This window comes from Lissotriton vulgaris, chromosome 9, assembly GCF_964263255.1.
Source record: "Lissotriton vulgaris chromosome 9, aLisVul1.2, whole genome shotgun sequence".
Lineage (NCBI taxonomy): Eukaryota > Metazoa > Chordata > Amphibia > Caudata > Salamandridae > Lissotriton > Lissotriton vulgaris.
Window position 1 is genome coordinate 1,199,056,461 of NC_141697.1, and position 288,358 is coordinate 1,199,344,818.

The following is a 288,358-nucleotide window of genomic DNA, read 5'->3' on the forward strand; positions in this document are numbered from 1 at the left end:
CACTCTCTGGCAGTGCATCTGAGAGTAAAAGCAACAGCAAGAGTTATTCAGATGCATGCAGACACGCCATAATGACTCTTGCATAAATGGAGCAATGGGTACATGGGTATATTCTTTACTCTTAGTTGAGTTGCGCCATTGTCGTGGAGTGCCGTTGTACAGCAGATACCTGGGCCGTGATGAAGTTAACTGGACATACCGACAACCACACATTTCTAAAACATGGCACGGATGACCTTAAGTTCCCCAAACTCTTGGAGGCATCCTTGTGGCTTGTGCAACATTACATTCAGAGGTGCCTCTTTTACAAACCCATTGCGCCGCCGGTGCGTCACTTTTTTAGACACACAGGCCGTGCAGTGTGCTGGCCCATATTTACAAGGCTACGTAAAGTCTCCGTGCGTGACTTTTCATGGCCTGGTAAATATGAGCCCCATTCATGCATTACTCTGCGTCAAAGGGGCGTTCCATGGGTGTTGCTGTGGGTGTTCCCAAACAACATCCTTGAACGTGACACATTCCCAGATTTACAATATTTGGAAAGCTGGGAATGCATCAGAATTCCACGCATCCCCAGGGGAGGCGTAGGACTGGTGCACCGAGGAGAAATACCTTTATTTCTTCTCATTTTTTCCTCTTTCTATGCATTCTGCATTCCACATAGAAAGAGAGAAATTGAAACAATTATTGTTTTTGTGCAGAAAGCACACAAACAATCATCCACGCAATGCAAGCACACTTGCAAAATGACGCAAAGGTGCCTTTCCTGGCGCACGGCAGCCTATTGTGCACAAGCACAGGGGAAAGCACACGGTTGCATCGTATTGTTGTTAATACGACACATTTGTGTGCTTTGAAAATTAAACAGCTCGGCACAGCAAAATGGCCTGTGGTCCCGCCTGCATCATTTTTTGTAAATGAGGCCCAGAAGTGTTTTGAGGCCAAGGATTTGCTACTGGTAAAGCATGACTCACTCTTCCTACGTCTGGGACCCAATGAAGGAAAATTGTGGCAATTTTACTATGTGTTAGATCATCCAAATAAAATAAGCATGACGTAGTAAGGGAGTAGCAATCAGGCATTAAAACTGTTTATTCATCTAAGTCAAGAGACCCTAACAGCATAGCTTGTCTCACTCACTGTGTGCGAGCCAGATGGTTTTCAGTTTGCTGGAGATTTGTCTAGTGAAATCAAAAGGCACAGTTTTACATAATTTTGGCAGCTGAGAGAATCAGTCTCCCTATGAAGTGTCTTTACCTTATCCTTTCACTAATATTTCGAAGAAGCACAACTAAATGTGCACCTTGCTCATAATGGAAGGCAAGGAATCCCAACCAATGCTGGACAAATTATAGATGGCGGGCGTTTTAACCAATCATTTGCATAGTTAGTATGTCCTGCCTATGACACTGGGGAGCAGAGTTATTGGCTTTGCCAGGGCTAGTTTGCTTTTACCATTCAAAGAGCATCGCCCAATCATAGACATATATGCATGCTCCACCATGAGCACTCATGTTTCTATGGTGTTTGTTTTGAAGTATACCAAAAACATTCTAAGCAGCTGCTTGAACGTACTCAGGCATGCATGGCAGCCATATTGGAATGGTTTTTGTGATGAAGTTTAACAGAAATCAGGGACAGATGGTCTTTTGAGCCTTAGCAAACACGCGCATGCTGGGGCAGCTATATGTGATTTTTTTTTCTAATGTATCACCATGCAAAGATGGGTGCCCACCACACCTCACTGGGTAAAAGCAGACACTGAGGACTCCACAAATAAAGAGCGGAAGGCAGGAAGGAGGGAAAGCAAAAGCTCTAATGTCAGTGGGGAGAGTGAGATGAGAGACAGAGGTAAAATAGTCCCTCTTGCACTGCAGGCAACTCTGGAGGCGGTGGAAGTACACACTAAAACATCTGATAAAAAGAGATGAGCTAGCCAATCACCTGTGGGGTTGATCTAAGATGCAACTGATAATGTATTAAGCCAATGGTTGGAAGACGAAGAACACAAACAGCCAATAATTTGAAGAGGGCTGATCCAAAGGTCACTCTAAGCATGAAAGGTCAATCTAAGCACGTGAAAGCAATAGATTCTGAAGTTTTATTGACAATGACTACTAAAGGTGATTCTAGATAAGACCTATATTTGGCGGGTGGTTCTTCCAGCTGTGTGAAGCGGCAAAAAAGAAACCTTTGGCACACAAAAGCAGAGACAATTCTAAAACATTTGCACTGACACTAAATCTTTCTCGTGGGGAGGCTTCTGTCAATATGGAAAGAGCTGCTGAGGGTGAAAAACTATGTGGTGGTAATTCTATGAAGTCCCATAATGTGAGAGTGGAAAACTGTCTGGAAAATAACCTGGTGAAACTGGGTCCATGCAAGTATTACCCATTCCATGCAGTAGCATAGGAAGGGGGGTGCGGTAGGGTGCTGGTTGCACCGGGTGTCATCACTGAGGGGGGTGAAAAAATGGAAAAAATATGTTTTTAAAATAAAAAATTACACTTTCAACTGTAAGTATCTTATTTTTCCTACTTTCTTTAATAATTTCAATGTGGGGGGTGACAAGAAATTTTCAGCACGGGTGGAAAAGAAATTTTCCGCACCGGGTACCACCTGACCTTGCTTCGCCACTGACTCCATGCAGAAAAGTCTTAATGACTAGAACTTGGTATGGAAATCTGCCCACCATCTGAGATTTCTGCCCTGTTATCGCTACACCACCTTCTGGTATACTGGTAATGAGGGCCCCTTTTGTCTGCTAACTAATAACATCCCAGCTCCTAAAGACATGTAATACAGAGGCCAACTTAGTGCCAATATTGGCAACACTCCCCAATTCTGGTACAGCAAAATACTTAAATAAACCACACAACACCTTGTTTGTGGAGAAAATTGCTGCAGGCTTATTTGCAAAACAAATATGCCAACTTGGTGGGTTATCTTACGGGCGATTCAAGGGCAGGCAAGCTCCCCCACGCCGCCTGCCCGCTGATGAGTCAAATTACACCGTGGCCGTCGCCAATCAATGGTTCCCAATTTTTTTGGGAGGGGCTACCCCTCCCAGCGTTGAACCGCCAGTCCACACCCATACTCACGCCCCCAAAGGAGGCGGAGCATTCCAGGCAGCCCCCGGTTGCTCAGGTCCACACCCATCCATAGGACTAACAGGGCTCTATCGCTCTTCCAGGGGACAATGCCAGGACATCCCTGGGTACACTTGGCTTTGCACCCTTATTGTGCACCTGCATAGAGTACTCTTCTGTACCTTACAGCCTCTGGATCGCCCTGTAACTCCTCCTGCAACACAAAACAATATGTTAGAGTATTCGCCCCATCCCTTGCCCGTCTGCAGGGTAAGCGGTAGGGCGGGAAACGGCGAGACGGGCAGCAGACAAAGAGGCCGCACCGTGGGTGGGGTGAAGTATATATACTTCATGCCCTCTCCCACCCCTGTCGGAAGTGATGCGGCCCCTCTGGCCCTTCTGGCAACTAGAAGGGGGACCCGCTATCAGCTGCGTCGTGTGTCCTCATGTGGCACTAAGGCGGCCGCCCTCTTAGTACGGTCCCCTTTGTGGACCATGGGCAGCCTGCATTATGAGTGGCCCATTCATTCCAGTGCGCCCAGTACCAGCAATTACCAAGCCCACTGGGTTTGTGTGTGTAGTGGGAACTCAGCTGGTGAGCGGAAGTTCGCCTGAAGATTGAACCTGAAGGAATACCATGGAAAACAATGCCAGAAACGTCAGGGTAAATCCCCAAAATGTATCATCTCAGCATTTGCCCAGCCTACCAGTTGACAGTAAGGGGTCATTATGAGGGGTTGGACCACATATGATAACCAGGGCCACTGGAATTGTGTGATACTGCAGCACTGCGATTTCAGCATAGTTATGATGTGTTGCATTTGCCACATATTCCATCAGCTACAGCATAATCAGCAGATTTTAACACAATAAAATGGTTTCTAGCTCATACGGAGCAAAAGTTACTAAAAATGTCGGCAATTATGTCCCAGACTATGGTTGGTTTACAAAAAGCGGTGTCAAAATTCTCTGAATTTATGAGATCTAGAGGCCTCCGTGTGAACGTTTCTAAAATGTTCACCATGTCTTGTGGAATTAAGAACCGAAGGACACCCTGCCCAATCTTCCTCGATGGCAAAAAGATAGAACTCACTGAAACATTTTGCCATCTAGGCATAAGCTTCGAAAGAAGGAGCTCATTGAAACCAGCAGTAACAGCCAGGGGCCTCGCGTTCACTAGAGCTACTGGTGCCCTGGTAAACTTTGCTAAATGTTAGGTGGAAGACCAGTAAAAGAACTTCTCCCCTTTTTTAAGGCCAAATGTATTTCCACCGGGAAATATGGGGCTGGCCTCTGGGGGACCGAGTCGGTAGAATCTATTCAACATGTCGAAAATCGATTTCTGCGCTATCTACTGGCCACCCCAAAGAGTACAGCAACATATGTCGCTCACACGGAAGTGGGACTGTCATATGTTACAGATATCATTAAATCCTCTCCAGTCCTGCTTTGTTACAATGTGTGGGCCAATACAGAAACCACCTTAAATAGAGAGATATTAAAGGACTGCCTGGCAACAGATGTAGCCGGCAACATCAAATGGTGTAGCTACGTCAGAGACCTGCTGAAAGAAATTGGGCACCCTGAATTCTTTTTCAAACCTGATAGTATGATGAACATGTCTAGAACTGCCCTTAAAAAACTTCTCATGCAACATCTAGAGAGTAAAAGATGGCGGGCGGAAAAACACAAGAGGACAGTCATGGATCACAACATGATTACAGTTACCGAAGGGGTACAGCTGTACCTGCTGATTGAACAGCCCCCCTTTAACCGTATGCTCCTGACTCGTTTCCGGCTAGATACATTCTTCAGGTTAACAACCTTCCCACAGTGCAATGACTGGTCCAAGGAAAAAAGAACGTGCCCCTGTGACGACATTTCTTATCAGTCCAACATCCATTGTATCTTCTTTTGCACTTTTTACTCCTATCCCAGAAAAAACCTGTTGAAACCTTTACTTCTATCATGGGGCCTGCGAACTTGTAGAGGGTTATATGATAAATTAAAATCTCTAGAAAATGAGAGAACCATTGGAACTGTAACTTCTTTCCTAAAGGCAATTGTAAGGCATAGAAATTCGATGTAAATTTAACATGTTCTTCACCATGCCTAGCCCATGGTAACTGTAAAAATCAAAAATCAAAATGAATTCTCAAACAGAGTCCCGGTTTTATATTATGAAATCTTTGTTTTAATGTGTTTAACAACCAGTGATTCCTTTTTATTATCTACTGTAAGTCTAGTAACTCAACATGTATAGTACTTACAGTTTTTTAATGTGTATTTTTATCTGTTTGCTTTTATGAATTTGTTTTTACAATTCGAATAAAGCCTTTTGAAGTACAAAAAATGTCAAAACATGTGTTAATGCACAGTGGAAGGCTATTTGCAAAGTTGACCGGTCATCTTTCAGTTACTTATTGCTGTATTTGTTTGTCAACCTGGAACTAATGAGGTGACATTTTGTTCAGACAGCATTACCATGATTAAAAATGACAAAATAATTATGACTCCTGATCTGCGCCTTCCTCGTCACAGTCCTTGCATATTGATGAAGCGCCTCGCTCCCGTCAGACATCCATCCATTCACTCATACTAGTTCAATTCATCATCAGAGGATGGAGGCGCATCGAGGGATGCTTTTCCCACCTACAGGCAGCGCTGAATTCACAGGGCCTCATTTATGAGTTTTTTCCATAGGGCAGCGCAGCCGGCCTTCCTGCTGCACTTCCCTACGGCAAAAGAAAAGGGCAGGAATGCGCCGCATCTATAAGATACGGCGCATTCCTGTCCTTTTCACTTGCACCGGCGCACAATGGGCTGCCGTGCACCAACGCAGGCACCTTTGCACCAATGGTGCAAGGGTGCCTGCGTTGCAGGGATGATTACTTTTGTACAGGAAGGGTAACCTTTCTGTACAAAAATAATCACAAGAGGCTTTTCCTCTAGAAAAAGGAAAAATGAGGAGAAATAAATACACTTCTCCCCGTTGCGCCTCCCTTACGCCTCCCCTGAGAGGCGTAAGCTTTTGGCACTGACTCAGATTTACGATTTCTCGTAAATCTGGGGCAGTGTCAAAAGCCCATGGATGTTCCTGGGAACGCCCCCAGCAACACCCATTGAATGCCCCTTTAAGGCAGAACACTGCGTTAAAGGGACTGATATTTACCAGGCAGCGTTAAGCCAAAAAAAGTGTCTCAGTGCTGCCTGATACATATCACGCAGGCGTCTGCGCCACGGAACGTCACAAAAAGTGACGTTCCAATGGCGCAAAGGGCCTCGTAAATGAGGCCCACGCAGTTTACAGATTTGCAACAGCAAAAATAATGATATGATGTTTTTTAAGTATTTGCTACTTCGACATGGCCAGTGGAATTAATTGGCCGCCAAGATAATATTTCTGTGGGTGGAAACGGAGCAGTGTGGGGAGCGGCAGCCATGGAAACCAGCACGGTGGTGACAGAGCTCCCGGTCACCTCCTGTGCCAAGTCACACATTCCCAGCAAAGGGTGCACATCTGAGAAGAGGAACCGCGCCAGGTTGTGGCGAGTTAGAGTCTTTTTTTTCTTTCTGATCCGTGCCCCCTCGAGGGGCGCGAGCCAGCCGGGGCGCGCGCTCATCCGTCAGCCGCCGTGGCCGCGCGCCTCCACCAGGCGGCCTCATTATTTACACGCTGTGCCATTGTTTCAGCAACACGTCCCTTTCCCTGTCCCGTATATTTTCATATTAAGTAGACATTTGCTTTTGAAGGATGGGAATGTGTTAGCATGCATTTGCGACAGATATTTATTATGTGTGAAATGTTAGGCCTCCCCGAGGTGCTGTGCGAGAGTTACCGAGCAGCGTGGGGGGTTGTGTCCAGCCAAGCAATGTTTTAAATCAGAAGCCGAGGTCTTTTTTTTTCTTCTTGCAACTGGAGAAATGGATGCATTTCAACTGGCTTTTTCCCACAGCTAAGTAAAACGCTCATGACTGTGAGCGAAGCTAACGGCTGGATTACATATCGGTAAATCTACATTTGCCTGTGTCCTGTGATGCTGTTCCAATGTACTGAATGCAGTTGCTTAACATGCCCTCTGAATACAGGCCTCTTTCACAATCTTTGATGGGAGACACCAAAATCTATAGTCCTGACTTCATAGGAGAAATATTAGGGGCCTCATTTATGAGACTCCTTGCGCCTCCAGAACTTCACTTTTTGTGACGTTCCGTGGCGCAGACGCCTGCGTGATATTTATCAGGCAGCACCAAACAACCTTTTTTGCCTTAACGCTGCCTGATAAATATCAGTCCTTTTAACGCAGTGTTCTGCGTTTAAAGGGGCGTGCAATGGGTGTTGCTGGGGGCGTTCCCAGCGACATCCATGGGCTTTTGACCCTGCCCCAGATTTACAAGAAATCATAAATCTGAGGCAGTGTCAAAAGCTTTTGCCCCCCAATGGATGCGTAAGAGAGGCGCAACGAGGAGAAATATCTTTATTTGTATATGTGGTGAATGCTGCAGCTCACATAGAAAGAGGAAAAAGCCTCATGTATTTATTTTTGTACAGAAAAGTTTCCCTTCCTGTACAAAAATAATCATCCCCGCAATGCAGGCACCCTTGCATTGTATTGTATTGTATGTTGGATTTATATAGCGCTTATCACCCAGGGGTCTCTAAGCGCTTGCCTTGGGAACCCGTCCTGGTTTTTCCCTGTGAGATAGCCCCTACAGGGCATCCCCAAGGTGAAAGCCAGGCATCCCGCCGCGGAGGGCCGTTGTGGAGATTAAGCAAGCTTAATGCCCAGAGTTGCAGAGTGTGAACCCATGATTAGGTCAGGCACCGAAGCGAGAATTATCAAGTCCGTGGACATTCGAGCTCAAGACCCTGCCGCGTCGGGAATTGAACCCTGGTCCCGGGTCTGACCTCTGCTTCAGGGTCTGCCTGCTCTAACCAGTGAGCCACACTTCTCCACCATGGTGCAAAGGTGCCTGTGTTGGCGCACAGCACCCCATTGTGCGCTGGCACAGTGGAAAAGGCCAGGCATGCGCTGTATCTTATAGGTGCGTCAAATTCCTGCCCTTTTCTTTTGCCGTAGGGAAGTGCAGCAGGAAGGCCAGCTGCGCTGCCCTATGGCAAAACCTCATGAATGAGGCCCTATAGGTCTGAAACGGGCTGTCAGATAAGAGAAGCAAGGTCCATTTCTCGGCCCTCTAGTTTTTAGGTCGAGCCTAGCAGCGTGCATGCGGTGCTCTGTGAGGCATGGTGTATTCAGTATATGGGCTTCAAGCCGGCCCATCTCTTGTCATTGGTTGGTCCGGGTGCCTTTCTAAATTACTTACTTTTGAATTGCAAATTGTGCCCCTTTGTCCCTCCTTTTTGTCTGTTGTTCCCTGCCATAGCGACTGGCCCTGTAGCAGGGCTCACTTCGCTTCTGTCTTTTTCAGTTAGTTTTGCGCACTATTTTTTTCTGCTTGCCTACCCTGTAATCTGGAAAGGTTGCAAACGGGAGCAGCTGACCAGTGTTACTGCTTTCCCCTCCCACCCAACATTTCTCCATGTGTTCTCCCCTTCGCACCTTAGCTTTGACTTATGATCTACAGAGACAGGGTCACTCAAGATCGAGTTAAGCAGTCACAAAGTTACAATGTTAGAAATGTGACTTTACTCACTAAGTCCCTTTTGACCAATCTTTTATTTTGAGCTTTAATTATGTTAAACTCACCAGGAGCTCCATTGCTCCATTTCTATAAACAGGACTGTAATCTTTTTCTTTGTCTGGTCACAAATGTGGCAGCTGTGTCTCTGTTTCCAGTGGTAATTCCCCATTCTTAGTCCTCTAGCGAGTGCAGCTAGCCGCTTCTCTGGTCCCAGTGGTAATTCCTCATTCCTAGTCCTTTAAGCAGTGCTGCTAGCAGCTTCCCTAGTCCTGTCTGTAATTTCTTATTCTAAGTCCTCTAGACTATGCTGCTAGCTGCTTCTCTGGTCTCATAGGCAGTTCCTCATTCTTAGTCCTTTGGGCAGTGCTGCAGGTGTGTCTCTGTTCCCAGTGGTAATTTCTCATTCTTAGTCATCTTTGAAGTGCTGCAGCTGCTTCCCTGGTCCCAGTGGGAATTCCTCATTCTTAGTCCTCTAGACAGTGCTGCAGCTGCTTCTCTGATCCCAGTGGTAATTCCTCATTCTTAGTCCTCCAGGTAGTGCTGCTAGCTGCTTCTCTGGTCCCATTGTTAATTCGTAATTCTTTCTAAGTCCTATAGGCAGTGATGATAAGCTGCTACTCTTTTCCCATTGATAATTCCTTACTCTAAATCTTTCAGGCTGTGCTGCTAGCTGCTGCTCTGGTCCTGTCGTTACTTCCTCCTTCTAAGGGTCTGATTAAGGGTCTGGCGGTCCAAGAACCGCCAGACTTGTGGGGGTGCGGCGGTCCAGCCACTGCCGCACCAGTGGTCTGACGACCGTATTACAACTTTGGCGGTCAGACCACCATTGCACCACCTTAAAAATCAGGGAAACGCATTCCCTGGCAGTCAGTGGCTCACAATACGCTAGTGGTGCCGCTGCAACACTGCCATGCATATTATGAGTTTTAGGACCACCAGCGGTATCATGGATGTTGTTCCTCCATGAAACTGCTGGTGGTCATGTAGGGCCCTCCTCATGCCCTGTATATGGGGGCGAATGCAGGGGAGCACATGTTGTGCCCCTCTGTGTGCATGTATCCGCAGGTCCAGCGCAGCATGGATGCCACCGTCCAGGCCATGCTGGAACGCGCTGTGGCAGTCCTGTGGTGGTGCCTTTCTAAGGCATACACAGGTGACTTTGAAAGGCACTCCCTTAGGACCTCCACGCCACCATTGGTCTGCCAGCCCACGAAAAACTCATAATGTGGTTGGCGGGTGGTGGGCCTGTTTGGCAGTTCTGGAGTGGGGCGGTGGCGTGGCGGCCCATTCAGGATTGCCAAACTCATAAACGGTCCCTTAGTCTTCCAAACAGTTGTTTGCCCAGAATCACAGGGTGTCCAGCCCGTGCCAAGATTTGAACCTGGCTCCCCAGCTCCAAAGTTGGCAGCTCTGCCCCTTATGCCACATCCTCTCCCTTTTTAAACACGGATTCCCATTCTCTCAGCAGTGGCAGCCGACGCTGGTTTAGAGTGTTAGGGCGGGTGGAGGCGGAGGTTAGGTGTGGGGGTAGCATGTGGGGGAGTGCAGGATTAATAATTTTAAAAAAAACTTACCAGGTGCTGCTGGCCACCTCGTGCTCCTCAACTCCCACTCTCAACTCCCACTCTCTGGTCCCAGCAGTCCCTGGGCGAGCATCACGGACTTCCCATCCAATCCCCGCATTGCTCTCAAGCATGAGAGCAGTGTGGGGATTGGCCTGAGTGGGCTGGATCAACACTCACTCAGGCACGGGGAGTCTGTGCTGTTTCGCCGGCTGTGCAATACAGCTGAGTTGGAGAAACCTAAGTGCGCCTGTCACTTTTGTCGGCCAAATTGACATGCCCACTTGAAAGTGCACATCTACCATAACTCACCCCTCCCACGGCCCAGCCCGTCCCTCCCTGCAATTACTGGCTTAGTCCGCAGCTGAAAAATATAAAAATATTAAAATATTGTTTTATTTTTCAGCTGCTGACTCTGAGCCAGTGGGGCGATGCTCCTCCGCCATTGTAGAGGAGCCGCACGGTCTCTCAGTGAAATATGCTTTACTGCATCTTGCAACGACAATGCACCCAGAGTTTTTGGCCCATCAGAGCTGCAAAAATCGTCAGGTGTTGTGTTTGCTCTAGTTCTGTTTTATGTGGTGCATGACTTGCATAAATTTAGCCCCGTTTACTAGGTTCCCTCCCTGTGGCTCTGCGTCCAGGGCTTCATCCTCCACACATTTAGAATGAGTCTGTATAGAACTGTGACTCCTTTTACACCAGGTCCTTCAAAACATCTGTTGTAATAGTAATTAAAAGTGGTCTTGTAACACATTTAATAAAAAGGCACTTACTTACTGTGTGGGTACTTGCCGGGTTTACAGAGTCAGAGCACACCATGTAAAGTTAGGATTCAAGGGCAGCAGATGTGGGAGGAAGGGGCGTGTTTACTATAGTAAACATGAAAGAAATACTTAAGAGTGAATGGGAGGGAGAAGTTCCCTCCGAAATGTGACACGGAAGACTAGGATCAGGTGGTATTATGCATATAAGACACTGGTGTAGCATATTTGCCAACACTACCGATTTGGGTGGTGGGCTACCCGCTTTTTCAGCAGCCCTACCCCCTACTGGTTTTAACCCACCATCCTACTTCTTTTCATAAGGCAGCTGTTGGAAATGGCTGCCATCAGACAGTGAAGACATATTAACAGGGCCCTGGGTAGCAAGAGGTCATAAGAAATGAACTGAAATTACATTAAAATTAAACTTTAAGAGTCTCCACTACCTAAGGGTGTCTAGGCGCTAAAGCTCTGGAAGACAGATCACAAATCTAAGCAGAAAACAGGAGATCTAAGTATTGATAAACCAGTTTTTACGAGCTTTGCGGAAAGAGACCAGATCCAATTTTTTCTTAATATCTGAGGGCATCGAGTTCTAAAGCTTAGCAGTCATAAAGCTCCTGCCATCCCAGTTAGATCTTTTAAATCTGAATACTACAAGATTATGTGCGTGTAAAGAGCTGATTGGTCTACTGGGGGTGTAACATTTGAACCGATTTTTAAGATACTTGGGTACCGCATCATGCAGCGCCTTGAAGGCGATGCGGAGGGCCATGAAGTCTATACTCTTTTTAATGGGAGGCCAGTGAAGCTGGGAAAGTCCCTTGGAAATACAATTAAACTTGGGAATTTCCAGGAGTAAGCAGGTAGCCCCATTCTAAAACTTGTAATTTTAGTAAGCATCGTTTCTGGATGTTGGTAAATAAGGCATTATAGTAATCAATTGCAGAAATAATAGTGGTAGAAACTACATTTTTTCTTAAATCAAATGGAATGAAAGGAAGGATTGTCATGAGGGTTTTTAGCATGAAAAAGGATGAAGAAGTGATAGATTTGATATGACCATCAGGCACGGCCCGTGCGGGGCGTTATAATGGGGCGGTGACGTCAGGCAGGGGAGGGTCAGGGTGGGGGGTTGCAAAAGGTGGGATATACCGAAAATAATAAATAAAACGAATTTCATTGCCCACGCTGCATCACATTTGGCGATGCAGCGTGGGCAACGAAATTCGTTTTATAATTTTTTTTCGGTACTTGCCTCTAATGGTCCATATCCCACATTTTACAACCCCCCACCCTGACCCTCCCCTGCCTGACGTCACTGCCCCAGTATAACGCCCGGCACGGGCCGTGCCTGATGACCATTGAAAGAAAGATTGCTATCAACGAGAACACCTAAGTTCCTAGCCTTGGATACAAGGGGGGGGAGGGGACCCTTCAAAATCAAGTGGCCACCATCTGGGAGACCAAAATGATCTATTTCGGTCAAACAGTAGCACTTCGGTCTTACTCAACTTTAGTTTGAGAACATTGCGGGGCATCCGGATCCCAACTTGGAGCATGCAGTCATGGAACCTGGAAGTGGTGTTGTCATAGTATTTAACATGGAATACCACAGTTCAGTCATATCAGTGAGCACACAGAGCGGCTATAAACTACCTTCGTCTGTTAAGTTGCCCACTAAAGAAAACTAGCTTTTTTGATCACTTTTTCTTAATAATAATTGGTTTTCTGAAGACCTTGCCTGTGAATGTGTTGGTGTGTGTAAATGCACCACCTTGCTGAGTTTAAAAGACCTGCAAGAGGCTGGATGCAACTGACCACCTCGGATCAACTAATTGCGCCCCTCCGCCAGCTGCGGGGTGGTGTTTCCCAGACTTGCCAACCTAAAGATATTTTTCACTGTGTGAGTGTATAGGAAGAAAAGTGCATGGACTTAATGAGGGGTGGGGCCTTGGTAAGAGGGGCTTTAAACTCCCTACTCTGAAAGCTACAGCTACCCTTTCCCCATCAGCATTAACAAACTCGTCTGGGGCCACCTCCTGTGTCCTAGGAAAGTTTTATTTGGTGTCAGTTGTGTTGAGAGTTCACACCCGTGCCATGGTTTCCAGATCAATTTTTTTTTCGCTGCAGTGTAACATCAGTAAGACTACCCATAACCATGGTGGACCTTGTACGAAGCTCTCCATTCCCCATCCTGATTTTTCTACAATCCAGTATAGGAACAACATACTTTCTTTTGGTTAAGATGGTTTCCACATCACCATGTGATTGTGTCTCTTCGCCGTGTGGCCAGTGATGAGGCATGGAACTGTGTGTCACCCATTGGTACAGTGTGGTTTGGCAGACCCTAAGAGCCCGATTCACAGAATGAACTTAAGACTTAATCCTAAACTTACTACTATTTTGGTATTCACAGAATGCACTTACTACTTTTGGTATTCACAGAAGTTAGGATTTTGTCCTAAGTTGGTCTTAAGACAAACTTAAGACAGACTTAAGACAAACTTGAGACAGTCTTAGGACAGACTTAAGACAGACTTAAGACAAAATCCTAACTTAAGTCTGTCTTAAGTCTGTCTTAAGTTTGTCTTAAGTCTGTCTTAAGTTTGTCTTAAGACAAACTTAACACAAAATCCTAACATTTGTGAATACCAAAAGTAGTAAGTTCATTCTGTGAATACCAAAAGTAGTAAGTGCATTCTGTGAATACCAAAAGTAGTAAGTGGATTCTGTGAATACCAAAATTGTAGTAAGTTTAGGATTGAGTCTTAAGTTCAATCTGTGAATCTGGCCCTAAAATTGACAAATAATGTGGCCACCTCAGCAAGTCCCTGCAGTGTAGGGGGAGCCCTACAATCCTGCAAGGGGGCCCCATTCAGCCCAAACCCAATTAATATTTGAAAAAATATGGGAGACTCAGGGGACCTTTATCACATTCTGCACGGGGCCCCATCATTTTGCGTTGCGCCACTGGGCCGCCTTATCAGGAGTGCTAAGTCTCCTTTTAGAGTTGGCCCACAAGCAAATTAAGCAGCTCCCCAAATATTCAAAAAGAACTGTGCAGGAGCAGCACAAACACATAGCAGAAAGAAACGGATGAGTGGAGGTAATCCTGTAGAAGGAACCAGAAAGAGGTTGAGTAGGGTCAAAGGGAATGGGGAGGCGAGAGGCCCTTCTTTGCTGAAGAGTTACTTACACCAATGACCAGAAGCCGGACTGAGATCTGGAGTTTGCAGAATTGGCATTACAACTACGAGGCAGACTCAAGACACAGAGAGAAGGACCCCAGAGGGTGTGGGAGGGATAGACACGTCCATGACCATCATTATATTTCAATGCAAAACACAGAAACAAACATTTATTTCATATATGTGCACCAAATATTCCTAACAGTAGGTTTTGACACTGATGCATCCCCCTCGATTTCTTCTCCTTTGTGTAGAGGTATGTTCAACCACGGTTCATTAAACCTTCACTGCCTCTCCACATGCAAATGCAAAATATGTCACAATCGGAAATATGTCAGTGCAAGTGTTTCAGCTCTAAGTACATTCACATATTGCTATTATTATATCATAAGCTTCAATGCATGTGTGCAGTGCTTACGCATCTGGGCTTTAGAAATAATATAGCATGAACAAACAAATATGTGCCCACTGTGGCATGACTCTAACATGTTGACACACTCACTATGAGCTCTCTGGTGCACTGCACATGTTAACACACACTAAGAGTCTGTCCATGTGAACAGCCCACAGGCTAAGACAGAGTAAAAGACCGCAGACAAGGGCGGTGTTGAAAACTGGGAATAACTGCTACTGGGTTTTATACTAATAATTGTCACCTGCAAACTAACATGCTGATTATGCAAACCCTGGCCGCGCAGCAGGCCGGTGGGAGGGGGTGGGAAGACGAGGCTTTGCCTGTCTCCGTGGAACTCTGCTAATAGAAGCCCCTTTCACCTCCAGACGGTGCAATATTGATTCATTACTTCAGCAGACCATAATTGGGCTGAGTATTGACACAGGCTGCAGTGTCTGAAATGTATTCCTGTCATTTCATAGGGCGCAGGATCATACACTCGACCTTTTGTAAGTGTGTGTTTTAGGCAATAATGAACTTGGTGTCCATGTCTTGATGAGACTGGTTTATGTAAGCAGTGGCTTCTGGGATCTCTGCCTTCCATCAGTGGCTGCTGGGATCTCCGCCTTTCATCAGTGACTGCTGGGATCTCTGCCTTCCATCAGTGGCTGCTGGGATCTCCACCTTTCATCAGTGGCTGCTGGGATCTCCGCCTTTCATCAGTGGCTGCTGGAATCTATGCCTTCCATCAATGGCTGATGGGATCTCTGCCTTTCATCAGTGGCAACTGGGATCTCTGCCTTTCATTAGTGGCTGCTGGGATCTTTGCCTTCCTCTGACTTCCAGCAGTGACTGCTAGGATCTTTGCCTTTCATCAGTGGCTGCTGGGATCTCCGCCTTTCATCAGTGGCTGCTGGGATCTATGCCTTTCATCAGTGGCTGCCTGGATCTCTGCCTTTCATCAGTGGCAACTGGGATCTCTGCCTTTCAGCCGTGGCTGCTTGGATCTCCACCTTTCATCAGTGGTGCAAGGGTCCAGGCTAAGGCACCTGATGTAGAGTACACATGGCATCACTTGGCTGTCCAATGAGATTGGGTGCAAAGGCCTAATTAAAAGGGAGTCTGTCAGTCCATGCCGGTGATGCACAGACCCTGATTACGAGTCAGGTGGAGCAGAACTATGGTATGGAATTGTGCCCCATCGGGTCACGAGAGGCCTAGTGATGACGCATCCGGTTCATCACCCCATAGGTCCACCCGATAAATGTGCATAAGGCTTTGGCTGCCACAACAGAGAAATCTTACCCCTGCCCCTCCCCCCATGTCCCACCGCCCCTTTGGTCTGCCTTTTCCTTCCCCTACCCTACAAACTACCCTCCTTCCACCACCACCCTGCAGGGAAACCACTGCCTCCATTTACTAACTGCTCACAGAAGACATATTTTGCACTAAAATGTATTACCAAATGCCTGTTTTTCATTTTTCCCAATTGTACATAATTTTGGTAATATTTCAGAAATGTTACTTATAGCGCAAAATCAAGTTACGCACATTTTGCACATCCCTTTAAAATAGGTATTAGGGGGGGCGTGGCCAAGATGGCGGAGTGAGGGGATGCTTTCTCCCGGAGCTCCCGACCCGGCCCGGGCCCTGAGCCTTTAATATAGCTTGTTCATCGGTGAGAAACCGGGTGGGGAAAGGTGCGGGAACGGTTCGGGCTGCACCAGAGCCGTGCTCTAGCCTCGGAGTGCTCAGGAATCGGCCCGGAACACTGAACAACGCAGAGACCGGACGCGAGGGCGAAATGGCGTCCTGGCTGCGGCTGTCCTGAGCTCCTTCCCTGAAGCACATAGAAGCCGGCGGTGGTACGGCGGAGGGCGCCACACTGAGCACCGTGACGAGACCTGCGACCTGGAAGGGGGACGAGCTGCTGACGGAGACGACGCGCCCCTAGCTGCCGATCCCTATCAAATTGAGGCCGCGGCTTCGGCCTAGCTGATCGGAGACCCGCGAGCCGGAAGGGCGGGGTCGCTGGACGCATAAGCAGCGACGGTTTTGCAGCGCCGAGATGGGAATCGGGACCCTCTTACTGTTGTGAAGGAGTCCGCATCTGGCCGGCTAGTGACTGACTTTGAGACGGGCTGGGTGATGCCCATAGCTGATACCCTCGCTGGAGGGGGAACAATGGCCTACAGGATCACTCAGAGGCGCCATTTTGGCTCTCGGTGATGATGAAGCTCCGGACGGTGTAGAGTTGAGCCTGTGAGACCTACGTCGGGGATGATCGCTTCACCGTAGCTCACTGGGCAGTGACCGAGGAAGAAACGGGCCAGAAAACCCGGTTTGCACGGCTGGGACCGACCTTTTGCCCCTGGTTGTAGCGAAACCGGAAGCGACAGCGCCCAGTCGTTGTAGTCGGCCCTTAGACGAGGAGGGTCCCGGAGAATCGACACGAGGCGGAGTCCTTCTAGCCGGACGAGGCGAGTGGAGTCGCTGCCCCGGAGCCCCGGTGCCCAGCAGACGAGGTGCCAGTTCTTGGCAAGGTGGCCTGGACGACAGAATGACGAGTCAGAAGGGCAATAAACGAGGCGACCGCACGCTCTCCGAGATGCTTGGAAGGTCTCAAACCAGGGGCGACCGGAGCCAACCGTCCCCGAACGCAGCGAGTGGCTCCAATGCTATGGGCGGCAGTGAACCCCCAGTCACTCGGTCCTTTCTGGAGTCGCTTTTTGGGATGCTGAGAGACGACTTCGAGGCGTTGAAGCAAGAGGTGGCCGGGGAGGTCTGCGAGATCCGGAGAGAGGTGGACGGCCTTGGCGAGAGAGTGGTCACGGTGGAAGGCTCTGCTCAGAGGCAGGACGAGGAGATCACGCAACTACAACAGGAGGTGCTGCGTTTGAGGGACCAACAGTTGGACCTCCAGGCCCACAACGAAGACTTGGAGAACCGTTCTAGACGGAATAACATCAGGGTCCGGGGAATACCATCCACGGAAGAGGGGACAGATGTGGCGGAATATCTAAGGGAACTCTTCAGAGATATCTTGGGCGAAGCAGCGGACTTTCCAGTGCGGATTGACAGAGCTCATCGAGTGGGGCCTCGTAGGCGTGCCTCGGGCCCACCGCGGATATCCTTGCGTTTCTCCCTGACTTTCCCCTGAAAGAAAGAATCATGGCGGAGGCCAGGAAAAAACCCACGTTGACGTTTAGAGGACACCCTGTAGCCTTGTATCAAGATCTGTCCGTCATCACCCTCCAGAAAGGGAAAGCGTTTAAAATCGCAACGGACTTCTTGAAACAACATGAAACGCCGTACCCCTGGGGTCACCCTTTCAGGCCTATTTTCCGTTGGAATGGTGTGCTACATCAATTGAGGTCCCTGCAGGACACGTGCGAGGTGTTGGGGATCACCGCGGAAGAGGAGGCCTCCGCCACACCCCGCAGGAGACGCACCTCTGGGGACGGCTGGCACAGGGTTTCGAGACGCAGAACATCAGCGGCATCCCAACGACCGAGTTCACCTACCATCAGGGCTGAAATGGGGAATGCTATTCAAGAAGCTTCCAGAGACACAGTGGTGCATGTTGGAGTCGCACTAACAGCGTAAGACTGCTCCGGGGGGAGAACGACTTTTCATTTCTGTTTTTGCCGGCTTAGTGCCATGATGGGTTGGGGGGGGCAGAGGGGGGAAGGTTGTGGCTGGACGTCCACTACGATAGGTTTCCACAGACTTGTCCGGACAGGACATGGCTGGGACAATTTGTTTGAAGAAGTTGGGGAGTTTTGGGGGCTGGGGGTGGGGAGGGAGGAGAGGGAGTTGGAGGTCCGAACAGGGTACGGGAGGAAGGGGAGTTGGGGAGTTGAAGGAACGGCGGGTCGGGAGTTGGGGAAGGGAGGGGGGAGTGCAATCCGTTCAGTGTTCTTGATCTTTTCACGATGGTCTACTGGGGAGCCACAGGTGGTTGAAGCTCATGGGTTCCCCCCTACACTCAGGACCTACTGCATGTCACATTCTGTCTTGATTCTAGATGGCAACTCTTAAGGTGGTAACCCTTAATGTTAAGGGACTTAACAACCCTGTTAAAAGGAGGGCGATCCTATCCCTGCTAGAGAACACACAGGCGGACATTTGTCTTCTACAGGAGACTCATTTGCTTGCACGAGATTGCCACAGGTTGAGATCCCGCAAATTTCCCACACAGCTTTTTTCTTCGTCTAACACTAAGACAGCGGGGGTGGCGATCCTAGTGTCGAGCACCTTTAGAGGGGAGGTCCTCCACAAGTTTGCGGAACATAAAGGGAGACTATTAGCACACAGATTCAAGTTGGGGGCCTTGACATTTACCATTGGTTCGATTTACTGCCAAAATGAGCGTCAGGATAGCTTTTTTCAATTGGCCTTGGTGGACATAACAGCATCTCCAGACAGGCACATCATCTAGGGTGGGGATTTAAATATGGTGGCGGACTCCACTATAGATAGGTCGGCACAGCGCTCTCCACAGACAGGGGAAATGTCACAAGCAATTAAATCCCAACTTGTGGACCTAGATCTTCATGACCTTTGGCGCCACCTGCATCCTGCAGACCGAGATTACTCCTTTTACTCTCATGCACACAAAACCTACGCGAGGCTGGATCACCTCATAGTTACCGGTCCGGTACGCGATTTAGCTACGGCATCGGAGGTGGGGGTCTTATCATTATCGGATCACGCACCGGTCTCAGGGAGCTTCTCTCTGCCGGTAGACCGGGCCCCCCCGGGGGGTCTGGCGCCTTCGAGACGCTCTGTTACACAGGAAGTCTGTGGTGGAAAGGATTACGGAGGTGATCAGGGACTTCCAGACGCATAATGATAACGCAGATACCTCGGTGGCGACGCAATGGGCCGCTCTTAAAGCAGTGGTCAGAGGGGAATTTATTGCGATCTCCTCAGCGGAGAACAGGGCCCGGAGGCAGAAGCGGGACGAGCTCACCCAAAAGGTGAAGGAATTGGAGGACGTGCACCGCCGTACGGGGGCCCCTAGGATTTGGAAACAGCTGAAAGCGGCGAGAAAGCTCCTGTCGTCCTTAGACATGGACAGAGCTGAGTACGCTGCACTTCGACTGAAACACGCGTATTACACGGGGGGAGACAGGTGTGGTCGCCTATTGGCGAATAAGCCATCGGGTAAAGGAAATTGCGACTGAGACTGGCGGACTGGTCACGGGGGACGAACAGATTGCCGAGGCCTTCCTCCGCTTCTATGCGGATCTGTACGCTGGGGAGGATTTGCGGGATCAGGAGTGGGAGGACTACCTGGACTCGGTCACACTTCCGTCCCTAGAACCGTCGCAGACGGAATATCTCGAAAGGGAGATACGGGTCGAGGAAGTGGTCGCTGCCATTTCCAGGCTTAAACATGGGAAGGCCCCTGGCCCGGACGGCTATACGGCGCTCTTCTATAGGACGTTCAGTGACAAGTTGGCCCCCATACTAACTAAATTGTTTAATTCATTCTCTGAGCCGGGGGCAATCCCTCCGGACCTCCTACAGGCCTCGATCTCGGTTATCCCTAAGCCAGGGAAGGATCGGACTCAATGCGGCTCGTACCGCCCGATCTCCCTCTTGAACGTGAACTTGAAACTGTACACGGGTATCCTGGCGGCCTTCTTGGCTCCCCAGTTGCCGGGCCTGGTGGAACCGGATCAGGCTGGCTTTGTCCCCGGAAGGCAGACGGTGGATAACACCAAGAGAGTGGTGCACGTTCTGGAGAAGGCCTCCCGGATTCCGGGAGAAAGGATGCTCCTTTCGGTGGATGCCGAAAAGGCGTTTGACCGTGTGCACTGGCCTTATCTGGAGCGGGTTATGACGAGAATGGGGATAGGTGAAAAATTTCGGACCCTGGTCTTTAATTGTTACAGGTTCCCGTCGCCGGTGGTGCGGGTGAATGGCTATGGCTCTCGGAGGTTTGGCATAGAGCGTGGTACTAGACAGGGCTGCCCCCTGTCCCCGCTCCTTTTCGCCTTATATATGGAGCCACTCGCTCAGAGGCTCCGACAGAACGCGGACGCTACCGGAGTGAAGATGGGGGGATATGTCCACACAGTCAGCCTCTATGCGGATGATGTGATCTTGACCTTGGAGGAACCGAGACGCGCATTGCCCGCATGTATCGGTGAGTTGGAGGCTTTCTCGCGGGTGGCTGGTTTCAAGATGAACATGGGCAAATCAACAGCACTGGATATCTCCTTGGCTCCTGCAACACGACGAGAGTTGCAGGACCTTTTCCCCATGCATTGGTCAGCTCACCAGGTCCAGTACTTGGGCATACTGTTGGCACCCACGTTGCAGGCCATGGTAACAGCCAATTATACGGCCTTGATTAGGAAGATTAAGGAGGAATTGGGGGGATGGGGCAAAGGGTTGATATCGTGGCTAGGGAAAGTGGCGGCGGTTAAAATGATTGTCCTCCCTCAGATACTGTACCTATTCTGGGCCCTGCCGCTCCATCCACCTAAGGGCTGGTTTCAACAGGCACAATCGATCCTATCCCGTTTTATTTGGCAAGGCCGCATGCCACGGATGAGACGAGTTCTCTCCATGTTGGCACCGGAGTCTGGGGGGCTGGGAATCCCGGACCTGCACAAGTATTTTCAGGCGGCGCAGCTTCGATATCTGGTTGAATGTAGCCGATGGGAGTCGGACAAGCACTGGTTATTTCAAGATCAGGCGGTAGCGGGTCGCCCTTTACAGGAGGTGCCCTTTTTGCGCAGGGCTCATCGCCCTCCGAATCTTTATGCGTCTTTTGTAACAAGGGTCCCGCTGAGGGTGTGGGATGCTACTAGCACGGCGTACGAGCTTACCACATTCCCTTCCCCGTTTACTCCAATTGCGGACAACCCGGACTTTACACTAGGCGTGGGCGGAAAATCCGTTCCGCTCGCGGATTTTGCGGATTTTCGGGAAATCCGCAATCCGCGAGATTTGCGAATTTCCCGCAAAATCCGCAAATCCGCGAGCAGCGGATTTTGCTCGCACTGCTCGCACTGTTCGCGTGAGTTCGCGCCCCGCGAATAAGTGCAAAATTGCAGAAATACGATCTTAGCAAAACTGAAAGTAACTACTTACCAGGTTCAAAAGTTCAGGCTCATCATTAGTAGCCATTTCCTGGAGTGCTTCCTGAGGGGCCCCTCCAGAGTTCAGTTGCCAGTTGAAACTAGTATGTGACCCTGCTCTGAACCTCAGAATAGTTACACATATGCCACAAAGGTCCTGAATTACAGCTAAGGGAGACAAGCAGGAGCCAGGCTGGAAGTTAAAATCCATTAATCAGCCCCTAATTCATTATTGTCAGTTGGGGCAGGGCAGGTGTTGTAACTAATTTTGCAACAATGAAAGCACTTAGCAAGTGCAAAAGATCACTAATCAGGGCGCACTAAGGAAGCAGGTGCCAGCTAAAAAAATATTCTGTGACACATGAATCAGCCCCAAATTAATTCAGGTCACTTGAGGCAGGGAAGGTGTGCTTTGCTTTGCCGAAAATAATGTACACTGGACAACCAGAGGGTGTGGTGATGAAACAGAGGGTGGCATGGGTGGGCCAGAGGGTGGCATGAGTAGTCAGAGAGTGGCAGTGGTGACAGAGAGTGGCAGTGATGAAGAAGAGTGTCCCAAACAGGCTGGACACGTAGAAACAAAGAGTTCGCGAAACTTGCGACCCGACAGGTAAGTTCGCAATTTGCGAAAGTGTACAAAACCCTCGCGAACTGGCAGAAACACGGGCGAACACAAAAAAAAAAAAATCCGCAAATTCGCGGGAATTCGCGGATTTTGCGGATTGCGAATCCGCAAATCCGCAAAATTCGCGAACGCGAGATCCGCAAAATTCGCTCATGCTTGCTTTACACCAGGGGTTGCTCAGGGAGCTTTCGCACACTGGCGGGCCGCTGGATGTAGGGCACTTTTCCACGTGTACGGGCCAGATGGAGTTCTCCCTTTCCAAGCGCTTAAGGAGGAGTATGGTTTGGCAGACAGGATGCGTTACTGGCAGGTGCGACACTGGGCTTTGCAGCCGCAGGTACGCGAGCTGGCAGATAGGAAACTATTGCCGTACGAGAGGTGGCTAGTGACGCGTGCTTCCGATGCTAAGCTCATCACAGATCTGTATAAATTACTGCAGCCCTCCCCCTTACACTTTCATAATCCAGGTAGGGAACGCTGGAACAGAGAGCTGGGTAGAACGTTGAGCCACAAAGAATGGGACCAGATCTCGTATCGCGCACAGCATTCTGCATATCATGTAGGGCTTACTGAAACTTTCACTAAAGTGTCTACATATTGGTACTACACCCCGGAGCGATTGCACGAGATGGACAGGCATATTGATAATACATGCTGGCGAGGATGTGGGCACCCGGGCACATTGACACACATCCTGTGGGAGTGCCCAGTACTGAGCCTTTATTGGAAGGAGGTTAAGATGAGGTTGACGCTCGGTTTGAAATAGAGTTACCCCGCTTCCCAGCATATGTCCTGTTGGGCTTGCCCAACTGGCTGATGTACCCATTGAAATCCCGTAGGGGCAGACAAATTGCTATAGCATTGGGCTCCGCCGTTCAGTATATCCTAATCCATTGGCGGACCACCACTGTTCCATCTATCACGGGCTGGTTGCATAGGCTGTGGCACGTTCTGGGTATGGAAAAACTGTCATTGATGATGGCCGGGGAGGTGGAGCAATTTGGGGAGTTGTGGCAGCCCTTCCACGCATTGTTGGCTACCGAATACAGGGAACTGACCTGTCCGAGGTACTTGAGGATCTTGAGATTGACACCACCGCTAGAGTTCACTGCACAATAATCGTGGGTTGGATAAGGTCTGGGGGTAGTGGGGGGGGCTAAACGCTGTTAGTTTGGCTAAAGACGGGACACAGGACGGGGGTGCTGGGAGGGTGTTGGGGAACGAGAAGGGGGTGGGGGGAGTGGGGGGGAACTGTTTTTCTTTCAAAAGGGAGGGCACAGATACTTTTTTTTCTACCTCAGGGTGTTACTGTATGTAATGTTGATGGGAGAGGAGCCCACATAGCCTATACTGCTCTTGCGGGACATGTAGCATTTACTTGAAGATGGGCTCCCGGGACTGCAGCACACTGCCACTGCTTGAATGTTATTCCTTTTGTTCTGTGTACCCTTTCAATAAAATACTTTAAACATAAAATAGGTATTAGCCAATTTTGTGTTCCATGTCTTTGGCCAAGGAAATTTCTGTTGCATAATCCGCACATATCCTGAGTATATCATGCTCATGTATGCACACACCTATGCATATAGATTGAACAGATATGTTGGTTATATTTATGACAAACATGAGCTGATTGCCCTCTGCGCTAAAATTAAGTCAGGCTCATCAGCCGACCCACTGAAACCTGATCATTTTAGGAAAAAGTTACCAACCATTTCTCCTCTCCTAGGTCAAGTGATCAACAAATCGCTCAGCTTAGCTGTTGTGCCCACAGCATGGAAACTAGCTAGGGTGATACCATTGCTTAAAAAACCCTAATTGGATTTAAAAAAAAACAGAGAACTTCAGGCCAATTTCATTGCTTCCATGGCCTGCCAAGACCACAGAGGCATATATTAACTCCATTCTCTCAGACCACTTGACCGTCAAAAATACTCTATATCCCTCGCGAAATGACTTTCGCCCCGGCCTAGTACTGAGTCGGCACTTTTGGGGGTGACAGATAATCTCTGGACAGCGTTGGGCGCAGGACAGACATCGGCACTACTCCTCTTGGATCTTAGTGCCGCATTCGACACTGTGTCCCTTGCAATCCTGTTACGCCATTTGGAAGAGGCTGGCATTGTTGGCCTTGCTTTGAAGTTGCTAGCGTAATTTCTCTCTGATAGGTCCTATCAGGTGATTGCTCCCCCTTTATCCTTGTCTGCCTTTCCCATCAAGCACGGGGTGCCACAGGGTTCTTCTCTGAGCCCTCTGTTCTTCAACTTGTATGTACAACCTTTGACTGCAATTGCCAAGAGCAGAGGACTGACTGTGGTCTCCTACGCTGATGACACTCAGCTGGTGGTAGCCCTCTCAAGCAACTCTAAGCACAACGCCTCTAAGTTTCATGGCGATCTTGCTGTAGTTGCCGGGTGGATGACAGCTAACTGCCTCCAGCTGAATGTCAGCAAGTCGGAGGTGTTGCTCGTGGGTAGGGATCATGGGTTATGGAAAGAGTATTGGTAGCCCACGAATCTAGGCACCCCCCTTATCCTAAACAGGTTATAAAGAACTTAGGCGTTTGGATGGACACCTCTCTCAGTTTTCAGACCCAAAAGAAGAAGCTGGTGGGCACCTGAATCGGTGTGTTGCGTGGGCTTAAACCTATTTTGGGTTTCTTTGATGCCCCGACCAGACAGACCATCATTCAAACCTTGATTACATCTAGGCTTGATTAGGCGAACTCTGTATCTGGGGGCTAACAAAGTAGAAGTACACAGGCTACAGAGAGTACAGAACGCCACAGCAAGAGCTCTTTTGGGCCTGCGCAGAGTCTGCTCTGTGACTAGCACAATCCGTCACCTTCATTGGCTGCCCGTGGCTCAACGGATTGAGTTCAAGGCTCTCTCTATAGCCTTTAAAATCTTGAAGCTCGCCTCCCCTAACATTTTGACTGATCTGCTCTCCTTTTATGTTCCCTCCTGTCAGCTTCGCTCCATGGGCCAACATTTGCTAGTGGTCCCTCGGGTTAGGAGGACACGTGCCGGAGGCCATTCCTTTCCTGTACAGAGCGGCTATTCTCTGGAACTCACTGCCCCTCCATGTTCGAGGCCTCAGCAACTTTCTCGAATTCAGGAAAGCTATTAAAATGTTTCTCTTTCCCACTGTGTAGGTTGCTCTGGTTCTTCTCTGCGTTGTGATTGCCTATTTGCTGTTAGCGCTGGGATGCCTCTTGGCTGGGGCAGTTGTTGCGCTCTACAAATCTTTTAAATAGAAATAGAAATTGAACAGAAAAATTGGCGTTAACAATGCAGCTAGATACTATTTAATTTCGCACATTTGTCTGCAGACACATTAAAATTGACCATGGTGGGTGCATTAATGAATAATTTGGAAATTATCTTGGCTTCAATCTCAGCTCTAAAAAGGAAACCCTGATCTCCCAATACAGATTCAGTCGCAAAAAGAGTGACGACAGAACCATCAATGGTCTGGCCCTACACTTCTGAAACAACACCAGACTTCAACACAGGAGTCGACCCAGCATAAATATCTGAAAAAGAGTTCTGAAAACCTGCCTCTCCAAGGAGATTCTCACCTCTGATTTGGGTGAACTCGAGACCTAGCCTGTGAGATGGGACCAGACCTCATGCGCCAGACCCCCATAGTCATCCTTGTACCTTGCAGGGGCGGCTCCTCTATTGGAGCAGAGGAGCGTCTCCCCACCTAAATCACTCCCAAAGATGAAAAATAAAATGTTAATTCATTATCATTTTATGTGTCATCCTCCCCTCCTGAACACAGCATCTGTACGGTGGCGGGGCCGCTGCCCAATGAGAGCATAGCCTCTGTCTGGTCTGTGCTTGTCATCATCTTCCTAAAGACCCCCTATGTTCCCATATGGCTACCTAACCCTCCCCTTCAGCTGGCATGCTTCATGCCCTTGCCTATCCCAAATCTGTGCTTGCCATGACTGCCACCAGATGTGGCATGCTGCGACACATCTTTGAGTCCATCATCTCCCCCGCCCTCGGGATCAAAACATTCCCTTCCATTTATGGACAAACAATACCCCCATCCTCGGGACCTACTCTGTACCACTTTCAACAGTGCCTGCCTTAGTCCACATTCCCTTTCACCCATGTCTAATATACATGCAACACCCCCCACCCCTGGGATCTGCATTCTCACCACTCTTAACAACACATACTTTGCCGTCACATTCCTTTCCTTCCATGGAAACCACATAAGCGATAACCCCACCCCCTGTGTTCGGCACTCAGACTTCAACAGTACCTGCTAGGTTGTCACATTTGTCCCACCTATTCACAGCAGTTTTGCCATCACACTGACAAATAAATATATCAACTGCATTACATGCCATGTATTGCATGACAATAATTCGTGAGAGCAGAGCTTGAAAATATGCAGTTGTCGCACAAGGAATACATGTCTAAAACAAAAGTCTAAAATCCTCAACTTTCAATGATTAAAGCAGGGATACATCTTGAGAATCCATGGTAGAAGTAATCATACAGAATGAAGCTATATCACACACCCTAATAGCCCAATGGGTGTTTCACACAACAGAGAAACAAAAATATTGGCGATGAAATTATCCCCACAAATATCGAGAACACAAATATATACTTTATGTACTTTATATGTAAAGTCAAAAATATCATGAACACATTGGGGTCGATTCCGATTCGGGAAAAAAAACGTCCGTACAATTTGTATCCGGAGCCCTCTCCGTACGAATCGTACCCGTCCGTCCGAGTCGCGAATTACGATCCGTATTCCGTCAATCTGTCCGAATCGTCGCGATCCGTACGTATTGCAAGGCTAAAACCGTGAACCGTATGACTCGTACACATACCGTACGACTCGTACACATACCGTACGACTCGTACACATGCCGTACGACCCGACGAGTACGATCCAGACCGGGGTATGAGGACGCGATTCGTACGATCCACGTCAGGTAAGGGCGAGACGTACGGAAAAGCACACAAATACATACACACCGTACGGTCCGTACACCCCATGGTCGCAGGGGTACGCACCGTACCCCTGAGATCATGGGGTGTACGAGTCATACCCCCAGTGTACGATCGGTGTACGAGCTGTACCCCCATTGTACGATCGGTGTACGAGCCGTACCCCCATTGTACGATCGGTGTACGAGCCGTACCCCCATTGTACATGGGGTACGGCTCATACACCGATCGTACAATGGGGGTACGGCTCGTACACCGATCGTACAATGGGGGTGCGGGTCGTACACCCCATGATTGCAGGGGTACGGTGCGTACCCCTGCGATCATGGCGTGTACGCACCATACCCTGGGGGACCGTTCCGTACCTGTTTCGGCGCGAACTCTGCTTTTACGGCTGTTTTCAGCTCCCGTAGAAAAAGGGTTGTACGGTGGATACCCGACACGTATCGTACTTGCTGGGTCGTAAAAACCAGCCGAGAACCGTACAGATGTCGCGTACAGCAGGTTCCGAGGGAGAATCGTACAGAGATTAGAGTCGTACGGTGTCTTGTATGACTCGTACGGAGTATGGCTCCTGGTACGAATCGTACTTCGTCGTACGTACGGGGGACGTTGCAGGGTACGATTCGTATGGGAAATATGCTCCGAACGGCTATTCGGAGCGGTTTTTCCTGAATCGGAATCGACCCCAATGTAGAAGACCACAATATTGTCTAAAAGGGATAACTGTAAACTATGTTAACTATTAAACACTTTATTGACTTTAAAAAATATATTAACTTTAACAAATAGTACTACTTTACAAATCTTATAATATCAAAAATAAATAATTAGCATGAATTAAAAAGATGTACTTTTTAAAATAATTGCAAAAAATATTGAACAAATTACAAATTATATTATCTAAACATATATAATGAATACACTACTAAAATAATTTTAATATCAAGCACTAGATATTAAAAATATACACATAGCTAAATCAAATATTAAATTAACAAAACAATTATAAAAACAATACAAAATCATCAATTACATTAAACTACATTTTAGAATTACAGTAAAAAACAACTAAAAAAACAATTAAACAATTAGACTTGGAGAGGTAAAATTCACTACTCACACGCCAAACTGATCAAAGGCAAGGAAAGTGGTAGAGTTTGAAGGAGTCAGATTTACTATTCCCACTCCAACGTAAGCAAAAGTGGGGAGAGAGGTGTATTTTGGAGTGGTCAGGTTTACTATTTCCACTCCAATCTGAGCAACAATAGAAAAAAAGTTGGCCTTTGGAGAGGTCAAATATACAATTCCCACTCCTGTTTTTTTTAAACAATTTTTTTTAACTATAGGCCTAAAAATGCAAAATAGATTTACATTTATTGAATGAAATATACCTCAAACACAATTTCATGTAAAGAAAATATAGATTGTATATTACAAATAAAAAAGGTTTAAAATAATATTTAAAACGTTTTAAAAGAAAATACTCACACCCTTACTACTCTAAAACAAACTATTATAATAAATAAAAAATAAATAATATTTTAAAAATTGAAAATTATTATTAAATTAATTATTGAGCAAGCATCAAAATTACAAAAAATTATTAAATATAAAATTAACACAATTTTATAAATAAATAAACCAATCAACTGATTAACAATTAATTAAATATCAACAAATAATTGAAATATCCATTAACCAAGCAATACATTTACATAATTAATAATAAAACATTTAAACTACATAAAAAGAATTATGAATTAAAAACAAAAATTTTAATTGTGTTTAAAAATCCCCACCCTAACATCCTACAAATGGAAAAGCCCACTATTAAATTGCCATTTTTCAATACATTTCATATAAAACATACACATGATACTGAAACAAATAAAACTCAAATGTTATTAGAATACTAATAAATGACAATACTAAAAATCCTAATATTTCTCAAACAAATTAATAAAATATTTAATGCAACTATATTTAATAATACAAAATGATATACACCTATTTAAAACATATATATTAAATGATTCAAAAGATGATAATCTTTGATAACATTTTGGTGATGCACCATATTTTTATTACAGGATTTTGTCTAACGATGTTAAGCTTAGGCTGTGTATAGCAAGTTTGTTATGGGCCGTTCCTCCATTAAGGCAGAGGAGCGTGGCCCAACTAATCAAATTGCCCCCAGAGATGAAAAATAAAATGGTAATAAAGTTCATTTATTAACATTTTAATTTTCATAATTCCGCCCCGAGCATCATCACGGTGAGTTTTGGGCGGGGCTTTCTAGTTTCTGCTGCTGCCAGTCAGGCAGCAGCAGAAAGCAGTGATGGGCAGAGCACTTGTCTCTTATTTTATCTACTTTTATTTTCCTCCCACCTGCCCTACCAGCTTCCATGCATGCCAGCCGCCACTGTGTTCATAGGCAGCCTCTTTGACTCCCCCTCGAAAAATCTGAACTCATGTCGCTGTGAGACGAGATGTCAGTGTTTCTCCAACTATTGCCATACAAATGGCCTTTTACTTTTTGCAGAGAGTGCTGACTACTGGTAGGAAAACGACACACACTCTAGTCACATCCCAATGTGGCTGCAACCTGCAAACCATAAACTCAACATTGGGCAGTCAAAACTGTGGGTGTTAGAGAGTCAGAAAGAGAGACACATCCTCACCACCGAAGACAATTGCATCTACAGAATTTGCTTTTGTTTGATCTCCCATCACTTGGACTCTGGTAGGTAGAACCTCTTTGGCAACTTTGTTGCTATCATTGTCTTTCGTCCTCAAAGGTGCTCATCCATTTCACTGGGCTCACACTGAAAATAAACTAGACAATCTCTGCAGGCCTGATTAACAATGGCTTCTCTGGAGCAGTTTTGATTAAAAGTCTTGGAGTAAGACAAGCTTGAACACAACATTTATCAGACCTGGAAATTCAGGAATAAATCAAATCTAAATCAGTAGTAAGACAGAATTAATCAAAGAAAGCATTTGTGCACCTGCCAGCAAATCACCAACATTTACATAAGTAAACAAGGGAAACATGGTAAAGTACATCAACAGTTGTGTTCAGGGTTGACGCACTGCCAGTAATAACAGCATGGTGTGGGTATGACAAGCACATACAGGCATGCCATGCTATACATCACAAAGGACGAATCAATAACACTCCAGTGCTTAATTTGTAAAAAAATAAAATAAAATAAAAAGTCTTTCTCAGGAGGCTACTGATGCTTGCACCGCTCACTGCCCCTGCCATCACGGCCAATTGCCAGCACCAGTGATATCCACTAACCATCATATCACCCAAAGCTGTAAAAATGTGAAATTGTTATTGTTGATGTGCTGATTTAAAAAATAATCAAAGAGTGTCACCATGTGGTAGACTAAAAAAGTATCAGTGTTAGGAAATAGATGCAGGTGCTGAGTGCCAAAAAGAACTGGCACAAATTAAGCACTGCCAATAACAAGAAAATACAAGAGGAAAAGAAACCAACCCTGGGAGTTTAAATCCCAAGACTGTTTACTCGCATCTCTACAGGACAGTGAAAACATGCACTTGGAATGTGTGCATCTTACCCATGTAATTTCCTGTGATCACTCTCTCGAGCTGGGGGGCAGAGGTAGTACAGACAACCCTCCACTTTGCCACCCAACCAACTCTAGCCCCTGACACAAACTCAGATCTCATCCTACATCCAGAACCTGCACAGCTGGGGTGAAGAGAGCAGTTAACCCACTCATCTATTAACCCTCTCATTCCTGACACAGCACCAAACCGCTGAGATACCTTCCAATTCACCACTTGTCACATAGCACCTAGTCTGTCTTGCCTGTTTAGCCAGAAGCACTTCATTCTGTGGCGTTTAGATTTGGTTTTAACGTTGTGCATAAGGTTGAAAATTCCCAGTGTGCAATGTGCTGTTGGCTAAGTACTTCCAGCTAGTTTAGAGGTTAACACACGAAATACAACTGCTCAGCATTTGTTCTAGTTTCATCAAATGAACATAATCTTGGGAATTATAGAGCCAAAGATGGTGTAGTACATTGTCTACTAAACTCTTGGCTTGCCTGCCTCATTTAGAAATGGGCAAAACCTACGTTTGCTGTAGTCAGAGCCCCTTTTAATACGGTAAATCTTAAATCTGACCCTACTTAGTAGCTGGTCCATTAATGATAGGAACAAAGAAAATTGAACTTCTAATGACTCATTAAAAATGCAATCTGGAAGGAAGATTGGGGAACAGATTTGGGGATTAGTTACAAATTATTTGGAGATGTAAGGGGAGATTTGAGGGGATTGTTTATAAGTTTTTGCTGGATCTCATTGAGGCTGCCCTTATGAAATGTAAATCTAACAGCTGTTTTTTTTCTTTTTCTTGTGTTTCTTCATTTTTTTATATTATTCTTGTAATTGTATGTGTCAAAATGACATGATCTGAATTTTTATCTGCTCGACAAAATGTCTCCTTTTTTTTCTTTGTTGTTGTACCAACCGACTCATGTGTTTCTGCATAAATAAAAAAAAAATGCAATCTGGAGCCATTGGACAGCCTGAAACAATTACAGTTGTACTGCTCCCTAATCCCTCACACAGGGGCACCAACCTTTATTTGCAGCCTGACTGACTCAACTCTCTTGTTCACTGCCTTAGTGTAGATAAAGTCTCAAATGTAAAACACTTGCACACAACTGCCAGTTGCCTCTACAATGTCATGTGTGACACCTGAGCCTGCTTAGCCAATGAGTGCAAAGTTAATCACAAAATCCAAAGTGCCTGAAGATGTCACACATGACATGACCCAACACAGAAGTATTGGCAGTGTGTGAATATAGACAGCGCCACTTGAACCTTGGCATATTTAATTAGCACCTAAATGTCTTTGCAATTTTAGCAGAAGTCTTGGTTGAGTAACAGGGTGTCAAATGTGTCTGTTTGAAAGAATTGTACCAATAAAAGCATCAGGCACATGTTATCAAGCCACGCATAGGGAACTATTCACAAAGGCATTTTGGGGCCCCTAAAATCGCACCCATTAACCCCTTCACTGCGGCGGCTATTCCACCGCAGTGCTAAGGGGGCGGGGCGGAAGAGCGGCGGGCGCATGCTGGTGACGGAACCGCTCCGTCGCCAGCGTCGGTTGCGCTGTGCTTATGACGGAGCGGTTCCGTCAAGGCTCCGCCCGCTCAATAGAACGCTCAGCGCAGGCGCGGAATTCGCTCCGCGCATGAGCGGCGGGCGGGCCATGACGGAACCGCTCCGTCATCAGCACAGCACCACGCAGCTGATGACGGAGCGGTTCTGTCATCAGCAGGGAAGAGGTTAATACTCTTTTTCTGTACTCGTACACACCTGCGTGAACTGGCCCCAAAACATCTAAAAGGGGAATAAACAGCGGCGGCTCCCCCACTATGGCAGAAGACCGTCACCACCTCCATCAGCCTCAAAATTTAAAAAATGAAATAATAATAAAAGTGTTTATTATTCTTTTATTTTTCTTATGATAGCCAAGGCTAGGGGGCCGAGCCGTCATGGAAGGGGAGTGTTGGGCAGGGCACGGTTGTCAGTGCGCATGATGGTATGGCCGGCCTGAGACGATTGGCCAAACCTTCATGCGCACTGAAGCTGTCTCCAACCAGAGTTATGTTGGAGACAGCAAGCACCAACTACCAGTCTGCCTGGGAGCGCAAACCATCAGCGCTCAGGCCAATCCCAACACTGCTTTTAGCAGCATGAAAGCAGCGTCTGGATTGGTTACAAGGGATTCTGGGAGTCTGTGCTGGTGAGGGCGGGGCAGAAGAGCGTAGATGCGGCAATGCAACAGGTACGTTTTTTTTGTGGGTGTCTCCTTTGATTGTCATCTGCACCCCCCCCTCTCCCCCCTCTACCCTCTTCCCCCCCACCCCCGGCCTCAGTGCTCCACCGGGAGCCGAGTCGCTACTGGGAATAAAATGGGACTATTCCAGGAATATTCACATACAATTAGGACAAATGTGAAGATCTTTCCCCACTTTGCCATTTCACTTACAGGAAGTTGGACTTTTTGTGTCAGATTCACAAAGTCCTGCAACAGTAAGTAAAAGAGTATTTCTGTGGTGCTGCATCCACTGCTCATAAATGCTTCTGTGAATCCGCCCCATGGGGTTTGAAACCAATTTGGAATGTAGTTTTGAAATTCTCCAGATCATCTGTCCCTCAGTAGGAGCCAGCAGATGAAAACAGCAATTTGTCACGTAGTTATGTGATTTGGCCTTCAGAAAATCATTAAAGCCATAATCATTATTATAATGAAGAGCTGGAAAACATCCTGCTTTCCACTACATTTTTTTCTGAAGTCTGGTGTTGGGAATATGATATTATGTATTAAAATGCGACAATAATAATTGTGAAAAAACAACTGGTATGTTTTTCAAAATTAGAAGTGCCTCTTCATTTATTGGTGAGTTTAGGCATTGGATTCTATGGCTATATGGATGGGTGGATGCGAGAATATGTTACCAAGGGCCCGATGTAGGTAATTCCAATTTACCACTTCTTAAATACCGAATCATACCGATTCAGTATTTAAGAAGTGGTAAATTAGAGGGGGGGAAATGTAGGTAAATCAGAATCGGTAAATACCGAATTGGTAAGATTCGGTATTTACCGATTCTGTAAAAACCGAATCAATATCCCCCCTTGATTTCTATGGGCCTTGAAGCCCATAGGAATCAATGTGGAATACCGAATCGGTATTTTACTGATTCAGTAAATTCCGATTGTTGCAAGGGTGCAGGGGGTGTCACTTTGACACCCTCTGGCACCCCAATTCTAGACTTGGGTGCCATGTGGCACACAGACATGCCCTAAGGGCATGTCTGTGTGTCACATAGCACAGATGTGCATGCACAGATGTGCATGCACACCTGTATTTGGTATTTTACCACCCAATAGGATTGGGTGGTAAAATACCGATTCGGTAAGGCCTGTGGGACTCAGAAGAGTCCTACCTACATCTCAAAGTTACCGAATCGGTAAAAATACTGATTCGGTATTTTACCGATTCGATAAATTTACCGAATCGGTAAAATATGGCCCCTACATCAGGAATGACTTTTTACCCGTCGGTAACGGCTGAAATAGCCTGTTACCGGTCAGTAAATGGACACCTACATCGGGCCCCAGGTGCGTGGATGTGTGAAAGCATGGATGGATGAATGAATGGGCACTTGTATGAATGCATGGATGTGTGAATGAGTATGGTAGAAGGGGCGGAGCAGCAATCATAAAGCAGATGCCCAGAGCACCTTGCCCTCAGCCATTAATACACATACTCATCATTGTAGCCAGTCACCCCTCAATGCAGTCATTTACTTATCACACTTGCATGTCACACCTTCATCCATCCAGCCATGCACTCACCCATGTAGCCATTCAGCGATCCATTCATTTATTCACTCACCTATTCAACCAGCAGTGCCCTAATTAGAGCTTGCATTTATTCATGTATCAATGCATCCAATCTTTCATTCAGTTACTCATCCATTTATTCATTCACCTTCTGACTCATTTTCTCAATCATACAATAAAAAATCTGCACCAATCCAAAAACAAATTTAAGGATCCACTAAAAATTACTTTCTTCCAAAAATAAAAGCATGATATTTTGACCTAGATTCTCGTAGCTGTCAGATAGCACAGCACAGTACCCAAAGGGGCTGCGTTGCATTGCGTGACAAGGAGAGAGCAGGAGGGCAACATATTCACAGAGGTAAAGCACTCCTCTCCCCTCTCCATAGCGCCGGTGCTGATTTCAGCTGCAAATGCACCAGGCACACACTTAGCCCCATAGCCCTTGGGTGTGTGCCTGAGTCTACCATAGGTTTTGTATTGGTAGGGTAACGTTCCAGTATAAAATACTATATATCGACACACTTCAAAGCTTTTCCTACTTTGTATGTGTGCTGCACAATGCAGCGTGCATGCAAAGTTGGAAAAGCAAGGAGAAATGGCAACATTCTCCTTTTAATGCCTACTTTCGAGCGGCGTTCATTTTTGGAGCTAAACCGTTTCTGCCAATATTAGTAGGCAGGGTATCACGTCAAAAAGCATGGGTGGTTGCATGGCAATGCATATGTACCGACGTGCCACCCATGACGCAAAGTAATACAAAGCAGTGTTTCTCACCGCTTGGTGTTACTTTTCCATCCAAACCAAGGCAAATTAGCATTGGCTTGGTAAACAAATACCACTAACCCGATGCTAAACCTTTGAGAATCTGGCCCACAGTCTTGCTAGGCGTGTGGCGTTTTGGTGCACGGTCAGAGCATGACTCGAAAGACTGCTCTTGGTTTCCCATAAGCACAATAGGTGTCGGAGAAGCTGCTGGATAGTGTCATTGCTATGACTAAGGGCATTATTATGAGTTTGGCAAAGCAGGAGCGGGACTGCCCCGCTCCTGCTCAGCCAAATCTGTGTAGGAGCCACCTACCAGATCAGGAGTTTTCTCCTGGTCTGTTGGACAGTTCTTTTGCATTCCCAGGGCTGGGCCTATGAAATAGGAACCATAATAGCAAAGCCAAAGGCAGTACTTGCAAGGCATGGACATCTACAGTCCATAGGTAATTTGTGTGTTAATCGGGCCCCTAGTTTCGAAGAGCCTGCTTGTGAGGGCGGTCCTTGGGCTAATTATAAATAATTAAGAAAAGAGGAGTATCACCAGAAAGGACCATGGAAGGTTCTAAATGGGATGTCAAAAAAAGGGCATTCTCCTTTTGTTTAGAAACCCCTCACTCACCAACCTGGTTGGTGACATGCTTCATCATTGGGGTCCACCCAGATGGCCGAGTGCCATCCGGGTGTGCTGCGACACCTGACTACAGTGGAGCTGGTATTATTGTGTGAAGTGCAAAAAAAGGGTGTTAAAAATTGTCCTGGTATAACTTGTGGAAATTTTTGTAATCATAACCTACTGGACAATAATAAAAACAGGGTGTAGATACTGGTAGGTTATAATGACCAGTGGTATCTATGTGTGTGTTTAATATAAAAAAGAAGATCGGTCTACATGTTTCAACCTGTGTTGGTATTCCCAGGTTTTCGTCAGGACCAGGTAGGAAAATGGGTGGTGTACACACTGACGTGTACCCTGCCCTACATTCCTTATACCTGACTGCAAAATTGTGCAGCAGGCAGCCTCAGAACCTAATTAGGTGAGGAAAAATAGAGAAACCTGTGAAAGGAAAATGAAAACAATCACAAACAGATGGTATACATGCCTGTAACGTAGTGTAGGTTCTCATAGTTCTGCATGCTACATGCGAATCCCATTTGTAATTAGAACGTAGTAAAATAATGTGCCAGGGACGTGGAGTATGAGCATGAATGACTGCTTGTACCTTGTGCATTAGCTGGCCATATAACAATAAGGGTCCGGCTTGACTTGTGACAAAGGGGCATTTGTATGAAAATCCCTGTTTGCGGTTCTCAAATAGTGATTTTTTAAGAATCGCTATTTGAGAATTGCAAAAAGGGATGTATGTAAAAAAATCGCAATTTCTTAGCGATTTCTTAGTTTTCCTTAATTGCGATTAGCAAATTGCAAAATTGCAATTAAGGAATACTTTCCCATTCATGTCTATGGGCCAGGAGGCCCATAGGGATGAATGTGAAGTCATTCTCAATTTGTTATTCGCAATTTGAAAATCGCAAATTGAGAATAATTTCAAGGGTGCAAGGGTGTCATAAGGACACCCTGATGCACCCCTGAAATGAACATGTGTGCGCATATGGCGGGGTATGTATGTGCGTCATATGGCACCTTCACAAATGCCAAGAAGTGCTTTTGTGAAAGAAATTGCAAATTACCACCAACTTGAAGTTGGCGGTAATTTGCGATTTCTTAAGGAGAAATCGCAAAAATTGAATGCTTGTTGCATAGCATTTAAGGAATCGCAATTTGTGATTCCTTAAATGCTTACGCAAAATTAAGGAATCGCAAATTTTTCGATTCCTTAATTTTGTGATGCGATTTCCCTACTACATACCGTTTTGCAGATTTTTACTCGCAAACGCTGCTTTTTTGCGAATCGCAGCATTTGCGAGTAAAAATTCAGTTGATACATCTGCCCCAAAGTGCCTTAAATGTGACCTGCTTGTAGACTGGAAGCCAATGAAGGGAGTTTAGATGAGAATTTATCCTTCTGTGCAACCAAGGTTAAGAATCAAGCAGTCACCCATATTATGGATGTGTTGGAGCTGACCAATCACATACATAGAAAGGCCAAAATCCCGTTATCACAACAGTCCAAACCTCGAGGTAATTAAGACCAAGACCAGGGATGTAGGAGAAAAAAAATAAAAAGTAAGTAAGTTCAGAGATGGAAAATCATGCAATTTGCTTGAGCATAATTACGTAAAATGTCGGCAAAAGTATGTGAAATTATGCATAAATATAGGATTTTCTATAGGGGGTATTTTTAAATAAAGTACAGTGAACAACTATCACTTGCATCCTGTTGTTTGTGTGCTTTTGCTGTAAATATTTACTGCAAATGGCATGTTTCACAGTAATTTTTTACCATGAATGGCGAAGTATCGTGATGGTGTAATTCTGGGAATTTCGCCTAAAAAGAGTAAAATTCCGGAACTTGTGCAAATTATGCCAAGTAATTTATATTTCACCCAGGCCTAGTCTGAAATGACAACTGCTGGTCGAAGATTGCTCCTGGATGATGAGCATGGGTGACCAGGGTGCGTGCTGCCCCCATTCAAGTTGGCATCAAGGCTTAAATACAAGTGGAACACTTCCCAAAGAAGGTGACCTCAGTTTTGTTTGTAGAAGTTCAGCTTCAATGGGTTATTTCCCATTTAGGAGTGAATGTCTTTAAGGCACTGCTTAAGACATCCACAGAGGATGTGGATACCAGATTCTGTGCCAGGTGCGGGTCACTCATGCACAAACGAAGCCTACCACGCGACTCCTAAACAGGTGCACTAGTAGGGCCCTGTAGAGGTTTAACAGTGTAGGGCTTAATGAATTGAATCTATGAATACCATAATAAGGACATGGGTCAAATTATTAAGCGGGGAGAGCCACCATTTAGAATAGAAGCAACTTGAGCAACGGCATTGACTTCCACTTCCACCTCTCTGCGAGAAGGGAGGTGTTAAAGCCCACAAAGAGGTGAAGGAGAACCAGCTCACCTGGTACCAACTTGGTGTAGAAGACTGATGAGGTCTAGAGCTGGAGGAAGAGAATCAGTTTCAATAGTGAACTAAGGGTAGTTTGTGCTGCATTCAGAGAAAAGAGAGCTGAGAGAGTCAGCGATAATCAGAAAGCATTTAAGGGACCAGAAGCATCTTTTTCCAGTGTGGGAGACAGGATGACTTGTTTCCATGGCAGAGGAACACGACCAAACCTGATAGAGGAATTGCAAATATGCATTAGGATAGGTGAAACATTTTTTTTTCTTTTTAAAAGACCTTTATTGTACCTTTAACCTTATAAACAGCGTCTGGCCTACAACCCCTTGGGCCGGCCGCAACTTATTCATCTGTACTCCGTAATATCAGGATAACACAGCCCAGGAGCCGACATCCCGGGGGCACGGCGGTGGTTTATATCAATGCAGGTACACATTTCACAATAGGAGTATAACTCTGCATGGGTCCTTTTTTTTATTTTTTAAATTGAACTTATTAGCATTGCATCAGACACAAAAGACGACAAAAACAACAATATATGCAGTATTCTGAATATTCGTAGTGCAAGTACAGTTGAGTCCCCATCGATATATCATTTATATAGTAGTGGCTAAGTTTCGGGAGGGCTTAAAAACCAACCATGTAGTACACGATCACGGGACTGGGACTCTTAGTCTGAGAGGTCCTCGTCCGAGTCAATCTGAGGCGGGTCACAGATATCTCCTCTAAACCTATTCCACGTCCCCCATATCTGCCCCCATTTCCTGGGGCACCCTCGATGAACAAACACCGCCTTTTCGGCAACCATCGTTACATCCATGTCTCTACACCACTCCCTCAGCGTAGGCGATGCCTCAGCGCCCCATAGTCTAGCAATGTTTCGCTTTGCAACCATCATCCCCAGCATGGCCCAATCCTGCTGTCGAAGAGTCAAATCCGTTGCCTCCCACACATTTAACAGGCAACGCCGGGGATCAGGCAGCAGGGAGACGTTCATGGCCTGGGAGATGGTACGCATCACAGCAGCCCAGAACATAGCCACTCGACCACAGTCCCAAATGGTGTGATAGAATGTTCCTCTCTCTCCGCACTCACGGATACAGTACGAATGTGAGGCCCTTCCTATCGTATGCAGGACTATTCTGGTGTAGTACGTGCGGTGCAATATTTTCAACTGCACCAGTTTAAGCCTGGAGGGGATCGCTGTTTCCTGCGGCGAGGAGATTGCCTCCTGCCACTCTGAGTCCTCAAAGTCGCCCACGTCCCTCGCCCAGTTCAACCGCAACTGAACCAACCTGTCTGGGAGATTGTTGACCAGCTTTCGATATGTGAAAGATGTTGCTCGACGGGGCATGTGTTCTGTCAGTAACCTGTCCCCAAGAGGAGTGGATTCTGGCAAGACTGACTCTGCAGGGATGGCTGTCTGCAGTGCATGACGGATTTGTATGTACCTGTAGTGTTCAGACTGTGTCATCTCATATTTGGTTTGTAGAAATGCAAAGTCCACTACCTTGCGCTTTTTCCAAAGGTCTCCCACAACCGATATTCCTATGTTGTCCCAAGCCTTGAATCCCTTACTGTTGCGAAGGAAACCTAGTCTGTATGAATCCCACAATGGCTTCATTTGCGTGATTGTATTAGCGCACTGAAGGTGTCTGTGTGCCTTGTACCAGAGTTGAATCGTGTGTCGTGTCGGTCCCACTAGGTTAGTCGGAACACTTCAGCTATATAAGTTTCTCAACAAACCTCTGGACTGCAAGCATTGCCTATCTGTCGCGTAAGCAGGATCAGTCTGTGGGGCATGCAACCAATAGTTGATTTGTTTGAGGTGGGCCGCCCAGTAGTACAGTTCAATATTAGGGAGCGCTATGCCTCCATCATACCAATCCTTCATCAGTTTGCATTGTGCAATCCGTGCCGGGTTACCGTCCCACAGCAAGGCCGAGACCGCAGATGAGATCGCTGTGAAGTAGGAGGGCAGGACCGGGAACGGCGTGTTTTTGAGAATGTAGAGGAAGCGGGGAAGCGTCATCATTTTAAACAACGCAGCTTTGCCCAGGAGAGTGAGAGGGAGGGAGCGCCATACCTTTACATCCCGTTTAAATCAGTCTAGGGGGGGTTTCAAATTTAAGGTGTAGAATTCGTCCGGGTCTGACGAAGCGTAAATACCCGAATATTTAAACGCCGCGTCCGTATAGCTAAAGGGGCAGCTCGCCGGGAGCAATGGCGGGTGGCCTGCAAGAACAAAGAGTACCGATTTAGTCCAATTAATTCTATATCCCGACACTCTCCCAAATTTTTCACAAACTTTAAGAAGCTCAAGAATCGATTTTTTGGGGGAGGTGAGATAAAGAAGGATGTCATCCGCGTAGAGAGATATACGATCTTCCCACGTCGGTGACGACCGGATACCTTTAATAGATGGTTCTCATCGGATCCAGATCGCTAACGGCTCAAGGACCAAAGTAAACAGGAGGGGGGAGAGCGGGCAGCCCTGCCTGGTTCCTCGACCAAGCGGGAAGTCCCTAGATATGTGGCCATTTGCCACTACCTGGGCCAGGGGTCTGGTGTATAATAGACGAACCCAGGCGCAGAATTTGGGGCCGAAGCCCATGTGTTGAAGCACAGCAAACAAGTAGTGTCAAATGCCATAGTGGTGTCAAGGGAGAGGAGGACCGCAGGTTCTTTTATGCAGTCTCGACAGGCCAAAACTGCTTGTAAACGTCGCAGGTTGTGTGAGTGTATTGTGGGATGGCATAAAGCCAGATTGATCTGGGTGCACCAAGGTAGTAAGATGCGGGACCAGTCGCTGTGCAAGTAATTTGGCGAGAATCTTCGGTTCGGCATTTATTAAAGAGATAGGGCGGTAAGAGGCGCAAGCCTCCGCCGCCTTCCCGGGTTTACAAATTGGAATGATCGTGGCTAGGCGCTGATCTCTAGGAAGTTCTCCCGCCTCCATTTTAATGAGATGGGGAGCCGTGATTTGGACCGTGTTCTTGTACAGCTCCACTGGAAACCCGTTGGGGCCCAGTGCCTTACCCGATGCTAAGGCATAGGTTGCCTCTTGTATTTCTTCTACTGTGATGTCTGCCTCAAGCAGAAGCTCTACCTCCGGTGAGAGGCCGGGAATGGTCAGGTCTTTGATATAATCAAATGCCTCCTCAATCGAGTATTGCGCCTGGGGGGTGTTTAGTGTTTCAAAGTGGTCTGCAAGTAGGTCTACTATAGCCCCAGGATCCGAGGTCACATGTCCAGATGGCGACGACAGCTGTGCTATGACTCTACCCGCTTTCTCTTTCTTGTCCAGCCATGCCAGCATCTTTCCGGCCTTATCCCCCAGCTCATAAACCCTATGTCGAGTGGCCTGAATCGTATTTTGCACCATTTCCTTCTGATATGCCATCCACTCGGTGCGCCGTAGCCGGACAGCCTGGGCCGCTCCAAGGGACGGGTGAGTCTCCTGCTCCCGAATTGCAGTTTGAAGTGCCTCCTCTAAAGTGTTAAGTGCCTGCCGCTGCGTTCGCTTGTGGTCAGCAACGGAGGATATGGCCTATCCGCGTAAGACCGTTTTGTAAGCCTCCCACAAGATGGTGTGTGAGTCTACCGATCCAGCATTCTCCTGAAAATATTTTTTAGTGGTACTATTCAAAATTTTCATGATAGGGGCGACCTGCAGGAAGCTCGCGTGGATAGGGAAAATGCGTCCGCGATGTGTGCGGTGGTTCGTGTAAGTAAGTCGCCGTGGAGAGTAATCTGATATTCCCCTGGGACGGATCTCCACTTCCTCAATGCTCTGCAGCCCATCGCCAGACACCAAGATGTAGTCTATCCAGGAGAGACAGTCATGGGTAGCTGAATAATAAGTGTATTGTCTATAATGTGGGTGTTGGTATCTCCAACAGTCTGTGAGTCCCAAGGCGTCGAGTAGCCCGAGTAGTCGCCCGGCCCCCCGCCCCGCCGTCGCATGTGGGTGTCTACCAAGTTCCCAATCAGCAATGTCATTGAAGTCGCCCCCTATCACCAACGTTGCGGTCGGCAGAGTCAGAAGGAAGGCCATGAGGGCAGTGTGTGTTGTAGCATGTAGGCCTGGCGGGACATATACGGACACAAAATTAAAAAGCTGGCCCTCCCACTGCACCGTTGCAGCCGCAAAACATCCCTGATTATCTATACGTGTCTGTTGCACCACCATCTGGAAGTTCTTCCTTATCAGTATTCCTGTCCCTCTCGAACCCGATGAAAAATCTGCATGTGCAGTGAACTTGTACCCCCATCTATCCATTGCCTTTGAGGCCAAGCCCACTAGATGAGTTTCTTGCAGTAAAATTATGGCCGGGTTACAGCGCTTTAGGTATTGCAGCACTAGTCCACACTTCACCCTGTCCCCCAAACCCTGAGCATTCCACGTTAGAACTGTCAGGCCGACTGGCGGGTTATATGATTCTCAGGTGTATCCGCTACTGGTACAGCCATCTGTCAGTGTGTGCGATATCGCGCTATCAATGGGGGATAAGTCCTGTAATGCATCTACTTTAAAGAAACACGTCGTCTTCATCATCATACAAAATGAAAAGAAAACAGTGAAAAACAACCCAAACACCCTCCCACCCTGTGTCCCACCCGCCCTCCCTGCCTCCCTGCTAGACGAGCTTTCAACTCCCCGCCACCCCAACTCAGCAGAGCGCTCTATCCCTCCCACAATACTTGCTTGTCGGGGGAAGAGCTCAGCCAGGTACCAGCCCCTTAATGCCCCCAGTCTCGACCCAGGTCAGAGTCTCCAACAGCAGAGGCCCGAGTTTGCACCGGATCACTGCCGTAAAAGGAGCAGCAATATAGAAACAGGGCTCATTCCTCTTCAAGGTGCGAAGTTTGGTGCATATCGGGGTCTCCAGAGCTAGATCCCCCGGTTGCACCTTCAGCGTCCCGGTGTCGGTGCGGTTTCGGTCTAAGATCTGATCTGTCCACAGTGCGCCATCCTTCAAACCAGTCATGTGCAGCCTCAGGGGTATCGAAAAACCAAGTCTTCTCATCAGCCACCACCCAAAGTCTTGCCGGAAAGAGCATTGAATAGGGCAGTTCCTGCGCCCTAAGTAATTTCTTGACCTCCAAAAAACTTCGCCTTTTCCTGGAAACAGTCGCTGTGTAGTCCGGGAAGAACGAGACCATAGAGTTCAAGACCCGGATAGGAGAGGCATTTCTTGCTGCTTGTAAAATGCCATCTCGGTCCCGAAAGTTAAACAACCTAGCGAGGACCGGTCTCGGGGGCGCACCCGGTTTAGGTTTGCCATCGGGAACCCTGTGTGCACGCTCCACTGAGAAAAAGTTCGATAGTCCCTTAGGTTGTAGTTTGGTGGTAATGAGCTCCTCAACATACAGGTCCAAAGCTCTTATGCCTTCCGATTCTGGAATACCAATAATCCGGACATTATTTCGCTTCCCCCGCCCTTCCGGCTCATCGAGCTTTTCAGCCAGCGCCTTATTCTCCTTTTCAAGCTGGGCGACCGAGGTCTGCAATTCAGAGGTGTCCATCACGAGAGACTTGGCAACTATCTCCACTTCTTTGACCCTGTCCGCCATTTTGTGGAGATCAGCACGCAGCAAAGATACATCCGTAGAGATAGTGCCCACCGTTGCTTGAACGTTGGCAAGGGCCTTCATCACGTCTTCAAGAGTGACCTTTTTTGGCCGTTCGTTGTCTGCAGGTTTAGTTTGGGAGTGACCGGGAGTTGATCCTTTCTCGTATGCGAATTTATCCAGCTTTGCCTGTGTGGCGGTATGTCGCGGTCCCCTGCCAGCCATGGCGACTTATGCCCGTTGTGCACAGTCTTATGAAAGAATGGGGCAGTGGAGGCGCCAATAAATTGTCAGTCCGCGATGAAAGCGGCAGTAATGTTGTATGGCGCACAACCCCTCAGTTTCAGCCGGAACCGCAGAACCCCGTTCAGCAGTTAACGATGTTGAGTCTCCAGGCGAGCACTTATCCTTGCTGAGGGAACTTCCGCCCACTCGAGTCAGCGGGTAGGGAGTGCCGTCTTCGGACTTCCGGTTCGCTGGCGTCAGCCGGATCTCAAATTTAGTCCCCGGATTCAGTTTTCCAGGTAGGCCGCAGTTCGTCAGCAGTTCACTCGGGTCGATCTAAACCTCCAATTTTCACGAAAGTCACACCAGGCGATACTGCCGATAATCCGATCTTAAGGGCCGTCGTCGGAGCAGCATATTTATCAGGATAAGTGTGCAGATTTATCGAAAAGGGCGGCTGGGTCCCCGGAGCTCACAGGCTAAGCGGCCATCTTGATCGGCCGGTAGCCATGCCCCTCGTGTAACATTTTTTTAGATATCTTTAGAAATCCTGACGGGCACCAGGAATGAACCAGATATAATAGTGGCTATCCGGCAATGGTAGAAAAAAGTTAAGCGGATGAAATGATGACAATGAAACTTCCAGATTAAGTACAATTTAGGAATTGCAATAAAATCCTGACTTCCAATGGATGCAGGATGGAAAGTAGTGTAGATGGCTTACATTTTAGAAGAAAAGAGGCCACACAAAGAGCAGGGAAGTTAAAAGAAGACTAGGAGTGGGCGGAATTTGCCTAGTCGCGCTATGCAAAGCTCTGCGAAACGGTAAAAAATCTCCGCAAACACGCAGAAATTCTGCATTTTGAAAGCACAAAAAATTCCACGAAGTCGCAGATCACGGAATTTTTGGCACGCGAAATTACCCAAATTCTGCAAATTCCCCGAGTGGAACGGAATGTACCGCCCAGGCCTAAAGAAGACATCCACCCATAAGATTACTATTGGATCATGATTCTCATACAAATATACATATTTCCAATGGAATTGGGGTCTGTGGAGGCACAAATGTGGTCCTGATCTTCTCTTTGAGTGTTGCAGAGCCAGAAATGGAGCATTACTAAACTGGTACTTGTAAAGCAAACAATGTAAGGCTTCCTATCGTGGAATAGAATCAAAGAAATTGCAGGGAATCGCTCTAAAATCAAAAGGCAGGATTTGCCAAAGTCTCATACAACGCAGCCAAAAGTTCCTGCGCTATCTTGCATGACAGGAATGAGCAGGAAGGCGCTGTATCTACAGAGATATGGGACTATCCCACTTTCTCCCTGGTGCTGGCGCATTCAGGCTGTCTAGCGCCACACACACCTTTGCACCATAGTTCAAAGGTGTCTGGGTGAGTCTAGCTTAGGTTTTATACTTTAAGGATACATTTCCAGTAAAAATATTATGCTTACACTATCTTTCAAACTTTTTCCACTTTGAATTTGTGCTGTACATTGCAGCACACATCCAAAGCGGGAAACATTAGGAGAAATGAAAGCATTTCTCCATTTTAAGTCCTGCTTCAAAGTGGAGTTAGTTTTTGCTGCAAAACTCTATGTACTATTGTTAGAAGGCAGGGTTTGCACAAAAAAAACATTGCTGGTTGCATGGGAACTCCAACATACCACCCATGGAACACCATCTTGACAGAGAGTTAAGCAAAATAGCATTCTGCTCTGCTTTGCATTCCATTCAAACAACTTTCCAGAGAAAAACACGTTTTGAGCTGAAATGTTAATCCATGAAAAACATTTTGCACAGTTTTAAGTCACTTTGGTGATGCAAACCAACACAAAAGAGCTGATTGTAAATCTGGCCCTGTGGGGCCGATTCACAGAACTAATCTGAGACAAAATCCTAAACGTGCTACATATGGCATTCACAGAAGGCATTTAGTAGTAGTAAAGTTAGTATTTTGTCTTAAGTTAGTATTTGTCTGAAGTTAGTATTTTGTCTTAAGTTAGTATTTTGTCTTAAATTAGGATTTTGTCTTAAATTAGTATTTTGTCTTAAATTAGGATTTTGGTTTAAATTAGGATTTTGTCTTAAAACCAAAATTTAAGACAAAATCCTAATTTAGGACAAAATCCTAATTTAAGACAAAATCCTAATTTAAGACAAAATACTAATTTGAGACGAAATCATAACTTAAGACAAAATACTAATTTAAGACAAAATATGAACTTTACTACTACTACATGCCTTCTGTGAATACAAAAAGTAGTAAGTTTAGGATTTTGTCTCAGATTAGTTCTGTGAATCTGCCCCATAGTTATTACTTCCTGCTGGTCTCCTTATTGTTACATTTATCTACAGGTTGGAGATATAGCTGGCGGAATCTCAGTGGCTGACAACAGTGCTAGTGTTATATCAGCTGAGTTGACTGATTGTAGCTGCAGTAGCCTAGGCCTACCAGCTATGTTCTGGTGCATTGGAAGTGTCCTCCAGCCATTCATTCCATTCCTAAAATTGATGGATAACAAACTTTTTTTCTCGAGTTTAATAAGCTTCAAGTTCAATACTTCATTTGATGAGCCACGTTAAAACCTTTCCCATACATAAATATTTCTAAAACTCTTCAAATGGCAAAGAGGTGGGCTTTTCCTACAGCACACCATGGGGCAGATCTACAAGAAAGTGCCGGAGCGCTGCACCACAAGCCCTTTGGCTGCGCCACGCTGCAGCACTTTCAGAGGCTAGGAATGCAACATATCTACAATGATATGACGCATTCCTGTGCTCACCCCTGCGCTGGTGCAGAAACAGGTGCCAAGTGCCGGCGCAGGTACCCTTGCACCAAGGCGCAAGGATGCCTGCGCCATGGGAAGATTGTTTTTGTGCAGTAAGGGGCACCTTCCTGCACAAAAACAATCACTACAGGCAGTTTCCTCTTTCAATTCGTGCTGTAGAATGCAGCACGCATTGAAAGAGGAAATAACGAGGGGAAATGAAAACATTTCTCCTTGTTGCCCCTGGTGGTGTAGCAAACTGACGCATTTTCAGGTTTACAATTTCTCGTAAATCTGGAAATGCGTCTGGTTCCATGGGTGTTGCGTGGTAACACCCACAGCAACACCCATGGTGCTGCGTGTAAAGGGGCCATATTTACAAGGACAGGAAAAGCCACACAATATGGGGCAGGGAAATGCGCTGCCAGTGCGTCACAAAAAGTGGCGTACTGGCAGCACAAGGGGCTTGTAAATCTGCCCCAAAGTATCCAAGGTTACAGCCTTGCTGCGAAAGATTGAAGACATCTTTTCTGTTTAATAATTTTATATTTCAACAGAACAAGTCTGATAAATGTCCCTTTGCCAGGACATAGACTTGTCAAAGAAATCAAATCCTCATGGCGGCCTCACACATAGCCAAGATGTACGTATACGTCACAATCTCGTTCTATTTACCCATCTCACCAAGGGCTCTGGAGACAAATGAGAATACACCCTCAATTCTTGGACTCCATGATCTACATCAGATGCCCTATTAAATGACTTCACGAGCGTAAACCTCTCCTTTAAATTCATTTTTTAGGCACCACATAAAGAACGGATCGCGTCAAGATTGATTCCTAGTCAAACCCCCTTCAAGTTTCCTTATGAAAATTTGGGCCTGTAGGGATTGGGGGCAAACATCTTTTTGGGAAGTTTCTTCTTCTCTCACTCTCCCCATCCAACATCAAAACTCTCTATGTAAGTCTGTGCCTTGCTGGTTTCACATTCTAATTATGATATTTTGCATACATATGTTATCAGCATCAATTCTCAAACTTCACAAAAAAAAGTACAAGCAGCCTGCACCCTGGAACCAGAGGGCCCAATTCACAGAACTAACAAGACAAAATCCTAAACTTACTACTTTTGGTATTCACAGAAGTTAGGATTTTGTCGTAAGTTTGTCTTAAGACAGACTTAAGACAAAATCCTAACTTAACTCTGTCTTAAGTCTGTCTTAAGACAAACTTAAGACAAAATCCTAACTTCTGTGAATACCAAAAGTAGTAAGTTTAGGATTTAGTCTTAAGTTAGTTCTGAGAATCGGGCCCATAGGCCCTATGCCCAGTTCGAATCTTTAAGGTACTACATGCATCTTGTGACTTTCGACAATATCCTACTTTTATTTTGTAATCTTTCAACTGCCTGGGCAGGAGATGCGCAAGAACCCTGCTTTCAACACAGTCTAGTTTGTGCTTTTGCACATGCGTGCACTTGACAGGTATTTAGCCCCATTGCAGTAGGACTGACTATCACTCCTGTACTTGGTGTGACACGTCTGAACAGATATTGGCATGCCCCATTCACTTTTCCTTTCTGCTGTCCATGGTACTGAGACTGATACAGTTTCGATGATTTTTCAAGTCACCGTGCAACTGCCCTCTCCAAAAACTGAAAAATGCCATGCTGATTGCAAGTGATTACAGTTGTCATCTGCTTAGAATAAGAGCCTGTGATCCTTTCATGAGAGTCGGAGTATAATAAAAAATACAAATTAAATTGCATAAACCTCGAGCATCTTGCAAAAATATTATACCCATGATTAAGATCAGGTTTGTATAGCAGAGCAAGATTTGTTTCTGTTTTGCACGCCCCTATTAATTAAAAGGGGGAAGTCGTGTCCTGTTTCTTGTACCCAACATGACTCAGTTTTATATTTTCTTGCATACTCATTCCTCTACCAGGGCTTCACACGGCTTGAAGACAGGGCCAGATAGGAGAATATTGTAGCAGCATCACAGGACTTCCTGGGTGCACTGAAAGTCAAGGCATGGGCGAAACTTAAGTCACGCTGGTGTAACTCACATCATTTTAGAAATTTCGAGGCATAGTATCAAGAACGGCAGGAAACTGCCACTAAAGCAGCGATAATGGGCTTGATAATATGCCCTTATGAATTCCCATAGAAGCCCAGGATAACACCAGAACCCAGTTTCCTGCCGCTAAAGCCGCGATAATTTTATCGCCGTTCTTGATAATATGCCCCTTCGTGTTCTGCTTTTTACGTGAAACACCTTAAAATGCTCCACTAACCCACTTTACGTAAATTCACACCCTTCACAGAAAAAATTACCACAAACATGCAATTGGCGATAAAAAATGTACAACAAACACACAGGAACAAAAGAATGTGAGCAGCTGCTGTTTGTGGTGCTTTTGTTTAATTGTCCTTGTGCAAAAGAAGTGACAGCAGAACACATTTTGTGTCAAAATAAAGAGTGAAATGACAGATTGGCATTTTGAATAAATATGGGCAATTTCACGTAACTAATTTCCCTTACTTGTGCGGAAGCATATTAGGCAAATTTTGTACACCCTTGATATTGTCTTACCGCTGGTCACTTGTTTAAAAATCACAATGCAAACACCCAGCCGGATGCCACTGCTGTTTGTTCTCTTGCTCTACTCCCATATTCGAATCCTTAATAAACACAGTCCTCTTCTCCCCAACTCTCTGCTGACTCCCACTCACCACCTCCCACACCATCAATACCATTGTAATTACCATCACCACCTTTGCAATACCACCATCATTACTTCCACTGCCACCACCACCACCATTGCCACCAATACAATTACAACCACCAGCATTAAAAACACCACCAAAGGGCAGACAGATTTAGGTGACTGCTCTCAATCTGCGATAAATGGATTACATCCTGACATCCATCGCTGAATAAAGGGCTTGATGGTGAGTATGGGACGTTTGACAAAACTCAGGAGCTACATTTCCCAGTGACCTCCCCTTCAGGGATCAGAGTGCACAAGCACATTGATGCCTCAGGAAACACATAATTTACCACCAGGTACTATGAGTTAAAAACTTACTGAGGCTTCACCCTTACTCACTAGAAAGAGGAGACAAAGAGACAGTCTGGATTGTAGGGTCTCATACAAAATATGATGGAGCTGGGCCCCAGCTGTGAGGTACGGTTGCATTGCATAGGTGCTTGTCTTTGAGAGAACGGTGATGGCTAAGAGAACTAATGGAGTATTATGACTATAACATGAAACAAGAAGCAAGGAAGAAGAAGCCCTAAATGTCCCTCAAAGGCCTTCATCATCTGGTTGCTCTGCTGGCAAGAGGCTGCAGCAGTCCTGAGGAGACTGTGGAGTAGCACCAGACTAGAGAGCAAGTCAGCTTCTGGTAAAAGAAAGATTAAAACTGTTTTGCTGAAGAGATTGAGTTAGTGTCACGTCAAGTTATTCGGCCACTGAAAGCCATAAAAGCAAACATTTGGTAAGAGATACAGTGAATTAAAGATCCCACATGTACAATTAACACCTTCGGGGCTGATGACAAGCTGGGCTCGTCATCGCGTAGCATCCTCGCACGCTGATGCCGAGCCCAGCTCGTCATGTAAAGTGCACTTCATAAAATCTCAGCGTGCGAGCAGAATAACGCTAGCACGCATGAGGTTAAAAATCCAGGTAAATAGGCTAAAACCAACAGTACAAACAAGTAAAATAAAAAAACTCAATATTTAACACCAGCCCTAAATGTTGTAATAAAAATAAAATACAACGGGTTAAGTGCAAGACTAATACAACAATAACTCTGTAGATAGACTAGGGATTTGGCATAAAGGGGGACAGAGTGGAACATATAGTTCCCAGTACACAGTTAACAGATACAGCCTGGCTACTGCAGACAACCTATATCTTGTAGACCCTGTTCAAAAACTTGTGACCCTAAAACAAACCATGGGAGAAGAAAGCCTTTGAAGATATAGTAAAGCAGGGCCTTACTTGAGCAAATTGACCATTTCTGAGCAGCGGAATTATAAACTATTTTCACAAGGGGTCATAAAAATCACAGAAAAAGATAAAATGAAGAGGATCCTGCTCAGAAAAATTGTCACAAGGGCTGGGCTTTAGTGCACCAGTTTTCATATAGCTTTTGGGAAAGGCTAATAACCAGGGTACAAGATTCAATCGGAATCTGGTTAACACAAAGCGTTGGTATATATTAATGACAAGCAACAAGTACAGCTGTACCTGTGGGTTCAGACTCAGTTTAACAAACCTTCTCACAGTGGGCTTAGCTAGCTCATTACCTACCCTAAGCCTCTGCCTTTTGGCCAAAAACTGTTGTTTAATGTCTCTAATGGCTACCGGGCCTAAGGGGTTAGGATTAACCCGTTTAGTGCGTCGAACATTCCGCCCCAGTGCGGACGTTCGATCGCGCTAACGGGATTCGGACGTCCAACGGTCGTGCGCAGCACCAGCGAGGTAGTGCACGCGACGACCGTTGGACGTTCGCAGCACGGAAGGGATACAAGTGAGGGCAGCCTTACCATTTCATTTACTCCATAGTATACTTTATCCAGGGGATATGTAATGCCCCCTCGTGTGCAATGCAGTCCGTGATGACAAGTTGATTTAAAGTGGGGGTGGGACAAGCCTAGATTCTCAGCCAGCGCAACAGCGGGGCAACAGCAATAAGATCTGAGGTATACCCCACGCCCAGTTCCTCGTGTAGAATGTACGCCGGAATGGTGGGGGGGACTACAAGAAGTTTGCATGAATTTATTTTCTGCCCCCTGGATGTCCCTCACATCTTTGTTACCCCAAACATCAGAGCCATACGTGGCCAAAGAGTGCATTTTTCTCTGTACACCTTAAGCAGGGTGGGGACGGGCTTAGACTCCAGCCTTTTTGCAAACTACAAAATGGCCCCTGGTGCTCTAGCCAGGACATTCTTTTTGTGTATTCTTACGCAGACCAAGTCCTTCGATCATCGAACAGCACCCCCAAATACTGAAAGGTTGACACTTCTGTTAGTGTTTCTAGTACTACTTTACAAGTCTGCGTTGCCTGTCCCCAATCTGTGCTTAGATATCCATGCTTCAGTGGAGGAGGTCAGTGAGAGTTGCAAGGACCACAGCGGATGAGCCCAGTGATGTGAACTGGGCCTACAGCAGATGTACCAAAGTGTTTGCTGAACTTGTGGCCACTCTGTCTAGAGTAGCACAGTTGGGAAACATGATCTAAAATGCGACCTGAGGGATTACAAGTGGCTGAGCCTAATTCAAGCATTTCTTCCATCACCTTGTTGTTTTTGCAGTAGATGCTCTAAGTGCGACAGGTATGCCCAGACGTGCGTCCCGTGTGTCCGTGTGCTCACAGTGCCATTGGACTGAAGCTAAACTTTACTGAAAAGACCTACATAGGTTAAGTCTACGTGGGTCGACTGGGGTTGCTTTTGGTCCCATCCATAGGGGCCACCTGACCTGGCAGTTTGGGCTGGACTGTTCCGATTGGAGGAGGACCAAGACTGATTTCAATACATCAGGTCTTTGTCGAGAGTGGTACAATAAGTGAAAAATGATGGTCTGGAATGAGGCCACACGTGATTGCCAATGGCAGAGAATAATTCAAGCATTTCTATACTTTGCTGTGTTTGTGCTCTCATTCAAGAGCAGTTTTGTGACTACACAAACAACTTTGTATGAAGTGGGTGAAGTCTATTGACAGCTTGCTAATTCTAAGCAGGTCGGCGCCGCTCAGATATATATGAAAATGCATCCTGTAGCACACGGTAGCAAAAATTTTTATTTATGTGACACAGCATTATTTTTTTTCACTGCAATCTATCATATTTATTGTGGCTCTTAAGTGATTTTGCAGTGCTGTTTGTAGTGTTGTGTGAGTAATCACGAGATATGCATCACATATCTTGAAATCAAACGTTGTAATACAGGTAGTAGTAGTAGTAATAGTAGTACGTATAGTAGCTTTAATGCTTCTCTATGGCAGCCCCTTACCCAATGAGAAATAAATAAATCCGTATTTGTAAAGCGCAAACTACTCACCCTTACGGGTCTCAAGGTGCTGCGGCCCATTGTGGAAATTAAGTGAGCTGTTGCCCAGAGTCACATGGTGCTGCGCTGAGCTGCCACCGGAGCCTTGGATCACACCGTGAACCCTGTGCTCCAAAGTCAGCTGCCCAGGCCGTTGCACCACACCTCTCCACTTGTGGCCTTCTTTCCCATGCACGTGTTGGCCCGCTAGCAACCAGAGAAGACACATTAAGTAGTGGTGTGTGCCACTAGGGTTCGACTGGTTTGTGCGTGTGAGCCACCGTGATATGTGTACCTACACAACCCACAATACCATAAATGATGAGACTAGGCACCGGGGGGCTGGGCACCCTCCTCCAGTGGGTTATGGGGTTGAGTGATGCAGTCCACAGGCAATAAGGGAACAGAATAGATTAGTTAGGTGGTAGGGCTTAAAGGGTGGAGTTTATAGTGTTAAGCATGGTGCAAGCATCTTTTTCCCCTGAATCTTGCATGCCTGGTGGGGTTAGATGTTGGCACTTCTCTCTTGGTGGTTATATGACCTTTTGTGAGTTTTTTTCCTTATTCTTTTGGAATAGAGGATGCACATTTTTCAGATTGTTTTCTCTTTGAAGGGCTTCCTTTGATGTCAGGGGTCTGAGATGTACAAGCTTGCTTGAATGGGTGCTGCAGGACAGTCTACAGAGGTAGGCGGTTGAGCAGCAACTTGAGTGTACAACGAGGAGTGCATCACTACAGAGCAGGCAAATCTAGCTGAGAGAGTGGAGGTTGGAGCAGATATGATGCTGGTTCTGGGAAAGATGCAAAAAGAACAAGTGATGGGCGGATGCTGAACAAGGTCAAACAATCACCCCAAGTGCAGAGATCTGGGCCTAAATTTGCATATGACTCAGTACAAAATGGGGTGGCATTGTGATAAAAAAATGTGGAATGTATGGCCAGATCTATGTACTGGGGATGAGAGTTTGACATGGCTCAGCATTCCGTCCATCATTAGTTCGTTTTTCATTTGTCACCCTAAGTGGGACGGGTATGCCCATACATGGGTCCCGTGCTCACCATGTCACTGGATTCAAGCTATCCAGGCTGAAGCGGGGTGATATCCTGAAACCAGTCCTAGGATGTTTGTTTTCAGTCCAGGGAGGACCTGATATGGCAGTTCGGGTGGCAAAGGTCCCATGGGGAGCAGGGTCAAGACTGATTTGCATAAGGCGGTGCCCAAACTGGGGTGAGGTGGTGAGCAATAAAATGATAGATTTAAGCCCAGATCTCTATACTGGGGGTGAGTGTTTGACATTGTTCGGCATTCCGTCCATCAATTGTTCTTTTTGCACAGTTCTAGACAGGAAGCATAGTCAAGGGTCAAAAAGACCACCACATTTTAAAGGACAGATAGAGGGGTTCAGGCTGGGTATTTTAAACTATATTTGGGCTTTGTGGTAGTGGTGTGGTATGGTTTCCAGTAGGGTTACGGTGGAAATGTTAGGAAAATCTTCATGTATTGAGGGGTGCGATACATTTTTTAAACTATTGTAATTGTTTACTACTAGGTTGACATGGAGCCCTGTCGTAATAAAGTGGTCATTTCTACTAACCTTAAATTGACTGAGGTTATTAGGACTGTCTCGCACAACTCTGGTGGTGATTGGGGTCATGTCCGGCAAGTAGGTGAGTTCGACTGAGCGTTTGCAAACAAAATGAGCTTAGCATGGTCCACCTTTTATCTTTCTTTCTAGTGGGAAGCTTAGAAAATGAAATCAGGACCTTTGCTTCTTCTCTTCGTTTCATGCCTCATATTCATTTTCTCTCTGTTCCCGTCTCACTAGCCTGCTGGGGACCAGGGTTCATGCCTGACTGGTTCATAATGTTGTCTTTCAAGGTACTCTGGCACAGCAGGGAGTGCGGCAGTGAGAAAGGGATGATGACCCGTTTGGATGGGTTAATTGCCATCTCATGGCTGAGCGGCGCCGCATGATGTATAAAACAAAATAAGTGAAGTGGTTTCTCACATAGAAGATTTCAACTTTTTATAAAGACCAGAGAGGTTTTACTTTCTTTTAGCATTCTTATTTGTTTTGCGCACTTAGGCACTTGGAGGCATATTTACTAGAGAAGTTGCGTTGGCCTCCTTGGCGTAACGCCGCGCTCCGGCACTTCTGAAAGGCAGGGCTGCACCACATTTACAAAATTATAGTGTGACCCTGTGTTTCCCCCCTGAGTTGGTGCTAAATTTAGCAGTCTAGCGCTAATGCAGGCACCCTTGCACCATACTGCAATGGTGTCTTCGTTGAGGGGAAGATTGTTTATGTGTAGGAAGGTGTCCCTTCCTGCACAAAACCAATCTTTAAATGCCATTTTAAAACATCCATGTGTGCTGCTTAATGCTGCACACATAGAAGTTGCAAAACGTCATTTTTTTAATTGATTGTTTATGTGCAGGAAGGGACACCTTCTTGCACATAAACAATCAGTGGCCTTTTGCTGTTTCTATGTGTGCTGCACAAAGCATCACACCTGGAAACAGGAACAGCGAGGAGAAATGAACCCTTTCTTCTAGTTGAGCCTGTTTAAGACCAGGTTTTTCTTGTCTTCATTTTGGCAGTGCCCCATATTTACACTGCCCCTTTAACCCGTTCGCTGCTGCCGTCGGCCGTTGGACGTCGAAGAGCTACCTCCCTGGTGCTGCCCATGTCCAATGGCCGACGCGGCCGCACCCGTTTCTTCAAATGTTCAGCACTGGCGCTGAACGTTCGAAGCAGGAAACGGGTTAAATATGGGGCAGCATCAAAATCAATGAGTTTTGCGGTGGAACTCCCACTGTACCTCCCGTTGTGCACACCTTTCAGACTAAGTAAAGCATGAAAGGGACCTTATTTACAAGGCAGCGTTAAAGATACATTAAGTGGCTTAACTCTGCCTTGTAATAAGGTGAAGTATCACACGTTCCTTTGGCGACAGGGGCTTGTAAATATGCCTCTTAGTTTCAGTTAGCTGCACAATCAAACAACATAATGCACAGCGAACAATGAATCAGTGACCATCTAACTCTGGGATCATTTTGCCATCGGAGCCTGAGAAAGAGCTACAGAAAGAGTGAAGGAAAGAAGGAGAGATTGACGATATCTGAAGGAGAGATAAGTGGGACAGAAGTGTGGATAGTGAAGCCCCGAAATATATTTATGACAATTCGAGATTCCACATAGGCGCTAAGTTTATTATTTTTGCATGGGGGTGTAAATTATCATTAGTGCAACAGGAGAAATGCCCAAAAAGTCCACTGGACCACTGTCCCCCAGTTACTGCTGGTTTTACTACCCAACTGAGAGGCCCGTTGAACATTTCCTTGCTTGCATTAGGGCAGGCCTTTTGAATGATGAGATTCTGCGACTGCGCCATTTTTCAGTTAATTATGATTTGCCGCATTTGCCACACAATCCATCACCTGCTTCATAAAATGCAGATTTTAACAAAAAAAATTTTTTTTCTAGCTTAAGCCAATCAACATAATAATTTTGTCCTTCTCTGCTACATAATTCCAGTGACCCGCATTATGGGCAGTAGCAACAGTCCTATGCCCCTGTTTAGCAATTTTATGCATAGTACTTTTAGAATGCATTTTCTGAGGTGAGAAGGATTACTTATGCCATGTGGTTTTATTTACTGCACATCATTGGGTAAAACAATTTATGTGACAGCTATATAGTTATCATTGACCCTATAAGGTCCAGATCCCCAATGCCCCACTTAAACACATAGCGGCATATGTACAAGAAACTGACAAAATTGGTAACATCGCGCTCCGTCAGTTTCACAACGCAGGGATGTGCCGTATTTACAAAACTATGGCTCACCCCAGCGTTTCCCCTAGCGCTAGCGCTAAAGAAGCTGCCTAACGCAAGAGCAAGCACCATGGTGTCATTTTGCAAGGGTGCCTGCGCTGCAGGGGCGATTGTTTATATGCAGGAAAGGACATATTCCTGCACATAAACAATCTTAACACGTGATTTCGTCTCTCCACGTAGAAAGGTTAAAATACATGCAGAAATAAAACATTTCTCTTAGTATCGCCTGTTTAAGACCAGGTATTTCCTGGTCTTATTTTGGGCACTGCCCCGTACCTTGTAAATATCGAGCAGAGTCAAACAGCAATGGGTGTTGCAGCAGAATGCCCACTGCATCACCAATTACCCACCTATTTTACGATAAGTGTAGCGTGAAAGGGGGCCTTATTTACATTCGGTGTTAAGTCACGTTAAGTTGCTTAACACTGCCTTGTAAATAAGGCGAAGGGCTTACCACCAGAATGTTTCAAAAAGGGATGTTCTGGTGGCATTAGCTCCCTGTAAATATGTCCCTTAGCTTCTATACTAGATGAACCCCTTTTAACAGAAACGCCTTTCTTCCTACCAGAGGTGGGGGCAAAGAAGCCCCTCATCTAGGGCCCGATTCACAGAACTAACTTAAGACAAAATCCCAAACTTCCTACTTTTGGTATTCACAGAAGCTAGGATTGTGTCTTAAGTTTGTCTTAAGACAGACTTCAGACAGACTTAAGGCAGATTAAGTCTGTGTTAAATCTGTCTTAAGACAAACTTAAGACAAAATCCTAACTTCTGTGAATACCAAAAGTAGTAAGTTTAGGATTTTGTCTTAAGTTAGTTCTGTGAATCGGGCCCCTAGAGTTTGAGGCCATAAAAAGAATGTCTTCTCTTTCATGAAGAGCCTATAAATTAGAATATTTAATATAACACTATGAAAAGCCTTGATCGTCCTTGGCTACTGAATCTGCGGTAAAAATGCCATAGTGAGGGAACCTCTCATACATCACATTCTGTCAACAGCATGTGGGATGGTTAATGTACTATTTCTAAGACTTGTTTGCCTGCTGGCTGCTTGCATACAAGACTGTCTAGCTAAAGACTTTGGGGGCAGATTTACTAACATTTTGTTAATAGCTGTGCCACTTTTTTGGCACAGCCACGGCGCAAAATATTACCAGGGATTTACAAAGCCACACAAGGTTCAATCTGCGGCACCTTACATGTCTTCGTAAACAAAAAAAAGTAAGGCAGCGCATAGCGCTGCCTTTTTTTTCCTGGCTTCAGGGAGGTAGCGAATGCCCATGCTCCCATGGCTTTTCACGCAATCCCAGATCCACTGAGGTCATTAAACCTCGGGTTGCGCCTAAACGGTGCGCCTCGAAGACCCAGGCTTAATATATTTTCTTTGCGTGATGCATATTCCATCACACATAAAAAAAGAAAAATAACTTTAAGGATTGTTTTTGTGCACGAAGGTACAACTTCTTGCACAAAGCCAATCCTGCTCGTAACGCAGGCACCTTTGCAGCAAGGGCCGAGAGTGCCTGCATTGGCGCTAGGCAGCCTCAAGTGTGCCAGCACCAGGAGGGAGCAAAAGTGCCCCATAGCTTAGTGGATGTGACACATTTCTGTTCTCTCAAATCTGACCCTTTCTGTCTAATATGACGTCATTTGAATGGATTTAATTGAGCGGAAAGGGCTTCAGCTTAAAGACAGTAAACAAGATGACCCAGTTCATTAATAAACCAGAAAATGTTTTGAGACAAAATGACAAAGACTTTCAAGGCAAACAGAATGAAACCGAGCTACAGAGGCCTTAAGACCTCATAATGCAATTTTGTGGTAGGCTCAAGTTGAGGTTTTGGCACAAAAAACGTTTTGTGTGAAGGTTGATCGATGCAGCTCTTTGCTCCATTTTAAGTCGCACAAACACAAAAGAAAAGTAAGTCTGGACCTGAGTATTCATTTTGTAAATGCATCATTAATTGCAAATAGCTATTACATGCAAGTAATAATATTGGATAATAGATATACTCTACTTTCCTTAGTATTACTTATGTATTACTTATGGTATGCAATTAAATCTTTTAAAAGGGTTCATTTCTATTTACAACTATGGGATACATAAAATAATCGAAGGCAGATATGCAGTGTCTTTTACAAAAATAATACATAGATAAACATACCTATTTTAAAATCAGATTACCTTGGGGGTCACTTAGTGAAACAGCAGCCGTACATGGAATCGAGGACGGGCCCACTTGTGGGGTCCATACAGGACTTGATTGTGTGCTTTCCGCACCACACTTCCCATAATGCACAGTCTCATCGGAGCCTCCCATCGGCGGTGGTGTCATGGAAATTGGAGAAGTGTGTCAGCGGGTGCGCACACCGCTTCCGTTAAAGCCCCTGAAGAGAAGCAGATGGAGCTTCGAAACGCGTCGGGCAGATCCATTACGGAGCGGCATCTACAAGCCGATCCCCGTCCTCACCTACACATAAATTAAGCTGCTGCTCATGTGCTACTCAAGAGGTGGACAACCTGGAGCGACAATATATGTATATATATATATATATATATATTTATATATATAGATAGATATACATAGATATAGATATATATAGCTATCAGACCACTTCCAAATCTGATTTTTAAATATCTATGTTTATCTATGCACATATATAATGGCAAGCTTCCATGCTTCCATTGCACATGCATTTTCTGCAATGTTTAGCTGCTCTACGCCTTAAAGTGCTAAACTGCTGGTAGTTCTGCTAACCTCTCCCCAAGGCCTCGTGTCCCCCCTCTATGTTCAAGAGCCAGCAGCTGCATGACTGATACTAACAGATGAAGCTGGAAGCAAGACATGCCATGGCGACCAGAGACGTGTTTCCGGCAGATGCCACGCGAGTCGCGATGCATGCCAGCTGTCAGGTCCATCCCTGCAATCTGCCATCCCCACGTCAGTCAGGTCCATCCAAAGTTTCAAGCCTATTTTAATGGTGGTTTTGTGACTCGCCTGCCAGGGCGATGTCCGCATCCCTCGTGAGTACCTGTGAATGCAGGGGCGCCAGCTGTCAGAGCCCGTTTCGGGAAACCAATATTCGCAGCGAAAACCTGGCAGCAACCAAGCGGAATGTTCTTCGTGATCTGCAGCAGAGCAAGAGCTTTATTGGTCGATTTGAGTACTGCAGAAAAGACCTAGTTGATAATACACTGTATTTATCTATAGAGTGCGCATGCGCAGAGCTTCTTACATAAAAACACAACAGCCAATAGACAAGCAGAATAGACATAATAAGATATCAGCAACTTCACAATAGGAGAAGAAACCAGGAATATCATTTATCAGTCCAGGTCTTGAGAGGTGTCTTGAAACTAGTCTAAAAGGTTTCAAGGTGCAGGGAAAGGAGAAGGAAACTTCTAACACGCAGCAGTAGCAACAGGGCGCATCATGTCTCCATGAAATACTGTTCTGGGTTTAGGTAAAGAAAGACAGGGTTGGTGGATGGAAGGCAGGGACCACCCTGGTGTTTGCCACTTGGAGCATGCTCTCTGTATAATAATCACTGCCTTGAAACACTTCTGCGGATCAGCATACATCAGAAAAGGCACAGAGTCCCCCTACTTTAGCCATTGGCTTACAGTGCTTAAATTGAGCTGTGGTTTCTGGGGCTCAGCACCGGCACTTAATTGTCAGCACCAGCGCTTGGGACAGCCTACCACAAGGTGGTGCTGTCTAGGTAATTTAGAGATGACCACAACAGGCAAATATTAATGCTATATTCATTCAAAATGGCTATTATCTGCCTCCCAAGCCATTCTTATAGCTTTGAGAGCCTGAAATAGTCCTCATTGTCACACTTGTAGGAGTGTTATGGTTAGTAGTTGTGCTTTTACTATCTTTCGCAGCATGGCAGGGGCAATGTGTGGTGCAAGCTGCAGTGACCCCCTGACGGGAGCCCTGGCACTTATTTGTTTACAAACTAAGCATTACCTAAGTGCGAATGATGGCATTCTGCTCTTGCACATTCATAGAATAAGTAGTACCCTTCAGTGTCCAGGGACTACGGGTGCAGTGTGCTTATACATAATATAACATATATATATATGTGTGTTTTGGCTGTCACTTAATGCTTGTTCTTATACTGTGAGTGCTTTCCTTGAAAATAATTAATCACACACAAAATAATCTTGGGCAAAGCCAAAAACTCTGTAGCAAAGAACATAATTTTTGGCTTTGCCAATGCTTATTTACCCGCAAAAGTACAAATCGCATGCAAAAAAAGTATCCAAAATGTTTCACCAGAATAATTTCATCCAGTTCTTGTACTAAAATAAAAATGCCTATTGTATAAAAAAGAATATTGTGATTTTGTTTCCATGTGAACTTTTGTTGCAAGGACAGAGGAAGGAAAGTGCACTGAAGCAAGTCAAACATGATGTGCTCCCGATGGGGGCTGTGCAGACCAGGAGCAGAGCGCGCTCACTGAGCTTTCAGTAGAGGGAGCAGAAATTCAGGGGCTCTCACTTTTAGGTCATCAGTTCACACCCATAGGAGGTGGGTCACACATCATGCGGTGATGCCCAGTCCAGTGCCCTGTGAAGTGCAGTCTGGTTGAGTGAAACACCAAAACAAATTATATGTTCAAGGGGATTCTGCAGTATTGTGAGCTATTAATACATTGCCTCTGCTCTTGTCGGGCGGAGACCGCCATAGTGAGACTTACCACTTCCATTTGCCTTACCCTTATCCTACTCTGCTCCTTGCTTTGCCCCACTTCCGTGATCCCCTCGATCCCACATATCATCATTATATGACAATACGTGTCGCTTCCCAGAGTATATGTTGATGCTTGGGTGACAACTCCTTTCAAACCTCTTTTTTTTTGTTGAAAAGGAAATCTTATTGATATAATATAAAATATCTAAATAAAATACAGAAATACAAAATAAAGTTAATTATAAAATCTGTTAAGGCAATAAGGGGAAGGAAGGGGAAGGAAAAGGGGGAGGGGAGTAAATAACATTCATCTATTTTTAACAAAAGCACTTATATATTTATTAATTTCTAACCAATAGCATAAAGAAAGGAAGATAAAACGGACAAATAAATAGCATTGATATGAATACAGTCATAAACAAATAAAATTAGATCATGGGGGTTTAGTTACTTCTTCAACTCGGGGATTATGAACTTGTGTTGCATTTGCAGATAAATCTAGGAAATGAGTAATGGGTGACCACTAGGCCTGGGTGGTAAATTCTGTTCCGCTCGCGGAATTTGCAGAATTTGGGTAATTTCACATTCCGCGGAGAACGCAGAATTGCCAAAAATTCCACGATCCGGAGCTTCGTGGAATTTTTTGCTTGTTTGCACTTTTCACCCGAGCAAGCAAACAGCGATCGCGAACAGGAAAAAAGCATTGCAAACGGGCAGAACAAGCAATTCCGCATGTTCGCGGAACTCTGCGTGCTCGCGGGGATTTTTTACCATTTCGCGGAGCTTTGCGCAGTGCAACTACGCAAATTCCACCCACCCCTAGTGACCACAGGAAATCTCTTTACATTGCAAGGGAAATGGGATGGACATATGCTCTATCTAGTCTGGGGTTATAACAAACCCCATACCACCAAGCTCTGTAAGAAATAATGGTAGCATCCTTCCATACCTTGGTAATCTGTTGGAACGCAACTGCAAGGAGTAAATCTATAATATGAAAATTGTTTGAGTGCGAAACCCAGTCATAATATACACTACCAAGAAACATATTAAGAAAAGTAAAGGGAATTTGTGTATGAAAATTTTTATTGATTTTGCTTCAAATTTGTTTCCAAAAGGTATGAATATGAGGGCACACATATAACACGTGTTTTAAGTCTGCTGGGGTTGTATTACAAGACCAACAAGCAGAAGAAGTAGTAGGGTTTATTTGTTGTAATGAAACAGGGGTAAGTAAAAGTCTGTTGTAAACATAAACTAAAGTTTGAGTAGTATTAGCAGCTCTAGAAGATTTCCTAATTTTAATCCGAACCCTATTCCAAGTAGGAATAGAAAGGGAAAGTTGAAGGTCAGTTTCCCAGAAAGCTCCACCTCCGTTTTAGCTCGACTGACTGGAAAAAAGGTTAAATGTTTGTATACTTGGGATGTGGATGGAAAGACAAGACTGAAAGAACGGTAGGAGGTGACGATGAAGAAGTAGATGTGAGCGCCAAACGATTGTAAACTGACTGGATCAGTGGGCCCGATTCACAGAACTAACTTAAGACAAAATCCTAAACTTACTACTTTTGGTATTCACAGAAGTTGGGATTTTGTCCTAAGTTTGTCTTAAGACAGACTTAAGTTAGGATTTTGTCTAAGTCTGTCTTAAGTCTGTCTTAAGACAAACTTAAGTCGAAATCCTAACTTCTGTGAATACCAAAAGTAGTAAGTTTAGCATTTTGTCTTAAGTTAGTTCTGTGAATCAGGCCCAGTGAAATTAAGGACATGTACTTAGATGAAAAGAGGCAGATAAAGAAAAACGTGTTTGAGCAACTATGAAAATTATGCATGTATTATCCTGATAAAGTTGAGCCCTCTAACATACCATTCTTTCCCAAAAATAATTTTATTATTGATTTTAAGTTGCTTATTGTACCATAATGAAGAATGCAAAATGTGATCTTTAGGAGAGAGATGATTTATACTTGAAGGTTGGAGGTTTTTGCAAGTGTTATTAATAATAGGAAGAGACAGTGACAAAAGTCGACGCCTAAATGATGAAAATTCTTGGAAGGACAAAGGTTGAAGATTTGTCAATCGTAGTCCATAATGGTAATAATGAATCGTCATCATCATCCTGGAGTAATAAAGAAAAAGAAAGTGTGGTGCTATGAAACCTTTTTAAAGTCATCATGCATGACCTCAGCATATGGTATAAAGGATCCTTAATATGTGAAAGTGAATGTCCGCCACGTTACTAAACTTCTTTGGAGTCTGATTTTTCAGAACAACATAGTTTCTCTTTTACTTTCCCATATTTGAAATGAAATGAAATGAAATGAAAAAGAAACTTAATAAAGCGCACTGCGGCCAAGCGGCTTCCTGGCGCTGGGGACTGGACCTGACTCAATGGAGGAATCCGGGGGGGCTAGCAGGGGAATGCCTGAGAAAAGAGAAATGTTTTGAGGGCTTTACGAAAGTGAGTGAAGGTAGGGATGGAGCGAATGGAGAGAGGGAGACTGTTCCAGAACCGGGGGGCCAAGACCGAGAAACGGGTGCCCCCCGTTCTGGATTTACGGAAGCGGGGAACGCGCAAAAGAGAGAGAGAAGAGGAACGGAGAGTGCGGCTGGGGATGTAAGGAGTTATCATGGAACTGATAAAAAGAGGAGATGAGTGGGTGTGCGCCCGGAAGACCAGACAGGCTAATTTGAAAAAAGATCTAAAGTGCACAGGGAGCCAATGGAGGGACTTAAGTGCTGGGGTGATACGGGAAGATTTAGGGAGACGAAGAATGAGACGGGCGGCCTGATTTTGGATGGCCTGAAGACGTCGGGTTTCATGGGCGGGTATGCCCACGTACAGGCCATTCCCATAATCAAGGCAGGAGGTGATGAGAGCCATGACTATGGATTTGAGGGCGTCCGCTGAGAAATACCGGGAAATCTTCTGAATGAGGCGAAGAGACAGAAAACAAGAGGATACAACGGAGCTGACTTGGGCATGCATGGTCAGATCATGGCTGACCTTGATGCCCAGGGTCCGAACAGAGGGAATCGGAGAGGGAGGGAAACCGAAGGAAGGGGGCTAGTGAGCCGGGGACCAAGGATTTGAAGGACCACCCGTGAGGACAAGCTCCGTTTTGTCCGGATTAAGCTTCAAATGATTGGCGCTCATCTATTCAGAAATAAAAACTAAGGTGGAGCAGAACTTAGGGAGGGAGTCCGAGGGGGAGGAAAGATCAAAAACGAGCTGGAGGTCATCCGCGTAATTATACACAGAGACCCCCAGCTCATGGAGAGAAATGATAAGGGGGTGAATATAAAGGTTAAAAAGAAGAGGGGAGAGGGAAGAGCCTTGGGGAACCCCGCAGGTAACCGGGCGAGGAGGAGCAGAAAAGCCCGAGAGATGGACCGCTTGGGACCTGCCTTGAAGAAAGGACGCAAGCCAAGAGAAGGCTGCGCCCCGAATGCCCGCTGCGCTGACACGGTCAAGAAGGATGGAATGGTCGACCGTGTCAAATGCAGCGGACAGATCGAGGAGAACCAGGGCTTGGGGAAGATTGATGTCAGCTTTCCCCTTAAGTTCGTCCAGGACCGCAATAATCACTGTCTCCGTAGAGTGTCCTGGTCGGAAGCCCGCCTGATGGGGGGGCCAAAAGGTGGTTCACCTCGACATAAGAGGACAGGCAAGAGGTAACATAACTTTTAAGGATCTTACCCAGGTAAGGAAGAAGAGATATGGGCCTGAAATTAGAGGGAAGAGAGGGGTCTAGGCCGGGTTTTTTAAGGATGGGAAAAACTATAGTGGTTTTAAAAGAAGAGGGAACAGAGCCCAGAGCCAAGGAGGCATTGAGAAGGGCAAGAGGAGGGGCAGGACAGCTGGTAAAAAGAGCTTTGAGGATCCGTGCCGGGGCGCAATCCGCCGGAGAACCAGACTTAACTTTTGTGAGCAGATTGAGGAAATGGTCAATGGAAATGGGAGGAAAGTGATCCAGAAGAGAGGAGGGCAAAGGGGGTGGGTAGGGGGCGCCAGATTGCTGCACCATGGGAATGTTGGCCTTTATGTTGGCGATCTTATCAATGAAGTAATCATTGAGTGAGGAGCAGAGGATCTGGGTTATACTGGAGGTAGTGCGGTCAGAAGTGGCGAGGTGACGGACGAGGGAAAAAATTTCTCGGGGTTTATTAGCAGATAGAGCAACTCTCTCGGTAAAGTATTTGGTTTTGGCCATCAGGATCGCTTTTTTGTAATCATTCAGAAGAAGTCTGTATTTAGCACGGAGAGTGGGGCAATAATTTCTTCTCCAATGGCGTTCCGAGCGTCTGAGATCGAGTTTGAGGTCTTTGAGTTCCTTGGTGAACCATTTATGTGCGTCATAAGGGCGGACGGATTTGACCTTCTTAAGCAGGGCAACCTGATCACAGGAAATAGAGAGCCAGGTACTAATGGCTTCTGTCTGTGAGTCTAAGGAAAGATCAATAAGATCAGGCACTGAGGAGGCCAGAGAAGACGAGAGAGAATCCAGGTCCGTTTGGTTCCAGCTACGAGCTAGAACATTTTTGGGTAAAGCTGGTTTGTCGGTCAAAGCCGAAAAAATGGAGAATAGAATAATGGAATGGTCAGACCAAATACAGGGAAGTATGGAAGGGGACGAGACATCGCGGCGCAATGACCAGATTTGGTCCAGGGTGTGACCCTTGACATGGGTGGGGGCCAGGATGAGGGACGAGAAGTTCAGGCACTGAAGGGTGGCAGAGAAGTCTTTGGAAGAAGAATCTTCCCTAGGGTCGCCTGGCCAGTAGTTAAAGTCGCCGAGCAGGATGACCGATGAATTATTGACCGCCAGTGTGGCCAAAAGATCCTGTAAAACAGCTACAAATAAAGGCATGGGTTGAGGGGGGCGGTACATGAGGACAACAGTGAGAGGATCGGGAAGATTTAAAGAACGAGCCACCAGGTAGTCGACATTGGGTATGGGTGGGTAAGCAAGGAGTTGAAATTTTAAGGTGGAACGAATAATCATCGCCACGCCACCACCAGCCTTTCCAGCCGGGCGATCCGCTCGAAGTGCATAATAGGTGTCAGGAAGAATAGCCAGGAGGTCCGGTAGAAAACCAGGTTTCAGTGAGGAAAAGATAATCTGGTGAGTCAGTATTCAAAAGATTAAAAAGTTCCATCTGATGTTTGAGTATTAAGCAGGCAAGCAGCAGCTGCAAGGGGAACTAGTGATGAACAAGTGGCAGGCGGAGAAGCAGGGGAGGGGGAGAGGGAACTGTAGGTGAGGGGAGGTAAACAGGGAGGGTGGGGGGCAAGAATACCAAAGGAATCCAGACGTTGCAACAGAGAGGGGGAAGGAGGGAAAGGGGCCAAGTATGCGGAGAGTTGGGCTGCTGTATATGCCAGAGGACGGGCAGGGTCTGTGGCCCCTGGTCCCGGCCGGGCGCGGCCGGGCGCGGCCGGGCGCGGCCGGGCGCAGACGGGCTTGCCTTAGGCGCGCCTTTGGCGCGCAAACGGCGCGCCTGCTGCGCCCGTCCGCTGCGCGTGCGTTGGAGGCACATGTTTTATAGCGATGTTCAGGGCGTAGCCACGTTCAGGTGGGCGTGGCCTGAGGGGAGGCTCGCTGATGGCGGCGAGTGGGGAGAGCCTGTCCTGCAGCAGCGTTCACCTCGGCTGCGCAGGGGGCAGGGAAACGAGCAAGAACCCCAGATGAAAGTGAGTGAACAGAAGTTAAAAACAAGCAGATAAGCACAATTTTTAAAAAAGGTCGAGATTTGGGTTGGGCTGTGCACATGGGGAAGCCTCAGGAGAGTCTGAATCAGGGCCGAGCTAGTAGTCAGCTCCTATTAAGTAAGAGGGTGGGCCTGGCCTCGTTCAGGTGGGCGTGGCCTGAGGGGAGGCTCGCTGATGGCGGCGAGTGGGGAGAGCCTGTCCTGCAGCAGCGTTCACCTCGGCTGCGCAGGGGGCAGGGAAACGAGCAAGAACCCCACATCTACTTTCTTTTCTTTCTTCCTCTCTACATTGCTTTTCCTATACCTATGCTGTTTCCCTTTTTCCCAAAGCTATGTTTTTTACTTTACCCCTCTCTTTTAATCCTTTTTTTTGTCTCTACCCCTAGGCATACCATCTCTTCTTGACCGATACACCTATTCCTTTGAAGCTTTACTTCTACTTATGATACTACTGCTGTCCCTCGAGAACTGTCTATACCCTAGTTTTCCTACCTATATGTTTGTAGATTCAACCCTGGTCTTCCTCCTCTATCCTTGCCTTTACTCGGTACTGCTATCCTTACTTATAATAAAGTATTTCTAAACGTATTCCGTGTATAGTGCCCCAAGTCCGGCTTATACTCCTTATCCACACCACTAGCCTAAACCTGCCCCTTTTCTACTTACCTGTTGTCTTCTACATTTTCTAGTTTCTATTGTCACCTATTGTTGGGGGAGATTTTTGTTGGGTTTTAAAAAAAATTTAAGCTGAAAAATATTTTAATTTTGCAAAGTTTCAGAATGACGTGCCATCAGACTGGGACCGTCAGGTTGGTATTCTTCATTTTCCAATTGCTCTAAAATGTGCTGTAGATTTCTGAGATATCTGAACTACATTTGTGCTGTAGGAAAACTGAAACATGTTAAAACACTCTAATGCTCTCGGTGTGTTTAGCAGCATTACTGGAAGCGCCATTACAGCTGGTACTCTTTGGAGCCCATGTAACTCTCAGCAAATGAAACCCTCACGCAGCACCTTGAGACCCTTATGGGTGAGTAGCCATGCTATATAAATCCCTGATTGATTGAGCAAATCAACACAAAGGTACACAGCCATAACCATCACTCTGCAGAAAAGTGTCCATTGGCAAATCACCCACTGTGAAGTAGGGAGGTTTAGGTCAACATGAATCAGTACTTCTATAGTCTTATGTAGAGATTCTATACTTGTGTATCTCTTTTACAAGTAAAACAAGTGCAGATTCCTCATGAACAATGTGTATCCGAAGAATTACTTTGCTCACCTGCATTTGCATAGGTGCGTCCTCATGCCCGCAGTGGGGTAATACACAATGATGGAGCCCCCTACAGAATGTGAAGAGGGGCGCTTAGTCTCCCATATCTCACAGATGTTTCTTGGCCCTAGGCTGAATCGGGCCCCACAAAGGCTTGAGGGCCCCAGATCATTGCACCCCTGCACAGCTGGGGCTGCAGGTGACTGCATTACGCCCTGCATGCCTGTGCTTTATGCGGTTAAGACCCAACCTTCTAACATGCTTAACAGAGATACACAGGTTACATCAGTTAGTGCACATTTCATGAAGGTGTTCCAAACTGAGACTATTCAGAATATGGTGAAAAAGTGAAATGCACGTTTTAGATCTATTCTCAAATAGGAAGAACTTGGGAGGAGGAGCCAGGACGGCGGCCAAGATGGCCGCGCGGACGCCCAGCTCCGCCGCTCGCCCTCATCTCCCTATGTTCCCTGCCTGAGATCCTTCACCCCAGCCATGGCTTTGTGCGGGGGAATAGTAGCGGAGCCCGACCGTCCAACTCCGGTCCGCATACTCCCCCGGATGGCTTGGAAACGCCGTCCGGGAGCCTTCGGCCCTCAGTCCGGATAAGCCGGGACCTCGGGCTGCAGTATGGCCGCCCTGCAGTGGATAAACAACGGCCTCCAACGGCCATGATGATCCGGAGCCCCGGAGGTGAAACTGGATCCTCCCTGCCGCAGACATCGATCGCGCTCGCAGCGCCGGACCCACTAATTGTATGCCACAGTTCTTTGTCTGGAGTTTCTAACATCGGGGACGGCACGCTGCGAGGCAGGCTTTCTTGCCGGATTTGACGGTAACCCGACTGTGGTAGGAAGTGCGCGCTGCGGTGGCTGACTGGGGCTCAACTCCTACCCTCGAGGTGTCTCCTGCGACCTGCACGCTCGCTGCTGCATTTTGTCCGCTGCTGCGGCGGCTCCATCCTTTGTGCATTGAGTCCTGAGGTCCCGGTTAACTGACTGGTGTGTAATGGCGCTTACAGTGAGGGATGTTTTGCTGGCTATCGACGACCTCCACACTGCCTTACAAGATTTGGGGGCTACTTTACGTCCTGTGCAACGGATTGTTCCTCCTGTCGCGACGCACCCTGTTGTGGATGAATCCATCAAAGAGAATCTGCCCTCTCCATCCCCGACGACCGCAATGGTCGACTTTCATGTGTATGTGCCGCAGATGGGCAGTTTGAGGAACATTCTACCTATAATGAGGTGCCCACGACCCTCATCGATCTACTACCGGCTCCTTTGTTTCCCGACCATGGGCGCCCTGCCCTACCACCGACTATCCTCATGCCGTGGAGAACTTTCCCTCTGCTATCACTGTGGCTTTTGCTGGGGATTTTTGTGGCCCCAACTGGTACTTTCGGTGCACTGCCTTTCACTGCGCACGGACTGGGTGGCGTACAGACTTTTCTCCGGTCCGGTCAGGGCTGACCGCTGCTTCGATATTTCCTGAGTCTTCTTGTTGCCGAAGCGGAATGTTGTTCGAATTGGAAACTTTACAATGGCTGGGGTGTTATTACAATGTTGCTTACGCTCCCTTTTAGTGGACTTCCGCTTTTTGGGGGTTGGGGGATTGGGGGTGAGTATGGGGCTGGAGCTGGGGCCCTCCTCCGCTTTTTTCCCGCTTGGGGGTCTCTTGGGGCGACAGGCATGCCTAATGGGGGGGGGTGGGCCGTGGCCTTCCGCTGGTATGCAGGGTGGGGGGATGGGTTGTGTTTATGTTTCTTCTTTGTCTCTATGGCCCTCTTTCTCTTTCTTCTCTCTCTTTTTCTTTTCCTAAATACCTTTTCTTCTAATTTGGGGTCGGGGTTTGATGCTAGCGGGGAGTTTATTATATTGTAACTTAGCTTGGCATAGTTGCTTGTTCTATTACCTCGATGATGAGAAACTGCGTCTTTGATATATGCCTTTCTCCTTCATGCTTCCCTCCATGCGCTACGGGGCTGATGATGGCTCTCCTGGTCAGTGATTAGCTTTAACTCTCCTCATTGTTTCGTATAATCGCACTCGACAAAATTATAAAATTAAACCTCTCTTATCCTTTTATCTATGGTACCAGGTTCAGTATGATAATGCACGCTCCTTGATTGCTTCGAAGGCGTACTGTCCTCTTGTTTTCCCTTTATCCTTGTGTCATAGCGGCCGGCCCGGATGGGTTGTAGGCAGACGCTGTGTACTGTGCGTCCTACCAATAAAGGTTTTAAAAAAAAAAAAAAAAAATAGGAAGAACTTCATAAAATAAGCACTGCCAAAAACTGTATTATAGGCATCTGCTCCTGACATGGGGATGGCCGCAAACTAGAGAGTAGTACAACGTTATGTTATGCAGATTTGTATAGTGCACTATCACGCGAGAGGGTATCCTGACACTGCACCGGTGTGAGTCTAGACAAAAGTAGAGCCTAGTGGGACTACTTGAAAAGGCGGGTCTTCGGATTCTTGCAGAATTGAAGAGGTGAGGAGTAGGCTCGTATGTGTAGTGGAAGGTCGTCCATGCTTTATGAGCAATGTAGGAGAAGGCTCAACCGTCGGAGCTGGTTTCCCCTATGTATGGGTACATGTCTGATGAGCAGAGGTGTCTGGATGGTTTGTGAAAGCAGACGCAATTGTTGAGGTACGTTGGGCCAGTGTTAAGTAGTGCCTTGAAACTGTGGGTGAGGAGTTTAGACTATCCTTTTTTCTGTATGTGAAGCTCCTTATGGTGTGCCGTAATGCGAGTGCAGCGTGGGAGGTTGAGAGGGATTGCCACTGAGTTTTTAATGCCTTGCAACATTTGTGTCAGTTTTTTCTTGATTCCGACATAAACGATGTTCCTGTATTTCAGCCTACTTGTGACAAAAACATATGCAAGGGTTTTCCGGGTGCTGATTGGGAGCCATTTAAAAATCTTCCTTAGCACATTCAGGGTATAGAAGCATGAGGCAGTGACGCTCTTCAGTTGGGCAACCAGGTTGAATTTTCTGTCAATGACAATCCAAGTTTCTTGCTATAGGTGGTGGAAGTGGGTGTTGGTCCTAGTGCTTTCTAACAACAAGGTGGAGACCCATGGTGAAGTCCTCTTCCCAAAGTTCATGATTTCAGTCTTGTTGGTGTTCAACCTTATACTGCTGTTCTTCATCGTGTGGGCGATTTCAGTCACAAAGGCATTACACTTGCTTTTTACTGGGTGTCTTTTCCATGAAGAAGAGAATGAGTTGAGTGTCATTGTCGGGAATAAAACCCAGAAACCTGGATTCCTCCGTGAACACAGATGTGTACAACCAAACTTTTGCACATACCACTTTGTACATGATTGGGCCACTGATGTTATTCCTGTTTTGTACACCACACTACCGAAATAAAGAATTACTTATGGATGAAAAACAACAACTTCCGAAATGAGTTAATATACAAATGTGATACATTTTGCCGGACAGGCATAAATGACTTTTTCTTTGTTTTGCTCAAGAGAGTTTTTATTTGGTTTTTGTAATGTGGAAGATACAGAAAAGCAGAAACAATTTCTTTACATAGTTACCCCATATCAGAAAATCAGTATAGTAGAGTACAATGTTGTGTTGTAGATTCAGTTGAATTGCTTCTCTGGGAGGTTTGGATATGTAGGAGGAAGGAGAAAGATAAGATGAGGAGAGAGGAAAATATTTAGGATAGAGAAAGTAGAGAAATAAAGCCTGGCATTCAGTTTTGCTGATCATATGCATATGTCCTCATCCAAGATAGTATGTTTTATAATTTTAACACATTTTTACCATTGTTAGTTAGTCGAACTATGGGGCATATTATCAAGTGCATTATCGCTGCTTTAGCTGGACTTTTTCCCTCTAAAGCGGCGATAATTTTATCGACCTATTAGCAAGCTGTCGCTACCAGCAGTTAGCGACAGCTTTTAGGCAATAGCGACCGGTTTGGGTCCTGCTTTGCATTTCAGCGATATTTATCGCTAATGACATGCAAAGTGGGCGTACCCAACCTGTTAGCGACTGAAAGCAGTCGCTAACATTGCTATCGCCTATTATCAACGCAGGCGAAGCGATGAAAAAATTCACGCTAAGCGCGAATATCGCCAAAACCTAACGCCTGCTCAGACCACTTCTTAACCTGTATATCCAATGGGAGGTGGATATTCAGGTTAAGACCCTATTGGCGATAATGCCTGAATATCGCTGAGTTTCCAGCGATATTCACACATATCGCCAGATATTTTATCGCATTTGAGATAAACGTTGCTAATAGCACGTTATCTCAGCGATAATATCCGTCGATGCGCGTCGATAAAAACAAAAGTTGCTATGCTCATTTAGCGATAAATATCGCTATTTGTTGCTAATATGCCCCCTTAATTTCTAGCCATATATTCATCTTGAAAGACTGAACTTGGTGTAAACTCAAAAGCTGCAATAATTAATGCCCTGCTCACTTACGAGCGGGGAGGATTGACAGTGCCAATACATAAAAGGATCAACCAGTGACCTGGTGATGGAGTGGGGCTCTCATCACCACTTAGGCAAGAGCTCTTTTAGGAAAGCCTAGAGGAGACACACAGGGCTCGATTCACAAAGCTTCTTGACCAGCTTACATGCAATAATAGCCTTTGCTACAAATGCAAAACCAATTTTGAATCCACAAAATGTGGCTTTCCACTCATAAAATAATGTACTCACAAAAAGTTTTCAGGTGAACAGATATTCTCATAGCGACAGAGAGTTTGTGAGGAAGGGACAATTAAGGTCTAATATTAAAAAAGAATTTCTATGTAGCCACAAATGTACATCCTTGTGTTTTCTCAGACTCCTTTCTGGTCCCTTTCCACCCTAGATATGGTCTGAAATGTTCTTCTCACAAGGGCAAGAGTAATCCATAGATTTACCTGCCTTTATTGCAACACTGACATCTACGGTACCACTGCCCAAAAAGGAGGTAAACTTAAATCTTATGGAAGAGGACATTACGCACTGGCTCTCAGAGGCAACTGACTCTCATGCTCCTCTCACAAAATTTACACGTGCACGCACCAGAGATGCACACAAATGGTTTACCTCGGAACTCAAACATCTAAAGTTCGAGGTACGCCAAAAAGAGAGGAAATGGAGAGCAAAATATAAACCTCAAGATAAGGAGGAATATATTATAGCCCGTAGGAAATATGTGAAGCTTATCCTACAAAGCAAAATTAACTACTTCTCTGGAAAAATTTTAAACTCCCAAAATAAAACAAAGGAAACTTTTAACTTTGTAAATGACCTATGTAACAGTGAAAGGACTGCGCTTCCCCTGGCGACCTCACAAGAGCTTTGCGACTCCTTGAATGACTTTTTTATAGAGAAAATCGCCACTATCAAAAAGAACATTCAATGTCTCTCTAATGGGGAACCTATTGAAGATATCTACTTCAATCCAACCACACTAGACACACTCCCCCCCATCGATGAGAAGACCCTGTTTGAACTTCTTTCACGTGTCAAATCAGGCTCGCCTTTTGACAGCTGCCCCCCTCACATTTTAAAGGAAGTGTGTTTAGCAATTCCATCAGCAATTCTTCCCCTTCTGAACAAATCACTCAATCAGGGCAAAGTCCCTGACGGGTTTAAAAACGCCACCTTGATTCCACTATTAAAAAAACCAGGAGCTGATCCCTTAACTTTAGTTAATTATAGACCCATTTCCCTTCTTCCTTTTTTTTCTAAGCTTCTGGAGGCACATGTCTCCAGATGTCTCTCCAATTTCATTGAAAGCTCTGAATACTTGGAACCAAACAAAGCAGGATTCCGGCCATGTCACTCTACGGAAACTGTCATTCTGGCTGTTCAAGACACACTAAGATCTAACGCTGACAAAGGCATCCACCAGGCCCTGGTGCTCCTTGACTTGTCGGCCGCGTTCGACACGGTTGACAATAACATCTTGATCAACCGTGTCCAACAGGCCGGCCTCAGGGGCCCTGCTCGGAATTGGATTGCCTCTTTTATCACAAACCGCACACAATCGGTGCGTTTGGGATCATTTACAGCCCCTAAGATGTCATCGACCTGTGGTGTCCCCCAAGGTTCGTCACTTTCCCCCTTATTATTTAACCTTTACCTCCGCCCACTGATTTATTCCTTAAAAAACTACAACTTAACCCTATTTAATTATGCTGACGATCTTCAGCTGATCATCCCTCTAAACTCCCCAAATTCCGCAACCGAATGCTCAGCCATAATGTCACACATACAAAAGTGGATGACCTATAACTATCTTAAACTGAACCCAGGCAAGACAGAACTGATCTTGCCTGGGGAAAGTGGACTGAGCTGGGGGCAACTATGCTGGCCAACAGACATGGGATCCCCCCCACAAAGACCCAATCGGTAAAAAGCTTGGGGATTACACTCAATGAGGATCTATCCCTCAAAGGACAGGTGGCAACGGTAGTCTCTGCTAGTTTCTACCAACTTAGGAAGATTAGAAAGATTGCCCAACTCTTAACACACTCTGCACTTATTCAAGTGGTGATTGCCCTTGTTCTCTCCCGGTTAGATTTTTCAAACAGTCTCTATTTAGGCCTTCCGGCGGGACTACTAAAACGCCTACAGATTGTCCAAAACCAGGCGGCAAGACTGATTTGGAAACAACCAAAGTGGCAATCAATTAGAGCTGGGTTAGAAAAACTTCACTGGCTGCCAGTGGCCCAGCGGATTGCCTTCAAAGCAGGATGCATCACCTTCAGGGCGCTCCATGACTATGGCCCTAGATTTATCAAGCAATCTATTACCAACTACGCACCTTCGCGCAACCTACGCTCTAAACATCTACTTCTTACAAATGTCTCCTCATTTTAAAAAAAACGCCAAGGCGGCAGCTGCTTTCACCATCTGGCTGCCTCCTTCTGGAATGCTCTCCCCCTTTATATCAGACAGAGCAAGGATCTACTGACGTTCCGAAAATCTTTAAAAACTTGGCTATTCCAACAGGCTTATGCTTAAGAATGGTGTTGTTGTCTTGACTCTATAGCGCCAAGAAACCCAAGGGTGTACGTGCGCTCAACAAATGACTATTAAGATAAGATAAGGTAAAGCCATTTCCAAGTTGGGAAGAGTAGAGCAGGGAACATTTTGTACACATGGTGGGTTATGAAAGTGGATTCTTCAAGGGGAAAAATATTTTCCCAATGGATATATATATATTTTTAAGCACATACCATTGTACAAAGGAAGTGGCATTTCCCCATGCGTAATTGTACATCATGCACCATAAAAAGAAAGCAGAATTCACAAAGATTTCGCAGAAGTAATGTACTCTGGGAATTCTACAACTGTCACCCACATGATTCTGGAAACTTTGTTCAATTCCTGTAAATCGCAAATATAAACCCATGAAAAGACTTAGACAGACCGTTAGATTTATGAATTTAAATTAGAATCTAGCCCAAACACTCTGCCCTGCAGTGGTTGACATTAAGGAGGCTAGAATTTTTTGAAATATTTTCACTGCCTATTGATGTTTCAGGCAGATTGGCTGAATGGTCGTCAAATAGCAAACTCCGAGCAAAAGGGGTTTAATCTTTCCTGTGAGATAAAAGCCAAGCACGAGAATATGCTTGTAGGCATAATAAGATGGTCTCTATCCTTAATGAACCCATCCTCTTGATCTGCAAGAAATGGAAAATGTATGTTTACTAGGGGTGCGCAAAATTTGTGTAATTTACTTTGGTGAAATTTCAGGAAAATTATGAGAGATTATGTATAATTTCGAGAAATGTAAGTCTGTTATTTAGTGCTAAATTTTGGTGCAAAGTTTATTCTTGTGTACATTTTTGACACACGAGCAACAGCTGCTTGCATTATTTGTGATATTCCCAAGTGCACACTGTAAAATTTTACTGTGCACAGTGCGTCATTATGTGACGTGGTGTAATATTGTAATTTCAGGAATTCCACTTAATAAGCATAAAATATCCCCTTTTCGATTGCGGTTTGTGCTGCAGCCATTTTCGGGTCGCAACACAAGCCGCAGTGAAAAAAGCCATGATTCCGACCACCTACACGCAGTCGTATCGTAATTTGTTGGGTGGGAACGCCAACTACTTTTCATTCGGTCCCAATCCCCCTGCGATGCTGCCATCATAATTGGACCCAGAGTGTGGTTTGATTCCACCTAGAGGAATATATGTATCTCATCTCATGCTGTTGGTTGTTTGGTGTCTCATTCCGCCTTCTATGGAGAGTTTGCAATGCAATATATTATAAATAAGCAGGGCCGGACTGGAAATTTCCCGGTGGGCTGCTAGGGTGGGAGCCGATTTTGGGCCCCTGGGGGTCGTCGGCCCTGTAACAAAAACGGGCGAAACTGGCCCTGGCAAACAGCTTGGCCGATCCCAGGGGGGCCGGTCGAGCTCTCTGCCAGGGTCAATTTTGGTTCCCAGTTCGTTCCTGCAAATAAGTCTGCATCCCAAACGTACTGTGAATCATCACACATTACATGTTTTAACCCATAGATGCATTGTATACAGAAATATGGGGCATACCAAGGTAATGCCCCATATTTCTGGGTAATACCAAGGTTTATTTGCGGTAAAAATCGCCGCAGCTCAGCTGTAAATTTTTGTCTCTAACCAAGCAATAGCGATAATTATCGCTAATGCTTGGTAATATGCCCCCATATTTTTTACTTTTTAAAAAGTTACCTGAAGGCTCAAAATGTCTAGAGATGCCAATTATTTGTTCTGTTTTTGGGAAAAACTTTGAAGCAGCTACTACTGGCGGTTCCATCCCTAACTGCTCGCACAACACAAATACATACCAGTGTTATTGCTGCTATTAAATGTGCTCTTTAATTCTTGAGAATGCAGTGGAACACGTGTAGAACTCCTAAACAGGCTCAGATTTCGAGCCATTCATCTACATTTTCATGAGTACCAGATTAGATTATTCCAGCTCTTTATGCAGCATGCAGTTCAGTAATTGTTTATTTCGGAATTAATTCTCCATGACATATCAGATACACATTATATAAATGGATTCAGTCAGATGTTAAAAGAGACAAATGGAATAATACATTGGATACAATATAACAATAATGCTATTTTGTCAAGTGTAACCAGTTTGTTAGTTTAAAACAGTCAACACGTTTGCGGTGGAGGGGGCGGGGAAGGGGGGATTTTGCGTAGACCAGTACCACACAACTTTGCATAATTGTTTGTACACTTTGGAAGCATTCTGAAGGTGCCATCTTTAATGGCGCTGTGCGGTGTCAAACTGCCTCTTCTGCCACTCAGTGCTCTGAGGAATAACTACACATTGTGATTGCCTTTACTATAATTCATACTCTCTACATGGCTTGACTTTCTGAAGTGGTTGATCGCTGGTGCCTAGCTGTCACCGACTGCCCTGAGCAGTAGAGGCAAAGGGCAGCTAAAGGGGTAAATAAATAAAACCACTTACCTTGCGCTCGCCGCATCACATCGCTGAGTCGGCGATGCGGCGAGTGCAAGGTACATGGTTTTATTTATTTATTTATTTCATTTTACCTATCCTGTTGTCTGACGACTACCACCCCCCCCCCCCCCCCCGCCTCACCGCTCTTACCTGTACCGGCCGCTACTGCACAGAGGTTGTGTTTACGAAGCTGTTGATTCCTGTAGATATGGCCTAAGAGGCAGATGATGGCCTTCAGAACACCTTAAATGGTCTTCAAGAAATTGAAATTCTCCAAGGCTGCAGAAACGATCACCAAATACTGTGCAGCACCATTCCTGAACCCTCCTGAAGGTGCACTCTTAAAATGCACCAGCAATTTCATGGGGTCCAAACAAGTCTGATTTTGCTTAGGAACTCGACATGGCGTCCTCTCATGTTTCAAGGTGTATAGTGCATATTTGCTCACCTCTTTCCCTTTCCATTCATTTTCGAATCTTTACTCTCCAGAATAGAATTGCTTCGTTGGGGAAGAGGCACACAGGTCTCATATTCTCATACATGTTTTATCAGCATAACTGATTCCATATATCACAGAGGCAAATGCTCTGTAGCACCATGGAACATCATCAGCATTAAGTGTCCCCCCAGCTCAGAATTAATAAAATAGCATCATTAAATACATCAAAGGACAACAAAACAACATCAGTTTGCCATTTCCTGAAGTTACACACATTTAGTTTCAAATAAAAGCTTTCGTTTATTAAATCCATTAATTTGAGCCCTACATAAAGCTCTAAGAAGTATTAACACATTCTATAGCCACACATTGGCACTTTCTACCTCACATGACCATATCTTACAATCTCACAATCACATGTCAAAGATACCTATTATATGCTTGTTGCAGCCACCAAATGACAGGGCTCCAATCAGAATCCATGGTTGGCCCCTGCATGTCATGGATACCATCATTCCTAGATATTTGACCGTAACATGCTTTGGAGGACCAATGTATGAAAAGACAACGGTAACACTGAGGAAGCTAAAAATATCTACGCATATCCAACCACCCATAAAATGATAAAAGCTTACTAATGCCAAAAATGGCCATAATAAGGTTATTTGTTGAGACAATCCATCCTACTCCATTGCCACCCCATCTCCAATAATTCCCATAGTATGCCAGCGGGAGCACATGATTCCAGGTCTACATGTAATGGCTATAATGTTCAAAGTATTCCACAGGGAGGGTATCTCAGACCAGGAACACCATAAGACCTAAAATATATGCAACATGCCAAGCAGAGACACCTATGACAAGATCATCATAATGAGCACCACACTTACCATATACAATATGCCAACGAAGGTGTGTATACTTGTGTGGCATTTATATGTCATGCTAGTTGCTGTACAGAAATCTGTGTTTCAGCTTGTGTTCTTACAAATTGTGTTCCACGTTCTGGGCGCTGCTTTGCCAGTGTTCGGATTTGCTGTTGGTCAGCCAATCAGAGACACAGGTGAAGCAGGAGGTGTGGTCATGGGCTGCTCCATACCTGCTGCAAGTTAAGACATACCTGGGGCCATATTACAGCTGCAGCGCATTTTCCTGAATTGTGCTAGGGCACCATTTTTTAAAGGTGCGCCCAGCGCAATGCAGCAACATGTACCGCATTGTGGTGAATGTGCTGCCCCCAGGGCAGTGCATTCATGTGAAAAATTGAGCAACTGTTTTAAAGCCACTCCGTGTTTTCACAGTGCAGGCAGCATCCCGCCAGCACTTTTAAAGGGGATTAGAGATCACCTTGCAGGCGGGTGCAGTCAGCGACTACACCCGCCTGCAAGGGAATGTCTGGGGTGTCCATGGGACCCCCCCTCACCCTTTCCGGAAGGCTGGTATCCGGGTGCACACTGACAGTGCAGCATCTTTTAGGTGGCGCTCTGTCAGTGTGCCTCCTGACAGCTTCTTTCCCTCTGCGCCCGCTTGTGTAATACGGCGCGGGTGCAGAGGCAAAGGGATTCCCTCATTCCCCCATTGAAATAAAGAAATGCCCTCTAAAAATAGCGCTATCCCTTTATGTGCACCATTGCTATCGGTATTACAAAAGGGGACGAACAAGTGTCTGCGGCTCCTTCTGTAATACCAAAGTGCCCCTGGTACTTATATGTGTATGCCACAGACGGACACCTTATGCAAGGGCAACCATAATGTCTCGACCGACTATAATATGGCAAAGAGATGCAAAGGCATTATGTACTAGTGCTTACAACACTAAATGAATAAATTAATGAAGGAATGTTTTATAAAGCACTCCATTAGCCTCAAGAGAGTTCTGGTGCTAAGATTCAGAAAACGGATAGATACATAGAAAAGACTATTTATTAAATAGAAAAAAGTTTTAGCTGTTTTCTAAAATGGTTATCACTGTTGATTGTGCCAATCTCATGTGTCAGGGACATCTAATATTTAGAAGCTATTTATTGAAAAAAGCATCTCGCCTTTTTAACTCTGACACACATAAGAGATTGCCAGAGGCCGATGGAAGGCATTTTGCCAGAGAGTGATGAGTGAAAAGATTCTGAAGATGTGTTGGAGCAGTGGTTTTGTAGGCTCTGTGCCAGAGATGGAGAGCATCAAGAATAGATAGCTTTACCACCAGGAGCCAATGCAGAAAACAGAGATGGTTGTAGATCGCCACCCGTGTAGGAAGAGCAAATATAACACATGAAGCCATATTTGAATGAGCTGCAATAAATAGCTTTGTTAACTATGCTGGGATGACAAGTTTTAACAAAATACAATAGTCCAACCTGGAAGGGATAATTGCTTGAATTACCATTTTGTAAGAAGAGAGAAGGTGCACAATTTTTCTGAGCACCCCAAGATGCAAATAAAAGTGGACTTCTTTTTGCAGATTGCAAGTTAGTCAAAAGACCAGGGTGAAGAAAGGCCTTGACTTCTAGTCTGAACCTTTTTTAAAGGGGCAAGGTCAGTAGAAACTGCATTGACTCATTGGCAATGCAGGTGACTATCCAAAGGGATGTATGACGTTACCACGCATACATTTACAACGACCTACCATTACAACTGAACTTTTACAGCGCAAAAACTTTTACAACGCATGTATTTACAACGCATTTTTTTACAACGCAGGTACCTTTACAACGCATACCATTACAACGTAAGTATTGGTAAGTATATATTAATTTTATAATCGTAAATTAATTGTAAAAAATATAATTTAATGTAATTTAATTTAATTTAATTTCATTTAATTAATTTAATTTAATTTAATTTAATTTTAATTTTAATTTATTTTTACCCTGTACCCCTGTACCCCAAAAACCCAAAACTGACCCTCAACCCCAAAAATACCCCTTTACCCAAAAACTAAAAACTGACCCTGAACCCTAAAAATACCCCTTTACCCAAAAACTAAAAACTGACCCTGAACCCCAAAAATACCCCTTTACCCAAAAACTAAAAACTGACCCTGAACCCCAAAAATACCCCTTCACCCAAAAACTAAAAACTGACCCTGAACCCCAAAAATACCCCTTTACCCAAAAACTAAAAACTGACCCTGAACCCCAAAAATACCCCTTTACCCAAAAACTAAAAACTGACCCTGAACCCCAAAAATACCCCTTTACCCAAAAACTAAAAACTGACCCTGAACCCCAAAAATACCCCTTTACCCAAAAACTAAAAACTGACCCTGAACCCCAAAAATACCCCTTTACCCAAAAACTAAAAACTGACCCTGAACCCCAAAAATACCCCTTTACTCAAAAACTAAAAACTGACCCTGAACCCTTAAAATACCCCTTTACCCAAAAACTAAAAACTGACCCTGAATCCCAAAAATACCCCTTTACCCAAAAACTAAAAACTGACCCTGAACCCTAAAAATACCCCTTTACCCAAAACATATAACATTTAAAATCTAATTATATACTTACCAATACTTACGTTGTAATGGTATGCGTTGTAAAGGTACCTGCGTTGTAAAAAAAATGCGTTGTAAATACATGTGTTGTAAAAGTTTTTGCGTTGTAAAAGTTCCGTTGTAATGGTAGGTCGTTGTAAAAGTTCCGTTGTAAAGGTTGTACACCATCCAAAGTGATGTTTGTCTGAAAACTGTACCACTAGTACAGATGAAGTGAGCACAGCTTCGTGGGAAGTAGCTCCAGCAAAAGGCCTTCTGAAGTAGAAACTGGAGAAGGTTGAAGAGAAGTATGTGTCAGATTAGTCAGTGGAATGAGATCTGTACACTATAGTTGTCTGTCCACATCATGGAAGGCATGGGGTGTGGAACTGAGGCATTTAGACGTGATTGAAAACCCCACATCAAGAGTATGACAAGCAATAAGAGTGGATAATATCTGGGGCTCATTAAATCCTAACGGATATCGTGTGTGCAAAAATGAGGCACATTCACTATTAAATGTAAATTATAATCCCCAATAATTGTAAAATTGGCATATCTTTACACAAAGGGAAAAATATGTGGTTCAAGCTGGTTAGTGAATGCTGAAGAGCGGCTGTGAGGGGTGCTAGAGTAAAGAGCCAGCAAATGGTAAGGAAGGGCAAGCATCAATCCTTCATAAAAGGATTTCCACAAAGAAACCCCTTCATGATCATGACGAATAACAATATAGCCTGGCAGGATGACCAGGTTGATATCTGGACCAGATGGCTCAGTTTCCATAGACACGTTTATTAAAAGTAGTTTAAAAAGGAAACATCAAAGTATGCAATAGCACAGCATTAAAAAAAAGAAAAACATTACTGAAAATACAACTAATGGCATATAGGCAAGTAATCATACTAGAAAAGAAAATCCATGGCAAAGATATAAAGGGTAAAGAAAAGGAAAATGCGTTAAAAAATGAATAGACATACAATTAACAAGGTCACATTTGATTCAGAAAAATTAGAAAAAAGTGACAAAAACAGAGAGATCAAGGGGGTTAAGCAACTTCCTGAATACAAGGTGATGGAGCAAAGGATATGTTAGCACTAACATCCAAAAACTGCATAACAGGAGACCATAAAAGTAATCTTTTTTTGTTTCGGAGACATCGGAAATACAAAGATTGTATCAAGTCTTTCATTATGACATACAGAGTACAACCAAGCTAAATACGAGACTTTGGAAGCATCTTTCCAATTTTTTGTTATCTGCTGAAAGGCAGTAGCCACTAATAGGTCAATGATTTGCGTTTGTGTTTTTGGTTTATTACAACTATTGGAGAGACTGCCTGGAAAAATATTTGCAAATGTAAGGGGAATGTTAGGCTCAAAAATAACATTAATTTGGGACCAGACTGATCTCAAAACTGCATAACTTGTGGACATGAAAAAAGTAAGTGTTGAAGATCTGCTTGTGAGAATGAACAAGACCAACACGTACTTTAAGTCTCAGAATGCATTCTATGCAGGGAGGCTGGTGTTAACAACAATCTATTATAAATAAAAAAAGAGAGTTTGTGTGGCACTATCTGCTCTAGAAGACTTTCTAATTTTTGTCCAGATATTATCCCTAACAGATATGGGCCAGTGTATACCTAAATCAGACTCCCAAGAGATTTCATTCTTAGTTTTGGATCTTGTCAAAAGTGGGGATAATAGGCAGGTGTACAGGGTGGAGGCCTTAGGTGATCTTCAAAGGATGGTCGACCAGGAATGATCTAGCAGCCGGGGGGTGGGAGGCAAGGATTGAACATAGGAGTAACAATTTAGTATGGCAGATCATAGGACTAGAAATGTATGTGAAAATAATAGAGGTATTGAAAAATAGAATATGCTTTTGAAAAAGTGAGGAAAGTGTCATCTTCAAATATTTGATGCACCCATACAATGCCTCTATCTCTCTAAGTTCTCCACTAAATCGTTTTTTTCTTGATGCAAATAAAGTTATTATGCCATCCGGTGGAGTTGATAAATGTATTGAAATCGGGTTGGCTCAGCATGAAGAAGTTTATTCAAACTATTGCATGAGTGTTTAATAATAGGCGTATGTAAGTTTTGCGGTTTCTGTGTAAAAGATAAATATTCTTGAATAGAAAATGGGGAAAGGAAGGAGTTCTCTAGATTGATCCAAAGAGGTAGATCAGGAGAAGGGACAGACAACCGCTTGGATAGATGTTTTAGGAAAAAGGCTTTATGATATTTGGGAAGATCAGGGAAATTGACACCTCCTTCAGACTTCGAACGCACCAACTTTAGTTAAGACATTCTAGGTTTTTTATTCAATCAAAGAAAAGAAGCAAGGATGGTATTAATTTTGTGGAACCATTTTGTAGGAATTGGTACTGGAATATTAGAAAGAGATATAGGATAATAGGTGTTAACATCATTTTAATGGTGTCAAGATGTCCTCACCATGAAAGATATAAAGGGTGCCATTTAGTCGTGAGTGAGCTAAGCTTCTCAATACATTTATTGAACTTAAGAGGAATTAATGGTTTAATGAAGGAAGTGAACCATATGCCAAGATATTTTATGTGAAGGGGGCTGCAAGTAAAATTAGAAAGGGAAACATCCTCTTTAAAAGTATTTTTAGATAAGGGCAAGATTTCACATTTGTCATTATTTAACCGGTAGCCTGGAACTAAGGAGTGTGATTGGACTTCATTCAAAAAAGCCGGCATGGAATCTTGGGGGAGGAAGAGGAATAAAAGAACATCATCAACATATGCAGCCAATTTAACCTGTAAAGAATTAGAGGTGTAGCCTGTGATGGATTGATTCTGTATTATTTTAGACAAGAAGGGTTTTAGGTCTAAGTAAAGAGGAAAGGAGATGGGGGGACAGCCTTGCCTCACTCCTCTATTAGGAGTAAAGTAGGGAGAAGTAAGACTGTTAGCAAAAATGGCAGCTTTGGATTCGAGGAGAGAAGAGAAATCAAGGAGATGATTTTTGGGCCAAACCCAAACCATTTTAGTCTCTGAAAGATGAAAGGCCAATATAATCTGTCAAAAGCCATCTCGGCATCCAGGGCAATGGCAGCAAGGGGTTCAGAAACATTTGGCGACTTGGAAATAATGTAAAAAAACAGACGGGTATTGTCATTAATAGATCATCCTTTGACAAAGCCCGTTTGTTCCTCACCTAAGAGATTAGGGAGAAGAGATTCCAACTGAAGAGATAATGATTTTGAGGACATGTTGTAATCTATGTTAACTAGGGAGATGGGTCTGTAGTTTTTACAATAATGTAAATCCTTTCCCTCCTTTGGGTTAAGACAGATCAAGGCTTCCAGAAAAGTACCAGAGGAAATACCGGAAGATAGAAAAGAGGAAATTAAAGTATGCAATTTAGGTATGATTATTTGAGCAAAATGCAAAAAAAAACTCAACAGTAAAACTGTCAGGACCGGGGGCCTTATCTTTCTTAAGGGATTTAAGAGCATTAAGTAAATCAGTCTGAGCCAAATCAGTTTCAAGGAGGCCAAGATGTAGAGACGGGGTGAGCGTTTGTGAATTGAGGAGAGATAAAGGGAAATGCCGTCTTCAGTGGGATTGTACTCAGGAGTATAAAGTTGTTCATAAAATTGAACAAATTCTTGTAAAATATCAGCGTCTTTGTATTTAGAAGTGTTTGTGTCCGATATTATGGATTCAATATGAAGCTTATTTTGTTTGGTCTTTAGATAATTAGCTAATAGTTTACCAGATTTATTTTGTCCACTATAGAATTTAGCACTGGTCTTCAAAAGAAACAGAAAGCAGCATCAGTCGTGACCTTATTATATTGAATCTTGGCATTAATGAGATCAGTTAAGCAATGTTTTGATTTGGAAGTGTAATAAGTATGTTCTAATTTTTTTTATCTTAGAGAGGAGGTCCCTATTTAAAACCTGAGCTGTCTTCCAATTATTAGAAGTGCACCGAATGATAAAGTCAGGATCAGAGGCTTTAAAAGCACCCCAAATTATATAAAAGGGTGTAGTATCATTATTGTTTAAAAGGAAATATTAATTGAAGAAAAAAATAAAAGAAGTATTGAAGTGTGGATCTAAGAGTAAGGAATTGTTAAAGCACCATTTTCTGGGATGATCAGAATGAGACAGTAAGTCTAACGGAATAGAAACAAGGGCATGGTCGGAGATTAGTATGGGGCCTATATCTGCAGATATGAGAGATTGGGAGACACTGTGTGATGTGAAAAAATAATCAATTCTTGATTGGGTCTAATGGGGTGGAGAGTAAAAAGTAAATTCTTGCAAGGACAGATTCCATAATCTCCATGTGTCGGTTAAATGTAAGTGTTTTATAGCGTTTGTGAAAGTTTTATGTGCTTTTGAAGGAGTGAAAGGAACTGTGGGTTTTCGATCTAAAAATGGGTCAAAAACTTGGTTGCAATCCCCAGCAAGAATTACATTGCTAGCAAAATGATGAGAAATCAGTTGATGTAAATGGGACCAAAAAGGAGGGTCACCAGAAGTGGGGCATAAACATTAAAAAGAGAGAGTGAGACGCCATCAATCTCTAACTCAGTATGCAGCCATCTACCTTCATCATCTCTCTCTTGTGAAATAAGGGAAGTCTTCAATGATTTTTGGACTAGAGTAATAACACCATTTCTTTTGCCATCCCCCGGTGAGAAAAAGAGTTCACTAACCCAATTTTTCTTAAGCTTTAAATACTCAGACTCTGTAAGATGATTCTCCTGCAGCAAAACAATTTTAGCATCCAGTTTAGAGAAGTAAGATATTACCCGTTGTCTCTTAATAGGAGAGTTTAAACCTTTAACATTCCATGGTATGATATTTAAAGCCATAAATCAAGGAAACAAAATAAACAGTAAAATGAACCAGCCTTACTGCATATATCATTAAAATACAAATAAGAAGTAGGAAATGTGATGCTGAAAAGAAGAAAAGGAGAAATAAGCAAGAAGGTAAAGAAAAAGAAGTAGTATGAGAGCCAATGAAGGAGACACAAAGGACATACTTACAAATAATCCAAGACACATGTAAGGTGGGGTGAGATAAGGCCAGGGAAGAATGATGAATCCAGACTTCAAGCGGGGAATGGGAAGGAATGAGAACTGAAGAGTAATACAACACATGGGGAAATACATTGAGGGAGCAGAACCTACAAGGAAGAAAATAAGTTAGGGCCCGATACTCAGAACTAACTTAAGACAAAATCCTAAACGTACTTCCATTTTGGTATTCACAGAAGACACTTACTCATTTTGGTATTCACAGAAGTAAGGAGTCCTAACTTTAGGACTCCTAAATGCCTTCTGTGAATACTGAAAGTCTTAAAGTTATGATTTTTCTCAGTTTAGGAGTAGTAAAGTTAGTACTCCTAACTTTAGCACTCCTAAACTGAGAAAAATCCTAACTTTGAGTCTTATTATGGCTGGTGACTTTGAAAAGGCATGGGTGAAAAAGGCCATAATGTGCTACAAGAGAACAAAGCTGTGGTCTCATTGCTAGAAAGTCTCTACGTCGATCAGCAGTGGGCTTTGAGTAATTCTGAGAGAAAAACAAAGTATTGCCTGCCCAAGTAACATGATTAGCTGCTCTGGCCGCTGAGAGAATCTTAAGCAGGTCAGTATGTTCTAGAAAATATAAGATAACCCCCCTCGGCTTCCTCGTGATGGTAGAAGATGGTGCAGAAGCAGGGCCCAGACAATGAGCTCGTCGGATGTTAAGCTGAGTATCCTGTGGCAAATTAAGGACCTTGCGTAAAAACGATTTGAAGAAACTGATGGGGACCCTCTAAACCTTTTGACAGTCCATAATGCGAAGAAAATTCCGCCTGTTTCCGTTTTCCAAGTTTTTTACTCGCTTTTGTAGGGTTATCACTTGAGAATGAAGAGCATCCGTCTTGCTACTGGCAGAAGTTAACGATTCAAGATTGTGCTCCACTGTAGTAACTCGGTCTTCTTAGCTTGACAATCTGTTAAAATCTGCAATTTAGAATTGGTCTCCTCAACAAATGGACGAAGAGCTCTGTTTTCCTTTAGTAGTAAGTCAAAAGAGACCGAAGATGGTTGTGTGGGAGAAGAAGGAGGATCTTTCTTTAAGCGTTTGCTTGGCGTTTTATTCGTACCAGAAGAAGTTGCAATAGTGGATGCCGTGGTGCCCTCAGGCGAAGTATTCGATGAGTCATCCATGGAGGAACAATACAAGCAGGATTTAGAACAAGTTGAAAATGTATGTGTTAGAGGCGATGGAAATGAAGAGACTTTAAGTAATTTGCCCATGCATTTAGAGCAGGAAAGAGTATTTAGCATAAACAGTCCCAAAGACTTATAAGCAACTTAGGTAGTTGAGAATCCACATGCAATGAAAATAGAAGGTGAAGCCACTGTGCAATATTCAAAGTAGCATCCTGTAGGTGCCGCCGTCTGACAACCACATCAATAGGTGCAGTTAATCATATCCAGAGGGTGAGCAATGACTGAGTGTAAATGGCAATGACTTATAAACAAGGTCAGGCGCAGCCAGGACAGAGTCAAAATAGTAGGAAGGTACATGAGGAGAAATATAACCATACCTCAAACTGTATTGAAAAATCTCTGAAACCGCTGAGGTGAAAGGGCAAGAGGCAGCATTCAGGCTTTCTCACACAAAAAATAGACTTTGAGTACTGGGCTCCTCAGAACAGTGCAGCATGCTTCAAAACGCCAGCGAAAGCATATAATTAATGCGGGAATGAAATTCAGTTTTAGAAGAAAGTTCTAATCTTCTAATAAAAGGCCAAAAGAAAAAGATGCAATCCACATCCTGAGGTCAGGCAGTTATTGAAGACAACTGAGGGTCATAGAAAGCTCAAAAAAGAGATTAGCACCTTTAAGTGTCATGCGTGATATAATTTCCTCACGGAGTGCAAAACAAAATGGCGGCCGATTCTGTGAGGAAAGCGCTCCGCTAGTAAAATCGGGAAAAAACGCTGTTACATTTTGATGCTGCAACTCAGGAGCACCTCAATCTGTGCAGCGTCATTTTCGACGATTATTCAGGAGTTTTGGGGTCCGTGCAGGAGGGTAATCACACACCAGGTCCGTTGCCTTCTGCGCTGTCAGAGCCCAGCCACCATATTCCTTGAGCGCCCTGAACCAAGTTGCTCTTTAAGCCAGGATTTGTTTACAAATAGAACACCAATTTCTGACAATTCTAACATATTATATATGTCAAGCTTATGCTGCGCTAACAAGCCTATATTAATAAGTAAGTAATGCAGTGTAGAAGAATGCATAACTAACCAGTGATTAGATGTAATGTCAATTGCATCCAGTGAGATAGCAGGCAGCGGCTCGTGCCAATCACAGCATACCTAAGAGACAGCACTGACCTGAAAGGACAATCAAAGAATGAACAGCTGCTTCCTCAAGAAAGATAATTAGGTATGGACCGGGGTCCCGGCCCTTGGCAGTGATTGGGAGTGGATAGGCGTGGATGGGCTTATAAAACCCCTTACCCCGGGCAACACAGCAGAGGGAGACTCTATGAGTGGGGCCACTCTTCCAGACAGCCTGACGCAAAGCGTTATATGATAACATAGAAGACAAGAGCATGCTTGGGTCCATATGTCCCAAAGTCATTGCAATGTGCATGTCATCATGTTGAGGTTGGATGTTTGTAGTTACAGTGGCTGTGTCCAGAATGCATAAGTTCCTCAAAAAAGCAGGGCCTATATAAAAACATATATCAACCTCCATGCAATATACTTTGGACAATATACTTGAATCACGGAGGTGGAATACGGGGCACTTAAGTATCAATCTGACCTGCAACAGTGATGGGGAGAAAACATTTGTCAGAGTGTGATGTTCCAGGGGTGGGGAGCTGCCAATGAAACCATCTTATTATCTCTGGGTTTACATCTAGGTCAAGTGGGTGGCCGTGAGATACTCTTCTGATGAGAGTAGGTTGTGTGCAAGAGAGCAGGATACAATTTTAGGTCGAGGGTATTTGAGGGTTGTGCCTTCAAAGCATTGAAACATTAGTCAGAGGATCCTGAATGTTTTAAATTGTTGTCTGTGAGCTGCTTTTTCATGTTTCGAAAATCATGTTTTCATGTTTTGAAAATCAGTCTCACGGCCACAGTTTGCAGCTTCTGAAGTCTTGATTTGTAAGATTAGCAGACCGTGGTAAAAAGCTGTGCAATCTTCTGGTTTTGAGTTGTCAAAAGACCCCACCACCATCAGGTGGCAATAGGGGAGGGGTTGATTGGTAGAGTTTTCTTAGTAGTAAGATTTAGTTAAATGGTGTAATTAATACTTCTCCCACTTGGGCTCAAGTTCTGTGTCCAAGTATGTTTGAGATCAAATCATTAAATGGGTGATGGTTGTAGGAGATGATGATGTTCTCATGTAGATTTGTACAACAGGGTTTATGGAGGTTTATCAGAAATGGGAACCTCTGAATACATAAATTATAAAACAAACATCTTGTAAATTTGCTGATAAATATGGTGGAAATGGCTGTGGCAGTAATAGCTTTACCTAAAGCAATTTGCACCTTTTTAGATGATTCTTGATAATGTATGCACTCCAGCTTCAAAGGGCTCATTGTAGCATTATTAGGAAGCGTGTAGTAATACTGGCACACCTCCTAGTAATTTCTGTCAATATTGTAATGTGGCAGGGTGTAATAAATGTCTGATAACCAGATGACTAAACAGTTTGTCTGCTCTGCCCAAGCTAGTGGTCCAATAATGCACCAGTGATTTCCATTTTTGAAGCCTTTCACCCCAATGTCTTTGTGAGATCCTAGTGCTTTGTAACAACCCTTGAATTGGACGCTTGTACCAGATCTGATCTGAATCACATATGGTCCTCCTCATTTAGACATTCTCATCCCAGGTATGCATTTGCAGACCGCTGCAGACCTCTTTGAGTGCATGTATACCTTTGGTTCCATGCCTTGATTGTTAAAACATCTATTTGGTTTTGGGTGAATATACTATGCTGTGTTATGTTATATTGTGTTGTATAATGACAGGCATTTGAAAAGCTCTTTGACTATTATTATTGTTCATAGTACTGGTAAAGTTAAAAATATAACATGTACAAGGAAGGAAAAAAGGATACAGCTGACTGTCAAAAATCATTGGAGAGTTTCTAGCAAAGTGTGGCTTTCAGGTGTTTACAGCCTCAGGAAGTCCTTAAACTATTTAAAAGAGAAAGAAGCAATAGAGACCTAAGAGAAACAATTAAGAGATCAAGAGCTATCAATCACACTGCTTACCACAAGTCGGTTAGCAGGACACGTGTTAAAATGGAGAACTCTCCATGAATAGGCATGAATAAGAACCTGAACTGGGTTTGGACAGCAACACATAATCAATGTAATTAACAACCCAACAGCATAGAGAGTCCAGAGGTGCACCTGCATGCACCTCTAATCAAGTGGTAATTACCGATTCGGTAAAATTGGAAAAAATTCAAAGGTGGCAGGGTGTCACTTTGACACCCTGCTGCACCCCTGATTAGTGCTTGCGTGCACATGTGGCACACATACATGCCCTAAGCGCATGTATGTCTGTCACATGGCACAGGTGTAAATGCACATATTTGCATTTCCATAGGAATTCGTACTTACCACCAACTAATAGTTGGTGGTAAATAAAGAATCCCTACAGCCCAGAAGCACTGTTTACAGTGCTTCCTACATCTCATTTACCGATTCGGTAAATGATGATTCGGTAATTACCGAATTGGTAAATGATGATTCGGAAAATACCGAATTGGTAAATGATGATTCAGTAAATACCGAATTGGTAAATGATGATTCGGTAAATACCGAATTGGTAAATGATGATTCGGTAAATACCGAATCGGTAAAAAAGCCTCCTACATAGGAAAAGTCTATTACCGGTCGGTAACGGACGAATTCGGCCGTTACCAACCGGTAATAGCCTACCTACATCTGGCCCATAGTTCCTTTACAGATAAGGTTTAAAACAAGGTAATGATGGGCGGCTAAGAGAGGTATTTTAATTTGTTAGAAAATCTCTTTTATTCATATTACATTTCTGAATCTAAAATGTCACCTTGTGCTGAAGTTAGTTGTTGCCAGAGTGTTGCAACACTGATGAAATTATGAACACACATTTTCCCTTCTTGCTAAAATATAACTGAATATTTAGTAACTCTGAAAAATCAGTTGAAAAATTTGGCTAGGTGCATAATATATTCGACATATGTTTTTCCAGGACATGTTAACTACTCCTAAAATAGGTGTCTGTAACACGTTCCGCGAGCCTCTCTCTGAGTAGTTGTGGACAGGTTTCACCATTTACACTCACGAACTTCATATTAGAGAAAACAGAGTGGCTGCCTCATCAAAACCATCTTAATTTTTTTTGATTAGGCAATGTACAATTATAACATCCTTGTCTGAATCTAGGGATGTGATTATTAGTTTTAGTCTCACTCCAATAACAGACTTCTTCATCTAAGAGAAGCTGGCACATGATTTAAAAGGACAACTTTTATGCAGCCAAGATGCAATTTAAGATTTGCCAACTTCGGGCATCTTTGTCCAATCATCTCCCCCTCCACCGAAGTTGATTTTACTAACTAGGTATTTCTTGTTCTTTGCTGCAATTTTGGCAGGAACGTCGAGCATGGATTCGTTGGGAGTCTTGTTTTTTGGCAGGAAAGTCGCGGCGCCTATTTAGCAGCGTGTTGAAACTGTGATCTCCAGCCAAGTCAGAGTAGGTAGTGTAGCCAAGTGAACAGCAGGCTAGCCCTTCCTTTAACAAACTATCTCTTGTGAGCCTCAGCTGTTAAAGCTGTTTCTAGGATAGCTGCTCCTGAACTCGCTCATTATGGTTTGTCTTTCAGAGATAGCTTGTAGGGCATCTGGCTGTCTACCACTGACACTAGTCCCTCCTTCCTGTCAGAAAAAGTGACACTTCGGTGGTGTTAGGGGCTTGTAAATATGCCCCTCTGGGGCATATTATCAAGTGAAACATCGCTGCTTTTTCAGCACATAGCGCCAAAAAAGAGGAGATTGATTTATCACCCTATTCGCGTTAACAAGCGTTAGCACGTGTTTCCTTGCGACTTTGCATGACAGCGATCAATATCGCTAATGACATGCAAAGAAGGCATTCCTGATCAAAATAACATGGAAATCATCGCTAACATAGCTTCGCAATATTTACAAGCCGTGCAGCAGACCCGCGAAGCGATAAAAATATCCACGCTAACCACGGTTATCGCAGGAATGTAAGGCTTGCTTTTAAATTGACTTAGGCATACTGATAGTGGGAGGTGGATTGCCAGGTTAGGTCCACAGTCCCCTATCAGCAAGCTTCTCCTTAGCGCTGTGAAATCATCGCTGGATTTCACACGCTATTCCTGATAATCGGCCTCTATCGCTGGAATTACATCGCATGTTAGCAAAAGGTTGATAATCATTATCGCATCTCCTTGATAATATGCCCCTCTGCTTCTTAAGTGTCACCTCTGCACCACAACTCCTTTTCCAGAATGCCCGTACACAATGCAGAGGTGAAATGAAAGCCAGTGCAGCCCCTGTGGTGCTGGTGGCTCACCAACCTATCACGGGGGTCCAGATTCAGGCAAAAGCCGATGAATATCTGTGAGATATGGGAGACTAAGGGGCAGAGCCCTTCTTATTCTTCAGGAGGGGGCCCCCCATCCTTTTGCACTGTACCGCTGGCACAATTCAGTCCCACACATCAACTTGGCAAGGATGCTACGTGCCCTGCTATAGCAAGGAAAATGGCCCCTTTGACTGCGGTTGGGATTGTAAAATACTGAAGTTATCAAGATTCAATGGACCCTGCCAGGTCTGGGATTTAGTGCCATCAAGATTCAATGGACCCCTTCAGGGCTGGACCCTGGTGTCACTGCACCTCCTGCACAAGTGGTAGCTACACCCATGGTCCCAACATCCTTCAGCATTAAACTCCTGCCCTTGTTTGCCTGTTGAGCAAAGGGGCTTGTCGCATTCGTCGCTGTACTTCACAGGAGTTCAGTATCCATCAGGTAAGGCATTTCCAAAAGGCAAGGATAGGCAGACGCCTTATGGTGCCATCTACTGGTAGGGGCAAATAACAGCCAAGAGCCCAAAAAGGATTTTTTTCTATGTAAGGGGAGAACTGCAGAGGCAAAGTAGAGTTTGATATGGAGTGCTGAAATCCACAAAGTGTTCTAGCTTGTCTGGGGCATAACCACAGACGATTGTTCAAATTGTGGAAATCACCCATAGTTTCTATCCTCAACAGACAGTAGCCGTGTTCAGCTTCCCACTTTTCAGACACTGTTGTGAGGCAATGTGTGTCTTTACAGCTCCACTCCTGACGCCCCCCACCTTCACTTTAAATGGCCAAGACCCCAGCAGCCCTAAGCAGATTTCTGACATTTATTTTCCGAGTAATCAAGCCTGGAGCTAGTCTTAAGATGAATAGACGCGAAATAATGGCAACACTTACGTGAGAATGTATTCCTGAGAAGGCTTTCTTTCTTTGTCAGATCCTTTGCGTTTTCTGTTTACATTCACAGAGCAAAACAAGCTCAACAAAGGCGCTGTGCTCTGTTTTTCAAGTGGTCAAAAACTCCAGCACAGGCATTGAATAGGCTCTGATTTTTCCAATGTTGGTTGCCATACAACCTCCACGTCAAACGGTTTTGCAGCTAAACTGAAATAATGGAAAACAATAAACGTAACTAGCATGGTATTAAAAAAAAAATAGTTAGCGACCAAAATCATTAGGTTGTACTTTAAAACTGTTTTGAGTGTTTTGTAAACTACACTATATATGCTGGGCAGCTTCAGGGCACAAGGGTATTCTTACCCTGTGAGTTGTATAAGATTCTCGCCATCATTAGGAGTGGCCCGGCAATTAGTTTAATACTTGTTGTTGAATATCTTTATTCGGTAAAAATTGCTCACCATAAAAGAGTACATTATACACAATAAAAGTACATTTCCCCCGCTAGAACAATGATAAAATATAACAATGTAATTATTATGGACCTTAGCCAAAACATCCTCAACAGTTCATTGTGTTATAATAGGAGAACCCTCAATTACATACAGTCAATCGATTGGTAGCCTAGAGTGCAGCTTCAGTATCCTTGAGCGCGTCAGTCATGCACTGCTCAAATATTTTGCCACCCCGCATATCATGGCAGTGGATGATGAGTCCGTAGAGAGTACACGTAAGGCCAGTCTGTGACACCTCAGCCCCAACTCCTTACATACAGGTTTCAGCCAGATCTTCCGTGCCACTTTGTAAGCGGGGCAGGCAAAAAGTAAGTGGGCCACAGACTCCTTAGGGGCTGCACAACCAGGGCACGAACGCGAAGGCCAACCAGAGTTAGACCACCTCGCGGTGAATTCATGCACCGGGAGGGTCCCGTACCTTAGTTTTAAATATAACGCTCTGTCTAGAGGCTTGGTTATAGGATCAAAAAGGGGTTCCAGCTTTCTAGCCCATTTGAACTCTAAGAACCGTTCAGTGAGTGAACCCCCAGCCCCACCGCATATTGCCTCGCCCTGCACCCAATCCCAGTATAACTTCTTACTCACTAGTTTGGGCGGCGGCATTTGGGTCTCCCACACATCTCTCAATCCCAATTGGAGAACCAGGTGCCTCACATTGTTCAGCCATCCAATCTTGTTGCCAGTATCAAGCAATATTAGGTCATCCAACCCTTCAGCATATTTGGCGAGCTCCTTGGTCCTTCTTAGGCGGACCCAGAAGAGCAGTGGACGCAGCCTCACTAGGTCTTTTAGGGCTCGTCTGCCCAAATCTAGCCGCAAGGGGATCAACGGGGTAGAGGCGGGGAGAGCCACCACCTCCCTCAGAAACGTATTGTCCGCTAAGGATAGTTCCAAAACGTTTTAGAACCCCCAAAGCTCAGAGCCATATAATGCAGCCGGGAGTATCTGGCCCTCATAAATGGCCATGACCGGTGACACAGGTTTACTTGTTGACTCTCGATACTCCCTCAAGGTCACCCCAGTTACTCTTTTGTGACCAAGTAACATTTTAGCCAAGTGGTCCTTCCAATTCATTCGACTATTTATCCGCACCCCTAAATAGTCGAATGAATCGACCATCTCCAGGGGTGTCCCATTGAGCGAGAAATTGTTTTTAAATCTTTTGGAGGGTGAGAAAGCCATCAGCTTGGTTTTCGAGGTGTTGATGGTTAGGCCTCTATCTATGCAGAAGGAGCTAAATCGATTCAGAAGCTTTTGCAATCCTACTGGGGATTTGGAGATCAGTATAGTGTCATCAGCGAAGAGCAGAGTGGGGATTCTTTCCCCCGCCAGGGATGGAGCATCCGACTCTTCCCCTCTCAGATGATCCACCACTCCATTCACAAACAAGGAGAAAAGAGTCGAAGCCATAACACAGCCCTGGCGTACTCCGCTCCTCACGGGGACCCTGTCAGTCAGCTGTCCCTGGGTACCCCATCTGATCCTCGCGTAGTTCCCCTCGTGGAGCCTTACAATTAAACTCAAGAGTCTACCGGGGAAGCCCATCCTTCCTAGAATCTCCCACAATTTAGCCCGAGGGACCAGGTCAAAAGCTGTTTTGAGATCTATGAAGGCCATATAAAGACTGCCCTTTTTGATGGTAACTGTCTTCCAATAGATAACAAAAAAGCGAAAGACCTGGTCCATCATACCCACCTTCCGGCGGAATCCAGCTTGGAGGTGGGAGAGGATGCTTGCCTCCTCCATCCAATCGCCAACCCTTGAGATGATGACCCTGCCAACCACTTTCTGGATTACATCTATCAAACTGATAGGTCTGTAATTGGCAGGGTCATCTCTTGCCCCTTCTTATGCACAGTAACCACCTCAGCCCCCTTCCAGGAATCTGGCACAGGATGGCCCCTTACAATCAAATTCATTATAATGGCAATTAAGTTGGCCCAGGCCATAGGTTCCGCAATCAAGAGGTCCCCTGGGATCCCATCCGGACCGGCCGCCTTCTTTGGGGTCAAGTGTCTAATAGCCACTGCTACTTCTGATGCCGTGAATGGGTGCTCGTCCTCCCCTGAAAGTTCCCCACCCCCACCGCTGGCTACCACGGGGCTAATTGTATCTTCAATTCCGCCATATAAAGCTGAGAAGTGATTAAACCATTGCTGGCTAGTTATATGAGCTGCTAGTGGTTGCGATCTCCCCTGTCTAGCTCTATTGATTAAGTCCCAAAATAGCTTCGGGTTCCCCATGCTCACAGCATCTGTTAAATCCTGCCAATGCTGTTCCTCCCATTCACGTTTAGCCAGCGCTAATACTTTCAAATAATCCTTCCTAGCCGCTCTAACTAGTAAAGGATCCCTTGTGAGAAGGGCATCTGTTAGGTTTTTCCTTTTACCCTTGCACTGGGCAGAATACCAAGGGTTGCTTGAAATGGGGGGTGTGTTGTTCATTCTGCAACTTTTCCCTTTAGAGAGAGAATAGTGACTCACTTGCTCTATTGTGGCTATATAAACTGTATCAAGGGTAATGGGAGGATTCGGGCTACTCCCATTTTCCCCATCCCAAACCTCCAGATCCAAATGCAGGTCCACCACAAGGGATTTGATGGTCCCTATTTGGTCCTCCTTTAGGTTTGCCTTATCCCATTTCAGTCTACGATTATTGTTATATGGGATAATCTCTTTAGTTAACTTCATGGGGGCACTCACCCCCCTATCTTTAAGGTTACCCCACCTAAACTTGCTGCACAAGGGATTATGGTCACTATCCTGAGTAGATACCACCTCCATATCGATTAGGTCAGTCCACATACTAACGTCCATTAAGATGTAATCGATTCTGGACGGCCCTGTAAGCCTATTAAAGGTCATCGCACCTGCCCGGTCGGACATGGTCCTACCATTAAGTGCTCTTAGTTTGTGATCCCTAATAAGGGCATTAATTTGGATTGCCCTTGCAGACCATTTTCAAATGGGGGGTAATGACAAGAGTGGGATGGACCATTTAGAGTCTTCTTCTTCAATACCTAGGGGGTCATCTCCAAGGAGAGGTTCAAACATACAATTGAAATCCCCCCCCCACAATAATTTTAGCTGCAGGAGGACAGTTGACTAATGCTGAATCTAAACTTAGTATAGTTGCTGAAGTAGTATCCCCCGGGGCCCCTCTGGCATACACATTGAATAGTTCAAGCCTATGCCCCTCAATATGACCCCTAGAAGAGAGATGTAGTATATCACTACACTCAGAGTCATGGAGGACCAAATCCCAGTCCAGATCAATTTTTATCCAGACCGTGAGGCCTCCCGCCGGTCTGCCCTTCCCTCTACTTACTGCTGGAGAAAAAAGGTGGTATAACCCGATTTATTTATTGGTAGCAGACTCCAGGTTTCCTGAAACAGACAAACATCGAACTTCTCGATGAATGTGTGCCATTCCGGTATATCCATCTTACTTTTTAACCCCGCTACATTCCAAGATAACAGGTTTATTACCCGACGGCCCTTAGGAACTTTGACATGGACCGCCTTGCTCCCCCCATCAACACCCGCCTTAGTCGTACAGCTATCCACCACACGGATAGAAGGTTTGGAGTGTACAGTACAACCAACAGTATTATCAGTACTCAGAGCTTCCAACGAGGCCCCAGTGGTACTGTTGCTAGACGCATTTTGAACTACAAAGGATCCCTCCTGACTTGTATCTTTACGTCCAGCTAACCGCAGAGCCTCCACACCTAACTGTCCACCTCTCTCCCCCTTAGTCTGTAAACATCAACCGCAGTCTTCCATACCGGAAAGCTGCGAAAACCTATTGCAAGTATCCAGAGGAATGAAGGGCCTCAGATGCTCCATCCTAATATCGTGATTCATTTTGTATCTCTGGGGTACTGTAGTCCAGCCAAAGTGATCAGCGGCCTGGGCAGGGCACTGCCCGTACGGAGGATAGATGTTGCTATGTGGTAAAGGGGGGTGAGATCTAAAACGGTGGAACTTGTTTTGGTGATTGGGGGGAAACGCAACTGACCTAGGATAGAAATATGTTAGAGCCCGAGGGATAATACAATTGTCCCCACTTCCAGTGGGCCAGTTTAGAATGTAGTCTACTGCCCGAGGGTCTCTAAAGTTAACCACCACTAGGTCCCCTTCAATATCTTTGCGTCTACTACCCAGCCAGTTGATCCGCCTGACATGAACTATGTCCCCATCCATATTGTGTGCTATGGGCCTATATGTCCTCAACCATTGTATGATTTTATTTTTTAATTCAGCATATCCCTCCTTCTTGTTCTCTGCTAACGGTGGAACCCCGGTCAAAACTACCACAAAGGGCACTGCTTGTGGGGGAATTTCCACTTGCGGCCCCTTGTTTACTGGACCTCTAGTATATCTACCTTCCCCATGTTCCTCCCGTTTGTTCGTTATGGGGGCCTTCGTCGCTACCCTTTTGGGGTCACCACCCGTTTCTACTACTGGAGTGTTTATATGTTTTGGGGGGAGTGGATTTTGAAAGCCGGGCTCAGCCCTACCATGAGGCTGTGGCTTCTGTTTAGATGGCTGGGATGAAGCAATTGGGGTATTAGCAGCATTATTAATAGGTAGCTTAACTGGAGGTATGGGATGCGCCACCCCGCTCCCCTGGGCTTTGGTTCAGGTGACCATGCTGTTTATAGCAGTCTCCAGGATTGTCAATCTACTTTCAACTTTCTTAATGGTCTCATTAATGGGTAGGAGCAGAGATCTCAGTAAGAATTCCAAATTCCCTATTAATGAAGGGGGAGGTGATGTATTTGATACTACAGCCCCCGCATTATTATCAGAACCTACAGCATTTGTGACCATTTCTGGTGATTTGATCTCTGGCGGTGGTGCCTCGGATGATGGGAATTCTGGCACCTCCACTATTGCCCTCTCATAAGTAGTGGGGGTTTTTGACACTTTACCGAAGTCAGAGTGGGAAATTTTAACTTTGCCTAGCCCCGCCCTTAGTTTCCTCCTTTTTTTACTAGGTGGAGGGCCATGAATCTGGGCTACAACTAATTGCTTAGATTTCATCTTCCTAGGCTTTGCTGTAACAGTAGTACAACAGGGACTAGGAGTAGGAGAAACAATTACAGTATGGTCTGAGGGCAAGCAGGGGGTGGGGGTACAATCGCGCAGAAAAAAAGGGACACCTTCTTGACTAGCAATTTCCCCACTCATATCAAGTGAACCTCCCTCCCGGGCCGTAGTAAGAGGAGCATTGTCAGTGAGGGATCTATTTTTCAAACTCTCGACTGAACGTCGCCGCTCAGCCCTTCGCTCAGCCAAAGATGATTCCTTATCACCATCACACAAGACCTTAGGGAAATAATTGTCCAGAGACCCATTACGTAGTCTTCCTCTTTTCCCAGATGTTCCATCTTCAGACGGCATAGCCATTACACTTGCCTCTAACAGGGACCGCAGATCTACAGACGTTAGAGGATGGGCCCAGCCCAGCCTACACTGGCCTACGAGGGCCTCAGAGGGCCCGCCCTTTGCCCGGGCTTCGCCCCGGCCGCTCCCGCGTGCTCCCGCGCAGCGGGATTCTTAATCTCTTATATGGCAGCCTCTATTTGGGAGAGGGGGCGGGGCGGTGAGGGAGAGCAGCCCAGGTGGAACGGGCGCGGGTTATCCGGGGACTCCTGGGAAAGCGAGTCCCAACCCTTCTGCTCGCAGCCCTTCTGCCCCGGTCACACAAATCAGCAGCTCCAGACGTGGGACACACACCCCCTGGCGATGCGGGACCCGCGGAGCGGGTACCGCGAGTCTTAGTGTAAAGAAGCAATCCGTTTGACAGCAGCCAACAGCAACAGGCTTAGCGAGGGTCCCACGAAGCAATAACGTGCAAGGGATTTTAAGTTGTTCCTGGTGAGGGCGGGGAGGTGAGGGAGAGCTGCCCAGGTGGAACGGGCGCGGGTTATCCGGGGACTCCTGGGAAAGCGAGTCCCAACCCTTCTGCTCGCAGCTTTTCTGCCCCGGTCACACAAACCAGCAGCTCCAGACGTGGGACACACACCCCCTGGCGATGCGGGACCCGCGGAGTGGGTACCGCGAGTCTTAGTGTAAAGAAGCAATCCGTTTGACAGCAGCCAACAGCAACAGGCTTAGCGAGGGTCCCCACCCACTCATGGCATTTGACAAAATCTGACTCCATTGAGATGAAATTTATCGGGTGCGATAAATATCGACAAAGTATGTGCTTTTGGGAAATAACACGTTGATTTTCTTGTTTACTCCACCAAACTCCACATGTTCTTGTAAATCTTTTCTTTATAAGTATCAGCAGGATTGACCAGCCATTATTTGTCGCAAAACCCATGATTGTGAAATGATCAGCAACAACATTTAATACGTATCGCTATTAACCAGGACGCTCGTAGCCAGGGCTGTGTCTTTGGGAACTGCTCAGAGTGGTTCAGGATGGCGTATTCAGGGTTGTGACTTTGGTAACAGCTCAGAGTGGTTCATTATGGCGTAGTCGGGGGTGTGTCTTTGGTAAGTGCTCAGAGTGGCTCAGGATGGCCTAGTCAGGGGTGTGTCTTTGGTAAGTGCTCTGAGAGGTTCAGGATGGCGTAGTCAGGGGTGTGTCTTTGGTAAGTGCTCTGAGAGGTTCAGGATGGCGTAGTCAGGGGTGTGTCTTTGGTCACTGCTCTGAGAGGTTCAGGATGGCGTAGTCAGAGGTGTGTTTTTGGTAATTGCTCAGAGTGGTTCATGATGGCGTAGTCAGGGGTGTGTCTTTGGTCACTGATCTGAGAGGTTCAGGGTGGCGTAGTCAGCGGTGTGCCTTTGGTAAGTACTCAGAGTGGTCCATGATGGCGTAGTCAGCGGTGTGTCTTTGGTCACTGCTCTGAGAGGTTCAGGATGGCATAGTCAGCGGTGTGTCTTTGGTAAGTGCTCTGAGATGTTCAGGATGGCGTAGTCAGGGGTGTGTCTTTGGTCACTGCTCTGAGAGGTGCAGGATGGCGTAGTCAGGGGTGTGTCTTTGGTAGCTGCTCAGAGTGGTTCAGGATGGCGTAGTCAGGGGTGTGTCTTTGGTAGCTGCTCTGAGAGGTTCAGGATGGCGTAGTCAGGGGTGTGTCTTTGGTAAGTGCTCAGAGTGGTTCATGATGGCGTAGTCAGGGTTGTGACTTTGTTAACTGCTCAGAGTGGTTCATGATGGCGTAGTCAGGGGTGCGTCTTTGGTAAGGGCTCAGAGTGGTTCATGATGGTGTAGTCAGGGGTGTGTCTTTGGTCACTGCTCTGAGAGGTTCAGGATGGCGTAGTCAGGGGTGTGTCTTTGGTCACTGCTCTGAGAGGTTCAGGATGGCGTAGTCAGCGGTGTGTCTTTGGTAAGTGCTCAGAGTGGATCATGATGGTGTAGTCAGGGGTGTGTCTTTGGTCACTGCTCTGAGAGGTTCAGGATGGGGTAGTCGGGGGTGTGTCTTTAGTAAGTGCTCAGATTGGTTCATGATGGCGTAGTCAGCGGTGTGTCTTTGGTCACTGCTCTGAGAGGTTCAGGATGGCGTAGTCAGCGGTGTGTCTTAGGTAAGTGCTCAGAGTGGTTCATGATGGCGTAGTCAGGGGTGTGTCTTTGGTCACTGCTCTGAGAGGTTCAGGATGGCGTATTCAGGGGTGTGTCTTTGGTCACTGCTCTGAGAGGTTCAGGATGGCGAAGTCAGGGGTGTGTTATTGGTCACTGCTGTGAGAGGTTCAGGATGGCGTAGTCAGGGGTGTGTCTTTGGTCACTGCTCTGAGAGGTTCAGGATGGCGTAGTCAGCGGTGTTTCTTTGGTAAGTGCTCAGAGTGGTTCATGATGGTGAAGTCAGGGGTGTTTCTTTGGTAAGTGCTCAGAGTGGTTCAGGATGTCGTAGTCAGCAGTGTGTCTTTGGTAGCTGGTCTGAGAGGTTCAGGATGGCGTAGTCAGGGGTGTGTGCGTAGTCAGGGGTGTGACTTTGATAACTCCTCAGAGTGGTTCATGATAGCTTAGTCAGGGGTGTGTCTTTGGTCACTGCTCTGAGACGTTCAGGATGGCGTAGTCAGGGGTGTGTCTTTGCTAAGTGCTCAGAGTAGTTCATGATGGTGTAGTCAGGGGTGTGTCTTTGGTCACTGCTCTGAGAGGTTCAGGATGGCGAAGTCAGTGGTGTGTCTTTGGTAAGTGCTCAGAGTGGTTCATGATGGCGAAGTCAGGGGGGTGTCTTTGGTCACTGCTCTGAGAGGTTCAGGATGGCATAGTCAGGGGTGTGTCTTTGGTAAGTGCTCAGAGTGGTTCATGATGGCGTAGTCAGGGGTGTGTCTTTGGTCACTGCTCTGAGAGGTTCAGGATGGCGAAGTCAGGGGTGTGTCTTTGGTCACTGCTCTGAGAGGTTCAGGATGGCGTAGTCAGGGGTGTGTCTTTGGTAAGTACTCAGAGTGGTTCGTGATAGCGTAGTCAGGGGTGCGTCTTTGGTCACTGATCTGAGAGGTTCAGGATGGCGTAGTCAGGGGTGTGTCTTTGGTAAGTGCTCAGAGTGGTTCATGATATTGTAGTCAGGGGTGTGTCTTTGGTCACTGATCTGAGAGGTTCCGGATGGCGTAGTCAGGGGTGTGTCTTTGGTAAGTGCTCAGAGTGGTTCACGATGGTGTAGTCAGGGGTGTGTCTTTGGTCACTGCTCTGAGAGGTTCAGGAGGGCGTAGTCAGCGGTGTGTCTTTGGTAAGTGCTCAGATTGGTTCATGATGGCGTAGTCAGCGGTGTGTCTTTGGTCACTGCTCTGAGAGGTTCAGGATGGCGTAGTCAGCGGTGTGTCTTTGGTAAGTGCTCAGAGTGGTTCATGATGGCGTAGTCAGGGGTGTGTCTTTGGTCACTGCTCTGAGAGCTTCAGGATGGCGTATTCAGGGGTGTGTCTTTGGTCACTGCTCTGAGAGGTTCAGAATGGCGAAGTCAGGGGTGTGTTATTGGTCACTGTTGTGAGAGGTTCAGGATGGCGTAGTCAGGGGTGTGTCTTTGGTCACTGCTCTGAGAGGTTCAGGATGGCGTAGTCAGCGGTGTTTCTTTGGTAAGTGCTCAGAGTGGTTCATGATGGTGAAGTCAGGGGTGTGTCTTTGGTAAGTGCTCAGAGTGGTTCAGGATGTCGTAGTCAGCAGTGTGTCTTTGGTAGCTGGTCTGAGAGGTTCAGGATGGCGTAGTCAGGGGTGTGTGCGTAGTCAGGGGTGTGACTTTGATAACTCCTCAGAGTGGTTCATGATAGCTTAGTCAGGGGTGTGTCTTTGGTCACTGCTCTGAGAGGTTCAGGATGGCGAAGTCAGCGGTGTGTCTTTGGTAAGTGCTCAGAGTGGTTCATGATGGCGAAGTCAGGGGGGTGTCTTTGGTCACTGCTCTGAGAGGTTCAGGATGGCATAGTCAGGGATGTGTCTTTGGTAAGTGCTCAGAGTGGTTCATGATGGCGTAGTCAGGGGTGTGTCTTTGGTCACTGCTCTGAGAGGTTCAGGATGGCGAAGTCAGGGGTGTGTCTTTGGTCACTGCTCTGAGAGGTTCAGGATGGCGTAGTCAGTGGTGTTTCTTTGGTAGCTGCTCTGAGAGGTTCAGGATGGCGAAGTCAGGGGTGTGTCTTTGGTAAGTACTCAGAGTGGTTCGTGATGGCGTAGTCAGGGGTGTGTCTTTGGTCACTGATCTGAGAGGTTCAGGATGGCGTAGTCAGGGGTGTGTCTTTGGTAAGTGCTCAGAGTGGTTCATGATATCGTAGTCAGGGGTGTGTCTTTGGTCACTGATCTGAGAGGTTCAGGATGGCGTAGTGAGGGGTGTGTCTTTGGTAGCTGCTCTGAGAGGTTCAGGATGGCGTAGTCAGGGGTGTGTGCGTAGTCAGGGTTGTGACTTTGGTAACTGCTCAGAGTGGTTCATGATGGCGTAGTCAGGGGTGTGTCTTTCGTAACTGCTCTGAGAGGTTCAGGAGGGCGTAGTCAGCGGTGTGTCTTTGGTAAGTGCTCAGAGTGGTTCATGATGGCGTAGTCACGGGTGTGTCTTTGGTCACTGCTCTGAGAGGTTCAGGATGGCGCAGTCAGGGGTGTGTCTTTAATAAGTGCTCTGAGAGGTTCAGGATGGCGTAGTCAGGGGTGTGTGCGTAGTCAGTGGTGTGTCTTTGGTCACTGCTCTGAGAGGTTCAGGATGGCTGGACTCAACAAAATGGCTTTTGCAAAGATGCAGGGCCTTATTTATGAGAAGTGTGCATCTCTGCGACAAAGCAGTGATGCAATACTCCTCAGTACGCCCTCCTTGCAACACCATCGATGCATCATATTTACTGTAAGATGCATCATGACACAAGGAATTACATTATTACTGAGGTATCTGTTGGTGCAAAACTGACACATTGCTGGAGTTGTGTCGAAAGCATGACGTAACTCAAGCAATTTTCCTTTCATATGAGGCAAGCCCCGTGTGAAAGGAACTGCATCAGTCTTATTCCTGCCGTGAGCTAGGAGTGAGATATTGATGCAGAAGCGTCCTAGAAGTGGCGTATTGAGATCCTATAGTTTTCAATGCACCACTTCTACGAGGCTTTTTGCGGGGTAATGCACACCCTGCCTACATTATACCTGGCCCAGGTATTATTTGGTGCAGGGGTTTACAAACTGACACATCTGCCTAGGTGCTTCACTTTGTAAATAGGGCGCAACCTGGCACATTTTTACACCACCAGTGAATCACAAAAAATGACACACCGCGGGCACAAAAGTGTTGCAAGGGCTCATAAATAGCCCCTTCAGTTAGTTCCAACACTTTTAGCCTAAGGTGGTTCTCCTCAAACCTTTTCAATAGCAGATAATGCTCCATTGTATTGAAAGAAGCCAACACAGCAGATCGAAAGGTCTGACCGCCATACTCTGTTTCTTGCCTTTAAGGTGTAGCAATATGGGCTACATGAAGTTCAGTTGGTTCCCAATAGTCTGTGAGTCTCAATATATAGGGAGGGGCCATGACTCAAGAGATGCCAAGCCTTGAGTGGGTCATGCTGCCCCTTTCCTAGCTCAATAATGGTAATAAATAGCAATTTACTCTCTGCATTTTATTAGTGATGACATCATACTGCCCCCTGCATTTTGCATAGATATGCCAAGACTCATGATAGGTGATGCCTCAAGTGAGTCATGATGCCCCTCCCTCCGCATTGATAATAAACAGTATATTACATTCTGTACATCTGCATATGTGGTTAATGCCAAGACATTTTTCAAGTTTATTTGTTTTTAAAAAGATAGTTAACCAAAACCAGGAAGCAAGTGGTTAAAACTGTGCAGCAAGGTAAAATCACATTGATGAGGCTTTGTGACATTTAGGAGAACTGTTTGCATATGTTAACTAATTTTACTATGCAGTCTGTGAGGCAGTAAAGAGTGTTTTTCAAATGTCAAGTTCGCTCTACTGTGGTAATAAATTGCAATTTTACCTCTGCACTGGAATAAAAAATATGTGAATTTATGTCCATTAATAAAGTGGCACAAAATAACTGTTGCACTACGTTTATTTTTCATTGTATGTCATCAGTGATGTCAACAATGGCATCATTTGACATGTTATGCATGATGAAGTATGTGAGGTCATAGTCAGTGCACAATAGGACGCAAATTATACTTATTTCACTAAATTATAATTGACGAATTTCAGTGCTTTTAGTTTTTTAAACATCAGTTTTCTCATATCAACACAAAACTGAAATATCACATTAGCCCATTTTTTTTTGCGAATGTCGGTGTTTATGTAACGTTATCTAAGAACTTATCACTACACCTAACTATAAAGTTACTTCAACCTATGTATGTTTTTGTGAAATTCTGTTTTTTTTTATCATATTTAAAGTTGAGAATATGCCTAACCCACTAGAACAACCTGTGGCCAACCTCCTGTTGCACTTGGTTATTGGCCATTGGCTATGTGAAGCAGGGATTTGGACGCAGGGCCTGGTTGCCAACCCCCGTGGTAGCCAGTGTCACTGCTGCTGTAAACAGCACAGCCCTACAGCATGGCCCCTGAGGAGAGATAGATCGGGGCGAGAGGATGCAGTCTAGTCTCTCCGTTGTCCTCTGCGTATCCCACCACTGGAAATCACATTGAACCCACCACGGGCTTGTGAATATAAAGACTGTGCTCTGGAGCCCATCTGTGCCTGCAATTAAATTACTACCAATTAACTGAGGAGCCAGATTTTCTCTTCATGACAAGTCCTTGTCATCGAATGGCATGTTCCATAGACATTGGTTGTTTCCTGCATCTTCCGCGTCTTCCCTTTTATTTTCACCTGATCAAGTAAGAGAGACATTTTTTCCAACAGTAATACATTCCTCAATATTAGGGAAGATGCATGTTTACTGGTAAATAAGAATTTATCTTATAATCCTTCCCTTGGACTCACTCTGGAATTATTTGTGGATCTTTCTCTTGGATCATGAAGGATCTGTTGTACTTGAAGAAAGGAAGAGACAATAGGTATTTTAAGAGACTTTGATGACCTAATACAAATTGACTTTTGAAGTAATTGAACCACAGTTCCCATGCCTTTTTGGACTCATTTGGTACTGATATTCTGTAATTTACTTATTTCATTAAAAAAATGTTTTGCTAAGGAATGAAGTCATTCCACTGCGTGAAGTTCATAAGGTACTTATCACTTAAAAGGTGGAGGTAAGCGAAGAGTGGTGGATTTAGAAAATGTACTAAAGTGTTCATTTCTATTCTTTTAGGCTAAACAGGCACTAAGAGAGATAGGTTTGCTAATGGGGAAAGTAGGAGTTCTGGGAAAGAGCATTGTTGTAATTTGTATTCAGTAGATATTTAAAAAATAGTAGTTAAGAGAAAGTAACAGTGTTCATTTTCTCATTCTATTCCAGACATATAGATGCATGGGAGTTTCCACTACCTACTCATACGCCAGGCTGACACTCAGTGAAGACCCTGATTTGCCATCTGTTTTTTTTCTTAATTTCCCCTTTTCTCCTGGGTACTGTTGTAACTTGGAGATTAATTTAGTCCACTAGTGATCTCAGGACACGAGCAGATGCCATGAAACATATTTTTCCCCCTGGAGCACATGAACTCTAATTGCCATACCAAACGGGAAGACACAAAACTGAATATTCTCTATTTTACAACCTCTTCTTCATCTGGAGATGTCTAGCACATACATTTGAGACCTGAAGAAGTCCCAATAGGACGAAATGCGTTGGCTACTGTGACTACTGTGCAATGGCGTGTTTTTATGAAGTAAATGAATAAAGAGTGATTTGAATACAGTCATCTTCGCTACAGATCTCTCAGATGGTGATGCCTCAAATTTAAATGAATTTGATATTTCTACAAAAAATTTGATTTGCACTATCTTCCAAAGATCAGTACAGTCCTTGAAAGGTACCATTTTGGAAGAAGGATGCAGAGGCAAGATGAGTCTCTGGAGCAATACATTACAGAACTTACGCAAACTTGCTGCCACATGTAATTTTGCTGCATCTTTGGATGAACGTCTCTGGGATCAATTTATGTTAGGCTGTACTATTGACAAAGCTTGTGATAGTTTGTGGCAGAAAGACGATCCTTCTCTCCATGAGGTAATAACCATAGCAAAAACCCATGAACATTCCAAAGCATGCATAGACACCATACGTAAAAGTGACTCTGTTAAAAAGAACAATGGCAAAGCTGTTTTAGTTGTTGGAAAAGATAAAAAATGTAAAACCCAAAATTTCTGACAAAACAGAGATCAAACCGGGGACATCTAAGTCTTTCTCTGGCAAGTGTTTTAGATGTGGCAATCCAGGTCACATGGCTAATTTTAAAGGGTGCCCTGGGTTGAAAGCCTCATGCAGTGTCTGTGGGTGCAAAGGTAATTTCACAAGATGTTGTAGATCAGGGAAAGATCTTAAAAAAGTTAGAGAAACTGATTTGTATGAAAATGATTGTGATTCCGACACTACAAACATTTGTCAGGTCAAAGCTTCTGGTGGTGATGGCCCGATGGAGGTTGTCCTAATTAATGATGCACCGGTAAAAATGTTATTCGACTCAGGGGCTAAGGTGATTTAAATTCCAAAGTCATTTTTTGAACAACACCTAGCAAGAAAAGTCAAACTTTCCAAACCTGACATCAAACCAAGAGGATATAGTTGGGAGATCATTGATTTCTTAGGGTGTTTTTGAGGCACTATTGATCCGGCTCACTTGGCAAAGGGGCATGAAAGGGTCAAGGCAGACCCACACCTACCTTCACTCGCTGCCGGACTGCTGGGTTTCTTACGCTGCTCGTTCCTCCCGCCGCCGTTACACTCCATCCACACGGCCTTAGCGGGGAGGAACTACAGCTCCCAGCAAGCTCTGGGGTAACCAGGAACCACCGCCCACACACTTCCTGCATTTCCGCGCCCGGAGGCACTTAACCAGCGGCAGTTCCCTTGAGGAGTGGGGACTCCGGCTCACTTGGCAAAGGGGCAAGAAAGGGTCAAGGCAGACCCACACCTACCTTCACTCGCTGCCGGGCTGCTGGGTTCCTTATGCTGCTCGTTCCTCCCGCCGCCGTTACACTCCATCCACACGGTCATAGCGGGGAGGAACTACAACTCCCAGAAAGCTCTGGTGTAACCAGGAACCACTACCCACCCACTTCCTGCATTTCCGCGCCCGAAGGCGCTTAACCAGCGGCAGTTCCCTTGAGGAGTGGGGACTCCGGCTCACTTGGCAAAGGGGCAAGAAAGGGGCAAGGCAGACCCACACCTACCTTCACTCGCTGCCGGGCTGCTGGGTTCCTTACGCTGCTCATTCCTCCCGCCGCCGTTACACTCCATCCACACAGCCTTAGCGGGGAGGAACTACAGCTCCCAGCAAGCTCTGGGGTAACCAGGAACCACCGCCCATCCACCCACTTTCTGCATTTCCGCGCCCGGAGGCGCTTAACCAGCGGCAGATTCCTCCGCCCCGTGGCGAAGCCCGGGCAAAGGGTGGGCCCTCTACGGCCCTCAGAGGCCAGAAGAGGACGGGGCGGGCCACCCCACCTGACTCTTCCATAGGAGGAGGTATAGATACGCACTTTACTTACTGACTTGCACTGTACTGCTTATTGCCGCTCTTTGGCGTATTGTATACAAAACATGTCCATCTGGGAGAAGCTCAATGCCCTGTGTGGCACCAAGTATGTCCCGGATGCATCACCCCCCTCCCTATTATGTGCAGTAACTCTGACAATTCAAACAGCACTCCGCGGGACCTACCCTTACCTTTAAATAAAGACAAAACTCAAGCCATTGCACTGCCTCGGGGTCTCAATATTAAAAGGAAGCTTGACGGGGAAAATGTCAATGAGAACCAACCAAAAATTGTGCACCAGCCCTACATCATCCCCCTCTAACCCAATAACATCAATGGCGGATATGGCTGTGGATAAAACCGATGACCCTGTATCGTCCTCCCAACTGACTTTACTGGCTCAGCTCGAGCAACTGTTACTATTGGTCATATCACCTTTGGTAATAAAAATTAATGACCTGGGGACAGGGTGACTAGCATTGAGAAAATAATTAAAAGGAATTTTCCACCAACCAATAAGATGGTAATACCCATTTGCCCTAATCCTCCCATTACCCCCGAAAAGTTCAAGTCAATTACACGTAAGAATGCCCAAACTCAATTACTACCTCTTAATACACCTACCGCACAAGGCCCTAAAGTGGCATTAAAACCCGCGTTAATAAATTACATAGTGGCTAGAGCCGAACCAGAAAGAATGCCACGTATTAACTTACCTCCTGAAGCCGCCCCATATGTGACTGTCCTCTCTGGGGTTCCTGCACTTAGCCAGGGAAAACACGAAACACATCAGGACTTGCTAAATAAGGTTATTTTTTAGCTACAGAACAACAGACCTTTGCCACCTGATCTAGATGGTGGAATCCTGAGCGTCAGAAGGGTGGGGTGGTTAGGTACGCTGCCCAAAGACATCTCTGGGGAACTGGTGTTAATTAAATTTAAGAATAGGAACATCGTCCCCCACTTACGATCTTGCCAGCCCAAAGAAGGAGATGGCCCCATTTGCATTTGGGACTTGCATGACCCGGGCATCCTACACATCCCGTTACTAAGATCAACTGCTAAGAAATACAACTCCTGGGGAAGGGGATCTTGTGCACCTAGCGCCACTAACCTTCTAGCCTCTAATAGATTTGAACCACTGTTTAAAAATTGTATTTTCTGAGAACCAACTACAAAGAGGCCACTCATGAGTACTAGTTTAATTGACACGGTAGTATGCAATTATTAAGAAAACTGCTGACATAGGTTTGCCTGATGTTCTTCCCCTGAACCTTAAGCTATTTTGTGGCACTGTATGCATGACCCTTTTTGTTTTTAGAGTTGTTCTACTTGATAATGAAATGTTTTATATTGATTAGCTGATCCGTCATACTTATTTAATCCTGTTTTAATAATTGACATTAACTTTGTAATGAAATGTTAAGGTATCTATTTATATATTGTTGCTGCTTTTATGATTTTAAACCAAAATCGAATAAAGCTAATCTGAAACTGAAACTGAAACACTATTGATCTTAAGGGGAGAATCATACCTGGTAAAGTGTATGTATCCATGAAAGGGGATTCTCTCATCAGCTGGTTTCATCAACGTGACCTACATGTGATCTTAGATCCTAAAAAGAATCCTTCACTGTGCTTAAAGAAGTTAACTTTGGTGAACCAGGTTGGTGAAGTACAAAAGTCATGGGTAAGATAATTTCCTGAAGTTTTTGAAGCAAAGTTGGGTTGTCTCAAAAATTACTACCATCATATCATTCTTAAGCATAATGCATTACCCAAAGTAGCTAAGGTGAGGAACGTACCCCTTCTGGTGAAGGAAAGCATGAAAGTTGAACTTGACAAGTTGGTGTCCAATGGCATCATACAAGAGGTGGAAGCCACTGAATGACTCTCTCCCATAGTGATGACCCGTAAGGCCAATGGGGAGGCCAGGCTCTGTGTTGACTTGAGGGAGTTAAACAAGGCTGTTGTTGTAGATCACTACCCTCTGCCTAATATCAGTGAAATGTTTTGCTCATTGAATGGTGCCAAACACTTTTCCTCCCTTGATTTGACGTCAGCCTACCATCAGGTCAAATTACACCCTTTGTCTCAAGACCTCACTGCATTTGTAACGCCTTTTGGTACTTTAAAATTTTTGAGAATGCCATTTGGCCTTATTTCTGCTGCCTCTGTTTTTCAGAGAGTCATGGAGCTTATTTTGAAGGGTGTGAAGGGAGTAAGAATTTACCAAGATGACGTGCTAGTTTTGGAACGGATGTAAATGAGCATGATAATAGGTTGAGAGCAGTTTTAAGAAAATTGTGTGATGGTGGCCTCACCCTAAGGGCAGACAAATGTCACTTTGATGTACCAGAAATTGAGTATCTTGGGCATCTTTTGTCACCTAATGGTATTAAACCTAAACCAACCCTGGTTGACACAATTTCCAATTTAAGAACGCCCCAAGATAAGGACGAACTGGTGAAGTTTCTAGGGATGACGGAATTCTATCATATGTTTATTCCTAATTTTGCAGGAATCACTGAACATTTGAGAAACCTGTTAAAAAAGGGGTGTGAGTTTGTCTGGTGCAAAGAATGTGTTGAATAATTTCAGAATCTCAAACGTCTTTTGAATGAAGCTCCTGATTTGAGTAGTTTTGATCCCTGATGCTAGTTCAAAGGGTCTTGGAGCTGTACTTTTACAAAAAGGAGAAGGAGAAGACAAGACCATTTTGTTTTTGTCAAGGCCATTGAGAGATGCAGAATTTAATTATTCGGTCATAGAGAGAGAAGCACTGGCAGTTTATTGGGCCATACGTGAGTTACACAAGTTTTTATGGGGCTGCCAGTTTTCAGTGTTAACTGATCATAAACCGTTGAAGGAAGTCTTTTCTAAGAAAGGTATATTGATTTGGTGTCTCACCGCATTAGAAAATGGGTAGTGGCCTTACAGGAATTTAACTTTTCGGTCAGCTACCTTCCTGGAGCCAGCAACAGGTTGTCGGATTGTTTTTCCAGATTAGGAAATACGAATGAAGATTTGACAACTACTTCTGTTTAGGGTGAGTGTGATTGGTTTGATGGTAATGAACTTGATGGAGAAGTGGATGTCTGTCTTATCAGTGAGGGAATAATTTCAGAGAAAGACTGGAAAGATTCGGTGACTAATGATGTAGTGTTGCAGAAAGTCATTTCAATGGTCTTGGGTCGTTGGTGTGACAAAAAAGATTGCAGCAATGATATTAAAGGATTCTGGCAGGTTAAGGGGGAATTGGCAGTGGTGGATGGCATTCTTTTGAGAGGTAGTAAATTGGTTCCTCCCCAGGAACTTTGTAGGACCTTTCTAGAACGTGCTTATTCCAGTCATATGGAGATTGTAAAAACAAAAGAGAGAATAAGGGAGGCTTATTGGTGGCCGGGCGTTGATGCACATGTTGAAAGAGTGGTTAGAAATTGTATAGAATGTTCTAGCAGTGACAAAGTTTTGAAATGCAGGACTCAGCCTATGGTGAAAAGGGAGCACTCTGAAGGACCATGGTGTGACCTATCCATTGATATTTTAGGCCCAGTTAGAAGGAATTCCTCTGATTGGTATGTTTTAGTATGCATTAATATGCATTCACGTTGGCCGGAGATTAAAATAGTAAACTCGGTGGAATCCAAGGTAGTGATAGAGTTTCTTGATGAGCTATTTGAAAGGGAAGGCTTTCCCTCTTCATTATTGTTAGATAATGGAGTCCAATTTACGTCAAAGAGCTTTGAGGACTTTCTTTCCACAAGAGGTATGAAGCACAAATGGGCAGCCCTCTATCACCCCGAATGCAATGTTTGGTTGAGAGGTTTGTAAAAGTCTTGAAAGAATGTTTGCAGCAAGCTGTTGTGTCAGGGAATAACTGGAACAGGCCATGAGAAAGAAAGAAAGGGAATATAGATTTACACCACATTCTTCAACAGGTATCTCACCGTTTAGACTTTTCAAAGGTAGGGTGCCCAATGTGGAGGTTTATCCTTCATGGGTCTTGGCGAAAAGAACCTTGATTGATGAGAATGTTGGTAGTATTGATGGGTGGAAATAGAAGGAAAGAGATGTTATTGAAAAATGCAAGGTGTGGTTTGATGATCGTCATACTACAAAAGAAACTACTGTGTCTGTGGGTGATTGGATAAAAATAAAATCACCCCGTCTTGATACAGGATGTTCAAAGTTTAGCAAACCATTTAAAGTAATTAAAGTCTTAAATGCTGTCAAGACCAATGATCACAGAATATGGAATATCAATAGAGTGTCTAAGGGCCCGATGTAGGTAAATCGCTTTTTCCGATTTCAAAATACCGAAGCGCACCGAATCGGTATTCTGAAATCGGAAAACGAGATGTAGGAAAAAAAAACCGAAAAAATACCGATTCGTTCGTCATCGGTATTGTGATTCGATACGTACCGAATCGGCATGGACCGATTCGGAATGTACCGAATCGGCTACCACCGAATCGGAAATTGCCGAATCGGCAAATACCGAATCGGCAATTACCGATTCGGAGATCGAAATACACCCCCATGGCTAAAATGCCCATAGGAATGCATTGAACAATCCGAATCGGCAAAAACCGATTCGGTAAAATCCGATTTGGTAAAATCCGAAACAGCCAATGAGGTGGATCCACCCTCCCCCACCCAAGCAGGGAGTGGCTACCCAGGCAGGTGCAGCTCATTAAGAACTTTCTGGAGAGGCAGCCTGAGCTGAACATTCACAGTGAGCAGCAGTGGAAGCAGGAGCCAGAGCACTGTGAGAGAAAGATGGCTAGCAGCAGTGAGAGCCAGAAGGCTGGCCACAAGAGAAAACCCAAATTTAGTACCATGGAGCTGCAGATGTTGGTGGAGGAGGTGGTGAGGGTGCACAGGCAGCTCTTTGGGAGGCTGTCCCTCACTGTACCAGACAACACAAAGAGGAGGCTCTGGAGCGAGATTGCTGAGAAGGTCAACTCAGTTGGTGTTACCCCCAGGACCCTTGATGACCTAAAAAAAATTTGTATGATATCCGCAGCCTGACTAAACGCAAAATGGCAGAGCTGCAGAGGCAAGCTGGACTGACTGGTGGAGGCAGGAACCCGGCACCACCCCTCACTGAGCTGGAGGAACTGGTGTCCAGCACCATCGAGAGGGAGAGTGTGTCTGGAATCGGGAACCTGGATAGCTCAGCCAGAGCTACAGCTAAAGGTAAGAAGCATGCGCATCATGACACACCCTACCAGACACCTCCCCTTTAGACACAATGCACAGCCAAACCCCAGCCCAGTACTGTTACCAACATACAAGAGAAAAGCATCATGGTAAATGTAGTCAGCAGAAGTAGGCAAAATATGGCAGTGCAGAACCACAATATATAAAACAGTGGAACAGATTCAAAGTATATGCAAGGACATGTGCAATGCTTTAATTGTAGTGACTGTAATACATCGTCACTCAATTTACAAATGCTTCTTTATACCTAGGGGCACCATCAGGCGGAGGAGCAGAAGCAACTGAGGCACCAGCACCAGCAACAACTTCCAGTGCGGTGGCAGGGCCAAGCACTAGTCAGGCTGCCCTGGAGGAGGAGGCGGAGGAGGACAACACCATTGGCCAGGGAAATGAGGGAGACCTAGGACTTGACTTCACATTTCTTCACTCCCCACAAATGTCTGGCACACCCCCATTGCTGTTCTCCCCTGAGAACTCACCAACAACGGCCCACCCTGCACCTACCACATCTCCTGCCAGGAGTATGGTTGTGGCTCCACTGAACCCTATCCAGGGAGCAGCGGGTCAGGCCCCAGCCACCACCACAACAACACCAGTGGCACCCCAGCCCACACAGCAGGGCAGCAGCAGTTCCCGGAGGCATACCATTTCCAGCACTGCACTTCCGGCACGGGAGGGCAGCGTCTTTCAGGGGCTGGAGGGCAGCATGGTCAAGATACAGCGCATGCAGGCGAAATCCATCATGGCCTGCCAGCGCCAGCTTCGCCAGCACAACCTGCAAATGGGCGAGATGGTGCAAGGGTTTAAGGCTTTCGTCGACACAAATAAGGAAGTTGCTGCAGGTCTTGGCCGTCTGACCACAGCCATCACACAGCTATGCACCAGACTTGACGAGCATGAGCACTCTCGCCACCGGGATGCCCGCATGCACAACAGATCGATTAGCCGCCTTGCTGCTGCTACCGCGCAACTGTGCCAACGTGGGGCTAATATGGAGGCAAGCTTGACACAGAACACCGCTGAGGTCACCAGGGGCATGGCCCGCATAACAACAGCCATGGAGGCAATGATTATTTCCAACACTGTGGCCAATCCAGCCCTGGACCTGGGGGAGGCTGGGGACAGCAGCAGCCGCAGCAGCCCGGCCAGCGCTGTGTCGGAGCCACGCCGGAGCACCAGGCGCTCTGCTGAAGCTGCTGGACATGCGGAAGGGGGAGAGGCACACCCCAGTGGGGCTGCTAAGCGCAGCAAAAAGTAGGCTTGCCAGGGCGGGTGAGGCAACCTGGACCTTTGACATTGATTTTCTTTACATTAACATTTTCTTTTGTTGCACATCAGTGCAGTAACGGTGTTGCAACATTATTAAAATTTTCTTTTCCTCACAACCATTTACCTGTCTGTGCATCTGTACTCACTCAGAAATAGTTTTCTGTAATCTCCTCACGTCTGTATCTGCCATCACTTGGCGTAGACACCCCAGCAGGTTGTGTTTGTGGCACAGCAACGTCGTCGTCATGGTCCTCGTAGTCAGACAACTCCACCTCAGTGCCCTTCTTCACCGCAAGGTTGTGCAACATTGCACAGACAGCTATGATCTTGCAGCAGGTGATGGGGGTATACTGCCTTGCACCTCCACTCTTGTGCAGGCATCTGAATCTACTTTTCCAGATGCCAAAGGTCCGTTCAACTACATTCCTTGTGCTTTTGTGGGCCCGGTTATACCTCCTTTGGCTGGGTGTGGAGGGGTTGAGGTAGGGGGTGAGTATGAATGAGCGGAGGGCATATGCACTGTCGCCTAGAAGGAAAAGGGGTAACATTACTCACATGCATACATGTATTACACTTAGCTACTTTGTGTTATGGGGGTCTGATGATGTGTCTCACCTAGGAGGTATCCTTCACCAAATTCGCCAGCCATCAGCCGTGCATAGATGCCGCTCTGTTGAAAAATGTAGGAGTCGTGGGTACTCCCTGGGAATTTTGCTACCAGGTCTGTGATGGTGCACTTCGCATTGCAGATCACCTGAACATTGATGGTGTGCGTAGACTTCCGATTGCGGTATATGTATTCTGTGTCAGCTGGGGGGCAAATCGGAATGTGCGTGCCATCTATGCAGCCAATGATTTGGGGAAATTGTGCCATCTGGTAGAAGTCAGCTTTAGTTTGTACCAGTTCTGCGTGGGTTGCAGGGAAAGAGATGTATTGGTCCATCCTGTGTATCATGGCGTCAAGGAATGTGTGGAAGAACCTTGACAGGCTGCTCTGGGTCACCCCTCCTACCGCTGCAACTCCACTTTGATAGCTGCCAGACGCAAGCAGGTGTAGGCTGCATAGCACCTGGACGTGCGCTGGGATGGTGTGTGCCCTTGGGGTGGGGTGGTCCAACAGTGGTTTGAGGTCCCTGATGAGCTCCAGAATGGTGTCTGAGTCCAGCCTGTACCTCTGTAGGATCTCTGCCTCTGTGAGCATGAACAGGGTGATCCGCTGTCTGTAGACCTGTTCCTCTCTTTGCCATTCCCTCTGTCCTTCCTGCTGTAGCCGTAGCCGCCTTGCAATGACATAAAAAGCTGCCATCCTGCAAGTTGCAATGCATTTTGGGTCTATTTTTATGGGTTGGAGTTGGTTACCACCTGATTGTAATCCATGGTAAATACCGATTGAGAAATACCGATTTAGAGCCAAAATCGGTATTTCTGTGCTTCCCTACATCTCCCTATCTGTCCGATTTGGGGATTTTCCGATTCGGTGATTCTACCGATTCGGTAGGTTATCCGAATCGGCTTTTTTCCGATTCGCTGTCTCTACCAAATCGATACATGGACCGAATCGGATTTTTTCCGATTCGGTGTCACTACCGATTCGGTACATGGACCGAATCGGATTTTTTCCGATTCGGTGTCACTACCGATTCGGTACATGAACCGAATCGGTATTTTTATCCGATTCGGTATGTTACCGATTCGTTATATTTCCGATTCGGGGTATTTCCGAATCGGATTATTTTCGATTCGGTAGTCATTCCGATTCGGTATTTGTACCGATTTGGACGTTTTTCTTTGACCTACATCTCGATGGCTGTATACCGATCGGTAAGGGCCCAAAATCGGTATTTTCGGCCGTTACCGATCGGTAACGGCCTACCTACATCGGGCCCTAAGTGTCTTCCTTTGGAGGCGTCGACTTCTGTTTCTTCCTTATGTAATACCTCATCAATGCCTTCGGTGGATGTGCAAGTGAGACCCCATAGGACAATCAGACGTCCTCCAAAGTTGCAGGATTATGTGTAGTTTTTCTTTATACTTTTATTTTGTTCTTTTCAAGTTTTTAGGGTTTTAGTTTGTTTATTAGGGGGAAGATAATGTAATGTCCTACTTTAAAATATCTGAGTATGTGTTGTTCTTTAACTCTGAGTAGAATGTGGAACTTTCAAGTTGCTATGGTTGGCTGAGCATCTAGTCAGTAGACAGTTACCAGTCCTGTGAGTTGGATGGGGTCTCTGATACCTGAATCTTATTAAGGACCTTTTCATCATCACTGCCTCCTGAATCTTCCTTCAAGACTGATCTTACATATTACATGTATTGATTTCATACCACGGACTATGTTTTTAAGAATACTACTGGTGTGAATGGAAGGAAATGTAATTTGATTTTATACTCAATAGATTCGTTGTTACTATTACTGTGAGTGCTGAACTATCAATACCTAATGTTATTTTGTAAGTTGCTTTCAATTTGAAGCAGAGAGGGGTTGTGATTTAGGTTTGGTGCAACACAAAGAAATTCATATAACTACTCCCATTATTTATGTTGCTAAGTGCGTTACTTTATTGCTTCATTCCTTTTGTATATATTTGTCAGATCTCAGGCGGAATAGGACTTTTCATCTCACTCTTACAAGACCTTACACAACCATCTAGATTTCCACTTGTGTTAAATTATGACAACAAGGCCCTTTGCTCAACCCCTGTGGGCACCTGTCATGAGTTTCAACACTGCTATGATTTCTACAGCCTGATTGTGCCCTAGTCAGAACTCTAAGTGTGGAAATGCTCGAATAAATGTATTCAGATATAAAGGACTTAAGTGGTAGTACATATTTCGTATGTTCTGATCTATAGCAGACATTCAACAGAAAGCAGACTAAGATTCAAGTAAGTGATAACTCTTTCAACGTGAACAGACACGAGTATGCAAATGGGAGCCATTGGCAATTGAAATCTTTCAACCTTTACCAACACATATGCACATATGTTAACTGTCAAACGTGAGCACATGTTAACTGACAAACGTGCTGTAGAAGTGAATGAGCCAGCGCATTCATCCCAAACCTATTTAAACCACACCCACCACTTGAGACTTGCTTAGTCTTGTTTGCTCGCGTCACTTACCTGTTTCCAGATTCCTCCTCTGCGGTATCTGTGTACCAGCTTCTCCGCACCTTCTTCCAGATTCCTCATCGGTGTCCTCTGCGGATCGGCTTCTCCTCTGGCGGCATTCTGCTGACCCTTGTTCCGCTTCCGCTGGATTTGTCTCATTGCTCTGTCCTCCTTCCTTTTTACTGCCTGGAGAAAAAAGGAAACAGGCAAAGGCCTGATTAAAAGACAGCAATAGCGCGCATTACCAAGTAAGAAACTGAATCTTCACGACATGTAATTTAATGACGACGGCTCATTAAAAGGATCTCTGTGGACCTAGTAACTTTTGCTAATTTCTGCAATGCGACTTGCAAGAAGCGGTTTGACAAGAGGTTGCACTGCTAAAAAGGAACAATTGAACAATTATTATTTTGATGAACATTCTGATAAGAACTTTTGTTCTCAGTTCTCTCTTTCCGCGAATGTATGAATATTGATTATTATTATGTTGTGTACCAACAAAATTGTTTAGAAAGGCAAACAAAAGGAGTAAAAGTCCCATAAGTTGGATTGTTAATTACGGAAAGGGTTGTGAATTGTTCCACTCATAACCTGATTGCTGATAATAATCACTCTAATCATTTCCTATGTTTTAGGAAAAATAACTAAATCATTTCTTGAATGAATAATATTTTATAAAGCTCAATATATCAAGATTTTGAGACTTTAGGTATTATAAAACGAACTTTAACAAAACATAAGCAATCATTGTATATTTAACTAGCAGCCCGTCCCGACGTTGTTGGGTATGAATTGCTGTCGGCCAGTAGTATATTGTTCTGTAGGATTTTGTTTTGATAGCATTTCTTATCTGTGACAGGCCTGTGAAATGCTCCGATTCACAGTGCACTGCTGATTGACTTAAGAGTGCGCCTTCAGTAGTGTGTGAACTCGAGTTTCCCTACTTTATTTTTCCTTGCAATATTATATAGAGCAAACTCGACAACATGCCATGAGCACAATTTACATTACAGAAGAACACATTCATTTGCGGTAGGCATGGGGAGACAAAGCGATTTGCCTGGAATCACAGGATGTTGAGCTGATGCGGAGATTCGAACGTAGCTCCCCTGCTCTAAAGTTCGCAGTTCTAGAACTTGTGGTCGGAGGTGTGTCTAAAAGTGTATGTCGGTGTTGGCCATCAATGAGAGAGACCTGTGCATTTTTCAAATGGGTGGTGAAAAAATATGAGTATGTTGCTGGAGATGTGGGACGCCGTGCCACCAATGTACTTACCGAGGGAGGGTAAACACCCATTATTCCGCAACTTTCTTTCCGCATACCATCACTCAGCATACTTTCATTACAAAAGTACCATGACTCCGCAATGCCATTATAACGCATGGCATTACATTTTATATGCTTTTACCACGCATACATTTACAACGAAATTCGTTGTAAATGCATGAATGGTAAAAGCATGTTTTTTTTAATGTTTGGATAAGGTAAATATGGGTATAGGGGTATATGTTTTGGGGTATTGAGGTATATGTTTTGGACTGTTTGGGTATTTTAAGGGTGCAGATATAGTCATGGGTTATGGGGTACAGGGGTAGTTTTAGGGTTTAGGGATAGGTATGGGTTTTGGGGTACAGGGGTATTTTTAGGGTTCAGGGCTAAGTTTGGGGTTTGGGGTATAGGGGTATTTTTAGGGTTCAGGGGTAGGTTTGGGTTTTGGGGTACAGGGGTATTTTAAGGGTTCAGGGCTAGGTTCGGGTTTTGGGGTACTGGGGTATTTTTAGGGTTCAGGGCTAGGTTTGGGTTTTGGGGTACAGGGGTATTTTAGGGTTTAGGGGTAGATTTGTGTTTTGGGGTACATGGTTATTTTTAGGGTTCAGGGCTAGGTTTGGGTTTTGGGGTACAGGGGTATTTTTAGGGTTCAGGGGTAGGTTTGGGTTGTGGGGTATAGGGGTATTTTAAGGGTTCAGGGCTAGGTTTGGGTTTTGGGGTACAGGGGTATTTTAGGGTTCAGGGGTAGATTTGGGTTGGGGGAAAGGGGTATTTTTAGGGTTCAGGGCTAGGTGTGGGTTTTGGGGTGCAGGGGTATTTTTAGGGTTCAGGGGTAGGTTTGGGTTTTGAGGTACAGGGGTATTTATAGGGTTCAGGGCTAGGTTTGGGTTTTGGGGTACATGGGTATTTTTAGGGTTCAGGGCTAGGTTTGGGTTATGGGATGCAGGGGTATTTTTAGGGTTTAGGGGTAGATTTGGGTTTGGGGGTACATGGGTATTTTTAGGGTTCAGGGCTAGGTTTGGGTTATGGGGTGCAGGGGTATTTTTAGGGTTTAGGGGTAGGTTTGGGTTTTGAGGTACAGGGGTATTTATAGGGTTCAGGGCTAGGTTTGGGTTTTGGGGTACAGGGGTGTCTTTAGGGTTTAGGGATAGGTTTGGGTTTTGGGGTACATGGTATAGTTATAGGGTTAAGATGGGTTAGTGTTTAAGAGTGTTGGGGTATTTAAAGGAGTAAGGGTGGGTTATGATTATGGGGTGCTGGGGTATTTAAAGGGAGCACAGTGGGATTAGTTTTTAGGGTGTAAAGGGTAATAAAATATAATAATAAATAAATATAATATAAATAATGCAACTTAAAAGAATAAATGTTTTAATTAAATAAAAAAATGTGTATATATATATATATATATATATACATATATGTATATATAAATACACATATATACAAAAATATATTTGATGTTTTAATAATGTACTTTTACAATGTATATGTCTTCACCACACATGCATTTGCGTTATAATGGCATGCGTGATTAAGTCATATGCGTTGTAAAAGTTTTAGAAATTATGTCTTTGCGGAGTAATAGTCCTGCGTTATAAAAATTGCGGAGTGATGGTATGCAGGATGTTGGTTTGCGGAATATCATCACATATTCTCTGGGGGAGGGATAGTCCCTTTCTTGCTATTTCGGTGGAGGCGGGCCTGGTGTCCGGATGTGCGTGGCGCGAGGCCTGTGCGCAACAGAAGTGGAAAATCTCCAGTGTGCGCTTCAGGCGTCACCGGAAGTTAAGGCGAGATTACTTTTCCTGCACAATGGCCCCTGTTGGTGCTCCTTCCGGCCCTTGGGAATAGCGCCATGCTGGACCTCCATACAGTAAAGCAGGTGCATGTCACTGGGAGCGCGGGGCAAGCACACCCGAAGCTGGAATGTACAGAACCTGGGAAGAAAAAACAATGAAATATTGGGCACAACGCTCACTTTTTTTTCTGTAATCCCGTGCCCCGCACACGCCGACGCCCCCAGCACACGCCCACAGCACACGATATGAGACATGGCATGAAGGGCGGAACATACCACACGCCCCCAGCATTTGTCATGACACAGCACACACCCACAGCACAACCCAGACACGCCCACAAGGGACTCCTTTGCTGGCACGGTTCTTTTACCTTTTAAATGTATATGGTGGGCGTCTGCATAGCCTATGTTCTTCTGCTGCAACTGCCCTTTCCAACGCTGTATTGGGTGTTGGGATTGGTGCTGTGGTTCCTGAGATTACCCGCTCAAAGGTTTGGGCTCTCTCTTTATTATATTAGTATATAGATAGGTTGGTGTTTACCTTTTTGTTTATTTACATTTAGAACTAATCAACAAAGTCACATGATCAACCCCTGTTCAAAATGAGACAGAATTCACAGATCGCATCTTCCCAGAGAAGACCTACATATCCCAAAGTCCCAGAGAGACGAGACTTCAGTGCAGTAAGAGGTCCAGTGACATCTTGTCATTTTCTCTGTTTCTCTTTTCTCGTCCCCATTCCCTTTCCCCCCTGGGTTGATATAGTTTGGCCATGTATTCTCTACTGGTGCCTTTCTATTTTACTTCTGAGGAGTTGGGGACTTATCAACACCAAAGTTGAAACCCTGGAGAACAAGTGAGTGGCAGTCATAACAGCACTCATCCACCTTCCCCAGCTGAGCACGGCTTTGGCCATGAAAAGCAGGGAGTGGAGTACATGGCTTGAACTTTGACTAACCCCTGTATCCATTCTCTGCTGGAGCTCACCCCCCCACTAGTGTATGTAGGTTGCTCATTTGTTAGGAAGAATGTGAGTCCTACTTAAGTAATAAGTTCACAACTTTCTGTCTACTGTGAACCAATCATCCCATTGTAGCACTTAAACTCTATCCGATTAGAGAGGCAGAGCCGTCTACTTAGGGGAGGTGGTGAGGGTTAGCACCCCAGTCTGCAGGTATACAACAAAGAACACTCAATAAATCATTGTCTAGTCAATCTTTTATTGATAAAATGTAAAATACTTTTTTATGTACAAACTAATTAATACTACACATTAATTTACAAATATTTACGAGTAATCAGGTGGAAATTCTTACTATGACATTCTCCTAAAAGTCCAAATCATACTGGATCCCTAAGTCTTAAGACCATGATACCCCCTCCATATACTATCCATGGTATAAGGGAGTGTAGTTGTCTAAAGACAAGCTTACTGGCTTAATCAGGGGTTATCACATTCATAAAAGCAGAAACATATCACAACAGACCTATACAACACCATTAAAATTGATAGACATGATACTACCTTATAATGACATTCATAAGAGTTTGTAATTACTCACTGATAAACTGGTGATCATGATGGAGACATTCCCTGACTATCATTAAGACATACATAGCAACCTTGTTAGTTTTGCCATATTTCAAAAAAGCTTTCCAATCAATAAAACACAAGCATGAATCATTCTTTTTTTCACTTTGGTGCAGCACAGACTCAGGACCCACCAATCTCCACAACCCAGCACCTTCCAGAAAAAGGGCAACCTTTAAAAAAACGTAAAGTTGTCTCAAAACACTCCTGTGGTAACTAAGTTTACAAAACCTTTAATGGGTTTCCTGTGGGAACTGCTGCACTCCTGGCTGGCACATAAACATTTAGGAACACATTTGTGGTTTCCCTACCCTCTTTGAGGCAACACAAGCAGATTAGGCACATCTTAAAATGCTCTTAAAAAGTTTATGGGTTGCATTACTTAATGCTATGCATTAATTTACAAATATCTACAAGTAGGAAGGCACCATGAAAGCCCTGAACCTTAAGACAATGATATCCCTCCACATATACTAGGCACAATATAAGGGAGAGTTACAATCAAAAGGCAGGCCTATTGTCTGGGTGTTCACACTATCATAAAAGCTGAAAACTGCCAAAAAAACATTTAAACTTCTAGGATTATATAATCTTATAATGGCATACATAAGCACTTGTAATGACTCACTGTTATACTGGTGATGCTCAATAAAACATTCTGATGATATTAAGAGGTTCAATTCTGCTATTGTCAATAAAGCAATACTTAAAAATATATGAGCATGTGCTAAATGCAGAATTACTATTCTTGCATAATTTAAGTGTAATCTTGCTGAATTCTTAAGTAATTCTGCATGATTATGCTACACTGATTTGTGTGAATTACGCCCACCCCTAATCATATTCTAGTATTTGCACTCTGGAGATTTTTAGCCCCTCTGAATAGTTTATTCGTTCAACTATAAAACTTGCACTATATGAATGAAGAATCTGTATTAGTAAAAATGTATTTGAAATTGAGTTCAAGGGCGAATTTTGTAGTGGGAATTAAAGATGATGTCCCTTGATTGTAAGGGGCAGATTTCATTGGTAATGGAAAATCCTCAGATTTCTGTAAGAAAGTGAATCCTATGCCAAACAATGAGCCTCCTTTAGAGTTTGGCAGAAGGGTTGCTCAGTCACAAATATGATGGATATCCTGCCAGCTTTATTCCAAGAGCATTTTATCCCATAGCACTTTTGATAAGGCGGTCGCAATATCTCTCAATTTTGTGACAGCAAACTCTATATCTATTCCACAAGTGAGCTTTCCTCTGTATTTCGAACTTCCTCCAGAAATCGCATGATGTTTCACTACCAGCTAATAAAACTCCAAATCAGTATCTAAGTTTAAACATTAGTGGGCCTCATTTATGTGATTTTGCCGTAGGGAAGCGCAGCAGGCCTTCCTGCTGCACTGCCCTCGGCAAAAGAAAAGGGCAGAAATATGCCGTATCTATGAGATAAGGCTCATTCCTGTCCTTTTTGCCTGCACCGGTGCACAATAGGCTGCCATGCGTCAAGCAAGGCACCTTTGCACCATGGTGCAAGGGTGCCTGCGTTGAGGGGATGATTGTTTTTGTGCAGGAAGGGAAACCTTCCTGCACAAAAACAATCCCAAGAGATGTTTTCCTTTTTCTATGTTTGCTGCAGAATGTAGCACTCATCGGAAAAGGAAAAATGAGGAGAAATAAACATATTTCTCCTTGCTGTGCCTCCCTTATGCCTTCCCTGGAGAGGCGCAAGATTTTGTCCCTGCCTCAGATTTACGATTTCCCGTAAATCTGGGACAGTGTCAAAATGCTATTGATGTTCCTGGGAACGCCCCCAACAAACCCATCGCACACCCCTTTAAAGCAGGAAACTTCATTAAAGGGGACAATATTTATCAGGCAGCATTTATCCCCAAAAAAGTGGCTTGGTGCTGTCTTGTAAATGTGGAGCAGGCTCTTGTGCCACGAAATGTCACAAAAAGTGATGTTCCAATGGTGCAAGGGGCCTCATAAATGAGGCCCAACTTAGTCTTATTTCACCTGTAAACTTTGACACCGGTCTATTGACCTATTGAACTCAGTATTGAGTAAGGGCACATTTCCCTCTAGAAAAGAAAAGGGAATTCATTTTTTTGCCTTGGAAACAATATTTCCCATATTGCGAAAATGGAAAGGGGCGACCACTCGGTCCCCCCGAACGTATGGCGGAGTGCCTCGATCCCCCCGGGAAGCCATTTTTGGGCGGGAGGCGCGTCTCGGCTGGTATGCCCGAAGCGGCGTAGCCGGGGCGCGCTTTTTCCCGCCCTAGAGTGGGCTGGCCTAGACACCGACGCAGCCAGCCACGCCCTCGGGGCGGGCAGGGGCGGGTTTTCGCCCGCCCTGAAGACGGATAAAAAGAGACGCAAGACCAGAAGACGTCCTCTTGTTCTTGTGCACCGAAGCTGCACCTCCTCGCTACACGTGAGCTCGGGACGGAACGAAGAGCCAATTTTGAGCGTTTTGATCTTTTTCTTTGTCTTTTAGATACTTCCTCGGAGATATGCCCAAGAAAGGCGCAAAGAGAATGACGACCGACCAGATGGTGCGGGCCCTTTGCAAAGAGGTGTCCGACATAAAGAAACGGTTGGCGGAGCGAGACGGGGAGGAGGGTTCGGGCCCTGCGCCGGCTGGAGGGAGACCTAAGAGGCCGAGAAGGGTTCCAGCCGGTGGAGACGTCCCGGTTCCATCTGCCCCGCTCGAGGCGCCGACCCCAGTACCGATGGAGGGGAATCCAATCCCCGTTGTCGTCACCCCGATTTCCAAGGAAGACATGCCCCCCGAGCTGGCAGCACAGCTAGCAGCATGGTTGGGGGATAGTAGTGATGGCGCCACGGCTGCCGAGGCACAGGCGCTGATAAAAGGGCTTCGTGAGAAGAGAGATGCAGCTAAAGTGACTGCGCCGTTGGCGGGAATAGACAAGCCGCAAGCGGCAGATGCTGCGTCCGGTTCAGGTAAGCGGCCATTGCCGATTGCAAGGGACGAGTCAGCACCCTCTCGTAGAGAGAGATTGGGACAACATGTGCCTTTAGCTATAAAGGAAAAGATATGGGCAGGGGAGTACGTGAATATTTTCTCCTTGCTTGTTGATCATTATGAGGTGGAGCATGTAAAAAGTCAGAAGGACCTAATGCATCCGAGTGTTTGGCGCGCAAAAATGGCCGCCTTTAAGGTAAATGAGAATATTGGCAACTGGGGCAATGCGTGGGGTATTTTTACATCGATTTTGGGGGAACGTAGGCCCGAGTTGCTTCCAGAGTTTCCCATTTATCAATCACGAATAATGGGTTACTCGACAGCATATCAAGGTAACCATTGGTTTTGTTATGACAATCTGTTCAGGAAAGAAAAGGAGCATAACAAGAGTTTGACTTGGGATTGTTACGATTCCGTAACATGGGATAAAATGAAAGAATCGGGGATGTTAAGAATGCCATTGGTTGGGAGCACTGTTGTTGATTACTCCCGCCAAAATGGGGGGACGCCCTTTCGACCAAGTACGAGCACCGACGATCAGTCGAGGCCCGCAGGCAATACAGGAAGAAAGGGTTTCTGTTTTAACTTCAACAAAGGGAAATGTACCAGGCCTCCGGGATTGTGTAAATTCAAACATGAGTGTAGTACGTGTGGGTCGTCCCATCCTGAGTCATCGTGCAGAGCCAGAACGGGTGAGAATGGGGGTAAGGGAGGCGCCAAACAGGTCTAATCTAGTCCGAGGGGCGCCTTTACCAACCCCGATTGATACCTTGGCAATGATTCCCTGGCTCAGCGAATACCCGGATCGTACTTCTGCCGGGGTGCTGCGGAACGGTTTTACACATGGTTTCCGCATCCCGGTGGGGGACTTTCAGGGTGTAGGGATGTGCAAGAATCAGCTTTCCGTTTTACAACATACAACTGTAGTGCAAGAGAAAATTCAGAAAGAGGTTAGCCGGGGACGGGTCGCGGGCCCGTTTAGTGTACCCCCGGTGCCGGATTTTGTTTGTTCTCCGTTAGGGGTGGTCCCCAAGAAGGACCCAGGTGAGTTTCGCTTGATCCATAATCTGTCTGCTCCGCATGGTCTTTCGGTGAACGAAGCAATCGATCCAGAAGTTTGTTCGGTGCGATACGCATCGTTTGATGAGGCAGTAGCCATCTTGAATCGCCTGGGGCCCGGGACGTTGATGGCGAAGTCAGATATCGAGTCAGCGTTCCGGTTGCTCCCGGTACACCCAGACGATCAACGTCTTCTGGGATTCGGGTTCCAGGGGTCATTTTACACGGATAGGTGTATGCCAATGGGATGCTCTATATCATGTGCTTATTTTGAGCAATTCAGTACTTTCCTGCAATGGGTGTTCACTAAGAAAACGGGTTTCCGAAATGTAATGCATTACCTTGACGATTTTTTGTTCCTTGGCCCCGCCGGAAATCCCGAATGTGCCCAGGCCTTAGCTGAATTCTGTGTGTTGATGGGTCATTTTGGCGTGCCATTGGCACCAGGTAAAACTATGGGTCCCACGACTTGCCTCGAGTTTTTGGGGATCGAGTTGGACTCAAGGGAGGGGTGTTTCCGTTTACCAGCTAGCAAAGTGTTGAAATTTAGGGCAGCCCTCCAAGTATGTTTAAATGCATCTAAGGTTACACTGCATCAGTTGCAACAATTAGTTGGAAAGTTGAATTTTGCCTTGAGGGTGATCCCGATGGCTCGCCCCTTTTCCCGCTCAATTGCCCAGGCGATGGTTGGCCTAAAAGATGGTCATCATCGCACGAGGTTATCGGCCGAGGTCCGCCAGGACATGCGGATTTGGTTAGCATTTTTGGCGGACTTCAATGGCCGAGTCGTCTGGAACAAGCCAGCAGTGTCCTCCGAAGAGCTTGGGCTATGGACAGATTCAGCAGGAAGCATAGGCTTTGGCGCCATCTTCGGCACAAAATGGTCTGCACAAAAATGGCCCCTATGGTGGCACGAGAAAGGGCTGACGAGTAATATTGCTTTCCTTGAACTATTTCCCATTCTGGTGGCCCTGAGAACCTGGCCTGAAGGGTTCAGAGATCATGCTGTCGTGTTCTGGTCCGACAATATGACCGTGGTAGAATGCATCAATAGTCAGGCAGCCCGTTGTAAATTGATTTTGAGGCTGCTTAAGGAAATTGTCTTACTGTGTATGCAACTGAACGTGATATTCAGAGCAAAACATGTCCCAGGGGTGATGAATCAGGCTGCTGATGCACTGTCTCGTTTTCACATGCAGGCTTTCTCGGGTTTCCTTCCTTCAGCGGACCCAGAGCCGGCACCCTTCCCCGAAGCTCTCTGGTCTCTCGGTGCCCCGAACTTCGTCACCTCGTGGGAGAGAGTCTAGCACCCAGGACAAGGAAGGCATATGAAGGGGCGTTTCAGGCCTATTTAGCCTTTTTGGGGGCAGAGAGAGGGGGTCTTTGGGGTCAGGAAGAGTGGGTAGTACTTTTCCTGATGTCCTTACGTAGGGCTGGGAAATCGGTGGCTACGGCCCAAAGGCATCGTGCCGCCATTTCCTTTGTTGCCAGGGCCCATGGCATCCAGGACCCGACAGCGTCTTTTACAGTACAAAAGGCGCTGCGTGGTTGGCAACGCCTAGAGGGTCGCAGAGTAGACGTAAGACGACCGATAGGTCTAGATAGGTTGTCTCAGTTACTGGCCACACTCCCTAACACATGCTCGTCCCCTTTCGAGACCTGTTTGTTCCGGACTGCATTTACGCTAGCATTTCACGGGGCTATGAGAGTTAGTGAGCTGGTTGCAAGGAACAAACAGGATGTGGCGGGGGGCTTGTGCAGGGAACATGTTCAGATCAGGGGCGATGCGATGGTTGTCTCCTTTCTCAGGTCCAAGACCGACCAAGATGGGAAGGGGGACTGCACGATCATTCGCAGGATCCCCGGGTCATCCATGTGTCCGGTACAGTGCTTAGAAGATTACCTAGCACGAAGGGTGGCATCATGGGGGGGGACATTGTTGAGGCATGCAGACGCCACCCCGCTGACGAGGTTTCAGTTCCAGCGGGTGCTTGCAATGGCCATTGCCGCAGCGGGCTTGGACCCGGGCGAATTTGGGACCCATTCCTTTCGAATAGGGGCTGCCACTGAAGCTACAGCCAGGGGTCTTAATGTAGAACAAGTAAAACGTGTGGGGCGCTGGTCCTCCAATTGTTATAAGAGGTATGTGCGATTGCACATGTTGTGAAGCTGTAATCATGTACTCACGCTTCCTGTCTTTTGTTTGTTTTCAGTTGCGCAAGCCTACGCGGCAGGGCGGACTGTGCAGTCGACCCAACACCAGGCCAGCGGTCGCACATCACCGGCTGAGAGAAAGGAGGTGTGGGTCGTAGGCCACTCATACGTGAGACGGGCCGCAGACGTATTCAAAGCAGGTGACATGATTCACGTACCTGGGGAATACGGGTACAGAGTGTCCTTCTACGGAAGAGGCGGTCTCTGTATTGACCAGTTTCAAGCATTCTTTGAGGGTTTGTTAGAGCGGATGAGGTCACCGCCGTCCATAGTCATAGTGCATCTAGGGGGCAATGATTTGGCCACCACCGGTAGACGACTTCTCCTGGAGGCTATGCTTTCCACGGTAAGTTGGTTAGCAAGGAGAGTTCCGGGGTGTACAATTGCGTGGTCTCATATGATCCCACGAAAAGTGTGGCGGGGGGCTATCTCGATCCCTGCGTTGAATCATTCCGTTAAAAAATTGAATAACAAAGTGAGTAGGTTATTCCGTTCCAAGACATTGCATTCGATCTCGCATAGTTGTATTAATGACGACAGTATGTATTTGGGGGATGGTGTGCATTTGTCGAGGGTTGGGAATGAGTTACTCATAGGAGACTTCTTAGCTTGGTTAAAATCGTTAAATCATGACCTCTAGGTAGGAGTTTTTTGTGGGGGGTCCGGATAGCCGGTCAACTATCCGGACCTGTGGCGGTAAGGTCATGATCGGTGAGCACTAATTGGTAGATCCCTATGAGTGGGCGTCACCCAACACGGATGGGAGCGCTCGGGAGAGGTGGCCATTGGCCCCTCAATGGGGAGGCGGTCCCGTCTAAGGGCGGGTCGCCGGAAGTAAAGGAAAGGCGGTCAAGGCCCCTTCCTTTGTAGGAGGGGTTACAGCCCCCTCCTGGGGAATTTCCCGGGGCCAGTGTCATCTGCGACGGCAGATGCGGTAAGTTGTGTGGGGTGGGGAGAGGTCAACGATACCTTCTAGATACCACACACAAGTGTTCGAACGACCTTTAAATGGCGTCGAGTCTTAAGTGCCCCCGTCAAGTCAAGGGAAATTGTTAGTAGTTGCACTTGAGGTAAGCCTCTGTGCTGTCGCCCCTCCCAAGTGGGAGGGGTAAGTCTGGTTAGGGATCTTGACACCGGTTATGACCTTGCCGTTGGCCCTTAAACGTTAGGATGTACAATTTCAGTGTTCTTAGAGAATGTTTTTTGTAGGATGCTAGTTCGGCTAGGAGAACCTCTGTATTAGAGATTATGTTAAGGTTAGCCAAACATCGTAATGTGATAATGAAATTGTACATAACATGAAAACGTTTAATGTTATAATTTTTTGTTTTAATAAATACGGCCGGGATGGTCACTCCATCCCACATCCAAAAAACTTTAAGAACTGTTTCCGGTTTCCCTCCTTTTGGGGATTGTGTTGAGAGGGGGTGGCGGGTATCTCAGCCATATGGAAAGGGGCGACCACTCGGTCCCCCCGAACGTATGGCGGAGTGCCTCGATCCCCCCGGGAAGCCATTTTTGGGCGGGAGGCGCGTCTCGGCTGGTATGCCCGAAGCGGCGTAGCCGGGGCGCGCTTTTTCCCGCCCTAGAGTGGGCTGGCCTAGACACCGACGCAGCCAGCCACGCCCTCGGGGCGGGCAGGGGCGGGTTTTCGCCCGCCCTGAAGACGGATAAAAAGAGACGCAAGACCAGAAGACGTCCTCTTGTTCTTGTGCACCGAAGCTGCACCTCCTCGCTACACGTGAGCTCGGGACGGAACGAAGAGCCAATTTTGACCCACCCACCAGCCCCTGAGGACAGCAAGTTGTTGTGCAATAAAGTGAATTTATAAGTTTGTTTTTTCCATTTCGTCTACAGGCTGTGACAGTATTAGTTTGTTGTTAATCATAATAAAGTATGGTGAATATCGTCTAGGTTGTTACGATTAAAATGATTTGATGTAGTGTTGCATTTTTAGCATGTTCTTTCGGTCGTAGCGACCAATGTTTTCATAGGTTTGAGTAAGAATTGTCGTATTTATTTTTGGTAGGCGGTAAGGTCATGATCGGTGAGCACTAATTGGTAGATCCCTATGAGTGGGCGTCACCCAACACGGATGGGAGCGCTCGGGAGAGGTGGCCATTGGCCCCTCAATGGGGAGGCGGTCCCGTCTAAGGGCGGGTCGCCGGAAGTAAAGGAAAGGCGGTCAAGGCCCCTTCCTTTGTAGGAGGGGTTACAGCCCCCTCCTGGGGAATTTCCCGGGGCCAGTGTCATCTGCGACGGCAGATGCGGTAAGTTGTGTGGGGTGGGGAGAGGTCAACGATACCTTCTAGATACCACACACAAGTGTTCGAACGACCTTTAAATGGCGTCGAGTCTTAAGTGCCCCCGTCAAGTCAAGGGAAATTGTTAGTAGTTGCACTTGAGGTAAGCCTCTGTGCTGTCGCCCCTCCCAAGTGGGAGGGGTAAGTCTGGTTAGGGATCTTGACACCGGTTATGACCTTGCCGTTGGCCCTTAAACGTTAGGATGTACAATTTCAGTGTTCTTAGAGAATGTTTTTTGTAGGATGCTAGTTCGGCTAGGAGAACCTCTGTATTAGAGATTATGTTAAGGTTAGCCAAACATCGTAATGTGATAATGAAATTGTACATAACATGAAAACGTTTAATGTTATAATTTTTTGTTTTAATAAATACGGCCGGGATGGTCACTCCATCCCACATCCAAAAAACTTTAAGAACTGTTTCCGGTTTCCCTCCTTTTGGGGATTGTGTTGAGAGGGGGTGGCGGGTATCTCAGCCATAAAACGTATCACTTATATGTCAACAACAGAGGTCAATTTTGTATTGACTTGTTTAAGTGCCAATACTCTTTAACCTTCGTCTTAATCAACACATTCAATTGGCTTTTCTTGTTTCTATTATGCTCGAGATTAAAGAAGGCTGTAAATATCTCCTCCTAACCATTGCCTTAGCCCTCACCCTCATCTGGACATTAACATATGCCTAACCATAAACCTTCAAACAAACCATTCCCCTATCCTTAGCTGAACCATAAACCCCATAGTTTTTAAATAATTAGTAAGGAAATCATTTCTTTGATGTTTAATGGATTTTCTTCATTATTACTGTAAACACTAATTCTTCACATTCACTTTTAATAATTTTTTAACAGATTTCTTCAGAATGGTTTCCTTATTTTCATATAATGCCACTCAGATAGTGGGTAATGTTACGGATAATTCACTATATTTCACAGAGGGGGGCTGCATCCTAATTCAGGCACCCTCAAGCAACAAAGATATAAGGGCTCCCTTACTTTATTCTCATGCAATCGCAAACATGCCTGTAAACCATACCAATTATACAGCACACACCTCTAAAATAAACCAATTATAAGGAATGACCATTGAATTGCCAGAGAGTGGCCAATTGAGGTCTACACTGTAATGAGAATATTATTTGTGGGCTTTTACACAGGCAGATGTTGAAACCATCTATGTATCACATAGAATAATGGCTGCACTGCAATGAAATAGCCGAGCATATTTCATTAGCTCCACTGAGGTCATAAACTACAGCACAAAAAGGATTGAGCAGTTTGTGAGTCTGTGCAACACAGATGGTGAAATATACCTTCCTATTTCATTAGTTTGCCCATATATTGTGCTTTTCATTGTCTGAAGTCAAGGTAGTTCATTTCTGAAACGGACAGAAGGAGCACAAATATGAGGATACATGATTTGAGAACTCTGTTTTTGGAACAAGTGTTTGACTTTTCAACATTTGAAATGTATTACATTACCAAATGTGATGCCCTGCATTTAGTTTCTTACCATAGCAATGGATTGCTATTTAAAAGTTATAGTCAATGTAGTGTGGCGAGTGAGATGACAACACTGGATATGTAGGTGCTCTAGTTTTAATAATTTGAAGGTGCTGCATAAATTATAAATGTAATTTATAACTATAACTTTATCATTTCCAATGCTTCTGTAGTTTAAGTTGGGTATGTATAGAAAGAATAAATAAAGTTATCCTAACTATACCTTATCCCTAACCTTTATTTGTTTTCATTGAACGTTCATGGTTTTGATTTTAATAATTTTTGGGGGGGAATCGTAGAATTTACTGTTTTCGAGTGGCATGTCATTAAGTAGTGTGTGGTACAGTAGAGTGGAGGACAGTGTTGTAGAGTTAACTGTCATAGATGTTTATAGAGTGGAGTAGAGTTTAATGGAGCAGAGTGGAATGTGGTACAGTGGAGTGGCGTACAGTTGAATAGAGTACAATAGTGTGGTGTAGAGTGGAGTGATGTATGGTGTAGTAGCGTAGAGTGGAGTGACATAAAAAGCGGAGTGGCATGGCCTATACTCGAGAATCATACAGTGGAGTGGTGTAGACTGGAATTAAATTTAGTTGTGTACAGTTTAGTGATGTAGAGTGGAATGGTATGTAGTGGAGTAGATTAACGGAGAGTGCCATAGAGTGCAGTGTCGTAGAGTGGAATAATGTAGAGTGTAGTAACATAGAGTGTAGTGATATAGTGTGGAACAGCGTACTGCGGAGTGGCATAGAATGTAGTATTGTACAGTGTAATAGAGTACACAGGATTGTCATAGTGATGTGGCATATTGTGCAGTGGTGTATAGTGTAGTGGCTTAGTTGGAGAGCCATACAGCGGAAGAGCGTGCAGTGTATGTGGGCATTGGGACACCCAAAACTATCTAAAAAATTTCATGAATGAATAATAAATGAGTGGGAGGAGTCCCTTGTGATGGGTCCTATGGCTGCAATTGTAGCTTGAAAAATGTCAATAAAAGACTCTCAAATGTGTTGATGTTTTTTTAAAATAACACTTTATCACTTTTTCATGACAATCACTTATATTATACAATGCACCGTGTGAATAATGAAATACCCATGTCATTATAATTATTGGTTATTGTTTCACAAAGACAATACATGTGCTTTTTATATTTTGATATGCTGACCCCTCCGCTAAGCCACTAGACCCACTTTTTACATTTTGGAGTTCTGACCCTTTGACAAAGTCCAGGAAGGAGGTATTTGCACAGCTGTAGGTGATCTGTAGTTACAACAGGTAACTGTGTGTGGCGTGCGACCAGGGGTGAACGCTGTCTGTACCCATCAGGGGTAGCCTTGTATTAGCCTTTGACAAAGTCAGCAGGCCTGCCTCATTTAAAATGACACCCAGGCTCTGAGCTTAATCCGTAACACAGACTCCTGCACCTGAAATTCTATATCTGATTCCAGGAGAATTGAAAGAGCACATCATTCTTTAGTCCCCAGATAATTGCTGTCCTGATGAGACCCTCACATCGTGAGCGGGGTTGAAACATCATTGACTACAACAAAAGGATAGTCTATAGAGTAAAGCTCCAGAACTTTCTGGTCTATCTTCCTCTCATTTAAATACTGAGTGATTGGACATCCTTTCTTAAATATCAATAGCCGTGTTTTTTTAGTTCCAAGTTACCTTATTGCAACATATTCTTAGGTTATGGTTCTCTCACTGGGGCTCTCTTTGACCACTCTCTTCTTTTATTCTTAATTGGTATCACCCTTTACAATTGAAGTGCCATAGTAAGTAATAAATATATGTGTAAATAAACTTTGCATTATGACAAAATAAATCCTTGATTCGGCTGAATCAAGTTGGAAGAAAATAACTGATTTTGGCTACTCTTCCCACTGTCTATCTAATTTTGGACATATTTGCTCTGGATATTTCTCTTTGCTTTGATTTAATCAACACAAACATTTCTTTTGTGAAAATATGTCATTGCAACTGCAAATGAGTTCCATGTGAACACTTGCCTAAAATTAATGCTTGTACACTCAGTTCACATGGATGTATGGGTTGCTCTTGTTTAAAAAAAAAATAAAACTCATGGCTTATGTGCAACTTGAGGGGGGGGGGGCGGTTGGGCACCAGCAGCATTTTTGAAGCAGGGCTTAGCCAATGTCCAACACCATGCTGCACATGGCCAAAGGGTGTGCCTTGCATGGGGTTGGCTGCCCATGTGGCGAGCATATAGATTCAACAATCCAGCCTAATGCTTACTTAATCAGATATATTTAGTCAAGACAATCATGGGATTTTCATGGGCAACCATGTGCCGTATAAAAAGACTTCTCATCTGCTGCACACATGTGCATGCCCCATGCAATTTCTCAATCAATGGGGAGGCGGGTTCTATCCAGTATCGGGATATATCCGATTTAGCCACAACTAATCCAATGACCACCAATTAACAAGGGCCATTGAGTCAGTCTCCCTCTCCTCGATGTCCAAGATGGCATTTTCACAGTTTGGCAATAGGTTGTAACTAAGTCCCGCTAAGAGTGTGGTTTTTTTTGGACCAGTATCAGCTAATGAGAGGGTAGTCCTATATCATATGAAAGAAGCCAGCGCACTCCGTCTGACATACCGGAGAACAATTTTCTTTTTTTCCTGCCCATACCCCATAGCATAGAATTTTTATTGAATCAGTCTAAACGTACCTAATATAGTCAAGCGCCTCTACCCCATTTAAGCAACTTGCCACTCCTCGCCCTCCAATAAACTCATATCTTGTTGCCAGGATCCCATAGATGTGTGAGGAGATTCTGGATATTTACTTATTAGTGTCCTATATATATATATGGGAAATCCCTTTCTTACCCTGTTGTTCCATTATCACCTTGGCTCACGCGGGTTGAACTTGGGTTTATATTCCAGAAGGGGGCTGTGTCCTGTCAGTGCTTGGCGGAGAAATGAAAGAATGGCACTTTATGTAGTTTAAACTCCTTGACGAGTGTTTTAAAGCACTTGATATGACTGCCTTACCAGAAAGAAATCACCCACTTTTGAGATTCCAGTCAAGTCACTGGCTTTAAAGCCATCTAGTTTCGACACCTGGGGTGGCCAGAAGCCTCACCATTGACAAGAGTATCTTTCTTTGAGGAAATTAATATTGTGTTAAACTATAGTGATGTTTTAATATTGTTTCAGTAATATAGTTGTTAAACATGTAATTGTTTAATTATTTTAATGCATTTTTGTTGATATACTAATATGTTACTATTGTTTATAAAAATGTTATTCATTTTTTGAAAAGCATAGTGTGGAATTTTAAGTGATTTTGATTATTTTTTTAAATTATTAATAGTATTTTAAAGTGTTGTAGCAGCTTGTTGGGTTTGTAGGGGCATAGCATGGGAAGTTAGTTAAGTAATAATTGATTACTAATTAATTGTTAATTATTTAATTGATTTTTAATCTTGAAATGTATATAATACTTATTTATTTTACTTACATTTTAGTTGTAGGCTGCTAGGTTTGTAGGGGTCTTGAGTGGAAAGGAAATGGAGTAATACTTAATTATTTAATTGAATTTAAATATGTAAATTATGGAATACTTATTTTTTGTTATATTTTAGGTGCAGGTGGCTAGGGTTGTAGGGTATAGGATGGAAAGTGAATTACTTAAAACATTAATACAAATTATTTATTAACTGATAAATATTTTATTGCATAGCAATTATGTAAAGTGATTATTTTTAGTTTTTCTCCAACATATATGTATATTTTTCATGTTAATTATTCATTTTCATATTTAGAGTTTAGTATTTTTTTCTCCATTCATGGGGTAACTCATATATGTAATGTGTATGAAGTGACATACTTTCCCTACTTAAGACTGCAGTATGAATTGCAAATTCAACCTCTTCGCGGTGCAACACTTTCCCTACGCTGTTTTGATTAAGAATAGTGCATTTCTCCCACCCCAAAATCCAACACTTTCCCTACTGTTGCCCTGTTAGGAGTGAGAATAGTACATTTAAGATCTCTGAAGTGCAACACTTTCCCCTCTGGTGTGTTGTGTGGAGTGGGAATAGTTAATGTAACCCTTCTGAAGTCCAACACTTTCTCTACTGTTGTGATGTATGGAATAGGAAGAGGAAATGTAACCCCTCCGAAATCCAATTCTTTCCCTCCTGTTGCATAGATTGGAGTGGGAATACAAAATGTTTCCCTTCCGATGTCCAACACTTTCCCTACTGTTGCATTGTTTGGAGTGGGAATAGTAAATGTTATCCCTTCGAAATCCCATGCTTTCCTTGCTACTGCGCTTTTGGAGTATGAATAGTAAATTTAACCCCTCCGAAGTCCAAAACTTTCTTGACTAGTGATTAGACCGAAATGAGAATAGTAAATTTAACCACTCTGAAGTCCAATGCTTTCCCTTCTGTTGCAATTAATGGAGTAGGAATAGTATATCTAACCAATCCAAAGTCTAACACTTTCCCTATTATTGTGGTGACCAGAGTAGGAAAAGTAAATCTCACCCCACTTAAGTCCAACACTTTCCATGTGTTGTTGTAGCTGCTTATTGAGTTTGTAGGGGTATAACATGGCAAATTAGTTAAGTAATAAATAATTACCAATGAATTGTTAATTCATTATTTAATTGATTTATAATCTTGAAATGTATTAAATACTTATTTATTTTACTTACATTTTAGGTGTAGGCTGCTAGGGTTGTAGGGGTCTTAAGTGGAAAGAAAATGAAGTAATACTTAAATATTTAATTGAATTTAAATATGTAAATTATGAAATACTTATTTTTCCGTTATATTTTAGGTGCAGGCTGCTTGGGTTGTAGGGTATAGGATGTAAAGTGATTCACTTAAAACATTAATACAAATTATGTATTAACTGACAATTATTTTATTGAATAGCAATTATGCAAAGTGATTGTTTTTAGTTTTTCTCATACATATATGTTTATTTTTCATGTTAATTAATAATTTTTATATTCAGAGTTTAGTATTTTTTTCTCCATTCATGGGGTTACTCATATATGTAATGTGTTTGCGGTGATATACTTCCCCTCCTTTTGACTGCAGTATGAATATTAAAATTAACCTCTTTGCAGTGCAACACTTTCCCTACTGTTACGCTGCTTTGAATAGAAATAGTACATTTCTCCCACCACGAAATCCAACACTTTCCCTACTGTTGCCCTGTTCCGAGTAAGAATAGTAAATTTAAGATCTCTGAAGTGCAACACTTTCCCCACTGGTGTGTTGTTTGGAGTGGGAATAGTTAATGTAACCCTCTGAAGTCCAACACTTTCTTTACTGTTGTGCTGCATGGAATAGGAATAGGAAATGTAACACCTCCTAAATCGAGAATACTAAATTTTATCCCTTCGAAATCTCATGCTTTTCTTGCTATTGCACTTTTGGAGTGGGAATAGTAAATGTAACCCCTCCGAAGTCCAAAAATGTCCTGACTAGTGATTAGACCGAGGTGAGAATAGTAAATTTAACAACTCTGAAGTTCAATGCATTCCCTTCTGTTGCAATTACTGGAGTAGGAATAGTACATGTAACCAATCCAAAGTCTAACACTTTCCCTTTTATTGCGGTGACCAGTAGAAATAGTAAATCTAACCCCACTTATTTCCAACACTTTCGATGTGTTGTAGCGGCTTGTTGGGTTTGTAGGGGTATAGCATGGGAACTTAGTTAAGTAATAGTTAATTACCAATTAATTGTTAATTGATTTTTTATCTTGAAATGTATTAGATACTTATTTATTTTACTTACTTTTTAGTTGTAGGCTGCTAGGTTTGTAGGGGTCTTGAGTGGAAAGGAAATGAAGTAATACTTAATTATTTAAATTAATTGAAACGTACATAATGGAATACTTTTTTTGTTATATTTTTAGTGCAGGCTGCTTGGGTTGTAGGGTCTAGGATGTAAAGGGATTTACTTAAAACATTAATACAAATTATGTATTAACTAATCATTATTTTCTTGCATAGCAATTATGTAAAGGGATTGTTTTTAGTTTTTCTCCTACATATATGTATATTTTTCATGTTAATTAATCATTTTCCTATTAAGAGTTTAATATTTTTTTCTCCATTCATGGGTTTACTTATATATGTAATGTGTTTGAAGTGACCTACTTCCCCTATTTTTCGACTACAGTATGTATAGTAAAATTAATAGTACATTTCTCCCACCCCGAAATCCAACACTTTCCCTACTGTTACCCTAGTAGGAGGAGAATAGTAAATTTAAGATCTCTGAAGTGCAACACTTTCCCCACTGGTGTGTTGTTTGGAGTGGGAATAGTTAATGTAACTCTTCTGATGTCCAACTCTTTCTCTACTGTTGTGCTGCATGGAATAGGAATAGGAAATGTAACCCCTCCTAAATCCAATTCTTTCCTTGCTGTTGCAAAGATTGGAGTGGGAATACAAAATGTTTCCCTTTCGATGTCCAACACTTTCCCTACTGTTGCATTGTTTGGAGAGGGAATAGTAAATTGTATCCCTTTGAAATCCCATGCTTTCCTTGCTATTGAACTTTTGGAGTGGGAATAGTTAATTTAACCCTTCCGAACTCCAACACTTTCCCTACTGGTGATTAGACCGAAGTGAGGCTAGTAAATTTAACCACTCTGATGTCTAATGCTTTCCCTTCTGTTGCAATTACTGGAGTAGGAATAGTACATCTAACCAATCCAAAGTCTAACACTTTCCCTATTATTGCGGTGACCAGAGTAAGAATAGTTAATCTAACTCCTCTTAAGTCCAACACTTTCCATACTGATGCATAGGATGGGAATCGTATATGTAATGTTTTTATACTCCAATAGTTTTCATAATATAAGTAAAATAGATATTATAGCAATAATTGTTTCGTTTTTTTAATTTATACTATTTTGTTTTTATTTTAAATGCATTTTAATGTTTGTAGCTATTTTAGTTTGTGTTTTTTCAGTTTTACATTTCTAATGTTTTATTTATATGATTTCATAGTAATAGACTTAAACATGTTTTAAAAACTGAATACAACAGAAATATAATATTTTTATTAATTATGTTACACTATATATATAAATATAAATATATATATATAAATATATATATATATATATATATATATATATATATATATATATATATATATATATATATATATACATACACACAGACACAAACAACGATATATATCTATGTTTGTTTGTGTACTTATAGAAGTAATATTTTTATATTGTTTTAAATGGTAGGTGAATCTATTCAATTTACATTTACATCATATTAAATGTATATATTAAACTATTTAACATTTACTACTTTAAAACTCTATGTTAGCAAAACTATATTTTTGTATATTTTTAAATGATATTAGTGTCAAAGACATTATTTTCTGATATTTGGTACTCACCAGAATAGGTATAGGAGCACGATATTGTGGTAAACAAAATACCACAATATTGTGTCAGTGATCCATTTTATTACAACCAGTTGTGATGCCCAGTAATAAAGGCAAGTGTCAGGGATTCCCAGCCCACCATAAAGGGGTCCTGTATGCATTTTGTGAGATAAACTCAGGGCTGCACACCAGCCTATAGAAATGTATGTAGTACCACATTGATTTCAGTGAAATTTGAGAAAGTTATAGTATAGGGGAGGTTTTGAAGTATGTACAAGAATTGCTGTATGGCCACCACCTTAAATAGGGCTCCTCGGCCTATGATTGTTAGGGGGATTAATCCCAGGCGGCTACTTCTCTAAGCACATGTAGCAATATTGAGGAGATGTTAAGGATCAACTAGGCATATTATCAAGCGGCAGCAATAATTATCACTGGATGCCCTTATTTTCCACAGCGATAACCTTGCTGATACGACCCTCTGGCCGTATCAGCATAATCGACCCCAATGTAAAGAATAGGTAAGTCAGCATTTTAGCAGACATTAGTTTTTGACGAAAACCACAGTTTTCCCGAGAAACTAACGTCTGCTAAAATGCTTGGGCCTCCTTGTAAATATCGCGATGTGCACATCAGCGATTATTTATAAGCAGTATTGCCCAGTGGCGCCCACTTTGCATCTCATTAGAGATGCAAAGTGAGGCGTCAGAAAAACCGGTGAGAACATGCACTAGTGCATGTTATCACCCACTTGAAAATAGGGCGATAGTTTTATCATTTTAAAAGCCAAAAAAGCGGAGAGAAGGCCCTTGTTGATATGCCCCCAAATTTGGTGTTGTTCTTTGGCCATGTAGATTACCAAATGTTTACAAGGTTCGTCCTTTAGCACGATGGACCATTTAGCGGGGGCATCAAAGTGTGGGCTCGCTATACTCCTTGGGTTCAAACCTCACATTTGCTGGCAGTTGTTCCAAAGCTGCAAAGTCATGAGGTGTTAACGTTTTTCCTAAATGTGCAATTTGGGGAACAAATTCTTTTTTAATACTAATTATTTTTGTGATGAATATATTCATAACCGATTAGTAATATTGCACTTGAAACAATGTTCATTACATGTTTAGAAATGTGTTTATTAATGTAGTTTAGTTGTGCCACATTTTTGCAGAGACACCATTTTATTAATGTGGACCACTGGTGATTGCTCGGGCCCAGATTTCAACCATGCATTTTCACCGGGTGTGCGACTGCAAAATAAAAAATACAGCCATATGCAAATAAGTCTGGTCCTTCTCCAGTAGGACCAATCCGCGAGGCAAAATTCCTTCCGGAATCAAAAGCGATGATCCCAGACTAGCTTCAGGCTTGTGGCTTCTGCAGTGCTTGTGTTCTTTGGTATGAGAAAAAAAAAATGTATCCCAGCACTTAGAGGCTCACGCAGGAGAAACAAAAAAAATGGAAAAAATACTAAGTAACTTCTTTCACTAGTCCCCATTTAAATTCCTGCTATGACATGTTGGAGCAGGTATCTCTTACAATCAGTGTTAACATAAGCATTTCTTTCCTGTGTATGCATCAGCTGGTTGCTTCTTGGAGTTTAATACCCAGAAGCTTGAAACCTAATTTACTTTACCTACCTGGGCCAGGCCAATAATTTTCTAACTTTGTGCAAGTAAATGGAACGAATTTTCACTTCTTCCTATTTCTTTGGCCACTTTGTAACACCCATTTACAGCTTTCATTTGGGTAAGCGACATGCATTTAGATCAATTTAAGAACACCAGGACTGATTGAAAAAGCAGTTTCCAAACCTGAGTTGAATTTATGTGCGCAAAGGAGTAATTCTCATCCAGGGTGGTGAAGGGGAGGGAGCAATCCCAAAATTGGTTGGGACATAGAAGAAGGGATTTTCCACAGCAGAATTGGACGTATGCAAAGTATGTGTACACCATGCATGTTTGGAAGGTGTAAAATGTTTTTGGATGTGAGTACCAGTGGAAACCTGTAACTGTCACAACTTTTCAGGAGTTTTCCTAAAACATGTTATTAACTTCCCAAAAATATAGTTTACTACAAACATAGGAGTAAACTTTCAGGAGTAAATTTACCATTTACACAAGTGGAACTAGATCCGTTAAGTAACACAAAGTGCCACTCCATGGGCAGCTTTATAAGCCCTTTGCAACACTTTTGCATCGTTGTTGTGTCACTTTTGTGATGCAGTAGCGGTGTAAAAAATGCGGCCAATTTACAACGTGATGCATCTAGGGAGAAGAGTTGCATTGTAAAGCCCTCCGTCACATTATAACTGTATCGGGTATAATGTATGCAGGGTGGGCATTCTCACGCAGGAAAGCCTCGTAAAAATGATGCAGGGAAATCTACAAGATTTCACTGCATCACTTCTAGGATGCCACTGCATCAAAACTTCACGCCTGAAGCAGGCATAACGAGTGACGCAGTGTAGTGGGAATAGGCCTCAACAGCCGCGGCCCGTGGAGGGAGTTCGGTGGGGCAGGGAGGCGGTGCGGGGGAGGGGCAGAGTGGGAGGTGGTTTACAACGGAATATGGATAATTGTAGGTAAGTAAACGATTTATTAAATAAAACAAATTTTGCAGCGCACGCTGCATAGCATTTTGCGATGCAGGGTGCGCTACTAAATTCACCTCCCTGCCCCACCGAACTCCCTCCACGGGCCGCGGCTGGGCCTCAAAATGCATTGCTGAAACTGCGTCGTGCTTGCGACACGACTCCAGCAATGCGTGACTTTTGCCGCAACAGATGCATCAAAATGTCGGATGCATGTGTCAACTCTTGCGCCATGGTGGACCGTTTTGTAAATACAGCGCATCGATGGTGGCAAAAGGGTATTGCAGGCTGGCGCAGGGAAACTGAAGTATCTGTACAGATGAGTCAGTTTCTTATAAATCTGCCACCAGTTTTTATTCTTTCCAAATCATGATCATTTTCAGCCTACGTGAGTGAGTCATGCATTTTTACTGACGCAAGTCCGTTGGCGAACAAAAAAAAAAACAGAAGTTTGTGAATTGGCCGCACTGCGCATCGAAAAAGGACATTTTCAGCTGTAGTGTTCCTTTAAAGGAGGATTATCAACCGCCCTCAGCAAAAGTGACAGAGTTTAGCTTCACAAACAGGGCTGGCGATGTTCAGTAAGTAACCTTGTTGCGCAGATGCCTGCTCCTCCGGCGTGTCAATAGCTGACACTCCTGACGGAAGGAGATGAAAGCTGGTCTGCGTGGGACGAAGGCGAGGCTTGGTTTCTGCTGATTGAAAGCTGTCCTTCATACCCCGGCAGCAGAACAAATCTGTGACAGCGATTATAGATGATGGAGCGAGGTTTTATTTCCAAAGTGAATTCTGCCTGACAGGCACGGCGCAGTAAACCGCTGGAGTCGATGAAATTCGTGCCTCCGATGCGAGTCAGCCATCTGGTACTGTTGCTTTTAAAGTTTTAGGCAGACGTTTTCCTACAGTAGAAATGTTTGCCAACATAAATCTTCGGGGTCCATTTGTGGCCAAGTGTGAGAGAGGATTTTTTCAGCTGAAAAGAGAGAGATATATAAATAATTTTTGCAAAATGTGTTTCATTTAAGTAAAAAACGAGCCAGTCTTTAAATTGTCTTACATTCTTAAGTGATTTGCAACAATGTAAAAGAAGAGATGCTGGAGCCACAAATCTGTCCTTTTCCCTGACTATTGGAAATGTAACTATTTGAGCAACGAGATGTGAGCAGTGATATGACCATGAAATGTTGGAAAATGTTTTCCTTATGAGCGAGGACTGGTCATGCTCACACCAGGCACCCAACGTGCTGGGATGGGTGAGTTGGCTAATAAAAGAAGATTACCAGCTCTGGACAGTACTTTCACGCAGGTGGACTATCTATGCATCTACTGGTCAGCGTCTGACTGGGATAGAAAATAGGCCCAGAATAAAAATATAAGTGGCCCCCAATAGTGAATTAGATAGTTAAAAAAGTGGCCTCATGTTTGCAAATTGGGGTAGTTTTGAACTTGTAAAGACAAACTTTAAAAGTTCTCATTCTGTGAAATAACAACAGCCATGGCTTAAACTTTTGCTCAGAAGTTACAAAAGGTCAGGGGGCAAAATACTAAAGCTGTATCATCTTGATTTCACATCATGGCTCTTTAATTGGCCCCCAGTGCTTAATTTGAATTGGTGGTTTCGGTGCTCAGCACTGGCACTTGTCAACACAGGCAATTATGACAGTCTGCCACATGGTGGCGCTGTCTTTCAAATTTAGAGATAAACACAACAACATTTGTTTACTAATTAAATATACATTGAAATGACTAATACCTGCTGCCCAAGCCATTCTTATAGCTTTGGAGGCATGGAATAGTCTGAATTATCATAATTGTAGCAGTTTGATGGTTTGTAGTTGTGTGTTATTGCCTTCTGGGTGGGAATAATATATTGATTGTTTGACAGTTACAAAATATTCTTTGACAGAGTCAATTTTAGTGCAAATAGAAAGACAGCTGTTTTGATCAGTGCACTAGGTAAAGAATGGCAACATATTTTCAAATAACTTAAAATCTTGAAAGTTCAATGAAGCCCAAAAAAAACTGGAGAATAGATCTAAACTGTCAGTAAATGTTGCAATGATTAGACAGAAATGTTATTTTCATTACTCAGGATCCTTTGATGGAACATTTGGGCAGTCACTGATTAACGGTGCTTCAGACAGCCCTTGGGGCACCACGGGTGACAAAGAATAGCTCCTCCCGGGCTCCATCCATCGCCTGACCCGAGGTCTCGGAGCTTGCACACTAGTTCTGGACTTTTGTTCTTGCCCACAAGGCTCAGTTGCAACCTTTCACCCTGAAATGATAGGAGGTTCTCCACTAAATCTCCCAAGCACTGGATACGATGTTGGGTTGTAAGGGTAGTTTCTGGGCGACAGATGCTTCTAGGCAGGAAGTATGTGGAGGAAGAGTTGGGGGAAGTTGTTGATGCAATTGGTTTTTGAGATGTTATCGGTGCCCAGACCCATACCCAAGAAGATCCCAACCATAAATGTCCCACACCATTCATCTCTTTTGCACACAACCTGCATTACCTCTACCAGTCCAATGGTTCATTTTTTCTATACTCTCCTGGAATGTCAATAGAATGTTAGACTGTATCAAAAGGGCAGCCATCCTCCTATATGCTAAAAGGAGGCTCCTTGTGATCTTCATGCTCGAGGGGACTCACTGGGTGGGCACTCACTGCCCTTTCCTGCGCCGATTTGTGTAAGACAGTGTGTTTCACAGAATGATGATGGATTCAGCCCAGATCTGTGACTGGGGGTGAGTGTCTGAAAAGTTTCAGCGCTCCGTCCATCATCTCCTGGTGTTTGCTTTGTTCGCCCTTAGTTGGCAGGGTATGTCCAGACGTGGGTCCCTTGCTCACTTTGCCACTGGATTCAAGTTAGCCTGTCTGAGGAAGGGTGTTACCCAGAAACCGTCCCAGGATGCTTGTTTCCAGTTCAGGGAAGACCTGGCTTGGCAGTTCAGGCAGGACTGTTCCAATGAGGCACAGGGTCAAGACTGATTTGCATATAGCTGGGTCTGAACTGAGGTGGCGAAGTGAACTTAAGAATGATTATGGATTCAACCCGGATCTGTGACTGGGGGTGAATGACTGAAAAGTTTCAGTGCTCCATCCATCATCTCCTTGTGTTTGCTTTCTCCAGAGGTATGACATAGAACCTCCCCCCTGATGTACACTAAAATACAAGTTGACCCTCATGTAAGATTTCTGGGACTTGGGGGGAACCTGGAGAGGTCCCATGATAGTCCTCTTATTGTTTATATCCTGACAGTCTTCCAAATAAGCGTTGGAAAACTGCTGACTTTGATCCAGGGGTTTCTTCCAAGGGTGACTCTAATTACATGTGACTTTAATGCAGTTCCTGATCCCGAACAAGACTCAACTGCAGACTTGCCGACTCACGGGATAAGTGGCTCCAAATCACTGGAGTCCTAGATGATCTCCTTAGGCCTCAGCGAGGTTTGGACGGTGTGGAACCCACGGGCAAAAGAATTCATTCACACGTCCGCAGTGCAAAAACCCCTGGCTCACATTGAATTGGTGCTGCTCCCAACGGCTGAAGTCCTCCTTACCACCGCTATGGTGATTCTCTCGTGAGCTATATCTGATCACTCCCTAGTCCATCTTCATATAGGGAGCCCTTCGGTAACTGAAAGATCAATTTGATGACTTAATCCCTGATTTCTGGCTGATGACCAATATTCAGAGCATCTTGGAGGGAAGGTTACAGTCTAGTTTGAATCAAACTGGGGTTTGGTCTCCTCCGATGGCACACTGGGGGCAGCGCAGACAATCCTAGGGTGGGCTAAATCTTAGATTTGCAACCAAGAACGTTAAATGCTGACAAATGACGGCTCTAGAAACCCAAATCCTACAACTTGAAAAACGATGCACAGTGGGCCATACGCCGTACCCCTCATTCTCTACATTTAGGGGTGGCCAAGTTTTCTCTTCGACAGCTCATATTGAAGGAGGTCCACCAATGTTGATGAGACTCTCTCCACAGGGTATACGAATTCAGAGGCAAATCAAGTAAAATACTTTTTGGGCTCACCACTCAGGAAATGCCCGCTATGGTAGTGCCCACCATCATGGATAAAAGAGCTGAGAAACATTATACAACTGTAGCCATCACTGACGTCTTGGCAAACCATATTGGGTCCTGTGTGCTTCCTTGCCCCCCCGCAAACCCATCTCAATCTGCTCCTGTTTTGTAGATCCTGGTGGATTTCTTCATGCCACAGATTTTCCCCCTCCAACAAGTGGACCTGTGCACCTCCCTGACACTGGAGGCAGTGGGAGAAGACCTGGTTGAGATAGACCCTGGTAAGACCCGAGGCCCAGATGGATTTCCTGTGGATTTTATTATCATAACTATCAAGAACTCCTTGTACCCCGGTAGGTGGACCTCTATTTGGAGGCGGTAGACATGAATTGGATATTTCCCCGTAGTAGTTTTACACAAACCTGGGCACCCTCCAGAATGCTGTGCCTCCGATAGGCCAAACTCAGTAATTAATAACAAAATCCAGATATTTGCAAAAGTCATGACCCGCAGACTTTTCCTAGTCATCGCTGTCCTGATCCACCCAGATCAGTGCAGCTTCATGCCCTGTCGCAGCACGAGGCTGCTACATATGGCACTGGCCTGGCACGCTGAGATCCAAGAATCGCATACCCTCCTGCTTATTGATTTTGAGAAGGCCTTTGATTTGGATGACTGGTTGTTTCTGGACCAAGTTTTGCCTTGCATGGGTTTTATCCAGAGATTCATGTCCTATGTCAAACTGTTATATGCTTCCCCTTCTGCCCAGGTGCAATTCAATGGGACTCTCTAGAATCCCTTCTCCATTCACCGAGGACCTAGACAAGGGTGTTGTTTATCCCCTTTGATATCTGCTCTTGTGATTGCGCCCCTAGCTAGGCTTCTTAGATGTGATGCACAGATACAGGCTGGTACTGATAAGGGGGAGAGGTAGATAGAATAGACCTATATGCAGACTGTGTCCTTATTTATTTGATGAACCGTTGACGACCCGGGCCAGCAAGTGATAAGAATGCTCAGTAATACACAACTGTGCAAAGTTGCTCCTAATCCCACTTACTGTCATGACCACAAGAACTCCTCAGGATATGGGCGATGCTCAATGGGGTCCACCTCCTGACATCCCCAACTCTGACTGAAACATATCCAGAGTATTGAGGCGATCAAGCGAGGGAAAGGGAAGGTGCAGCGTGGGAGTAGGGATAACTGTAACAAAATAAACATAGAATTAATACACATTTGCCATCCTGACTACTGTCATTATTACCTCGCTATTAGTATACTCATACCTAGTATAACTCTCTACTGACTGAAGGGAAGTTCCACTGTAGCAAGATGCCTTCCTTGCGCCTTGGAACAATGTGGACAGGCACATAGAAATTAAGCACATGCACATCAACCCACAGTTATTTTAAGTCTAGGAAAAACCATAAGAAAATACTCATACTCGTGCATACCCTATGTCATGCACTCAATTAGCAGAAAACATTATAGCCCCTTCCACTGGATAAAAAATAGTTTGTGGTTAGAATGTAAAAAACTCTTGAAACACAATCCTGTTGTAATCACAGAAGAAAACTTCACCACCTGATATCCAGCAAGAATATATAGAACAGTAGAATAACAAAAAAGAGCAATCCTCCTGAATACCCAGAGGATTTCCAAAGTCACAGAACCCAAATAGAAAATAGTACCTCACTTCTTGCAGACAGTCATGGAAGTCAGCTCACATGTATCCAGGAGTGAACAAAGGTATTTCCCTGTAGATCCGCAGGCATGGCAAACCTGCTAGGGAACCCTTCGCAACAACCTCTTCCCAAGACTGCGGAGTATCCTGAGAATCGGTGGAAAAATATCCTCTAGCCGCCGCTAGAGAGATGAAGTTCAGCACAGCGAAGATAGCACTTGTCCGCGCTACTTCTCGACAATGTGGGGGTGGAGACATATTCCTCCTGTCGCATCCGCGGGCGGGAGAAAAAGCATCTGAATATCCAAATGCGTAGCTGAGCACACACACCTTCCAGCAGGAGTGAATCAGGCGCCCACTCGCAGGCAAGAAATCTGTGTCTCAGACGTTGACATAGAAACAGAAACGCTTTCAGAAACCGGCTTCCCCGATCCAGCGAGTAGCGAGCAGCCGCTTCGCTACAATACTTCCTGAATCTACACAATCAAGTACGACACATCCTGCGTCGAACGTTGATAAATAGTAAACCGGCTTCCCCGAAGGACGGCCTTCTGGGAAACGTAGTTTTTGCCGATCCTAGGTCAGCGCATACTGTATTAGGACCTGACACTTACAAGGGGTGCGGTAACCACAAATTGGCAGACACAGATCCCAGTCAAATGTCTTAGCTTCTTTTATCTTGGTGTGCATGTCTCAGTAGAATCCACCCTGACTTGGGGCCAGATGTACTAAAATTAGTGTTTGCGATTACCAAATTGTGAATTTTTCCGATTCACTATCTGGTAATCGCAGACAAAAGATATCAATGTTGGTGTTATCACTGGAGTAGCATTGAAGTTATAAGATTCATGTGGGTGGAAACTGGATTCAAGGAAAGGAGAACATGAGGAAAGGTGTATGTTGCCATCTTTGGTCCTCTAATTTTAGGATGGGAGCATGAATTTGTTTTGCACAAAAAAGTCAACCCTAATGAAGAAGACCAAGATTTGGAAGTGGAGTATTCTCACATAGAGAGGATTGTGATGTGGGCGGCTTACATTTTTCAAGATAGAGCCGGCTTACTGAAAAGGTACCTGCACAAAATAAAGTTTCGAGAGGACACAGTACATGTTAGGTACTAAGCATCGGTTTTGGGCTACTGAGTGATGAATCCCATTAAAGCAGCGGAGAGGCTTGCTATTGTTTTTATCACTAATAAACCTTAAGATTATGTGTTGATCTTAGGAGCATGAATAGGAATGTAACTGCAAATAGTTTTCACTTACTAAACATAAATAAAATGCTGCTGTTGAAAGGGCGGGTGGATAATTGTTACAGAAAACAGGGGTCCCTTAAGTTGAATGTATGTTAACTACTTAATATACGCTTAATGTAAATGATTTACAAAGATTTCTTTAAAAATATATTTTTATTATAAACAATCAAGTAATCAAGGCTCTCATTACATTTAGTGACAGAAGTGCTAGGTGCTGACACATGATACATGCTGTGATAATGACTCATTCTAGTGCATAACAGATGGCGTACATCCATAAGGCCAATACATGTACAGTAAATTATTAAGTCTATCTGCTTGCATGGTAGATGATGTTTCAACCCCTACAAATGCCCAGTCTCTATTAAGTGTTTTTTGCTAGGTAAGTCCCATGTCATTGTCAGTCCTATTTATTTTATGCCCGGTGTGCTATATTTTTTCATCTGCCTTCTTCTTTCTGTCTTTCCTTCTCCACTAGGCCATACATGGATCTATAAGGGTTCTGCATCGGTTGAACCTTGAGAGGAATTTACAATAATATTTAAGTTAAAAATATTTATACTCATTTATTAAAACGTGTAATAAATGTTTTTATTTATCCTCACACAATATCTTAGGAAGAGCTCCACCCGAATGTGGAGTCTCTCTATGACAAAGTATAGGTAAAAGTACAAATGTTTAGTTAACTTAAAAAAAAGTACCCCTATATTTATGTTAAATAATATTGTAAAATATAATATAAACATTTAGTAAAACATATTTACTAATTAAATACATTGGCTATTAATCATTTTCAATTGCCCCGGCCTTTTACCTTAGGAAGATCTCCGGTACCCCCAGGTCCCTTATGTCCTGGTCCCATTCATTACAAAGTGGAGATAACCATCTCCTGACAGTAAAAAAGACAAGAGGAATACTGGGACCCTAATACTATCCCTCCCTATGGGAGTACATAAGCAGTACTTACCCGGCATCCCGCCTATTCTTTTTTTCTGTCTGTCAACAGAATGGACTTCACTGTGCTGGTGCTGCTCCTGCTGGGCTGGAGTGGCAGTGCTTCTCTTCTCCCCCCGCCCGGCTGCCTGGCTGTACGGGCGCGGGGTTTCCTTGACTGTCTCCTGGCCTGCCGGGCTTGCTGGGAGTCAGTCCCTGTGGGAGCCGGTGTACTGCGTGCTGTACTTGGCCTCCCAGCCCTTTGTGGCTGGGGCTGGATTTCCCGGTTTCTTCCGGGTCACGGGCTCGTCTTCCCAAGCTTGGCCGGATGAGACATGCCGTGTTTGATGGGCTCCTGCCGGTCTCCTGGTGTGCTGGCGTTTTGAGTCGGGGACATGTTCCTGTTGTTTCTTCTCTTCAGTGCTCCTGGATTCCTTGAAACTGCACGTGTGTTAATTCTTACACTTGCATTTCTCACTCTGTGTTTTGTCCGCAGTGGAATGCAGTTTATCATGGCTGTTTCTTTCCTCCAGAGCTATGATGGCACAGCTCCGCTTAGCCTGCCTCTCTGCTGGTCCCTCCTGCCTCCTCCAGGGAGGTGTTCGAGTTTGCTGTCGGCACATACACACCTCCTTTTGTACATTGCATACAACTGTGCTTTAATCTCATGAAGGAAGGGGTTTACAGGCGTTGCGGGGTACATGTGCTTCTAGTGCTCATGATGTTCTCATTCGCCCCTATGCGAGCTGCTGGAAGTGTTGGCTGCGGGGTTTTTGACTCCCGGGGACTGCTGGGGTGTGCGGCTGCCTATGCTGTGTTTCCCTGGAGGTGTTTTCTGCTCTGGAGCTGCTGCTGTGTACTTGGGCTCCAGGCTGCTGCTCGCGCAGGGAATCTGTGCCTCTGTCTCTCAGCTCCTGCCCATGGCTCCCGCCCTCTTCCACTTTGAGGTGTTCTGTAGCGGACGTTCTGCTAGCCATGTTCGCTCAGTTGGGGGAGTGTTCGGCTGCTGCTCTGGAGGTCCCTGGTTCCATCCTGGGAGTGCTCTGTTCAGGCTGCGGCTTGCCTGGATCTTGGGCAGCTCCACACACTTTTGCTCCGTGGGGTTTCCTTCTCTCTTTTCATGTTATGCTGGCAGTAGGGGCCTTGTTGTCTAGTGGCATCTTTCGTTCTGGTGTGCCCGGGTCATGTCTCATACGCCTCAGTGACTTGGCATGCGGTTGGTGCTCTCCCCGTACGTGCCCTCTGGTGGTGTTCCTTGGGGTTCCTATGCACTTCGACGGGCCCCTGATGGTGTGAGTGGTCAGGCTCTTTTCCCACCTGCCGTGAGGTTTTGCCGTCTGGTGTGCTGGCTTTGGTTCCTTCCGTTGCTCTTTTTTTTCTGCAACGTGGGTTTGCCCTGGATGTGGAGTTCCGTGGCGAGGCAGTGTGCCCCCTTTTCTCTACTGGTGTGGGGGGCTCTGCTGCTCCCTTTGGCGGCTTTGGCTCATAGGGGTGCTGCTAGTCTAGTCCCGGGGCCTCATGCCTGTTGCTTGCGTTCTGCCCTCGGCTGCATGCTTAAGCGTGGGCGGAAAATCCGTTCCGCTCGCGGATTTTGCGGATTTTCGGGAAATCCGCAATCCGCGAGATTTGCGGATTTCCCGCAAAATCCGCAAATTCGCACGCAGCGGATTTTTTTGGCGGCGCGCGGCGTTGGTGATACAATTTTTGCGGCGCGCGGCGTTTATCATCGTTTGCCGAGTTGTTTTTTTCGATAGTTTGCGAGTGCTGCGCCATTTTGGATCTTGCTGTGTGATCCCGCGGGAATTGGCGAGCGCGATTACGTCATCGCGGCTTGCCAGCGATAGTTTGTCAACGCGAGTACGACGAGATCACGTCTCGCGGTACTTCGCAATTGCGAGATTTGAGATGCGGCGCGCGAAAATATAAATTTGCAATTCTGCACAAGAAATCCACCAGCAAGCAGCATAAACCTTCTAGAAATGAAGATTTTTATGTGAATAACTCCTTAGTTTGACATTTGCCTGCACTTTTTTAGCGAGGAGTCCATTTTGGGGAGGGGGGCAGGGGGGTGGGAGGAAGGAAGTGCCCCATAGTCTTCAACTTCCTGTTCCTGTTCAGCAGGCTCCTCCCAGTGCTTTGTCCATCTCCTGGTCACTTTTCATTCGGATGTGGACCTGGAAGGATTACCTTTTGTGGATGCTGCTGGATCTTTGGATTTGAGGCCTTTTTGACTTTCTTTGGATCACTGTTGGATTAGAAATTTTACAAGTAAGTTTGTTTGGGGCATTACAGTTGCTGCAACTAAAATTTTGGGATTTTCGATTTTTGGGCTGTTTTGGGGCCTTTTCCCAGGGGTACTCAGTGGTGGGTGGACTGATTCTTTCTGTGGGTTGTCTTGAACTTAAACATCATGGAGGCCATAGATGAATTGGGATTGTGCTGATTTTTCTGTGTTTTTCGATTTTTTTTTTTTGTAAAATTTTGTGTTTTTCGATTTTTGACCTGTTGTTGGGGCCTTGACCAGGGGTAGTGAGTGGTGCATGGGCCTAGTCTTTCTGTGGGCTGTCTTGAATTTAAACATCATGGAGGCCATGGATGGAATGGGATTGTGCTGATTTTGCAGTGTTTTTCGATTTTTGGGGGTGTTCATGGGGAGGGACATGCCATGTGGCTGGTGGCCATTTTGAGTGCAGCTACAGGCACTGGCCATGTGCTGGCAGGCAAGTGGCCATTTTGAATGCAGGCTTTGTTGTTAGGCCTCCAACCATTTTGCCTACTTTTCAACCTTTATTTATGCCAGGGGTAGTGAGTCTTGCATGGGCCTAGTATTTCTGTGGGTTGTCTTGAATTTAAACATCATGGAGGCCATGGATTGAATGGGATTGTGATGATTTTGCAGTGTTTTTCGATTTTTGGGCCTGTACTTGTGGCCTTTTCACCAGGGGTATTTGAGTCTAGCATGGGCCTAGTCTTTCTGTGGGCTGTCTTGAATTTAAACATCATGGAGAGGCCACGGATGGAATGGGATTGTGCTGATTTTGCAGTGTTTTTCGATTTTTGGGCCTGTACTTGTGGCCTTTTCACCAGGGGTATTTGAGTCTAGCATGGGCCTAGTCTTTCTGTGGGCTGTCTTGAATTTAAACATCATGGAGAGGCCATGGATGGAATGGGATTGTGCTGATTTTGCAGTGTTTTTCGATTTTTGGGCCTGTACTTGTGGCCTTTTCACCAGGGGTATTTGAGTCTAGCATGGGCCTAGTCTTTCTGTGGGCTGTCTTGAATTTAAACATCATGGAGGCCATGGATGGAATGGGATTGTGCTGATTTTGCAGTGTTTTTCGATTTTTGGGCCTGTACTTGTGGCCTTTTCACCAGGGGTATTTGAGTCTAGCATGGGCCTAGTCTTTCTGTGGGCTGTCTTGAATTTAAACATCATGGAGAGGCCATGGATGGAATGGGATTGTGCTGATTTTGCAGTGTTTTTCGATTTTTGGGCCTGTACTTGTGGCCTTTTCACCAGGGGTATTTGAGTCTAGCATGGGCCTAGTCTTTCTGTGGGGTGTCTTGAATTTAAACATCATGGAGGGCATGGATGGAATGGGATTGTGCTGATTTTGCAGTGTTTTTCGATTTTTGGGGGTGTTCATGGGGAGGGACATGCCATGTGGCTGGTGGCCATTTTGAGTGCAGCTACAGGCACTGGCCATGTGCTGGCAGGCAAGTGGCCATTTTGAATGCAGGCTTTGTTGTTAGGCCTCCAACCATTTTGCCTACTTTTCAACCTTTATTTATGCCAGGGGTAGTGAGTCTTGCATGGGCCTAGTATTTCTGTGGGTTGTCTTGAATTTAAACATCATGGAGGCCATGGATTGAATGGGATTGTGATGATTTTGCAGTGTTTTTCGATTTTTGGGCCTGTACTTGTGGCCTTTTCACCAGGGGTATTTGAGTCTAGCATGGGCCTAGTCTTTCTGTGGGCTGTCTTGAATTTAAACATCATGGAGAGGCCACGGATGGAATGGGATTGTGCTGATTTTGCAGTGTTTTTCGATTTTTGGGCCTGTACTTGTGGCCTTTTCACCAGGGGTATTTGAGTCTAGCATGGGCCTAGTCTTTCTGTGGGCTGTCTTGAATTTAAACATCATGGAGAGGCCATGGATGGAATGGGATTGTGCTGATTTTGCAGTGTTTTTCGATTTTTGGGCCTGTACTTGTGGCCTTTTCACCAGGGGTATTTGAGTCTAGCATGGGCCTAGTCTTTCTGTGGGCTGTCTTGAATTTAAACATCATGGAGGCCATGGATGGAATGGGATTGTGCTGATTTTGCAGTGTTTTTCGATTTTTGGGCCTGTACTTGTGGCCTTTTCACCAGGGGTATTTGAGTCTAGCATGGGCCTATTCTTTCTGTGGGCTGTCTTGAATTTAAACATCATGGAGAGGCCATGGATGGAATGGGATTGTGCTGATTTTGCAGTGTTTTTCGATTTTTGGGCCTGTACTTGTGGCCTTTTCACCAGGGGTATTTGAGTCTAGCATGGGCCTAGTCTTTCTGTGGGCTGTCTTGAATTTAAACATCATGGAGGCCATGGATGGAATGGGATTGTGCTGATTTTGCAGTGTTTTTCGATTTTTGGGGGTGTTCATGGGGAGGGACATGCCATGTGGCTGGTGGCCATTTTGAGTGCAGCTACAGGCACTGGCCATGTGCTGGCAGGCAAGTGGCCATTTTGAATGCAGGCTTTGTTGTTAGGCCTCCAATCATTTTGCCTACTTTTCAACCTTTATTTATGCCAGGGGTAGTGAGTCTTGCATGGGCCTAGTATTTCTGTGGTTTGTCTTGAATTTAAACATCATGGAGGCCATGGATTGAATGGGATTGTGATGATTTTGCAGTGTTTTTCGATTTTTGGGCCTGTACTTGTGGCCTTTTCACCAGGGGTATTTGAGTCTAGCATGGGCCTAGTCTTTCTGTGGGCTGTCTTGAATTTAAACATCATGGAGAGGCCACGGATGGAATGGGATTGTGCTGATTTTGCAGTGTTTTTCGATTTTTGGGCCTGTACTTGTGGCCTTTTCACCAGGGGTATTTGAGTCTAGCATGGGCCTAGTCTTTCTGTGGGCTGTCTTGAATTTAAACATCATGGAGAGGCCATGGATGGAATGGGATTGTGCTGATTTTGCAGTGTTTTTCGATTTTTGGGCCTGTACTTGTGGCCTTTTCACCAGGGGTATTTGAGTCTAGCATGGGCCTAGTCTTTCTGTGGGCTGTTTTGAATTTAAACATCATGGAGGCCATGGATGGAATGGGATTGTGCTGATTTTGCAGTGTTTTTCGATTTTTGGGCCTGTACTTGTGGCCTTTTCACCAGGGGTATTTGAGTCTAGCATGGGCCTAGTCTTTCTGTGGGCTGTCTTGAATTTAAACATCATGGAGAGGCCATGGATGGAATGGGATTGTGCTGATTTTGCAGTGTTTTTCGATTTTTGGGCCTGTACTTGTGGCCTTTTCACCAGGGGTATTTGAGTCTAGCATGGGCCTAGTCTTTCTGTGGGCTGTCTTGAATTTAAACATCATGGAGGCCATGGATGGAATGGGATTGTGCTGATTTTGCAGTGTTTTTCGATTTTTGGGGGTGTTCATGGGGAGGGACATGCCATGTGGCTGGTGGCCATTTTGAGTGCAGCTACAGGCACTGGCCATGTGCTGGCAGGCAAGTGGCCATTTTGAATGCAGGCTTTGTTGTTAGGCCTCCAACCATTTTGCCTACTTTTCAACCTTTATTTATGCCAGGGGTAGTGAGTCTTGCATGGGCCTAGTCTTTCTGTGGGTTGTCTTGAATTTAAACATTATGGAGGGCATGGATGGATTGGGATTGTGCTGATTTTGCAGTGTTTTTCGATTTTTTAGTGCTCTATAACTGAACTGATGTTCCTCTGTCTTCCATTTTTTTTAGGTGCACAAGACTCAAGAGAACCACCAGTGCCAGGAAGAAGTCCTGCAGCGGTGTGTGTGTGCAGCATAACGTCACGCGACGTCACGTCTGGCCTCAGACAACTCTACAATTCGTGCAACTGCGGCCTGCTGTCTGACCTGCTCTGAAGAAGATGGCCCCAAAGAAAGTTCTCCGTAGCTCCTCTAGCAAGAAAGTTGCTAGTAAGGAGCAGAAGAAGCAAGTTACCAAGGAGGCTGGTGTGCCACCCGCCACTTTTTTTGGGAGCAAAAAAAAAAGTACGCCTGCAGCAGCAGGATCTGCTGGGGACCAACCTGAGAGCAGCACCCCTGCTCCATTGGGTTCAGTGCCTCCACCACCACGCCAACTTAAGTCAAAGCCCTTGAGTGCTTCAGAGGCAGTCAGTGTACTTCTCCAATCACCATCGACCAGTGATGTTGGCTCATCGCAAGAAAGTAGCAGCAATGTCCCTGAATCAACACAGGTTGTTGTAACTCATCTGACAAGTGTTGAACAACCACAGCCGCAACAACAACACCATGTGCAAGTACACGCCCAAGTACATGTGGAAGGAGAGGCAGCAAAAGGAGATGCGCAAGCAAAGGTGCATGGACGTTCACAAGTGCCCACAATAGTTGTTCCTCCCGAAGTAGGGGCACATTTGGAAATCGACAATGAAGCTGAGGTATCATTGGAAGCCACTCCTCCTGATGATCATTCATTGTCTTCCACATTCCTAGCAAGGAAAAGATCAAGGGGGGTGTCTACATCTTCTTCAAGCCCACCTCGTTCTGGTGCAAGTGATCTGTCTTGGGAACCACAACTGCGGTCTGACAGTGAGGCAGAGGCACACCATGATCTGACACCGTTACCTAAGCGTAAAAGGAAGGTCGTCCAAAAACTCAAACCTATGGAGTGTGATGAGGCTCAACAAGAAGTGACAGATACTGCTGGTGATGAAGCCTCTCACGATGACGACGAGCCAGTCATCACAAAGGTCACTGCAGCCCCACCGGGCATGCAGCAAAGAGACATTTTGACCCTATCCCGAGAAGCTGCTGAGCGTGATGACGATGTCGGCGAGGAGGCAATGGAAATGGAATCATTAGATTTGGAGTTAAGTAGTACACCAAAACCTACCGCTTCCATATTTCTTCGCAAGAAGGTACCCACCTCGTCCTCGACCTCAATTCGTGGTGGTGAAAGTGCAAAACGTACTGAAGTTCGGCAATCCACATCCTCCACTTCATCTGTCATTAGCAGCAGGACCACCACCACCAGTATCGCCGCCTCCTCCGGCCCCCGAAGACATTTCAAGTCTCCAGTTTGGGACTTCTTTAGTGTTTGCCCAAAAAAGGAAAACGTAGCCATTTGTAGCCTTTGTAAGCTTCGATTTAGTCGTGGTAAGCTTGGTTCTAACTATGGTACCGGAGGCCAGAGAGGTCATCTTGAGAGAAGGCACCCTGTCGAATGGTTTCCGCACCTAGAGGCGGTCAAGAAAGCCGGAATTGCACGTAATGAAAACGTTGATTTGTCATCTGCTGATGACGAGGTAGAAGACGATTCAAACACTTCACTTACACCCAGTTCCCATGTCAGCAGCACACCCCATGGGAGCCACACTAAGAGTGTGGGAGAGAGTGAGACATCAATGCGGAAAAGTTCATCAGCGAGCGTAACTGGGTCGAAGAGATCATCATCATCCCGTAAATCATTGGTCCAGGGCAACATTAAAAAGATGTTGTTTACAGAAGCGCAATATGAACGCAACCACCCAATGACCCGTCTGTATAACACTAAGCTGGCTAAAATGCTAGCTCTGGACCTTCTCCCTTTTTCTTTTGTAGAAGGGGTTGGTTTTCTAGAATTAGTGACAGCGCTCTGCCCTAAATGGAAGGTTCCTAGCCGGTTCTATTTTGCCCGAGTTGCGGTTCCAGCACTACATGAAGATGTTCTGAAGGTGATTGGGGCAGCTTTGCAGAAGAGTGCTGTTCACACTATACATCTGACAACAGACATGTGGACCAGTGGCGCAGGCGCTGATTACATGTGCATCACTGCACACTGGGTCTCTTTTTCAGGGGCTAAAGCAAAGCTAAACTCAGGTGTTGACACTAACATTGTTTTTAAAGGTGCTCGGAAACATGCAACACTAGCCATGTTTGGTTTGGAGAAACGTCACACAGCAGAAAACATTTTGGATGTCTTTAACACAAAGGTCCTTAACTGTCTGTCCCCACTAAAACGCAAGGTTGGTTATGTTTCCACAGACAATGGCTCCAATATAGTTAAGGCCATGAGGGACGGTTACTATTTCAGAGTGCCGTGTTTGGCGCACTGTATAAACCTGGTTGTCCAAAAATTCTTGGGTAATAAACGCAGTGCAGCGTACAGTGTATTGGAGAACTGCCGAAAAATATGCAAGCATTTCAGGCATTCTTTTAAGGCCCGCAAGCAGCTGAGGAGCATGCTATATCAAAGTCAAATGCCAGTGAAAGCACTCATCCAGGAGGTGGTAACACGTTGGAACTCAACCTTCTACATGCTTGAGCGTCTGTATGAGCAGTATACGCAACTCGATCAATATTTCTTGAAAGAGGGTATAGAGGAGCTGAGGATGGGTGGGCCGCAATGGAACATAGTTGAAAGCCTAACACGCATGCTTCGTCCTTTTGAGGTCTTCACACGTGCAGTCAGCAAGGAGGACTCTAATTTGGGAAAAGCTATCCCATTGTTGTACATGCTGGAGGACCAACTGAAGGAGGTGTGTTCTGTGTTTCGAAAAGATGACAAAAAGAAAGACTCTTTGCTTCTGGCTGAGAAATTATTAGAGCTCCTACAAGGTGATGAACGTCTTCAAAAGATCCACTCAGAACAGCATTACATTTGTGCTACTATTCTGGATCCACGCTACAAAAAGGCGCTGGCAGGCAGAGCATTCTTTCCTTTTGCTGATGAAGATGTTACAAAGTACAAACGTTGGCTAGCCTTGTCAGCCAAGAAGTTTGAAACAGAACGGCTGGAAATTGAAGGAAATGGCAGTACATCAGCAGGCCATCCCCAGTCAAAACAATCCACTTCTGCACCTGTGGCTGTGGCACAAGTGACCTCTCAGCCGTTAAAGACACCGGCAACCGCATCATCTGCACGAAAGACAGCAGAAACATTGGAGGCTGAAGAGGATTGGCTAGCTCTGCGTGGGTTTGGTTCTCAAAAGGTCAGAGGCACAGCAAGAGCTACGCAAAGTGGAGGAACCTTGGAGGAGGACCTTGAGTCGATGGTGAAGGACTATCTGAATGACTCCACAGAGGTCTATGTTAATTCTGACCCATTGGCGTATTGGCATGGGAAAAAAGAATTGTGGCCACAGCTCACCAACCTGGCTTTAAACTACTTGTCTTGCCCACTCGCAAGTGTGTCTTCTGAACGGGTTTTCAGTGCGGCTGGTGGGATTGTAACTCCCAAACGGAGCCGCCTCTCGCCCAAAAATGTGGAGAGGTTAACAATGATCAAGATGAATCAGCACCTCATACCACCAGATATAAGAGTACGAGAGAGCGTGCCGGATGAAGAGGAGGTGGCCAGCACCATAGATGAGGGAATTTCTACTCTGTCAGGTGGCACTGACCTCACCCGGGCTGAATTCGCAGAGTATGATGACGAAGCCTTATTCTTATTCCTGGACCGTGATTCCGACTTCGAGCCCTGAAAATGAGACAACGAATCAATAACTTTCTTTTTCATCCTTATTCACTTTTATTCCTGTGTGTCTGTCTTTCTTTGTTGTGCACAGTTAATATAATTCAAACTTTAATCAGATAATCACAAAGACAAGCCCATCAGCAGAACTGTCTTCACTTGTTTGCTAATTTATTTGAAGGTGCCGCAGTCTGCATTCCTCAGGTTCACAAGTTCAGAAGAACATGCTCCTCTATCCTCCTCCTCCAGACTCCTATTTCCATCAAAGCAGAGGGCTGGTTTACGCCCAATGAAGAAAGACTCAGCACTTGTGGGGGTGTTGTTCTACCTCTTTGCAGGTGAGTTGACGGGTCTGGGGCCATTGCTGAGAAGCACTAAAAGTGGTTTGTGCCAAATCCGAGGCGGAAATTTTTTTGTGTTTTTGATGACTTGCTTGCCTTTGAGGTGCTCTTAGGGGGGGTTCCGTCTGTTTGTGGGTGAGTTTCGTGGTCTGAGAGCATTGCTGGGACACTCTAATCTTGATTGCATTTGCTTTTCAGGAAATCCGTCGTGCCAACCCCGACTTATGGCCTAGCTACGCAGCGCGTTTGGACCGAAGGCCCAGAAATATTGCAAGTATGAGATTTTGCTTTTGTCCTGTTTGGGGGTGTTATGCTTCTTGGCGGGTGGGTTGCCGGGTCTTGGGGCATTCCTGGGAAGGTCTAATACCGGGTAGAAGTGGTTGGGACAAAATCCAGGCCGATTTTTTTTGGGCTATTTCAGACATTTTGCTCTATGTAGCGTTTTCGGGGGCCTGTTTGGGGGGCTTCCTGGTGTTTGCGGGTGAGTTTCGTGGTCTGGGAGCACTGCTGGGACACTCTAATCTTGATTGCATTTGCTTTTCAGGAAATCCGTCGTGCCAACCCCGACTTATGGCCTAGCTACGCAGCGCGTTTGGACCGAAGGCCCAGAAATATTGCAAGTATGAGAGTTTGCTTTTGGCCTGTTTGGGGGTGTTATACTTCTTGGCGGGTGGGTTGCCGGGTCTTGGGGCATTCCTGGGAAGGTCTAATACCGGGTAGAAGTGGTTGGGACTAAATCCAGGCCGATTTTTTTTTGGGCTATTTCTGACATTTTGCTCTATGTAGCGTTTTCGGGGGCCTGTTTGGGGGGCTTCCTGGTGTTTCTGGGTGAGTTTCGTGGTCTGGGAGCACTGCTGGCTATATCTACTTTACTTTGCAAGAGGTTTGAAGCAAATCCATGGTGGCAGAGGGGACTTAGGGCCTAGCTGCAGAGCGCGCGCGGAGTGATTTGGGAAATTTGTGAAAAATTGACTAAGTCCCCATTTTTGTACTTTTGCTCTTTGGCTGTTTGGGGGTCTTCTACTCGTTTTCTCCTGGGTTGACGGCTCTGGGGCCATTGCTGGGAAGCTCTAATACCGGATAAAAGTGTTTTGGACCAAATCCCAGGCGGAAATTTTTTTGTGTTTTTGATGACTTGCTTGCCTTTGAGGTGCTCTTAGGGGGGGTTCCGTCTGTTTGTGGGTGAGTTTCGTGGTCTGGGAGCATTGCTGGGACACTCTAATCTTGATTGCATTTGCTTTTCAGGAAATCCGTCGTGCCAACCCCGACTTATGGCCCAGCTACGCAGCGCGTTTGGACCGAAGGCCCAGAAATATTGCAAGTATGAGAGTTTGCTTTTGGCCTGTTTGGGGGTGTTATACTTCTTGGCGGGTGGGTTGCCGGGTCTTGGGGCATTCCTGGGAAGGTCTAATACCGGGTAGAAGTGGTTGGGACTAAATCCAGGCCGATTTTTTTTTGGGCTATTTCTGACATTTTGCTCTATGTAGCGTTTTCGGGGGCCTGTTTGGGGGGCTTCCTGGTGTTTCTGGGTGAGTTTCGTGGTCTGGGAGCACTGCTGGGACACTCTAATCTTGATTGCATTTGCTTTTCAGGAAATCCGTCGTGCCAACCCCGACTTATGGCCTAGCTACGCAGCGCGTTTGGACCGAAGGCCCAGAAATATTGCAAGTATGAGATTTTGCTTTTGGCCTGTTTGGGGGTGTTATGCTTCTTGGCGGGTGGGTTGCCGGGTCTTGGGGCATTCCTGGGAAGGTCTAATACCGGGTAGAAGTGGTTGGGACTAAATCCAGACCGATTTTTTTTTGGGCTATTTCTGACATTTTGCTCTATGTAGCGTTTTCGGGGGCCTGTTTGGGGGGCTTCCTGGTGTTTCTGTGTGAGTTTCGTGGTCTGGGAGCACTGCTGGCTATATCTACTTTACTTTGCAAGAGGTTTGAAGCAAATCCATGGTGGCAGAGGGGACTTAGGGCCTAGCTGCAGAGCGCGCGCGGAGTGATTTGGGAAATTTGTGAAAAATTGACTAAGTCCCCATTTTTGTACTTTTGCTCTTTGGCTGTTTGGGGGTCTTCTACTCGTTTTCTCCTGGGTTGACGGCTCTGGGGCCATTGCTGGGAAGCTCTAATACCGGATAAAAGTGTTTTGGACCAAATCCCAGGCGGAAAATTTTTTGTGTTTTTGATGACTTGCTTGCCTTTGAGGTGCTCTTAGGGGGGGTTCCGTCTGTTTGTGGGTGAGTTTCGTGGTCTGGGAGCATTGCTGGGACACTCTAATCTTGATTGCATTTGCTTTTCAGGAAATCCGTCGTGCCAACCCCGACTTATGGCCCAGCTACGCAGCGCGCTTGGACCGAAGGCCCAGAAATATTGCAAGTATGAGAGTTTGCTTTTGGCCTGTTTGGGGGTGTTATACTTCTTGGCGGGTGGGTTGCCGGGTCTTGGGGCATTCCTGGGAAGGTCTAATACCGGGTAGAAGTGGTTGGGACTAAATCCAGGCCGATTTTTTTTTGGGCTATTTCTGACATTTTGCTCTATGTAGCGTTTTCGGGGGCCTGTTTGGGGGGCTTCCTGGTGTTTCTGGGTGAGTTTCGTGGTCTGGGAGCACTGCTGGGACACTCTAATCTTGATTGCATTTGCTTTTCAGGAAATCCGTCGTGCCAACCCCGACTTATGGCCTAGCTACGCAGCGCGTTTGGACCGAAGGCCCAGAAATATTGCAAGTATGAGATTTTGCTTTTGGCCTGTTTGGGGGTGTTATGCTTCTTGGCGGGTGGGTTGCCGGGTCTTGGGGCATTCCTGGGAAGGTCTAATACCGGGTAGAAGTGGTTGGGACAAAATCCGCGCGGAAAAGCCTTTAGTTTTGGCACTTTTTGTAACTTAGGGTTCGTTAGGGTTAGCCCTAGCAGCAGGATTGCATGTGTATCGGGGTGTTCTAGATTTTTCAAACTGAGTTCTGGGGTCTTAGAGCACTCGTGAGAATGTGTAATTTTGGTTGCAAGTCATTTGAAGAAAATCCATGGTGGGAAAGGGGGGATTTGGCATAGTTAAAGAAAGCCTTTGCCACTATTCTTAACTTAGGGTTCGTTAGGGTTAGCAGTATTTCTATTGCATGTGTTTGAGTGGGGGGGATTTCGAGTCTTGGAGCGATGCTGGCTATGGCTACTTTTGCTTGGTTGCTTGCAAGTGGTTTGAATGCAATCCACGGGGGGTAATGGGTAATTAGGGTACTTCGGCCTACTTTTACTTTCAAAGTAAGTTTTGTCTCCAGTTTTCTGCTAGGCCTCGTTTTTTGGGTGGGAGCACTGCTAGGAAGATCTATTTTTGTTCTAAAACACAGTTTACAGTACACCTAGCTTGAGGGGCAAGATCCGCTACATTAATTTGCCCATACTTATTTATCCTTCAAAAGGTGACTCAGAGTACGCACTTTCAAAAACATTGTACTGTCTGTCTACTAGGAAAAACAAATTGTGACTTTTTGCACTCCACAGCCTACATACCTTATATTTATTTATCAGTGGTGTTGTAATATTATATCACTTCCTGTTTTTCGTTGAATAATTACAGGCCGGGTTTCAGTCTCTGCAATGGGGAAAAAAGGATGGAGTCAGGCTTCACAGTAGCGAGCCACAATTCAGCATCAGGCAGGCAGTGGACAGGGTGTCTTCTGGTGACCAACATCGGTGGACGAAGCGTCGGCTGCAATGGAGGAGTGCCGCTAATAGGAGGATTTTTTTTCTGCGGGCAACTTACTTACCACTTCCAACAGGACCACTACAACCACATAGATACAGTATCCCTTGCCTTTTTCTCTGACTGTGACTGCATTTCTTTGCTCTCTCTCGGCTTCTACATTGATCCCTTAACACATCACTTAGTCCACTCCACTATCTGCACCACACATAGTCATTTGTAAGTGCTCCTACGTAATTCGCAAGTCGCAGCACGCCCCAGGCCGTAGAGGACTGGGATGGCCCCAATGATGAAGCATGTCACCAAGGGGCAACCCTGGTGAGTGAGGGGACACCTAGAAAAAAAGCAATTTCTCCTTTTCTATCTACTATACCTTCTGTCAGGTTACGCAGCCCCTAAGCGCCTACCGTACTATGAAACTACATTTCCCATGAGTAGGCGGGAGACTTGCAGACTATTTAGTGAGACTATATGAGAGTACCCTTGTATGTTAGGACATCACTTCACTGATGCCTGTCTTGTCTTCTCTTACAGGTATCCTTTCCCTGCTGACCCTACCTTTACCCATCCCACATTTTTTATTTTAGTTTGTTATTTTTCTCCCTCGCCTAATGCCTCGAACACCCTGTGTTTACACTTCTGGGTGTTGGTGACATTTGGAGGTGGAACCATATTTGCATCGACTGGATCACGGGGAGTAAACGTGACACCTTCCAGACCAACCCCATTGAGTGTTGTTGTGAATGGATTTATAGTGACCAGCAAGGCTCTCGGGTATCTGGCTACAGAGACCTTATGTTGAATATAGTTATCAATAATTCCACACAGGCCCTGTACTGTCGCATTCTTTCTTTCCACAGTTGTCGATGATATATTCTTACTCTGCTTGACAAAGAACCATTGCTAATGTGAAAGAACTTCAACCGAATTAGTAGTTATACTTTACCATTTGTTAGGCTACAATGTGGCACTGCTCTACTGTACTTCTGTCACCTGCTATATTCTCAGTTGTACCGTTGAATTGCTCAGGAGGACAAACCAGATTTCATTTTCTTTTTTTTCATAGGCATGCAACTGCCACTGTGTCACACCACTAGTACCACCGCTATGAGGAAATTTTATCCGACCAAGATTGCCAACGTTATTCGGTGTTTCCCGTGGAGCCAGCCCTGGGCCTAGCCCTACTTTCAAACACAAATTACAGGTAAGATAAGCGTTTGGTGGTTTGGGGGTATAATGGAGTATTAGTACGAGAGACGAGAGACTGAAGGTAGTACTACTAAAGTCCTAGGACTCTTGGATTCACTTCACTTAGTCTGTGAGAGGCACTTAGTGTTGAAAACATTTGGGCATTTACACTTAAAGGAAGAAAATGGAACTAAACTTTCAGGAAAACAGTCAACGTTAAACCCCCACCCACCAGGCAAGCAGTAAAAAACAGGTATGCTCAGATAAAGTTTGAAAAAGTATATTTATATCCCTAACAAAATAATCTCCCGCAAGACCCTCCCTAACCCCAACGATTGTCCTTCAAAAGTCCCCAAAAACCCAACTCCCAATTCCCACCCCCCAAAAGTCTCTAAAAAAGGGGCAAGGGACACTATGGGTGGATGCTGTTAACTTTTTGGGCCAGGGCATCATGCTCCTCGCGGAGCAAGGCGAGCTCCTGCTGAAGGCGGGACACCATCAGGGTAGTGCGGCGCAGGCGTGCCTTCACTGCCTTGCAGGTGCAAGGCCTGTGAGAAGCAGCTGTTGGCCTTGCTGCTCGGCGGTGGCGTTTGCCTTTGGCAGCCCGGCTCAGTCTCGGTGGACCACTGTGCTGGGTGGCAGCCGGTGGGGCCACGGAGGCCGATGCAGACGACGTTGTCGTTGTTGTCGACCGCACACTTTCCTCGTCCTCCAGGGCCACCAGCCGCCGATATTCCGCAACAGTGGCCTCGATTCTCCGTTGCCGGGCCGCTCTAGCCAGCTCCTTCCTCCTTGTTCGTTTGGAAGGAGAACCTATATGAAGAAAGAAAGACATAGTCTGTAACCAATGCTCTTTAAGATTAACTCAATCATTCAGCAGAAATGTGTGCTGCAGTACAACTAGCAACTTGCAAGCGCATTACATAACTATTGAGGCCAGTATCTATCTAACCTCACACTTCTTCATCCTTGCTCTAACATTAGTGGGAGTTTAAGGAACAAATTCTATGAGCACTGTGGACTTCCATTGGAGTCGACTATGAAAGTACACCAGTCTTATTCTTCTTCTTGTCTCTTGTTTTGGAAAATTGGTACGTTATTTTCTGCAAGCCGGCATAATGCCAGCGCGGTAAACTTGCACCCGAGAAAAAGAGACGCACGCCATGAGGAGTGACCTAGACTTGCGTTGCCGTTGCGTTACTGTACCCGTCCAGTACATGCAGGTGGTGAATCTCTTACTTTTCTATTACGGGTGGCACTGAGAATACTCTGTTACAACTCAAGGGCTACTGCTTAATTAATTTAACTTTCACCCTACAGTGGAAATGAGTACTAGAAATGGAAAATTGAAGAAGATAAATAATCTGATTATCTATCACTTCACATGGGATGTTTTTGCTTATATATGGGATGACTTTAGGTGCTTTGCTTTTTATTGAGTGACAGGCAGTGATACATCCACACATGAATGACTGAGTACTACTAAACTTATTAAGAGAGGTAGGGAGTGGCCACCATAATAACCGGATCTATGCAGTGCTTGCAATACAAACTACTGCTACTATTTATGGTAGTATTTGGACAAAATTAAAAGTTCTTTTCCTTGCCTTTCCTACACTGGAACGGACGTGCGGGTGCAGTGTTACATGCTCTTCAAAGTTACACTTAGTTCATCCACTGACCATCTACTCTCTCTAGATCATGGGTACTCACAAACTTTCTCTCAGGGGCTACATTTACAGTGTAGTTTGGGGCCGAGGGCCGCACTGGTGGGGGCGGAGTCAGAGGGGGCGGGGCTAAAGCAAAACGATAACTTGTGACCATGAGGTTGCACACAGGTCCCTGCAGCAGATGCCCTCATCCACTGAGCCACCAGACCCAGCATTTACATACATCTCTCTCCCTCCTGCTGTCCCTCCTGCCCTCCCTCCATCTCTCTCTCCCTCCTGCCCTCCCTCTCCCTCTGTCATCTCACTGTGTGTGTGTCTATCTGTGTCAGCCTTCAGCCCGGGTTGAGACCGCTTCCTCAACGCGCACACACAGACAACAACACCAAAGTACTTAACAGGTCTTTAAAAGACCATTAACATATTATTGAGGCTTTGTTTGTTTTAGCGCCCCTGCTTCTCCACCCTGACAATCACTGCTTGCCCGGCCCCACAGAGCAGAGGCTTTGTTCTATTTCACCTCTTTGTGGCCTTGCATCTCCACTCTGCTCTGTGGGGGCCGGGGGAGCAGTGATTGTCAGAGTGGAGATGCAGGGGCGCTAACAGGTGAAATACAAAAAAGCCTCTGCTCTGTGGGGGCCGGGGGAGCAGTGATTGTCTGCAAGGTCTGCGCACCGCCAAGGAAGGCTTGCCGGGCCACCACCGGCCCGCGGGCCGTACTATGAGTACCCCTGCTCTAGATACACATATGCTATCTAAGAGTCAGATAGTAGCATGATCCAGGTATATGGACACATACAGTTTCTGTGTCACCCACCCAGGCTGTTGTCCTTCCACCCATCATTGCTTCATCATTCACCCAGCCATGCATCTCATATTCTTGCCTTCCCAGCTAGTCTTCAATCTCAATAAGTAAGGAATATATAAGAGCTTACCTCTGGCCGCCACCACCGTCTCAACTCTCACAGCCGCCGCCGCCGCCTCCTCCCCTGATGAATTGCCCTCCGCCTCCGTGTCGAGCACCACCACCACACTGGCCCCGCCACCAGATGTTCCACCTACAAAGTACATTTAAGAATCTTAGAATAAAGCACTCACTAGTCACTAGTATTTGGTCTAGGAATGAAGACATGTGAAAACAATGTAATTTGTGACTGTCTACGTTAAAGTTAAAAAAAATGTCCCTTTTTCCAGGGAAGGTTGTCTTGCTGCACTTTTTGGCACAACTGATGAAGGCTGATTTTTTAACACGCACCATTTTTCTCCACACAGACAGAAGATGGACTTCTAACAACAAGATCAAGTTGAAACCAGGTGAGAGCTCGGCTCGACCACAAGAAATGTCTTCAATTAATCGTCAGCACTAACCACTTTTCCATTATCAGTTAAACGTTTAGTTTTATTATGACTTCATTTTAATAAATGTGTTTACTTTTAATAAAGCTTTTAAATTTAAATACAATCTGTGTTTTTTGGTCCTCCAGACTAGAGTGACTGAGCGAAAGGTTTTGCAATTTTTGCAAGCATGAGTCCAGATAGAACACTTCAAAAGACATTATGGACAATCCCAGAGGACTGCACTAAGTTGATAGAGCTATTGCTGACTAGAATCATGGGAGTTTCGCCAACCGTGCAATCTTAGTTAGCTACACAGACAGACTAATAAGAATAATCTAGTAATACCACAGGGAGTCATAGTAGAGGCAGGATAAGAATTTAGATACAGTCTACAAGAAGAGCAAAGACAATTTTGAAAAAATTCAAATGAGGAACGCTAGGAAAAATAGGTACTAGTCTAAAATGAAAACTTACTGGGGCCAGCAGAGGAGCCCTCGCCTGCCCGATCCTGGCCCTGTTGAACAGCATCCGCCGCCTGCTGCTCCTGTGTCCTCCTCTCGCCCCTGGGGGGAGCTGACGTACAACATGAAAGAAAGAACAGAAAACATGGATGATTGTTGCTTGTCAATGTCAACCAAATCAAACATTTCAAAAGAACAATAACAAAATATTTCCGCGAAATTATATTGATTATGGTTACTTTTTATTTATTTGCGGACCTGTGACTTCGAAAGTCACGTAACTCACTAAACAAAGTACTGAAACGTTCACCTAGGACTGGCAGGCAGCAGTCCGCAGGCAAGACGCAAAGTGACAGACAAACTCCATTGTGATTTCAGTCAGATCAGTGACAACACTAACAGTTGCCTGCTACATTACCAGTCATTTAAATAGTCAAACTATCAATCCACCGCCACTATTTTTCTTATTGTCAGGGTTACAAAGGAAGGGGCAGATTTAAGCCCTTGCGGCTCTTTTGCGCCGTTCTTGCGTGACTTTTGTGACGCAGCAGCTAAACAAAAAAGGGCGCCATGGTGCGGCGTATAATATTATAACAACGTGACGCATTTGGGAGATGCATCCCGTTATAAAGCCCTGCGCCATCAGGGGGCGTTCCGGCGCAAGGGAGGGCATTCCTGCGCTGGAACACATCCTAATAGTGGCTGAGGGAAATCTACAAAATATCAATCAGTCACCTTTAGGACAATGATGCGTCACACAAACCCTGCACCTGCTTGAAGCAGACGTACGGCTTGACCCAGCATTGGGGAGATAGGGTACCCCAGAGCATTGATGGAGCTGCGCCATCGTTGCGACGCAACTCCAGCAGTAAAGCTTCGGTGACGTTTTGGGCCCATGGGGCGCCGCATTGCAAATACGGCGCACCATGTTTGGTGGTGGTAGCGGGCCGCACAATTAATGGCGCATCCCTGCTACTTTGCAGGGATGCGACGGTAATTGCAATTCTGCCCCTTAGGGGCATACTTACTTACGCGTTCTGGCGCATCTCCAGAGATGCGCCAGATCAAATGCGTCACGCAAAACTACCCTTGCGACACGGCAGATGTGCCTCATTTACAATGCGGCGCGCCCTGGCGCAAGGGTAGGCACTTGCGTGACGCATCTCGTCACGTAAGAGCGGCGCATCGCTGGAGTCACGTCGCCAACGCAATGCAACTCCAGTAATGCTCAGGGCCACCCAATACTTTACATGCTGTGTCAGTCCTTTCGCCTGCTTCGAGCAGACATAAGGAATTGAATTGACGTAGCAGCGTCGCAGAAGTGCCTGCGTTAAATCTTGTAGATTTCACGCAGGCAATTTTGCGAGGCGCACAGCCGCTGGACCGCCCACCCTGCGTACTAGGAACGCACCCATTGTGGTGCAGGCCCATGGCTTTATAACGTGACGCATCTCCCTAGATGCGTCATGCTGTAAATGACTTGCAGGGATGCGGCACGTTTACGCCGCTGTTGCGTCACGCAAGGCAACGTAAACGTGGCGCAAGGGGCTTGTAAATGTAATCTGCCCCCTAGTGTCTAGCATTACGCAGTTCTGTTAAGTACACTCATACATAATAGTTACTCAGGCCAATGAGACCACGAAATAGAAAACAAATAAGCATAGTAGCAACCCCACTGAGAAGGAGAGCAGTGCACCTGAAATGCACAGAAGATTTTGAAATATAATTTAACTACAATGTAATCGTCATCAGCGGCATTATTGGCTTGCTCCATGTAAAAAACAAATATTTGCAATACAACAACACAGAGCAGGAGAAAACATCATAGTAGTGAGTGATTAAATGCCAATGGCTACTACTACTCACCAAGCCCGGGGATCTCCAAGCCGAGCTGGTCCAGCAGGTCGCGCTCGCGGTCCAGGAGGTCCGTCCAGCGATGGGTGACCTGGCTGTAGGTGCGCTGGACCCCGTAGAGGTGGGATATGGCCCAGCACACCTTCTCCCACCGCTTCCGGCGCTCCCGCATGTTGTAGCCGCCGGCCGCGATCCTGCCGCCTCCCGCGATGGTCCTGGGCAGGCGGCGCTGGACGAAGTAGACCAGCGCGCCCACTTCCTCCGGGCTGAATATCTCCCGGCGCGTCACCTGCTCCCCCCTCGATCTCATGCCTGCTGTCCTGCCACTGGGTCCAGCACTACTCCCCGCCGCCGCTGCGGCCCTCAAGTGCCTGGGCAGCTTCACGGCGCCTGGCTTGACCATGGTCTGGGCAGGTAAGGTAGGAAGAAGTAGAAAATTAAGAAAGAATAGGATAGGGAAGAAGAAAAGAAAAGAGTTTACAAAAGTAGTTTAAAAGTAAAGAAAAATAGCAGAAAAGACAAAAATATACAGCTAGGAAAAGAGAGGGATAGATAAGAAGCAAAATCGTAAAAAAAAAACTGAAAACAAGCAAAGGATGGGAAAGATATCAAGAGGATTAAACACCATGCCCAGACACAGGAAATGAATGAAAAACAAGATGGCCGGCGCCCGTTTCCGAGCGCGAAAGTCAGTTCGCGCGAGATTTTCCTCGCGATCTCGTGCGAACCTCTAGATTTCCCGCGCGATCTCGTGCGAACCTCTACTCGCAATGCGCTTACTGCGCGAGATTATACATAGCGGGCGGAAACGGAAATACGTCACGCAAACAAAATGGCCGCGCCCGTACTCGACCTTGGGGTAAATTCGCGTGTTGCGCTGCAAGCGGCTCGCGAATACTGCAAAAAAACTCGCGAAACAACAAGCTGCAAAAAAATAAAATGCTCATTCGCACGAATTGGCGGCTTCCGCGGTCGGTTTCGCACGACGCCGCGCCCCGCGAATAGCGCGAAAAAAACCGCAAAACGATTTCAGCAAAAGCAAAAGCAATGAGCAGGTGCAAAAGGTCAACCTCATGATTTGTAACGATTCTTTGTATTGCTTCCTGAGGGGGCCCTCCAGAATTCGGTTGCCTGCTTGCAACTATTGTGTGACCCTGCTCTGACCTTAACTGTATGCCACAAAGGTCCTGATTTACAGCTAAAGGAGCAGACAAGCAGGTGCCAGGCTGGAACTTTAAATTCTTTCAGTGACACATTAATTAGCCCCTAATTCATTATTGTCAGTTGGGGCAGGGCAGGTGTTGTAACTAATTTTGCAACAATGAAAGCACTGAGCAAGTGCAAAAGATCACTAATCAGGGCGCACTAAGGAAGCAGGTGCCAGCTAAAAAAATATTCTGTGACACATTAATCAGCCCCAAATTAATTCAGGTCACTTGAGGCAGGGAAGGTGTGCTTTGCTTTGCCGAAAATAATGTACACTGGACAACCAGAGGGTGTGGTGATGAAACAGAGGGTGGCATGGGTGGGCCAGAGGGTGGCATGAGTAGTCAGAGAGTGGCAGTGGTGACAGAGAGTGGCAGTGATGAAGAAGAGTGTCCCAAACAGGCTGGACATGTAGAAACAACAAGTTCGCAAAACTTGCGACCCGACAGGTAAGTTCGCAAATTGCGAAATTGTAAAAACCCTCGCGAACTGGCAGAAACACGGGCGAACACAAAAAAAAAAAAAATCCGCAAATTCGCGGGAATTCGCGGATTTTGCGGATTGCGAATCCGCAAATCCGCAAAATTCGCGAACGCGAGATCCGCAAAATTCGCCCATGCTTATGCATGCTCTGCGGGTTGGGGTCACCTCTCCCTTCCTTGGATGCGGCCTGTCGGGGTACGCTTCTGGTCCTCCCTGCTCCGGGCTCCTCCTTGGCTCCCTGCCCCCAGGCTGGTGGTGGGTTGGTTTTCCTGCTCGTTTGGCCGTTCTGTTGGCTCCCCTGTGTTCCTGTTGGCCTGCAGGGGTCTGCCCTGCTTTTCTTTGCTGCCCCGTTTTCTTTGCTGCCTCTGTCTGCCGGCCATTGCTTTGGGGCCTTGCCTCTGCTGCGGGCGGCCTGTTTAGTTGTGACCTCTTCTCCGTTTGGATGTGCTGGGTGTTCGCCTCCGCTTCCTGGCTTCTGCGTGGTTGTTCGGGGTTTGTGCAGGGGGGCTCCGGGTTCCTGGCTCTTGTCCTCCCATCCCTGGGCTGCACCTGGCTTACCTTGGGGGTTTTCCTGGTGTTGTGCTGGGTGCTATCTGCGGCGCTCTGCCCCCTCTGCCTGCAGGTCTGGTTTGTGTTTTTGTTTTTTCCAGCTTCTACCCCGTTCTGTGGGTTGGCGTCTCTGTATTCCGGGGTTGCTCCTGCTGCCTCCTGTGTGCAGTTCTGTTCTCCCTTGCTCAGGGCTGGGGTTTATAGGTGTTTGTCCCGGGTTCTTCTGTGTGCTTGGTTGCTCCAGGGGTCTGGCTGGTTGGTGCTCTCTCCGACTGTTTGCCTCATCCTTGCTGGGTGCTTCTGTCATTGGTTGCTCCTGCCCTGGCTCTCACTGTGCTAGCATTGGACTTGCTTCGATGTTCCTGGTCGCCCCTCTTGGTTCTGCTGTTGTTCCTTCTCTCCTCTGGTCTCTGGGGTTCCGTTTGGTCGGGCCTGGTTTGTACCTGGTTGGGGCCACCTGGGGGTGCCTTGTGTGGGCTTCTCCGGTTGGTGTGGTAGGGCGCCTGCTCTGCCTTCCTTCGGCCAGCCACCCTCCCGGGGTGTTCCGGTAGCAGTTCACCTTTGGTACCTGGGTTTCATGCTGCTGCTGTTTGGGCCTGGCTGTCTTTCGCGGCTGCCTTGTCCTTGGCGTGGCTCCTATTTCCCCTCTTAGGTTCTGCGGTTCTCCGGGTTGGGGGTCCATCTGAGCTCTGGGTGCGTTTGCTCCCTGAGGGTTCCTGGTCTCGTGTGCTTCCTGTTGTGGGTGCCTCGCGGGTTGTCTGCTGGGGCTTTCCTGCTCCTGCCTGTTGGTCGCCTTTTTCGGCTCTGCGTCCTTGCCTGTGCTCTCTCTCTGTGTCCTGGCTGGGCGCTCTGCAGTTTGTGGCCGTGTCCTGGTGGGTCCTTCTGGGCCTGCTCCTGGCGGTGCTTCTCTTCCCGGGCCTGGTTTGCCTGTGGTTGGTTTTCTGTTTTTCTGCCTGGTTCTGGGGTTTCCGTTTGATGCTGTGGGCTTTGAGTTTGCCTCTTGCCCTGGTGCTCCTTCTTCGTTGGCTTCCTCCTGGGTTGCGGTTCCCCTGTTTGGGCCTGTGCAGGGTCCTGGTGCTCAGTGCTTCTGGGTTGACGTGTCTCGGGTTGCCTCCTGTTTCTCCGGTTCTGCTGGCCTCCTACTGGTTCGGGGTGGCCTCAGGCTGTGCCTCCTTGGCTGGCTGGCTGTGCTGTCGCTTTCAGACAGCTTTGGGGTGTGTTTTGCTGGGCGTTCCGGGTTCTTTCCTGGTTCTGGTGTCTTGGCTCCCTCTTGTCTTCCCTCGCTTCCCCGGGCTCTGTTCCCGTTGTATGTCTGTTTGGGTACCCCCCCCCCCACCTTCTCTGGTTGGGGTGCAGATCTGTGGTGGTCCTCATGCCTCCATGGGGTCCTCCCTCCTGGCTGCGGGTTGTCTGTGGTTTTGATGCTGCTTGGCCCTCTGCCTTCCCTGCGTCCTCCGGTTTCCACTTTGACGGTTTCCTCTGTTTCTTTTTCCGGCCTTCTGTGTGTTCCAGCAGTGGTGTGCTAGGGGTCTCTGTCCCTCCCTGCCATTTTTGATTTGGCCTGGGCACTGCATGGTCTCCTTACGGAAGTTGGTTGGGCCTGCGGGTCCTCCTGCATCGGCTGGTTGCTTTGCTTTGGCCCTGTCTTCCCGGCTCTGTGGTTCGGCGGGTTTGTGCCTAGTTGTTTCCTGGTTTAGGTGCTTCTGGGGGTTACCGGTTGCCCTGGTCTCCCGTCCCGCCTTGCTTGTCCCTCCCTTTTTGGGGTTGGGTTTTTTGGGGGGTTGTGGCTCGTGGCCCTGTCTCCTCCCTTGCTGGTTTGTTCATTTTTGATTTCCGGTCCTTGTTGGCCTACCCGTTGTTGGTCGGCTGTCAGCTGGTTCGGGTTTGGTTTGCGGCCTCCTTCTATGTGGGGCTTTTGGCCTCCTGGGGTTTCGGGTCTCTGTCTCCTTCCCTGTCCTTTTGGTTTGGTTAAGGTATCGCTCCTGTTTGGCCCCTGTGCTCTTCTTTCGGCTCCTCCCTCTGGGCTGGGTGCTTGGTGATTGTCATTTTTTGGCCATGGGGGTGCTGGTCTTTTCTTTTCTGGTTTCTGGGCCCCCTCAGCGGGGTTTGGTCTGTGTTTGGGTGGCTGCCGGGTCCGGTCTGCCTTCATGGTGGTTCTGGGCTCGGCGGCCTTGTCCGGTAGGTTCCTTTACTGTGTCCTTTGGGTCTTGGTCCGGGTTACCCTGTTTCCGGTTTCTCTGGTTGACGGCCTCCTTGTTGGGGCCCCTGCTGTCCTGTTTTGGGTTACGGGCCGGTTGCTTCCTGCGGTCCCCCTAGGGTTGCTGCTTTTGTTGTGGTTTCCTGGGTGCGCTTGTGGTTTTGGATGCCCGTTTTTCTGCTTTGGTATTCTCCACTTTGTAATGAATGGGACGAGGACATAAGGCAGCTGGGGGTAATGCTCTATTACTTACCGGTAATCTTCATTACTCCGGGTCCCTTTGTCCTCATCCCGTTCATACACCCCTCCCTCCCGCCCGGGCGGCCGGCCTTGCTGTTTGGGCTTGGTTGTACAGGCGGGATGCTGGGTAAGTACTGCTTATGTACTCCCGGTGGGAGGGGCAGTATTAGGGTCCCAGCATTCCTCTTGTCTTTTTTTCTGTCTGGAGATGGTTGTCTCCACTTTGTAATGAATGGGACGAGGACAACGGGACCCAGAGTAATGAAGATTACCGGTAAGTAATCGAGCATTCTCACAGTGGGCTATCTCTATGGTAACATTTATGGAAAAGTAAAACGTTTATTAAAGTAAAAAAACTGCAAACATTATAAAAATAAGTTAAATATTTAATTAAACTCAAATATTAAATAACAATTATTTTCTTGAAGTTTAAACAAAAAACATATATTTCCCCGAAAGTAAAACAATACATTTTATTATGTAGTAATTACTAAAAGTGATGTATAGAATTAATTAAAAGTAATATATTGTATTTGAATTAAAATTACTGTTAGGATATTTTTTTAATTAAAAAATGTTAGTAAAATATTTTAAAATAAAAGAATTAAAGAAAAGAATTTTAAAAAGTAAAAATTCAAGATTGAACTAGTTATCTGTGTAACTATTTAAATAATTTAATTTAACAGTATTTCCTATGGGATTTTATTTTAAGTTCCTACCTATTCTGTAAGAGTGTGTTGCAGTAATAGTGGATGGCCATGTGTGGTGCTGGACCTAATCCAGCACTGCAACAGAGTTATTGACTACTGGTTTGAGTCCACTTTTTAGTTGTATTAACTTTAGAAATGTAATTTGTGAATATTAATGGGCTTGCACTTTTATAGTTGTGTGTACATCCCTAAACCTACCAAACAAGCCCTTCCATTTCCCTAATCACTTCCACTTTAATCATCAGTATTTCCCATTTTCCAACTATGCCTCTTGGTCCCTCCCCCTATTATGCATCTTTACATGTGTGGACTATTCTGCAATTGGAGTAGAGATTTCTGCACACAAAAAGACAGGAGACGTTGAGGCAGAAACACTGCACATAATTTTGTAAATACCATCTTATAGAACATTAGTGCTAACTAGTACTAGTAAAAATACCACAAAATGCAGCTTATGAATAGACCCTAGGTCTGCATCTTCAGAATTATTGTTTCAGGTTAGTCTACAAACCAGCAAAGTATCACAATCCAGTTGATTTATTTTCCTGTTTCCCACATGAAAGCACATTATCAAAGTATTCCTTCAAGACAGAATAAGGGCCATTTGTATCAAGAAAATTCGCATTCGCAAAGGCCGAAATTCGGCCTTTGCGAATGCGAATTTGCTAAATGGTATGTATAACGTAAAATCTAGTGCAAAACAAGGAATCGCAGAATTTGTGATTCCTTATTTTGCAATCACATTTAAGGAATCACAAAGTTTGCGATTCCTTAAATGCAATGTATGAATCAAAAAAAATTTGCAAAATGTCCTTAAGGAATCTCAAATTACCACCAACTTCTAGTTGGTGGTAAGTTACGAATTCCTTGAAAAATGCAAATTTTTGCATTTTTCAAAGTGCCATGTGACGCACATACATGCCCTTAGGGCATGTATGTGCGCAACATGTGCACCCATGCATATTTCAGGGGTGCAACAGAGTGTCCTTTGGACACCCCTGCAGCCTTTAAATTATTGTCAATTGGCGATTAGCAAATTGCAAATCAAATTGAGATTAACTTCCCATTCATTCCTATGGGCCTCCTGATTCCTTGATTGCGATTCGCAATTTGCTAATCGTAATTAAGCAATTTTAAGAAATCGCAAAAAAAATGCGATTTTGTACATACATACCTATTTGCGATTCTCAAATAGCGATTTCCTAAAAATCGCTATTTGAGAATGGCAAATCAGGTTGATGATACATAAGGCCCTAAGTGTGTTTATTATGGGAAAGCCAACATTTTTAGCCAGTAGTCGAAATACATTATGCATACTGCTCAGAAGGACCCAACACTCACTGTAGTTGCTGAACCTATTGAGTGTAAGAAATAAAGATACCCTCAGCATGTCAATAAAATGCATAAACATAGTGATCTCAGGGAACTAAAAGAGGTTTGAGATATGCATTGTGAGCTGACATGGCAATGGAAAGGCTTCTACTCAAGAAGGACATATTTACTCATTCTTAAGATTTTGAGTCAAAGATGGTCAGGAGGAGAACACGGAACATGTAAAAAAGAAAAACAACAGTGACGGTATCTGCACATACATATTTTTATTTTAAGGTTTTAAGTCATACTCAAGTAATGTCACATCATAAATGCAATCTTAATTTGAGATTATATATTGTTTTCATTCATATGGAATTGAGAAGCGTGATTAGTTAGCTGCCCATTCTAATTTAACCCTATGAGACACTGGTTAGTCTAAAGTTATGAAAAGAAAACTAAAGGACTCAGTTCATAGGTGTAGATTTTATTACAGTTAATAAAAAACATAGGGCCCGATTCACAGGACTAACTTAAGACAAAATCCTAAACTTACTACTTTTGGTATTCACAGAAGTTAGGATTTTGTCTTAAGTTTGTCTTAAGACAGACTTAAGACAGACTTAAGACAAAATCCTAACTTAGGTCTGTCTTAAGTCTGTCTTAAGACAAACTTAAGACAAAATCCTAACTTCTCTGAATACCAAAAGTAGTAAGTTTAGGATTTTGTCTTAAGTTAGTTCTGTGAATCGGGCCCAGAATTATTACAATAAAATTGAATGCAGGGATCAACATTCATCGGTGTGCAAAATCCATTCCCCTGGATGCCAAAGGTACAATGTGAACTAAAATAGCATTTTCAACCATCTTTCAATTATAGGCACCCAGAGATGGACCATTAAGATACTGTACCTGTTTTGAGCTCACTCACTAAAATGCTAACAATCTGTGACATCCTTTTAGAACTACATATTTAAAAGTTTAGATGAAACCTACATCAATAAAGTGTCAAATGCCTAAGGTGTATAATACTAAAGTGCTGAGCATTCATACAGTCCTTAAAACCATCTTGATAAATTGATCCATAAAACGAAAGCACTGCAAATCAGCAACAACCTGCTACAAGGAAAATAAATCATAAATAAAACAGGGTACTGATAGACAACTGATTAGTACTCCAGCCACTGTATATTAGTTTCATATCTAGGATGACTTTCCTATAAAACCTATTGTGTTAGTATATGTATAGATGATAAAGCAGTTTAAGGATGAATTGCTAAAATGGTTCGTGCCGACATTGACTTTCATGCATGCGATGAAGGTTGGTGAGTGGCCCGGCGAGTTCTATAATGATTTCAAGGGCTGCTGAGCTAACCCAGCAAAGTCTCCTGTACTGCTGGGTGCAGACTGCTACCAGATAAAAGGCGCTCAATTTTATCCATAGATTTAACAAACCGAACTGTCACCACAGGAAAGTCACCTCTCAAGCAGAAAAGGATTGCTTGTTGGCAAGATTTGATGCCGAATTGCAGAAATAGTGGTTATAACCAGGATCTCCATTCTGATAAAAGGTTGGGGCAAAAACAAAGGAGGTGCAGAAAGGTTTCTTGATGAAGCTTTCTGGACTTTCCGGTTTCCAATGGATACCTTCAAGGTGGAAGGATGAGTTTATGTCCAAGGGATAGAAAAGGGCAAGGGGATGGGACACAAACATGGGTCAAGAAAATCATGAAAGAACTTCTCATGCCACACAGTTGGAGTAAGTGCTTGTAGATGTTTACAACAAGTCAATGTAGGAATTACATACCATTAGTTAACATATGAATGTGGAATGGAAATGGGGTCAGAGATACAAGCAAGAGGCATAGTCTGAAGTACATGTTCCAGAAAGGGGTGGTTATAACATGAATTTGAATTAAATGTTATAATATTTATAAAGCGCAACATTCACCTGGCGGTTTCTTGGCGCTGTGAAGGGAGGGTACCAGAGGAGAAAGAAGACAACCACAAACTCAAGAAAGTGGAAGCATTTTTACAGGGAGAAAGCCTGTTTAAAAAGAAAAGTTTTAAGGTCTTTCCGGAAGGGTAGATAATGCGTGGCAGATCTTAGATGGTCGGGTAGAGAGTTCCAGAAGGTGGGTGCCAAGGTAGAAAAATTGGCCCCTCCCCACTTTTTGCGCTTATAGCGAGGGACCAGCAGGAATGACTGTGACGAAGAGTGCAGCTCTCTGGTGGGGGTGTACTCCCTGATCAAGGAGGAGATGCATTCAGGAATCTTCCTTGTATATGAAGTAAGCTTCTAAATAACTGGTATCAAACTGGATAGCTTCGGCTGTCGCTTCTTCACAGAATTTCCTAACTAGTGACACATTAATAGTAAAATGTCAAGGGAAGAGTATAGCACTCTTACAGATGCAAGTTGACCCTCTAGGGAAATGTGTTGAGGTAACATTAGAGGAATTGTTAGGTATGATTGGGTTATTATCTGATCCCAAAATTGATGATCCTTTATGTTATCAGGCGCGGCCCTGGTTATACCATCTGTCACCGTATGTTCGGGTGGAAGAATTAAATGTGAAATAAATGAAGATTTAGATAGACCAAACTGCAAAACTCTAAAATTAGAGCCGAACTGATGTCTGGAGAGATCAAGAAAACTTGCTTTGGGGTTATACCATCTGTTCTAATAGGAAATGTCACCTTGGTTGATTAGATTACTTTCTTATAAGCAATTAGCTGTTAAACCAAGGAAAAGGGTACATTTTGGGATTGCAGAACTTTCAGATCTATATCATAGGCCCATGCAGATTTCTGATCATGTATCTATTAAAATGCAACTGAGGTTGCTCAGGAATAAAATAAACCTTCCATCCAATGGACAGAGGATAGAGCACTGTTGACTGCACTTCTGTTTTTCTAAGAAACCTGTCAAGAAATATGGGAGCTTTTTTTTGTTTAATTTAATGTCTGCATGGGATTAAATTGTGTGGACACGTACAGGGCCAATTTTAAGTTACGAAAAAAATCTTTGGTAGCAATACATTTCTTGGTTCAGAAGCATAATATGCAACAATTGATGTTATGTCATCAAGAAGCATCAACAAAAACAAAGTGTAGTACATTGATAAAATCGAGTTTAAGACGATTTTGGATTTATTATTGCAAAGAAGTTGGGTACAAACAAATTAAATATGAATATGGTGAGAAAACTGGTATCATAGCGGAGAACTTTTAGGCTGAAAGACCCTGGAATTTGAGTAATCAGGTTAAGAAAGAAATAAGTTAATTCATAGTTCAGAGATGGAACTAAAGGTAACCATCTGAGGAGAATAAAGGCTTCAATACCAATTTAAAAAAACCCTCGACTTTTTGTCCCCCGACCGGGGCAATAGGCCCTGAAGTGGCAGTATTTGAGGCCAAAGTTTTAGAGGAAATTGGGAAAATAGAAAATAACAACAAATCAAGTGGATTCAAAAATATGATGAAAAGTGATTGGGAGGCAATGAGGTCCCTCCAGAGGAATGATAACATCACTATAAAAAGCGCCGACAAAGGCGGAGCCATCGTTATATTAAACACCTGCGATTACGAGGCTGAAGTACGACGTCTACTTAATGTGAGAATTAACTACCAACCTCTCACCAAAGACCCCACTCCAGATCTGATGAAAATGATAACTGACCTTGTGGGGACTGCAAAGGAGAAGAAGTGGATAAGTGCGAAGGAAGCTGAGTTCCTCATTAACACCAATCCCAGGACCCCTGCCTTCTACATCCTACCGAAGATACACAAGCCGGCCCGGCCTCCGCCGGGCCGGCCGATTGTATCTGGAATCCAATCCATCTTGGAGCCATTATCTCAGTTCGCTGACTACTTTCTCCGCGAATCAGTGGTAACCCAGAAATCCTATGTCAAGGACACCATGGACATCTTAAAGGTCCTAGACCAAATGACATTTGATCCTGTTAGCGAATACATTGTGACTATCGACATAGAGTCCTTGTACTCTTGTATCCCTCAGGATGCCGCACTAGTGGCCGCATCTAGAGCATTGGCCACACAGGAATGGTTTTACGATGCCCCCCAAAGCTTTGTGTTACAGTGTGTGGAAATTGCTCTCACAAGAAACTTTTTCTGCTATAAAGACGACCTTTTTCTACAAGAGACGGGAACGTCTATGGGGGCTACAATGGCACCTAGCCTTGCCTGTATCTACGTGGGCCAATTTGAGGAGCACATCATCGAATCTGACATCAATCCCTTCAGAGGCCATATACGCCTCTGGAGGCGATACATTGATGATGTGCTCCTCCTTTGGACAGGGGAAGAGGCAGTCCTGGTCCAATTTTTAAATTGGCTGAACACTCAAGATATGAGCCTTCGCTTTACCTGGAATTATCATCACACAAATGCGGTCTATCTTGATCTGGACATTGAGGCATTTGGAGGGGGCTTTCGAACAAGTGTGCATCAAAAGCCGACCGATAGAAATTCACTACTGTCATACCGGTCATATCATCCAAGAGCACTAAGGGACAATCTTCCTGTAGGACAATTTCTCAGGTACAGGCGAAACTGCTCATCTACTGAACTATATAAGGAACAAGCAGGAGTTCTGAGTTCGAAATTGGAAGCCCGTGACTACCCATGGAGAGTAGTCAAGCAAGCCCAAAAAAGAGCCTTGAATACACCCAGAGCAGCCTTGTTAGAGACACAAGTCAAAGAAAAGTCAGACTGTCTACCTGTGGTCATGACCTATGATCCCATGGCCACAAAGATCCGCCAGTCTATTAGGAAACACTGGTCTCTACTTTCAACAGCGGATTTTAAGATGCCACCACCACGGTTTGCCTTCCGAAGAGCAAGTAACCTGAAAGACAAACTGGTTCACACCAGAAGTGTTGGAAGACCAGAAGCTGAGAACACTACCATCCCTAAAGGACACTTCCCGTGTGGGAGTTGTTCAGTATGCCCCTTGACAAAGAAAACCACCACCGTGACTCTTCAATCTGGAAACACTTGGTCACTGAATCACTTTAGTAACTGCAATACAACCAACGTGGTATATAGACTAAAATGTGAGTGTGGATTGGAATACATCGGACTCACCACACGCAAGATCAAACTCCGCATCCAGGAGCATGTCAGTACAATAAGGATTGGAAAACTGACTACGAAGTTAGTGCAACATTGCCACCGCAATAAACACACTTTTACATGGGTAGTGTTGGAGAGAGTGATGGGCGATGCGCAATCTGTGGAAAGACGCTTAATTACCAAGGACGCTCGCTGGATATATCAAGAGCAAAGTGAACAGAAAGGGCTGAACGAACTACTGGAATGGAACAAGTTGCGTTAAACCACCTGAGGAGCTGTCTTCTAGCGCAGTAGTCTGCTGTCCCCCTGACTCTTGGTACCTCTCCATCTTAAATCAAAAGTAAATCACCTTTATGAATTAACATCTAAAATTATAACATCCACATTTAAGATTGAGATATGTAATACACCTTCCCTGATAAGGCTGGATATTTCCACATTAGTAGAAATGTGATATTCACCACACCTTATCTGACTAGGCTGAACATGCGATATGTCCATATTAGCCAATAACATTTTGCCAGTCTTACTTCGCCCATAGACCTTATTAACATGGCAACCACTCTGAGGACAGTGTGTTAGTTGGCTCTGCAATTACAATTCCTTAATATACTGTAATCTTGTAGAATTCCAACATCTAAATTCTATATTAGTCAAATATAGTGCACGGTTATCTATACCAGCGTACATCGAAAGTGTAGTTATGCGCATTTTTCATTAAAATATTGGCGCATATTAAATAACGTTACACTAGCTTGGCTTCCATATCCTATTCAATTTCAGGCATAAGGGTCCGTTTACACATGGCCGCGTTCTTCTCTCGAAGACCGGCACCCAGTATTAGAGTAACCTGGGACCAATCATAGAACCCGAAAACCGGCAGCCGGGTCCCGTGTCATCTGACACCGCGGACCAATCGTAGTACGCGGAACTCGACCTCAGGAACCAATCAGAGAACCTGAAAACCGGCAGCCAGGTCCCGCGTCATCTGACACCGTGGACCAATCCCAGTGCGCTAAAACTCGACCCCAAAGCCGGTAAATAAGCAGAGGTGCACTCGGTCGGCGTTCGAGGGTTGAGAGGACGCCGACCGCTACTCTGACACCGGTAACCTCTAGCTTAACTAGGTCTAGGCTGTATATACTGCGCAAGGTAGGAGAAGGCTCCAATACTAAAATAATTGAATGCACTGTGATTTTTGCATTTCAGTAACTTTCTCTAACGGGGAGTAAGGACCATGCTCACCTAAAGGGGCTGGATTCCGAATTTTCATGACTTCATGACTGGTATGAGAGGCAAAACTGCATGCAGGGTAATAATGGAATTTATTTATTTACCAATACAGCATGGTGGTTTGATATATAGCTTGGTATGCAGAACACAGAGAGGGATACCAGGTGACCACACTTTTGTTTGTTTATGTTACAGCACCCAAGATTCAGTGTCTCTTGCAGTGGCATTTAAAGTGAATTGCCCTGAAGAAATTGCCTGATAGAAACCAAGGCAATGAAACATGTCGGCTGTAAGTAGAGAGTGAATCGATAGGTAGTATTCACTCTCTCCTTTTTTAGTATATGTGTGTTTACTGTTTGCAACAAAGAAAGGAACGAAAGTAAAGTTTATTGTCCTAGTTGCGCAGTGACTTATATGTTAAATGTTACATGTTGTTAGTTGTGTCACATATAAGTTGTGTCCACTGCACCATCCACTGTCTTTTTATTTTTGGGGTTCGAGACACGCTTTTGTTTTAGCTTGATGGCACCGATGATGAGAACAGGGCCATCCTGGTGAGTACCAACCAGGGGCCCCATTGGTGGTGCGCCCGTGAGGTGCCATCTCGCTTTTCACACATTTTTTGTTTGTGCTGTCCTGTCTGTATAGATCAGAGAGGTTGTTGTTTTAAAGAGGCAGTAGATTGAAACATTTTAGGATTATTTTGAGATTAAAGAGATCCCTTGGATAACGAATTTCGACCATGGATGTTTACAGTCCAGTAAATGAATATTGCCATAAGAACTAGGACTGGTGTTGTTGATAATCTTTCTAGAACACCTTGATAGAGAGAACCACTCTGAAGAAGCTGACAATTATAACTGTCTCACTGCTGTAAGCCCCTAAATTAAATGAGGCAGAGTAGACAACATTAGAAGTCAAATTTCTATGCAAGAGGTTAAGGATGCTTAACAGTACAAAAGGCAGTCACAGAAGCTGGTCCGAATGGACTTCCACTGGAAGTTTATTATCTCCTAATGACTCCAGTATTTCAAAATGAAAGTATAAGTTACATTGCATACATTACCTTAGAAATACAACATAGCACCAACAAATGCAAACTAAAAAGTGGTCAGAAGCCTCATTATCTTTGATCTTAAAACCAGTAAAACACCCAATATACTGTGGGAACTACAGTTTCATTTATTTGCTATATTCAGACCAGAAGATCTTCACAACAAGGCTGTACATGATTACCATAATATGTATTCATGGGTTCAAAAATATTTTTTTTAAGTTAGGCCTCTTAGTGATGTTACTCAAACCTGATTGTTGCAATTGATGTACCAGAAACTCAGGGCTTACCCTTAGCCAAACATAGGGTTAATGCAGCCAAGGCACACCCCCTGCAGCCTCTGTTCAATGACATGGCTGAAGGAATCATGGCTGCATCCAAACAAGACAATCAAATTGCCAAACTGACCAAAGACATAAGGGCCAGTTGTACGACCCATTTTTGCATTCGCAAATGGGTTTGCGACCCATTTGCGCATGCAAAAACCTAACTGGCCATGTGAAAACCCTGTTTAGCGAGTCACAATTTATTTGTGACTCGCTAAATAGGAATTGCGACTCACAATTAGGAAGGGGCGTGCCAAGGGCGTCCCTTCCTAATTGCGATTCGCTACCCTATGTAAGAATGTTTTGCAACCGCAATTGCGGATGCAAAACACTCGCAATTTACCTCCCTTTTCAAGAGGGTGGTAATGCACTCACAAATGGGGAGGGGTCCCCACGAGACACCTTCCCCTTTGCAAATGAATGCAAAAATGTTTTTTAAGGGAAGACAGTGGTCCCAGGGACCACTACCTGCCCTTAAAAAATGAAACTAAAATGTTTCATTTTTCTTTTTTTAAATGCATCCCGTTTTCCTATAAGGAAAACAGGCTGCATTTTCTCAAAAACTGCTTTATTGAAAAGCAGTCCCAGGCATGGAGGCCTGCTGAGCCCAGCAGGCCACAATAGCTGTAAGGGCCAGCCATTCCTGTGGGGTCACAAATTACAAGGGCCTCATTAATATGCATGAGGCAGGCAATTTTCAACCCCATTAGGAATCGCTAACAGTGTCTCTGACACTGTTGTACATTGGCTTTTGCGACTCGCAATCTTTCCGCAATTTGAGAGTCGCAAAAGTCAATGGACGTACATCTGGCCCTAAGTTTCTGAAATGCTTTATTATACCCTGAAAGACCACTGGGATTTTTCCCGTTGTACAACTGGAAAGCCTCCTGCCAAAGTGTTGTTCAGGAGAAAGCTGCACAGCCACATCCCTCAGGAGAAGCTTGCCAGTCCACCTGGTCGTAGACATGTGCAACAGTTGGGTGAGTCTAATGAAACAGTAGGTAGCCAGGAATATATAAGCCAAACCATTCCACCTGTGTCAAGGAGGCATGGCATGCATACCATTACAACGCATACCATTACATAGCATATATGGTAAGCATTGGATAGTGTAGGGCTAAAATTTACTATCCTAACTCCAGGGGGTGCAACAGTTGGGTAAGTGTTGGACAGTGTAGGGGTAAAAATTACTATTCTAACTCCAGGGGGTGCAACAGTAGGGTAAGTGTTGGATAGTGTAAGGGTACTATCCGTTGTAATGGTATGCGTTGTAAAGGTATGCGTTGTAATGACTGCGTTGTAATGACATGCGTTGTAGTGGTATGCGTTGTAGTGTCATGCGTTGTAATGGTTGCGTTGTAATGGCATGTGTTGTAATGGATGTTGTATTGTAAAAGTTTTGTTGTAATGGTAGTGCGTTGTAAAACTTGGGTTGTAAAGGTTGTTTCCCCGCTATACAGTTAAAAGGGTTTGCATAAGGATCATCCCACTTTTGATCACTATTCTTACATCATAACAGATGTAAAAAGGTGCATGACTACAGTCTAAAGGGAGGGTCATATCAGATGAGAAACTATTCCTTCTTCTGTGTCCTGGAGGCTGACCCGTGCATTCTGTCCTTGCAAGAAGATGCGGGAGAGTTCATCCCTGACTCTCCCGCACATGCTGAGGTCACGCCCAAACCCAGATCTGTTGATATTGTCTCCCATGCTGCCGTCTAAACACATTTTTACCCCATGCTCAAAACAGCAAGTTTTATACAACATCAAATCATACCACCTAAAGGGAGGAAGGACGCGGTCACGGACTGAACTCAAGCGGAGATGTACTGCCACCCTTTCTGTTATCCTTTCTGTCACCAACAATGTGCAAACATGATGACACAGGGCTTCAGGTGCACATGTTCCCTCAGAGGGAAGGTTGGACCGGGTCAGTACAGACTGAAGAAGACAGGACCTGATTCCTGGCGCTTCCCTTGCTTGACTCACAATCTGTAAATAATTCAATAAAGATCATGTTTATGCAACCTAGGGGCATATTTACAAGGGCTTTATCTCCGCTTTTTTGGCTTAAAACCCAAAAAAACACAGATAAAACTATCACCCTATTTACAAGAGGGTGCTAACATGCATAATCGCATGTTAGCACCCTTTTTCCCAACGCCTCCTTTTGCATCTGTAATGAGATGCAAAGTGGGCGTCACTGGGCGTACCCCGGATGGACAACCTTGCAAATATCCACATCGCGATACTTACAAGACTGCCCCAGCATTTTAGCACACGTTAGTTTTTGGAGAAAACTGCTGTTTTCTCCAAAAACTAATGTCTGCTAAAATGCAGACTTACCTATCCCTAACATTGGGGTGGATTATGCTGATACGACTGTGGGTCGTATCAGCAAGGTTATCACCGTTTTGCAGGGAACATCGCTGAAAAACCAGCGATGTTCCCTGCAAAACGGCTATAACCTCGCTATCTCTTAATTTTTATCGTCCTGGAGAAACGAGTTGTTAATAACGTGCTACCAGGGCGATAAATTCCAGACATAGCCTGCGATAATAAAATTATCGCTAAGCACGGCCAGAGATAATTATCGCTGGCCGTCGATAATATGCCCCCAAGTTTGTGAGCGCGTCAGTGTTACATGGACTGAACCCACACTGTATAAGGCCTAGTCCAGAGTCTCATGGGGAACCCAATTTGACCAATAACAGGTGTTTCCAGATGAATCAAGACTATACTACCTGTTAGAGTATTTCATCCAGAGACATCAGCTGCTGAAACCTGATAATATGTTTGCGTGAAATGTGAGGGAAACAACTGATGAAATCAGTGCAAAAACATGGATTCCTGCATGATCCTTCCCAAATTCCATATGGCTGAGATACCCGCCACCCCCTCTCAACACAATCCCCAAGGATGGGAAACCGGAAACAGTTCTGAACCTTTGGAAGGCGGGAGGGAGTGACCCTCCCGGCCGTATTTATTAAAATATGAAACAAAATCAAAACATTAAAATAACAGTTTCATATTATGTACAATTTCATTTCCACATTACGATGTTTTGGCTAACCTTAACATATTTCTAATACAAAGGTTCTCCTAGCCGAAACTAACATCCTACAAATACATTTTAACTTGAAATTGTACATCCTAACGTTAAGGGCCAACGGCAAGGTCGTAACCGGTGTCAGATCCCTAAACCAGAATTACCCCCTCACTTGCGAGGGGCGACCGCACAGAGGGCTGTACCTCATGTGCACATACCAATTTCCCTTGACTTGACGGGGGCCCCAATGAACTCGACGCCATTTTATGGTCGTCCGAGGACTCGTGTGAGGTGTCTAGAAGGTAGCGTAAACCCCCCTCCCCACCCCACACAACTTACCACATCTGCCGTCGCAGATGTCCTGGCCCCGGGAAATTCCCAGGAGGGGCCCGTAGCCCCTCCTATCCAGGGAGGGGCCTTGACCCCTTCCCTTTCCTTTCGGCGTCCCATCCTTAGAAGGGACCGCCTCCCCGTTGAGGGGCCAATGGCCACCTCCCCCCGGGCGCTCCCATCCGTAATGGGTGACGCCCCCACCATAGGGATCTTCCAATTACTGCTCACCGATCATGACCTTACCGCCACAGGCCGGATAGTTGACCGGCTATCCGGACCCCCCACAAAAATCCTGCCTAAAGGTCATGCTGTAAACTCTTTAACCAAGCTATGAGGTCTCCTATGAGTAACACATTTCCCACCCGGGACAAATGGACCCCATCCTCCAAATACATACTGTCCCCCTTGATACAACCATGAGGAATAGAATGCAATGCATTTGAACGAAACAATCTACTCAATTTGTTATTGACTTTCTTTACCGAATGATTTATAGCAGACACCGAATTCGCCCCCCGCCACACCTTACGTGGAATCATATGGGACCATGCAATTGTGCACCCTGGCACCCTTCTCGCCAACCAACTTACTGTGGAAAGTATCGCCTCGAGAAGAAGTCGTCAACAAGTGGTCACCAAATCGTTGCCCCCAAGATGGACTATGATTATAGATGGCGGTGACCTTGTCCGCCCTAACAAACCCTCGAAAAAGGATTGAAAATGGTCAATACAGAGCCCGCCCCTTCCGTAGAAGGTCACCCTGTACCCGTATTCCCCAGCCATGTGAATCATGTCACCTGCTTTGAATACGTCCGCGGCACACCTCACGTATGAGTGGCCCACGACCCACACCACTTTTTCCGCAGCCGGTGATGTTTGACCGCTGGTTCCCAGGTGTCGGGTCGACTGCACAGTTCGCCCCGCCTCGTAAGCTTGCGAAACTGTAAACCAAACAAAAACAAGAAGCGTGAGTACTTGATAGCAGCTTCACAACTTGTGCAACCGCACATACCTTTTGTAACAATTCGAGGACCAACGCCCCAATCGTTTCACTTTTTCCACACTCAGACCCCTGGCTGTAGCCTCAGTAGCAGCCCCTATCCGAAAGGAATGGGTCCCAAACTCGCCGGGGTTCAAGCCCGCGGCCGAAATTGCCATTGTAAGCACCCGCTGGAACTGAAACCTCGTCAGTGGGGTGGCATCAGCGCGTCTCAACAAGGTCCCCCCCCATGATGCCGCCCTCTGCGCTAAATATTCCTCTACGCAAACAACAGGGCACATGGGAGATCCGGGAATCCGATGTATGACTACGCAATCCCCAATCGCACCCTGATCGGCCTTGGACCTGACAAACGAGACCATCATCGTCTCCCCCTTAACCTGAATGTGCTCTTGGCACAGTCCCCCCACCGTATCCCGCTTGTTCTTCGCCACCAGTTCGCTTACCCGCATCGCCCCAAGGAATGCTAACGCAAAAGCAGCCCGGAATAACACTGTTTCATACTGGGATGAACATGTCGCAGGGAGTACGGATAATAACAGGGCCAACCTATCCAGACCTATCGGGTGCCTCTCATCTACTCTGCGACCCTCAAGGCGTTGCCACCCACGTAGCGCTTTCTGCACAATGAAAGACGCTGTCGGGTCCTGGATCCCATGAGCCCTTGCCATAAAGGAAATGGCGGCCCGATGCCTCTGGGCCGTAGCTACTGATTTGCCTGCCTGATGTAAAGACAGTAAAAATTTTACAACCAACTCTTCCTGGCCCCAAAGCTCCCCCCTAGCAGCACCCAAAAAGGACCAATAGGAACGAAACGCCCCTTCATATGCCTTCCTTGTCCTGGGTGCTAAACTCTCTCCCACCAGGTTTTGTAGTTCGGGGCACCGAGAGACCAGAGAGCTTCGGGAAAGGGTGCCGCCACCGGGTCCGCTGTGGGCAGAAAACCCCAGAAGGCCTGCATACGGAAACGAGAAAGCGCATCAGCCGCTTGATTCAGTACCCCCGGCACATGTCTTGCCCTAAAGAGCACATTCAATTGCATACACAATAACACAATTTCTTTGAGCAATCTCAGAATCCATTTGCATCGTGCTGCCTGACTATTGATACACTCAACCACGGTCATGTTATCAGACCAGAACACCACAGAGTGATCCCGGAACCCCTCAGGCCATGTTTTCAGGGCCACCAAAATAGGGAAAAGTTCAAGAAAAGCGATGTTACTCGTCAGCCCGCACTCGTGCCACCATGACGGCCATTTTTGAGCCGACCATTGATTACCGAATATGGCGCCAAAACCTATATTCCCCGCCGAATCAGTCCACAGCCCCAGCTCCTCGGAGGATACCACCGGCTTGTTCCAGACAATTCGACCATTGAAATCCGCCAGGAATGCCAACCAAATGCGCATGTCCTGGCGAATCTCTGCCGAGAGCCTCGTGCGGTGGTGTCCCTCTTTGAGACCGACCATGGCTTGTGCAATCGAGCGGGAAAAGGGGCGGGCCATTGGCATTACTCTAAGGGCAAAATTCAACTGACCCACAGTTTGCTGCAATTGATGCAAGTTCACCTTAGTCTCCCGAATACATGTTTCAAGGGAGGCCCTGAATTTCCCCACCTTTTCCTTGGGTAGCCGAAAGCAACCTTCTTCTGAATCGAGCTCTATTCCAAGAAACTCGAGCGAAGTTGATGGCCCCACAGTCTTACCTGGTGCCAATGGCACACCAAACTGACTCATCAGGACACAAAATTCTTTTAAAGCCTGTGCACATTCTGGATCCCCGGCTGGCCCCAGGAACAGAAAATCATCAAGATAATGCATAACATGCTGAAAACCCGTCTTTCTCATGAATACCCATTGCACAAAAACAACTGAATATTTCAAAATAAGCGCAAGATATGGAGCATCCCATTGGCATACATTTATCCATGTAATAGCGACCCTGAAACATAAAACCAAGGAGACGCTGATCGTCTGGGTGTACCGGGAGCAACCGGAACGCTGACTCGATGTCTGATTTTGCCATCAGCGCTCCGGGCCCCAGGCGATTCAACATGGCGACGGCCTCATCGAAAGATGCGTACCGCACCGAACACACTTCCGGGTCTATCGCATCATTCACGGAAAGACCTCGTGGGGCTGACAAATTATGTATTAGTCTAAACTCACCCGGGTCCTTCTTTGGGACCACTCCTAAGGGGGAACAAACAAAGTTAGGAACTGGTGGTATATCGAATGGTCCGGCAACCCGCCCTCGAGTCACCTCTTTCCCAATCTTTACCTGTACCACCGCCGTATTTTGCAGGACCGACAGTTGGTTCTTACATCGTGCCTTACCCTGAAAATTCCCCACTGGAATGCGGAAACCATACGAAAACCCGTCTCGCAACACCCCAGCGGAGACATGATCCGGGTATTCATTGAGCCAAGGAATCATTGCCATGGTATCAACCGGGGTAGGTAAAGGCGCCCCTCGGACTATTTCAGACCTGTTTGGCGCTTCCCCTACCACCGTTATCACCCGTTTTGGCTCTGCACATGGTCTCAGGATGCGAGGACTGTCCACACCCCCCACACTCGTGCCTATACTTGCATGACCCCTGGGGCCTTGTACATTTTCCCCTATTAAAATTTCAACAGATCCCCTTTTTACCTGCGTTGCCACTCGGCTTCGAGTGATGCTCGTTACCTGCCCCCGTCCAAAAGGGCGTCCCAGACGAATGGCGGGAAAACTCACCCCCGCTACCCCCCGACAATGGTGTCTTTAACATGCCTGAATTCTCCATTTTTTGCCAAGAAATGGAGTCGTAACAATCCCAGGTCAAAGCTGGGTCGTGCTCCTTGGCCTTCCGAAAAACATTATCATAGCAAAACCACTGATTGCCCTCATATGATTGAGAATACTCCATGATACGTGTCTGATATATGGGCAACTCAGCCAACAACTCAGGCCTTCGTTCCCCCATAATTGAAGTGAATATGCCAAACGCTCTGCCCCAGGTACCTATGTTCTCATCGACCTTAAAGGCGGCCATCTTTGCCCGCCAAACACTCGGATGCAGAAACTCTTTTTGACCCTTCACATGCTCGATCTCGTAGTGGTCGGTAAGCAAAGAAAACATGTTTACATACTTATCAGCCCAAATCTTTTCCTTGACTTCAATTGGAATATGCTGGGCCACTTTCTCTCTCCGTGAGGGTACAGACCCCTCCCCCGCAATCGGCAGTAGCCGCTTACCTAAATTAGAAGCTGTAGTCACTGCCGAACTCGTGCCCGCTGCGGTTTCACCCACCGGAGCCTGTGGGGGAACAGAAGATGATGCCTTCGCAGCCTCTCTAGATTCTCGCAGTTGCCTCATTACTGCCCTGGCGTCATCTGCAGTGGTGCCCTCACTATCTTTCCCCAACCACGCTGCCAGTTGTGCAGCCAACTCGGGAGGCATATCCCCCTCGTTCACAGGGGTGACTACGACGGGGATCGGTTGCCCCTCCTTCGGAACCGAGATTGGCTCCTCAATCGGTGTATCGGGAACCGGGGCCTCTCCCCCAGATGCCCCCCTCTTGGACCTCTTGCCTCTACCGCTGGGGACTACACCCGGCAATGCTGGCCCGATGATGTGCTTCGGGCCTCCTGCCCCGTTCATTGCCGCCATCTGCTTCTTCATCTCGGCCATATCCTTTACGAGCATGCGGAGCATCTGATCGGTACGACCCGCTTTCCGACCTTCTTGCTCGGCATTCTCCAACGAAGATATCTGAAAGAACAAGGACAAAATTACAACACTCAAAATTGGCTCTTCGTTCCGTCTCGAGCTCACGTGCAGCGGGGAGGTGCAGCTTCAGAGCACAGGAACAAGAGGATGCTTCCTTGGCTTGTTGCTCCTTTTATTCTTCTTCGGGCGGGCGTAAACCCGCCTCCGCCCGCCTCCGGGGGCGTGGCTGGTGGCTTCAGTGTCTAGGACAACCCACTCTAGGGCGGGAAAAAGCGCGCCCCGGCTACGCCGCTTCGGGCATACCAGCCGAGACTCGCCTCCCGCCCAAGATGGCTTCCCGGGGGGATCGGGGTACTCCACCATACGTTCGGGGGGACCGAGTGGTCGCCCCTTTCCATACTGAGGATTTATTTGACCCACTAGAATTACCAATACCCCTGGTGTTGGTAACTTCCAAGATTAAGGACAAAGTCAGGTAGAGCCCAGCCCCCACCTTCACGCCCCACCCCCATAGCCGTCAGTGAGGAGATGAAAAGATGCAGAAAGTGGCATTTGCCACATTTATTGCCAATTTCTACGTCACAGACGACCACATGCATCAACCTATTTAGGAAGTGCAAATGGTGCGAATCAGTAAATTCGGCCGTTTGCGATTCCTAAATAGGTTTTTGGGATGCTTCAAACATTTTTGGAAAAATTGCTATTGCTAGCGAATTCCAAAAATGCGATTGCTTTTAAGGAATCGCAAAATTGCGATTCCTTAAAAGCAATGCATGATTACTTTTAAAATTGCGAATTCGCAATTAGGGGGTGCAAATTATCACGAGGGTGAACCTCGTGGTAATTTGCGAAAATGTATTCAAATGCTCAAAATTGCATTTTAAAACACTGTCATGTTACAGACACACATGTCCTTAGGACATGTGTGTGTGAAACATGCACTTCAAAATACATTTCAGGGGTGCAGTGGGGGGTCCTTTGGACCCCCACCTACACCCATGGAATGCATTAACATTTTACGAATCGCTAATTGAAATTCGCAAAATGTCAATGCCTTCCCATTGATTCCGATGAGCCTTTTGGCCCATAGGAATCAATGGGAATTGCGAAATCGCAAATTAGAATTCGCATAATATTTGCGATTCGGTAAAAATTGCAATTTTTACCGAATCGCAAATATTATGCTATTTAAATCATGCATCCCATTTTGCGATTCCTTATTTGCGATTCCCTAAAAATCGCAAATGAGGAATCGCAAAACCGGACTTTGATGCATGTGGTCGAGAGATCCCACCAGTCCTTATTATGAAGCCCGAGTTTTCATTTAACGTTTTTCTTTGTAAATGGATTTTTATTTAGATATTGATTGGACGGAAACGAACGGCACAACAATACTATTCAAAACCATGCATGCATTCTATCAAACCTCGTCTCCCCCCTCGGAGTAATAAACGAAGGGGTCACATTGTTTGCGGCAGAAAATGCCACGCGCAGAATTTCCCGCGCCCGGATGGCTCTGCCGGCCTCAACTAAACGTCTCTGCCGGGCTCTTGAAGGAGCGCATTGTATGTGTACATTCGGTGCAAAATCTTTATTAAAATCGCATTAAGGGTTTGACTTAATGCGTGCCAAGAGCATTGTAATTCAGAGTGTCTTCTGGATTGTGAGGGATTGTGCTGAATGCAGGGTAGTGCTGTTCAAATGTATTCAAGAGATAATGGCCGAATGTGAAATGGATGGTTATCTGAGTGCTGTTATGATAATTTGTCTTTTTGTGCGAATTCTGTCCTTTGCAGCTCTCAGAGCACTTTGCAAACAATAAAAGGTCATCCTAGGCTGGGGTGGAATGTGTGCGCCGTTCTCTTTATGGAAGAGAGCAGGGGCTGGGGGAAGAGGACAGACCCACACAGGAGGTTCAACAGGTCTGCACTGGTAAAGGTCCTCTGCATCCTAAAATGCATGAAATAACAGCCTTTTGCAGTTTATTTACATCTTTTGAGGATGGAGTGCTGAATATTTCGGTTAACTTAGAATGAATGAATCACGGGGTCAAACTAGTGATTGAGTTAACCTTTTCGAAGTGCATTCATTTATTTGCATAATGAAAACCTTACTTTTCACAGTTCCGACAAAAAGTGCATATGAAGCATCCTAGTAAACAACCAATACCAAAGACAATAGGCCTTGCCTTTTGAGTTTGTTAATGTTTTTTCTCGATGGTGTTAAGCATCTGCAAAATGTAAGATATGGCAGAATGCAAGTCTCCAGTCAAAAATATGATAAATAAAATATGCTCCGGGGAGGCACAAACACAAGAAGAAGAAAGAAAGCCATCTGTTTGGGAAGGAATGGCCCCTGCATGGAGGACTGGCACGTACCACTGCCCTGAGTTCCTCACTGAATATGAAACAGATATACTAGCTTGTGTTGGCCCTGACATAATGCTAATAGGGAGACATCGTTTACCGCACATCCATTTCAAAGTGGTACTATTACATCGTGGTTTTCACTACGCAAGTCGTTACATCGACTTGCACTGGAGGGCGCTGTAGACTAAGGAATAGTGTAAACTACTGTTTCCAACACCTTCCCTACTGTATGTAGACTGGAGTTGGAATAGTAATTACCCTATTCCTAAGTCCAGCGCCCTCCAGCGCAAGTCAATGTAACGACTTGCGCTGTGAAAACCGCGATCTAGCAGACCGCGTTGAAATGGCCCTCGTTGTATCGTCATGCATCCTGCTAATCTAGCGTGTTCACAGAGGCTAGGCCTGCCTTTGGTAAGGTAAGGTCCAGGACCTGTTCAGTGGCCTGGAGGGGAGGACCACGCATGCTGTGATAATGGGTGTTGGACTACCCATGCCCTGGAAGCATGCTACCCATGTTCCTTGAATGCCTAGTATAGCCAGATCTGTTTTCTCTGTGACAGGGAGAGATGAGCATACTGGCTTCTCTTCTGTAAAGCTCTGCTTGTATGTGGAACCCAGAACCTTGCACTGTCATCCTGCGTACATGTCAAATGCATGTATATGCAGTGCATGTGAAACACTAGAATGGTAAGAGGGTTTTCTGTTTTGTATGAATCTGAGTACTTGGACCAGTCAGATCCATTTCGGATGTCCAGGATCACTGAGACCAAGTTACTTGTGACTGAAGAGAACCAACCAGGAGGAAACTGGGCTTGGGTTGCTTGTGTTGTAGTTCAGGGAGGACATGACGTGGGTGTTTGTGCTGGACTATTCCTCCTGGAGCAGGGTCAAGACTCGTTTGCAATTGGCTGGGTCCAAACGGAGGTGCAAGGACTGGGATGGACTGGAATGTCGCCCTGAGTAATTACCAGGCAGTTGCTGAGATTAATTCCAGCATTCCACCCATCACATGTGTTCATTAACCTGGCACAGCTTGGAGGATGAAGACAGCTTCCCCCAGACACTGGAAGTTTGTTGTCTTCATTTTGGTATCTGGAAAGTGAAAACTCAGACACTAAAGTTTGGGAGGATGGAGACAGGGCTATCTTTAGAAATTCATTGCTCGCCTAGTTCTCAAAGAGATGTTCGTTAGGTCTACCTGTGCTCCAACATTTGTATATACAGTCGGAGTGAGGGGTAGGACTACAGCTTCTGTCCAAGTTGAGGACGTTTCTAGGAAGGGCATGTCCATTTGTTCCTGATTACTGCGTGCTTCACAAAAACTTATGACATCCAGATCCACAAATCTCACTTGATTGCGGCCATGTTTTGGATGCTTCTGCTTGGATCCAGCTTTGTGATGCCAGCTGTGAGAGTCATTGCTTTGGCCAAATAATGTAACTGGAGAGCAGCTTATAAATTACATTTGAAAGAGACCTGACCCGAACAAGCCCTGAAACCATAGAAGTAGATTTCACATTGCCTATCAAGAATATGGGTAAAAAACTGGGATCCAAACCATCCTACTTTGTTCCAATCCCAAATTCTTCTTAACCGAGCATGGGATTGCTCCTCAGAATGCTGGAAGAGCTGCTGTGCAACTAGGGCTGGTGTCTGCCTATCAGCCTATCATCCAGTCGCCTGTGGATGAGGAGGCCACTAAAAGTCAAAAACTTCTACAAGAGGAGCTGAGGGTCTGTCTGAAATGCCTAGAGGCGTGCCTGGCTGCTGGGAGAGGGGCGGAGTGTGCTTAGCCATTTTGTATTGACTTGCTGTTTTGGATGTGGGGCCAAGGAGAAGCCCAGCTTGGCCTGGGTGCACGGAGATCCCCCGGGAAAGCTGTCTTTGGCAAAGATCAAAGCTAGGATTGACCCATGTCATAGAGAGTCGCCTCCCTGATCACTCTGTACCGTTCCCGTGTGAACTGCATAACATTATACCAAAACAATTATCCCATGGGCCTGGCAGTTTCTCAAGGGCTTAGGAGACTGGTGCTCTACTACCAATGAAGGGAATGAAAGCATCGGCTCTGCAGAAGCGGGAAGCCTTGCAACACCAGATCGGGTTCATCCTGAGTGAGGCTTCCACCAGCACAGTCCCTGCTGGAGAGGACCAGCTGCAATGAAGGTTGGAGCTGAGACTGCATCTTATTCACAGCCTTTACTGCTACAAGAACTGCCAGGTAACATTCAGGGTTTAGTCTGCACTGGGAGAAGAGTCCAAACATGTGCAGACAAGTCTGCCACACATGCTATAAATGTTTGCCAAAGGGGAAAGTTGGATTGAACTGAATTGAACGTTAGACCTATAGGAGTATTCGCACCTGTGTCTTCTCCTGCCTTAATCTGCAGTGTGTTTGGTTGTAGATATGGAACCTCAACCCTGGTGGGAGGAAGGCAGAAACTGGGGGAATAGTGGGAAAGAAAGTATTTAGCAACTCACTGTTTAACACAAAATAGTTTGCATCCCTGTATGTCCTTTGTGTTGAATTCTGTAGTATTAGTTCTGCTATGTCAAAGTCAAAGTCAAAAAGTTTTATTTGCTTTGGTACTCAGCTGAGGACCACAAATTTAAAACAGTTTACAAAATATATGCATATTCAATACAATTTTAAAAAGGATTTTAAAAATGTATAGAAATTATAGCAAACCCATTCGTCAGTCAGTCGTTTACATAATGCTAGTAAATTATTAACTGTTGTAATATTGCATTTCTGGTATATTGGCTTAAGATATCTTGCGCGTGCTTTAACTACGGTTGCATGAGGACAAACAAATAAAATATGCACAATATCTTGATCACCGCCAAAACAGAGTTTACAGATGGGGGAATCTCCCGGAGACCATTTAGATGTAACAGTGGAGACTGGGAGAATGCCTAGGCGCAACATAGTTATGGACCTTCTTGCTCCATGTGAAAGGGAGAGCCCCAGGTATGGCCGTAATTGCTTATATTCCAACGACTCTATGTAAGTTTTGTACGTGGATAACTTACTACAGTGCATGAGGTCAAGATCATAACTTAGTCTTGGAATAGAGCATTTCAAGAAGAGCTTTAATTGGGGTTTTGTCCATGATGACAGAATATTTTCAGTCAGGTTCGCTATTTTAAATGCTTCAGACATGTTTTTAGAGAAGTTCAGTTGCCGAGAATCTGTTTTAAATATCTCAGTCTTTAACAAAAATCTTAGCGTTCCTTCCTTAGCGTGCAGAATGTTGTACGCCCATCGAATAACGTTTGCCATAGCTGTTGCATATGAGCTTGTCAAAGAAAATTCCAATCTCAGAGCCTGTACAGATGTAGATGTAGAAACCTTTAGTAGTCTTTTCAAGATCTTTCCTTCAGTAATGTCCATAAAGGACCATTGTTTTGTAGGTAAATGTTCAGTTGCATAAGACAGGACCGAGGGTATTTTTACTTTATACACCTTGAGTAGTGAGGAGAAGTGCCTACTTCCTGTGGCAGTATACATTCTAGAGAGTGCCCCGGCATGGATTTCAGATTTTTTCTTCAAATTGTTTATGTGTTTTAAATTTTGTAAGTTCTTAGTGAAGATCCTGCCAAGGTAAGTGTACTCATCTACTTCCTCTACTCTTTTCCCGTCAAGGTTCCAGTGATATTTAGCGCTTTTTTTCCGGCCAGAAAACGCCACTACTTTTGTTTTTGTTAGGTTAGGGATGAAAAAATGATCCTTCGAATAAATATTTAAAGAATCCAGTAAATTTTGGAGACCAAAAGGAGTGAGGTCTAACAGAACTATGTCGTCTGCATAGAGTAGCGCGTGTATGCTCTGAAGGGCAATCTTTGGTGGCAGGCTCGAGCATTTTTGTAAATATGATGGTAGGTCGCTCAGATACAGTGAGAAAAGAATTGGTGCAAGAAGACATCCTTGTTTAAGACCATTCGACGTATTAATTGATTGCGTCAGACCTTTTTCACTTCCCATTTGTACCTGGGACCAGGTATTCGTATGTAATTGGATTATGATTTGCAACAAATTTTCAGAGATCCCCAGTCTTCTCAGTTTTTTCCACAGCGTTGGTCTATCCACGCGATCAAACGCTGTGGAATAATCTATAAAGGCAGCATACACTGATTGTGATTTATTCCCAACGTATTTATCGAGGATAGTCTGAAGTACGGAGATGTTGTCTGTTACCGAGTGATTAGGACGAAAGCCAGCCTGATACTTCGGTATTATTTCATTCGAGAAGCACCAGGCTTTTAATCTGTCCAGTACCTCTGCTGCAAATATTTTACCTGCCGCATCCATTAATGCGATCTGGCGATAATTACTAGCAACATTTCGATTCCCTTTTTTGTATATGGGGATTATTGTACTTCCTTGCCACGATTTAGGAATTCTCCTAGTACAAAAGATAAGGTTAAAAAGTGATGTTAACATCTGACTCCATTCCTTGGGATTAGACTGCAGAACTTTAATCGGTATCAGGTCAGGGCCTGACGCTGAAGTGCTCCTGGCATTTCTGATATGAATTTCAATAGAATGTGCTGTACTTTTTTCTATTAAGTTGCTTTCCAGATAAGTTTCAGCAACATTACTGTCGGTCTCAGTTGGGTTCGCTTTATAAAGATCAGTTAAATAGTCTTTCCACTCTTGGGGTGGTACTGGAATGGCAGATAGTTTCTTTTTACTTCCAGTTATTTTGGCTATCAAAGACCAGTATTTTCTTTGATTGTACTGTTTCGCCGCCTCTTGAATGTCCACCCAATTTTTGTCTTGTTGCATTCTTTTTTTGCTTATTTTCTCCCTTCTGAGTTGATTTTTTAACTTGTTTATCTCTTGCTGTATAACAGGTGAGTAATCTAGAAATTGCCCTCGTATAAGTTTATTTAATTTCCTCCTGTGTATATTCTCATTAGAGTTATTATAGACTTTGTTTTTGCGTGGTTTCTCCCCATTAAGAAGAAGTCTTTTAAGGATTGTCATAATACATTCGAAGTTTATTATTTGATCTTCAGAGTGTATTTTAGTTAGAATGTTATTTTGTAGAATCTTTCCATTTATGTAGTCTAGTGTCCCTGAGTTCCAAAAGATTCGTCTCTGCTTTTTATCAATTTCAATTTTTCCCTTAAGGTACATAATTGGGTTAGACGGAGCTGCTTTTAGTGACCAACCAGTGTTTAGGCATAAGAGCGCATGGTCGCTTTCTTCTGTAAAATTTACTTTCAGGGAATGGAATGTGTCCGATATCTCTATGCTACATATTAGGTAGTCGATGATAGAAGAGGATCCATTTCCCCGCCTTGTGTCAGATGCTGGTCTGTCGCCTTCTACGATACCATTCAGGATTAATCCGTTTATATTTGGGAGTGAAGCTAATAACATTTTCCCTCTTTTATCGGCAACTTTTCCTTTCGGGAATATTGGAATAGGTAAATCAATTAGCTCATCTTCATACATTTTTGCCCATTTGCCAATTTCAGTATTGGAAAGTTTCCCATTCACATCACCCACAATTAAGTACGGAGTATTTGCTCGTTCTTCGATTATTTTGGATATTAGATCTATGGTTTCTATAAAAGATGCATCTTGTGAAGTGCCTGGAGGGTTGTACATATTGAAAAACAAGAAGGCTTTTTTTTGATCAGAAGTATTTGTTTTTGTTATGATCTTGATACATTGAAAGTTGTTAGATTTGGAATCGATTATTTCTTGAGACCATTGATGTTCTTCGCTTAAAAGAATAGCCAAGCCTCCCTTGGCGTGACCTCTGCTAGTTGTTATAGCTGGGATATCGTAAACAAAGTAACCCTTCTGTTTAAATGGATTTATTGCCCATGTTTCCTGGATGGCTAGAATGTCAGGGTTATCTTTCAGCGCTATAGTCATTTTATTGGGTAACTTTCCGGCCATATTCCACGAGGTAATCTTTAAGCTACTGTTAAACAGTGCATTGCAATCGTTGTTCTTGTTTGTTGCTGTTTAAGGCCTCTGATATCCAGGCCCAAGATTCTGTTGTTTTTCTGGCCTCTTTTGCTTCAAGATTTTGGGTCCATACATTTCTTTGACCATTATTTACCTGAATTTTCAGAATATCCTTCCTAGAGCTAATTCGCTCCAGTTCAGCAAGATCAGTGATGTTTGTAGTCCAATTGTTTGTGTGGGTGTTGGTAATAATATTTTGAGGACCAGTTGATTTGAATATGGAGTTCTTAGATGGGAATATTTCGATAACATCGTATCCATATTTATGCAATGTTTCTTTTTCTCTTACAATGATCCTGGGAATAACAGTTGACCAGAAGGCTACTTTCGCGATTTTTTGATTTTCTTTTTCAGGAAATGTGACTAAATCTATTTCTTTACTGGTGATGGATTGTAGTGTGTGAATTTGTTGCAACAGATTGATTACCCTTTCTCGATTTAACGATAAATCATCCGTGGGAAAAAGTTCTTCAAATTGTAGATATTTCGTCAGTGGTTGATCATCACCGTGGGGTTGTAACTTATTAGTTGTGCTTTCTCTATTTGTTTGATCAATGCTATTTCTAAGGGGTACATATTCAGGTGCTTTATGATTCAGATGCTTTGTGGGCACTATGTTTATGATTACATTTTCCTCCTCTACCATAGATTGTTTAGTTGTTACCTTTTCCAGAGATCCCTCCTCATTATTCTGGTCAGTGTTTGCATTTTCAAATCTGATCTTTTTGTTTTTCTTTTTATGGATTCTTCTTAGTGGCCTCCTATTGCTCATTTTTCTTTTTGATCTTTTGTTACTTTCCTTTTGATAGGATTTTTCATTTCCAGTCTCATCTGATACAGATACTAAGGTAGTTATTTCATTCCCTTCAGCGGTATCTTTTATCATTTTGGTATTCTTAATCGAGAAGATCGGAAACTCTTTGGTTGGCAATGAAGGTTCCTCTCTAAACAGTTTCTTCAGAGAGTATATTTGATCCCCGTTGGAATTTTTCTGGGTAGATTTTTGCTCGGTGGTTTGAGTACTGTTATCACATTTGTCTTGAGATTCAGGAGTTGGAGTTTTTGTAGAAAAGAGCAATTCAGAGAGATCTTTTCTTTCCTCTTGAGACTGTATACTTTGTGTTATTTCAATATGTTCTTTTTTCCTCTTTTCTTCTACCAGAAATTTCAGAATGCCAATTTGAACATCCAAGGTTTGATCTGAATTTTCTAAGATGTTACCTAAGAAGGAAAGGACAGATTTGAGTATTTCCTGTAAGGTATGTAAAGATTTTGAGACAGGTGTCGCCATGTTAGTAGAGTTCATGTTATTTGGCAGAAATGTGTCCAATGATATATCCATGTCTGTTTTGTGACCAAGTATTTGATGATGAGATTCAATTTGCAGATCGACTGAGTTAAGTAATATCTCAGAAATGTTTTCTGTCGGTTTGTTACCGTTTGGGTTAAGATCCTCGGTGTCAGAAGAGTGATTTATTTGTTTCACCGGTGTGATGGTAGTTAATTTTGGAGAGTCAAATATGGATGTTGATGTTTGAGACTCCTGTGTTGAACAGGATGGTTGAGGTTTAAGTTGGGAACCTTGATCACTTGAGATTGAGGTAGTGTAAGCGTCCGTAGTAGGCAGTTCAGATGCCTCTTGAGGTGGATTTTTTCCCAACATTATAGACGGTTCACGATCAGGTAGACAGGATTCGTTTTTGGGAGTAGCTAAGAAGTAATTACTAATGGCTGGCGTGCCAGTTAACCGGCCCCGTTTTACTGCTTTTATGGAACTTTGTCTTACTGCTTCCTCTGTACCCATTCTCTTTATGAAAATGGTACGCGATCTTAGTTTTTTATATGCCATATATAATTGTCACTGTAAATAAAGAATATTATGGAAAGTTACCGTGTTATTATCAGATGTTTTGTTTATCGGCGTCAGTGGGCAGCGACAAGTACTTTGCTCAGAAGAAGAAGCTTTTCCACGTTTTCGCAGATTTCTCTTTTAATCCGTATATTGTTTTCACAGCGGTGAATAAGTAGATGAAAGAGGGGTGGCCCGTCCCGTCCTTGTGCGACCTTGGACGGCCTTAGACGGCCCGCCCTTTGCCCGGGCTTCGCCCGGCGCCCTCCCGCGCAGCGGGGCTCTGTAGTTGATAATATGCTATCAAGGAAGGAAGAGGAGGAGCCTGCAGGGAGAGCGTCCCAGCTGCTGATGATTGGGAGTTGTGGGGGCTCCTGGGACTTTGAGTCCTGCGCCCACAACACGCTCGCAGCCCTGCAGGTCTCAATGCCCAAGTTCTTGATCCAGGTGGTAGCGCTCTATTCCAGGCGATAGCGCTATTGCAGAGTGCCCTCTGGCGACGCGGGACCCGCGCAGCGGGTACCGCTAGCTGTAATCACGAAGGTGAAGGCAAAGTCTCAGAGCCACAGTGCAGAGTCAGCGATTGAACGCAGCAACAGAGTGAGAGGAACAGAAATCCACTGACACAGGTGAGAGGGCGGATTTTACCGCGTTTGGTCAGCCAGAGGAGGAGCCTGCAGGGAGAGCGTCCCAGCTGCTGATGATTGGGAGTTGTGGGGGCTCCTGGGACTTTGAGTCCTGCGCCCACAACACGCTCACAGCCCTGCAGGTCTCGATGCCCAAGTTCTTGATCCAGGTGGTAGCGCTCTATTCCAGGCGATAGCGCTATTGCAGAGTGCCCTCTGGCGACGCGGGACCCGCGCAGCGGGTACCGCTAGCTGTAATCACGAAGGTGAAGGCAAAGTCTCAGAGCCACAGTGCAGAGTCAGCGATTGAACGCAGCAACAGAGTGAGAGGAACAGAAATCCACTGACACAGGTGAGAGGGCGGATTTTACCGCGTTTGGTCAGCCAGAGGAGGAGCCTGCAGGGAGAGCGTCCCAGCTGCTGATGATTGGGAGTTGTGGGGGCTCCTGGGACTTTGAGTCCGGCGCCCACAACACGCTCGCAGCCCTGCAGGTCTCGATGCCCAAGTTCTTGATCCAGGTGGTAGCGCTCTATTCCAGGCGATAGCGCTATTGCAGAGTGCCCTCTGGCGACGCGGGACCCGCGCAGCGGGTACCGCTAGCTGTAATCACGAAGGTGAAGGCAAAGTCTCAGAGCCACAGTGCAGAGTCAGCGATTGAACGCAGCAACAGAGTGAGAGGAACAGGAATCCACTGACACAGGTGAGAGGGCGGATTTTACCGCGTTTGGTCAGCCAGAGGAGGAGCCTGCAGGGAGAGCGTCCCAGCTGCTGATGATTGGGAGTTGTGGGGGCTCCTGGGACTTTGAGTCCTGCGCCCACAACACGCTCGCAGCCCTGCAGGTCTCGATGCCCAAGTTCTTGATCCAGGTGGTAGCGCTCTATTCCAGGCGATAGCGCTATTGCAGAGTGCCCTCTGGCGACGCGGGACCCGCGCAGCGGGTACCGCTAGCTGTAATCACGAAGGTGAAGGCAAAGTCTCAGAGCCACAGTGCAGAGTCAGCGATTGAACGCAGCAACAGAGTGAGAGGAACAGGAAAGTTCTGCTATGTGATTAAAGCACTTTCGTTTTACATAAAAGATTAGCGCTTGGCATGACTTTTAGGTTATTGTGTCTGCTGGTTGACTAATAAGTTCTGAGAGCTTGCCCACCCACACTAACTCCATGGGAAACCTGTGACTGCTCACCCTCCCTACCTTGAGATTCAACTAAGGATAGGCTTGTGATTGGCCCAATGTCAGATGAATCCAGGACACCAATGGCAAATGCGCTCAACAACCACAGCTGGGATCCAGTGGCCCCTGTCTGCTGCTAAATTTGATCCGACACTATTGAATAAGAAACAAGTAAATTAAGAGTGTGCAAAATTCATGTAATTTGCTTTCACATAAAACTCCACATAATTATTTGAATTGCAAATCTGTCATTTAATGCTACATTTTAGTGGGAAATGCACCTTTGGATCAATTTTTTATACGAGAAAACATTTTGTGTTAGAGAATAGTGCAAAAACATACGTTTAAATGTTCTGTCGTTTCTGTGCATTAGTAGTAATTTTTTTCTGCCAATGACACGTGATTGGGCAAGTGGCATAATGGCAAAATTTGGGAATTTTACATAACAATTGTAATGCACAATTCCTAAAATTACACAAATTATGCCAGTGGAATTTTAATTTCTCCTAGGTCTAAAGAAAGTAAGATTGACAAGAAAGCCAAGCAATGGTAAGCAGTGGACTGGAATATTTAAAGGACACTTTAAATATTGGAATTGTAAACATAGATCTTCAACCACATCTAAAAGATGTCTGTAGATGAGATCTACAAATAAAGAATTATAATAGACCCAACCTCAGGGGGCAGGTCTTGCAACAGCACTCATTTACACTTATGTCTTGGTATGAGTTTCCCAGTAAAATGATAGGCGATATCACACCTGCAGTAACTAATGGTGTGGGGTGCAGAAAATACAAGGCTTGATATTACTGCACCATAATAAGATGTAACCTTCGTAAGGGAGAATAACCGGAGAAGCAAGAATGTGCGCCCCAATTTAGGGAAATTGTTCTGTCATTTTGAGAATGTTTATCTGAATATTTTCTACAAGGTTTTTACTAGCAAAATGTGTCCTATGAATATTTGACTATGAAGGTTTCTTGCATTATTTATCATCTCAATTTTTTCAGCAACTCATGTTACCAGTTGAGTTGGGAACCACAAGAATATTTTGATGAGGATCCTAGTGTTGACTGAAGTATTGATTCTATATGCAAATCTTAATCTGGAACTCACAAATAATGCCTTAAATGCATTGGAGGATGCTCCAGGCATATCAAGATTCGGCTGGAGACATTCATTTTTACCTTGATCACACTATGTTCTGCTAACCCAACCAAAATGTCATCCATCATGTTTCAAAATGTATTCAAGGGCTTGCCCTTGAGAAAAAAATACATCTATTGTTCCATCATTTCCTTTCCTCTTTCTGGTTTGCAAGAATCATTTATTCACAAATTTGTCTTTGGAAAACATCAACATGTTGTTGTAGCATTGAAATTGTAAATGACTGACACTTCCTGGAAGTTGAAGAGGCAGGCATGCCCGCTCTTACTCAGGATCTCTTCTCATGTTCTAATGAAGGACTGAGAGGGTAGCATCCTCAACCCTCTACTCTTTTCTTCACTCTCATGACCATCACCTGAGCCACATATACAGGGGTTTACCTGGCTGACAATCTCAGACTGTCCCCCTAGTCAAGTGTCTTTATCATTGAACCGAACTCCCAATGGACACTGCCTAGAAACCTTCTCCCCTACATTTCCCAGGAACATCACTCTATGGCAATGTCTTCATAGTAAAAGTCAAACTGAACTATGTCACTACACTGTACTTCGAAAATACCAGATAGATAGAGTGTCAAACTGGAGTACCTAGTATTGCAAATTCTCCTACCACCGTGCAAAGCTATCTCTGTGTCAGGCGAGCACTGTTTCTCTAAGACAGTCATGATTATACCTTATTAGAACATTGGAATGTAGGGAGCTCCATTGCAGACCATGGAGTGCTCTCTGCTTCTACGGGCCGGTAAAGGCCCGCAGAGCAACATTCTAATGTTCTACAAAGGCTTCTCGAAGCTCGAGGGGATTTATATCCCCTCGAGCTTCGAGAACCCTTTGTTTAATTTATTAGAACATTCTGCCCTCTAGTGGCAGAATGTTCTAATAGCCTTATAGCCCTTCGTAGCAGGGCTATACCGGCAATTAAAGGCTGGATGAGAATCGTGTTGTGCAGTCGAGCCGGGGTCATTGCTTCCAAACTACACAGAGTATATGTGGGGAAACCTCTGTCATATGTCTTCATGACAGCAAGAGTTGTTTCAGCTGCTTCTGAGTCTGCCTAAGCCAGTATATTGGTCCAGTGTTGACACCAGAGTCATCCATATCTACTTGAGATTTCTCCATGTGTGTACCAGCTAACAGAGGGCAGAAGTAGTCTTTGGCATTCACTTCCAAGTTCCAACAAAAACTCTTCAAAAAGGCCACTTCAAAACATTCTACATGTGACTAACAGTTTACTTCACATAGAGTGTCCTTTCTGGTGCACTTTTTGTGTCTCTTTCAGTCACTTGTGGATCAGTTGACTTTAATGCTCTTTCAGCAACCCACACAGTTCTCGGTGTGGGTGGTCACAACGTTTTCCACTGTTCCAGCAGTCTCTCTTCAGCTTCCAAGTAATGCACCTTTGTGTTCCGTCTGTCTTCCTAACATGTTCAGATTTCCACTGTATTCTGTCTTTTGAAAACACTTAGGGGCTGATTACGGTGGCGGGCGGACTGAGTCCGCCCGCCACCGTAGCGGTTGATTGGGACCACTCGCCAGACATGCGGCGGTCCCACCACTGCGATTAGGATGTGCCTGCCTTACTGGCGGGCGCATCCAGGGCCTTTAACATTGCGGGTGGTGCTGCTCGCTGCTGCACCATCTGCAATCTTAAAGGTTCTTGCACCGCATTTCCCAGCACCACATGGCAGGCACAGCACGGTGCCTGCTGCTTGGTGCATGGAAATGCAGGTGGGTACCCTGTGCAGTGATACCCCCCACACAAGGGGGGCCTGCCATGGGTCCCCAAACCCAATCCCTGCGGACACATCCTAATATGGCGGACGGTGCCTGCTAGGCACTGCCACCATTTTATTCGCCATTTTCCATTCGCCAAGCAATCGGTTTGATTGCCACTGGCGGAAAAGCGGTGGACGGACTTTGTGTCCACCGCGATACCCACTGCCATCCTAATGTGGCGGTGGGTAAATCTCTATGTGATGGTGGAAGTACCGCCACCCCCGGCCCGGACGTGGTTGTCCTTCCGCCATCATAAGGAGCGCCTCAGCCTGGTAGGTCACAAACCAAAAACAACCTCCAACTGATTTTTCTAGTTCTAGTGTGTAACTCTTGTCCTGCAGCAGGAAGGCCTGCAGTCTTTACATCATGTGCAAAATGCAGGTGATCTCTGCCTATTCAACCTCAGACACCATTGAGTACAGTCTCCCAAGTAGAGGTATGGGCTGCGCCACTACTCTGAGGCTCCATCCCCCAGCCACAACCTAGTTTACTACAGATTACACACTTACAACTGCAACTCTGCAAATTGACAGTAAAACATAAAGCCCCTAGAAAAGGAAATTTATATTTGCTCCCTCTCATGGTACACCAATCCTGCCTTGACTAAAATTAGTTCCATTACCGGTGAGAGCAGGGCCTTTTGAAAAATAGACCTAAACTGTGTATCTTTTCTCCGCCATCATATAGTGGGCCATTGAAAGCTACCCTGATGCGCTGCTGGGCCCCTCTTTCTTCTTACACATCTCTTTCCTTTCCCAGCTCTTGCTTGCCCATTTGCAAAAAGTCATGTTCTTGCAAAGGAAACTTGAGTGATACTTTCTCCAAGAATTGGGGATACTCCCTCTGTATGAATAGGCAGACTGTGCACCCAGCCACAGTCCGTGCAGGTAAAAGTGGTGGGGCGGTGGAGCTGGGAGGGGGAGATTTCGACATAAGACCACAAGGAAAAAATTATTATTTAATTTTCCCTCGTGGTCGTCTGTCGAATCCCCCCCCCACCCCCCCCCCCCCTCCACACCCTCAACGCAGTTCCACCGCTCTTACCTGCAAGGGCTGCGGCTGTGTGCACCTGCAGCTAACATACTTAATGTAGTACGTTTACATGACCAAATAGAAACCATCTCCTCAATCACTCTACAGGTATAAGGGGAAACACATGCCATAGGAACCCAATTAAAGAATCCTCACTATGCAGAGTTAAAACATCAGCTGACGTTTGCAGGAATAAACATGGATTTTCCAACCGACAGGGTACAAAATATATTTCAAAAAGTAGCAACCACAAAAATCAGGACTTTGAGAAAAATGGGACATGTTGGTGATGCATTCGACAGTATTCGTCACTTGGCGGGTGCATAATTGATGACATTTTGCTCCCTCCTTTCAAATGCAGCTCCATCACTGTCCAAACTGTTCTTCTGGGCAGATCAATTGCTGCACTGCAAGATAACTTCCTGCTAGGCCAAACACTACTGCTTGTTGAAGCAATGACAGAAACTTTGCAGTGCAAGGCCCACACTCTCAAACAGACATCTGATGAACATCTGCGCCAAACAACATGGGGGCAGATTTACAAGAACTGACGCATCTCTGCATATCACCAAAGATGCGTCAGTTAAGATGCATCACGTAAAAATAAACTTGCACCACCATGGATGCGTTGCATTTACAAAGCGGCGCTCTGTGGCAAAAGGATGGACAGATGCGTGACGCATCTGTCGGCGTAAAGGTGTTGCAGTGCTGGAGTCGAATCACAACCTTGACACAACTCCAGCACTACTGAGGGGCGGCCTATACTTGCTGTGCTGTGTTCCTCCTTACGCCTGCTTCAAGCAGGCATAAGGTTTTGACGCAGCGGCGTCGTAACAGTGACTCCGTGAAATCTTGTAGATTTCACTGCGTCACTTTTACGAGGCTTTCTTGCGTGGGAATGCCCACGCTGAGTACAGTATACCTGATGCAGGTATAATTTGACGCAGGGCTTTACAAAGTGATGCATCTCCCTATATGCGTCACGTTGTAAATTTGTCGCAACAGCAGCGCAAATGTAACGCAAAGGGCTTGTAAATCTGCCCCATTGATTTTAAAATGAGTGAAACCTTTCATTTCATAATGATCCAAACCCATTCCTTGCTCCCCATCCCAGCTGGGTCACTTCTGACTTCCAGGCTTGCCCCTTGAGCTTTCTCTTTCCTATCTCTTAGAAAAGATGCATGGTATAGTGTATGCAGTGCACATGCCTTAAATGAATAGTTTTCTATTTACCTCTATATTATTAAGTAAATAAGATTGGTCTGGATCACTACTTTCTTATGAACATGTATCCCTACTTTCAAATGAAGCCCTTCAAAGCCAGACCCATACCATCGCCGAGCTCACTCCATCCTTCACTCTGTCCTGTCACTCACAAGCTACACTTAATGGGCCCGATTCACAGAACTAACTTAAGACAAAATCCTAAATGTACTACTTTTGGTATTCACAGAAGTTAGGATTTTGTCTTAAGTTTGTCTTAAGACAGACTTAAGACAAAATCCTAACTTAAGTCTGTCTTAAGTCTGTCTTAAGACAAATTTAAGACAAAATCCTAACTTCTGTGAATACCAAAAGTAGTAGGTTTAGGATTTAGTCTGAAGTTAGTTCTGTGAATCGGGCCCATAGTAACAATATTTTTCTAAATGATCTTTAGAACACAGGGGCATATTAGCAAGGGCAATATCGCCGTTTTAGCAGCACTTTTTGCCGCTAAAGCGGCGATATTTTTTCGCCTTATCAGCAAGCTGTGGCTAACAGCAGTTAGCGACAGCTTTCACGCGATAGCGACCGGTTTGGGGCCCGCTTTGCATGTCAGCAATATCTATCGATAGTGACATGCAAAGTGGGCAAACCCAAACTGGTAGCAACTGAAAGCAGTTGCTTACACAGCTATCGCCTATTAGCAACGAAGGCTTTGCGATAAAAAAGTTGCGCTAAGTGCGATTATCGCTAGAATCTAACACCTGCTAAAACATGGCTTACCTGTTTCTTCAATGGGAGGTGGATTGTCAGGTTAAGTCCCCATTGGCGTTAATGCGCGAATATCGCTGTATTTCCAGCGATTTTCAGGCATTTCCCCGCTATCGCCGGATATATTAGCACAATGGAGATAAATGTTGCTAATAGCCTGTTTTCTCCCCTAACATATCCAGCGATAGGCAGCGATAACAATAAATGCGCTAAGTGTGTTTTGCGATAAATATTGCAATTCCTTGCTAATATGCCCCACAATGTTTCTGTCAGTGGATAGTTTTGTTATTGATATCCTGACATAAAACCGCTCACACACAAAAAATATCACCGGAGTGTACCTGGTTGAAAATCGCTCCTGGTGTAGTTTTTCAAAATGTTTTACAATTATCTGTAATTCATAAATGTACACCTTTGACTAGTAATGCATGTTCAGGTGTGGATAAACACGTGTTCTTGAGTTTCAGCTAAGAACGCTTATATGAAACCCAGATTTCACACTAATTTCAGTAAATTGGACCAAAAGTGTAATGAAGCTAGAACCTTGGGTGAAATATGAATATCTTCCATTATGATAGACAGGAGAGAAATAATACTTCTGTGATGACACACCAGTCAAATAAAATAGAAATATTCACAAGACCTGTGTTTGTCACATTATTTTATCATAGTCTGATTACCCAGATGTTTTTCTACTTGTTGGCCACTTGGGACAACGTTATCCTCATCTCACATTTCAATTACACCTTGTGCCACTGAGCAGGTTCTGTTTGAAACATATGCTCAGGGATCACTTCGAAATCTCTAAATCTAAACTTTAAGTAGTGTTCATTACAGCCCTAGTATGTTTAACACATGCTCTGCAAAGAAATTCCCTCAAGGGTGCCATATATTGCTCCCACAACTAATCTTCTATAGGTTTACACAAACTTAGAAGACTGATGATTTATGTTTGTCCCTTGTGTTCTTGTGTTAGGTAGTTGCCTTCCTCCTTTGAATGTCAGTGTCTATCATAAAAGAAAACATTTTCCTATGATTGTTAATGTTATAGATGGTGTTTCTCCATGCAGTAGGGTCTATAAAATAACATGTATTATTCCTGGATGTTTTGTTAATTAAATGGTTAATTCATAATGTAGTAGTTACAAAATGCCACTTGCATTTCTATGATTCTTTAAATAAAGAGAGGTCAATTCTTTTAGGTGTACGTTTTTTAGTATGCTACTGCTTAATTTGAAAAAAAAGAGTGCAGGGACCCAAAGTTTCTTAGCAACATGTCGTAGGTCATTCTAAATGCTGCGGTTTCCAAGGCTGTCACGTTTTCATTCCATCTGGAGGAGGTTTCTTCTGCCACCTTATATTTCGTCTCTCATTGTCTCACTGTTGTTTTTATCCCTACATTTAACCCCTTGGGCGTGGCCGCAATTCTGCGCCTGTGCAGCACATTCCGATCGCGGGTGCGGTCATGACGGCCGGGAGCCGTCATCAGCACACGAGCACTGTGTGCCATGATGGCTCCCGGCCGCCATCAGCATGGAAGGGGTTAATCTTTACCACTGTGTTCCTATCTTCCTCTTCCTTTGTTTTGTCCCCTATTTACTGCCTTTCTGTCGATTGCTCACAGTCAAAGTCCGATGAGGGAAAATAGGCTGTGGTCATTAAAAAACAAGCATTAGCAATGCAATCAGTCTCGCCTTTGGGACCTTATATGTATATAGCTATGCAGTACATTAGCCTGGGTGCTGAAACATCTACTGTTCTTTAACATGGAAGGAAAGTACGCACCAAACTGTGTGACACACCAGGTATGGGAACACATGGAGAGAAATATTGCCTTTCAGTGGGAAATGGCATAGTCCAAAGTTCTGTTTTTAATATAAAATCTGGGCCTTTGGTGGTCATTATCACTGAAAATACAAGATTTGAAGAAAATATCATTGTCTACAGGTGCTCGTGGAAGACAATTACTATGGACTGGAATCTTGAGAATGCTAAAGTGATTCTGATATGTTACTGAACTCTGCTGGTCATTTTCTATCAAGACAGTTAAATAGAGGCAGATGAAGAAGAAGAAACCAGTTCTGGTATTTTACTGACCTCTACTGGTCGTTTTCTATCAAGCAGTTGAACAGAAATAAAAGTTATTAAGCGGAAGCAGACAAGTCCTAGGGCTGATCTCCAGAACCCACAATGTACATACACATATAAGTATATACTAAAGTATATACAACAGGTCTCAAATGCTCAACCTAATGAGTGCTGGTGCCCACCACCTGCAACCACTGCCACAAACTAAGCATTGGGAATGGCAAACAAATCTACTTCTCCCCACTTAAACTTCAGTGGTCTTCAAACGGCCTTGGTAACTTCTGCTCCTTCTAAACAAGTACCGATTGCTAAAGGTGTGTTTTGAAAAAACTGGAAAAGCGCAAGGGGTAAAAGGAGTGACTTCCGTGCAAATACAACTCCTACCGTGTCTTGGCACAAAACATTATATCCCTTTATGTCCAGTAGCAAAGCGGGACCTTTTGTGAAGGATATTGATTGGAACAGAGCAGTAAAATGTCCAATAATGTAGCTTCTAGTATATTTACACATTGACAATAATGATGGGTCCCACTTATGATAATTACCGACAATGCTGCTGTTAAAAGTTCTTTCTAAGGGTGCTTAATTTAATTTGCTGGTGGTAACCTTGTTACCACTCTTTTTCATCTATCTAAGGATTCGTAATTTAATTTGCTGGTGGTAACCTTGTTACCACTCTTTTTCCTCTTTCTAAGGATGCGTAATTTGCTGGCGGTAACCTTGCTACCACTCTTTTTCATCTATATCTAACTTCATACAAAATCAGAGATAATTAATTGTACTAATGACACTACAGTTGCACGGAATTTCCACATTATTTACCAGCAACAACTGAATGAGTCTGACCACCTGAAACAGAAACCCACATCCACACAATAATTTAAAATAGGCTTACTTGTGAAAGGTGTAAGTGCATGCATTGTATTTGAATAAAAGTATTGTAAAGAAATGCCTCTTTTTGCATGATCACTAGCCCCAGGAGGAATCATAGATAAAATTGCTGAATTGGCAGAATTTGATAACTTTGAGTAGTTACGCTTGTAAGCGGAGTTCCTGATAAATTACATCAGTCGGCACATGGCTGAACTATTCTGCCATTTGCGCTTTGCGATGCTCATGGGAACACAGGGACCAATTCACAGAATGAACTTAAGACTCAGTCCGAAACTTACTACTACTTTGGTATTCACAGAATGCACTTACTACTTTTGGCATTCACAGAATGAATTTACTACCTTTGGTATTCACAGAAGTTAGGATTTTGTCTTCAGTTTGTCTTAAGACAAACTTAAGACAAACTTAAGACAGACTTAAGACAGACTTAAGTTAGGATTTTGTCTTAAGTCTGTCTTAAGTCTGTCTTAAGTTTGTCTTAAGTCTGTATTAAGTCTGTCTTAAGTCTGTCTTAAGACAAACTTAGGACAACATCCTAACTTCTGTGAATGCCAAAAGTAGTAAGTGCATTCTGTGAATACCAAAATAGTAGTAAGTTTAGGATTGAGTCTTAAATTCATTCTGTGAATCGGGCCCAATGTGAGGCTCCGTCAATGTGCGCTTACGAGTGCGAGCAAGATTTGATGGCCTCTGCTGCACCATTTTGTGGCACCGGCAGTCACAAGCAGTCAGGACTGCTTCTCTGGTAGATTTTCTACTCAAGAGCAGCTGAAGCAACTTGAAAATACCTTTTCAAGTGAATAGTGAACTGAAACTGATGGTTCAGGCAGTTTATTAGTGCAAAAAGCATTATTTTTATTCTACTTTTTTCTGTCAAAAGGATGGAAGTGCTACGGAGATAGACACTTTCTCTTCTTGCCCAGACAGCTATTCCCATTTGCTGGTCACTTTTCATTTGGCTTTAGAGGTTAAAGGATCACTCTCTTTGTCTGCAATTCCTGACATATATACCATTGGGGTTTAAGGACTCTGTATTTGTGACATCACAAGTAAGTAAAAATAAATTTGGATAAGGGTGTTATTTGATAGTGGGCATGCACCAGTATATACTTGTACCTTTTAATAAATGTTTAAATTTGATTGTGGTTGTGGTGGGTGTCCTGGAGTTGCAGTAGGGGCCTATTTTTTACATTCAATATTTTTGTTTTTATAAGGGAAAAGGGTTGCACAGTTAGGTCATTTTTCTCCATGTTTGTAAGATTTGCAGTGCTCATTTATTTTACCATGTGGCCTAGTCTCACACAGGCCATCTGGTCAATACACGGCATTGGGTATATGAAACAATTGTTTCTGTGGTATATGTAGTTAAAAAAATCTATGATTTAGGCCAGTGAAGGCATTGAATTAAATGAAAAATTCGTTTTTTTAATGTATTTCATGTTTTTTTTTGCAAAAAGTGCCTTTTGGTGGGATAATATTTTAATGCCTTGGGAGGATGTGTGTTAGACTTAATTTTTGTTTATGGCTTAGCTGAATTAATGGTAGTCTTTTCTGCTTTGTTTACCATGCCTCTTTGTTTACTGGCCTAGTGGCCATTTTTTATTTGGGTAGTGTGTGTGTGTGTATGTTATAAAGAAAGTGGACTGGGTTTCCGGATCTGACAAATAAGGCAAAAGATTCCGTAAGGATTTTTATTTGAAAAAATACATGTATTATTCTTTAACCACATGCAAAACTGACCAATACGTGTTTCGTGAAAAAAGGTGCCTCCTCAGGGACAATAACAGTACCAATTATTGATCCACATTCATATTCATGAAATAATGGTCCAATTTTACATTGACATGAGTATGTCAGGATGTTCAAACAATTAACAAATAACATTATTTCCATTTTGTAAGAAAATCTTATCTATACTACTATTATAAAGAGAGAACTCAAACTTTTTGGCAAGGTAAACTCAGGAACCACAGCGCCAATCCACACACCCGATACATCCTTGAAATTGTCAGGGTGTGTAGATGGACATAGGCTACATAAAATAAAAATAAAACGTAAATTAAAAAAAATTATTTCAAAAACAAAGTAGTCCCCTGAAAGAAGCGCCGGCCGTGACGTCTGCATCATGACATCGAGAGCGCGGGGAGGAGCGGCGTTCTGCCAGCACATAATCTGACTGAAGTTCCTTGTTCCGTATATATTCCGTCTCGCCGAGGACAGTACAGAGGCTTCCGACGCTCCCTGAACAAGGGCAACCTAAACACTTTTTCCATTTCTTTTCGGTTTTCTGAACATCCATCAGTGCATGAAGCTGCATTCGTAAACCTGTTTACCTGTTGATATGTACCATATATTTTACTTCTGCAAACCCAGAGCCCCGCCCTTCCACCCGCTGCCCTACTAAACGCCCGAGCATAAAAACATTATTTTGCCTGCAGAAGGTAAACAGAAGGCGAGATAGCAGACCGCCAGGGGTGCGAGGGTGACTGTGCCCCAGCGCCCCCTGAGCAGCGATGCCAGACGACGCGACATCTTAGGCCACTGGGTCCGGGTCCCGAGTGAGAAGAACTTTGCCCAGCCCAGGACCTTTTCGAGAGCAGCAGCGAATGTTTCACTTTCTGTTTTGCGCTAGTCCTGCGTGAGATAACTAAAAGAAACTGTAAGGAGGCATTCTGACCGAGTCCGCTGGCACCGCCCCGAACAGGTAAAGTGGCATTCTAACAGCGCCCTGTGCGAAACTACTTCACTCGCAGCAGCTGCTTATTTCTGTGCGACGGTCAATTATGGTTCAATCTCTTCGTGTTTCAAGACTACGCAGGACCAACGACAAGGGAGGCCTACAAATATCGTGCAGTGCAGAGCCTTGGGAACATTTTAAGTCTGGCGTTAGCCAAGACCTCTTCATTTTACAAAGGTTACCTGCATAATTTAGTTACTTAAATGCCAACCGATCCGATTGAGTCGGGATTCTCCCGATTTTTAAGCACAATTGTTGGCTTTATTTTGGCTGGCTCTTCCCTGAAATTGCCTCTGCCTTATCAGAAGGTTAATGGGGAAATGCATTTCCAGATTTTTCTTTTTTAATCTCTTGCTTTTCCGTTTTTCAGATGTTTACATGCATTTTAAAGGGGGTTTCAGCCAGCTCTTTGCATCCATTGGTCAAGTGCCCTCTACAGCATACAGCAAGGGTCAGTGGATCAGCCTACTTCCGCCACTGGCTAACTTCCCTTTGAGTGGTTGCATTTTTCTCTTTCACACGGAACACACCCACACAGAAGGTAGTTCCCGTCAGTGCCAGTGTTTTTGTTGGTACATTATTATTACTTAAGTGCTGTCTTTGTGTTTAGTACCAGATATGATGGCAGGAAAATTTCTCTTCACAGTAAGGGGGACATTCCCTCTCTAACAGTACCTGCCTCCTGCTAAATGATGTAAGTTCCTCTTGAAGCTGCCTTCTTTTAAATCTGATATTAGCCAATATCTTTTTATTTTGCCAAGTTATCTGTGTAAAATCTATACTACTATTATAAAGAGAGAACTCAACCCTTTTGGCAAGGTAAACTCGGGAACCACAGCGCCAATCCACACACCCGATACATCCTTGAAATTGTCAGGGTGTGTATATGGACATAGGCTACATAAAATTAAAATAAAACGTAAATTAAAAAAATTAATTTTAAAAACAAAGTAGTCCCCTGAAAGAAGCACCGGCCGCGACGTCTGCGTCATAACATCGAGAGCGCGGGGAGGAGCAGCGTTCTGGAGCAACAGGAAGAGTGGAGGACATGATCGCGGGGAGGAGCTGTGGACAGGCGGGGAGGAGCGGCGGACAAGCGGTAATGACCAGCGAGAAGCAGCGCGAGGAGGAGCGGCAAGTAAGGCATGTGAACCTGGAGGGACGGGCCGAGAGACGTGACCAGCGAGAAGCGGAGGAGCAGTGGAGCGGTAAAATCAGCAGCGCGAGGAGGAGCGGCGAGTAAGGTAAGTGAACCTGGAGGGACGGGCGGAGGGACGGGCGGTGGAACGGGCCGAGGGACGGGCGGAGGAACGGGCCAAGGGATGGGCCGAGGGACGGGCAAGCCTGAAATGCTGCCCCCAGCCCCCTTCTGCCCCAGGCAACGATGGGGCGGGCTGCTAGTTATAAGATAAAGGTAATGTTTAAAATGTTTACCAGAGTTCTTTTAATTTCATCAGGGCATGATAACCTCTTTGGTCCGACAGTAAATGATCCTGTATCTCTAACCAGTCCATTAGTATGTGTGTGTGTGTTTACCATAGGCCACCATTTTGTCTTTTTTCTCAATGCCATATGGCCTGCGGCCATTTTGTGTAGTCAGTGTCCAAAGGCCTGGATGCTTTCTTTGTTGCCCATGCCTCCTTGCTCCTTGTTGTGAGAACTTGGAGCCGGCATCATTTTTAGGTAGTAGTCCGTGTGCTTTTCTCATAGGCCTGCATGTGTTCTTTGTTGTCCATGCCTTCTTGCTCATTGTTTGAACATTTGGTTGATGGCTATTTTGTGGAGCCAGCCAGTGTGCTTTTGCCATAGACTTGCCTGTGTTCTATATTGTCCATGCCTTCTTGCGTGTTGATTTTTGAACATGTGTCTGGCGGCCATTTAGTGTAGCCAGAAAGTGTGCTTTTGCCATAGGCCTGCATGTGTTTTTTGTTGTTCATGTCTTCTTGTATGTTGTTGTTTAAACATGTGGCCATTTTGTGTAGTCAACCAGTGTGCTTTTGTCACAGCTCTGCACGTGTTCTTGAGGCATAAAACTCTGATTTCCCCTATGTTAGTGGTATGGGTCGTAGATATACATTGTGTTAGCATGATGTATCTATATATCCTTAAATATACAGGTATGCATAGAACGTAATCAATAACTTCTTTAGCTTAGTTAGTAAGGGTATATGCTGTGTGTGTGTTCTGTTTTCATCAATTAGGCCGAAAACTATACAGACACCATCTTTGCTGTTTGCGTTAGGCACGAACAGTGATCACGTGCTACCTTCCAATGGCTGTCAGGCCCTAGCTTAGTTGAAATGCTGGCGACATCTGAATACACGCTATTCTTCCCCTGTCCTGGGACTCATGGTTGCATCTGGCTTGGGTGCGATAAGCGCATTCCTGAAGGCGCCATGCCTGCACTCCCGGACACTGAGACGAAACGGAGTCACCCCTAATGACCTCCCCAATAATAACTAAAGCAGAGCTTTGTACTAATCATGTGTGCCTTATATGGTCCTTCCTCGAGGGCCAAGAGCCAAGTAGTGTTTTTCCATCTATGGTATTTCATGTGCTATGCCGAAAGTATATATGTGTTGTTTTGAATGTAAGCCAGGAGTCTTTTCCACGCACCTAGATAGGTGAGGATGGGAGCGGCTCCTCTATAGAGTATTCTGTTTTATAAACGATTGAACTTTCTTCACTCAACTGACTGGTTATTGGGTAATTGGTATTGGGGTTATTGGTAAGTACAGCTCCTTAAGTTATTTTCTATGGTACGTCAGTTGGTGACTCTAGTGGGACTCCGCATTGGGGTCGTCCTCCCGTAACCGGGTAGAAAAGGACAAACAAAAGGGGAGCTCTGGTCGAGTGGGTGGACTGACCAGAGATTCTGACTTACTCTGCTCTCGCGATCATGGAGCCCCAGCTGCTAGTGACCCTTCACCGGAGTCCTACGGGCGTAACCCAGGAGCTGACCGCGTTGGTCTCCAGGAGTTTGCAGTGGAGAATACGAAATTGTACCTGCGTGCACCAGGTGAGTGAATTGTGATTGGTGTTTTTTGGAGATACGCTGTTGACCAGCGCTTTGTAGCAGTTAACCGTATTTGATTTGGTGGTCGATGTACCGCGGAGAACTTTGGGGGTCTGATGGGGCAGCATCGTGGCTGCATGGGTAGATGCTCCACGGACATGTTCGGTGAATAATATAGACACCGATAGGACGCCTTGGTGTGACATGTGTGGTGTGCACCCGGCAAGACTGCTCTCGGAAAAGCCTGTGGTTGTACCTGAGTAGCCATCGGGACATATCTGGAGCGACGCTATGTCAGCGGGCTTTGTCAGAATAGTCCGGAGGGTGAACCAGGAAGATTGCAGGATGGTCCGTAGGTCGGTCTGTGGTTAAACCCTGTCTGATGGTCTCTTGCATTTGGTGGGTTCTCCATGAACGGGAGTCGACGGGCTCTGTTCTTTTGCATTGAAGACGACATGTCGCTTTGAATTTTTCCCTTTGAACATGTTTCTGTTCGTATTGTTTTGTTTGAAGTTTGATTGGTGAAAGAGGTGCGAGAATGCATGAACATGGCCATGTTTGAAAGATCGTTTTTCTGAATGAAATCAGATTGTCAGTAAATAAGGATGTTGTGTTTTAGTAAATTGTGTTTTGGATGCTGTTGTCACCGAAAGAGCTCACGATTGGATTAAAGTCAACCTGCCCTGCCAGAGGGTAGTCCGAGTTATGATATGTATGTTAAACATGGTCTTTCGCCTATTTTGTTTAATACATTGTGGCACTAGTATACCAAAGATAATATGAAACTACAATGGCCTTTAACCGGGTCTTTCGATGAGAAAAAAATATATTACCTGGAGGATCGATTATTTTCTAAACGTAGTCGACAATCAATGTTTGATTCTTTGAATATGTGGCAGAAGGAAGCAAAGCGCAGGCGCATTAGGGAGGAGAAGTTATGCAAAATGAAAGGAGGTCAGAGGATCACATAAAAAGCCATAGCGTATGTTAAAGATCAGACTGCGAAAAATATTGATTGCGCAAATAGACAACACAGGTTGCAGGTGGATAAAAGTTATGTAACTAGGACCGGACCAGAGGATGAGATAGAGGATTTGTTAGATGCGCGTCCACCTCCCCTTTATACTCAACAACGCATATATCCTGCAGTCCCTTTGACTACAGCTTCGGCCCCAGTGGCCTCAGCTCCTGTCGTGGCTCCTTTCTCTGCCCCTCCGCGAACCTCTTCCATTTTGTCTCCCTCAGTATTGGGATCGGCTACTCTAATACCGGAGACATTGTCCTCTCCTGCTGTGACTACGGTTGTTTTGGCTTCCCTTCTCTGATTTGGGCTTCCCAGTCTTCAAGCACGACCCCCACCTTAGCCGATCAAACTCCCTCTCGTGGACCAAAGGGTCTTGATGCCCGGCGACTGTATACTCGATCAGCGGTAGGGTTGGAAGAGAAACATACGGTCGAGAATCAGGCATCCCAATGGATGCGGAACTCTGTATATACTATTACCGATATATGGAGTACTCTTAGAGATTATGAGCCTGTTATGCAACAACACGCCTTGGAGCATATGGCTACACGTCTGATTTCCTTGTGGGAACAGTGCTTTACAGATGGAAGAGCCCCACAAGTAATGTATGATATTTTGGCCCAGCTCATAAATTTGAATTGGGCTTGGAAGATGTGTATTGGAATATAGAGACTCTAGTGAAATATAGAGGGCGACTGCATCTGAAATGTCCTAATTTGGATTCCCAGTATCCTATGCGGGAAGTCCATCCTATTTATCATCCTGAGGTACCAGAGTTAAGAGATAATCAGAATCAGGTAACTAGAGCTCGTGTGGAGGCATGGTTTCAGGAGCAATGGGTCTACACTCCTTGGAAAAGGAGCAAGGTCCTTTCCCTGAAGGCGCAACTTCCCGACCCTCGTAAAAACCCTACTGCCTACTATAAGGAACTCACAGAGGCAGCCTCTTCAGCTGTCATGACGTTAGCTGACATTGAGTTATTTTTTCGCTTACTACTCCTCGTTGATGTATAGCATCAGGTGCATGATCAGGATCATGTTGCAGAGTTGGGAGGGACTTGGGACCAGATTATGGACTGGGACGAGGAACAAAAGCCTGGCGATAAACCTAGACTTGAAGTATTGGTTTTGCCAGGTCGAATTATTACTTACATGCACTCTGTGATTCCGCCTCGTAAGGTAGACTGGGATAAATTGACAGCGTGTAAACAGAAAAAGGACGAGAGTGTGTCGGATTTCTTTACTAGATTTGAAGGGGTTTTTATTGACTTTAGTGGACAGGATTTGTCTGTGGAAGGCGGTGTACGATTATTTGTTAATCGTTTTGTGACCAATCTGTTGCCGGAGATTTGTGCACGGCTACAAGCCGCTGAGAGTACTTGGACCACTTCCACACCCTTGATTATACTAAGAATGGCTCAGTATTACGAGCATAGAGAACATGAGAGTAAGGATAAGTCAGATAAGAAAGCAAAGGATCTTAAGACACGAGTATTGCTACAACAAGTTATAAGGGGACGAGGCGGAGATCGAGCCGGGAGAGGGTTTGTCCCAAGGCGGGCGGGAACTGGACGAGGAGGAGGTCCAGCTGTTGCTTTGTTTTTTATGAACAAGGGAACCCCATAAAGTTGAACCTGGGGTAGAACGATGCTTTTTAAGAAACAGTGGTTCAAGGTAGGCCTAATAAGGTCCTAGGGAGAAAGGTGAAAGTAGCGAGTATTTAATAAACGCTAGGGAGCGAAAATTGTAGGTACAGGTAGGAACTTTTATTTACTCTTTCTTTTTCATATATAGATATACACAAATCTTTATACTGTATTTCAGGTGCTCAAGTGAGTAATACGGTGCAGGACGTGACATAAGTGATCAAAGTGAACGGACTGTCACACAAAAACAACAAGGTTAAAAACACAACAATTATATACAATGGAACGAGTGAAATTCCTTGGGTGGGTCGACGGCGTTTCGATCTATGTAACTTTAGATCATCATCAGGACTGATGAGCCTCCTGAAACTTGCTGATGCGTTATCAGGCAAGGATAATTTATTTTGATTTTGACAATGTAACTGAATTGGTTGTCGCTTTCCAGAGAGAATATTGGTCTAATCAAACAAGATCTCTCAATGGGATGATCCAAGTAGCGCTCAGCCACAATTAATTTGGACGAGGGTCCTACTTGAATTGGTTAGTTAAAAGAATTGGCAGTGTAGGGGAATCCTTTAGCGCGTTCGTCGCTATAGCAATACATAAATATTGAAGCCTGGAATTAACTTAAACTTCAGTGGTCTTCAAACGGCCTTGGTAACTTCTGCTCCTTCTAAACAAGTACCGATTGCTAAAGGTGTGTTTTGAAAAAACTGGAAAAGCGCAAGGGGTAAAAGGAGTGACTTCCGTGCAAATACAACTCCTACCGTGTCTTGGCACAAAACATTATATCCCTTTATGTCCAGTAGCAAAGCGGGACCTTTTGTGAAGGATATTGATTGGAACAGAGCAGTAAAATGTCCAATAATGTAGCTTCTAGTATATTTACACATTGACAATAATGATGGGTCCCACTTATGATAATTACCGACAATGCTGCTGTTAAAAGTTCTTTCTAAGGGTGCTTAATTTAATTTGCTGGTGGTAACCTTGTTACCACTCTTTTTCATCTATCTAAGGATTCGTAATTTAATTTGCTGGTGGTAACCTTGTTACCACTCTTTTTCCTCTTTCTAAGGATGCGTAATTTGCTGGCGGTAACCTTGCTACCACTCTTTTTCATCTATATCTAACTTCATACAAAATCAGAGATAATTAATTGTACTAATGACACTACAGTTGCACGGAATTTCCACATTATTTACCAGCAACAACTGAATGAGTCTGACCACCTGAAACAGAAACCCACATCCACACAATAATTTAAAATAGGCTTACTTGTGAAAGGTGTAAGTGCATGCATTGTATTTGAATAAAAGTATTGTAAAGAAATGCCTCTTTTTGCATGATCACTAGCCCCAGGAGGAATCATATATAAAATTGCTGAATTGGCAGAATTTGATAACTTTGAGTAGTTACGCTTGTAAGCGGAGTTCCTGATAAATTACATCAGTCGGCACATGGCTGAACTATTCTGCCATTTGCGCTTTGCGATGCTCATGGGAACACAGGGACCAATTCACAGAATGAACTTAAGACTCAGTCCGAAACTTACTACTACTTTGGTATTCACAGAATGCACTTACTACTTTTGGCATTCACAGAATGAATTTACTACCTTTGGTATTCACAGAAGTTAGGATTTTGTCTTCAGTTTGTCTTAAGACAAACTTAAGACAAACTTAAGACAGACTTAAGACAGACTTAAGTTAGGATTTTGTCTTAAGTCTGTCTTAAGTCTGTCTTAAGTTTGTCTTAAGTCTGTATTAAGTCTGTCTTAAGTCTGTCTTAAGACAAACTTAGGACAACATCCTAACTTCTGTGAATGCCAAAAGTAGTAAGTGCATTCTGTGAATACCAAAATAGTAGTAAGTTTAGGATTGAGTCTTAAATTCATTCTGTGAATCGGGCCCAATGTGAGGCTCCGTCAATGTGCGCTTACGAGTGCGAGCAAGATTTGATGGCCTCTGCTGCACCATTTTGTGGCACCGGCAGTCACAAGCAGTCAGGACTGCTTCTCTGGTAGATTTTCTACTCAAGAGCAGCTGAAGCAACTTGAAAATACCTTTTCAAGTGAATAGTGAACTGAAACTGATGGTTCAGGCAGTTTATTAGTGCAAAAAGCATTATTTTTATTCTACTTTTTTCTGTCAAAAGGATGGAAGTGCTACGGAGATAGACACTTTCTCTTCTTGCCCAGACAGCTATTCCCATTTGCTGGTCACTTTTCATTTGGCTTTAGAGGTTAAAGGATCACTCTCTTTGTCTGCAATTCCTGACATATATACCATTGGGGTTTAAGGACTCTGTATTTGTGACATCACAAGTAAGTAAAAATAAATTTGGATAAGGGTGTTATTTGATAGTGGGCATGCACCAGTATATACTCGTACCTTTTAATAAATGTTTAAATTTGATTGTGGTTGTGGTGGGTGTCCTGGAGTTGCAGTAGGGGCCTATTTTTTACATTCAATATTTTTGTTTTTATAAGGGAAAAGGGTTGCACAGTTAGGTCATTTTTCTCCATGTTTGTAAGATTTGCAGTGCTCATTTATTTTACCATGTGGCCTAGTCTCACACAGGCCATCTGGTCAATACACGGCATTGGGTATATGAAACAATTGTTTCTGTGGTATATGTAGTTAAAAAAAATCTATGATTTAGGCCAGTGAAGGCATTGAATTAAATGAAAAATTAGTTTTTTTTATGTATTTCATGTTTTTTTTTGCAAAAAGTGCCTTTTGGTGGGATAATATTTTAATGCCTTGGGAGGATGTGTGTTAGACTTAATTTTTGTTTATGGCTTAGCTGAATTAATGGTAGTCTTTTCTGCTTTGTTTACCATGCCTCTTTGTTTACTGGCCTAGTGGCCATTTTTTATTTGGGTAGTGTGTGTGTGTGTATGTTATAAAGAAAGTGGACTGGGTTTCCGGATCTGACAAATAAGGCAACAGATTCCGTAAGGATTTTTATTTGAAAAAATACATGTATTATTCTTTAACCACATGCAAAACTGACCAATACGTGTTTCGTGAAAAAAGGTGCCTCCTCAGGGACAATAACAGTACCAATTATTGATCCACATTCATATTCATGAAATAATGGTCCAATTTTACATTGACATGAGTATGTCAGGATGTTCAAACAATTAACAAATAACATTATTTCCATTTTGTAAGAAAATCGTATCTATACTACTATTATAAAGAGAGAACTCAAACTTTTTGGCAAGGTAAACTCAGGAACCACAGCGCCAATCCACACACCCGATACATCCTTGAAATTGTCAGGGTGTGTAGATGGACATAGGCTACATAAAATAAAAATAAAACGTAAATTAAAAAAAATTATTTCAAAAACAAAGTAGTCCCCTGAAAGAAGCGCCGGCCGTGACGTCTGCATCATGACATCGAGAGCGCGGGGAGGAGCGGCGTTCTGCCAGCACATAATCTGACTGAAGTTCCTTGTTCCGTATATATTCCGTCTCGCCGAGGACAGTACAGAGGCTTCCGACGCTCCCTGAACAAGGGCAACCTAAACACTTTTTCCATTTCTTTTCGGTTTTCTGAACATCCATCAGTGCATGAAGCTGCATTCGTAAACCTGTTTACCTGTTGATATGTACCATATATTTTACTTCTGCAAACCCAGAGCCCCGCCCTTCCACCCGCTGCCCTACTAAACGCCCGAGCATAAAAACATTATTTTGCCTGCAGAAGGTAAACAGAAGGCGAGATAGCAGACCGCCAGGGGTGCGAGGGTGACTGTGCCCCAGCGCCCCCTGAGCAGCGATGCCAGACGACGCGACATCTTAGGCCACTGGGTCCGGGTCCCGAGTGAGAAGAACTTTGCCCAGCCCAGGACCTTTTCGAGAGCAGCAGCGAATGTTTCACTTTCTGTTTTGCGCTAGTCCTGCGTGAGATAACTAAAAGAAACTGTAAGGAGGCATTCTGACCGAGTCCGCTGGCACCGCCCCGAACAGGTAAAGTGGCATTCTAACAGCGCCCTGTGCGAAACTACTTCACTCGCAGCAGCTGCTTATTTCTGTGCGACGGTCAATTATGGTTCAATCTCTTTGTGTTTCAAGACTACGCAGGACCAACGACAAGGGAGGCCTACAAATATCGTGCAGTGCAGAGCCTTGGGAACATTTTAAGTCTGGCGTTAGCCAAGACCTCTTCATTTTACAAAGGTTACCTGCATAATTTAGTTACTTAAATGCCAACCGATCCGATTGAGTCGGGATTCTCCCGATTTTTAAGCACAATTGTTGGCTTTATTTTGGCTGGCTCTTCCCTGAAATTGCCTCTGCCTTATCAGAAGGTTAATGGGGAAATGCATTTCCAGATTTTTCTTTTTTAATCTCTTGCTTTTCCGTTTTTCAGATGTTTACATGCATTTTAAAGGGGGTTTCAGCCAGCTCTTTGCATCCATTGGTCAAGTGCCCTCTACAGCATACAGCAAGGGTCAGTGGATCAGCCTACTTCCGCCACTGGCTAACTTCCCTTTGAGTGGTTGCATTTTTCTCTTTCACACGGAACACACCCACACAGAAGGTAGTTCCCGTCAGTGCCAGTGTTTTTGTTGGTACATTATTATTACTTAAGTGCTGTCTTTGTGTTTAGTACCAGATATGATGGCAGGAAAATTTCTCTTCACAGTAAGGGGGACATTCCCTCTCTAACAGTACCTGCCTCCTGCTAAATGATGTAAGTTCCTCTTGAAGCTGCCTTCTTTTAAATCTGATATTAGCCAATATCTTTTTATTTTGCCAAGTTATCTGTGTAAAATCTATACTACTATTATAAAGAGAGAACTCAACCCTTTTGGCAAGGTAAACTCGGGAACCACAGCGCCAATCCACACACCCGATACATCCTTGAAATTGTCAGGGTGTGTATATGGACATAGGCTACATAAAATTAAAATAAAACGTAAATTAAAAAAATTAATTTTAAAAACAAAGTAGTCCCCTGAAAGAAGCACCGGCCGCGACGTCTGCGTCATAACATCGAGAGCGCGGGGAGGAGCAGCGTTCTGGAGCAACAGGAAGAGTGGAGGACATGATCGCGGGGAGGAGCTGTGGACAGGCGGGGAGGAGCGGCGGACAAGCGGTAATGACCAGCGAGAAGCAGCGCGAGGAGGAGCGGCAAGTAAGGTATGTGAACCTGGAGGGACGGGCCGAGAGACGTGACCAGCGAGAAGCGGAGGAGCAGTGGAGCGGTAAAATCAGCAGCGCGAGGAGGAGCGGCGAGTAAGGTAAGTGAACCTGGAGGGACGGGCGGAGGGACGGGCGGTGGAACGGGCCGAGGGACGGGCGGAGGAACGGGCCAAGGGATGGGACGAGGGACGGGCAAGCCTGAAATGCTGCCCCCAGCCCCCTTCTGCCCCAGGCAACGATGGGGCGGGCTGCTAGTTATAAGATAAAGGTAATGTTTAAAATGTTTACCAGAGTTCTTTTAATTTCATCAGGGCATGATAACCTCTTTGGTCCGACAGTAAATGATCCTGTATCTCTAACCAGTCCATTAGTATGTGTGTGTGTGTTTACCATAGGCCACCATTTTGTCTTTTTTCTCAATGCCATATGGCCTGCGGCCATTTTGTGTAGTCAGTGTCCAAAGGCCTGGATGCTTTCTTTGTTGCCCATGCCTCCTTGCTCCTTGTTGTGAGAACTTGGAGCCGGCATCATTTTTAGGTAGTAGTCCGTGTGCTTTTCTCATAGGCCTGCATGTGTTCTTTGTTGTCCATGCCTTCTTGCTCATTGTTTGAACATTTGGTTGATGGCTATTTTGTGGAGCCAGCCAGTGTGCTTTTGCCATAGACTTGCCTGTGTTCTATATTGTCCATGCCTTCTTGCGTGTTGATTTTTGAACATGTGTCTGGCGGCCATTTAGTGTAGCCAGAAAGTGTGCTTTTGCCATAGGCCTGCATGTGTTTTTTGTTGTTCATGTCTTCTTGTATGTTGTTGTTTAAACATGTGGCCATTTTGTGTAGTCAACCAGTGTGCTTTTGTCACAGCTCTGCACGTGTTCTTGAGGCATAAAACTCTGATTTCCCCTATGTTAGTGGTATGGGTCGTAGATATACATTGTGTTAGCATGATGTATCTATATATCCTTAAATATACAGGTATGCATAGAACGTAATCAATAACTTCTTTAGCTTAGTTAGTAAGGGTATATGCTGTGTGTGTGTTCTGTTTTCATCAATTAGGCCGAAAACTATACAGACACCATCTTTGCTGTTTGCGTTAGGCACGAACAGTGATCACGTGCTACCTTCCAATGGCTGTCAGGCCCTAGCTTAGTTGAAATGCTGGCGACATCTGAATACACGCTATTCTTCCCCTGTCCTGGGACTCATGGTTGCATCTGGCTTGGGTGCGATAAGCGCATTCCTGAAGGCGCCATGCCTGCACTCCCGGACACTGAGACGAAACGGAGTCACCCCTAATGACCTCCCCAATAATAACTAAAGCAGAGCTTTGTACTAATCATGTGTGCCTTATATGGTCCTTCCTCGAGGGCCAAGAGCCAAGTAGTGTTTTTCCATCTATGGTATTTCATGTGCTATGCCGAAAGTATATATGTGTTGTTTTGAATGTAAGCCAGGAGTCTTTTCCACGCACCTAGATAGGTGAGGATGGGAGCGGCTCCTCTATAGAGTATTCTGTTTTATAAACGATTGAACTTTCTTCACTCAACTGACTGGTTATTGGGTAATTGGTATTGGGGTTATTGGTAAGTACAGCTCCTTAAGTTATTTTCTATGGTACGTCAGTTGGTGACTCTAGTGGGACTCCGCATTGGGGTCGTCCTCCCGTAACCGGGTAGAAAAGGACAAACAAAAGGGGAGCTCTGGTCGAGTGGGTGGACTGACCAGAGATTCTGACTTACTCTGCTCTCGCGATCATGGAGCCCCAGCTGCTAGTGGCCCTTCACCGGAGTCCTACGGGCGTAACCCAGGAGCTGACCGCGTTGGTCTCCAGGAGTTTGCAGTGGAGAATACGAAATTGTACCTGCGTGCACCAGGTGAGTGAATTGTGATTGGTGTTTTTTGGAGATACGCTGTTGACCAGCGCTTTGTAGCAGTTAACCGTATTTGATTTGGTGGTCGATGTACCGCGGAGAACTTTGGGGGTCTGATGGGGCAGCATCGTGGCTGCATGGGTAGATGCTCCACGGACATGTTCGGTGAATAATATAGACACCGATAGGACGCCTTGGTGTGACATGTGTGGTGTGCACCCGGCAAGACTGCTCTCGGAAAAGCCTGTGGTTGTACCTGAGTAGCCATCGGGACATATCTGGAGCGACGCTATGTTAGCGGGCTTTGTCAGAATAGTCCGGAGGGTGAACCAGGAAGATTGCAGGATGGTCCGTAGGTCGGTCTGTGGTTAAACCCTGTCTGATGGTCTCTTGCATTTGGTGGGTTCTCCATGAACGGGAGTCGACGGGCTCTGTTCTTTTGCATTGAAGACGACATGTCGCTTTGAATTTTTCCCTTTGAACATGTTTCTGTTCGTATTGTTTTGTTTGAAGTTTGATTGGTGAAAGAGGTGCGAGAATGCATGAACATGGCCATGTTTGAAAGATCGTTTTTCTGAATGAAATCAGATTGTCAGTAAATAAGGATGTTGTGTTTTAGTAAATTGTGTTTTGGATGCTGTTGTCACCGAAAGAGCTCACGATTGGATTAAAGTCAACCTGCCCTGCCAGAGGGTAGTCCGAGTTATGATATGTATGTTAAACATGGTCTTTCGCCTATTTTGTTTAATACATTGTGGCACTAGTATACCAAAGATAATATGAAACTACAATGGCCTTTAACCGGGTCTTTCGATGAGAAAAAAATATATTACCTGGAGGATCGATTATTTTCTAAACGTAGTCGACAATCAATGTTTGATTCTTTGAATATGTGGCAGAAGGAAGCAAAGCGCAGGCGCATTAGGGAGGAGAAGTTATGCAAAATGAAAGGAGGTCAGAGGATCACATAAAAAGCCATAGCGTATGTTAAAGATCAGACTGCGAAAAATATTGATTGCGCAAATAGACAACACAGGTTGCAGGTGGATAAAAGTTATGTAACTAGGACCGGACCAGAGGATGAGATAGAGGATTTGTTAGATGCGCGTCCACCTCCCCTTTATACTCAACAACGCATATATCCTGCAGTCCCTTTGACTACAGCTTCGGCCCCAGTGGCCTCAGCTCCTGTCGTGGCTCCTTTCTCTGCCCCTCCGCGAACCTCTTCCATTTTGTCTCCCTCAGTATTGGGATCGGCTACTCTAATACCGGAGACATTGTCCTCTCCTGCTGTGACTACGGTTGTTTTGGCTTCCCTTCTCTGATTTGGGCTTCCCAGTCTTCAAGCACGACCCCCACCTTAGCCGATCAAACTCCCTCTCGTGGACCAAAGGGTCTTGATGCCCGGCGACTGTATACTCGATCAGCGGTAGGGTTGGAAGAGAAACATACGGTCGAGAATCAGGCATCCCAATGGATGCGGAACTCTGTATATACTATTACCGATATATGGAGTACTCTTAGAGATTATGAGCCTGTTATGCAACAACACGCCTTGGAGCATATGGCTACACGTCTGATTTCCTTGTGGGAACAGTGCTTTCCAGATGGAAGAGCCCCACAAGTAATGTATGATATTTTGGCCCAGCTCATAAATTTGAATTGGGCTTGGAAGATGTGTATTGGAATATAGAGACTCTAGTGAAATATAGAGGGCGACTGCATCTGAAATGTCCTAATTTGGATTCCCAGTATCCTATGCGGGAAGTCCATCCTATTTATCATCCTGAGGTACCAGAGTTAAGAGATAATCAGAATCAGGTAACTAGAGCTCGTGTGGAGGCATGGTTTCAGGAGCAATGGGTCTACACTCCTTGGAAAAGGAGCAAGGTCCTTTCCCTGAAGGCGCAACTTCCCGACCCTCGTAAAAACCCTACTGCCTACTATAAGGAACTCACAGAGGCAGCCTCTTCAGCTGTCATGACGTTAGCTGACATTGAGTTATTTTTTCGCTTACTACTCCTCGTTGATGTATAGCATCAGGTGCATGATCAGGATCATGTTGCAGAGTTGGGAGGGACTTGGGACCAGATTATGGACTGGGACGAGGAACAAAAGCCTGGCGATAAACCTAGACTTGAAGTATTGGTTTTGCCAGGTCGAATTATTACTTACATGCACTCTGTGATTCCGCCTCGTAAGGTAGACTGGGATAAATTGACAGCGTGTAAACAGAAAAAGGACGAGAGTGTGTCGGATTTCTTTACTAGATTTGAAGGGGTTTTTATTGACTTTAGTGGACAGGATTTGTCTGTGGAAGGCGGTGTACGATTATTTGTTAATCGTTTTGTGACCAATCTGTTGCCGGAGATTTGTGCACGGCTACAAGCCGCTGAGAGTACTTGGACCACTTCCACACCCTTGATTATACTAAGAATGGCTCAGTATTACGAGCATAGAGAACATGAGAGTAAGGATAAGTCAGATAAGAAAGCAAAGGATCTTAAGACACGAGTATTGCTACAACAAGTTATAAGGGGACGAGGCGGAGATCGAGCCGGGAGAGGGTTTGTCCCAAGGCGGGCGGGAACTGGACGAGGAGGAGGTCCAGCTGTTGCTTTGTTTTTTATGAACAAGGGAACCCCATAAAGTTGAACCTGGGGTAGAACGATGCTTTTTAAGAAACAGTGGTTCAAGGTAGGCCTAATAAGGTCCTAGGGAGAAAGGTGAAAGTAGCGAGTATTTAATAAATGCTAGGGAGCGAAAATTGTAGGTACAGGTAGGAACTTTTATTTACTCTTTCTTTTTCATATATAGATATACACAAATCTTTATACTGTATTTCAGGTGCTCAAGTGAGTAATACGGTGCAGGACGTGACATAAGTGATCAAAGTGAACGGACTGTCACACAAAAACAACAAGGTTAAAAACACAACAATTAAATACAATGGAACGAGTGAAATTCCTTGGGTGGGTCGACGGCGTTTCGATCTATGTAACTTTAGATCATCATCAGGACTGATGAGCCTCCTGAAACTTGCTGATGCGTTATCAGGCAAGGATAATTTATTTTGATTTTGACAATGTAACTGAATTGGTTGTCGCTTTCCAGAGAGAATATTGGTCTAATCAAACAAGATCTCTCAATGGGATGATCCAAGTAGCGCTCAGCCACAATTAATTTGGACGAGGGTCCTACTTGAATTGGTTAGTTAAAAGAATTGGCAGTGTAGGGGAATCCTTTAGCGCGTTCGTCGCTATAGCAATACATAAATATTGAAGCCTGGAATTAATCCCGGCATGTAGGCGTAGCAGGAAAGGGGGTCCGAGTGCCTCTCTTTCAGCTGCTCACGAATAAGCCAGTGCTCTTACTGAAAACAGGAAGGGCATTGGTGAGCTTAATGTCCATTGTTGCTGGCTTGGAACGAGGCAGTGAGGGGAAGAGTAAGAGGTCGAGGTGGCATAGATCGAAGTGATATGCAAAGAGAAGAAGCGTTGCATGGTGAGTCAGGAAAGAATTGCTTTGATAATCCGGGAGGAAGGCAGTATTACAATGAGGATTGTGCATTTGAGGGAGCCGATGGGTATAGTTATACATAGGACAGCCATGGGCAGAGTGGGGGCCAGGTGTCAGTACCCGTTGATCAGCAAGGGCCCTATGTGAAAGGGCGATTCATGGGGACTTCTGAAAACTTTTTAGTTGATTCAGGTGCAATGAATAGTTTGATTGCCCATTCACTGGTCCCGTGGGGCTGCTCTGTCTGGGCGAGATAACATTTCGGTGGGATTTTCTGGAATCCCGGTAGTAAGCCCCATCTCAAAACCTGTCCCGTTTACGATTGGCCCGGTCACGGTGGATTCTCAGTTTTTGTTAACTTCGCATTGTGGGGAAAATCTGTTAGGACTGGATTTGCTAAAGAAATTGCATGCTAAAATTCATTTTTCCCCGGACGGTGTTTATTTGACCATACAATCACCTGGTGAGAATGAACCCCTCCCTCCGGAGTTCGCTGCTATTCCATCGGCTCTGTGGGCGACAGGGGATTACGGATGTCGGTTTATTAAAAATTCCGCCTGTCTCCATCACACTAAAACAAAACGATTGTTTGCCTCGCATACCTCATTACAAGATTTCACCGGCTGGTGAAAAGGCTCTGCTTGCTATCATCCAAGACCTGGTTGATAAAGGTGTAGTAGAAGAAACAGCCGCAAATGTATGCAATAGCCCTATATTACCGATCTTAAAGAAGGCCCTTTTTGGAAATGAGTTTGACCATGTTGATACTTATCGTTTTGTAATTGACCTACGAGAAATTAACAAAATAGTGGTGCCGCAGTATCTGGTGGTTTCTGACATCACTACTATTCTTACCATGTTTCCTCCCACTGCAAAGTATTTCTCAGTTATGGACCTGAAGAATACTTTCTTCAGTATTCCGATCCATCCTGATAGCCGTCATATTTTCGGCTTCTCCTTATCTGGGCGCAGCTTTCGATTTTGCGGCGCACCCCAGGGGTACACTAAGAGTCCTAGCATTTATAGTCAGGCTTTGAAAGCAGTATTAGATTAATTGACCCTACCCCCTGGCAATGTGCTCCTCCAGTATGTTGATGGTTTGTTGGTGGCTTCCGATACTGAGGACGGCTGCAAGGAAGCCACGGTTAAATTATTATCTCATTTGGCAGCAAACGGTAACAAGGTATCCCTCTTCAAATTTCAATATTGTCGACAGGAGGTGACTTATCTTGGTCATCTACTGTTGAAAGAGGGGAAGAGACTAAGGGCCCGATTCAAAGAATGAACTTAAGACTCAATCCTAAACTTAATACTATTTTGGTATTCACAGAATGCACTTACTCATTTCGGTATTCACAGAAGGCACTTACTCATTTCGGTATTCACAGAAGTTAGTAGTCCTAACTTTAGGACTCCTAAATGCCTTCTGTGAATACCGAAAGTCTTAAAATTAGGATTTTTCTCAATTTAGTAGTAGTAAAGTTAGGACTCCTAACTTAAGGACTTCTAAATGCCTTCTGTGAATACCGAAAGTCTTAAAATTAGGATTTTTCCCAGTTTAGGAGTCCTAAAGTTAGGAGTCCTAACTTTACTACTACTAAATTGAGAAAAATCCTAATTTTAGGACTTTCGGTATTCACAGATGGCATTTAGGAGTCCTAAAGTTAGGACTACTAACTTCTGTGAATACCGAAATGAGTAAGTGCCTTCTGTGAATACCGAAATGAGTAAGTACATTCTGTGAATACCGAAATGAGTAAGTGCATTCTGTAAATACCAAAATAGTAGTAAGTTTAGGATTGAGTCTTAAATTCATTCTGTGAATCGGGCCCTAACTCCTGAACGTATGACTACTATTTCTAACATGTCTGTACCTCATAATCAGCATGATGTTTGTGCATTTCTTGGCATAACCTCTTACTGTCAGCATTGGATTCAAATTTTTCTCTTCTTACTAAACCCCTCCTGTACTTAACCACTAAAGGTGTACAGGACCCCCTACCTTGGACTGATGAATGTCAGGAAGCTTTTGACTCTTTGAAATCTGTGCTTTGCTCTGCACCCGTCTTCGGTACTCCTGACTACCAAAAAACTTTTGTGCTTTATGTGCATGATGTGGACAGTTGTTCGCTTTCAGTGTTAACACAAGGATTTGGTGGTAAGCAAAGACATTGGGGCCCATTAGGATGTCGGGCGGACTGCCCACGCCAGGCTGGCGTTAGCAACTGCCGGCCTGGCGGGGGCAATCCGCCCGACATCCTCTCCAGAATTCCCCCGCCATATTATAATGGCGGGGGGACCGCGATGGACGGAAAGACCGTCCGCCGATTTTCCGCCCCGGTCGCCTTGCGGTCAGGGCGGAAAATGTTTAATATGGTGGCCGTGTCTATTAGACACTGTCAGCTATATTAGGATGGGCTATCAGACATGCCTTTCCATGGCGACAATGCCACCACGGAAAGGCATGCGGTCTTCACTCTGTGGGCCCCCTGCGGGCCCCCAGAGTAAAGGTGGCGTGGGGGGCTGTGGTACCCCCCTTCATTTGCATTAACAAAGCAGCAGGCACCGCGCGGTGCCTGCCGCTTTGTTTATGCAAATGCTGAAATGCATTTTTAGTATTGTGGCGGGCGGTGGTGAGAGCAGCGCCCGCCACAGTGCTCAAAATGCAGGATGTGCCCGCCACTGTGGCGGGCACATCCTAATACCCCCCACGGGACCCCTGCCCTTATGGCAAGTGGTCCCAATCCCCGCTAGGATGACGGGTGTACAAAGTCCTCCTGTCATCCTAATAGGCCCCATGTGCTTATTTCTCGGCGGTGTTGGATAACGTCGCCAGAGCGCTACCTAGCTGTCTAAAGGCTACTGCTGCTGTTGCGGTGGCCATTCGACAGTAAGAGGGGCTCGTTCTGAATACTGACCTCACAGTGATGGTACCGCACGCTGTGGACACATTATTGAACAAAACAAAGACTCAGCACCTTATGAGTGCTCGTCTTACTGGTTATCAATTGACTTTGTTTGCTCCTCATATTACAATTAAGCAGTGTGCCACTCTGACTCCTGCCATGTTGCTACCCCTTACTTCGGATGAAAAAACAAACAACATACATGATTGTATATTTCGGACCGAAGAAAAAACGAAGGGACGGTAGATCTTACAGACATTCCTCTATCTGACCTCCAAGAGAAATTGTATGTCGATGGCTCTTGTTTCAAGTTACCGGAAAAATTTCCCTGCTAGTACGGAAAACAAAGAACATAATCTGCAAGAAAGTAACCATGGGACAACGGTTAGATGGAATACTTTTGACTCGATTGAGAAAGCAGACACTCTGAAAGTTCTATCAAAAATTAAATCGGGATCACCACTTGACCCCTGCCCTCCCTCACTAATTCAGGCTATTAAAGAGGAAGTAAGCCCCATGATAAATGACATCATCAACGCCTCACTTCAAACCGGAGAAGTCCCCAATGAGTGGAAAACAGCCATTGTAAAGCCATTACAAAAAAAGACTTTACATGACCCATCTGTCCTAACTAATCTACGACCGATCTCCCAACTCCCTGCACTGTGTAAATGCACTGAAACCCTGGTCAACAGACAGCTAACAAAGTTCCTGGAAATAAAAAACATTTTACATCCAAACCAGGCTGGATTCAGAGCCAAACATTCTACTGAATCAGCTCTGTTATTTACAACAGAAACTATAAGAACTGCACTAGACCAGGGGGGCAGGGCTGTCCTTGTCCTCCTTGACTTATCGGCAGCTTTCGACACGGTGTCCCATACCATATTATTACATCGCCTAGCCGAGGCAGGTATAGGGGGCACCGTGTTGAACTGGTTTACAAACTTTTTGTTAAACAGAAAACAAATCGTCAGGCTAGGACAATTCTACTCAAAGGAGAAGGAGATTGGCTCAGGGGTACCTCAGGGCTCCAGTCTGAGCCCTACCTTATTTAATTTGTATATGGCTCCCCTGATCAGTCTTATTGCATCCTTCAATGTGAATACGGTCACATACGCCGATGACACCCAACTGGTCCTGATTCTGGACAAAGATATAGCCAAAGCAGAACGAGACCTAAAAGAGTGTCTGACGGCAACCTTTAAATGGATGCACGAAAACCATGTGAAATGCAACTCTGCAAAGACAGAGATCATACCATTTGGGAAAAATAACTTATTTTCCCCACTCACCTGTTGGCCACCCGATGCGGAAGCTCCCCCAGATACCATCAATGCCACTCGAAATCTGGGCATAAAATTTGACAACTTGCTTTCTTTTAAGCAACAATCCAAAGAAATAGCAGCTGCCTGCTTTAACATCATGAAAGGGTTACGCAAATTCTTTGACTATCTACCATTGCCCGCCCGCCGAACAGTAGCAGTTGCCTTAATAACATCGAAAATTGACTACTGTAATAGTCTGTATGCTGGAGCAACAAAATCTACCTTACACAAACTACAGACCATTCAAAACGCGGCAGCAAGATTAGTCCTGAGGATGCCCAGAAGATCATCAGCATCAGCTGCCCTGAACAAGTTGCATTGGCTTCCTATTCAGAAGCGGATCTTATTTAAAATCATTGTGATCACATTTAGGTGTTTTCACAAGCAGGGCCCAAAATACCTAAATGATAGATTCCACAGGTATTATCCATCGAGAGAACTTAGATCAGCCACAGCCAATTTGATCACTGTCCCCAAGTTTAAACTCACCACCAAGGGGGGTAAATCACTGACAGTTCTTGGGGCCAAGGCCTGGAACACGCTCCCTACAGAACTTCGTCAAATATCATCAGAACAGACTTTCAAAAAATCTTTAAAAACTTGGATATATGGACTCTCAGAATCCACATGTAAAACTTTGGTCTGATTATACTCAAACATCCCAACACAGTCATAACATCATATTACCGGTCAGCAATGAAGATCAAGCGCCAGGATGCTCCCTGGAGTGACAGAGTTTTAGAAATACAGGGGGGTTGATTCAGTTGAGGGGATCAGAGGTGGAATCTCTAACAATATTTATCAACAATAGTACCTCTGACACCATAAATGAAAAATCAATCTTTTCACAGAAGTCCCTTTTATTGACTCTGCGTTATTGTTCATTTAATTTTCTTTATATTATTTTACATTGGTATCCGCATTTCTTTCAAAGGCTCTCCTTTTGTACACAGAAAATTATAAAGGGTTATTACCACGACTGGACGTGTTTATATCACAAAAAAAACATATATAACTTTACACAAAAACATATATACATTCACAAAACGATCAAAAAGGTTAGACTGTACACTTCAGTACATTATGGTCATTTCTAATCATCCTACTATACTTTAACCAACTATGGATCTGGGGTAGAAGTATATGTCCCTCAGATTTTAGATTGAATCAATAGTCCCAGATAGGACGCCCCATCATTTCGGGAGTAAACTCAATACTAGAAAGACCGGCAAAATATGTAGATACCTTCCTGAAACCCTTGGTCAGCTCCACCCTAAGTTACATCAAAGACACCATGCAAGCCATAAACTTCCTAGAACAGCAAACATTTGATGAGGACCACGAAATATTGGTAACTATGGACATAGTCAGCCTCTACTCAAATATCCCTCAAGAAGAAGGCTTGGAGGCCATAGAATTTTTTCTAGAAACCAGAGAAAGACCACACAATGTCCCATCCGATTTTCTGCTCCAACTAGCTGAAATCTGCCTAAAGTACAATTTCTTCTATTTCAACAATGTACAGTACCTACAAATAATGGGGACGGCAATGGGTTGTCCCTTCGCGCCGGAAATGGCCATTATGTACATGGCGCTCTATGAAGACAAATGGATCTATAACAATAACCCCTACGACGGCCATATTAAAATATGGCGTCGTTATATAGATGATGTTTTTATGTTATGGAGAGGAAATGAGGAACAACTGCAAGAATTTGCCACTTGGCTTAACAACAGGAACCAGAACATCAAGTTCACATTGACCCATAACAAAAAAGAAATCAATTTCCTAGACCTGATGATAAAACATGAAGAAGGAAAAATCTACACATCTCTATATACCAAGGAAACGGACAGGAACACCTTCCTGCACTTCAAGAGCTTTCACCAACGAAACCTGAGAGAAAATCTACCTCTAAGCCAGTTTTACAGACTCAGAAGAAACTGTTCGAAAAAAGAAGATTACTTCACCAATGCAAAAGAACTCTCAAAAAAACTGGAGGAAAGGATGTACCCAAGAAAATTGCTGAAAAGAGCTATGAAAAGAGCCTGGTTTTACCCCCGTGAGGCCCTCCTCACACCAAAAGAAAGAGACACAGACACACCATTGGTGTGCGTTACGACCTTCTCAGGGGCCACAAATGACATTAAGAAAATTGTCCGCAAAAACTGGAACACAGTTAAAGGCCTAAAACCACTGGAACAACCACCAATCTTTGCCCTCAAAAAGAATGGCAATATAAAAAACATGCTGGTTAGAGCTGACACTCACATTCCAAAAGAAGAGACGTCACTAAGATCCATGCTGAGTTTACCACCAATCAAAGGCCATAGAAAATGTGGTAACTGCGTTTCGTGCGAAAGCACCCTAGAAGGCACCTATGGAAACAAATATATACAGCACGATGAGTTTACCAACTGCAATACAAACTACGTCATCTACTGTATAATATGCCCATGTGAGATGGCATACATAGGAAAAACGAGTCAACCAGTCAAAACCAGGATCTCGCAGCATCGCTCAAGAATTCGATGCAAAACCCCTAATGCACCCATGGTGACACATTGTGAAGAAAACGGACACAGACCAGAGGAAATGCGCTGGACGGTCCTAAGACATATAAAAGGCAAAAACAGGGAGAACATCCTGTCAAAGCTGGAAGCAAAGACAATCTTGTACCTGGGCACCACGAATAACGGACTAAACGAGATGTCAGAAGTGACCAACGTCTAACAACAATCATGGATGCCCCATAATTCATTCGAGTACATTCAGCAGTCTGCTCGAACTAATTAACACTGAACTTTCTTCACCAAAGTCAGGTTTTAAATCCACATAAACGAAGCGTTGTCTGAAGTATCCAACACCTAACAAGATTGATGGACGCTTCTTAATTAATTTGAGTACATGTAGCAGTCTGCATGAAATAATTAACACTGAGTAAGACTCTAAATTCACACAAACGAAGCACACACGAGTTGCCAAGCAACCGCATGGAAGCAAACCCCACGTGACAACAAAGGCGACCCTCGCCCAATAGCAATAAGGCTAAGTTAATCCAATCACTGGTGACCTACGTTTTGGGACAGACATTCCATACACTGCCTGCGACAGCCGCAAGAGCAAGGACGAAGAACCCACGGGATTCAGCTAAATAACACAAGGTACGGAAGGAGACACCCCGCGCCAATCACCCTGCGCTAACCCGAGCTTTCAGATTAAACAAATGTTTAAAGCTAGAAAATATGTGCCGAGCAGCGCTCCCTGAGAAGTAAACATTTAAAATCTGGCTTCGCGCGCCTAACTAAGTGAACTCTCTTAACCTCTAGCCCCGCCGAGAGCAACACACGAAAACAATTACAACAGGAATTCATAACCTGCTAACCCGCGCTTCCTTTTAAATGAACGCCTTGAGCTTATTGCTCCACTGAGAGCACTAATGCAGAATTTTCCATGACAACAGAGCAGACTAGAAACAACTCACAACGCCATGTTTCTCTCCACAGAGAAAACAAAGACCTCGATTCTAGACACCTCTAGAACCAAGAAAAAGAAACAACAGCACCCCAATATATGGACTGAAAAGACCAATGGTACGTGATCACAACCTCCCAAAACACACATGTCTAAAATATCTGTACACCAATACTGAAATGGTATCATTACCTTTTACATGTGATGCCCTACAACCCAATCTCAGCCCTGATGAAGACCGCACTACAAAAGTAGATCTAGTCCTAACGATAAGACGGTCGAAACGCGTTGGCATTATCTAGTGGATTGGAGACCTTTATGCTCGACTACTAAACTTATATGTATATATAAGAAAAAAGACTTATATCCTGAAGAGCATAATTGCTGACAATAACCTTCTCCAGCACTATCTGGGACTATTGATTCAATCTAAAATCTGAGGGACATATACTTCTACCCCAGATCCATAGTTGGTTAAAGTATAGTAGGATGATTAGAAATGACCATAATGTACTGAAGTGTACAGTCTAACCTTTTTGATCGTTTTGTGAATGTATATATGTTTTTGTGTAAAGTTATATATGTTTTTTTTGTGATATAAACACGTCCAGTCGTGGTAATAACCCTTTATAATTTTCTGTGTACAAAAGGAGAGCCTTTGAAAGAAATGCGGATACCAATGTAAAATAATATAAAGAAAATTAAATGAACAATAACGCAGAGTCAATAAAAGGGACTTCTGTGAAAAGATTGATTTTTCATTTATGGTGTCAGAGGTACTATTGTTGGTAAATATCCCTGGAGTGACAGAGCACTATATAAAAACCATAAAACATCAAACAGATGGCACAACAACAGCTGCGTATGCGATTACGACCCTCCGAACTATAGTTGAGGCTTCTCGAGTACCCTATCAGTCAGCACAAGCAGCTGAGTTAGTGGCATTACTTCGAGCTTGCAAGTTGAGTGAAGGATTGAGAGTAAACACTTATACAGACAGCCACTACGCCTTTGGCGTGGCTCACAGTTTCGTCCGCCTATGGGCAGAGAGAGGTTTTCTCACTTCCCATGGTCAAAGAATACAACATGGTCCTTTGATTTTACAATTACTAACAGCATTAACCTTACCAGAAACGGTGGCTGTAGCTAAATGCAGCGCACATAAAACAGTAGTGGATGAAGTGGGTGAAGGAAATGCTTTGCTGATCAGGTAGCGAAGGAAACTGCTAAATCTAAAATGTCATCAATGTTTCTAGCGGATCACTGAAAAAATATAGATTACAAAATTATAGATAAAAAAATATTGAAATAAAAATATAGAAAGACAAAATGTCAAAATCCTATCTACAAACAGGTAAGTACAAAAATATTGAATCAAAAATATCGAATAAATATATATACTTAATAAAAATATCGAATGTATTAAAATAACTTAAAAATAATTTAAAATTAATGAAATAATAACTATAATTATTTTAAACATACTTAAACATACTTCAATAATTTAAACATTATTAAATAATCAATTTAAGTTAAAAAGAATTAAAATACAACTTGATTTTTTACACATATATATATATATATTAACTTAATATTAATTAAAAATATACAATATTTTTACTGTAGCATAGCAAGAGGTTAAAATTTACAATTACCACTCCAGCAACTGCAACAGTAGGGTAAACATTGGATAGCATAGGGGTAAAAATTACTATTCCCACTCCAGAGAGTGCAACAGTAGGGAAAGAGTTGGATAGCGTAGAGGTAAACACCCACTCCAGAGGGTGCAACAGTAGGGAAAGCGTTGAATAGCGTAGGGGTAAAAGTTACTATTCCCACTCCAGAGAGTGCAACAGTAGGGAAAGCGTTGGATACCGTAGGGGTAAAAATTACTATTCCCACTCTAGTGAGCTTAACAGTCGAGAAAGTAAATATTTAATATATTATTAAATAAAAATTAAATATCCATAACAATAAAACATTAATTAAAAGTAAATACCAATTTAATACAATATAATAATTAATCAATTAAAAATAAATATTATTATTAAAATTCATTAACTATTAAGACAAATTAATTACCAATTTACAATTAATTATTAAAAAATAAAATTTAATTGCCAATTAATTCAAAATAAATACCAATAAATAAATAAAAACATGTAATTAATTACAATTAAATATTTTCCCACCCTATTCCCCTATAAACCCACAACCCGCTACAGAAAATACATTAATACAATTCACATAATTATCAATTAATCAATTATTAAAAATTAATTACCAATCAAATATTAATTAATTACCAATCAAAAATTAATTAACAATTTATTCAAAATAATACCAATAAATAAATTAACATATTTAAATAATTATAATTAACTTACTTCCCACCCTATTTCCCTATAAACCCACAACCCACTACAGAAAATAAATTAATAAAATTCACATAATTATCAATTAATCAATTAATAAAAATTAATTAGGAATTAATTAATTACCAATTAAAAATTATTTATTAATTTATTCAAAATACATACCAATAAATAAATTATCATATTTAATTGATTATAATTAAATTACTTCCCAACCTATTCCCATATAAACCCACAACCCGCTACAGAATTAAATTACGCAAAAATTAAATAACATAAAATTAATTACTTAAAATAAATTACAAAAAAATATACACTTTTCACACATATACCAACATACAAAACACTTGAAAAAATTTGATATTATTAAAAATTCGATAATTTTAATAACCTATATTATATACTTCGATATTTTGACTTTCTATATTTATAAAGATCGATATTACATTACTTACCTTAAAAAGGATATTTTTGATGACTATATTCTGTCCATTCGATATTTTATCCATTCTATATTTTGAAGTCGAAATTTGTGTAATTTGATATTTTGTACTCGATATTTTGTCTGTATACCGTTTCTAGCTACCTCCGCTAGGTGGGTGGCGGAGACATAAATGTTTGTTAATACTATGGAAAGTGTTCGAGAAATACAGAAAGAAGCTACTCCCGCTGAATAGGCCCGTTGGGAAAAGAAAGTGGGAAGGTTAGATGAAAACGATTGCTGGGTTGATTTGACTGAAAAACAGAGGAGGTTGCTTCCCAATGTATTGGTTAACGCTGTAGTGACCTTGGCCCATGGCCAAGCACACATTGGGGCAAAAGGCATCTGCGCTCTTTTAGACCCCGTGTGGAATAACCCGAATAATTCTTAAACTACTGCCCATTTGGTCCAATATTGTATGGTTTGTTTGCGACACAACCCTGGGAGCAGGGAACCGGTTCTCAGTGGGAACTTTGCACCACCATCTTTACCCCTTGAGGTGCTCCAAATGGATTATATCCAACTGGACCGTGTGAATAATCTGAAATATGTCTTAGTCGTGGTATGCGCCTTTAGTAAATGGGTGGAGGCCTACCTGACCAAGAAAAATACTGCTTTAGCAACAGCAAAGGCTTTGATAAAAGAGTTTTTCCCGCGCTATGGATTACCTCTGGTGATCTGGACAGATAACGGGGGCCACTTTAATGCAGAGCTTATCAGTCATGTTTGTAATGGATTACAAATCAAACAAAAGTTTCATGCAGCCCGACACCAACAGTCTGTGGGACTGGTTGAAAAATACAATGGAATTTTTAAATTAAAAATGGCCATAATTCAAGAGGGTACTGGGCTGAAATGGCCGATACCCTACCATTAGCCTTGATGTCTTTACTAGTTACCCCACATTCCCAATCTGGTTTGTCACCTTAAGAGGTCATCTTTGGATGAGCAGCCAATGTTTGGGGTGTCCCGAGACCCAGAACGTTTCGAGATGTTGAATACACTATGATGACAGATTATTTGTATGCCTTGACTAAAGATCTCCGTTAAGGATGGGCGTAAAATCCGTTCCGCTCGTGGAATTTGCAGATTTTCGGCAAACTCGCAAACCGTGAATTCTCGCGAATTTGCCGAAAATTCGCAAATTCGCACGCAGTGGATTTTTTTGCTTGGTGATACAATATTGCGGCTCGCGGCGTTCACTTACCGTCATTCAGCGTTTGCAGAGTTGTTTTTCTCCATATTTTGCGTGTGCTGCGCCATTTTGGATCTTGCTGCGGGATCCCGCAGGAGTTTGGCGACCGTGATTATGTCATCGCGGCTTGCCACCTTGCACAGCACGCATCGCGAGAGTTCGAAATTGCGAACACGTAGATGCGGCGGGCAGCAACAATCTCGCACTCGCAAAATTGCAAAATTTGCAATTCTGCACAAGAAATCCACCAGCAAGCAGCATAAACCTTCTGAAAATGAAGATTTTTATCAGAATAACTCCTCAGGTTGACATTTGCCTGCACTTTTTTTTGCAAGGAGTCCATTGTTAGGAAGGAAGTGCCCCACAGTCTCCAACTTCCTGTTCCTGTCAGCAGGCTCCTCCCAGTGCTTTCTTCATGTGCTGGTCACTTTCATTTGGACCTTGACCTGGAAGGATTACTTTTTGTGGATGCTGCTGGATATTTGGATTTGAAGCCTGTTTGACTTTCTTTGGATCACTTTTGGATTAGAAATTTCACAAGTAAGTTTGTTTGGGGCATTACAGTTGCTGCAACTACAATTTTGGAATTTTCGATTTTTGGGCTTTTGTTGGGTTCTTTTGCCCAGGGGTAGTGAGTGGTGCATGGACTGAGTCTTTCTGTGGGGTCTCTTTCATGTAAACATCATGGAGGGCATGGAAGGCATGGGATTGTGCTGATTTGTGTGTGTTTTTCGATTTTTTTGGGCTGCTGTTGGGGCCTTTTGCCCAGGGGTAGTGAGTGGTGCATGGACTGAGTCTTTCTGTGGGGTCTCTTTAATGTAAACATCATGGAGGGCATAGATGGCATGGGATTGTGCTGATTTTTGTGTGTTTTTCAAATTGTTTTGGCTGCTGTTGGGGCCTTTTGCCCAGGGGTAGTGACTAGTGAGTGGTGCATGGACTGAGTCTTTCTGTGGGGTCTTTGTCTTTAATGTAAACATCATGGAGGGCATGGATGGCATGGGATTGTGCTGATTTTTGTGTGTTTTTCGATTTTTTTTGGCTGCTGTTGGGGTCTTTTGCCCAGGGGTAGTGACTAGTGAGTGGTGCATGGACTGAGTCTTTCTGTGGGGTCTTTGTCTTTAATGTAAACATCATGGAGGGCATGGATGGCATGGGATTGTGCTGATTTTTGTGTGTTTTTCGATTTTTTGGGGTGTTGATGGGGACTGGCCATGTGGGTGGGGGCCATTTTGACTGCTGGTACAGGCAGGCCCTGTCCATGTGCTGGGGGGCAAGGGGGGCATTTTGAAGGCAGGCAGTGTTCTCAGGCCTGCACCCATTTTGCCTAGCTTTCATCCTTTATGCCCAAGTGTAGTGAGTGGTGCCTGGGCCTAGTCTTTCTGTGGGGTGTCTTGAATTTAAACATCATGGAGGGCATGGATGGAATGGGATTCTGCAGATTTTTGTGTGTTTTTCGATTTTTTTGGCTGCTGTTGGGGCCTTTTGCCCAGGGGTAGTGAGTGGTGCATGGACTGAGTCTTTCTGTGGGGTCTCTTTAATGTAAACATCATGGAGGGCATGGATGGCATGGAATTCTGCTGATTTTTGTGTGTTTTTCAATTTTTTGGGGTGTTGATGGGGACTGGCCATGTGGGTGGGGGCCATTTTGAGTGATGGTACAGGCAGTCCCTGGCCATGTGCTGGGGGGCAAGGGGCCATTTTGAAGACAGGCAGTGTTCTCAGGCCTGCACCCATTTTGCCTAGCTTTCATCCTTTATGCCCAGGGGTAGTGAGTGGTCTCTTTAATGTAAACATCATGGAGGGCATGGATGGCATGGGATTGTGCTGATTTTTGTGTGTTGTTCGACTTTTTGGGGTGTGTAACTGATGTTCCTCTGTCTTCCAATGCTTTTAGGTGCACAAGAGAACCACCAGTGCCAGGAAGAAGTCCTGCAGCGGTGTGTGCAGCATAACGTCACGCGACGTCACGTGTGGCCACAGACAAGACAACTCTGCAACTCGTGCAACTGCGGCCTGCTGTTCTGACATCTGAAGAAGATGGCCCCAAAAAAAGTTCCCCGTAGCTCCTCTAGCAAGAAAGTTGCCAGTAAGGAGCAGAAGAAGCAAGTGACGCCAGTTACCAAGGAGACTGGTGTGCCGATCGCCGCATTTTTTGGGGAAAAAAAGTACGCCTGCAGCAGCAGCGGGGTTTGCTGGGGACCAAGCTGGGAGCAGCACCCCCGCTTCATTGGGCTCAGTTCCACCACCACCATGCCAACTTAAGTCCAAGCCCTTGAGTGCTTTGGAGGCAGCCAGTCTAGTTGTTCAATCACCATCGACCAGTGATGTTGCTCATTGCAAGAAAGTAGCAGCAATGTCCCTCAATCAACACAGGTTGTTGTAACTCATCTGACAACCACAGCAGCAACAACAACCACATGTGCAAGTACAAGCCCAAGTACATGTGAAGGAGAGGCAGCGTAAGGAGATGCGCAAGCAGAGGTGCATGGAGCGGCACAAGTGCCCACAATAGTTGTTCCTCCCGAAGTAGGGGCACATCAGGAAATCGACATTCAAGCCGAGGTATCATTTCAGGAAGCCACTCCTCCTGATGATCATTCATTGTCTTCCACATCCCTAGCAAGGAGAAGATCAAGGATGGTGTCTACATATTCTTCAAGCCCCCTTCCTTCTGATGATATGGATCCAAATTGGGAACCACCACTGCCGTCTGAGAGTGAGGCACACCATGATCTGACAAAGGTAGCTTAGCGTAAAAGGAAGGTCCCCGAAACTCTCGTACTTATGGAGTGTGATGATGACACTGAAGAAGAAGCGGCGTATACTACTCCTGCTGATGAAAACTCTCACGGCGACGACGCAGTCATCATGAACGTCACTCCAGGCTCAGCGGGCTTGCAGCAAACAGACATTTTTACCCTAGCCTGAAAAGCTGCTGAGCATGATGTTGTTGAAGAGCCAATGGGACCACCACCATTGCAGTTAACTATTACACCACCACCTACCACTTCCATATTTTCTCGCCAGAAGGGACCTCCATCCACCTCGACCTCCAGTTCCTCAATTAGTGGTGCTGCAAGTGCACAACGTAGTAAAGTTCGGCAACACACATCCTCCACTTCATCTGGCATTAGCATGACCAGTATCGCCTCCTCCGCCCCCCACAGACATTTGAAGTCCGCAGTTGGGGACTACTTTAGTGTTAGCACAACAAGGGAAAACATAGCCATTTGTACAATTTGTAAGCTTGCAGTTAGTTGTGGTAAGCTTGGTACCAACTATGGTACCGGAGGCCAGAGAGGTCATCTTGAGAGACAGCACACTGTCAAATGGCATGCGCACCTAAAGGAGATCAAGGAAGCCTGAATTGCAAGTCAACAAACTGTATCCGTTGATGTTTCATCTGATGATGACGAGGAGGACGAAGCATCAAACACTTCACTTACACCCAGTACCCCTGTCAGCAGCACACCCCCTGTGAGCCACACTAAGAGTGTAGGAGAGAGTGAGACACCAATGCGAAAAAGTTCATCATCACCGAGTATAACTGGGTCGAAGAAGTCATCATCATCATCATCCCGTAAAATCATGGTCCAGCCCACCATTAGAAGCATGTTGTTTTCAGATGCGCCATTTGAACGCAACCACCCAATGACGCGTCTGTATAACACTAAGCTGGCTAAAATGCTAGCTCTGGACCTTCTCCCTTTTTCTTTTGTGGAAGGGGTTGGTTTTCTTGAATTAGTGGCAACGCTCTGCCCTAAATGGAAGGTTCCTAGCCGGTTCTATTTTGCCAGAGTTGCGGTTCCAGCACTACATGAAGATGTGCTGGAGGTGATTGGGGCAGCTTTGCAGAAGAGTGCTGTTCACACTATACATCTGACAACAGACATGTGGACCAGTTGCGCAGCCACTGATTACATGTGCATCACTGCACACTGGATCTCTTTTTCAGGAGTTACAGAAAAGCTAAGGGCAGGTGTTGACCCGGACAACGTTTTTAAAGCTGCTCGGAAACATGCAACACTAGCCATGTTTGGCATGGAGACAAGTCATATAGGAGAAAACATTTTGCAGGAGTTTAACACAAAGGTCTTTTAATGGCTGTCCCCAAGAAAATGCAAGATTGTTTATGTCTCAGCCGTTAAAGACACCAGCAACCGGATCATCTGCACCAGACACAACAGTAACATTGTGTGAAGAAGAGGATTGGCTAACTCGGCTGGGGTTTGCTTCTCAAAAGGTCCCAGCAAAAAGTAAGCAAAGTGGAGAAACCGTGGAGAACCTTGAGTCAATGGTGCAGGACTATCTGAATGACTCAACAGAGGTCTATGTTCATGATGACCCATTGGCGTATTGGCATGGGAAAAAAGAATTGTGGCCAGAGATCTCCAACCTGGCTATAAATTACTTGTCTTGCCCACTCGCAAGCGTGTCTTCTGAACGTATTTTCAGTGCTGCTGGTGGCATTGTAACTTGCAAAAGGACCTGCCTCTCGCCCAAAAATGTGGAGAGGTTAACAATGATCAAGATGAATCAGCACCTCATACCACCAGATTACAAAATACGAGAATACACGCAGGAAGAAGACGAGGAGGACACCAACTTAGATGAGGGAAGTTCTTCTCTGTTAGGTGACCTACTCCCGCCTGAATTCGCAGAGTATGAGGACGAACTCTTCTTCCCTGACACCGAGCCCTGAAAATGAGCCAATGAATCAATAACTTTCTTTTTCGTCCTTATTCACTTTTATTCCTGTGTGTCAGTCTTTCTTTGTTTTGCAAAGTCTACATAAAAAAACTTTAATCACCTAATCACAAAAACAAGCCCATCAGCAGAACTGTCTTCACTTATTTGCTCATTGATTTGAAGGTGCCGCAGTCTGCATTCCTCAGGTTCACAAGTTCACAAGAACATGCTTCTCTATCCTCCTCCTCCAGTATCCTATTTCCCTCAAAGCAGATGGCTGAATTACGCCCAATGAAGAAAGACTCTGCACTTGTGGGGTTGCTCTACTTCTTTGCTGGTGAGTTGACGGCTCTGGGGCCATTACTGGGAAGGTCTAATACCGGATAAAAGTGGTTTGAAGAAAATCCATGAGGAAAAAGTTTTTGCCTTTTTGCTCACTATTGTGTTTTCGGGGGCCTGTTTGGGTGGATTCCTGGTGTTTTTGGGTGGGTTTTGGGGTCTGGGATTGGGGTTTCCAGGACATCCATGGTGGAAAAGTGGAGTTATGATCTAGCTGCACAGCACGTTTGGACAGAAGGCCGAAAAATATTGTAAGTATGAGATTTTCAATTTTTGCTTTTTGCCTGTTTGGGGGTGTTGTGCTTTTTTGCAGGTGGGTTGGCGGGTCTTGGGGCATTGCTGGAAAGGTCTAATACCGGATAAAAGTGGTATGGCGACAATCAGAGTTGAAAACGTTTTTGCCTTTTTGCTCACTATCATGTTTTCGGGGGCCTGTTTGGGGGGCTTCCTGGTATTTGTGGGTGGGTTTTGGGGTCTTGGAACAAAGCTGGATATGGATACTTTTGATTGCAAGTGGTTTGAAGCAAATCCATGGTGGCAAAGGGGAGTTAGGACTTAGCTGCAGAGCGTGCGTGGAGTGATTTTGGAAATTTGCCTGAAAATTACTAAGTCCCCATTTTTGTAGTTTTGCTTTTTGGCTGTTTGGGGGTCTTCTACTAGTTTTCGCCTGGGTTGACAGCTCTGGGGCCATTGGGAAGGTCTAATACCGGATAAAAGTGGTTTGGAGAAAATCGGAGCAGAAAAAGATTTTGCGCTTTTGATCACTTGCCTGTCTTTGGGGTTCTGTTTGGCGGGCTTTTAGGTTGTTGTGGGTTGTAAGTATGAGATTTTCCATTTTTGCTTTTTGCCTGTTTGGGGGTGTTCTGCTTTTTTGTGGGTGGGTTGGCAGGTCTTGGGGCATTGCTGGGAAGGTCTAATACCGGATAAAAGTGGTTTGGAGAAAATCCATGCTGAAATCGTTTTGGCACATTAACTTAGGGCTCGTTAGGGTAAGCACTAGCAGCAGGATTGCTTGTGTTTCGGGGTGTTCTAGATTTTTGCAACTGAGTTCTGGGGTCTTAGAGCACTTGTGGGAATGTGTAATTTTGGTTGCAAGTGGTTTAAAGAAAATCCATGGTGGGAAAGGGGGGATTTGGCCTAGTTAAAGAAAGAGTTTGCCACTATTCTTAACTTAAGGCTCGTTAGGGTTAGCAGTATTGTATTGCATGTGTTTGGGCGGGGGGCTGTTTGTGGGGGGGTTTGCGAGTCTTGGAGCGATGCTGGGTATGGATACTTTTGCTTGCTTGCAAGTGGTTTGAATACAATCCACGGTGGATAAGGGGGGATTTGGGCCTACTTTACTTTCAAAGTACGTTTTGTCACCATTTTTCTACTAGGCCTCGTTTTTTGAGATCTGATTGGGGGTCTTCTACATTTTTGAGACTGGGTTTAGTAAGGGTCTGGGAGCACTGCTGGGAAGGTCTAATTTTGTTCTAAAACACAGTTTACAGTACACCTAGCTTGAGGAGAAAGATCCGCTAAATTAATTCGCCCATACTTATTTATCCTTCAAAAGGAGACTCAGACAGAGTACGTACTTTCAAAAATATTGTACTGTATATTAGGAAACTCAAAGTGTGACTTTTTGCACTACACAGCGTACATACCTTATATTAATTTGTCAGTGGTGTTCTAATATCACTTCCTGTTTTTCCATCAATAATTACAGGCCGGGTTTCAGTCTGTGCAATGGGAAAAAAAGGATGAAGCCAGGCTTCACATTAGCGAGCCGCAATTCAGCATCCGCCTGGCAGGCAGTGGACAGGGTGTCTTCTGGTCACCAACATTGATGGACGGAGCGTCAGCTGGAATGGAGGAGTCCCGCTAATAAGAGGAATGGTTTGATGCATGCAACTTACCAAATTCAACAGGACAACTACAACAACATACAGATACAGTATCCGATCTTTTCTAATTATCTTTTAAGTAATGTTATTACTGTGAACTTCTATGAGTGTGACTCTGCATTTCTTTGATCTCTGCTTCTAAATTCATCCCTACAGCCATTCTATAGGTTCTACTTCTGCTATTTTTTAAACCTAATTTAATGTAATAAGTGTTTCTCTGAGTGCAGAGATAGGCAAGTGAAAACGCATAATTATTACTGCAGCCCTGTACTGTCGTATTCTTTCATTCACGGTTGTCGAAAGTACTACTTACTTTTCAGTAACCATGCATGCAGTAGTGCATGCACTTCCTTTATGTCACTTAAAAGATTTATGGTTAGCTTTGTACCCAAAGATTTCTTTATCTTCAATTATTGTTTGTCCATGCTGTGCTTTTTTTTTCTTCTCCCAACAAAACTTTCCCAAAATTCCCCATTCCCATCCATTTTCCAAACCCTAACCCTCTTCCCCCGGGCTGTGTGGTTTTGATTGATGTGTGACTAAATGACAGCAATAATTCCACACACTTGTCACTATTGGCAAATGAAAGCAGATTTTCATGAGCGCCATCAACTTGATTGGTCATCAAGAACATCCTCCTCCTAGACGTGGCAAATTATTACGCTGCTGTGTCCTTCACCTTCGGTACTAATTCTTGTAGTAGTAGCCAATGTCAAAGAAATTCAACGCAAGTACTAGTTATACTTTCAAAACTTTACCATTTGTTAGGCTACATTGTGGCACTGTTCTAGTGTACTGTCACCTGCTATATTCTCTATCATACCGTTCTAATGCTACGGTAAGGACAAACAAGGTTTCATTTTTTTTTTTTCAGATGCTGTCACTGTGTAACATCACAAGTACCACCGCAATGATGACATTTCATCCACCCAGGATTGCCAACCTTAATCGCCATTTTGCGTGCAGCCAGTCCTGTGCCTAGCCCTATTTACAAACACAAATTACAGATAAGATAAGCGTTTGGGGGGAGGTAGTATAATGGAGTATTAGGAGAGACGAGAGACTGACGGTCCTAGGACTATTGAATTCACTTACTCTGTGAGAGGCACTTAGTTTTGAAAACATTTGGGCCATTAGTACTTACACAACTTGAATCAAGATGCCACTTAAGTTTCTGGACTGTTAAACCCCCACCCACCAGCCTCAAAAGCAGTAAAAAACACGTATGTTAAGATAAAGTTTAAAGTATATTTATATATCCCTAACATAAATAATCTCCGGCAAGAACCAACCCACCCCACCCTCCCAAACCCCAACGAATGTCCCAGAAAACTAAGTCCAAAAAAGTAGAAAACCCAACTCCCAATTCCCACCCCCCAGAAGTCTTTAAAAAAGGGGCAAGGGACAGTCTCCTCCTACTGCTGGCTGCTGTTGACTTTTCGGGCCAGGTCGGCATGCTCCTTGCGGAGGGTCTCGAGCAGGGTTTTGGTGTTGAGGAGCTCCTGCTCGAGGTAGGAAACCCTCAGGGAAAGGCGGTGCATCCTTTTTTGTAACTGCTGTGGGGGGCAGCTGATTTCTTTGCTGCTTGGCGGTGGCGGGTGGCTGCGGTACCCCGGCTCCGTACCGCTGGAGACCTGCTGGGCTGACTTGCTGACCCAGGGAGCGCGGAGGAGGATGCAGGTGTCGCTGTGGATGTTGTTGACGTACTAGTCTGCGTGTCCTCCTCCTCCTGGGCCACCAGCCGCCGATATTCGGCGACAGTGGCCTCCAGCCTCCGTTGCCGGGCCCTTTTCAGCCAGCTCCTTCCATGTTGGTTTGGAAGGAGCATCTATATGAAGAAAGAAAGACATAGTCTGTAACCAATGCTCTTTAAGATTAACACAAAATGATTCAGTAGAAAGTTGTGTCACAGTAGAACTAGCAACTTGCAAGCGCAGTACATAACAATTGTGGCCAGTATCTATCTAACCTCCCACTTCTTCATCCTTGCTCTAACATTAGTGGGAGTTTACGGAATCAATTCTACGAGCACTATGGACTCACTCCATTAGAGTCGACTATGACAGTACACCAGTCTTCTTCTTCTTCTCTCTTGTTTAGCAAAATTGGTATGTTAACTTCTGCTTGCCGTCATAATGCCAGCGCAGTCAACTTCCACCCGAGAAAAACAGACGCCCGCCATGATGAGTGAGACAGACTTGCATTACTGTACTAGTCCAGTACATGCAGGTGGTGATGCTCTTACTTTTCTATTATGGGTGGCACTGAGAATACTCTGCTACAAGGGCTACTGCTTAATTAATTTAACTTTCACCCTACAGTGCCAATGAATACTAGAAAAGGAAAATGAAGAAGATAAATAATCTGATTATCTATCACTGCACATGGTATGTATTTGCTTACATATGGGATAACTTTAGGTGCTTTGCTTTTTTTTGAGTGAACAGTGATACATCCACACATGAATGACCGAGTTCTACTAAACTTATTAACACTGGTAGTGAGTGGCCATCGTAATAGCCGGATATATGCTGTGCTTGCAATACAAACTACTGCTACTATTCATGGTAGTATTCGGACAAAATTACAACTTCTTTTCCTTGCCTTTCCTACACTGGGACGGACGTGCGGGTGCGGTGTTACATGCTCTTCAAAGTAACACTTAGTTCATCCAGTGACCGTCTACTCTCTCTAGATACACATATGCTATCTAAAAGATAGATAGTACCATGATCCAGGCATCCATCCATTCAAACTATATGTCAATCATTCTTCTTCATGTCTCTCAACTGGACAAACCCTACGTTTTCTCACGGGGAGCACACTATGTAGTCTGCAATCTTAATAACTAAGGAATATAAGAGCTTACCACTGCCCGCCACTACCGTGGCAACCCGCACAGCAGTTTGGTACGGCACTTGCATCACCTCCTCCCCAGAGTTTTCCTCCTCCACCTCTGCGCTGGGCCCCGCACCAGATGTTCCACCTACAAAGTACATTTAAGAATGTTAGATGTCATAGACATACACCACTCACTAGTATTTTGTCTAGGAATGAAGAAATGTGAATACAGAAACCAATCTAATAATTTGTGACTGTCTACTCTAAAGTAAAAATGTCCCTTTTTCCAGGGAAGGGTGTTGTCTTGCTGCACTTTTTGGCACAACTGATGAATGCTTGCTTTTTAACACACACCATTTTTCTTATAACAGACAGAAGCTTCACTTCTAAGGACAAATCATCATCATCACCACTAGGACAGAGGCACCAACGATTCAGCACCAAAAAGAAAAATTAAAGTTCAAACCAGGTGAGGGCTCGGCTCGCTCACAATAAATGTGTGAAATAAATCACTATAAGCACTTTTCCATTTTTAATCAACCGTTTATGTTTTATGACAAGCTTGATTTTAATAAATATTTTTACTTTTAATAAAGCTTTAAAACTTAAATAGACTCTGTGCTTTTTGGTCAAGAGTGAATGAGCAAAAGGTTTTGCTATTTGCAAGCATGAGTCTGTGCCTCTGACACTTCTGGACTCTGACTCCGCACTCTTGTCCTGCGTTGGATAATCATCATTGGGGATCAATCATTGATGAATTCGGAAGCTAAATGACTCTGCCACACTATCTAGTCAGTAAGGAGATTGGGGGTTCTTCAATGACTGATATCACTGAGGCATGTGGAAAGTCTACCTGCGCCTATTATAATTGATAAACAATGCACTATTTAGTGTCCATAGTTCTGTTTGTGCAGATTTGTCCCTGCAACAGTAGTAGTATGGATTGTCCTCCTATCCAAAACCAAAAGTAAAGTAGTATCTTATTCCATTCACACAGACAGACTAATAAGAATAATCTAGTAATACCACAGGAAGTCATAGTCGAGGCAGGATAAGAATTTAGATACAGTCTACAAGAAGATCAAAGACGATTTAGAAAAAATCGAATGAGGAACCCTAGGAAAAAATAGGTACTCTATATTAAAATTAAAACTTACCGGGCCAGCAAAGGAGCCCTCGCCTGACCGATCCTGGCCTTGTTCAGCAGCAGCAGCCTCCTCCAATGTCCTCTTGCCCCTGGGGGGGAGCTGATGTACAACATGAAAGAAAGAAAGACCCGAAAACATGGATGATTGTTGTCAACCAAATCAAACATTACAAAAGAACAATAACAAAATATTTTGGCGAAATAGCAAATAGACAACTATTCCACGGCATATATTGACCTATCTCATGTGGTCTACTACGATATTAGTATTGCTTGATTTGCAGACCGTCGACTTGGAAAGTTATGTGACTCACTAAACAAACTACTAAAAAGGTTCGCCTAGGACTGGCAGGCAGCAGTCCGCAGCACGCGAAGTGACAGACAAACTCTATCGTGATTGCAGATCAGCGACAACACTAAAAAGTTTCCTACTACATTAACCAGTCATTAAAATACTCAAACTATCAATCCACCACCATCTTCCTATTGCCAGGTGTACAAAGGAAGGACTGGACTTGAACCTGTAGGGGCAGATTTACAAGCCACTTGCGGCTCTTTTATTCCGTTGTTGCTTGACTTTTGTGACGCAGCGGCAGAACAAAAGAGGCGCCATGGTGCGGCGTATATTAACAACGTGACGCATATGGGAGATGCATCACGTTGTACAGCCCTGCGCCATCAGGGGGGTTCCGGCGCAAGGGAGGGCGTTCCTGCGCAGGAACGCATCCTAAAAGTGGCTGAGGGAAATCTACAAGATTTCAATTGGTCACTTTTAGGACAATGATGCGTGACTCAAACCCTGCGCCTGCTTGAAGCAGACGTACAGCTTGACGCAGCATTGGGGAGATAGGGCACCCCAGAGCATTGCTGGAGCTGCGCCATCGTTGCGACGCAACTCCAGCAATGCGCCGCCTTTACGGCACAGATGGGTAACGCTTCGGTGACGTTTTGGGCCCATGATGCGCCGCATTATAAATACGGCGTACCATGGGTGGTGGTGGCGTGGCGCACAATTACTGGCGCATCCCTTCTACTTTGCAGGGATGCACCGGTAATTAAAAATCTGACCCTTAGTGTCTAGCATTACGCAGTTCTTTAAACTAAACTCATACATAATTTCTCAGGCCAATGAAATGAACACAAAATCGAAAACAAATAAGCATAGTAGCAACGCTACTGAGAAGGAGAGCAGTGCACCTGAAATGCACAGATTTTGAAATATAATTTACCTTCAATGTAATCAGCAGCATTATTGCAGGAGAAAACAGAGTAGTGAAGAAATAGCTACTACTACTCACCAAGCCCGGGGATCTCGAGGCCGAGCAGGTCGATCAAGTCGCGTTCCCGGACCTGGAGATCCGCCCAAAGGTGGGTGGCCTGGTTGTAGGTGCGCCGGACCCGAGAGTGTTGGTACATGGCCCGGCACACCTTCTCCCACCGCTTCCGGCGCTCCCGGATCATTTAGCCGCTAGCAATCTTGCCGCCTGCCATGATGGTCCTGGGGAGGCGGCGCTGGACATAAAAGACTAGTGCGGCCACCTCCTCCGTGCTAAAGATCTCTCGGGCTGTAACTGTCTCCCCCCTCAAACGCCCGCACGGGAGCCGGGCACGGGGTGCGGGACCCTTCCCCTTCTCAGGCTGCTTCCCGGCTCCATTTACCATGGTCTGGGCAGAAAGGAAGGTAAATAATAAAGAGGAAATAGAATAGGGAAGAAGAAAAGAAAAGAGTTAAAAAAAGTAGTTTAAAATTAACCAAAAGTAGCAGAAAACACAAAAATATAGAGCTAGAAAAATAGAGGGATAGATAATAAGTAAAATAGATTAAAAAAAACTTCAAACAAGCAAAGGATGGCAGAGATTGACAGAGGATACAGAAAGCATGCCCAGAACCATAGCAATGAATGAAAAACAAGATGGCCGCGCCCGTTCACGACTGCGGGGGTAAGTTCGCGCGAGATTTTCCTCGCGATAACACGCGAACTTCTACTAGCGAGCCGCACACTTTGCGAGATTACACGTAGCGCCCAGAAACGGAAATACATCATGCAAACAAGATGGCCACGCCCGTTCACGACTGCGTGGGTAAGTTCGCGCGAGATTTTCCTCGCGATCACACGCGAACTTCTACTAGCGAGCCGCACACTTTGCGAGATTACACATAGCGCCCAGAAATGGAAATACGTCATGCAAACAAAATGGCCGCGCCCGTGAACGACCGTGAGGGTAACTTCGCGCCGTTACGCTACAAGCGGCTCGCTAAAACGCACAAAACCTTGTGAACTAACACGCCGCAAAAAACAAAACGCATATTCGCACGGACTCGCGGCTTCTGAATTCGATCTCGCGTAAATTCGCGCCCCGCAAATCCCACGAAATTGCAGAAAAATGATTTTTGCAAAACTGAAAGCACTCAGCAGGTGCAAAAGTTCAACCTCATCATTAGTAACCATTCCCTGTAGTGCTTACTGAGGGCCCCCTCAAGAGTTCAGTTGCCTACTTGCAACTATTCTATGACCCTGCTCTGACCCTCACAGCAGGCTCAGAGAATAGCTACAAGTAGACCACAAAGGTCCTGTGAAAAAAATTTGCACTGCAACAGAAAGCTATTACAGATAAGGAAGCAGGTGCCAGACTCAGTGACACATTAATCAACCACAAATTAATTCATGTCAGTTGAAGCAGGGCAAGTGTACTGCCTTTTCCACCCATAATCTACAGTGATGAACCAGAGGGTGGCAGTGATGTACCAGAGTGTGGCAGTGATGTACCAGAGGGTGGCAGTGATGTACCAAAGGGTGGCATGGGTGCACGCTGCACTTTATAAATGTTTTAAATTAGAAATTAAATTAGAAATTAGGGTGAACCAGAGGGTCGCAGTGGTGAAACAGAGGGTGCTGTGATGAACCAGACATAGAAACAACATAGTCACGACCGTTGCGACCCGACAAGTAAGTTCACGTTTGTGAACTGGTACAAAACCCTTGCGAACTGGCAGAAACCCTTGCAAACACAAAAAAAAGAAAAAATCCGCAAATTCGCGAGAGTTCGCGGATTTTGCGGATTGCGAATTCGTGAATACGCAAATTCGCGAATCCGAATTTGCAAAATTCGCCCATGCATTCATCAACAGTGTTGCAACCCCTGCTGGAGGGTCCCAACATCACTTGGAACCAGGACAGTGGGTCCTAGTTCAAAACTATCAGCGGAAATCCAGTTTGGATCCTTGCTGTTCAAAACCCCATCAAATTCTCCTGGCTACATAGACGGCGGTGAAGGTGGATGGCAAGGGGCATTGGATACATATCTCACATTTGAAGAGATTGCCCCTCCTGCTTCCACATGATCAGCAAAACAAGGAAGGAATTTTGACCCAGGAGAGTGAACAAGCCCCTCGCTTTGTTCCTTTTTCTGACTCCCTGGAAATCGGAGAAGGGCAAGGAGAAGGAGTACCGGGCTTTGAAAGGGTTTTGGCATCTGAATCAGCAATTGCCCCAGATTCTGTTGCTTCTGTTGTCAATCAACGAGTTCATGATATTCCCATTGCAGAGGATGTACCTTCCGCTGTTTTGTTCTCTGACCAGGAGACACCTGGCCATGCTCGGTACAACCTGCGGCCCAGAAAACAACGTGGTACCCCAGATGAAGATGGCAGGAGACAGTGAAAGACTTGAGTAATAGGGTTTGATAGAAACTTTTCTGGGGTACTGAGCGGGACACTTGACTGAACGTGTTGAGAGCTTGGAACATTTTGTTTTCTCTGTTCAGAAAGAAAGACTGAACTTCTTGTGAAAGGGCCCAGGTTGTGTATTCTTCAAGAGTTGTGTGAATACGTAACTCCAACGCGAGGATTTGATTTTTGCTTTCCTTTGATGAACGATAGGATCCTGCCTGTGAGGCTCTAAACTGACACAGGAAAGAAGAACCCTCTGGCAGATTGGACTGCATTGCCGAAGTTTCGTTTTTGGACTTCTAGTTAGCATGTATCCCTTTGCCCTTTCTACAAACACTAAAAATGTGTTTGTAGAAATGCTTCATCAGATGCACAGTGCAACAAATACGACCAATTGTTGGGTTTGTGGCCTTTTCCCCTCTGTGATGCATAGACATGATTTATTTATTTATTTGCCTTCATCATATTTAGGAAGTTGTGAGGCTTGGTTTAAATTGTTGTCCATGATGTATATGCACTATACTGTAGATACTGCTCGTTATTCTGAGAAAGAGTATGAGACGATTTTGACATACATAGAATTGCACCAGGGTTTCGACCCTGAGGGAAATAATGGAGAAGGGTCATTAGATCCAAATGCTTGTATGAATATGTACACAGAGTATGAAAATGTTACTTGGCTCAGGAATGAGATCTTAGATTTTGCAGAGTTTAATTTCACCAAGTATTTCCAACAATTTAAAGAAAGAAATGTCACAGATGATAAGGCAATCCCAGTACCTATACTAAACAGTACTTCAGCTTTTTGTATTCAGGGGGCAGGAAAAATATCAGTAGAAGAGAGCCAGTGTAATTATACCTATCGGCTGCGCACTTTCAGTAGCCCTCCATTATTGACCCCTCCTAATGTATACTTTGTATGAGGAGAAAATGCATATACATGGCTACCTCGTAGTTGGGCGGGTTGTTGTTATCTGTCTTTCCTGTACCCTCCAGTGTATATAGCTCCTGCTAATTACCATAAGGACCATCAATTAGAGAAGCGAGGCCTACCCCTCATTAGAAGTGTGAGAGAAATAGACACCACTGACATTGATCAAACGGATACTGCAGAGCAACATTTCATTGATATAATGAAGGGAGTATTTCCTATTTGGGGACCCATTATTACCAGTAAGGAAGTAGGGCGTTTGTCTATAGTATTTGAAAGGGTAATCAATACCACCGCAGGTATATTAACAAATTTAACTGTAGAGCTTCAAGCTACGAGACTTGTCTCGCTTCAGAACAGAATGGTTCTAGACGTTATCTTGGCTGATTGAGGAGGAGCATGCCGTGTGATCGGCAGTTCCTGCTGCGTATATATCCCTGACTCTGCCCCCTCTGTTCATTTGGCTATGCAAAAACTACATCGCTTGACATCTGAAGTACATGCAGATACATGGACCTGGTCTTTGTCTGGTTGGTTCTGGGGTCTATTGTCCACTTGGGGATGGAAAATTTTGATGATACTAGCAGGCATGGTGGGTGTCATATTTACCTGCTGCCTATGTATACATTGTAGGCCAGCTTGTTGTTCTTATTGTGCTACTAAACTTGCCTCTTCCATAACCACTCCTTTCCCTGTGGCCGTAAAGGCTCAATTAGTTCAGCAAGAAATAAAAGACCTAATGCAGATTGATGAAGGAATTGTTGAAGACTGACTTCTCTTTAGTTAGCTACATCATGCTAAAAGGGTGGTTCGGAGGGAAAAAACTCTGATTTCCCCTATGTTAGTGGTATGGGTCGTAGATATATATTGTGTTGGCATGATGTATCTATATATCCTTAAATATACAGATATGAATAGAACTTAATCTATAACTTCTTTAGCTTAGTTAGTAAGGGTATATGCTGTGTGTGTGTTCTTTTTTCATCGAGTAGGCCGAAAACTATACAGACGCCATCTTTGCTGTTTGCGTTATGCACGAACAGTGATCACATGCTACCTTCCAATGGCTGTCAGGCCCTAGCTAATTGGATTTGCTGGAGACAGCTGAATACACTCTATTCTTCCCCTGTTCTGGGACTCAAGGTTGCATCTGGCTTTGGGTGCGATAAGCGCATTCCTGAAGGCGCCATGCCTGCACTCCCGGGCACTGAGACGAAAGGGAGTCACCCCTACTGACCTCCCCAATAATAACTAAAGCAGAGCTTTGTACTAATCATGTGCGCCCTATATGGTCCTTGCTCGAAGGCCAAGAGCCAAGTAGTGTTTTTCCATCTACGGTGTTTCATGCGCTATGCCGAAAGTACATATGTGTTGTTTTGAAGGTAAGCAAGGAGTCTTCTCCACACACCTAGAGTGAGGATGGGAGAGGTTCCTCTATAGAGTATTCTTTATTATAAAACCATTTGAGAATGATGTTTACACGACTAGGGCGCCCGACCTTTATTTATTCCCAGGTCGAATAACTAAGGAGGATGTAAATTGGATCAAGAAGACTCAAGTTTGGAACGTGAGGAGAAAGAACTCAAAAAATCATCAGTTAGAGCCAATTTTGTGTTATTAACATCTCCCTCACTTGAGCCTTTTTTGAGGACTGTCTCTAATCCCTACTATAGATTCCTATTGATTAGATTTAGATTTAACTTAATCCACTATTCCCTGGGTACCTATTCGTCCTGCAGCAAACCTGAATGCTGTAAGCCCTGTATGTGTGACAATTTCTCTTGCCAGGACACAATGCATTTCATTATGTTTTGTGGGCTCTATTCTGATTTACAGAACAAATATCTGCTACCAATTTTACGAGAGGCAGGGTTTATACAAGTCAGACCTGCTCTCATCTACCTGCAGATGTTAAGTTGTCCCCGCAACATTTTTTATGTGGCCAGCTTTCTGGTGGCAGCTATGCGGGTGAAAACAAAGAGTCTGCCTTCCATATTTGACCCTGCGTGATCGTTTTTTATTTGATGGATTTTATTATGTGTGTTTTTATCAGAAAAGTAATTTTTATCCTTTACTGCTGATTTGCACTATTGATGTATATATATGATGTATATATATGTGTGTGTCATTGTTTTGAATTGTATGAATTTTTCTGCCTTTTATGATTTTAGTTAATCGAATAAAGTGTTTTGATGATAATGAATAAACGATTGAACTTTCTTCACTGCCAACTGACTGGCTATTGAGTAATTGGTATTGGGGCTATTGGTAAGTACAGCTCCTTATGTTATTTTCTATAGTACGTCATTCTTTTTGTCCGTGCCTTCTTGCTTGTTGCTTGAACATGTGGCCTGTGGACATTTTGTGTAGGCAGTCAGTGTGCTTTTGTTCTTTGTTGTCCATGCCTTCTTGCTTGTTGCTTGTTAATGTTTAAACATGTGGCTGGTGGCCATTTTGTGTAGCCAGCCAGTGTGCTTTTTCATAGGCCTTATTGTACCAGTGTACTAGTGTAGAATACTAGTATTTCATTGTAGAATGTATGTTTGGAATTGGTGCACCCTCTGGGTGGGGAAATGTCAGGGCATGAATGAACCTGGTCTGATTCACGTCTCTCCAGTTTGCCCTGTGGGCCTGTTACCATCGTAATAAGGGAAGAATATTACTACATCCTGGTTGTGTACTCTGATCACAACAATTTGGAGACGACTTGACAAGACCCACTTTTATTCGGTTTGCCAGTCTATGGCGGTTTTAATGTAAAGTGAGGAACTGGACTTGGGACTGCTTTGGTGAACAGGTAACTGCCATATACTCTTTAGTACCCCCCTGAACTTCTCTCTGCTAGATTTGGTCTGCCCCCTTGGGCAGGAGTGGTGAAAAGTTTCTAAGCTCTACGGTTATCAATGCTTGTTTGAGCTTTGGCCTTAAAAGTGGAGATTTACATTTTACTTAAAAATCTACTTTAAAGTCAACGTCAAAATACTTTATTTCCAAGAAAATAAATTCTAACAAAATAATTGCACATTTAAAAATCTATATCTCCAGAGCCCTCTTGTGGATTTTTTTCATCTTGTTGTCAATACACTCATAACAATATAATCTAGTTTTAAAAATTGGTGTCAAATTTCTTTTGTGTTAGGTGACTTTCTTATTTCTTTGTTCGGTGCTTCTAAATGCTTTACACTATTTCTTTTGTTGAACCCTTGCTGGTTGTAGAATCCCTAGCTACCCAGGGTTGAGCTAAATGTTTTACAAACCAGCCTGTCTGGACCCGGCAGTTCTGTGAGTATACTACATGCGAAGGTTGAACAACCATATCATATAATGCCCCACAGTCCTCACATCTATCATTGTTATGACCACTACTGCCAGTGTGCCCCAGCCCTTACGCAGTAAGAGAGACTTAGCAATTTGGTGTGAGGCACATTAGAGATTTTGTGCAAACCACTGCACACTGAACATTTTACTGCATTATCAAACAACACATTTTGCATTCTGTGTGTGCCTGTGTGTTCACATTCCTATTCCTAACCCCAACAAGCTAGTAGCTATGGCACAAAAAAATGCTCTAAGGCTGCTTGAAACAAACTGTTTTTTTTAAATATTTTAACGTTGTCCTCTAGAATTTACTGTAAGAGCGGGAGACATTGGGAGAACAAGAGGAAGGTTGGGCAAATCAAGTAGCCTGAAACTATTTAGAGAACCATGGGGCATATTATCAAGGGGGTTTATCTCCGCTTTTTTGGCTTTAAAAGCCAAGAAAGCGGAGATAAAAGTATCTCCCTATTACCAAGCTGTCGCTAACACCAGTTAGCGACAGCTAGCAGGAGATAGCGACCATCTTGGGCCCCGCTTTGCATGTCAGTGAAATTTATCACTAATGACATGCAAAGTGGGTGTGCCAAGATGTTAGCGACTGGAAACAGTCGCTAACATTGCTATCTCCTATTACCAACTTTTGGAGATATTCGCGCTAAGCACGAATATCTCCAAAAGCTAACACCTGCCCTGAGCAGTTCTTAGCCATGTTATCCAATGGTAGGTGGATAACATGGCTAAGAGCATTAGCTCGGTAATGCATGAATATCGCTGACTTTTCATCGATATTCATGCATTTCGGTCGATTTTTATCGCTTAGGAGATAAACCTTTATAATAGCAAGGTTCCTAAGCGATAAAAATCGCCGCAGCTCGGCGATAAAAATATTGCCGCTAAACCAACATAGCGATAATTATCGATAGTTGTTTGTAATATGCCCCCTTATTTTATCCTAACTTGCACTTTATGCTTAGTTGCGCTACCAGAACTTTCTCAGGCGGTGCTACGGGGTATTACAGGAGGTAGAATTTCCTTGGCCGTGTTCAGAGCCAGCCTGATAGCATGGAAGCGCGTGCCATTTTGGTTAGTGTTCCAGCCTTTTTGCGGCACGCCCTGGCACTCTATTTAATGAGGCCCAGTGCATGCACGCGCTCAGCAAGAGTGCTGCTGGGGCTTCAAAGGCGCAACAGAGGCAAGCCCATCTGCACCCATCCATGGCCGGCCGGGGCCCGAACCCCTGCTCCTCTCAGTCCAGGCGGTGCTCATTACACCATGGAGACCCTTAAGAACCTTAATTATACACCCAGGAAAGCATGCCGCCATCCACGATAAAGCCGCAGAGGGTGCCCTTTCTGCAGGGAGTCCTCAACCCACAGATTGATTGGAGAAAAAGGGCACCTGTCATCAGCCAAACACCTCTTGGCTCATGTAAATTGCAGTTTGGAAATATTCACCCTGCTGGAAGACCATAAAACCTGAAGACTTATTTCACACAGAATCATATGTGTGTGTGTGTGTGAGAGAGAGAGAGAGAGAGAGAAGAGAGAGAGAGAGAGAGAGAAGAGAGAGAGAGAGCGAGAGAGAGAGAGAGAGCGAGAGAGAGAGAGAGAGAGAAGAAAGAGACAGAGCGAGAGAGAGAGAGAGAAGAGAGAGACAGAGCGAGAGAGAGAGAGAGCGAGAGAGAGAGAGAGAGAGAGAAGAGAGAGAGAGCGAGAGAGAGAGCGAGAGAGAAGAGAGAGAGAGAGAGAGAGAGCGAGAGAGAGAGAGAGAGAGCGAGAGAGAGAGAGAGAGAGAAGAGAGAGAGAGAGCGAGAGAGAGAGAACGAGAGAGAGATGCAGTGTCGATAGGCGTAGATTATACATGGCGGGAACCAGTGATTCAGCTCATGTGTCGTCATATAAATGTATAATTAAAAGACGCACGCCTGCGCATTGCAGTGCGTGCCTTGTGAGCGAGCAACATGTCTGCTCACCTGATCTCACAATGAGGGGATGCGTGAAGGCCTTACCTCGACACAACAGGCAATTATCCAACATGTGTCATTGCACCACGTGGCAAAAATTAAAATGGAAAAAGTATACAACCTCAGGTATGCAAATCTGACTCACCAACCCTTATCTCAGTTTCTGCTTAACATCTCGTAAGTTGAAACAATATTCAAATACTTATGCTAGAGCTATGAAAAAAAGACTATCTATGCAGAATGACGTCAGCAACAATTTAAATGGGGTCCTAGTGTATTCCTCTATGCACATGCTTTGCTGCCTTCTGCTTCCGGTGGAGTCACATTATTTGTGAATGCTAATAAAAATAGCTGGTCTGCCTCTTGTTAGTCCGAATACCACAAGGAAACGGACTCAGCGGGAGAGAGAGGCATCTGCTGAGGATCACACCGTTTAGTACTGTAATTCATAATACAGTTCTGACCTGGCTTTGGCATTGTCAACTTTCTTATGCTGCTCAAACGTTCAACTTTTACTTGAAAAGACGACAATGTAAGAAAACTCGATGCAAAAATATTGTGCAAATTCATACCTGGGCTGGTATGCTGTTGAATAGAGAAAATAAATGAAGACCGGAGGGTGGGGGGGGGGGGGGGGGAGCCCTTCATACCTGTCTACCTTGCTGTAATCTAATGTCAGAATTTTGCATTTAATATTTATGAAATAATGTTTATTTTCAAATTTTATTTTGTTTTCATATTTTAATAAATACGGCCGGGGGGTCGCGAGACCCCCTGCCTTCCAAAGAAATCCCTCACCTGGTCAAATTACTACGGGGATTGTATGTGGTGTTTGCATGATAGGGAGGGGGTGGTCGGTAGTCCCAGACCATGCTGCATCAAACACCAATGCTTCGTAGTGATGGACAGGGAGTGGCTGGCAGCATGAAGGGACTCCCTCCCTAGCAGACACCGTGGGGAGCCTGTGCACTGATGTGCCAGTGCAATGTGTCAGTACACACCGACGCACGTCATCACAGTGTGCACCAGCATCAAGTCAGTATCCGCCAGGATAGCCTCCCAGATGAGTTGTACGCTATACAAATACACAAAACATATAATAACATAAAGTAACGTAACATAGCATAGCATACAAAGCATAGCACGCCAAAGCATAACATAACATAGCCCATAACAAAGCATGACAGAACATAACATAGCATAGCAGGCCATAACATAGCATAGCATACTATAGCATTACATAACATAACGCAACATACCATAGCCCATAACCAAGCATAGTATAGCATAACATGACATGGCATAGCATAAAGTAACATAACATAACAAAAGAATAGCATAGCAAAACATAGCATAACATATCATACCATAACATAGCATAACATAACGTAACATAGCTTAAAAACAAAAAAATCATAACATATCAATGCAAACACTTAGCAACAGTAGTACTCTGAGCACACTGTCTCTGTTGGGGGACCTACAACATCTGCCAGATCTCCATGTGAGATGTTGTCTCCAGTAGATTGTGTTTTGAAGCAACGAGGGAGGGGTAAGTGGGGCCAGATTCTCATCCGGTGGGACTAACGATTATCTGGATGCGGCATTTAAAGGTCTCCCTTATTTAGGGCCGTAGTGGAGGGTAGGTTGGAGCCCCTAAGGGCTGAGTATTAATGATAAAAAAAATCTAATTTGAGCAATCCCTGCACAAGGTAAGGAGTATCACAAAATAACTTTTTGACGTTTTTCACCATATCTAGTGCTGTCACGATGGGTCCCTCGGTAACTTGTAAATATAAATAAATAAGTAAGATCATGCATTTAACTTTAATAATTTGGTGAAATAAATAAATATTACACTCGATCCCTTAAAATTCTTTGAAAGGAATACAGTGGTTGATTTGACCCAAAAAACCCGAACAACTTTTGTGTCTTGTTTTATCACAGTAGGAGGAATCTCATAAAATAGTAGTACTAAAAATATGTTTATTGGGACAAATATCTGTAAAACATAAAACAGTAAAAAAATAGAATACAGATAAAAGGAGAAGGGAAGAGGGGAGGTTTAAAACTGTACAAATTCATACATTTCTGATACAACCAGAATCACAATTTACAAATCACAAGCCACTGTTCTGAAGACTTTTATGCTGAATAAAACGACGCGTTATGAGTACAGGTTGTTAAAGCAGATCCCAAGCCTCTTTTCCTGCACACCAGTGGTAGGCCTCATCTCACTCACGTTGCATTCAACTATTTGAGGGTGGAAAGATGTGCCTTCCCTCCCTCTACCAAGGCAAATAATCCAGTATTGTCATCTATATAATTCCAGGCTCATACAGCGCCTCATGCTGTCCTGCAGCCTTCAAACACACTCTGTATAATTGAAACCCACCCCCCTGCATGCACTGCTGTGTTTGCTGCACAGTAGAGGGTGGCGGCTAAGCCCCCTTGTACACAGCTGTGAGTGTATGCAAATCCTCTCCTGCTCACTACAGAAAATTCCGGATTGTAAATGAAGTGCCTGGTTCCAGGCACCCAAACCCCCCTTGTGCACGCGGGGCCATTCTATTCGCGAGCTCCTTCTCTGCCGCGTGCTGATTGCGCTGCATGTACTGAGTCCAGCTCTACGGAAGCCGGGGTTTTAATCTCTAGCTTGTCAGTGGTCTGTATCTCCCTAATCCCTGAGTCCATGAAGCGGCAGCTTCTTGTCTACCCTGTAGATCAACAGTGCGTCTCACAGCAGCGGGGGATTTAGAGATGCCATTACCAATACGCAAAGTCAGTCTTGGAAGTGTTGCAATTATAATGCGCAGTGTGTGTCGGCATTAGGAGGCGCCCATCGCCTTGCGTAAAGCTGAGCCGCGGTCTAGTATGGCATCCTCACTAATTGAATCACAGCGCCTGCAGGACGCTCCTATTGACTCGCGCATTGGTCTATTGCTAGGTAAAATAGACTGATATATCAATCAATCAAATTCAAAGTAGTATTTGTATAGCGTGGCTCATCACCCCGGGGGGGGGGGTATGCAGGCACTGTGCTGTAGGTCTCAGTCGAAGAGCCAGGTCTTGAATTCCTTCAGGAAGTGGTTCAGCGAGGGTGAAGCGGGGAGGTGGAGAGGGAGGCCAGGCACTTTCATATCTGGATGGTACTTCGACAAGCATTGCTATAAGGTCTACTCCAACACACTGCCTAACATTACTCTGCAACCACATCCCTAGCAATACAATGGCCATAAATTCAACCACATGAGTTTGACCGGTCATTGCTTCAATATCCTACCGGTAACACCACACTGATAAAATGTACTTAGACAATGTTATTTCTGCTAACCCTAGCCCAAAACCTAGCCCTAATTCTAACCTTATCCTACCCCTCACCCTAACTATAATTGTAATCGTTATCCTAACCAAAACCATAACATTAACCTCAATCCTATCCCAAACCCTAACATTAACCCTAATACTAACCTTACTCGACTCCTAACCCTAACCATAAACCAAAAGGTTATCCTAACTAAGGCCATATGCCTCAAAGAAAGTAATTGCGATTCCTAAATTGCGATTTTTAAGGAATCGCAAATTAGGAATCGCAAATCCGTATGCATGTAGGAATCGCTAAAAAAAATAGAGATTCCTACAAATTCCATAATTGCGACTCGCAAATTGCAAATCGCAATTTGGGAATGGCTTCCCATTAATTTATATGGGTCTAGAGGCCCATAGGAATGAATGGGGATTGCATGCGCAATTTGCAAGTTTCCAATAGGTACTCACAAATTGCGCATGTACTTTCAAGGGTGCAAGGGTGCCAAAAGGACACCCTGTTCCATCCCTGAAATTTCCATTTCACCACATGTTGCGCACACACATGCCCCAAGGCCACAGGAAAAGAAGAACATCAATATGCACCTCAAGGTGGGGCAGCCTCCAACACTGGAAGAAACTCCTCCTTCTCTCTGTGAGTAGCATCCACCATGGTGCTTGACGATGATCCGCTACATTAGGCTAAAAGTAAAAATAAACACACAATTAAGGTGTCCTTAGGAAAGATGATCTAACATTCATGTCTTTGAGAGAATCTAATCTAATCATCACGTCAAGTTCAAGAGATTTTCATTGTCTTTTTGAGGAAAACAGTGACCTGATGCAGGCCTCCTTCTGGCCAACACAGATTGAAACACCAAGCAAAAATCACAGCCACAACATGTATTGTCCACCTCCCAATGAATAATGACAAATTGTAAAGATATGTTGAGAAGTAGACAATAAATATGTTTTATTCTGTGTTACTGGCAATGTACTTATTTACCGGTTCTGTTGTTGTTAAAGCAAGGGATTTGGTTATTAATTGGGATAAGAGCGCCATAAAAGGAGCAGCCATGCAAGAGAACCTAAAAGCTTTGGCAGTGGTTATGTCACCTAAATACTGGTTACAACCCTGCTTTTCGCACTGCCTTTTCAACATTCCTTCTTGCTGCAGAAACTGTGGGGTCCTTTCACAAAGGCTCTTAGGAGTGGATCAAGTGATGGGGTTGTCGAACTACTTATTTGTGAATTTGCTCCAAGGTATCTAGAAAGCATTGTGCAAAATATGGTTCTGACTAAACAGTTGAGCACAAGTAACAATAACTCTACAATTGTGTTCTCATTTATATGTGTCAATATCATTGTTCAAAGTAATTTTCTTTAAAAAGGCAATGAATGACCACTCAATAATGTGACCATTTTATTCATTTATGTTATTATTATTACCAACACTTTTTTTAGAAGTATTTTTTGTTCTGATGCTTAGAGTATGTTTGTTTGAAGGTGAAATAAAAAACTCAATTGGAAAAAAAGTTATATATATATATTGGTCGGTTGTATGTCATGACAACGCATGGCGCGGGGATTACAACGAAAGTCGTTACAACGACTTTCGCTGGAGAGCGCTGGATAGTGGAATAGTTTAATTTTCTATTCCAACTCCAGCCCACGTTGACAGTAGGGAAGGTGTTGGGTAAAAAATTAAACTATTCCCTATCCAACAGCGCCCTCCAGCGAAAGTCGTTGTAACGACTTTCGTTGTAATCCCCGCGTTGTAATGGTAGTGTGGGGTAATCCCCGCGTTGTCATGGCCGTTCCCCATATTGGTCCAGTCAATCACTCAATCAATCAATAAATCAATCAGTACGTTTTTATAGCATGACTACTCACCCATGAGGGTCTCAAGGCGCTAAGTGTGTGGGGGAGTCTGCAGTTCAGTTCAAGAGCCAGGTCTTGAGTTCCTCCCGGAGTTGCGGCAGCGATGGTGATCGCCTCAGGTGCAGAGCCAGGGAGTTCCAGGTCTTCACAGCGAGATAGGAGAAAAATATTCCTCCAGCCGTGGTCTTTCAGATCAGTGAGACGGTGGCAAGTCCAGATGGGGGGATTGAAGATGTCTGGTGGGAGTGTAGAAGGAGAGGCGGTGGTTGAGGTATGCAGGTCCAGCGTTGTGGAGGGCTTTGCAGCAGAATGTTTCTTTCATGACTAGTTGCTCTGTGATCATATTTTTTTATTCAGATCATTGTGTTTCCTCACCATGAAGCTTGCAAGGGAAACACTCTGCTTTCGGCTTGTGAAGGGGATTGCGCACTGACTGATGATCATGTGCAGAGTAGATTAAATGGCACACAGGTCTGGTTTCAATGTCTTCTTGAAAGAAGCTAGCCTGTCATTGACATGTTTTACAATGTTAGAACATTAGAAGTCCGCTATGTAAAGCTAAAACCTAACAATAGGTCGTATGAACGTTCCAGGAATGTCAAAACCCCACAGAACACACACCACCTACATGCATAACAGACAGGAGCGGTCGGTCGTGGGAGTGCGGCCGGGCGGTGACGTGGGGAGGGGGAGGGGCAGGGTGGGGGGTAGTAAATTATGGATTAGGGCTGATTACAGGCAAGTAAACATTAAAAGAAATAAAAACGGATTTCATTGCGCACACTGCATTGCCAAAAGTGATGCAGTGCGCGCAACGAAATTAGTTTTATTTATTTCAATGTTTGCTTACCTGTAAACGGCCCTAATACATAGTTTACTACCCCCCACCCTGCCCTTCCCCCTCCCCACATCACCGCACAGCAGCACTCTCACGACCAACCGCTCCTGATAACAGATCAATAGGATTACTCCATTGTAGTCACCTACAGCAACAGAAATCACCAGTGACGTAGAACTGACATGGTCCTGATTGTTCGCATGCATTTAGAACACCTCCACCTCTTCAGTTAGGGCGAGGACTGGAGATTACTGCCTTGGGTACAGAGACAATTGTGCTGTTTTGTTTTCAGGTGTCACTGAACATGCAACACAGACGTACCTACATTTATAGCATGTGGCCATACATGCATGGCCCTCTTGTGGGGCACTTTGGTGTGCCATTCTCTTACTAAGTGCGAACACCACAAGAAATGCCAATACTGATCAACAATCACTCATACTTTCATTCAAATATCAGGTAAACTAATTGCCATGATCTGCAAAGAATGATTTAATTTCTTAATTTCAATATTTTGTTTTGTTTAGATCAAATCCTTTAGAAATGTTAGTTTTGGTACATAAAAAACTTTTGAAATAATTGGATATACACTGAAATCACTACAAATAATAATAGATGTACAATATACGTAACACAATACATTATCAATAAACATATAAATAGCATTGGAAAAAATGACATACAAAACATTTATAGCTCAGGTTCTGTATAAATTTGATAATAAAGATTGAGTTTTAAATTTAGCATCCTTTTTTCTTTCACTTGAAGCTCTCCAAGTGTTCTGTGTCCTGAGGAGAATCCTTCAAGAAACATATTGTGGTTCGACTGTTTTTCAATTGGCCAAATAGGTTTTGATGTTTATGCGCTACCACTTTTTGCTCACAACCAAGTTTTCTTCCTGTAAAATGATTAGAAGTGAGCATAGTAGGGTCACTATTTGGCCACTACCTCTGAAATGATTTAGAAATAGAACCTACAGAGACACTAGCCAGAGGTATTTTTGATAATATTGTGGTTGCAAATTTATACAGAACCTGAGCTATAAATGTTGTGTATGTCATTTTTTCCAATGTGATTTAAATGCTTATTGATAATGTATTGTGTTATGTAAAGTGTCTGTCTATTATTATTTGTTGTGATTCCAGTGTATGTCCAATTATTTCAAAAGTTTTTTTATGTACCAAAACAAAACTTTCTAAAGGATTTGATCTAAATAAAAAAAAGTTGAAATTAAGAAATTAAATCATTCTTTGGAGATCATGGCAATTAGTGTACGTGATCATTAAATTAAAGTATGAGTGATTGTTGATCTCTGAGTACATAACACTCATTGAGATAGAGACAGTGAGTACATAAATATCATAAGAACAAACTCAAAGTCGATTTGGTGGTTCTTCCCACATTGTGCCAGACCACTTTAGTTTCCCTCCTATATTCACTTAACAGATGTTGAGCAAAGAAAACAGCAAGCAGAAAACTTGACAAATGCGTCCATATTACTTCCCATTGTCAGGCTTAGATCATCCATACTCCTGTGTTCTTCATCAGGCCCAGAAACATTGATCTTCAAGTCTTAATCATCACGTGTGACACACACATTTGGAGTTGGGCTTAGCTCTTACTCACACCAAACTTCATCTTACACTTTGAGGAAGGTCAGATTCACAGATATGAGTTCGATCAGACTTCTGCTGTGTTCACAATAGCTCTTGACCTGTGAAGGACCGGGTTTTTAGAACCCAGCGGCGTCAGGGAGAACGCCTGAAACCTTCGAGTTCCCCTGTCTTTGCAAACAGAGACACGGGATACTTCTTGATGACGTCAAAGACCAAAGTTTATTGGCTGCAACCAGGAACAGAGATTTTCGAAGCACAACACGGGTGGTTCGCTAGAGACTGCACAAATTCAATAAGCGGAGCATGGTCTTTTATGCCAAAAATCAAGCCTCAGGCAACATTTCAAATTAGCATTCGGTGCATACAAACTGACCAATGACAGTGTAACATTTCAAAAGTAGCGTATGACGACAATCCCAGACAATCCCATTTTCCGTTGTCCAGCCCACCAGAAATGACCAAGCAAATTCCCGGTTTCCTGTTCGATCAGGCCGGACAAACCCATCATAAAGCCTTCAACCCAGATCAATGATTATGTTGTAAAGGAAAGGCAGAAACAGATTGGAAAGGAGATAGAAAGGTGGGAGCAGTGTACCATAAACTCGGGCACGTCCTGCTCTTTGATCTTTATCAGGCCAGCTGCTGAACAAGGAACTGGCCCAGGGAGGTCAGCCTCGGGCAAGGAGTACGTTCGGCCAGGTCACCCAGGAGTCAGCTAAGGCGTACGTGTCTCAAGGACTCGTTCGGCCACAGTCATCGGGCCTATGTTACGGCAACCACACAAAATGGCTGCCGTATACAAAATGGAACCCGGAGGTTCAAACTAAATCCTTGAATACAGAGTGTTCTCCTATATCGATTCATACGAAAACTCTCAGACACGCTACACTCGCCATTTGCGGTCTGCTGACATAAAAATCGTCCATTTCCAACAATCTTTAGTGAACGGGTTCGGAACCATCGAACCCAGTTCGCGAACCACGGAACAACAGCCCCTCCTTTTGCCCTTACATAGGCAACAGACCCAAACCTATGTTAATCTGAATCCGGATCTATATTCATCAGATCATCGATATGTTGCTGTAGCATCATCCTATTACTCAGTACCTCTCTCTGGACAGGTCTCCTTGCACACGAAGTAGCGCAGAGGCCACAAATAGCAGGAGCACACTGTACACAGAGACAGAACATGAAAAGGATTGCTAAGACCATCCCAATGACCATCAAAATCTTCCAACCCCAAGTGGATATCAATCCCCATAACCATCCCATCAAAGACCAATCTCCTTTGTCCAAATGGACAGAATCGGAGATTTTATGCAATTTGGAAATGGCCTGGAAGACTGATGGAGCGTTGTCTGGAATGAAAACACAGCAGCTCGATTGAATCAGCTTGCAAACTCCACCTCGATCTGCTAGAATAACATCAAGGGCAACTCTATTTTGAAGCAGTCAGGTTACCAAGGGCACCAGCAGTTTCGACTATGGTGGACTCAACCACTCTCGTCAACTGGCGAATATTCCTACTGTTAGCCATAGGTCCCCAGAACGGCAGAAAACCCTTAAAGAAATCTCCCAGTTCTTGTCCTGCAGTGTCTTCTTGGCTAAAGATACCTCTAGCAACTCTCATTTTATGGTAATCTGCCACAGCTGTAAAAGTGGGAGGTAACAGAAAGGAAACAAAACATGTGCCCGAGAAGTCGGGGGGCAACCATGTATAAGCTTTGTCGTAGCAAACAAAATAGGTACCCTTAGCAGCTAGGAACGCTGGGGAAGACTGAGACGCAAATACATAAGTCTCAGCGCAAACACTCTTCCCTAACTGAGCCTTCGGATTCTTGCCGTTGCCCTGCAGACAATAGTGGCCCTGATGGGGCACTATCCAAATCGGTGGAGAACTCTTCGCTCGCTGGTTAACACTCAGACTAACTCCATATCCAGTAACGTTCCAACCAATGTAAGCTAGTTTCTCATCTCTCGGAATAGTCTCATACGAGCTGATCCCTCTAATCATGTCAACAATGCCTTTAACTATAGCATTGTTCTTTTGGTTGTCTTTCAGTGAACGTTGGGGGTAAACACTATGGGCATAGATAAACATCGTTCTATAAGCCCAAATCGAACCGTTTAAACTAAAGGGCAAAACTAAATAAGGAATACCCTTATCGGTTGTATGAGGCATCAAACCACAAATCCAACAGCTTGTCGTATTCATCACTAACTGGTGTTGGTGCAGAAGTTGGATGAAGGAATTGTTAGCAAATTCCAATCGTCTAACTACCTCATGCTCAGGCAAAGGATGGAAAGAATGAGAAGAAATAGTAGGTGAAGGTGTAGGTTGTACAGTGGGATTAAACGTCATTTTAAAAACAAATGTTACATAACCAGCTACTATAAATATTATAAAGCTCAATAGTAAAAATAAACATGGTATCAAAAAACTTTTCTTCGATATTATTTTACATATTCGTTTTCTACAAGTCAATGTCTGTACAGGTCTCTCCAACTCAAAGAAATCCATCCTAAACTAAATGTGCTGCCCGCGGTGGTAGGTTGTTTCTGCTCCAGAATGCCTCTGCTAACCCAGGAAGGCTGCCTTGGGCCAACAGAACCCTCGACCTAGTGTCTCAGGCTTTCACTCCAAAGACGGATGGCAACCACGACCCTAGCAGCAAGAACCGGATGGTGGTTCAAGAAAAACAAAAATGAGTAGATCCTTGGTGGAGAGTTAACCTGTAAACAGAAAAAATCATCAAACTTTATTAGTCTTTATTTATTTGTCCGTAACTCTCGGTCTCAGATTATAGCAGCTCTTTCCAGCCAATTCTTGATCAGCGAACAAAAGGTGAGGCTCTGTAGTGTCCAATCGATCTGCAGGAGGTACTTATTCTTGCAAAATTCTATTGCTCTCTTTCTCTGAGTTTGTTCCAATCAGTCGAGCATCGCTGAACGTTATAAACCGTGGGACAACTTCTGTTTCAGAGTCTGCAAGTCCCTCCTGGACCCACATATCGTATGGCAAGGGCAGAGGTGCCCTTTTAGTATAAGATCCGTGGATCCAGTTTCGCTTGCCTCGCACTCGGACCGCAGATCTTGTTGACAGGAGTACTTGGTAGGGCCCCGTCCAACGGGGCTGTTCGTTCTTGGTCCGCTGGAAGTTACGTACAAAAATCCACGATCCAGGTTCAATAGAATGGCCTGGATGCTCTGCAGCTTGTGGAAGGCTGTCATGCACCTGTTGGCGTAAGATACTCATTTTAGTTGTCAGTTCACGCAAGTAGTCAAGCAAAACAGGATACTCGAGGTCAGTGAACCTCGTTGGTCTTGGTACGCCCCAAATATTTGCCGGGCGACCAAACACAACCTCATACGGACTCAAACCCATTCGCGAATGCACAGTCATTCTTGTGGACAAAAGTGCTAATGGCAAGGCATCTGGCCATTGTAAACCAGTGCTCTCTTGAATTTTGGCCACTTTTAACTTAAGAGTGCCATTATAGCACTCGACTAAACCAGCTGATTGGGGGTAATTTGCAGCGTGGAATTTCTGCCTAATCCCGAGACCCTCACACACTCTCTTCATAACTTGACCCACAAATTCACTCCCATTATCACTCCAGATAATTCTCGGCATTCCAAACCTCAGGAAAAATTCTTTTATCAAGGCCTTCGCTGTGGACAAAGCAGTATTGTCCTTAAGGGGGTAAGCTTCTACCCATCTAGAAAAGGAGCAAACAACCACTAACACATATTTCAAGTTGTTGCATCTCTCCATATGGATGAAATCTAGCTGCAAAGCCTCGAACGGATACGTAGGAGGAGCTAAATGACCAGCTGGTGTTGGAGTTCCCTTACCAGGATTATGCATCTAGCACACCATACAGTTCTTGACCAAATTCTCTGCGCATTTGGGAATTTCCACATTCTGCCAAACAGGGGCCAACAGTTTGCAAATCCCTTTCACCCTAATATGTGCCATTCCATGAGCCATTGTAACAACTGGAAGCACATACGCATTAGGCAACAACCATCTCTGATGCTCTGACAAATCAGTCCAACAACCATTCAAATCCAATCTACCCTTGCTTTCTCTCCATTCATTCAACTCTTTCTCTGTGGCTTCACCTTGAATGGATTTCACGCTCTCAATGGTATCTTCACACATACTCTTCTCTGGAACCCATCTTGCTGGACCCGCAACATACATTCGACTCATCACGTTTCTAGCAGTTTCTTTCGCAACTTCATCCGCAAATGCATTACCACGACCAACATCATCCATAACCTTTTTATGGGCACTGCATTTCACAATCGCTACTTGCAATGGTAACGTAAGAGATTCGAGAAGTTCATTCACCAGTTGCCCATGTTGGATCTTCGTCCCATTCGATGTCAAAAATCCACGTTCATGCCACAAACGTCCAAAGCTATGAGCCACACCAAACGCATACTGACTATCCGTGTACACATTCACACGTTTTCCTTTCGCCAACGCACACGCTCGCGTAAGTGCAATCAATTCCGCTGCTTGTGCTGAGTTATGTGGGATACGTGCAGCTTCAACAACCATATGCTGCAGTCGTCACAGCATATGCTGCAGTCGTATCACCATTCGGCAACTTAAAGCACGAACCATCAACCCACAAAGCATCATCACAGTCAGGAAGAGGAGTATCCCGGAGATCCACTCTCCCTTTCGTCTCTTCTTCGGTTCTTAGAAAACAATCATGCTGTTCTTCACTATCATCATCTGTCTCAAGCGAAATCGGCAACAATGTAGCTGGGTTTAAGGTATTACACCTTTTGATGTGCACATGACTCGCTAACAGTGTAAGCTCATACCCTGACAACCGAGCACTAGTTAAGTGCTGTGTCTTGGTACGATTCAACAAAGTATCCACTGCATGTGGAACCATAACCACTAACGTGTTATCCATAACCAAACCAGCAGATTGTCGAATTGACACAGCCGCTGCCGCTGTGGCTCTCAAGCAACTTGGCAACGCTCTAGCTACAGGATCCAAAGTCGACGAAAAGTACGCACATCGCCAAACTGCTGAGTCAAAACTGACAATGCACATCCCTCTCTCTCGTGGACATACAATGTGAAAGGCTTACTGTAGTCGGGAGTACCCAACACAGGAGCTGAACACAACGCATTGCGTAATTCAGAAAAGCTCTTCTGACATTCGTCAGTCCAAGGAATAGGATTTGAAGTATCCTTAACAGTAAGAGCTATCAAAGGCTTCGCTAACAAGGAAAAATTAGGAATCCACTGTCTACAGTACGACGTGATACCCAAAAATGCACGTACTTCTCTCTGTGTCGTAGGAACACTCATTTTCGCAATAGCCTGAATTCTTTCTGGGGTCAGTTTCCTTCCCTCCTTCGATAAGAGGTGACCTAGGTAGGTAACTTCTTGTTGACAGAATTGCAGTTTTGAGAGAGAAACTTTGTGATGACAATCAGATAAATGACGTAATAATGACAAAGTGGCATCCTTACAAATCTCCTCAGTATCGGCAGCAACTAACAAATCATCAACATACTGAATAAGAGCTGCACCTTCAGGTAAAACCAACAGATCAAGTTGTGTCTTTAAAGCTTGACTGTAAATCGATGGACTCTCGCAATAGCCTTGAGGAGCGCGTTTAAAGCGGAAACTTCGTCCTCCTATAGAGAATCCAAAGATTTCCCTGCTCTCCATGGCAATCGGGATGCTGAAGAAAGCATTCTTCAAATCAATCACCGAAAACCAGGTGGCAGAAGCCGGAATCAAAGTCAATAATGCAGTAATGTCAGGCACAACAGGAAATTGTGGAACAACAATCTTTTTCACTTCACGAAGATCGATGACAAATCTATATACAGGAGGCTGTGAAGGATCAGTTCTCTTTAGAACAGGCAAAACAGGACTATTGCACACATTACCTCGCGTCTCTTCAATAACACCCTTGCCGATCAGATCATAAATGATCGCTAAAAGTGCACGCTCATCATCACTCGAGATACGATATTGTGGAATGCACGGTAACTTAGCATTCGCCTTCAGTGTCACAACATACGGGGGAATATCTAACAGGCCCACATCATTTGGACCCGTAGCCCACAGTGGATCCGGTAACAAAGACAATTCCGATGGAAGACAATCTTTCAATACGTACATCCGAGAGATCACACTCTCACCCAAAGTAAGATGTACTCCTGCCGGAGAACAATACAAAGTCGCATACAATCTCTTCAACAAGTCCAATCCCAACAAATTCTCATTACAACCTGTAGTCAAAAGAAGGGGTGCTTCGAACCTACGAGGACCAACAGAAAGGGGCAATGGAGCAGAAATCGGATTTGTGACGGGGGCGCCAGAAAAACCTGCAGAAACATTATTAAAGCCAGACAAAGGTGCGCCAGGGAGTTTAGAATGATGCATAATAGAACTCTTCGTAGCACCAGTGTCTAGCAGAAAAGGTTCTGACACACCTGATGCAATCACTTCAACATAAGGTCCACACTGATCTACTGGAACTCAAACAACTCCCTCTCTTTGTCCATGGCTGTCCTAACAATTACTACCATTTGCTTAATCACCTTCAACGTAATATTCATCTACGTAGTACTGTGCTGTCCTACCAGACGAATTCTGCTGCTGATCAAAACTATTCATCGAATTCTGCGGAGGCAAAGGACGCACGTTCTGTCCGCGACCTCTACCTCTAGGCGCTTGCTGAGCACCTCTACCTCTCACACCAGGAGCACTATTCACTCGTTGTAGCAAGACCGGACAACTATTCTTAAAATGACCCTCTTCTTTACAATACGAACACTGACTAGGGCCATACGGAAAACCCTGTTGAGAAGTCTCGTCTCTTTGCGAGTTTCTCGAATACTGTTGAGGTTGCTGATAATCACGCTGATTATTAACACGGGGTGGATAAGCTTGTTGTAGAAGAACTTTAGTCTTCAATTCCTTAGTCTTCTTATCTGCTTTCTCTAACTCATCCTTGCGTCTATTCTCATAGTACTGAGCCGTAGCTAAAATCTGCGCTGATGTAGAAACAGGCCAAGCACTCTCAGAATCCTTCAACTTAGTGCATAACTCAGGAAGAAGATTGTGTACAAATTTGTCGACGAACAATCTCTGGCCACCCTCGGTAGCCATATCCTGCCCACTATGATCGACAAAAGTTTCTTCAAAACGCGTGAAAAAATCTGACACAGTCTCATCTTTCTTATGCTTACATGCAGACAACTTGTCCCAATTAACACGTACTTCGGGCATCAAAGTCTTCATGAGATTAATGATCCTACCAGGAAGTTCTGTAATAATATTTTCAGGCTTAGCACCTCCAACTTGTCTATCGTTTGCAGCAACAAGATTAACCCACGAATCACCCAATTCATTATCATGATCCGTATGTCGAATGACATTCCAGATGGGCTGTGGAACAACATTCCCAAACAACATATCTATGTCCCCCAAATTCATGACGCACAAACTCACAGTTTACGTAAGCTCTTTATAATATCCCGCTGGATTTTTCCGCGGATCAGGCAAAGTCTGCTTAAGCGCTAGAACTTCAGCACGCTTCCATGGAACATGTACCTACACTCGCTGAAAGTGCGCAACAACAGGCGGAACAGCATTGGCATCAGCAGGTCTCCAAACCGGAGGAACCTCTCGCATCGGATATTGACTAACCCTGGGCATAGTGGGCGTAGTGGGCGTAGTGGGGCTTCGCGGAGCTACGTGAAGTGGGCGAGAAACTACGCCCACCTCCACACTCCGCGTAGCCCCACTACGCACCGCAGGCCTCCCTCCCTCCCGCCCTCCCTAAATACTTTAATTTAAATGTTAGAAAGAATTAAAAGGCACTTACCTTGCCCGCCGCTGCCCGCCGCGTCTCCGGGGCTCCCTCTCTTCATCGCCGCCGTCTTGGGTACTAATGCGCATGCGCCGGTGGCCGCGCATGCGCATTTCGGCTTTCCAAAGACACTAGTTAACTGGAGGAATGCAAGTGGTACTCCTGCACCACCACCCACCCACCATCACCCTGCAAGCAAGAACCTTTGCAGAAAAGCAAGCTACACAGATAAGCAGCTCTCACGGAGTTGCTGCCCACAAAGTGAGAGTTGGAAACCATCCTTAAGTTTGTAGAAAGAGGAAATGTAATGGTGTGGTTGGATAATAAGATGCCAGTTAGTGATAATAAGTATGAGAAAGAGTGAGTGAAGTAAATGCACAGAGGCGGGTGTGGGAGGGTGACAGGATGTCAAGTAGGGTTATCCATGTGTAAGGAAAAGAGTGCGGTGAGAGAATGTCCAGTTTGTTGCATTAGGGGATGCTTACTTACTTAAACGTCAAATATATAATTCCCTTTAGGTTTGCTTATCTTTCAACCACTCCACATATACTCACATTCATAAAGACAGTCCTGAAGGGACAACGGACAATCAAAAAACCCAACCTGCCTGGCAAAAATATCGAGAGTGCCCATCAGGGTCACATTAAAATAGTTATCTCGCTGAACTAACAACAACAAAGTCCCCTGAACAAAATAGAGAGTTTTAATATTTATGACAAAATAGATACATTTTTTTAATTTATAATTTTTGATATTCACAGTATTTTCATCAAAGGTTGCAAAACAATAACATAAGACATGATTTTATTATTACAAAACAGATAAATAAGGTCCCACATTCCTAAACTGCAAACACTCACATCCACCAATACACACATACTCAAACCCTCTCACCACTCAAGAGCAATTTGTCACAGGAATGTTGTCCAAAATCCAAGGTGATTGAGGGTTTTATACAGGAAATTAATATTCACAACAACTATCGTGCTTCCTCTCCTTGGAAGGTATTGGAAAGCTCTGGGGCACGAAGTTGTCCAGTGCCAACGCGTGTTTCGGTGTCTAACACAATGCGGGTCACACCTTCATCAGGGCGATCAGATCAGAAAGTGGGACACAAAGAAAAAAACACCTTGATGGAGAGTATCCAGGTATATAGCCTAGGATAGTGACAGTTAGGTTGAGACCAGCTCACCCCAATAAATCCATGTGGAAAGAGACATAAGATGAACGGATGGGCTCCTTAGGCTCCAAGATTTAAGCAGGTTTTAGGCGTGTACTTCAAATGTAATCCCAATTCCAAGAGTTGGGGCATTCACACGTGCACATTCAATCTGAGGTTCCTCATCTCGTTAGACGAGTGACGAGCGCAATAACAGACGTCCTCCAGCGGCAGGCGGGGCAGAGAGCTCCCGGGGACTAATCTGAAGGGACAACAGAACACTTAGAAATTCAATTTAATAAAATCATTCAATAAAGTATGCATCAAATTACAAATTAAAAACAGGAGTCCTAAAAACATAAATCTCACAGATTTAGTCATGTCAAAATTGGAAAAGACTCTAAAAAGACAATCCGATTTGTCATAAAAGTGTTAATACGTGAAAATATATAGAGACAACACATAGCAAAGACCCAAATTTTTTTTCGGAATGTGGTTCTGTGTTACACAAATTTAACAACAAAGAAAGTGCTAACGCGTTTTGGTGGGTTAAAGCGAAAAGGACCACTTACCTACTTACGCCTGCTACCCCTCCTGGGGTATAGTTCATCAACCAGGATTCTCAAGCCATCTCTGTCCTGGGCTTTTCATTCAATCTGACTCCAGGTGTAAACCATCTCCTTGTAGTGGACCTCGATGGCAGCTGTTTCTAGGCCTCCCTCTTTTCCTTTTACTTTAAGGGTTCCAGGTGAGGGTTTGCTTGGTGGTGTTTGATTAGGCAGAGGGTGTGTCTTATCCAGCACCAGCATCTTTTCATGATTTCTTCCAGAGCAGGAAGTTGCAAAGGCTGCAGCCATATGTTGTTGTTGATGATCGTATTTGACCAGTGGATTTGAGGGATTTTCCTCAGACAGGTGTTGATGAAGATCTAGACTTAGAAGAAAACAGTATGCTATATATGGATGTTCTGTATTCAGGGTTGCGAAAGGGTGAGAGGGAGGCTTTATAGGTAGTTAATTTGGAGAATGGTAGGACATGGTGGCTCTGGTGAGGGAAGGAATGTACACGGGAGGTTAGCAGACAAGTGGGTGTTTGTGGTTTATTTAGTTGAGCAAGGGTGGGTAATGAAATGTCAAAGCCTGTGGAGATGGAAGGCAGATCACCTGGTATTGTTTTATAACTGATTGGGGGATGGCTGTCAAAGGCCAAACATGGTGTGCTTGGTTGGCTGAGCATCAGCTTATACATGGCGCCCCTGTGACACTAATCTTGCATACTTCAACTGAGCAGAGTAAGAGGATGTGGTGGAGCTCATACAAAGCAACACTTTGTACATATAACTATGAACTAAGATGATGTTTTTCACCTTGAGATTCCGAGTGACGTCGTAGACAGCTCACGTTTTGCTCTTGTTGTCTAATTGATGACATTCAGAACCCCTTGTTGATAATGTCACTGTTATTGAAAGTTATCCTTCTGTAATTATTTATATTGAAGTCTGACTGTGACACTAATAGCCACCTTTAATGAGAAAATAGCATAGTTACTGTGCGCTAATTAGTTATTACCTTAGAGTTGGGAAATCATGGGATACATTGTCACATGTATAAGAACTACCATAGTGGTTTATCAAAGGGCTAATGAGAGCAAGCAATGAAGCGAGTTCCCAATTTTTCACTGTGACGACTCCAATATATAGCTTGTGTGATCATTATGGATATGTCTTAATTTAAATAATTGGAAATAAGGGTTGCCTTTCCCCTTAGGTGAACCACTCAGTAGCAGTTTTTGAGTCATTTTTTAAAATGCTTAAGCCTAACACCTTGTTCAGTTACACAGACTAATTTGCTACAATAGAGGTTTTCCGTTACACAATGTGTGCTATTGAGATGTACTGTTTCTTTGATTTTGCAGTCCAGGTGTTTGTCCACCCAGTCTTTGATAATAACGTGGACAATGTCTGATCATCCAGTCCAGGTTGTTCTACACCCAGCATGTCATACTGAGGTGCAGCAGTCTCTGTGATAGACTTCCCTGGTAGAAATGCTTTCTGGGTATCTAGGGATACAGCCATTTATTATGTCGTGGTCAATTAATGCTTGTTAAGTGAAGAGACGGACTTCCTGGCGCCTCACACTGATTTTCAGGAGGAACGCCGTGGTTATGGTGAGAACAGGCCCATTCGCTGTTCTAAAGAGCCCAAAAAACTTAACTTTAAGAGATTAAGAGTCACACCAAGGGTCCAGGAGATGAGATGCACCTCTTTGAGGGTCAAGAACTCGCTGAGGATGGGTCTAAGATCTGTTGGGGAGCCTGTTATGTCCCTGAGTCCCTGAGTCTCAGATCAGGAGGCCAGCATACTAGCCCTTTGAGTCACTCTGGGGTCTTGGGTTCATGATGAGATTGCATGTCCAGTTCTTCCTCCTCAGGCAAGAAGGCATCAGGCAGCAGATCATCACAGCAGGGCAGCAGTTCCCTTCAGAGTGGGAGTCTTTTCAGCAGCACAACAGTCTTTTTTCCACTCGTCCTGAAGCATACTGTAGAACTGGTGTCTGAGGTCCTTCTTTTATACACTGGTGCCCTGGTTCTGAAAGGTTGGAGAAGCTTCTAGCCAGTGGCTATGAATTGCATGGAATTTTCTGCCTCCCTTTGCCCTGCCTCTAAGCTGTCTGAAGTAACAATGCAGGGTTGTTAAGCCGTTTGTGTGGAGACAGGACACAACCTATTCAGGTGTAAATGAGGCTGTGCCCAGCTACTCACTCCTATTCTGCCAGTGATGGCCCATCCAGTCTCACTTAAGCTCCCATTGTGTGTGACTATCTAAGAGGAATAGACAAAGCCCAACTGCCAATGGCACCCAGGCATTTGACCAGAGAATGCTGCAGGCACCAAATGGCTAAAGCAAGAAAATGCCAACTTACTAAAAGTTCAGAATTGCAATTTAATATCTGACATCACCATAAGTTAGGATTTAAAATTAGGATTCCAGATATGCCAGACATGAACCAGTTATATATTTCCATTTGAAAATTACACTTATAAATGAGGCAGCCCCAATGTTATCCTATGTGAGAGATAGGCCTTGCAGTAGTGAAAAATTATTTTAAGAGTATCTCACTGCTAGCTAAATAGAACCTAAACCTAAAAATGCCTTACTTTTTAAATACATTGAACCCTGCCCTCTGTGCAGTCCAGGGCCTACCCTAGGGGTGACTTACATGTATTAAAAGGGAAGATTTGAGCCTGGCAAAAGGTTTATTTTGCTAGGTCAAAATGGCAGTTTGAAACTGCACACACACAATGCAATGGCAAACCTGAGACATGTTTAAAGGGCTACCTAAGTGGGTGCCACAATCAGTGCTGCAGGCCCTCTAGTGGCATTTGATCTGCAGGCCCTGGGCACATGTTGTGCCACTTTACCAGGGACCTATAAGTATATTAAATATACCAATCAGGGATAATCCAATATTACCATGTCTAAAGGAGTGAGTACATGCACTTTAGCACTGGTTAGCAGTGGTAAAGTGCTCAGAGTCCTAAGACCAACAAAAAAATGTCCAGCAAAATGGAGGAGGAGAGGCAGAAGGCTTACAGGTCTAACATTTGGTAAGTGAGCTATCTCTCTTAAACGGCTGACCAACTCCACAACCCTGCCCCTGACACCCAGTCCCAGCCATTGGGGTTCAGGCATTGGGGGTTTGAAAGTGAGATAAAGCATACGGGACAGCTCAAAGTCGTCGACATTGCCATTCCCAGGCAAAAGTGCATTATTCCTGTAGAGACTGAGATTGGGAGTCCAGCTTTCTGGACCATAGGATGAAAGGATAGTTAAAGACAGCCCTATTTAGAAGTCTCTTTCAGTGGACCCCAGTAAATTGGTACAGGACCTACGTCCAAGCTCTAATAATTAGCAGACTGACCTATTGGAATGCTCTTTACATGGGGATGGCCGAGTATCCCATCATCGGACTTAAGTGATTTAGAACATGGCGGCTGAGCTTATATACAATAAAGACAAATTCAGCTCAGCCTCTGCCTGTTTAAAAGCTCTTCACTATCTAAAAAGGGCAACATTTAAACTCCTGTACAATGCTCACAGTTCTTTACATCATACTGGCCCTGGGATTCTTCATGCTAAACTGGATTTCTACACTCTTTCCAGAAATCTGAGATCCATC